At 43.4% G+C, this 243,595-nt stretch overlaps 4 protein-coding genes across 17 annotated transcripts; 1 reads left to right on the top strand and 3 right to left on the bottom strand.

Annotated features, from left to right (window-relative positions):
- The first annotated feature begins 21,353 nt into the window (after positions 1–21,353).
- On the top strand, positions 21,354–111,868 carry PFDN1 (prefoldin subunit 1). 11 transcript variants are annotated; one of them, XR_015167501.1, is made up of 7 exons: positions 21,354–21,413; positions 23,955–24,121; positions 62,662–62,746; positions 95,255–95,432; positions 96,152–96,297; positions 104,931–105,030; positions 105,178–111,868. XR_015167501.1 is itself a non-coding variant. In XM_086411977.1 (4 exons), the coding sequence occupies exons 1-4, from the start codon at positions 21,381–21,383 to the stop codon at positions 95,336–95,338; spliced, it is 369 nt and encodes a 122-aa protein (XP_086268103.1). In that variant the 5' UTR covers positions 21,354–21,380; the 3' UTR covers positions 95,339–95,650. The 11 variants fall into 11 exon arrangements, 2 of the variants coding, with proteins under 2 accessions (XP_086268103.1, XP_086268104.1); XR_015167500.1 differs by having other exon boundaries at positions 105,175–111,868; XR_015167499.1 differs by adding an exon at positions 98,510–98,666 and having other exon boundaries at positions 104,931–111,868.
- CYSTM1 (cysteine rich transmembrane module containing 1) lies at positions 96,921–238,383 on the bottom strand. The gene is made up of 6 exons (XM_086411980.1): positions 238,248–238,383; positions 177,141–177,310; positions 141,870–142,093; positions 100,068–110,888; positions 97,893–99,612; positions 96,921–97,399 (listed from the first exon to the last, which is right to left on the bottom strand). Exons 2-4 carry the CDS (start codon positions 177,158–177,160, stop codon positions 110,779–110,781), a joined length of 354 nt encoding a protein of 117 aa, XP_086268106.1. The 5' UTR covers positions 177,161–177,310; positions 238,248–238,383; the 3' UTR covers positions 96,921–97,399; positions 97,893–99,612; positions 100,068–110,778.
- IGIP (IgA inducing protein) lies at positions 217,408–217,726 on the bottom strand. The gene has a single exon (XM_086411981.1). The coding sequence runs from the start codon at positions 217,724–217,726 to the stop codon at positions 217,583–217,585; it is 144 nt and encodes a 47-aa protein (XP_086268107.1). The 3' UTR covers positions 217,408–217,582.
- Positions 217,408–239,318, bottom strand: PURA (purine rich element binding protein A). Of its 4 annotated transcripts, none has more exons than XM_086411975.1 (2): positions 239,197–239,318; positions 217,408–232,535 (listed from the first exon to the last, which is right to left on the bottom strand). In XM_086411975.1, exon 2 carries the CDS (start codon positions 232,389–232,391, stop codon positions 231,423–231,425), a length of 969 nt encoding a protein of 322 aa, XP_086268101.1. In that variant the 5' UTR covers positions 232,392–232,535; positions 239,197–239,318; the 3' UTR covers positions 217,408–231,422. The 4 variants fall into 4 exon arrangements, with proteins under 4 accessions (XP_086268101.1, XP_086268098.1, XP_086268102.1 ...); XM_086411972.1 differs by lacking the exon at positions 239,197–239,318 and adding an exon at positions 238,377–238,512; XM_086411976.1 differs by lacking the exon at positions 239,197–239,318 and adding an exon at positions 233,339–238,228.
- Between the last annotated feature and the right edge of the window lie 4,277 nt (positions 239,319–243,595).

The following is a 243,595-nucleotide window of genomic DNA, read 5'->3' as shown; positions in this document are numbered from 1 at the left end:
GTCCAAGGCCAGCAAATGGACAGATACGGGATGCAGTACTGCCCTGGAAGTGTGGTTAGGTTTAAAGAAGGGTCTTTGTTGGGGAGGATGGATGGGGATGACAGGGTGAATGGAAATTGGGGCAGGTCATGGTGCCCTGGATAGACTGGAGGCAGAGATCCATTGGGAGGCCATGGAACAAGAGCTAATGGATGCCCCCTCCTCATCCTCTTCTCGTAGAGAGTTGTGACACTGTGAAGTTTCTCCAGGAGCCCACATAGAGATCTTATATCTCTTTGAATATCCAGAACTGAACACATGCACACCTGTAACCAAGCACTTCCAGGGATATACACAAGACAAATGAGTATGTGTGCTCATCAAAAGGTATGTGCAAGAATGATCTTAGCATTATTCACAATAACTGAAAACTGGGAACTACCCCATTGCTCATGAGTATTTGATGAAGAATAAATACATTGTGGTGCAGCTATATAATGAAATGTTAAATAGCAATATGGATGAATCTCAACATACTCCAGTATTTTTGCCTGGAAAATCGCAAGGACAGAGGAGCCTGGTGGGCCACAATCCATGGGGTTGCAGAGAGTCAGACATAACCGAGCACACAGCACAACATACTGTGGAACCAAAGAAACCAGACTCAAAAGGATTCTGTGTGATCCCATTTATTTAAAAATTTAAAACTAATATATAGGGAAAGAAATCAGGAAAGGGATTGCTATTAGGATCTGTAATGACTGGAAGGGGACAGATGGTGATACTTCTGGTGTTCTGATAATGTTATATTCCAAGATTTAGGTACTGACTACCTAGGGGCCCCCTCACTTTGAGAAAATTTATTGAGTGGGATTTGTGCAATTTTTTTATAGGTACTAAACTTCAAAGATTCTTCTTTGTTTTTTCTTTTTTTTTGTTTAAACTTCAAAGATTCTTAAAACTTGGGTAGGGGACTCTTTTGCTATTTGCATTATGCAAAGCTCTGTAAAATACCAATGTATTACTGTAGTAGTCAGAAAAAATGGTATAGATGTCAGAAGTAATTGGAGTATGAGTTACTTTGAACTCTTCATGGGGCTCCCTTTCCTGCTTCTAAGCTTCAAGCCTCTAGTCCTCACACGGGCTGGGCTTTTCTGAGCACAGCTAATGTTTCCTGTGGGCTCTGGGCTTCCTGCCTTTCAGCTGCTTTCTCCTCCTGCCCCTGCTGCTGCTGAAATCTCTCCTCAGCATCCTCAGAGGAGGTCCCTTGGGCATCTACCTGGCTGATACAGTGACTCTGGGAGCCTCTGAACCATCAGCCACTTTTCAAGATTGGTCAGCAGAAGAGATTGGGCCCTTGTGAGTACTGAGAAGCATCTACCTCTTGTCTATGAACTTCCCTTTCAGCAGCCTTGGAGAGACTTTATTTTATGATGTTCATAATCATTGTTATCAGAATAAAGATTTAACAGTCATTGAGTGCTCACTGAACCGGGTCCGCTGGGTTAGGAGAGAAGTGCTCTGACTCTCCTGTGTTGTAGTTGCTTAAGTTAAGGGGTAAAGTTAGACTGTTAACCTAATCCTTTAACCACTAACTACATTCCCAAATGAGTTCTTGGGGTCATATTTATCTTCTCTTCCTCCCAAATCCAAAAACAATATAGTGAAGAAATCCCATCAAAGGAATCTGAGAGAGCAGCTCCTCAGAGTTTCTTCTCCTGCCCCAAGGTGCCTTATTAGGGTGCCAGGGGAGGAGCAGGAGTGCAGCCTGATACACACTTGAGCCCGTGTCTAGGCTCCACTGTTTCATGCATGATACCTGACCTCTCTGAACCTTCCTTCCTACCTACAAACTAGACATACTAAAAATACCCACCTGGAAGAGTTGCAGAAATTATATGTGTGAGTAAAGTGCCTTACTCAGGGCCAGCCAAATGTTAGATGCTCAGTAAATGTTGATTATCATCAGCAACCTGTCCAAAAAGCTAATTAGTGGCACATCCAGGATTGAAACCCAGGCTTCTGATTCTCAGTCCACAGTTCTTTTCCTTAGAAACAAGCAATACTTTTCAATTGTCTTACATTTTGTCATCAGTTTTGGTTTTTAACAAATATTTGTGGATTTAAGAAGCCATGGAACAGCAACTCAATCCAAACATATCACTTCAACTTGGCTGGCCTGAAATTTTTCCCTTTGTCAGCGGTGCCTGAAATTCAAGCTTCCTGTTTGAGAATGTTGATACTCCTGGGAACAGCCATGTGTTAAGAGGCTAGCATTCTTAGTTGACATAAGTCATTTTAGCTTCATTCATTCAGTGAATATTTGTAGAGGCCTCTCTGTCAACTTCCAATGAAATCCATGCTCTGAAGAAGAGGGAGGGCATTTTGATGGAGTTGTGGGAAGCAGGGGAGGGAGAAGAAGTTGTCTTGTAGCAAGTACATTCATTTACTCATTCAAAAAAATCGACCGGGCACTTATAATGTGCCAAGTACTATCCTTGTTTCTGGAGAACAGTGAACAAGAATGACACGTGGATCAACAATACATGTGTAAATAAAGAAATAGAATAATTTCAGAAATATACAAGTGTATTCTGCTAGAGAGTCAGTGGGGGTAGAATTAATTTATATAGGTGGCTCAAAAAAGGTCTCTCTGAGGAGATAACATCTGAACTGGGACAAGACAAGATCAGGCACGCAAAGAATAAGCTTAGTATGTATGTGTGACAAAAAAAGAACCCCTGAGCTGCAGCATAGGCATTGGAGATTTAAAAAGGAGGTAAGGACCAGATCATGTGGGGCCTTGTAGGCTGTGGTGAACAATCTGGAAGCCAGTGGAATGTTTTGAGCAGAGGAGTGATATGATTTGATGTACGTTTAACACATATGACTTTGATATACAGAGAAGGAGTCTTAGGGGACAAAAGTTAGGAGACCTTTGGAGTCATCCAGGCAAGACAATGGTGGCCAAGAATACGGTGGGAGCAGAGGAGGTGGTGGTCAGATACAGGATACATATTGGAGGAACCACCTATAAGATAGGCTGGTGGATCAAAGGTGGGCACTATGGGAGAGAGAAGAATCAAGGTTGATTTCTTGGATTTTAACCCGAGAAACTGGCCACATAATGGTTCTGTTCATCAGGATGGGAAGGAACAGGGCAGGCATGTTCACAAGGGCCACAGAAATCAAGAATTCTTTCATGGACATATTAAGTCCAAATGAGGTAAAGAAAGGCACTACAAGTGAGAGTGATGGGTGGGAAAAAGATGCAAGGAGGAGAAAAATGGAACCAAAAAGGTAAATAAGAAGGACTTGAAGATAGAAAAAGGAAAAAAAGAAAAGACACTTGACATATGGTATTTCACAACTCTTCTGTTAGAGGATCTTATTTAATCCTTATAGTGCCTGGGGGAGATGGGTAGTATTATTATCTCCAGTTTAATGGAAGAAGGCCCTGAAACTCAGAGGAATGAATGCAATTTGGTGTATGCTGCCTAATCAGGCAGGGCCCAGGCTCCTTACTGACCTCAAGCTTCTATCTTGACCCCTGTTCTCCAAAGAGAGAAGAAGGCTCTGTGTTTTCCTTCTTGCTGTGGTAAGGTGCCCAAGCTGAGACAGGCCTCTAGGAATAGGACACCAGGCAGTGTCATTCTTGGAAAAAAGGAAAAGGCTAAACTTGTCTGAGAGCAGAAGAGGGAAGTTAGAATTGCCCCTTCCATGGTTGGTTTCTGGAGTGTCAGGCCACCACCATGTTAATGTAATTTGGACGTTGTTGTGGTTTGGATTTTCTTTTTGAATTTTTAAAATTGCATATTTTTTCTTGATTTCCCCCTTGACTGATGGAGAAGAAAATGGGACCTCTTAGCTCACTGCCACCCACACAGCTGTAAAGGAAGCCAGCCCTCTTGCTCTTCAGAGAATATGTCCCCTCCCTTCTTTCTTCCCTCCCAGCATCTTGGCCATTACTAAACAACAGGGCATCTAAGGAAAAGGGCTCCTTTCAGAGCTGGAGTGCTGTAGTTAGTGGCTCATAGTCTGTGTGGGAGGCTTCCCCAAAGATGTATGATGTGGGTGCAGCAACCAGACAGATGGGAGGAATTAAGTCACCCTTTTCCCCAACCCTCATTTCCTTGTAACCTAGAAGTCATTGGGTTGGTTTCCCTATGATGAGAGACTGGTTTTATTTTTGTTGTCCTCCAGATTTCAACAGCAGGCATGCTTCACTGAGAGTGTGAAAAAAGGAAGAAGCTACCAGCTTGTTCTTCCTTATGCCATTAGTGTCTGGGTTAAGCCTGGTTATGTATACCACACTCTCACCCAAGACTGTCTAGGAAGGCTTGATTTCTTTCTGTTTCTTCGGTGGTACTGAGTGGATCAGTGGCCCTGGGAAGCCCTGTGCTTGGTAAGGAGGGCCTGATCAGGTCCATTTGCATGTAAGTGTGCTCTCCTGCCCAGCGGATGCAACTCCAGACCCCAAGATTCAAGGCAAGAGAAGCCTGATCCAAGTTCCACACTGCAGGTACAAACATCCTTTCCTAGTTTGGACACCTGGAGAAAGTCCACAGGTCCCAGTTGCGTTTGTCACTCCTCCTCTGCGCTTTCACAGCACCTGGGCCTGGACAATGCAAGGAAAATTGGTCCTCTTCTCATAGCAGCTTTGGTTTTCCTCTCCCATGGCTTCCATTGCACTGTGTATGGTCATGGCTCATCTGTTTTTCCCACTGTGAGCTCATGGAAGTCATGGAGAGTGTTCTTTTTTTTTTTTTTGAAGAGTGTTCTTTTCCAGCTCTCTCTGCCTGTACCTGACACAGTTCCTAGCTCATCAGAGGCTCTCACTAAATGCTTGATGCATGCATGAATGGACAATTGAATAAATGAATGAATGCATGAATAAAGAAATGAGTGAAAATAGGGGAGAGGTTAAGAGTTCAGGCTCTGCATTAGACAAAGCTGGGTCCATGGGATTTTCCAGGCAAGAACACTGGAGTGGGTTGCCATTTCCTCCTTCAGGGGATCTTCCCAACCCAGGGATTGAAACCCCAGCTTCTGCGGCTCCTGCATTGCAGGTGGATTCTTTACCGCTGAGCCATCCGGGAAGTCCTCAAATCCTGACCAGGCCAATTTCTGGTTGTATAATAATCTTAGACAAGTTATTTGACCTCTCAAAGCTTTACTTTTTAAAAATTCTTTTCTGTTATGGTTTATCATAGGATATTGAATATAGTTCTCTGTGCTAACCAGTAGGACCTTGTTTATCTGTCCTATATAAAAGCTTAGCTTTGTTAACCCCAATCTCCACTCCATCCCTCCCCCAACCCACTCCCCCTTGGGAACCACCAGTCTGTTGTCTATGTCTGTGATTCTGTTTCTGTTTCATAGATAGGTTCATTTGTGTTATTTTAGACTCCAGTTATGAGTGATATCATATGTTATCTTTCTCTTTCTGACTTATTTCACTTGGTATGATAATTTCTAGTTGTATAAAGCTTCACTTTTCCTATTAGGATTTTTGTGAGGATTATGGTGCATGTAAAGCATTTATCATAATACCCAGTGTGAAGGACATACTCAGTCCAGGATAGCTATTGACAAGCTCCGACTTCTAGCCCTCTGCTGGTTTTTCCCATTGTGGATCTTGTTGGCAGTCTCCTTGCCAGACTCATGGCTGTGCGGGTACAAGTCAGAGTCAGGCTATGGATGTGCATACAGCACTGGGCTTTCCTGAGAGGGGGGAAGCTCTGACAGGGTCCTGCCTGGAGCCGGGCACAATAGGTCAGCGGCTATCCCCATTATCTCAGGCCTTCTCTACGGGCAGGCGTCCTTAGAAAAAGTAGGAACAGGGCTTCTTTTAAGGTGTCTGGATGACAGCCACATCAACTATGTGACCTTTTCCTAGGAAGCCTGGTTTCCATGGTGAGCAAGGCGTGTTCTTTCTCAAGCTATGGTCTGTGGTCTGTGACTTGTGGCCCTCTCTGGAATCTGGTGGCAGTGGCCCCAGCAACTGGGTGGGGACATCTGTCCAGAGGCTTCCCCTCCAATATCTCCAGGGTGTGCAAGTGCAGAGATAGCCTCCCAGGCTCTCCAGTGTCCACACCAGCCCTCTAACCTGGAAGGATTTGCCTTGAAGTACTGACATTACTTCCCTACCCCATGCATGCACACTTACTGGCTCCTGGCCAACTGGCTGCCAGACTAGGCAGAAAGAAGGGGACTCTTTCTGTGATCCCCCATCTTAGGCAGAGGCCCTGACCTCCTCTACCTCATTCTGGCAGCCTGGGCCGGGAGAGGGCCGGCCTCCCTGGCCTTGGCAGAGTATGTGTTTGGGCCCAGGCTCTGCAGCTGCCAGAACAGGAGCTGAATGCCCAGTGCGTCTGCCAAAGCTTGCTAACTTCTTTCTTCTCTCTCAGAGCTATGCAAACGGAGGCCGCTGAGGAATGTGGTGGCAGCGAACCTCCCCGCCACCGCCTCCCTCCCGCTGTGGCCTGTGCTCCCCCAACCCCCCAGGCTGGAGTCACATCAGAAAAATGCTGTGGAAGAAAGAAATCCCCCAGTGTGTCATGACATTACATTTCCGCCTGGTGCTCAGAAACAAGAAAAGTGGGGTGGGGGGAGGTGGAGGTGGTGTGGTCATAGTTGGATCCCTGTGACTGCCTCACCTCTCTGCTTCCCTGGGGCAGATCACCTGCTCCCTTGGAGCTCTGTTTCCTCATTAAGAAATCAGAGCACATCACCACTGACTCAGATCACAGAGAAACTCTGAGAATTAACTGCTATCATGAAAGAGCACTGATATTCCTAAGAGGCTGCTGAGAGAGGCCATATTGCAACTTTTAGTTGATAGTTACTGATCTAGTTTACTGAGAGCATATGTTCATTTACCGTCATACAGTGATTCCTATTTTGTTCTAGAAGCTAAGAACGCAAGAGTGAACAGGACTCAGCCTCTGCCCTCTTGGAATTTGCACTCTAACAGGAAAGATAGACAATTAAACAAGTCACACCAATCAAGTATCAAGAGACTTGTGATGGGCAGTAGGCAGTGCCAGGTGGGTGAGCCTGCTCCAGGGGTCAAGGAGGCCACTTCTTGAGGAAGTGAAATTCAAGCTGAGTCCTAAAAGATGAGCAGATGTGGCCCAGGGGAAGAGAGGGGTTAAGCTTGTTCTAAGCAGAGGAACAGTCAGCTGGGGGAGGGAGGATGATATGAATGAGGAACTGAATTTGCTGTGACAGGAGGGCAGACAGCTGGGCTGGGGTCAGCAGAGGGGCGAGGAGGTAGAGGGAGGCTGGCTCAGATCATGCAGGGCCTTCAAGACACTGCCAAGGAGTTTATACCCGATCCGCAGGGTGATAGGGAGCCAGCCTAGGGTATAAAGTAAGTGTGGTACCCCAATGTTCAGAGCAGCACTCTTCACAGTAGCCAAGACATGGAAACAACCCAAATGTCCATCAACAGGTGAATGGATAAAGAAGATATAGAAAACTTATGGTTACCAAAGGGGAATAGAGGTGGGGGAGGGATAAATCTGAAGTTTGGGATTAACAGATACATACTACTATATATGACATATAAATAGATAAACAACAGGGATCTGTTGTATAGCTCAGGGAACTATATTCAATATCTTATAACTGCCTATAATGGAAAATATTCTGAAAAAGGTTTTATATAACTACTTTGCTATATACCTGAAACAATGTAAATCAACTATATGTCAATTAAAACTTGATTAATTAAAAAATAGTAAGGGTGGGTAGGGGATGCTGTGATTGGATCTGCTTTTGAGTAGATGCCTCGGGCTATAGTATGGAGAGCAAGCTAGAAGGGTAGCAATGGTAGAGTAGTGAGACTGTTTAGTGGTGGCTATTGTAGTAACCAGATAGCAGTATCTGATGGTGGGAGCAGTGAGGAAGAAGAGAAGTACATGAATGCAAGAGATGTTTATGAGGCATGTGGAGGAGAGAAAGGGAGAAGAGTCAAGGAAGACTCTGAGTTTTAGGCTTATGTGCCTGGATGGACTGTGGTGCCATCCACTGAGATGGGCCTTACTGGAGAAGGAGAAGCTGGTTGGGGATAAAGAGAGTAAGCCCAGTATTGACCACATTTGACATCCCACCCTATCAGTAGGGTGTCTGGTGCTTAGTTGTAGAGCTAAGTTTGGAGCTTAGCTCCAAAGGAGAGGCTCTGGGCTGGAGAGGTATCATCATCCTGGACAGAGTAAGGAACTATATAATTAAGATAATGCTATCAGCTCTTAACAGGTAAATGCCCAGCTTAGTGGTCCATCACAGTGGTTTATTTCTCAGATCAAGTCTAAAATAGGTGTTATTAAGGCTTCCCTGGTGGTTCAGTGGTTAAGACACCATACTTCCACTGCAAGGGGCACAGGTTTGATCTGTGGTTGGAGAACTAAGATTCTGAATGCCATGCAGCACAGCCAAAAAAAAAGGAAAAAAAAATAGGGTGTTCTTAATAAATGGGAGGCTCTTCTCCAAATATTAGTTTAGGGACCTAAGTCCTTTCATCTTGGATCTCTGCCATCTTTAATACATGACTCGATCTCTGAGGTCACTGTGATGTAGCAAGAACATGAAGGATTGTGCATGGGAGTTTCTACACTTCTGTCCACATCCCACTGACAAAAGCTCATCATGTGGTCACATCTAGCTATAAGAGAAGTGGGAAAGCATAGTCTAGGTGGGTGTCTATGAGAAAGAGGAAATGGGTTTGGCAACCAGCTAGCCAGTGCCTGGCACAGGAATGCACAGGAGAGGATAAGATCATCTGGCAAGTCTGGGGCTTGTGCCCATTCATTTACCCCTATTTGTTATATGCCTACACAGGCCCAGGGCAGACAGAAGTGAAGGTAAGCCAGTTCTTCCCCTCCCCAGGCTCATGTTCTTAGAGACCAACAGGAGAGGGTAGACTCCAGCCCATTTTGATCCCTCCTGTAAGTTCAACAGATCTTCAGGGTGAAATGATCCTGCAGTAGTGAGGCACGTTGATTCTGACACTGGCCACCCTTGCCTCTTCCCTGAGGCTGGCTGCCACTCACCCTTACTTACGTTCCTTTACCTCAACAAGCATTTATTGAGTATCTACTGTATGGGGGTATACAATGTCCAGTTCTGCAAATGCAGCATCGAAAAGAGCAGGCTTATTTGTTTATTGTCTACCTCCCTCACTAGAATGTTAGTATCATGAGTAGGGTCTATGGCTTATCTAGCCTCCCACTGTATCCTCAGGCTCCCAAACAAGACCTGGCACATAGTAGGAATTCTAGAAATGATTGTCGAATACATAGATGGTTGAATAAGGCCCTTTGGGAATTTATATATGTAATGAGTGCTAGGAAAGGAGGAGGACAGGTTTCTATGGGGTGGCCCACAACAGTGACCTATTCTGGTTCAGGAGGTCAAGAGAGCTCTTCCTGGAAAAGAAATTTTTAAGCTTAAAATAAGTGGGTGACCGGAAGATGGAAGAATGTGCAAAAGCCTGGCATCAAAAGGGTGTGTGGAAGAACGAAGGAAGTTCAGTGTGGCTGGACCCTAGAGGGGAGGATGGAGTAAGTGCTGCAAGATGAGACAGTGGGCAGGGGGGGACCAGACTGCATTTGGCCTTGCATGTGTGCTCAGTCGTGTCCAACTCTTTGCAACCCCGTGGACTGTAGTGTGCCAGGCTCCTCTGTCCATGGAAATTTCCCAGGCAAGAATACTGGAGTGGGTTGCCATTTCCTACTCCAGGGGATCTTCCTGACCCAGGATCAAATCCGCATCTCTTGTGTCTCCTGCATTGGCAGGCAGATTCTTAACCACTGAATCACCTATATGAATCACCCCACATATAGCCTTGAGGAACCTCTTAAGTCTCTGTATTCTGTCCTGAGGATGCATCACTCAGCAGCATCTTTGACATGCAATCATTATATTTCAAGTCATTGTCCAAAGTGGGCAATTTTTACTTCACTAGTGATTTGCACATCACTGTCTCAATAGTGTTTGAACGTAGGTCGGAATGAAAGTTCCTGTCTGCTTGCCCTACTTCCTACACAGAGACAGCTTCTCTTCTTTTCAGCAAAATAGACACCTAGACTCTTCTTCTTGCTGAAAGGATGTTGAGAATTGAACAATCGCCTTGATGTGCTCAGTGCTTTTACATAAGACCTCCTTTAATTATCACAACAACCCTGGAAGGTTGGCATGACCACCCCCATTTTATAGATGAGGAAACTGAGTCCCAAAAGGAATGAGAATCTGCAGGAAGGCTTAGGTAAAGTGCATCTCTCTAAACTAGAGATGTTGAAGTAAACGCTAGTCTTTATCAGAAAAATAATAACTCTGAGCTGCTCTGACAGGCTGAGAACAGAATTGCAAAGGAGTCAACAGTCCAATGAGTTAGGTTAGTTTAAGCAGCCAGTCGGAAAGTGTTAATGTCTGAGATGCTTAACATGACATTTTAAAAGAGTTAAACATGGTCCCAGCCCTGGAGGAGCTCACTGACAACTGAGAGACAGATGAGGGAACTACAGTTTCAGCATCATGTAAGCAGCTACTCTCCAGAAGGTGTTGATGGAGAGCTGGGAGCCCGCAGGAACTTTGGTCAAGTTTACTGTGTGCTCAGAGCTGAGGGGGCAGGGAAGATGTGCAAAAGCTGGCAGTTCTGATACTGACCCAGTCTCTCTCTTCTTTTGAGATCCTTTCTTTTACCCTGCAAACATTGATGAATTTCTAATTATGTGCCAAACACTAGGGATAAGGCAATGAACAAATATACACAGTACATACTCTCAGTTTAATATAGGAGATAGCCATTTAACAAATAATTACATGGACCCACAAAACTATATAGAATTTTTATAGAATATAACGGCATTTGGCTGTGGGAAGAAGAGCTGAGAATCAGGGGGTCAGGAGCATGAAGCTAATTTTCTTTCCCTGCTATATATAATGTATACAGTTTTCATTTAATATGTGGTTATTGCATGAGTTACCTTTTTTTTTTTTTTTAAAGTGATTTGGGACTTCCCTGGTGGTCCAGTGGCTAAGACTCCACATACGCAATGCAGAGGATACAGGTTTGATCCCTGGTAGGGGAACTAGATCTTCCATGCTGCAACTAAGATTCCATATTCGGCAGTGAAGAGCCAGTGCAGCAAATAAATAAATATTTTAAAAAAATCATGCAAATAAATATATTAAAAACTGTGATAAATGCCATGGAAAAAAAGTGTAGGATTCTCTGAGAAGATAATAGAGGCATCTACTTTACATTTTGGAGTCAGCACAGACTGAGAGAACAGACTTGTGGTTGCCAAGGGAGAGGGGTGTAGGGGGTGGGTTGAGAGTTAGAATCTAACGGGATTAGCAGATGCACAAAGCCAATGTGTGAGTAGTTTTTGTTCAGAAACTATAAAAATACCAAGAAGGGATTGATTTGCACTAATGCTCTACTGCCCTAAGGACTGGGAATTCACAGAATCACACAGTCACTGGTGGGTAGAGTCAGGGAAACAAAGTCTGGGCTAGGAGCTGATCTGCCGGGTATGACCTGTGGTCACAGTGCAGTACAACAGAAACTCGGCACCTGCTTAATTCCACTGTTCTCTCTACGGCTTCTTGGGTTTCAACTTCCTTCCCTTTCCAGGAATTCTCATTTTCTCTTTGTAATAAGCACCTGAAGCATTTATATCAGAACGGCTTTAAAGTTCTGAGCTAATTTTTCTTTCTCTCTTCCAGAAAAGCATTTCATTAATATTTCCTTCCTGGTAAGTTCCTGGTAACATGCAAGTTCTCTGGGCTCCAGCACACAGATCCACTGAATCTATCTCCCCAGGAGGAGGGGCCCAGATATCGTGCTTTTGAAGATTTCCTGGGGAACTCCTTGACAGTCCAGTGGTTAGGACTCTGTGCTTTCACTGTCGAGGGCCCGGATGTGAGCACTAGTTGGGGAACTAAGATCCCACAAGTCATGAAGCACAGTTGTGCTTATGGTGTACCCAGAGTTCATGTGTAGTCCAAATCTGAAATAACACCAGGTTCATGTTTCTTCTAGGGAGCAGAGGCCTAGAGCTTTTTCTATATCAACTTCTCTTTGTGCCCTGGGATTGAGGTCCTTTTTCAAGATCTGCATGTTAAAGTCCAGTCAAGGGTAAGTGGTTACAAAAAGGAGTCCCATATTCCCAAGACAAATGGAACCTTTTGATTCTAAATTCTGTTTGAGATTCAGCATAGTTTTGCCAGGATCCACTCAAAAGAGGCCATAAGGTGGCATGGAAGGAACTCTGGAAGGAAATCCAAGACTCCTGGGCTCTAGTCTCAGCTTGGATACCAATTTGCTATGTTCTAGACAAACTACTTTTCTTTTGTGAGCTTCATTTTCTATATTTCTATATTATGCTGTCCTATATATTTCTGTGTATTTTCTATATTTTCAACTATAAAATGAGAGGATAGGTGACAAATGGATGGACTAATTAGGATCCGTTGCAGTTTGCCCCCTGATTCTATGTGGCTTTCTGTCCTCAGAAGCTGATGTTTCCGGATAAGTATTTCTGCTAGGGACTTCTTATGTATTCTTCTAATCCCTGTGGTTAGAAAGACCAAGACCTATGAGGTCACTTACCCACAGCCAGCTACCCTTTGCCATCTTCCCAAGCCCAAGCTGACCTTAGCATTTGACCTTAGCTGAGGGGACAAAAGGAAGTGGTAACTTCCACATCCCCTCAACAATGCCTGCTACAATTTGTCATCAATGAAACAAAGAGATAGTCCTCAGTGTCCCTGAGCTAGAAACGCCAAACGATACTAAAACTTAGATTCAGTGCCCTTGGGTGGGACCCTCCATATCCTATGATCCAAGGACTCCATTGCAAAATAAAACTCTTTCCTTGAAGTCCCTGACCTCCACCATCTCAGGAAGAATAGAGGTTCACTATCATGAAGTTCATGTATTGACTGAAATGGAATTGACCTAGTCATTAGGAGAGAGGATTGAGAAAATTGAAATTTTGGACACTAAGTTGTAGTGGACACATTTTTTCCCCTATTTATGACATCCATCACCTCTTTCTTTGATAGTTACACTTTGTCCTTTGGTAAAGAAGACACTTTTCCCTCATTCTCAATCCATGTGCTTTTTGGGTGGGGCTGTACCCCTAACCTTCCAGAAATGGTTGTATGACCTGCTCCTGGCTGATCAAGAGCCATGCCATTGGCTATGGTGATTGTTTCAAAGATGGGCATATGATCCAACCTAGGCCTGGAAAATCCAATCCTGGCACTCTTTCTGGAAACAAAGGAAAGAGGTCTCTCTCTGCTTGGAGGCTAAACTGGTCAAATGGAAGCCTGGAGTTGCTTGTGACTACAGATGAGAGTTAATAACAAGGTGGGCAAAGTGCGGCTTCTTGTTCAACTAAGTTTTCTGCTTATTAGGTGTTACACTTATTCATGTTCTAATTTCTGAAAGGAAAAATAGTAAGTTTTAAAGCTTCTTACAATTTAGAAACCCTTGTTTAAAAAATTTGGAGCTGCTCTATGTGAGTGCTCTGAGGAAAAGCTTTAGTCACCATGTCCTAGGAACAGCTCTGAGGACAGAAAAACATTCTTCCATGTTGATGCTTTTTTGGAGCCTATTTAAAAATCGCATGTGGAGTTTTGTCCAGATCTCAACCCAACTCCATTGTATTCTTCTTCCTGTTTTAAAGGACAATGAACATTTTCCATTTAGGGTGAGCTGGGCGATAGAGACATGGATTCTCCACTAAGCTTTTGATTTTTCTGATTTTATTGCTTCCCTATTCTTGAGTCTTCTATTCTTGGCTCTCACCTCTGCCAGGCCCCACACCCTCACTTTCTCTGGTGAGCAATGGGATAAATATCCCAGTCTTTGTTATGCTCTGTTACCCAGTTTCATCTCTGAGGCAAGGTTAAATCATCAGATTGATTGAAAGTACCCACTTTCTTTGGACTTTTCATAAACAGTTTGAATCAAATGTGGCCAGGTGCCTGGGAAAAGCTGCTGACTGTTCCTCCTTAGGACAACTCACTTCCTCTCTTTGCAGTTCACAATGACTGTTTCATTTGCTAGGCACAGCTAAGGCTCCCTCCTAGGAATGTCCCAGCCCCAAATCTTACTTTGTCAGCCAGAAGAGCTACTTCAGTTTCTTTGCAAATGTGTCACTTGGGAAGGACCACTCCCTATTCTTGTCCCTAAAGCCCTTACAGAACCATATAAGTCATACAAATGCCCCACCCCATCCTACCCTACTCCTAGGCAGACCCCTGCATAATTCATTTTCAGAGGAAACAGGTGCAAATTCCCTATTCCTGAGGATATCAGGAAGTAGCCCACTTGGAAGAGAATCTTAAAGGCCTTCAACACTATTAAATTCAATTTAATGCTCCCAGAGGCTACCCACAGATAACAGAGTCCCCAGGATCACAGAACTACTTTTTCTCACCATCCTTGGGTAAGGTGACTGGGAGCTTGAATGAAAGATCTGGAGACATCCAAGAAATAATGACAGAGCAAGAGGACGTGTGGGACAGAAATGAAATAAACCAGAAGGCAGTAGGTTTATGCGTGTTCAGTTGCTCAGTCGTGTCTGACTCTTTGCGACCCAATGGACTGTAGCCCATCAGACTCCTCTGTCCATGGAATTTTCCAGGCAAGAATACTGCAGTGGGTTGCCATTTCCTCCTCCATGGGATCTTCCCAACCCAGTGATCGAACCTGTGACTCCTATGTTTCCTGCATTGGCAGGCAGTTTCTTTACCACTAGTGCCAGCTGGGAAGCCCAGTAGGTTTATAACAGCTATAATTTCAGAATGGTCATGGCAAATACAATTTTCTGGGTATCAGTCTAAATTTTAAATAGTATAGTTGTCTTTCAGTATTCACCAGATATTGGTTCTTCCGATCCCGTGGATATCAAAATCTCAGGATGTCCAAGTCCTTTAGAGTTAGCCCCTATCTTGAAATTGCATCCACAGATACAAAAGGCCAGCTCTATATTATTCACTCAGTTAATCTTCACAATAACCCTGTGAGGTAATTACTACATTGCATCATCTCCATTTTTCATGTGGAGAAATTGAACTACAGAGAGGTAAAGTAACTTGCTCAAGGTCCTATACTTGATTCATAATTGGGCTAGGATTTGAATCCAGGCAATCTGGGTCCAGAATTTTTCTTTTATCCAGTACACAGTCTCTCTGTAAGCTGAGTGGTTGTCCTGGCCTGCCCAGGATTAAGGGGTTTCCCAGATCACAGGGCTTTCAGTGCAAAAACTGGTATAGTCTTGGGTAAACCATGATGGTTGATCACCTGAATATAGAAATATTATCAAAGAAGATGTTTCTGTAGTAAATTAAGTGATGCAAAAGCAGCTGAGATAAGGCAGAGTTAAGAGAGAACTTGCTCAAAGGAAAGGAATTTTAAAAAGCAGATGAACCCTAGGGCTCTCCTCTCTCCCACTGCCTTAGTTTTGGGCCCTTGCTATCTTCATGGCTGCTCTATTCTGATCTGGTTTCTCATCTTCTGCCTTCTAGGAATCACTCCCCCTAAAGCAGCCACCACAATTTTCTGGAGTGTAAATAAATGTGACCAGTCACTCTCTTGCTTACAACACTCCATTGCATTCAATGACCATCGCACTCAATGAGCTTGACTTGGAAGGCCCTCCACTGCTGGCCCTCATCGCTCTGTCCCTTTCTCTCTCAGTGTTTAACATGCTCTGTGCTTCAGCCATACCAAACAATTTGTATTCCCCCAAAGACACTAGGCTCTTGCCTTGGTGTCTTAGTCTCTTCTAGGAATATTGTTTCTACTTTCTTTGCTGCAAACTCTTACTTTTCCTGCAAGACTCCTGGATTAGGAGTCCCTCTTCTCTGTTCTTCCAACTCCTGGTGTCACTTTCTCTACAGCTGAATTTTCAGATTCTTTCATAACTGTTTATCTGTGACACCTGCTGTACTGTGAACTGCTCTTTTATTTATCTGCAGGTTTGTAATACTTGACACATAATAGTAGCTAGTGTAGATTAGGTGTAACTGTATATCAAGAACTTTGCATGCATTATCTCACTTAATCCTTATAAAAACCTATGGGATGGGTACTATTACTATCTCTGTTTTATAGTTGAAGAGAAGGAGACTTGAGAAGTTAAGTCCTTTTCCTTGAATCTTGCAGCTAGAAAATAGTAGAAACAGAATTTGAAACTAGAAGGTCAGATTTCAAAGTCTATACTCTTAACTACTCTGCTAAACTTTCAAATGGAATGAACCCTTCAGAGTCTATCCATCTTACAAAGTTGTTAAGATCAAATAACTTGATAAATAAGAAATGGCTTTGTAAGCTGAAAAGCTCTGATGTCAGAAACTGCTAATTTTAACCCAGTATCTCTCTTCGATTTCTCTTTCATAATAATATAATTCCTGGTGTTTAGCTGGTCACATAATTGCCCACAATAATAACTACATTTCCCAGTTTTTCTGGTCTCCAGGAATGGTCATGTGATTCTGTCTGGGCTAATGTGATATGAACAGAGCCACATTTTTATTTCTGGGTTATGCCTTTAAAGGGACAGAGTGAGTGTCCCCCGCACCCCCTCCCCTCCTGCCGACCCCTGGGTCCTTTCCCCTTCCTTGTAGCTAGGCTATGAACATGGTGGTGATGAGTCATTTTGGATCACAGGGATAAGATAGAAGGAGCCTGGGAACTGCGGCACTGTAGAACTCACATACTTACCCTACATTGCTTTTGCCTGGATGATTGAGATGGAGAGAAAGAAACTTCTATCTTGTTTTAGCCATTGTTGTTTTGGATCTCTATTATAGCAGCTGAACGTATCTCTAACTAATACAGTCTGTTCACAGGGAGAAAGATTATTCTTACTATTCCTATAGAGCAGCTTTGAAACTGCTTATAGGCTATATCATAAGAATTAACTTTCTTTTCTCTGTAAAAGACATTATCATTCAACTATTAATAGTTTGCTTGGGTCAAAAACCTTGGAGTCTTTGCTTTTCTTTTAAAACAACTTGATTGAGATATAATTGACATATGATGAACTGAGTATGTTTAAGTGTACACTTTGATAAGTTTCCACCTAGGAAACCACCTTCAGAATTAAGATAATAAGTATATCCATCACCACAAAAGTTATCTAATGCTCCTTTGTAATCACTTCCTTGTGCTTCTTCCTTAGGTTTCACCACCCCTAGTCTGTCTAGTAACCACTGATCTTCTTTCTGTCACTTTAGATTTGTTTGCATATTCTAGAACTTTAGACATGGAATCATACAGCATGTTACTCTTTCTCATCTGGTTTCTCTCACTCAGCATATTTATTTTGAGATTACAAATCATCTTTGATTCATCTCTTTGTTTCATTGCCACCCCCTCTGCCCCCAATCCATTCCTTCATTAAGTTTAGTAACCTCTACCTGAATCCATCTACTGCTATCTGTCTCCATCGTCATCATTCTCAGACCATTAGCATCTGTCTCGTGTACCACTGCAGTAGTCTCCCGACTGGTCTCTTTGCTTCCAAGCTTGCTCCTTCCAATCCATTCTCCACCTTGAACCCACAATGCTTTCCTTAAAATAGAATCATATCAATCTCTTCAGATCATATCAGTCCTCTGCTTGAAATTATTCACTGGCTTATAATCACACTCAGAATAACACTCTGATCCCTGACTGTAGCTTAAAGGTCTTTCATGGTCCGGCCCTCTGTGCAACTCTCTGATGTCACTGCCTTCTACCATTCTCTGCGTCCAGCCATGCTGGCGTCTTCCTTTTGTTCTTCAAATATGCCAAGACTGCTCCCATCCTAAACTCTTTGTTCTTGCTGTTTCTTCTGTCTGGAAGGCTGTTTCCCCAGCTCTTTGCACAGCTATCTAATTCTCATTTTCCAGGTCTGATTTCAAATGTTATGGCCTTCCAGAGAGCTTCCCACACGTAAGTGGCCTCCACCCAGCAGCCTCTAAGCACATTGCTGTTTCCTTCTTAATAACACTAATTAGTTTATTAAATTACTTGTTGGCAATGTTTATTGTTTCTCTTTTCCCACTGGAATGTGTGCTCCACGGGGACAGGGAATTTGTCTCTTGTTGTTGTTATATTCCAAGGACCTAACAGATATTCAATAAATATTTGTTGAATGAATAAATAAGGGTATTGTGCATGGGTTGGCAGAGCTGAAGGGTAATAGGGGATCACTTTTTAAGTTCCACAACTGTGGTCTCTTTGCACCTCAGGAGTATATCCCTGTACTAGTGAAGTTTTCAGTGTGAAGGCTGTTTTTTTTTTTTTTTTTTTAAATAAAAATAATAGAAGCAAGCTCAGCATGGTTATTCTCTAGACAAGTTTCCAAGGACTGAAAACTTTTTAGGGCTTTCATAGACAGTGTCTTCCTGTCATTTTAGAAACTCTAAAGAGGGAAAGGCAATAACATTTATTTTGAAGTCCAAAATAAAAGGGTGATAATATAGTGGCTGCCCATCCATAAATGTGGATCACATTCTGCCAACTTTATGCTCTGGGCAAAGTTTATTTTCCCCTAGGTTTGCTTCATTCATGTAGTATCAAGAATTAGCATAAAAATTGGTCTGGAACCTATGACTCTCTCAGGGATCTGGTAGAAATGAATGTGGAGGAATTCCCTGCGAGTCCAGTGGTTAGGACTTGGTATTTTCATGCCAAGGGTCTGGGTTCAGTCCCTGGCTAGGGAACTAAAATCCCAAAAGCCACAAGGTGCAGCAAAAAAAAGTGAATGTGAGACGTTTCTGTAGTCCATGGACATGCTGGACACTGAAGACGGGTTCTAATCAAAAATTTATGAGTCAAATGAGAAAATCAGCTCTCATAAGAAAGACCAGCAGATGCCCAACAGTGGAAGAATTCATACCCCAAAGATTTCAACTGATAAGACATAAAGAAATTAAAAAATAGTTATGTTAATTATGTTTTAATTATTTTCACCATTAGGCAAGAATATACCACTGCATATCACTATGAAAAAGAAAAGAACATGTAGATTTGAAAAAAGAACAAATACATTTTTTCATTTTTTAAAATGTGGTGAAATATACCTAACATTTACTATTGTAATCATTTTTAAGTGTACAGTTCAGTGGTATTAAATACATTGACATTGTTGTGTTACTATCACTACCATCCATCTCCAGAACTCTTTTCATCTTATAAAACTGAAACTCTACACCTATTAAACAAGAATTCCTAGGCTTACCTGGTAGCTCAGTGGTAAAGAATCCACCTGCCAATGCAGGAGACACTGGTTTGATCCCTGATCTGGCAAGATTCCACATGCCCATGGAGTGACTAAGCCCACGCACCACACTATTGAGCCTGTGCTCTAGAGCCCAGGAGCCACAACTACTGAGCCGTGTGGCTGAACTGCTGAAGCCCTTGCACCCTGGAGTCTGTGCTCCACAACAAGAGAAGCCACCACAATGAGAAGTCTATGCATCACAACTAGAGAGTGGCCCCCGCAGCAATGAAGATCCAGTATGCTGCTGCTGCTAAGTTGCTTCAGTCATGTGCAACCCCATAAACGGCAGCCCACCAGGCTTCCCCGTCCCTGGGGTTCTCCAGGCAAGAACACTGGAGTGGGTTGCCATTTCCTTCTCCAATGCATGAAAGTGAAAAGTGAAAGTGAAGTCGCTCAGTCAGGTCTGACTCTTAGCGACCCCATGGACTGCAGCCTACCAGGCTCCTCCGTCCATGGGATTTTCCAGGCAAGAGTACTGGGGTGGGGTGCCATTGCCTTCTCTGAAGACCCAGTATACCCATAAATAAATAAATACATTAAACATTTTTTTCCTTTCTATCCCTTCCTCCTGGCTCCTGGCAACACCATTTTACTTTCTGTCTTTATGATTTTGTCTACTCTAAGTCCCTTATATTGGAGAAGGACATGGCAACCACTTCAGTATTCTTGCCTGGGAAATCCCATGGACAGAGATGCCTGGCTAGCTATAGTCCATGGGGTTACAAGAGTCAGACACAACCACCACCACCACCACCACCACCACCAAGTCCCTCGTACAATGGAATCATACAGTATTTGTCTTTTCGTGACTGGTTTATTTCACTTAGTGTAATGTCCTCACATTTTGTTTATCCATTTATCCAATGATGGACATTTGAATAGCTAATAAGTCTAATAAAAATTTTTTTTTAAGACAGAAAGTGTCATGTGTCTTGAAAAAGGAACAGAAGTAGTCTTGAAATTCCGAGGAGAGATTATTTATGATCTGTGTGATGAGTGATGTAAAAAATAAAAAAATACATAAAGGATACATATTACGTGTCTGCTTGCTGGACCTTGAAAGACAAATATAACAATGCTAATTACATGAACTTAATTACAGCTTTTTATTGTGTGCCTACTGTGTGCATTGTGCTATGCCTGGAGCTTTCCATCCTGACCTTATTTACTCCTCAGAATAACTCTGTTAGGTCAATACTGTCATTCTCATATTAAATGAGGAGACAAACTATTGATACACAACTAGTAAATGGAAGCAGACATACCTATGCTCAATGTAGACCAAACCTTGAATAGATTTGTTTAGTTCCAAACTCCCTGCCCTTTCCTCTGACTCACAGGTTTTTAGAGTAAGGAAGATATCCATTTCTTTCATGTCCATCCTTCTAGTCATCCTTCTGGTTCAAATGCCAGCTATTTTACAGCCGATTCTCAAAATGTGGTTTGCAGACCACTTAGACCAGATCATAAAAGGAGTTTGCAAAAGTACATATTTCTGTGCCCCATATCAAAGATTCTAATAAAGTTTGGGATGAGGATCAGAGAATCTGCATTTTTTTTTTCTTTTCTTTTAAAAAGAAATTTGGTCTCTCGTGAGAACTCCTGTGTCTACAAGGTCTTCTGAGAGCATTCAATAGAAATAAGTTCTTTGGGAAAACACTTCAACTACGCCTTCTGGTCTTCTCCATGCTGCCACGCCTGAAACTCAGGCTGATTTTTTCTCATCCCTCCCTGACAGCACCGGGCCCACTGAAGGCATGAATGACTTTAAAGGTTTTAGCCTGATCCACACACATTTTAATTTAGCGACACAAACTAAACTATTTGTCGAAGTGCTTAAAACCACACACGAAATCTGTGCATTGTGCTGTGTTTGGAAGGACGTGGAGAATCAAGGCAGGCCTATAGGTAACGTGGGGAAGACGTACTCTGAATCGGAATCCCGGTTATTTTAGGCGTTAATAACGACGGGGAAGGTAGGAAAACCAAGCAGCCCCCTCATGCGCAGGCGCAGAAGGAAGAGGCGCTATCAACCCTTCAGGGCGCGCCCTTCCCCCACGCTCTTTCCGGGCTTCTCCCACTGCGCAGGCGCAGTAGTGAAGCAAGATGGCGGCCCCCGTGGATCTGGAGTTGAAGAAGGTAAAAAAGGGTCTTGAGCAGGCGGAAGCTTTTGTTTGGAAGCTAAGGGGACTGTGGACAAGAATATCGAATGAGTCTCTAGTGCTGCGGAAGGAAAGAGGCCCCAGGGAAATGGGGAGTGGTTTCTCAGCGTTCAAAGGCGGGACCGGGCCTCCTTAGGCTGGAGTCGAGGGCGAGCGGCTCTTTGCCGGGTAAGAGCCGGTTGGGCTGGGCCTGGTTAAGTTTGGCGAGCCTATAGCGGTTTTGTTCCCTTGTTCCGAGCTCCAGAGTCCTTTCGTTGCTCTTGGTGCCTTCAGTTCCATAGTGAGGCCTGAAGTGAGCGCTTCCAGTTGGAGCCTTTTTAGCCTGCTTGCCCGAGCTGTAGCATCTGTAATTCTGTATCCTAATTTGCTTTGAAAAACTTCAAGTCCAGTCTGTTTTTAGGTCAGTTCTTTAATCCCATATCTTGTAAGGTCGCTTCATACAGTTCAGTCATGTATCCTCATAGCAATGTTCATCTTAGGGCTTTGCCAACAACCCCCCCCCTCCCCCGTTTTTAAAGACTTGTCAAAGAAGAAGCAAGTCAAAGTTTTCCAGATAAAATTGGTATCAGAAGGAATTGAGTTTCTCTCTTCAAACAATTGCCTAGAAATGTGTTACACAGAAACGTTTTCACCACCTAAGAGTTGTCAGGATTCTACCACCACTACCGGCTCAAAAGCATATCCTTTTTTTTGGCGAAGGGAGGGAGAATGGGGATTGGAAAGGAGCCTAGACTTCATCTACTTTAAACCAATACTTTTCTAGAAAAGGAAACAGTTTAACAGAAGATTCAGCCCAAGCTTGGTTCTAGAATACTGCATTCTCTGCCTCACTTCACACCTTTTGACCACTACTTGAGGTTAGAAGAGCAAATTTTGTTTAAGACTGTCTTGTGATCAACCTTTGCATGAGAAATAAGACAGTTGAAGTAGCTCTTCCACGTAATAGATGAAGCAGTGTATTATTGCTCTGAGGATTTGTGTGTGTGTGTATTGCGTTTTGTTTGGAACTTGTACCTTTACTCCTTACGGTGCTCTCTAGTGCTGTATTATCTCAGCTTTAACAATATACTAGCTTCCTTAGCAAACTGTGTCTTAAAGTGTTTTAAAAGTTTACCTTTTTTTTCTGTTAGAAGTTCAAATTTAAGTTAGGGTTTAGTGAGAGCTAACAATAGAATACAGCTGTGAATGGACTTACCCCTCAATATTATTTGAATCTGTTGCTGGGAAACCTATGGACAGTGAATGCAAACTAAGAAAATAATTACAGACTTAAATTGGGTAGTTTTGGCAACCAATAAAATTACAGAAGAAACTTGTTTGAAGGTCTTTTAATATGTTTATAATTTTGGGGGGAGGGGGAGGGATGGAGACTAAACTTTGGGTACCTCCTCTCCCCTTTAGATAAATCTTTTGAAACCTTACTAGTAGGTGAGAACAAAGTCAGAATAAAAGTTTAGTAGCGTTTTGCCATGCATTGCAGCCACAGGTGTTATTATTAAGTCAGAATGTGACAGCATGTGAAAATCATTCTAGGCACTTCAGAAGTATCGAAAACCTTTTGAGTTAAGAGTACTCAGAAGTCAAATTTGGCTTATTGTGTACATATGAAGATTATGATGCAGTTCTTTTATCAATGCTTTGAATTTTTTGTGTCTTTCTCTTAAAATATTCATTTTCTGAATATTACTGTGGATAGTAGAGTAGAAAGATTCAGTAACTAGCGGTCAGAAGAAGTTAAGTACTTGGTTTTTGAGCTAGTAGTTGTTCAGCCCTGTGAAGGTTATTTATATCTCTTCAAAATGTTTAGTTAATTTGTAAACTGTGCTGATGAATCTGCCATCCTTAACTCAGGATTATTGAAAAGAGAAAATGAGACATTTATTATATGTCAGTATTCTCATATTAATTTTCACATGTTAATATTTTGAACAAGTGTGGGAAAGTGCTTTAAATAATCTTGAGTAGTACAGATGTGGTGAGTTGTTACATTTATGGTTCTTGATTTGGGTCTCTGGGTTTCTGATTTTTGCCTTTAGAGCTTTTATTACTCCTTGGGTACCTACTACTTGATATGGTTATTATTTACCATGCCTTTGTTCAGCTTCTTCAGATAGGTTGCATCTTCTGAGGACTGGGTAAGTTCAGTACAGTTGACTCTTGAACAGCATTGGTTTAAACTGCAGGGATCCAGTTGTACACAGATTTTTAAAATAGTAAATACTAGAGTAATACATGATATGTATTTGGGTGAATCAACAAATGTAGAACCAGGGATACAGAGGAACTGCAATATGGAGAGTCAACTATAAATTATACTTGGATTTTCAACTGCACGGAGGGTCAGTGCTTCTAATCACTGAATTGTTCAGGGCTCAAGTTTTTAGCAGACTGGCTTTGAGATGTTTGCTGTGGTAAATTTCACAGCTTTTTCTGTTTAGCAGGCTTCATTTTAATAGATTTGATTTAAACATTTACTGTAAAATATTGCACCTACTAAATCAAGGACATTTCTTTTTAGGCTTTCACAGAGCTTCAAGCCAAAGTTATTGACACTCAACAGAAGGTGAAGCTTGCAGATGTACAGATTGAACAGCTGAACAGAACGAAAAAGCATGCACATCTTACAGATACAGAGATTATGACTTTGGTAGATGAGACTAACATGTATGAAGGTGTAGGACGAATGTAAGTAAAGTATATCCTTAAGGGGGTTATCCTGAAAGAAGTTTATCTGAATTAAGTCATAGAATTTGTTCACTTTACAACTTGGATTAAAGTATCATAGTAGCTTTAAAGAACACTAGGTCAATATCTTTTTTCTTTTAAATGAGAAACTGAATTCCAGGTAGATGTGTTTAATCTTAAACTTTGAAGTATATTTTAAAAATATTTATTCCATGTTCTTCTCTCCATACTTAGGTACTTATGTGTGTAACTTCAATGGTAAAAATATGATTTGTTGTGAAAAGATGTTTATAGTAGTTTTGTGTGTGAAGATTTTTTTTTTAAGTAGTTGTAGTTTTAACCTCTTCTTCCCAACCTGATTATTAATAGTCACACAAGTCATGAATCTTAGATGTCTGATCAGGTTGTAAAACAAAAATAAATATTCAGTTGTCTATTTAAATATACTCATTCTGTCAAACATGAGAAATCTAGTAAGTCAGCTTACCGTGTTCGTTCTAATTCTTATTATATGATTAACCACCTGCACTTCACTTTTTTTTTCTTTTAAAAACTATATTGCCATTCTGAGGGAGAATACATCTGCTTCATGTTCTCTAAGCAAGCGGTAAATGGGAATGGAAAAGCCCTTAACTGCAGGTCACATTCCATTACACTGAGCTAAAAGGAGACTGATTTTTTTTTTTTTAAGTGGAGGAGGTACAAGAGAAGGGTTTTTCTGGAATTTGGTCTTTGAATATTACTTAGTAAGTGGACCATTACTTAAGTTTGGAGCTCCTTTAGTTGGAAAGGAATTTGACCTCAGTCTAGGATGATTTGTTTTGTGATTGATTTGAAGGAAGCACGGCATGTGTAACATTTACTGATGGCTTTAGAATGACATCATGAGAAATAGACTCTGCTCATGACTGGCTAATCCATATTGGTTTGAAACAGAGGTAAATTATGATAAACTGTTCATCTGATTTGCTCTCTGAGAATAAACAGCATGGATAAGTAAACAAAATCTTATTGTTGGAGTCCATTTTTTCATTTTAGCTTGTTTTAAAAGGAAGAAAATTCCAATTTGAGAGTTTGTTACTGGGACACAAAAGAATTGGGATGAAAACAAAGTAGAACCCTTGAATATGTGTCTGTGTAGCATGAAGTGCATTGTTGGCATTCACTGCAGGATAATTTTATCTTTGTTATGAATATCCTTAGGTCTTAAAACGGTAATGGTAGCTTTTATAGCATGCTTGTTAACATGTTGTGCTTCGGTTTCACATCATTACATTAGCCTTTGCTTGCTGCTGTTAAAGAATTTCTCTCTCCTGAAAAGAAAAACTCTTTGGTCTTTTGATCTATAGTGAATTTGTTTTTTTTTAATAATTTTTTTTTTTTTTTTGGCTTTGCTGGGTCTTTGTTTCTACACGCTGGCACGCTCTAGTTTTGGGGAGCAGGGGCTACTCTGGTTGCAGCGCTCTGGCTTCTTGTGGTGGTGGCTTCTCTTGTTGCAGAGCACGGGCTCTAGGGTGCACAGTCTTCCGTAGTTGTGGTTCCCGGGCTCTAGGGTACAGGCCCAATAGTTGTGGCTCACAGGCTTAGCTGCTCCATGGCGTATGGGATCTTCTGGGACCAGGGATTGAACCTGTGTCTTCTGCACTGGCGGGCGGATTCTACCAGTGAGCCACCAGAGAAGCCCAATCTATAGTGAAGTTTTAATTTTTAATAGAATAATTTCATTTACTAAACATTCTGCAGAGATGGTAGACAAGTTGCCTTTTTTTGCTTAGTGCCCAAAGTGCTACTTATTGGTTGTATTCCACTCAAAGAATTTTAGAGTTTAAAGGCTGGGATATGAATTAGTTAATGGTAGAACAGTAGTATTTCCAAAAGATTTATTTCATGTGAATTATGTTTCTTAAAAGAAATAAGTAGCTTTAAGTGTTTAGATAATGTGGAATATCTACACAGTTTTAAACTTTGGTTTTAAATTTGTCTTTTGTACTTTGTGCATCTCACTGGAGTTTGTAGGGGCATGTAAGGTAAGTTGTATTTGTTGTTTGGCTAGAGTGTTAGTGCCCTCAGGAGGAAAAGACTTGCTGAGTATTAGTCTGGTCATGAGGATGTTCTCTTTCTTGATGCTAAGCCTGAAATAGCTATTTCTGAATTTATAGTCTTGAGTAATCTTGAGTATCATTGTGAAAGAAAAGACAAATTAAGGTAAAGACTAGAGTTAAAGAAGTGAATCACAATGATACTCTTCTTTAACTCTAGTCTTTACCTTAATTTGTCTTTTCTTTTCCTTTTTGAAAATTGTTAGGGAATTCTAATTAGAATGCTAATTTTTCTCAAACTGTTGTTTTAAAACCAAGAATTATAAAATCTAAAACATTACATTTTGGTTTTAGAACCTGCAGTTTTACCATTGCTGAAATTCAGGCCTCTTGCCTGGACTAAGAAGCAATAGCTTCTGAACTGTTCTTTCTGCCCTTATTGTGTTGGTTTAAATGCTTTCTTCACACATCTGCCAGATATGATTATGTCATTATTTTTCATAAAATCTTTTGTTCATCCTTGGTTGCCCACAGGATAAAATCTAAACTTGTTAGCCTAGCATTCATAGTCATTCATAATCTGTCCTTAATTTACCCTTCTAGCCTCAAATCCTACCACTTTCTATTCCCAGGCTGAGGATAGCACATAAATTCATCTCATGGACTTACTTCTTTTCATTGGTTTTGAGTTACCTGTTGAGTTTGAGTCTCATGTGGGCTTAAACATGCTTTAATTGATCAGTGAGGTCTGTCATGGGCTGAAGGTAGAAGGGGAGTGGCTCATGTACCCAGAATTGTTACCCTACCCTCGTCACATGGGCTTCCTCGCACATGCCATGTTTTTGTGTTTTCTTGGTTTTGCTCCTTCTGTCCTTCTTGGCCTGCAGTATCCCACTTTTCCTCCTGAAATTCACATCCTTTAAGACAGAGCTTATCTTCTCTGAAGAGTTTTCCATCTTCCCTGGCAGATTTACTAACACGTTCCTGTAGCTAGTAGAGCATGTGGGTGGTGGCATGAGGGTAGCGGGCAGAACCTGATTGAGTTTGAAATGGTCTGGTCTCCCCAACTAGATTGTCAAAGACCATATACATATTTATCTTTGTTTCCTCAGTCCTCAGTATAATGTCTGGCACAAAATGCGTGTTAAATGTGTGTTGGTTTGAATTGAATATAATTCTGTTGGCTAAAATAACTGCATTTTCTTTTGGTCCTTTAGAAAGGAGATGTTTAGTAAGTGTCAGAGACTTAAGAATTGAAGTTTATTATGCTTTTTAAATATATGATTCAATAAAGTAGAAAATTTTAAAGTTAACATATTTTGAGTAAGGTCAAAGGAATTGTTTCTGACCAAAATTATGTCCTCTAATCTGACAGAATTAATTCTTTATTAAATCTTTTGAGAAGATTGACTAATTCTAAATGCCAACCGGTTGCAGAGATAGTCAGCATTGACAATATAGAAAAACCCCAAGCCTTTAGGATTACGCTGAGGGCAGTATAATCCTTGGAGAGTAAAGGCTGTTCTGTGCAGAGTAATACTGGTATAATTGTATATTTTACCTTGCTTATGCTTACATAGGATGGAAGTCATATTTTTCATTTTAGAGTGTGCATTTAGTTTACAAAGTCATTTCAAGCCCAGATGCCTTTCCCAGTCATGAGTATGGAGAAAACTGGTAGTGTTAAATATCTTTTATTTATGGCTATTTTCAGGTTAAAACAAAGAAAATCAAGCTACAGGGTAAGAGATAATGAATTGCTGTATACTGTAAACTCTGCATATTCGTTGCTCAAAAGTTATCGTCCATCTAGTCTCTTGGCATGTTGCCAGCACATTTTAGTTCTCTTACTTCATATTCTTTGGAGGGGCTGTTATGTAGCCTGATACTACTACCACCAATTTCTAGTTTTGCTACTTAAGCTGTTTGTGAGCTGACCTCACCATACTGCTTTGAGAACTATGATGAAAGTTACAACTGTGGAATGATGTGTCTGAATAGTTGGACGTGTTTGTCTTTTCATCTTTCTAGCATGCAAGGAAGGAATAGACACAGATCTCAAATAAATATTACATGAATGTTTCTTGTAGTTTTTTTGTGTGTGTGTGAATAAAAACCAGCTTGTAATTATTTATGGTAGTTTTCTTCCATTTTCCTTTGCATAGTAGAAATAAGAATATTTTTCAGAGTTAGTATTACATCTGAAAGTGCATATAAATGACATTTAGTCATACTAATGTTTGAAAGGACCATCATTAGAATAAAGGTCAAATTTATTTTTATTAACAATAGGTATGATCCAGACTCTGATTTGATATTAGGTCCATTATTCTAATATCTTTGTGCTTGAGCATTACATTAATAACACTTCTTCTTTCCAAAAGAGATAAATTAAGCTTTATATTTCTTTAATGAGAGGAACTTGAGTAGATTAGCCTTTGAGAAGAATGATTAGTGCCTTTGTAAAACTTGAACCTAACTAAAAATAACTTTGTACCATATTTAAACTAATTTAGAGGTATGCCACCATTCTGTGGATATTTTTTACATTTAAGGAACTAAGAATGAACAATGGTATAAATCTACCAACTAGATAAGTGTCTAGCAATGCAGAAATTTCTGTTTGGGAGCGGTGTTGCTATTTCTACTTGTTGAAGTAATTTGATGGTTGATCTCTGGTGGTTGAAAAATCCACAAGTATAAAACTTAAGATAAATGTGGCACAGGTAGAAAATGAAAACAGTAGGTATATTTCTGATGGGTAACAAAATTTTAAAAAAATCCAAATAACTGAACAGATTTTCAACTAATTATGATGTAGAAATCTGAACTGTGACAGTTTGGTTGAACTGCCCTTTGTTTAGAATGTTATGTTTTTGTTTTGATTTTAATTTTTAGCTTGAATGTTGACTTGTAATTTGGATTGTAACATTTAGAAAAGTCAAGATGAAACATTTGCAGTTGCTCTTGGTTTAGATATATTAAATATTAGTCAAAAGGGATATAACCAGGCTGTCTTAAGTTTTGCAGCCGTTTTACTTTATGTAGAGTTGATATTCCAGTCAATTTGAGGTAATTTTAAAGCTGAAGATAAGTTGCATTATATTTTATTCCTAATACATTAGGAGAGAAACCACAAATCTTGGTGTAATAGACATTGTTAAGTATTATTGATATTATAGTAATAATAGTCTCACTAGAACCAAGTTTAGATATTTTATGCTTACTGTTGGAGAGAAAAAATGCAGTCTACTTTTGGTGTGAGGGTCACATTGCAAATTCAAATTTATAAGCTCCTTTATATACTGTCTTTAAAGGTGTTAGTCTGTATTTTAGAGCAGAGAAAATGAAGCAAAGATAAAATAATTTTCAGAGGTAAGAAGAAATTGAATCATTTTTTAGGTTTTATTTTAAAAGGAAGAGGAGTTTTAATGTTGAGCTGCTTTTCCTAATAGAATATGAACCACCCTTCTTGTGTTTTTAAACAGAGCTGTATAAAGTCATGGCTTTCATTTCTCAGAGTTCTAATGGGGAAAAAACAACTCTTTCTGTTGTGCAGGGGGAAATGACTTCAGTTTTGTTGATGTTGAGTATGTATATAACCCCAGCTGGGCATAGTCTCCTCTTCCACAGATGTGATACTCTAGGGAGAGGAGATTTCTGAGTCATAGTCTTAATTTTCTTAAGCTGTCAGTGATTTAAAAACTTGGTGTTCATTATAAGTCTTCTGACTGGTGTGTAGAATGACATCACTGTTTTTATGCCAGGAGAAGTTAACAAACATTTGCGTAGGAATGACATAGCTATGTTTCTTCTGCAGAAAGAGTAGTTTTAATAATTCTCTCCCTTCTTCCCCTCCCATGTCCTCCAAGATCCAAACAATCTCATTGAAACACTGGAAATTAATTTCCAAAATGTTGTGTTAATTAGGAGTTTATTGTAAAAAAAAAAAAAGAGAGAGAGTTTGTACACTTACCTTGGGATGTACAAACATACTGAAATAAAAATTTTATTTAATGTGTCTTTGTTGTAGGGTTGGTTCATTTATGCTAGAACTTGTTGAGAAAAGGTAAATGTAATTGATTGATTTTGTTAACCGTTACTTGGAGGAGTTTGCTTCTGCCATCTCCTGACATCAAAAAGCCTGCCTTTTTTTTCCCCATCTGCTTTTGTTGCATGAAAGTAATTAATCAGCAACATGAGAGGATTGTGGTACAGTGTATTCCAGTTGGTGATTAAGCACGAAATTAATGTAGTTAACTGAGGGAAGGGTGAAAAAAATTACCTTGTTGTTCCTATGTAAATAAAAATAAAGCTAGCAGTAATCTTGAACTTTGTTACTTTGTCCTTGGGGATTTGGGTGCTGTAACTGACTTAAATCAGGTTGAATTTCTCTGAAGTAAAAAACAATCAATTTTAAGCTGTACCAAGGATTTTCTGATTTTAGCTGTCACTTATCTCATAGTGGCAAATTTAGGAACAACTTGTTATCTAATCTGTTTGAGAGAAGACTGATATGGTCAGGTCAAGGAACATAATCTGCTTAATGAAACATCCAAAAAAGAACTAGAAAAAAAAAACTGGCTTAAAAGGTAAGAGCCAGTCCATATATATGAATATATAAGTAATGACTTATTGGTGTTTTTTTAATTTATTAGTTTTGTCAGGAATTGCTGTGAATTGCAAATGTCTTTTGCCCAGATAGAATAATTAGGATTGCATTGTGTTGCATGCACCATTAGTGCCTGTGGTTTTGTGAAGAATGCATGCCCACTTTATTTTTAGAATTTAGGTTTGAATGGACATTCTGGGAGAACGTTATCTCGTTGTTCTGACCAGAAACGCTCATTACCAACTCTTGTTCTAAGATCAGTTACCTTGAAATGAACCAGATTACTTGGAAAACACTACCCTTTGGCTTTGAAGGGCTACCCTTTGAGGACTTGAAATATTCTTGCATCAAAATTTCACAGCAGCAGGAGCACAGTATTGAAAATGTATCTTTAAATAGGTAAGAGCATAACTGGCCTAAGCAAAGCCTTTTACATTGTTTGGCTTAGGGTAAAAAGATTTGGACCACAGTATGCATCCTATATGTGTGTAACTCTTTTGTGCTTGTACCAAATTGTGTTTATGTTTCTCTGTGACTTTCTGCTTTTGCACCAATAGTCTTCTGTTTGTGTTCTTCAGTACTCATTTTTTATTATCTGGTGATTCTAGTTTATCCAGTGTTATATTTTAACCTACGAGTGAAATAAAGATCACATCTTGGAAAAATTTATAGCATAGCTCAATGCTTATGTGTGAAAATGTTTAGGTTTTGATGAGGCCAGAGTAAAAGTGGTAAACATCAGAGGTGATTATTTACCAGAATGCTTAGAATACCAAGTAGTGACCAAAAATAAGTGTCATGTTTAAAATAGATTAGCATACTACTGTTTCTAATTTTGGAGTAATACTTTGATTTAAAAATACACAGTGGTTTTTAACTAGTACAGATTGAACCTGTCAGTATATGAGTTACTCATCTAGAACAAGGAATGTTTACATGAAATTGGGTTCCTGATGGAACCATGATTTTTAAAAATAATTCCAGTGAATTCCCAATCCTCATCTTATTTAACTTATCAGTAGCATTTAGTCCAGTTTATATTTCTTTCCTTTATGTGCTTTTTTCCCATGGCTTCTAGGATACTGCCTGTTAGTTTTCCTTCAATTTCACTGGCCATTCCTTCTCAGTCTCCTTCACTGTTTCCTTTTCTTTCTCATTTCCAAATATTATTTGGGCTCATCTCAGCCTTTGGATTTTTTTTCTCTTTTCTTATATATAGTCAGTTTCTTAGTGATCTCATCCAGGCTTATCTCTTTAAATGCTTTTTTGTATTCTGACAACTCCCAGAATTTTATCTTCCCTTCCCTGAATTCCAGACTTGGATATATCTACCTCCTTCCTTTACATTTCTTTTTGATGGGCTAATAGGCATCTCAAAACTAACTTGACTAAAATAAAAATGTTATTATTATTTAAAATTTTGTGTATTTTTGGCTGCGCTGAGTCTTCATTGCTTTTCACGGGCTTTCTCTAGTTGCGGCGAACGGGGGCCACCCTTTGTTTTGGTGTGCAGGCTTCTGATTGCAGTGGCTTCTCTTGTTGTAGAGCACAGACACTAGAGCACAGGCTCAGTAGTTGTGGCACATAGGCTCAGTTGCTCCATGGCATGTGGAATCTTCCTGCTCCAGGGATTGAACCCTTGTCACCCGCCTTCACAGGTGGATTTCTTTCCAGTGTGCCACCAGGGAAGTCCAAAATGTTGTGGCAGTCTGAATAGGGTTGACGAGTTGGAAAAGAATTTCCAGACACAGAGTATTTCAGAAAGGAGTGAATTTATTGAGAACAAAGAGCAGAGATAGTGAGGAGCATTGCAAATGCCAACTTTGTGACACACCAGGGAGAGCCCGCTGTGAGAACAACAGGCCGGCTCAGGGAGAGCTGTCGCTTTTCACGGTTTAAGTACCCAATTTTTATAGCCTCAGGACAAAGAAGAATCCTACTGGAAGGATGGCATTAGGTAATTGGTTAGGGTGCTATAGGATGAGTACTGGAGTGGCATTGTTGCCTAATTTGGAGTCAGGAAGCTGGCTGGTAATGATCAGGGGGGCTTTTGGCAGGCAGTGGTTACAAAGGGGCTCATTCAACTTCAGCGGTGACCTTGGTTTTGGGCTCTGCATCTATGGCCTTGGTACGAGGCCTTGCTACTGTGATCTTGGGATGGGACTCCACACAAAATTCTTATTATTTACAAATTAACCAGTTCCTTCTTCAGTCTTTCTCATTTCAGCAAATGCATTTTCTTTCCTTTTAGTTCTTCTAAATCTTGGCTCATCCTTGACTCCTCTCTTTTAGTCTTAAGTTCAGTCCGTTAGCAAAGACTGTCTAAATTTTGTCTAGAATCTGCACATTACTTGTTACCAAGTTGGTCTAAACTGTCACTAGATTGCAGTTTTCTCTTAAATGGGTTTCCTGCTTCCATCCTTACCACATTATAGCTTTTCTCAACTGTGTAGCCAGAGTGATTCTTTTTTTTTTTAATTAATTTTTAGGCTGTGCTGGGTCTTTGTTGCTGCTTTCAGGCTTTCTCTAGTTGAGGCAAGCAGGGGCTACTCTCTAGTTGCAGTCTGTGGGCTTCCCATTGTGGTGGCTTCTCTAGTTGCAGAGCACGGGCTCCAGGGCACAGGGCTTCAGTAATTGTAGCACACAGGCTCAGTAGTTGTGATGCACTGGGCTTAATTGCCCTCTGGCATGTGAAGTCTTCCCCAACCAGGGATCGAACCCATGTCCCTTGCATTGGCAGGTGGAGTCTTAAGCACTGCACCATCAAGAAAGTCCGAGAGTGATTCTTTTAAAATATAGATCTTTCTTCCAGATGTCTGTATGGCTTATAACTTCCCTTCCTTCAGTCTGTACTAAGTAGGCATTGAGACCTTTTGTGACTACCCTAGTTAGTTATTTATCAATATATTAAATTTTTAAAAATTGATACATAGTTAATTACAATGTTGTGTTACTTTCTGCAGTATAGCAAAGTGAATCAGTTATACATATACGTATATCCACTCTTATGACCGCCCAGTTTAAAATTGGTAATGCATACTTCACCTCCCACCTACTTGCCTTGTGTACTCTTTTTTTTTCCTTGGCTTTATTTTTCTCCTGCCACTTTAAACCATCTGACATACCATAGTACTAACTGTCTATCTTTCTTAAATCAACTTTATTGAGCTATAACTTACATATAGTAAAATGCATTCATTTTAAGAGTAGAGTTGGGTGAATTTTGACAAAGTGGTGATTACACTCCAATCATGATATAGAACATTTTCATCTCTCTAAAATGTTCTTCCTTGCTTTAGTCAACGCACTCCCCTAAATCCTGCCCTGGGCAACTGATAGTCAGATTTCTATCGCTGTAGATTAGTTTTGCCTGTTTTAGAACTTTATATAGAATATATAAGTAGAATCATTATAGTATATACTCCTTTTGTGGCTTCTTTGATTAAGCTTAATACTTCTGAGATCTGTCCATATTGTGCCTATTAGTCTTCCTCAGGGACTGTATTTTGGGCTTTAGTTCCACTTTTTAAAGTATTCTTGCCTCTGCCCTCCCCGCTGTGTTTGCCAGCTTCATTTTGAGATTGGTTGCAGGAATTCCAAGGATTTCATTCAGATGTGACAACATCCAGAGTTAGAAAGTTATCATGTTTTTTTGTGTCACTTTTTGTGAGCAAAGAAATCTTTCCTTGAAGTCATCAAAAGGACCATCTCTCATACTTCACAACAAGAGCTGAGCTACATGCTTGGCTTAAATCTTGGGGGTTGGAACTGCCATAATTAGGAAAGACCAAGATTTACTGCAGGATTCACCTCCCGGAGTCACTCAACAGTGCAGGCTACCCAGACAAAACTGGGGCTCTGTCAACAAAGAAGAACAGATATTGGATAGCCAACCAGTAGCATCTGCTAAAATCATGAACAGTAATCATTGCAGTGTCCAACAGTTCAGGGCTAGCTACATGAGAATTATGTAAAATATTTAAGAAGAATTAGGGAGTTTAATTAGGGAATATAGGTAGGAAATTCTTGAAGTAATTCAGGAGTATAGTAATAAGGGCATAATTAAGGTGGAAGAAGTGGGATGGAGAGGAAGAGGGTGAAAGAAAGTGATGAGCCTTGGAGATAAATTGGGAATATGGGGACACAGAGAATAGCTGTAGGTTTGGGACTTAGGTGAGTGGGCAAATGGTGACATTATTGATAGAGACTGCATTTGAAATGGGGAAACCTGATTGTAGGCAGTGTTGGCCTGGGTAGATAAAATGAGTTTAATTTGGGACTTGTTGAATTTGAGGAAATGTGGAAAATATAAGTGGAAGTGACCATTAGATGATAGTGCAGGTGGTAGGGATTTGTACTATTTTGAGATTCATTAGCCAAGTTTGTGGTGGTTTAGTCGTTAAAGCCATGACCAACTCTTGTGACCCCATGGACTGTAGCCTACCAGGCTCCTCTGTCCATGGGATTTCTCAGGCAAAAGTATTGATGTGGATTGCCATTTCCTTCTCCAGGGAATCTTCCTGACCCAGGCATTAAACCTGTGTCTACTGCATTGCAGGTGGATTCTTTACTGCTAAGACAGCCAAGTTTAAGCCTTGAAAATAAGAGAGTTCTCAGAGGGACTTTGGGTGCAAATAGCTTAGCCCAGAGCTTGCATAATACTTTTAATATGGGCACTGGAAGAGAAAAGGAAAGAAGGACTTAAAGAATATAGTAGTTGGTAAGGGGAGCATGAATAGTATAGTACTAAGATGCAGCAGTATCACTCAGTGTATATTAATTTTTGATAATATTCTGTAGGTTTTTATCAGGGGATCTCCTGTATGCTTTTAACATGTTCTCAACCTGCTTTATTTTAATTAATAGACTTTTATTTTTTAGAGCATAACTTTTAGTTTAAAAGAAAACTGAGCAGAAAGTACCAAGAGCTCTCACATTCTTCCTCCCCAGTCTCCTCCTTTTATATCTTGAATTTGTGTAGTATATTTGTTTCAGTTGAAGGAATATTGATACATTATGATTAATAAGATCCAGTGGGCTTCCTGGTGGCTTAGTCAGGAGATGTGTGTAGTATTTTAGTTCCCCAGCCAGGGATTGATCCCATATCCTCTGCATTGAAAATGGTGAGTAGCCATTGGACTGCCAGGGAAATTCCAGCTCACTTCTTTTTTTTTTTTTTAATTTATTTATTTTTGGCTGTGCTGAGTCTTTGTTGCTGTGCAGACTTTTTCTCTAGTTGCAGTGAGCAGAGACTACTCTCCAGTTGCAGTTGCTGGCTTCTCATTGCCGTGGCTTTTCTTGTTGTGGAGCATGGGCTTTAGAGCCTAAGGGCTTCAGTAGTTGCGGCTCTCGGGCTCTAGAGCACAGACTCAGCAGTGTGGTGCCCGGGCTTAGTTGTTCTGTGGTATATGGGATCTTCCCAGATCAGGGATCCAACCCATGTCTGCTGCATTGGCAGGCAGATTCTTTATCACTGAGCCAGCAGGGAAGCCTTCATTTCTTTTTTAATTTCCTTTTTTTCTCACAGTGTTTCCGTCTGTCAGTTCTGTTGTTACATCTTTGAGTGTACTTATTTATTTGTTTATTTAAAACATTTTATTGGAGTAGAGCTGATTTATAAGGTTGTGTTAGTTTGGGTGTACAGTAAAGTCATTCAGTTATATTCATTATTTTTTTTTTGTGTGTGTGTAGTAAAGTTTTATTAAAGTATAAAGGAGATAGAGAAAGCTTCTGACATAGGCATCAGAAGGGGGCAGAAAGAAAACGTGTTCGCCAAGAGAACAAAGAACTAAAGCTCCAAGCATCCTTGCCTTGTCCTGAAGGATCCCGGACGAGCCCCCAAGATGAAAGGTTGTTGTTGAATCACGCGAATACACCGGGATTCTTGGCCCCCGGAGGAGAAGAATTCAATCCGGGGCCAGAGATGAGGCTTGATCGCTCAGAGCTTTTGTGTAGTAAAGTTTTATTAAAGTATAAAGGAGATAGAGAAAGCTTCTGACATAGGCATCAGAAGGGGGCAGAAAGAATACCCCTATATTCATTATTTTTCAGATTCTTTTCTCGTATTGGTTATCACAGAATATTGAGTAGTTCATAATGTATACAGTAGGTTCTTGTTGATTTATCTGTCTTATAAATAATACTGCATGTATGTTAATATCAAGCTCCTAATTATCCCTCCCCACCACATTTCCCTTTTGGTAACCATATTTGTAAAATGTTTGTATATCTGGATATCTGTTTAATCAGATAATCTGTAAGTCTGTTTCTGTTTTGTAATTAAGTTCATTTCTATCATTTTTTAAAAATTACATTCCACATATGAATGATATCATTTGATATTTGTATTTGACTTACTTGCATTAGTATAATAATCTCTAGTTCCATTCATGTTGCTGCAGATGGCATTATTTCATTCCTTTTTATGTCTGAGTAATATTCCTGTGTGTGTGTGTGTGTGTACACCACATTTCTTTATCCATTCTTCTGTTGATGAACATTTGGGTTGCTTCCATGTCTTATAATTGCAGATAGTACTGCAGGGAACATTGGAGTGCGTGTGTGTTTTCACACCATGGTTTCCTCCATATATATTCTGAGCATATTTTTATGTGCTTCCTGTTTATGCTGTGTGTTTCCTTTGGAGAATTGTCTATTTTAGATCTTGTGTCCAGTTTTTGATTGATTTTTGAATTGAGCTGCTGGAGCTTTCTGTATATTTTGGAGATTAATCTGTCAATGGTTGCATTATTGGAAATATTTTCTCCCATTCTATGGATTGTCTTTTCATTTTGCTTATGGTTTCCTTTGCTGTGCAAAGCTGTTGAGTTTATTAGGTCCCATTTGTTTGTTTTTGTTTTTATTTTCATCACTCTAGGAGGTGACTCAAAGAAGATATCACTGCGATTTATGTCATAGAGTATTCTGCCTGTGTTTTACTCTTTAGGGTTTTATAGCGTCTGGCCTTACAGTTTTGAATTTATTTTTGTGTATGGTGTTAAAAATAGTTCTATTTCATTTTTTACATGTAGCTGTCCAGTTTTCCTAGCACCACTTATTGAAGAGACACTCTTTTCTCCATTGTGTATTTTTATCTCCTTTGTCATAGATTAATTGACCATAGGTGCTCGGATTTATTTCTGGGCTTTTTGTCTTGTTCACTTGATCTGTATTTCTGTTTTTGTGCCTGTATCATACTGGTTTTTTTTTTTTTTAGTTTATTTTTAATTGGAGGATAATTGCTTTACAATGTTATGTTGGTTTCTTCCATACATCAACATGAATCAGCCATAGGTATACATATGTCCTCTCCCTCTCCCTCCCATCTCCCACCCCATCCCACCCTCTAGCTTGTCATAGAGCACCCAGTTGAGCTCCCTGTGTCATACAGCAAATTCCCACTGGCTGTTTTACCAGTGGTAATGCATACGTACCACTGTTTTGATGACTATAGCTTTGTGGTATAGTGTGCAGCTAGTGAGCCTGATTCCTCTGGCTCTTTTTCTTTCTCTAGATTGCTTTGGCTATTCAAGGTCTTTTGTGTTTCAATAGAAATTAAATTTTTTGATCTAGTTCTGTGAAAAATGCCATTGGTAATTTGACAGGGATTGCATTGAATCTATAGATTGCTTTGGGTAGCATATTCATTTTAATAATATTGATTATTCCAATCCAAGAACATGATATATCTTTCCATCTGTTCTGTTATCTTCAGTTTCTTTCATCAGTGTCATAGTTTTTGCAGTACAGGCCTTTTGTCTTCTTAGGTAAGTTTATTCCTAGGTATTTTACTTTTTTTTTCCTCTTTAAAAAATTATTTTTTAATTGAAGGATAATTGCTTTACAGAATTTTGTTGTTTTCTGCCAAATATCAGCATGAATCAGCCATAGGTATATATATGTCCCCTCCCTCTTGAACTTGCCTTCCATCTCCCTCCCAATCCCACCCCTCTAGGTTGTTACAGAGCCCCTGTTTGAGTTCCCTGAATCATACAGCAAATTCCCATTGGCTGTCTGGTTTGCATGTGGTAATATAAGTTCGCATGTGGTAATATAAGTTTCCATGTTACTCTCTCCATACATCTCACCTTCTTTCTCTTCCCTGTGTCCATAAGTCTGTTTTCTATGTCTGTTTCTCCATTGTGTGTGTGCTTAGTCTCTCAGTCGTGTCCGACTCTTTGAGATACCACGGACTGTAGCCCACCAGGCACCTCTGTCCATGGGGATTCTCCAGGCAAGAATACTGGAGTGGGTTGCTATGCCCTCCTCCAGGGGAATCTTCCCAACAAAGGGATCAAACCCAGGTATCCTGCATTGCAGATGAATTCTTTACTGTCTGAGCCACCAGGGAAGCACAAGAATGCTGGAGTGGGTAGCCTATCCCTTCTCCAGGGGAACTTCCCAACCCAGGAATCGAACTGGGGTCTCTTGCTTTGCAAGCGGATTCTTTACCAGCTAAGCTATCAGGGAAGCCCGTTTCAGCATTGCTGCCCTGCAGATAATTTCATCAGTACCATCTTTCTAGATTCCATACATACATGTTAGTATATGATATTTCTCTTTCTCTTTCTGACTTCACTCTGTATTTTAGGCTCTAGGTTCATCTACCTCATTAGAATTGACTCAAATGCATTCTTTTTATGACAGAGTAAGACTATTTTTGGGGCTCCAAAATCACTGCAGATGGTGATTGCAGCCATGAAATTAAAAAGACGCTTGCTCCTTGGCAGGAAAGTTATTACCAACTTAGATAGCATATTCAAAAACAGAGATATTGCTTTGCCAACAAAGGTCCGTCTAGTCAAGGTATGGTTTTTCCATACCTTGGAAACACATTCCCATTCACATTCATGTATGGATGTGAGAGTTGGACTGTGAAGAAAGCTGAGCGCCGAAGAATTGATGATTTTGAACTGTGGTGGGTTGGAGAAGACTCTTGAGAGTCCCTTGAACTGCAAGGAGATCCAACCAGTCCATCCTAAAGGAGATTAGTCCTGGGTGTTCTTTGGAAGGACTGATGCTGAAGCTGAAACTCCAATACTTTGGCCACCTCATGTGAAGAGTTGACTCATTGGAAAAGACCCTGATGCTGGAAGGGATTGGGGGCAGGAGGAGAAGGGGACTACAGAGGATGAGATGGCTGGATGGCATCACCAACTCAATGGACATAAGTTTGAGTGAACTTGGGAGTTGGTGATGGATATGGAGGCCTGGCGTGCTGTGATTCACCGGGTTGCAAAGAGTTGGACACGACTGAATAACTGAACCATCGTATATATATACGACAGCTTCTTTATCCATTCACTTGTCATTGGACATCTGGGTTGCTTCCATGTTCTGGCTATTTTAAATAGTGCTGCAGTGAACATTGGGGTACTGTGTCTTTTTCAGTTTTGGTCTTCTCAGGGTAAATGCATAGTAGTGAGATTGCTGGGTCGTGTGGTAGTTTTATTCCTAGTTTTTTAAGAAATCTCCATAGTGGCTGTTTACATTCCCACCAGTAGTACAAGAGGGTTCCCTTTTCCATACCTGTCCAGCATTTATTGTTTGTAGACTTTTTGATGATGACCATTCTGACTGGTGTGAGGTGATACCTCATTGTAGTTTTGTATTTCTCTAATAATGAGTGATGTTGAGCATCTTTTCATGTTTGTTAGCTGTCTGTATGTCTTCTTTGGCGAAATGTCTGTTTAGATCTTTCCCCACCTTTTGATTGGGTTGTTTATTTTTCTGGTATTGAGTTGTATGAGCTGCTTGTATATTTTGGAAATTAACCCTTTGTCACTTGTTTCATTTGCTATTAATTTTCTCCAATTCTGAGGTTTGTCTTTTCACCTTGTTTATAATTTCCTTTGCTTTGCAAAAGCTTTTAAGTTTAATTAGGTCCCACTTGTTTGTTTTTATTTCCATTACTCTAGAAGGTGGGTCATAGAGGATCCTACTTTATGTCAAATGTTCTGCATATGTTTACCTCTAAGAGTTTTATAGTTTTTGGTCTTACATTTACGTTTTAATCCATTTTGAGTTTATCTTTGGGTATGGTGTTAGGAATTGTTCTAATTTCATTCTTTTACACATAGCTGTCCAGTTTTCCTAGCAGTAGTAACTGGGATTGGCTCCTTAAGATCTCTTTCTGATCTTTCATTGTTTGTGTTTAAAAATGCAGCAGATTTCTGTATATTTTGTATCATGCAGCTTTACCTAATTGATTGATGAGCTCTAGTAGCTTTTGGTAGCATCCTTAGGATTGTCAAATATAGTATCACGTCATCTGCAAACAGTGACAGTTTTACTTCTTTTCCAATTGGATTCTTTTTATTTTTCTTCTCTGATTGCCATGGCTAGGACTTCCAACACTGTTTGAATATCATTGATGGGAGTGGACATCCTTGTCTCGTTGTTCCTGATCTTAGAGAAAAATGCTTTCAGCATTTCACCATTGAGTATGATGTTAGCTGTGGGTTTGTTAGATATGGCCTTTATTATATTGAGCCATGTTCCCTTAATACCCACTTTTTGGAGATTTTTTTATCATAAATGGGTGTTGAATTTTGTGAGAAGGTTGTTCTACATCTATTGAGATGGTCATATGATGTTTATTCTTCAGTTTGTTGATGTGATATATCCCATGATTTGAAGAATCCTTGCACCTCTGGGATAAATCCCACTTGATCATGGTAAATGATCCTTTTAGTGTATTGCTGTATAGAGTTTGCTAGTTTTTGTTGATTTTTTTTTTTTTTTTGCATCTATGTTCATCAGTGATATTGGCCTGTAGTTTTTCATTTTTTGTGGTATCTTTGCCTGGCTTCGGTATCAGGGTGATGGTGGTGTCATAGAATTAGCTTGGAAATGTTCTTTCCTATGCAATTTTTTGAAAGAGTTTCAGAAGGATAGATGTTAATTCTTCTCTGAATGTTTTATAGAATTCCCCTGTGAAGCTATCTGGTCTTGGACTTTTATTTATTCAGTTCAGTTTAGTCGCTCAGTTGTGTCCAGCTCTTCACGACACCATGGACTGCAGCACACCAGGCCTCCCTGTCCATCACCAGTTCCCAGAGTTTACTCAGACTCATCTCCATTGAGTCAGTGATGCCATCCAGCCATCTCATCCTCTGTTGTCCCCTTCTCCTCTTGCCTTCAATCTTTCCCAGCATCAGGGTCTTTTCAAATGAGTCAGCCCTTTGCATCAGGTGGCCAAAGTATTGGAGTTTCAGCTTCAGCATCAGTCCTTGCAATGAACACTCAGGACTGATCTCCTCTTGGATGGACTGGTTGGATCTCCTTGCAGTCCAAGGGACTCTCAAGAGTCTTCTCCAACACCACAGTTCAAAAGCATCAATTCCTCGGCACTCAGCTTTCTTTATAGTCTTAACTCTCACATCCATACATGACTACTGAAAAAACCATAGCCTTGACAAGATGGACCTTTGTTGGCAAAGTAATGTCTCTGCTTTTTAATGTGCTATCTAGGTTGGTCATAACTTTCCTTCCAAGGAGTAAGAATCTTTTAATTTCATGGCTGCAATCACCATCTGCAGTGATTTTGAAGCCCCAGAAAATAAACTCAGCTACTGTTTCCACTGTTTCTCCATCTATTTGTCATGAAGTGATGAGACCAGATGCCACGATCTTCGTTTTCTGAATGTTGAACTTTAAGCCAACTTTTTCACTCTCCTCTTTCACTTTCATCAAGAGGCTCTTTAGTTCTTCTTCACTTTCTGCCATAAGGGTGTTGTCATCTGCATATCTGAGGTTATTGATATTTCTCTTGGCAGTCTTGATTCCAGCTTGTGCTTCATCCAGCCAGCGTTTCTCATGATGTACTCTGCATATAAGTTAAATAAGCAGGGTGACAATACAAGCCTTGACATACTCCTTTTCCTATTTGGAACCAGTCTGTTGTTCCATGTCCAGTTCTAACTGTTGCTTCCTGACCCGCATGTAGGTTTCTCAAGAGACAGGTCAGATGGTTTGGTATTCCCATCTCTTTAAGAATTTTCCACAGTTTATTGTGATCCACACAAAGGCTTTGGCATAGTTAATGAAGCAGAAGGAGATGTTTTTCTGGAACTCTCTTTCTTTTTTGATGATCCAGTGGATGTTGGTAATCCTCTGCTTTTCTAAAACCAGCTTGAACATATGGAAGTTCATGGTTCACGTATAGCTGAAGCCTGGCTTAGAGAATTTTGAGCATTACTTTACTAGTGTGTGAGATGAGTGCAATTGTGCAGTAGTTTGAGCATTCTTTGGCATTGCCTTTCTTTGGGATTGGAATGAAAACTGACCTTTTCCAGTCCTGTGGCCACTGCTGAGTTTTCCAAATTTGCCGGCATATTGAGTGCAGCACTTTCACAGCATCATCTTTTCGGATTTGAAATAGCTCAACTGGAGTTCCATCACCTCCACTAGCTTTGTTTGTAGTGATGTTTCCTAAGGCCCACTTGACTTCACTTTTCAGGTGTCTGGCTCTAGGTGAGTGATCACACCATTGTGATTATCATTTTTTTATAGTTCTTCTATGTATTCTTGCCACCTCTTCTTAATGTCCTCTGCTTCTGTAAGGTCCATACCATTTCTGTCCTTTATTGAGCCCATCTTTGCATGAAATGTTCCCTTGGTATCTTACCGGGGTCCAGCCCTGGTTGGACCCAGGGATTCCTTCGGGAGGATGGCGTTGGCGATTAGAATAGCAAAGCAGAGAGATTAGAGGCTCATTATAACTGATTTACACGGAAAATCAATGTAACCTGTGACATCAGGTTTGCTTTAACCATGGAGGCCGCAGGCGCCTTCTAGAATCGCTGAAGGTGCCCCACCTTAGGCACCTTCTCGAGTGGTTCTTAAAAGCCCAGACAAGTAAGTGGTCCCAGAGGACCCCCGCGCTCTAATTAAATGTCCTGAAGGAAGAACAGAAAAGAAAAGGAGAGAAAAAGAAACAAGAAGGAACAACCCGGGGAGACCAAGCTTTGAGCAAGGCCTGTAGCTTTATTTTCAAAGGGAGCTTATATACCTTAAGTTGTGCATAGAGGATAATAGGGGGTGTGAAATCATGCGAAGTCAGCAGTCTTTGATCCTTATCAAGACCAGGCTTTCTTTTCTGCAAACTTATCGTATACAAATGGTTTAGGTGATTTACATCATCTTCTGGCCAGAAGGCCTGTTAACATTTTATGACTCTGATAAAGGTTTGTCAACCATAAGACTTATTTTCTCTAAGAGTAATTATTTTAAAGTTTGGTGCCATCCTCCAAAGGTGTTAGATAAAGTTGCATTCCTATAGGGCAGAGGTGCAGTGGGTTTACAACAAGGAAAGAATTTATTACCTTAAGGGTCTAAAGTTGTTAGCACCAAGGCCACTACTTATTTTTTCTACATACCAACTATATTAATTAATACATGTCCAAGGATACAATACAGGGCATGTGGAAACTTGGCAGCAAGCATTGGCTCAACAATGAAATCTTCTACTAGTTCTAACAATTTCTAACTCTCCAAGAGGCTCTATACTATTTGAATATCTTAAGCTTCCCTTGCCTCTCTTGGTTGGGAGACTGTAAACAATGTATGAGTAGCTGTAGGAGTCCTGGTAAACCTGTCAGGCAAGTTAGAGAGCTGTCTGAGGGGTTTGGATTGAAACACTCCTATTATGCCCAGGAGGCTAATTAGCTAGAGCTCTAAGTTGATTTCCTTCAGAGAAAAGGTGGTTGGGGATAGCCCCCCCCCCCCCCCCCCCCGTGACTGTCAGAGGAGTTGGTGAAAGTCATGAAGCAGTAAAACAGACAGACTCTGGTTTTGGGGTAGACGCTCAGGCAGGCCCAGAGGGGCACCCCTTGAGTTCTGGCTCGCCTTGCCCACCAGAACTCTCCCACGTGACCTTGTCATGGGTGGGGACTCCCGTGCTGGCTCCCGGCAGTATCTCTAATTTTCTTGAAGAGATCTCTAGTAGTTCCCATTCTGTTGTTTTCTTCTGTTTCTTTGCATTGATCACTGAGGAAGGCTTTCCTATCTCTCCTTGCTATTCTTTGGAATTCTGCATTCAAACGTGTTATCTTTTCTTTTCTCCCTTGCTTTTTGCTTTTTTTCTTTTCACGGCTATTTGTAAGGCCTCCCCAGACAGCCATTTTGCTTTTTTGCATTTTTTTTCTCGGGGATGGTCTTGATCCCTGTCTCATGTACAATGTCACAGGAACCTGTGTTTATAGTTCTTCAGGCACTCTATCAGATCTAGTCTCATAAATCTATTTCTCACTTCCACTATATAATCGTAAGGGATTTGATTTAGGTCATACCTGAATGGTCCAGTAGTTTTCCCTACTTTCTTCAATTTAAGTCTGAATTGGGCAATAAGGAGTTCATGATCTGAGCCACAGTCAGCTCCCGGTCTTGTTTTTGCTGACTGTATAGAGCTTCTCCATCTTTGGCTACAAAGAATATAATCAGTCTGATTTTGGTGTTGACCATCTGGTGATGTCCATGTATATAGTCTTCTCTTGTGTTGTTGGAAGAGGGTGTTTGCTGTGACCAGTGTATTCTCTTGGCAAAACTCTGTTAGCCTTTGCCCTGCTTCATTCTGTACTCCAAGGCCAAATTTACCTGTTACTCCAGCTGTTTCTTGATTTCCTACTTTTGCATTCCAGTCCACTATAATGAAAAGGACATCTTTTTTTGGGTGTTAATTCTAGAAGGTCTTGTAGGTCTCCATAGAACCGTTCAACTTCAGCTTCTTCAGCATTACTGGTCAGGGCTTAGACTTGCATTACCATGATATTGAATGGTTTGCCTTGGAAACGAACAGAGATCATTCTGTCATTTTTGAGATTGCATCCAGGTACTGCATTTCAGACTCTTTTGTTGATTATGATGTTTATTTACTGGGAGTTTTAAAATCACAGTTTCAATTTCAGTACTTGTGATTGATCTGTTTATATTTTCTTTTTCTTCCTGGTTCAGGCTTAGAATGTTGTACATTTTAAAAATTTAGAAAATTTCTTCCAAGTTGTCAGGGTTTTTTGCATATGATTGTAGTAGTCTCTCATCTTTTATATTTCTGTGGTGTCCATTGTAACTTCTCCTTTTCCATTTCTGATTTTATTTATTTGAGCCCTCTCTCTTTTTTCTTTTTTGATAAATTTAGCTAAAGCTTTAACAAATTTGTTTATCTTTTAAAGGACCAACTTTTAGTTTGATCCTTTTATTGTTTACTTCATCTCTGTTTATTTCTACTCTGATCTTTATGATTTCTTACTTCTGCTACCTTTGGCTTTTGTTTATTCCCCTTCCCCTGTTACTTTAGGTATAAGGTTAGACTGTTTCAGACTTTTCTTGTTTCCTGAGGTAAGGTTGTATTGCTGTGGACTTCCTTCTTAGCACTGCTTTTGCCATATCTCAGGTTATGGATTGTATTTTCATTGTCATTTGTCTCTAGGTATTTTTTAAAAATTTCCTCTTTGATTTCATCAGTAATCTATTGGTTGTTTAGTAGCATGTTGTTTAGCTTCCACATGCTTGTGTTTTTACAGTTTTTTTCCCTCTGTAATTGATTTCTAATCTCATAAAATTGTGGTTGGAAAAGGTGCTTTATATGATTTCAGTGTTCTGAAATTTACCAAGTCTTGTTTTGTGGCCCAAGATGTGGTCTGTTCTGGAGAATGTTCCATGTGCAGTTGAGAAGAAAGTGCATTCTGCTGCTTTTGGATGTCCTATAAATATCAGTTAAGTCTGTCTGATCTAATGTTTCATTTAAAGCCTGTGTTTTTTAAAATTGATCTTCTGTCTGGATGATCTGCCCATTGGTGAGAGTGGAGTGTTAAAATCCCCCACCATTAATTGTGTTAATGTCCGTCTCTCTTTCTTTGAGTGTTAGAATTTACCTTATATATTGGGGTGTTCCTTTGTTGGGTTGTTGTTGAGTCACTGTTGTATCTTGACTCTGCGACCACATGGACTGCAGCATGCTAGGCTTCCCTGTCCTTCACTGTCCTGGAGTTTGCTTAAACTCAAGTGCATTGAGTCAGTGATGCTGTTTGACTGTTTCATCCTCTGCTGCCCTCTTCTCCTTTTGCCTTCAATCTTTCCCAGCGTCAGGGTCTTTTCCAGTGAATCAGCTCTTCACATCAGGTGATCTGAGTATTGGTGCTTCAGTTTCAGCATCTGTCCTTCCTATGTTGGGTACATATGTATTTTATAATTGTTACTCTTCTTGGATTGATTCCTCGTTCATTATTTAGTGTCCTTCTTTCTCTCTTGTGACATTCTTTCTTTATTTTAGTGTCTGTTTTGTCTGCTGTGAGTATTGCTGTTCTGGCTTTCTTTTGATTTGTGTTTGCATGGAATACCTTCTATTCCCTCACTTTTAGGTCTGTATGTGTCCTTAGATCTGAAGAGCGTCTGTTACAGACAGCATATATGCGAGCCTTGTTTTTGTAGCCATTCAATCTGTGTCTTTTTGTTGGAGCACTTAATCCATTTATATTAAAGGTAATTATCAATATGTATATTTCTATTGTTTTAAATTTGTTTTTGTGGGTCTTCTTCCCTTCCTCTTTTGTCTTTTTGTGATTTGATGTCTATCTTTGTGTTTGGATTGCTTTTTCTTTTTTATGTGCATATCTATTGTAGATTTTTAGTTTGTGGTTCCCATGAGGTTTTGCTATAGTAGTCTATATATAAACAAGTTTGTTTTAGTTACTGGTCTTTTAATTTCAAATGCATTTTCAGTATTCTGCATTTGTGCTCTCTTCGCAGTATTGCTGGTTTTGATGTCATATTTGTGTGTAGATATTTACTACTTTTGCTTTATGCTTGCCTTTTCTGGTGGTTTTTGTGATTGCAGTTTTCTTATGTCTGATAGAGGCCTTTTCTATTTAGAGAAGTTCCTTTAGCGATTGTTGTGGGTTATCTTGTGGCATTGAATTGTCTTAGCTTTTGCTTGCCTGTAAAGTTTTTCTCCATCAAATCTGAATGAAAGCCTTGCTAGGTACAGTGTTCTTGGTTGTAAGTTCTTCCTTTTCATCTCTTTAAATATATTGTGCCACTGCCTTACAGTCTGCAGACTGTCTGCTGAGAAATCAACTGATAATCTTGTGAAAGTTTCCTTGTGTATTATTTATTGCTCTTGCCTTGTTGCTTTTAATATTTTTTTCTTTGTCTTTTTGTCAGTTTGATTGCTGTTGTCTCTTGGTGTGTTCTTCCTTGGGTTTATTCTGCCTGGGGCTCTCTGTCCTTCATGGACTTGGGTGACTCTTCTCTTTCCCATGTTAGAGAAGTTTTCAGCCATTATCTGTTCAGGTAATTTTTTTATTTTATAATAAAATTTTTATTATAAAATATTTTCTCAGGTTCTTTCCTGCTCTCTCTTCTCCTTTTGCTGCTGCTGCTGCTGCTGCTGCTGCTGCTGCTAAGTTGCTTCAGTTGTGTCCAACTCTGTGCGACCCCATAGATGGCAGCCCACCAGGCTCCTCTGTCCCTGGGACTCTCCAGGCAAGAATACTGGAGAGGGTTGCCATTGCCTTCTGTGTCTCCTTCTGGGACTCCTGTAATACTCATGTTGGTGTGTTTAATGCTGTCCCAGAGGTCTCTGAGACTGTCCTAATTCCTTTTTCCTTTTTTCTGTTCCATGGCAGTGATTTCCACAGTTCTGTCTTCCAGCTCACTTATCCGTTTTTCAGCCTCAGTTATTCTGCATTTGATTTCTTCTATTGTACTTTTCATTTCAGGTATTGTATTGTTCATCTCTGTTCATTCTTAGTTCTTCTAGGTCTTTGTTAAACATTTCTTGTATCTTCTTGATGTACCTCCATTTTTTCTCATGAGATTCTTAAATATCTCTACTGTTATTATTCTGAATTCTTTTTTGTCTAAATTGTCTATCTCCAGTTCACATCTTCTGAGGTTTTATCCTGTTCCTTGATATGGGACATGCTCCTTTGCTATCTCCTTTTGCCTCACTTTCTGTGATTGCAGTTTCTGTTCTACAGGCTGCAGGATTGTAGTTCTTGATTCTGCTGTCTTCTTCCCGGTCCATGAGTCTAAGAAACTTGTGCAGGTTTCCTGCTTGGAGGTACTGGTTCTTGCCCACTGGGTGATGGAGCTGGGTCTTGTCCGTCTGGTGGGCAGGGCTGTGTCAAGGGTTGTATTTATTGGGCAGCTGTATGCTTAGGAAGAATTTAAGCACTTTTCTACTAATGCATGGGGCTATTTTCACTGTGTTGGTTTTTTGATCCAAAGTGTACCTGCACTGGAACCTACAGGTTGTTGGGTGGGGCCAGTTCTTAGGAGAAAATGGCAGCCTTTCAGAGGGCTCATGCCAGTGAGCACTCCCCAGAACTACTGCTGCCAGTGTCTTTTTCCCTGCAGTAGGCCCCAGCTGCTCTTTGCTTCCACAGGAGACTCTCCAGTTCCAGCAGGTAGATCTGGCCCAGGCGCTTCTGAGGTCATTGCTTTTTTCCCTGGGTCCTAGTGCTTTTGAGACCTTGTGTGCCCCCTCCAGGAATGGAGTTTATGTTTCCCCCAGTCCTGTGGACTTCCTGTGTTCAAACCCTGCTGACCTTCAAAGCTAGATTCTCTGGGGTCTACTCTTGTTGCCAGATCCACAGGCTGGAGGGCCTGACAGGTGGCTTAGAACTGTTGTGCAAGAACTGTGATATAGTTATTTTCTAGTTTGTGGGTTGCCCACTCAGTGGATATAGGATTTGATTTTATCATGATTGTGCTCCTTCTGTGCTGTCTTGTGGGTTTTTCTTTATCTTTGATATCTTTTTTGGTCGGTTCCAGTGTTTTTCTGTTAATGGTTCGGCAGTTGTGATTTTGGGGTTTCCATAAAGAGGTGAGCTCATATCCTTCCACTATGCCATCTTAGGTTTATAATTTACATTTAGTTGATATTTAATTCAGTAATCTCAAAATGTTCCAAAAATAATTTAATGTACTTATCACTATAACATTGAGAATATCTGGCATACAGTTTGAAGAGACTGGTAATAAGGAAGGGGGCTTCTATGCTGTTCCACGCACAGTGAGGCTCCTGCAACATCTTCCTAGGACTGCTGCAGATCCCCCAGCTGAACCATAACTACACATCATGTGCCCCAGGCCCCCCACGCCCCAAACTTTGGAGACAGGTGGGGTCTGCATGGTCCACATAATGCTGTCCAAAGCAGGTAGCTAGCAGGGGATCGGTGTGTAAGGGTGGATTTCTTCTGCATTAACATTTTAGTTGTATAGTTCTGTATGTTTTGAGAAACATGCTGGTGTGTAATTATCACCACAGTTAAGTTATAGAATATTTACATCCCCTCAAAACATTCCTTTATATTCATTTGTAGTTAGTTGTCTCTTTATCCTCACCCCCTAACAACTGTTAATTTGCTTTTTGTTCTTGTAGTTTTGCTTTTTTAAGAATGTTTTGTAAATAGAATCATAATGTATGCAACCTTCTGCATCTGTCTTGCTTGGCTTAACATAATGGTTTTGAGACGTCTCCATGTTGCTTAGTATGTCAGTAGTTTGTTCGTTTTCATTGCTCAATAGCATACTGTTGTATAATTGTACCACAGTTCGTCCATGCAATTCTTGGTGGACATTGAGTTTCCAGTTTTTGGCAATTCTGGATAACCCAGCCGTAAATATTTGTGTACAGTCTTTGCATGGACATATGTTTTGTTTCTCTTAGGTAAATATCTAGGAGTGGGATTACTGTGTTGAAGGGTAAATGATTGCTTACATTTATAAGAAACCGCCAAACTCTTTTCCAAAGTGGCTATACCATTTTGCATGCCCACCATCTATATGTGAGAGTTCTAGTTGCTTCCATCTTCACCAACGCTTGGTATTGCCTTTTTTTGTTGTTAATTCTAGCTATTCTAATAACTGTAACAGTATCTCTTTGTGGGCTTAATTTTTATGTCTCTAAAAACTAATGATGTTGAGCATTTATTTGTCATTCTTACCTCTTCCTTGATGAAATGTCAGTTTAAGTATTTTGGCTTTTTTTTTTTTTTTAAGGTTTTGCTTATTTATTTGACTGTGCTAGGTCTTATTTGCAGTATGTAGAATCTTTTAGTTGTGTCATGAGGGATCTTTAATCATGGCTTGCAAACTCTTAGTTGTGGCATGGAAACTCTTAGTTGCAGCATGGTGGGATCTGGTTCCCTGAACAGGAATTGAACCCAGGCCCCCTGCATTGGGAACACGAAGTCTTAGCCACCTGACCACCAAGAAAGTCCATTCTTGGCTATATTTTATTTTTTAAATATTAAAAACATTTTACTTGGCTGCACTGGGTCTTAGTTGTGGTACACGGGATCTTCGATCTTTGTTGTGGTACTCAGCATCTTTAGTTGTGGTGTGTGAACTCTTTTGTTGTGGCGCGTGGGATTGAGTTCCCTGACCAGGATCAAACCCGGGCCCTCTGCATTGGGAGCATGGAATCTTAGCCACTGGACCAGCACGGAAGTCCCTTGGTTATTTTTTTAAAGATAAAATTAATTATAACAAAATTCACTCTTAATAGTTTTTAAGTATACAATTTAGTGTTTTTTCCAATATTTATGAAATTTTTAAAGATTTTTATATATTTTTGGCTACACTGGGTCTTTGTTGCTGTGCACAGACTTTCTCTACTTGTGGTGAGCGGGGGCTACATGAGTGGGCTTCTCATTGCAGTGACTTCTCTTAGTGTGGAGCACAAGTTCTAGGGTGTGCAGGCTTCAGTAGTTGTGGCTCAAGGTGTTTGTTGCCCCATGACACATGGGATCATCCTGGAGCAGGGTTTGAACCTGTGTCCCCTGCATTGACAGGTGGATTCTTAACCACTGGACTACTAGGGAAGTCCTCAGAAAAATATAGCCACAAAAAGTATTCTTAAACCTATTATCAGTTATTCCATAATACCCCTTTCCTCTGGCTGTGTGTGTGCGCACGCACATGCTTAGTTGTGTCTGACTCTCTGCATCCCTATAGACTGTAGCTTGCCAGACTCCTCTGTCCACGGAATTTTCCAGGCCAGAATACTGGAGTGGCTTGCCATTTCCTTCTTTAAGGGATCTCTCCAACCCAGAAATCGAACCCATGTCTCTTGTGTCTCCTGCATTGGCAGGTGGATTCTTTACCCCTGCACCACCTGGGAAGCCCTTCCCCTCGCCCTTTGCAATCACTAATCATTCTGTCTGTATAGACTTGCCCATTTTGGATATTTCACATAAATATAACCTTACAGTCATATAGCGTATGATCGTGTCTCTCTTGTCAGCATTATGTGGTAAAGGTTAATCCACGTTGTAGCATGTGTCAGTACTTTATTCCTTTTTATTGCCAAATAATATTCCTTTGTATAAGTGTGCCACATTTTATTTATCCATTTATCATTTGATGCACATTTTAATTGTACTTTTTGGTTATTGTGAATAATCTACTTTGAACGCTTATAGTCAAGTTTTTGTGCATGTGTGTTTGTGTGTATTTGTTCTTTTCTCTTAGTATATTTCTAGAAGTAGAATTTGCTGAAGTGTAACTCTAACATTTTAAGGAACTGTCAGAATGTTCCACAGCAGGTATACCATTTCATGTATCCATCAGCAAAGTATGAAGGTTCCAACTTCTCCATATGCTCTTAAAAATTGTTATTATCTGTCTTTTTTGATTATTTCCATCCTTGAGGGTGTGATGGTTGTGCTTTTACTTGGAACATATCTGTGTCTTTTTATTGAAAAGGGATTTCTTGTGATTGTATGTAGTTGGGTCATGCTTTTAGATTAAATCTGGCAATCTTTGCCTTTTAATTGGGGTCTTTAGATCATTTACATTTCCAGTAATTAATGCTGTAATTGGATTTAAATCTACCACCTTGCTGCTTGCTTTGTCTTTTCCTCATCTGTTCTATATTCCTTTTTTTCTTTTTCTGCCTTCTTTTAGATTAATTGAGTATGTTTTATGATCCTGTGTTATCTTCATTTTGGCTTATTAGTCTTTAGTAAAATTTTTTTTATTTAGCTATTACCTTATTTTTATGCAATATGTCTTTAGTTTATTGTAACCTGTTGTTAAATAATATCACTTCATCTTGTTAGATTTCAAATTTCTGCACTTTTTTTATTGTTATACATTTTAAGATATGTATTGAAATCCATGGTATATTGTTACTATTTTGCTTTAGATCATGGGTTAACAAGCTTTTTATTTTTTAATTGAAGAATAATTGCTTTATAGAATTTGACAAGCTTGCTTTTTAATGGGATATAAATAGTTTTGGTGACTGTATAATTCCTGTCTCAGCTCTCTTACCTGCCATTGTTGGGAGAACACAACCATAGACATTCTGTAAACAAATGAGTGTGACCAATTCAGCCTGCAAGCAGTAGTTTGTCAACCCATGTTTTAGACAGTGAACTATTTTTAAAATCATTAACAATGATAAAAACATGTGTTTTATATTTACATCTTTTTTGTTGTTTTAATTCTAAACTTTAAACTTTTTATTTTGTCTTGGGGTATAGTTGATTTTAACAGTGTTGTGGTAGTTTCAGGTGAACAGCAAAGGGACTCAGTTATACATATACACATATCCATTCTCTCCTAAACCCCATTCCCGTCCAGGCTGGCACATAACATGGAGCAGTAAATTTATCTTAATTTGTAATATTTTTAGTGCTTTTCATTTCTTTGTAAGTTGACATATGTTATCATACTCCTGCTGGAACAACTACTTATGAAATTTCTTGTTTATGTTTGCTAGAATAAGTTCTCTGAGTGTGTTAGTTTGAATTTCCCCTTCATTTTTGAAAGATATGTTCAATGTGTGTGTAATGCTGATTAATAGCTTTTGTCTTTTAGTACATTGAAAATGTCATTCCATTGTCTTCTTCCTTGCATAATTTGTGGCAAGAAATTTGATGTAACTCTTACCATTGTTTCTTTTAATGCAATGTGTCATTTTCTGCCTTCAAAGTTTTCTTTCTAGTTCTCAATAGTTTGATTATGTTACATGTAATTTTGTTCTGTTGTATTTATTTTTGTCTGGCTTTCTCTGAGTGTCTTGGAACTGTGATTTGGCTTCTTTTTTTTCATTTGTTTTAGAAAATTTTTGTCCATTATTTCTTCAAATATTTCTCTAATTTTCTTCTTCTATTTTTGGGTCTCTAATTACACATATGTTGTGTGTTAGTTGCTCAGTCGTGTCCAACTCTTTGCGACTCCATGGACTGTAGCCCGCCAGGCTCCTCTGTCCGTGGGATCCTGGCAAGAATACTGGAGTGGGTTGCCATTTCCTTCTCCAACACATATGTTAGGCAGCTTAATTATTATCTCTTGCTTGCTATATCCTGTTTTTGCTTTATTGGTTTTCATGCCATTTTTTCCTCTTTGTGTTTCAGTTTGATTAATTTTTCTTAACCCATCTTCGCGTTTACTAGACCTTTGCCATTTATGTGAGTAGGAACACTGTAAATTAAATTCTGTGAGTGAAATTTTCTGGACCGTATATAGTAGGTTTTTTTGTTTGTTTGTTTGTTTTAATTATTTTCGTGTTTTATTTTCGGCCACCCTGCACAGCTTATGGAATCTTAGTTCCTTGACCAGAGATTGAACCTGCATGCTTAGTAGTGAAAGTGTGGAGTCTTAACCACCGACTTCCAGGTAATTCCCTGATAGGTTGGATTTGGACCACAGCCCATGAGGAAGTCAGCTTAGGGTTACAAATTCTTAGGGGACTTTTTTTTTTTTTCATTTTACTCAATACCATGGTATGGATAGACGAGTTTCTTTTATTTTACATACTGAGAGACAAGTTTTTTTTCCCCCCTCCCTAGACTGAGGGTGGAATCCTTTAATTCAGGATTATCTTAATAACTCCTTACTTTGGATGGTGCCTAGATTTTATCTTCTGTTTTAAATCCTGTTTCTTTGACAGTTTGGATGCTCAAGGTGAAAACCAGTTTATTGCTTTCTTCTTGAGTTGTTCAGTTGCAAAGTTGTGTTCAACTCTTTGTGACCCCATGGATTGCAGCACACCAGGCTTCCCTGTCCTTCACTATCTCCTGGAGTTGGCTCAAATTCATGTCCACATTTCACTTCATTTTGGCCCTCTGTATTTCTTTTTTTATTCTGTTTTAATGAGATGTAATTGACAAAAAAGCATTGTGTATGTTTAAGGTGTACAGCTTAATGATTTGGCTTACATACATTATGAAATGTTTGTCACCTAAGTTTAGTGAACATTTATCTCATAGATACAATTAAAGAATAGAGAAAAATATTTTTTCTTTGTGATGAGAACTCTTAGGACTTACTCTACAACTTGATATATAACATACAGTAATGTTAATTATATTTACTATGTTAAACACTGCATCTCTAGTACTTACTTGTCTTAGAGGGAGTTTGTACCTTTTGACTGCCTTTATCCAATTCCCCTTCCCTCACTCCCTGCTTCTCATAACTACAAATCTGATTTCTTTTTCTATGAGTTAGTGTGTTTTTAAAGTATAATTGACCTAAAATGTTATGTTAGTTCCTGTTATACATCATAGTGATTTGATATTTCTGTACATTTCAAAATGATCACCATGGCAAATCTAGTTGTGATATGTCACCACAGAAAGATGTTGTTGAGTGTGACCCCCCATGCTGTACATTTTATACCTTTGACTCATTTATTTTGCACCTGGAATTTTGTTCCTCATTATTTCCCTCACCTGTTTCTTCCCCTTGCCCCTCCTCTCTGGTGGTTGCCTGTTAGTTCTCTGTATCTACATCAGTGTTTCTTTTTTGCTAAGTTTGTTAATTTGTTTTTTAGATTCCACGTATAAGTGAAATCATAGGGTATTTGTCTTCCTTTGACTAATTTCACATATGGGAAGATTTTATTCTTCTTATGGCTGAGTAATATTTCATCATATATTTATGTATGTATATATATGTATATATCTTATGTCTTTTATCCATTCATCTATTGATGGACACTTAGGTTCCTTCCATATCCTATTACAAATAACGATGCAATGAACATATGGGTGAATATATCTTTTCTAATTTGTGTTTCCATTTTCTTCCTATAAATATTCAGGAGTGGAATTGCTGGATCATAGGATAGTTCTATATTTAATTTTTTGAGGTATCTCTATACTGTTTTCTGTAGTGACTGCACCAATTTACATTCCCACCAACAGTGCACGAGGGTTCCCTTTTCTCCACATTGTGGAATATTTGTGGTTGCTCAGCAAAATGTTAAAAAAATTTTTTTTTCTTTGTCCTGGATGTCTGCTCTACAAGATGCCAATAATAGAAGTCTTACTCAGGCTTTTACAATGTGGAGAGTTGTGAAAGGCTGAGTAATTTAATTGCATTTTTACTAAGGGATTTAGGTTGTTGTTTGTTTTTGTTTTGCTAAAAAACTATGAAATAAAAAAAATTTGCATGTAGGCCTTTGTGCACACAGGCAAAGTTATTTCATCATCATGGAATGAGACAAAGGAATAAGATACGATCATTCTTATTTAGCTTTTTCTATGCTATATAATTTGTGGATTCCTTAAATACCACTAAAATATGTTTTTATATTCTAAAAATTTCCCACCCAGACAAAATACATTATTATAAGCATATCGTTGTTTCTGAATAGTGTGTGTCCAGGTTACCATACTTTGCAAGTGTAGCCAAAAGACAGCATTGCCACTGATTCTAGGTTGTGTTTTGGCAGGGAATAACACTGTGGATACGTGCTGAATCATTAGAAAACGGAAGTTATGTACCAAACTGCATGGCAGTTCAGAACACAGCTTCTGATGTTTCTCAAATAAAACCAGACGTCATTGTAAAATTATGTTTTTCAGATGGCATAGTTACAAATAAATGAGGAAATGAAACAGCAGGCTACGCATCATTGGTAGATTACGTACATAGCCACATGGCATTGATTTCCAATGTAGAGGCTTTTTTACAAAGCAGTGACAATTGTAGGTTATGTAGTACTGAGGATTAATAAGTACATTTTGGATATATCATTTGTTATATGAAAATAAATTTTCATTTCATGCTCTATTTTTCCTTTGCAGCACATTCTGAGCTGTAGAACAGTATCTACCATTTGGCTTTCCATAAACCATCAGGCAAGATGCCTATGAGAGTCTCTACTTTGAGAAGTAGTGTACATAATACTTATTATATACCACTCATCAGTTCAGTCGCTCAGTCGTGTCCGACTCTTTGCGATCCCATGAATTGCAGCACACCAGGCCTCCCTGTCCATCACCAACTCCCGGAGTTCACCCAAATTCATGTCCATCGAGTCGGTGATGTCTTCCAGCCATCTCATTCTTTGTCGTCCCCTTCTCCTCCTGCCCCCAATCCTCCCAGCATCAGAGTCTTTTCCAGTGAGTCAACTCTTCCCATGAGGTGGCCAAAGTATTGGAGTTTCAGCTTCAACATCGGTCCTTCCAAAGAACACCCAGGACTGATCTCCTTAGAATGGACTGGTTGGATCTCCTTGCAGTCCAGGGGACTCTCAAGAGTCTTCTCCAGCACCACAGTTCAAAAGCGTCAATTCTTCGGCGCTCAGCTTTCTTTATACTCTTAACTCTCACATCCATACATGACCACTGGAAAAACCATAGCCTTGACTAGATGGACCTTTTTTGGCAAAATAATGTCTCTGCTTTTGAATATGCTATCTAGGTTGGTCATAACTTTCCTTCCAAGGAGTAAGCGTCTTTTAATTTCATGGCTGCAGTCACCATCTGCAGTGATTTTGGAGCCCGAAAACATAAAGTCTGACACTGTTTCCACTGTTTCCCCATCTATTTCCCATGAAGTGATGGGACCAGATGCCATGATCTTAGTTTTCTGAATGCTGAGTTTTAAGCCAACTTTTTCACTCTCCTCTTTCACTTTCATCAAGAGGCTTTTTAGTTCCTCTTCACTTTCTGCCATAAGGGTGTTGTCATCTGCATATCTGAGGTTATTGATATTTCTCCCAGCAATCTTGACTCCAGCTTGTGCTTCTTCCAGCCCAGCGTTTCTCATGATGTACTCTGCATATACGTTAAATAAGCAGGGTGACAATATACAGCCTTGACGTACTCCTTTTCCTATTTGGAACCAGTCTGTTGTTCCATGTCCAGTTCTAACTGTTGCTTCCTGACCTGCATATAGGTTTCTCAAGAGGCAGATCCGGTGGTCTGGTATTCCCATCTCTTGAAGAGTTTTCCACAGTTTATTGTGATCCACACAGTCAAAGGCTTTGGCATAGTCAATAAAGCAGAAATAGATGTTTTTCTGGAACTCTTTTGCTTTTTCGATGATCCAGCGGATGTTGGCAATTTGATCTCTGGTTCCTCTGCCTTTTCTAAAACCAGCTTGAACATCTGGAAGTTCATGGTTCACGTATTGCTGAAGCCTGGCTTGGAGAATTTTGAGCATTACTAGCATGTGAGATGAGTGCAATTGTGCGGTAGTTTGAGCATTCTTTGGCATTGCCTTTCTTTGGGATTGGAATGAAGACTGACCTCTTCCAGTCCTGTGGCCACTGCTGAGTTTTCCAAATTTGCTGGCATGTTGAGTGCAGCAGTTTCACAGCATCATCTTTTAGGATTTGAAATAGCTCAACTGGAATTCCCACCTCCACTAGCTTTGTTTGTAGTGATGCTTTCTAAGGCCCACTTGACTTCACATTCCAGGATGTCTGGCTCTAGGTGAGTGATCACACCATCGTGATTATCTGGGTCATGAAGATCTTTTTTTGTATAGTTCTTCTGTGTATTCTTGCCACCTCTTCTTAATATCTTCTGCTTCTTTTAGGTCCATACCATTTCTGTCCTTTATCGAGCCCATCTTTGCATGAAATGTTTCCTTGGTATCTCTAATTTTCTTGAAGAGATCTCTAGTCTTTCCCATTCTGTTATTTTCCTCTATTTCTTTGAATAGCTATCTTCAAAGTAACATCTAATAACTCATTTTTTTTTTCTTTTTGACACCAGATAAAGGTGTTTTCTAAAGACTTTTCCCAGAAATCCAAATGTTTCTGGGGACTCCTTCCAATCCTCAATACAATGTGTCTTTGGCATTTTAAAAATTGAGGACTATGAAAATGAGTATACTACCCAAAGCAATTTATAGATTCAACGCAATCCCTATCAAGCTACCAACAGTATTCTTCACAGAGCTAGAACAAATAATTTCACAATTTATATGGAAAAACCAAAAACCTCGAATAGCCAAAGCGATCTTGAGAAAGAAGAGTGGAACTGGAGGAATCAACCTACCTGACTTCAGGCTCTACTACAAAGCCACAGTTATCAAGACAGTATGGTACTGGCACAAAGACAGAAATATTGATCAATGGAATAAAATAGAAAGCCCAGAGATAAATCCACGCACATATGGACACCTTATCTTTGACAAAGGAGGCAAGAATATACAATGGATTAAAGACAATCTCTTTAACAAGTGGTGCTGGGAAATCTGGTCAACCACTTGTAAAAGAATGAAACTAGACCACTTTCTAACACCATACACAAAAATAAACTCAAAATGGATTAAAGATCTAAACGTAAGACCAGAAACTATAAAACTCCTAGAGGAGAACATAGGCAAAACACTCTCCGAGATACATCACAGCAGGATCCTCTATGACCCACCTCCCAGAATATTGGAAATAAAAGCAAAAATAAACAAATGGGACCTAATTAACCTTAAAAGCTTCTGCACATCAAAGGAAACTATTAGCAAGGTGAAAAGACAGCCTTCAGAATGGGAGAAAATAATAGCAAATGAAACAACCGACAAACAACTAATCTCAAAAATATACAAGCAACTCCTACAGCTCAACTCCAGAAAAATAAACGACCCAATCAAAAAATGGGCCAAAGAACTAAATAGACATTTCTCCAAAGAAGACGTACAGATGGCTAACAAACACATGAAAAGATGCTCAACATCACTCATTATCAGAGAAATGCAAATCAAAACCACTATGAGGTACCATTTCACACCAGTCAGAATGGCTGCGATCCAAAAGTCTGCAAATAATAAATGCTGGAGAGGGTGTGGAGAAAAGGGAACCCTCTTACACTGTTGGTGGGAATGCAAACTAGTACAGCCACTATGGAGAACAGTGTGGAGATTCCTTAAAAAACTGGAACTAGAACTGCCTTATGATCCAGCAATCCCACTGCTGGGCATACACACTGAGGAAACCAGAAGGGAAAGAGACACGTGTACCCCAATGTTCATTGCAGCACTGTTTATAATAGCCAGGACATGGAAGCAACCTAGATGTCCTTCAGCAGATGAATGGATAAGAAAGCTGTGGTACATATACACAATGGAGTATTACTCAGCCATTAAAAAGAATACATTTGAATCAGTTCTAATGAGGTGGATGAAACTGGAGCCTATTATACAGAGTGAAGTAAGCCAGAAGGAAAAACATAAATACAGTATACTAACGCATATATATGGAATTTAGAAAGATGGTAACAATAACCCGGTGTACGAGACAGCAAAAGAGACACTGATGTATAGAACAGTCTTATGGACTCTGTGGGAGAGGGAGAGGGTGGGAAGATTTGGGAGAATGGCATTGAAACATGTAAAATATCATGTAAGAAACGAGTTGCCAGTCCAGGTTCGATGCACGATACTGGATGCTTGGGGCTAGTGCACTGGGACGACCCAGAGGGATGGTATGGGGAGGGAGGAGGGAGGAGGGTTCAGGATGGGAAACACATGTATACCTGTGGCGGATTCATTTTGATATTTGGCAAAACTAATACAATTATGTAAAGTTTAAAAATAAAATACAATTAGGAAAAAAAAAATTGAGGACTAAACCAAATTTTCTGTAATTTTTTTTTGAATTTTGTCTATGTAATTATTCTTTGAAGTAGACATTTGCATTTACTCCATACTCATCCCTGTTTAAAATTTTCAAGGCTAAGATGTCCTCAGGCTTGTAAGTAGATTGGTCAGCTTTGATGACATCTCTTTGGCCTTTGGAGTTGGCCCAGTTCAGTATAGATACCTCAGGGGTGTATGGTCATGGAAAAACATGTTTTTGTTGAGTGTTCTTGCTTTCTAGTAATTTTATTTTCTGCTCAAGGGATTTAGTATCTGTTCAGATACTTTATTTTTAAAGACCACATAAGTAATGACTTGACCTCTAATCTTAGCTTTGAAAATTTCCCAGACACTAATAAAGATAATGTCTAATGACCTATTATTTGAGAATACTACTCACTGGCTAGCAATCAGTGCTATTTAAAAATGTATATTTTACTCTGAAAATTATTTCCTTGGCCAAAAGCCTTTGTTAGTAAAATTGTGCGTATAATGACATAATTTGGTAACTCGGGCCTTGATTTGTAATACTTTTTATATGTTGTCACCAAGACTTACTACAGTTCAAAAGAACTCTTTTCCTTGAATACTACACTAAATAATTAGTTCTGAGAAAAATATTCTGTAAACTGTAGTCTTATCAGAAATAGCACCTGTCTCTTGGACTAATAATATGAGTATTTTGGACACAAAGCATTACATGGTAATCCTTGTTTTGCATGAATGTGGGCTATCTTTGCAGTAAATATATGAATAAGATTTTTGCAAAGGGTCAAGTTAGTACTGAAGACTAGGATTATCAATTAAATTTCCTGGACTGTCTTTGTCAGGACACATGCTTAATAATTTGTGGAGTGAAAGAAAGAATCACACCATACTGTGTTATATGTGTGTCAGGGTGTATTCATGAAGAGAGGAAAAAAGTTTCCTCCCAGGTGTCTGGGCAAAGCTAGAGTTGTCCTTTTTTGTTGTTTTTGTCTGTGATAACAGACCCACTTAGTAAGAACCTACCTAGATACAGTGTTGTTTTTGTGAGATACGGTGTTGTTTTTGTGCCCTTGGTAGAGGAAACATTCTGTTGCTAACTTAATGTGCTTTCTTGTATGGGTTCTTAAGAGATGATGTTTAGTTTTTTGCTAAACTCTTAAGTTATATGCAAAGAGAAGAAACAGTCTGTGTAATTATTTTTTTTTTAATTTTTTATAACTGAGTTGGATAATTCTTAAAAGAGATTTGAGTAATTGAGATTTTCCCTTGCTTCCAGTGGAAGGGAAATATTTCAGTTTACTTACTTTAGGCTATAAAAATAGTTTGTTCTTCCTTTGCCTGCAGCAAGACTTATGAACATAAAGTCCCAAAACAGTTTTAGTATTAATTTTTAAAGGTTCCCCATATTTCTTCCCTCATCTTCTGTAACTAATGTGTCTGGATGTAAAATGGAAAAAGTTGAAAATTGCCACTTGTGCTTTTTGAGCTTTTCAGAGGTATTATACACTCTGGATATAGTAAAAGATACTGGGGCTTATACAGTGCTTTTTGTGTGAGGAACTCATATAAACACTAATGCATTGATCCTAACACAGTAGTTGATTGTGACTTGAAAAGGTCATGAGTTACTGCTGTTACAGAGAAAATTTTTTAAAGATTGGAGGAAGAGCTGTGATTTACAAATATTGTTTGAAAGATATCTAGATAAAATTTGATACAGAAAACTGAAAAATTAAAATGGGGGGGGATTTTTATTGTTTGTTCAGTTTTCTTTTAGCCTGCAATAGATTTTTATCTCCCTTACTTTTTTTCTTGTCTGTGAATATCCTTGAAGCCTGATTCCCTTCTTGAAGGCAAAATTTACTTTTAAACTTCTATTCCTTCTCAGCCAAGAAGGCTTCAGCCTGAGGACGTTTCGTGAGGAAGTTGGTCATATTAACATAATAATGCATTTTATTTGTTCTGAGTTGGGAGATGATCCTTCTGGTTTTCTTCGTTTAGTATTTGTGGCATATGGTTATTGATAAACATGGTGGTCAAGTGGCTTAATCTTCAACCATTTGTGTTTTTAGGTTTATTCTTCAATCCAAGGAGGCGATTCATAATCAGCTGTTAGAGAAACAGAAGATAGCAGAAGAAAAAATTAAAGAATTGGAAGTAAGTAGGTTTTGAGTGAATAATGATAGCTGTAGTCAGTTTTTAGGCGAAAAGTAATGATCTCATTTTGTCACATGAAATGAAAATGTGTGCCTACCAAGGTCATGTCACATTGTTTTTATTTTTTCTGATTGTGCTAGAGCTAATGATGCAGTCTTTTTATGGCAGTGTATGACCAAAAAAAAAAAAAAAAAAAGACTAGTCTCTTAAAACTTTAGGGAGTTTTGGATACTTTAGGATAGGATATTGTTAACCTGAATGTGTTTCTTCCATTTCCTTTGAGTGAACATGTTTATTTTTAAAAAATAAAAGCACAGTGTGTATGTGAATACCACATATTGTGGCAGATGGGTGTGAGAGTGGGTAATGATAATAGTAGTTAAAGAATCTAGATATATGACTCTTACATGTTGTAATTCTACATAAGGACAGAGTGAGTAGTAAGCTGTAATTGGGCTTCCCTGGTGGCTCAGACAGTAAAGAATCTGCCTGCAATGCAGGAGACCTGGGTTCAGTCCCTGAATTGGGAGGATTCCCTGAAGGAGGGCATGGCAACCAAGCGAAAACTAATTATTTATCTGAAGGATAGTGCTCCAGTCAAGAAAACAATCTTTTTTTTCTTAAGGAAAAAGATGATAGGTAAGAAAAATAACTTTATAAGTGTTTGGAAAATAGGGAGTTTATTATTATCATCTTCTTACACATTAAAACCTTTGCTGTTGCTGTTTAGTTGTACGACTCCGTGTCTGACTCTTTGTGATCCCATGGACTGTAGCCTGCCCGGCTCCTCTCTCCAGGAACACTGGAGTGGGTTGCCATTTTTTTCTCCAGGAGATCTTCCCAACACAGGGATTGAACTGGGGTCTCCTGCATTGCAGGTGGATTCTTTACCAGATGAGCTTTCAGGGAAGGCACCTGGGAAGTCCTTAAAACCTTTAATGAAATAGTTTTCTTGGACTTTGGTGAATGGTCTATCCTCTGTGTAGTAAAAGTTGGATAGGACAAAAAATTGGTCATTATTTTTGGGGACCAAGATTTCCTGAGATGGGGGTGGATACAGTGACTTCATAGGTCACTTTATCTAATTTCTTTGAATACTATTTGAGGCAGTGGTTCAGAATCTGACTCAGCCTTTTACTGAATTGATGAGACATCCCTTATAGCCTTTTGGGGATTTCTCAAGGACACCAACTTGGCATGGCCTGGGCAAGGATGTGGTGTTTTAGGTTACTTAGGCTTATTTTTGTTTGACTACTGATAAAAATTTAAGCAGACTTGATAATGGCTTTGTAGCTTAGAAAATGTATTGTGAAACAAAACAAATAAACAACAGAAAAAAGAAAACTTACCTTGTAGTAATCAGGTTTTTATTATTTCCTACTTTATCATTTTTGTCAGCCCAACTCTTCTAGGTTGAGTTTTCCAAACAAAAATACCTTAAAAAAAAAAAAAACTGAACCAAACTATTTCATATAGAGTACCAAAAAAAAAAGAAAATGTGTTTTTGCAATTGTTGATAAATATATCTAAACATTGTCCTGATGAATAAGTGGCAAAGTAATATGTAAATAATTCTTTTTATGAAAACAAACAAAAGCCAAGGTCTGTATATGAACATTGAGTATGATTGTTGTAAGTGTGTATTAAATTAACACTAGTTACCCTAAGGAAATTAGATGGGATGTGGCTGTAATTGTTTTTTTCTTATAATCTCTGTGTTGGATAAATTGTAACAAGTATATGTTAACTTTCATAGTTAAAAAGAAACATCAAGGTGTAAAATTGCCACAGATGATGATTTTAGCATACTATTTAGCTCTGGTGAATATCAGGAAATTCATTTTCCAAGTTTCCTTTCATGGAGTCTCTCAAATACTGGTAAGAGTATTCTGATATCTGTCAGATGATAGAATAGATTAGCTCGCTTTTTGGTATTTGAAATGCTTGTTAACAACTATAAAAAGAGTAATTCTGTCTGGGAACTTCCTCTTCTTCTTCCTACCAACTCTGTTAATCCTTAAGATCTTAGTTTAGGGCTACTTCTGAGAAGCATCTTCTGATTCCTCAGTATTAAATTAAGTGCTTTCCCCTTGTTCTAATTTTTCTAGTTTCATAGCACAATGTGAGGATTTGAGCCTATAAACTATTATCAGTTGAAGTCATTACAAATATTACTTCCTATTACTTGGGAAGCCTGATACAGATTCAGAGCTCTAAATAGTTTTTCCCAAGGTCTTCCAGTTATTACTCTGCCTTTCAAATATAGTCTCTTCTTTTGAGCATTAGTATTTCTTGCCAGTCCAACATAATTATCATTATTGTTAATAATTTTGAACCCTCAGATACCTTACTATTAAGTTGAGGAAGCATAATTTATACAATAACTCTGCAGACTAAGGCCAGGCTGCTTCGTTTAGCACCTATCATCCCTTATGAAGTAAGGTTTTTGGTTTGGGTCAAGAGTTCCAGTTTCTGACGTGGTTCGCTGGGTATGCCTCTGCATCCCCTACCAGTAGTCTATATAAATGACACTGTGGATCAGCCATGATGTAGCATAGGTGCTGGTCTGATCTGAGAGCCCACCTTCGTTAGTATTTTTTAGACTGCCTTTTCTCCACCTCCATTCTTAGTTTCTTTTTGCCCTCTCCATATTTTTTTCCCCTAGTCCTTAACTTATGAGTGCAAGGATTACCTGGAATTTGTTTAGCTTTTAATAACGCTAGTATGCTGTGCCGACATTGTCAACTAGCCTGGTATCTCACTTTCTGGCCCTTTTCCTCTTCTGGAGCAAAAGTGGGAATACTATAATGTTGCACTCAAGTCCTTAGTTCCCCAACCAGGGATTAGACCCATGGCCCCTGCAGTGGAAGCCCAGAGTCTTACCCACTGGACCTCCAGGGGAGTCTCTGCTCTCATGTCCTCTTGATAGGGAGTTCTGTTACCTACTAGAAGGGTAGAAATAAGTACCATGTTAACCTTGGGAAGATAGGCTGTCTTTTTCTTTTTAAAATTCAGTATTTTACATTTTAATACCCCTATGTTGGTTTTTCAGGCTATAATCAGTTTCTTGGGTTAGGTTAGGAAGTGACTTCATAACAGACTCACAATGTGATAGTGTTGTATAGATTTTTACCTTTCCTTTATAAAGATGATTGATCAGGTTCTGGGAGCAAATGTCACAGTTTCATCCTCGTGGTGATTAGCAGACCAATGACGCTACTCCAATTGAAGAGAAAAAATAAAATGATGCCTTTAGTATGGTAGAGTAACCATGTTGTTTATGTCATTGAGGGAATTCATTATTTTTTTTTAAAATACTGATAACAAATAACTTTAAGGAAGCTGCCTGAGTATATAACACACAATACAGTATATGCTATTAGAAAGTATAAAATTGTACTTCTTAAAAATGACATGCATATAATTGGGGTTTCTGATTAGGACTTCATGTGTCTCATCTGTCTGTATAAAAATAATTTTTGAAATATACAGCATTGCTACATAAAGAAAGTACAAGTTTTTATTTTTTTGAGATTTAAGAGTTTAATTAGACACCCTGTCATTAAACTCACAGACACTTTTGAGGTATCAGACACAAAATACAGTAGTAATGTAGTGTTGTTTGTTCAGCTGTGTCCGACTCTTTGCGACCCAATGGACTGTAGCCCGCCAGGCTCTTCTGTCTGTGGGATTTTCCAGGCAAGAATCCTGGAGTGGATTGCCATCCCCTTCTTGGGGAAAGTACAAGTTTTTAAAAGTTTTATTTTTTTTATGGCTGCTCTGGGTCTTTGTTGCTGCTTGCAGGCTTTTTTTGTTGCAGCGAGTAGGGGCTACTGTGTAGTTGCAGTGCGGGGCCTTCTCATTGTGGTGGCTTGTTGGGGGTGTGGGCTCAGTAGTTGTGGTCCACAAGCTTAGTTGACCCGCAGCATATGGCATCTTCCTGAACCAGGGATTGAACCTGCGTGCCCTGCACTGGCAGGCAGATTCCTAACCACAGGACCACCAGGGAAGACCTGAGTTGTTTTTTGTTTGTTTTTTTTTTAATTTCAGTTTTAGTTAAAGTGACCTAAAACCTTATTGATGGATTGAAGAGATATATATCTTCTAAAGAGTGAAAAATACATCCTATATTTTTGCTCACTTTTGGGGGGTAAAAAAAAAACAACAACAAAATTGCTTGTGGACTTTTACAGTTGCAAAAACTTAGATTCAGCATTTAGATGAGCTAGAGCTGAATTTTTGATCCCTTTTGCCTTTGACTCTCAAGTATTTGGAATACTTGAGATAACTGTAAGCTTTCAGTGATGTGTTTGAATACATTTTGACCATCATTCTCCTGTGTTCTCTCTCATTGAATTACGGCTTCAGGCTCATCTGCCTAAAGTCTAAAATTCACCTTATATTTTAGGCACATGCAAATATTGGTTGACCACTTTCCTTCCTCTCTTTTTCTGACGTGGTTCCCACCCTTCCACCACCCAGGTTAGCTCAGCAATGACACAATAAAAATAAGAATAAGGAAATTAAAACATCTGCCCTGCATAATACCACTCTGACGCAGAATGTTTCAATCCCAGAGTTGTGAAATAGCTCTCCAGCCCATGCTATAAGTAAAATCTGAGAAACTGTGAAAGTCCTGACTCTTCCATAAAAATGGCTATTATGGTCAGATGATAGTTCCTGAAACAAGTTGAAAGACTAGTGGTAAGAAAAGTGGATAGGAGGTGCCTGTGACACTCTGCAGTTGGCTGAGTTCTGAGACTCTGATGAGAAAATGTTTTGGAGTAGTTCCCATGATTAAGGATATTTCACTCTGCCTAAGGAGGATCATTTTTTCCACAGCATGGGTGGTGACTGGTAGGCACTTGGATGGATGCTTAGTTTTTGCCCTAAATACTTCACTTTTGAGCTGGTACCTTTGTGTGTATGATGGGACACCCTCTTTGGAGGTGATGTCAGGTGGACACTACTGTATGTTAAGCACTGATTCTTACCTGTGTTTTCAATGAAGAGAGAAGGGCAGGTGAGAGCAAAGCCAGTGGCAGAATGTTTTACATATATTAAACAAGAATTATACCCAGTGGTTCATCTGCTTGCATACCTCAAAGTTTAGAATCCATTAAAAAATTCGTCATTTCTTTATTTTGTAGTGAAATATGGCATTTACAGAAATATGTATTAAAATTCATGTAGTTTAATCAGTAATGATAAAGCAGTCACCTGTAACAATCATCCAAGTCAGGAAATCAAACATTGACAGGACACCAGAGTGCCACCCGCTTCCATTCACCTGTTCTCCCCCTCCCCCAGGCAACTGTAAATTCTGGATATTTATTTTCTTTTATAAAAAGTTTTACTACCTCTGTAGGTACCCCTCAAAAGTTTTTGAACTTTATATGAACAAAATCAATCTCCATATTTTTTGCTTTTCTTCTTTCCCTCAACATTGTGTCTGTAAACTATTCGATATGTTCATGTTGAGATTGTGATTTGTTCATTTTCATTGCTGTATGTAGTCCGTTATATAATTGCACCACAATTTATCTTTCCAGACAGCTCATTTTTAAAATTTTTAATTGGAGAATGATAGCTTTACAGTGTTGTGTTGGTTTCTGCCATATATCAACATGAATCAGCCATTGGTATACATATGTCCCCTGCCTCTTGAACCTCCTTCCCCACATATATCCTATCCCACTGGTCTTGGTTGTTAGAAAGAACTTGGTTGAGTTCCCTGTGTCATAGAGCAAATTCCCACTGGTTGTTTTACATATGGTAATGTATTTGATTCAGTGCTAACTCTGTCAGTTCATCCCACCCTCTCCTTCCCCATGTCCACAAGTCCGTTCTGTATGTCTGCATCTCTGTTGTGACCCCCCAAATTGATTGATCAGTACGATTTTTCTAGATTCCATATATATATATATATATGCATTAATATATGGTATTTGTCTTTTTCTTTTTGACTTAGTTCACTCTGCATAACAGGCTCTAGGTTCATCCTCAAATTTGTTCTTTTTTATGGCTAATATCCCTTTGAATATATGTACCACCATCATTCATTTGTCGACGGACATCTTAAGTTGCTTCCATGTCCTGGCTGTTTTAAGTAGTGCTGCAGTGAACGTTGGGGTACATGCAGACAGCTCATTTTTACCCTTAAGACAAGATGTTTTCATAAAATATTTGCATAGTTTATCGCTTAGCCTCTTGCTGAGGAGATCTGTTTTCCAGAGACATCTCCTACTCTATCCCAGGAGAGTTTGAGAGTCTAGAGAGAAGTGAAATATAAAATGTCTGTGCTCTAAAAGTTAGCTTGGTGAGTACCCACCTTCAGTAGGAACTAGATAGCTAAGCATGTCTGGTATCTTTAAAATTAAAAAAAGAAATAATTGCAAGTTTAGCAAATCATCTCTTTTCTATGTTGATTTGAATTTGGGAGTCTTGGGTAAAACTTCTCTTATTGTTCCATATGTTGGGATTTCAGATATGAATCAGTTCATTCATTCGGTTGTGTCTGACTCTTTGCGACCCCATGGACTGCAGCATGCTAGGCTTCCCTGTCCATCACCAATTCCCGGAGCTTGCTCAAACTCATGTTCATCGAGTTAGTGATGCCATCCAGCCATCTCATCCTCTGTCGTCCCCTTCTCTTCCTGCCTTCAGTCTTGCCCAGCATCAGGGTTTTTTCACATGGGTCAGTTCTTTGCATCACGTGGCCAAAGTATTGGAGTTTCAGCTTCAACATCAGTCCTTCCAATGAATATTCAGGACTGATTTCCTTTAGGATAGACTGGGTGGATCTCCTTGCAGTCCAAGGGACTCTCAAGAGTCTTCTCCAACACCACAGTTCAAAAGCATCAATTCTTTGGCACTCAGCTTTCTTTATAGTCCAACTCTCACATCCATACATGACTACTGGAAAAACCATAGCTTTGACTAGATGGACCTTTGTCGACAAAGTAATGTCTCTGCTTTTTAATATGCTGTCTAGGTTGGTCATAGCTTTTCTTCCAAGGAGCAAGTGTCTTTGAATTTCATGGCTGCAGTCACCATCTGCAGTGATTTTGGAGCCCAAAAAAAGTCTGTCACTATTTCCATTGTTTCCCCATCTATTTGCCATGAAATGATGGGACTAGATGCCATGATCTTTATTTTTTTAATGTTGAGTTTTAAGCCAGCTTTTTCACTCTCCTCTTTCACTTTCATCAAGAGGCTCTTTAGTTCTTCACTTTCTGCCATAAGGGTAGTGTCATCTGTGTATCTGATGAATACTTATCTCTTTGTAGAGCTCATTTGCATTCTCAGCATACATAAAAATGAATGTTTTTAAAATAGTTTTTAGTTACTTAAGACTCAAGTCTAAAAGGGCCTGATGGTTGGAAGGCTAGAGTTATAGTGAACTATATGTATATATATATTACACGCACATACACACTGTCTCCATGTCCTGGTGTTTTAGGACATGTAGCTTAATGTAGCTATGTGATCCTCCTCTGTGGCTTTCAGAGGAGAGTGAATCTGAAAAAGCCCATGTATGGTCCTTTTTCTGGTTGAGTATTTATTGGTTATTATCAATATTATCAGTATCTTGGTCAATATATATGTGATATGATTCAAGTGCTAATATTTGCCCAAATGTAAACTGTCTGTGGTGTATTTCATTTCCTCAGCAGAAGTATTTCAGTTCTGGTAAGAACTTAGATGTAACCAGTCCAGATACATTTGCCCTTTATTGACCATTTTTTGTTTGTCTGTGAAGTGCATATTACAGATATTTTACACACATACTCCTTTGATTTGATCTGTTCATTTCTGTGTCTTCATTTTGTGATTAAAATTTTAAAAAGGTTTTGCATTCCAGTTAGTCCAGAATTAAGCTTTTTGCATCTTGGTTCAGTTATTCTTTTCTTCTAGGATACATTCCCAGGGTGGAACACTTGTCCGTAACCACACCAGACTCTTCCTTTGAATGCTTTAGAGGGTTGTTGACCTCAGCCTTTGCAGCTGTATGCTTTATATGGTCTGTACTTTTCTTTGTCTAACCATAAATGTTTGTCCTTAGCCTCCTCCCTCCCGTGCCTGAGAGTTCCTCCATTCATTTTCAGGCTGCCTAGTGAATTATTTCTTTTGATGAGTTAGAATTTGGATTTTGTTTTCTGTTATTTGTATGCCTCCTTGCTCTTGTAACTTGATGGTAAGGTGAAGTTGGTCAGTATACTTTCTTTGTACTAGATTTTTGGGACTTCCCAGGTGGCAGTAGTGGTAAAGAACCATCTTGCCAATACAGGAGACATGAGATGCAGGTTTGATCCCTGAGTTGAGAAGATCCCTGAGAGGAGGCCATGGCAACCCACTCCATTATTCTTGCCTGGAAAATCCCACAGACAAAGGAGTGTGGAAGGCTACAGTCCATCGGATTGCAAAGAGTCAGATGTGACTAAAGTGACTTTGCACACACAGCACATACTAAATTCTTACTATGATCAGTCTTTATATGGTAGGTCCCCTTTAATCTGAAGTAATAGATGCTGGCCAGAAGAAATGAGTTGTTCAATACTTAATGTGGACAGGCCACACCTGTATTAATGAGCACACTGTATATGTTAACTCAAAAAAACAAGATCCAAACTAATATTTGAACCTGTATAAATAGAGATCTCCAAGTCAGCTAGACTTGTAGTAGAGCATTCGTTACTCTAAATTCCTAATTTAAATATTAAATTCTCATTTAAATGCCTTTTGTTGAGTTATGAGTTCTGGATTCTAGCCCTTGCTATATTCTAACCCCTGGATTCTAGCCCTTGCTGTATTCTAACCCTCGGTGTCCTCATCTGTAAAAGAAGAAGGTTGGACTAGAAGATATCTAGGGTCACTTCTATTACATTTATTGTTAGAACCTTGTTCTTTTTTTGAATTGCCACTTTAGAAGCAAAAATGCCCCCTTAAAATGAAAAGATGAAGGGAGGCAGACCAGAACAAAAAAACCCAGTTTCCTTTCTATTCAGATCATTATCTTAATTTAAAAAAGTAAATTGTAATCATATTTTTGCAGGTAAATAAAATTAGTTGTCTGTCTATAGCTTTGCCAGCTAGAATGTAATACAAGGTGACAGCATCTCCTTTGATCTTTGCAGTAGTTGTTTAAGTTTCTGAAATCACAGAGATTGTGTGTGTGATGGCTTAAAGGTAGTTTACATTAGGTATCACCTGTTCTAGAGATACTTTTGGATAGAGCTGTGTAATGGCTTATTAACTCCACATTCATAAAGTAGCATTCTCAAGGAATGTTATTATTTGTAGTGTTTTATCTTTTAGTGATCATGTAAAATACATGATACTTAAAATAGTGGCAAAAATATTCAGAAAATGTTGAAAAATTATTAAATTCCTTGAGTGTATGTGGACATTTTTTATAAGTGGCAAATTTTATAAAATGTGTTTTAATGAATTTTAGTTAATCTGCTGATATAGATAGTTATGCTGCTTAGGACTTTAATATTTTTATTTTTACCATTTTATTCATTTTTCAAAGCATTTTTACTCCATTATTTCATTTAAAAGTAGTGTCTATGGTTGATGCTGTCTTGCTAATTATGATTAATTAGAGGATTTTCTCCCATCTCACTTTGTCGTTTCAAACAAATCTCTCACTTGCCACTAGGATAATAAAAATATTTGAATTCCATCACTGTTCATGAGGCTGTTCTTTTGGGTAGGTAATTATCTTGTGAGGAAATTTTTCCAAAATGGACACACATGCATTAAACTCCTAACTTTTGTATAAAACAGTGTCATTCATTTTATTCTGCTTATGTTTTTAAGAAAACACATGAGGGTGGAACAATACTTCATGTCAGGAAGCATTATCAGTTTCCACTGATGTTTTATACGTGCTCTGTTTTTATATGAGACTCTAAAAGCTCAAATGCTGTGTGATGCTATAAAGACATGGAAAATGATTCTTTCTTAGGGTTGGAGGAAGTGATGACTAGTGTTTTGCTGGTAGTATCTGATAATCCCCCCTCCCTTTAGCTATTCTAGGCATGTTTAGTTGTTGGGCGTTGTCGGACTAAATTGCTAAAAATAACAAATAAGGGGGAGGCTGTTATAAGACCAGCTCTTGCCACTGTCTGTAATCTGTTTAATTTAGTTCCTAAGGAGAAAGGGCAAAAGTAACATGGTGCCATTCTCATTGAATGGGTTTTTTGTTTGAAGTGCTGACAAGTACATGGAGCTCTGTCTTTCCACAAACCCCATAGGGCTCACATATGCACATCCATTTATAGTGGAGAGCCGGAGCTGGGGGACTCAAAGAGCATGTTCTAATCAGTGGTTATGCTTGAGATTAACCAAGTGATTGTGGTCTTTTGCATAACTTTAATGTGGTTTTTGACAGTGGAAATGTGCAGTTAGCCTGTGAGAGAGGGTGAGGTGGAGAAGATGGTGATTAGAAATGGATATTGTAAGAATAGACATCTATATAGTACTCTCTACTACACTAACTCAGTGTTCCCAGAGAGTCAGGTTGTTTAAAATTAACCACATATGTGACTTCAGTACATCTGCATGTATTGATAATTTTAACTTACATTGCCAGCATAAACCTTTCTGTGGATTTGGCTCTTGATCTTTCTTCACCTTAACTTCTTTCTAGTAATAGAAATAACTTTCTGTAAAGTGGAGATAGCAATCTAGTCAGTCAGTTCAGTTCAGTCACTCAGTTGTGTCTGACTCTTTGCAACCCCATGAACCGCAGCACACCAGGCCTCCCTGTCCATCACCAACTCCCAGAGTCCACCCAAACCCATGTCCATTGAGTCGGTGATGCCATCCAACCACCTCATCCTCTCTCATCCCCTTTTCCTCCTGCCCTCAATCTTTCCCAGCATCAGGGTCTTTTCAGTGAATCAGCTCTTCGCACCAGGTGGCCAAAGTATTGGAGTTTCAGCTTCAACATCAGTCCTACCAATGAACACCCAGAACTGATCTCCTTTAGGATGGACTGGTTGGATCTCCTTGCATTCCAAGGGACTCTCAAGAGTCTTCTCCAACACCACAGTTCAAAAGCATGCATTCTTTGGCGCTCAGTTTTCTTTATAGTCCAACTCTCACATCCATACATGACCGCTGGAAAAACCATAACCTTGACTAGACGGACCTTTGTTGACAAAGTAATGTCTCTGCTTTTCAATATGCTCTCTAGGTGGGTCATAACTTTCCTTCCAAGGAGTAAGCATCTTTTAATTTCATGGCTGCAATCACCATCTGCAGTGATTTTGGAGCCCCGAAAAATGAAGTCAGCCACTGTTTCCCCATCTATTTGCCATGAAGTGATGGGACCGGATGCCGTGATCTTAGTTTTCTGAATGATGAGCTTTAAGCCAACTTTTTCACTCTCCTCTTACACTTTCATCAAGAGGCTCTTGAGTTTTTCTTCACTTTTTGCCATAAGGGTGATGTCATCCCCATATCTGAGGTTATTGATATTTGTCCTGGCAGTCTTGATTTCAGCTTGTGTTTCCTCCAGCTCAGCGTTTCTCAAGATGTACTCTGCATATAAGTTAAATAAGCAGGGTGACAGTATACAGCCTTGACGTACTCCTTTTCCTATTTGGAACCAGTCTGTTGTTCCATGTCCAGTTCTAACTGTTGATTCCTGACCTGCATATAGGTTTCTCAAGAGGCAGGTCAGGTGGTCTGGTATTCCCATCTCTTTCAGAATTTTCCACAGTTTATTGTGATCCACACAGTCAAAGGCTTTGGCATAGTCAATAAAGCAGAAATAGATTTTTTCTGGAACTCTCTTGCTTTTTCCATGATCCAGTGGATGTTGGCAATTTGATCTCTGGTTCCTCTGCCTTTTCTAAAACCAGCTTGAACATCAGGAAGTTCACGGTTCACGTGTTGCTGAAGCCTGGCTTGAAGAAATTTTAAGCATTACTTTAGTAGCATGTGAGATGAGTGCAATTGTGCGGTAGTTTGAGCATTCTTTGGCATTGCCTTTCTTTGGGATTGGAATGAAAGCAATCTAGTACTTGTTAGTAAAGCTATTGAAGATCACTGAAGTGAAAGTCGCTCATTTGTGTTTGAATCTTTGCGACCCTGTGGACTATACAGTCCATGGAATTTTTCAGGCCAGAATACTGGAGTGTGGGTAGCCTTCCTGTCCTCCAGGAGATCTTCCCAACCCAGGGATCAAACCGAGGTCTCCCACATTTCAGGTGGATTCTTTACCAGCTGAGCCACAAGGGAAGCCCAAGAATATTGGAGTTGGGTAGCCTATCCCTTTTGCAGGGGGTCTCCCCACCCAGGAATTGATGATGACTGAAGGAATGAGTTAAGTGTCTTTCCTGTCCCCTGTTATGCATTTACCAGCAGTAGAGTGTGTGAAAATTGGAAGCAAATTTGCAGTTATATTTCTGGTATTCCACATTCTTTGTTGACTCACCTGAGCATTTATTGATTTTTATATTCTGAAGTTGCTTATTGATTTTTGCATCTGAAGTCCTATCCAGAAATCCCTTTGTGTAATAATTGTTTTGTTTTTTTCTGTGTGTGTTTTGTTTTGGTTTGAATCTGGCCACTTTACTGCCAAAGAAAGAATGGATTGCTTTTATTAGAGATTCTTGCTAAGGAGTATCTTGGGAAAGCCTGTTTTTAATGAAGATCCTGATATTTACCTAAAGCTTTGAAATCTGAGCGGTTGGACACTGCAAGCTTTGGGAATGCTTATTCCTTTTAGGCATTTCTTAAGTCACCAGCCTGCCTTACTGCCTAATTTAATGAAACACATAATCATTTTAACTGAACTAAAGGGTCTTAGAGATATAATTTAGAGCACAGTCTTCAGCACTACCTGTGCTATATAGTTGATGATGAAGTCTTGTGATTCATGTGGAATGACATGTATGGCAGCACTTAAAACCTTTACAAGTAGCTCAAGATTGATATCATTTATGGCCAAGTTTAATCAGCTCTAGAAATTTATAAAAAAAAAATCACTTTGCACTTCTGGATTTTTGAGGTTCAAATTCAGATCCTTCATTAAGGCAGGCTTAGTGTCTTTATCTCTTTAGAGAAGGCATGAGAGGGAAATAAAAGGTAGATGGTGATGGAAAACATAAGAGGAAGAGGAGCTTCTGGTACTAGAGTTGATCCTTGAAATGGATCAAGTTTTGAAATTAATTGTAAAATGTCAGCTGCCTTAATTTTTAAGTGTTGATGCTTTCAGTATCAGGGTTTGAGTTTCCCACCTACAGTGGATGTTCCTTCCTTTGGGCTGTGTGTGCCCTCAGTCCTGTCCACCTCTTTGTGACCCCATGGATTGTAGCCTGCCAGGTACCTCTGTCTGTGAGATTTTCTAGGCAAAAATGCTGGAGTGGGTTGTCATTTCTTCCTCCAGGGGATCTTCCAGACCCAGGGAGCAAACCTGTATCTCTTCTGTCTCCGGCATTGGCACAGATTCTTTACCACTAGTGCCAGCTGGGTGAACAATTCTAAGATTCATGAGCTAAGACTCTGGCCAATAATAAGTTGGCCAGAAGAAGTGTATGCATGTAAAAAAAAAATGCATCATTAAATGTTTGCTGGGTGTCTTGATTATACAGTATACTTTGGTGTTTTGACTAACTATGGAGGTTTTTTGTTCTTATTTTTATACATCAAGAAATGTACAGTCTATTGTAATACTGTGTGCCATGCACTATTATAGGCAAAGAAGACATAATTAGCAAAGACCCTGATGGCATGGAACTTATATTCTGGAGAATGGGAGTGAGGGGACAGATAATAAATAACTGATAAATGTTAGAAAGACAAACAACACAGGATAAAGAGAGAATGGTGAGAGATATATATGCTGTCTTACGTAGTGCTGACAGGGAGGGTTTCTCTGACAAGGTGATATTTGAGCAGAGAGACCTGAAGAGAGTAAGAGAGCAAGCTGTGAGTACATCTCGGAGAAGAGGGTTCCAAGCAGAGGGAACAGCGAGTATAAAAACGCTGGAGGTGAGAGCATATTTGATGAGTTGTGGGAACAGCAAGGAGGCCATGTCAGCTGGAGCTGAGTGAGCAAGAATAGTAGGAGATGAAATCAGAGAGGTATCAGGGAATAGATTATATAGGGCTTTGTAGGCCATATTAAGGATTTTGTATTATGGTCTGAAGTTGGGAGTTTTGGGAGGGTTTTGAGCCAGAGGAATGATATTATCTGATTTACATTTACATTTTAAATTTCACCATTCTGGATGCTTTGGTGAGAATAGATTATGGAGAGTAAGTGTGGGAGCAAGGAGACTTGTCAGGAGGCTGTTGCATTAAGATTGATGGTGGCTTGGACCATGGTGGTGGCAGTGGAGATGATCAGAATCTGGATATATTCTAAGGTAGAGCCAAAACAAACTGAGTGTAGGGATGAAAGAGACTGAAGGTTTTGAACCTGTTACAAAAGAATCATACCTCCTTTCTCCCACATATATCACTCATCACCTGTTGTAGAGATCTGGATTGGGTTCATGAGAGAAGGAGGCATTTTAGCTGGGCCTTGAAGATCAATTAGAATTTTATTATTAATACATAGGATTGGTTCAGGGGGGTCAGCATTTCAAAGCAAAAAAATGCTATGACCAGAAGTCTGAAAGTAGAGGTAGAATGGAGAGTTAAAGTGAGAAACGAAGCTGGAAAGGCCTAAGGGAAAGAAGTGGAGGCTAAAATGAATGAAATCAGTATGGTGTATACTCATTTTAAGTTCTCCTTGTTCTGGGTGAGTAGTTGTTTCCAGTGCAATGCTCTTCATTCACTCTGGTTTCCACACAGCACTCCATGTATGATGGGCTTCACAGGGATTCCGTGTGTTTATGGGAACATACATGCTGTTGATAATTCATAGATCAGTATTTCTTAGTCAATTTTCCAGTTTCAAAAGTAATTTTAAAAGCAAATTGAAAGTTTGTTTTGGGCCTTGTTAACCTTTGAGATACTGTTAGACACCCAAGTAGAAATGTTGAATAGACAGTTGGAAATAGGAATCTGGAACTCCAGGCTAGTGAAATAAAATTGAGAATTGTCTATAAATTGTCAGTTTATAGGTGGCATGTAAAGTCATAGAACTGGATTAGATCAACTAAGGAGAAAAGGTAGCTGCTTATAGGAGGTATAAAAAAGGTCATGTACTGAACCAAGGGCGCTGCAGCGGGATGTAAAAGCTCTGTACAGAGGTGTGGACTGTGTGCAGTGTGAATTCAGAGAACTGAGTGAGCACCCCCATGGGCAAGCCTCTGCTGTGAAGGGGCCAAGCTGCAGTGATGAGACCGGCTTCCTCCATGGTTAGGGGGCTGTGCGGGCCCCTGGTTTTGTGCTGCAGCAGTCACTGTCAGCCCAGTTAGCCCTAAGTTTCTACGGCTTTGTGACCTTCTCTCATTAGCACTGACCTGGAGCTGGGCAGGCCTGGTCTGTTGAAGGACAATTTGCTTTCTCTGGGGAGACATTGCAGAATGTAGAGACCGACATCTAGTTAATCTCAGAGCTGACCGGACTCTGGGGGCTGCACTGCAGGGAGTGGTGCAGCATAGCTCCTTTAAAGCACAGGAGGTTATAACACTGCCTGTGTGTGTCTGGTTTCTTGGGTGAGACCTGATGGAGGAGTGTGCTTGCATGGGTGGAAGCAAGCGTGCCTGCCAGTGCTGAAGGGTAAAAGTTCCCTAAAAGGATTTTATAATACAGTACTTTCACTGGTGTTTATATACACTCAACACACATGCATATACAAACGTGCAGTTTCCTGCCCTCTTTCAGTGTGTATTAAGAAATACTTCAACCTTTAGAATATTTTTTGAGTTCCCCTTACAAATTCTTAGCAAGTAATTGGCACTGCTTTTCTTGGCTCTGATAAGCACAGCATAATGCCTTGACATAATTATTAAGAAGATGAACTCTGGAATCAGTAAATATGAATTTGAACTCTAACTCTCCCACATACTATCACCTTGGGTAAATTACTTAGTGTCTCTAAGCCTGAATATACTTTTCTATAAAATAGCAACAACAGCAGGGTTGATAGATAAGGACAGTAAATAACCCTCTTATTTCCTGTTTAAGTATGGAATCAACTGAAAGTTGGGCATATTGATATGAAAATTTAAAATATCAGATCAGTCGCTCAGTCGTGTCTGACTCTTTGCGACCCCATGAATTGCAGCACGCCAGGCCTCCCTGTCCATCACCAACTCCCGGAGTTCACCCAGACTCACGTCCATCAAGTCAATGATGCCATCCAGCCATCTCATCCTCTGTCATCCCCTTTTTCTCCTGCCCCCAATCCCTCCCAGCATCAGTCTTTTCCAATGAGTCAACTCTTCGCATGAGGTGGCCAAAGTACTGGAGTTTCAGCTTTAACATCATTCCTTCCAAAGAAATCCCAGGGCTGATCTCCTTCAGAATGGACTGGTTGGATCTCCTTGCAGTCCAAGGGACTCTCAAGAGTCTTCTCCAACACCACAGTTCAAAAGCATCAATTCTTCGGCGCTCAGCCTTCTTCACAGTCCAACTCTCACACCCATACATGACCACAGGAAAAACCATAGCCTTGACTAGACGGACCTTTGTTGGCAAAATAATGTCTCTGCTTTTGAATATGCTATCTAGGTTGGTCATAACTTTCCTTCCAAGGAGTAAGCGTCTTTTAATTTCATGGCTGCAGTCACCATCTGTTATTACTGGTGAAGATTAGGTTGAAGGATGTGTCTTAGGTGTGCAGCAGTAATAATGATTTCTAATACTGATCCAGAATTAAGTTACCCAGCAAATCTCTGGAAGTTTGGGACAAGCACAGGTCTCTCTCTGCAGAGGCAGGGAGAATATATCTGTTAAATTTATGAGGAAAATATGTACCTTCTGCAAGCAGGCAAATCCTGGCAAAGTGGCAGGAGCCAAGCCATAGTTCCTTTTCCTAAACACACCAGTCAGAAAAGCCAGTAGTCTTCCTGAGAGTAGATTGGGGAGACCAGGATGGATAGCTGGTGAAAACTGGAGGTGAAGAGAATCAGCATTTCTTCATTCTTATAGGAAGTACCTACCTCATAACATGATACAGACAAATCACTTGGTGGCTGGCACCCATTAACTACTTGGTAAATGCAGGGTTTTGTTACCTGCATATGATGGGTGCTCAGTAACTATTTACTGATGGAGCATTTTGCCACCACATGCTTATAAGATAAAAGTTTCCTTTTAATTGGGAAAAAAATAAAGGCACACAAATGTACAAAACTAACACAACAAACACCTGTGTACTCATCACCCAGAGCTAACAAATGTTAGCATACGATAATGTTTATTTATTTTTGTTTTTTTACAAAAATAAAACCATACTAATGAAATTGAAGTCTGCTTTGTAACTTGCCTCCTGGCTATACATTCGTTTCATTCGCACTAACTAGGAGAAACTACTCTGAGCTATTAGGTATAACTTTCCAAGCCATGTTTCATAACATCCTATAGTCAACAAATGACATTATATTGTTCATGTCTTTAAGTAACTTGCCTTTTTTTTTTCTTTTTTTTCTTTTTTTTAACTTGCCTTTTTTTGAGTTCTGTTCACACTAATAAGTATATGTAATTTATTCAGTTTGCTGTAGGGTATTCTATAAGAATATGTAACTTTCTGTATTTTATTCAAAGGATCCATTGTTGATAGCTTTAGTGTATACATGTAAATGTGGGCAAGGGACCCGATGACTCCTTTCACATGTAGCATAAATACAGACATGTTAAGGCTAGTCAGTGGGCTCAAGGATGTAAGTGCCAACAGGTTGGTGAGATCTCCTGCTCTCACTTCCTAATGGCCAGGGATTCTGTGGTGAAGCCATCTCCTAAACTAGCTGGGCGGGATTGAAGGCGGGAGGAGAAGGGGATGACAAAGGATGAGATGGTTGGATGGCATCACCGATGCAATGGACATGAGTTTGAGTAGGTTCCAGGAGTTGGTGATGGACAGGGAAGCCTGGCGTGCTGCAGTCTTTGGGGGTTGCAAAAGTCAGACACGACCGAGTGACTGAACTGATTAAAACTAGCTGGCCTCTGCCAGTGTTTTAGAAATGGAGATCACATGTCCTTCACAGAGCCAGAATCAGAATTGATGAGAAAGAGAGGGCAGGCCTTAGTGGGAACCCAGGATTCCAGATTCTCATTTCCAACCACTTTTGCTGTGAAAGAAATGAGGGTTCCTCTGCCATGGTTGGATACTTCTAGTAGCTGGGTCCTCTAATGTTAGTGGTCCTTTTCTTATAAAATTATAAATCCCTAAACACCAACTCTTTGAGTAAAGAGATAAAGTGGGTTCTAAGTGGCCTTGTGTCTGGAAATTGAAGGAAGGGCAAAAGAAAAACCACCCCTTGAATCATGTTTGCAAAGAGAAGTGTGCCAAGTGCTCTTTATTACTCCAGTGTCATTATAAATTTAATTGGTCTTATGTCAGCTACTTAGATCAGAGCTAATAGCATGTTCAATTCCATTCTGTTTGTACCAGTTCCATGGTAACATGGGTGGGTGTGGAGTTGGGACAAGTGGCAGCTGCGACGTCTGGTCTGTGGAGTGATTTCATCATGATACGAGCCCCTTTATCAGCCTGGATGGAGAAATGTCACTGGGCAATGTGACCTGACTTTCCAGTGCCCTCAGAGCAATGAGCCAAGGCCTTGGGCTGCTTGTCCGACCTAGAGGTTTAGCTCAGAGTTAGAGAGCAGTGATTTCTTGGTGACATGAACAGGTGTAACTATCAGTTTCCCTTTTCTCTTTCTGAGTAAAAAGAAAGCTGAGGTTTTTTGAAAGCTTTATAAAATAACCCTTTGGTGTTAGAGTGAGTTTGTAGTTCTCTGGTTCTGCCCTCTGATGACCTGTACAAATCAGCAGAGGAGGTGCCCATGAGTCATGCATCTGTGCTTTTAGTGGCTTTGAGCTCTTACTTGTTTTCACTGTCTCCTGGTCCTTTTATGGGTTTCCAGTTGCCATATCTCTATTTTTTTAGTTGTATAAATATGTTACTCGATTGGAAAGTAATATTGTGATCACATAGAAGTTTCCTTGCCTTTGTTTGTCCATAGTCTCTCCCAGAGTACCTTATAAACTCATGAAATGTTAATGCTTCTGCTGATAACATTAATTTTCAGAAATTAATACATCAGTTTATTTTATCCTGCCTGGTTTGTGTATGTGTTACTGTCAGCCTCTGGGTGGAGTAAAGACTAATTTGCTCTGAAAATAATTCATTCGGAACTTAGATTGCTATGCCTGTTTTTAAACACAGCCTTATTATTTTCTAATTCTAGAACATGTTCATCACCCCCCAGAAGAAACCCGTTAATCATTAAGCATTTGCTTCCCATTTCCCCTTCCCCCAGCACCTGGTAATCATTCATCTATTTTCTGTCTTTGTAGATTTGCCTGTTCTGGATATTTGTATAAATGGATCACACAGTATGTGGCTTTCTGAGTCTGGCTTCTTTCACTTAGCTTAGTGTTTTCAAAGTTCATCTGTGTTGTAACATGTATCAGTACTTCTTTCCTTTTATGGCTGAATAATATTCAGTTATATGGATATATACTACATTTAGTTTATCTGCTTATCAACTGATAGACATTTGGGTGGTTCCTACTTTTGGGCTATTATGAGTAATGCTACTAACAATCACAAGTTTCTGGTACTACACCTGTCTTCATTTTTCTTACTTGGATATATACCTAGGAGTGGAATTGCTGGGTCTGATGGTTATTTTGTCTTTTCAATTTCTTGAGTATCTACTAAATTGTTTTCCATAGCAGCTGCATCATTTTACATTTCCCACCATCATATATGAGGGTTCTGATTTCTCTGTGTCTTCATTAACACTTATTTTCCATTTTTGATTGTAACCATATTAGTGGGTATAAAATAGTATCACATCGTGGTTTTGTTTGCATTTCCCCAGTGAATAATGATGTTGAACATCTTTTCATGTGCTTATCGGCCACTAATATATCTTCCTTGGAGAATGTCTACTTGAGGGTCCCTTGCTTGTTTTTTAACTGGGTTGTGTATCTTTTGTTGTTGAGTTGTAAGAAAATAGAAATTCTTAACTTGCTTGGAGCAAAGAGTAGAATCAGACTGACTTCTGGCTTTTGCCACACATATTTGCATGTTAGTCTTGCCAACACAGGTGAGTCAGTTACACCTCCACTTCTAAGAATGCAAGGTGTTGCCCTTACTTCCGCTCTGAGAAGGCACACCTTTGTTCACCTAACCCTTTACCATGCCTACAGGCCAAACTCCATAGTAAACACTGTTGATTTGATCCTCTTGCTCTTCTCGTAAGAGGGCAAACTAAAGACAAACTGAAATAGTAAAACTTGTTTTATTTGGTCATTTGGAAGACTTGGATAGTTTCGATAGTTCTGTTGATAGGTCAGGCTTTCTGACCCTGGAGAAGCAGAAGAAACTAATGCATATTAGAAAATTTCCTTTTGTAAAACTTGTTTTCATGAGACTTATTTATTATGTACTGTGTACATTTATTTTTCAAATATGATGAAACTTAGAATAATGTTCTAGTTGGGCTCTAAGGAATCAGAGACCCCAGGGTTGTGATATTGGTAGTTGTGTTTGCCCATCGTTTTTCTGATCTCTTTCCTGCAGGCCCTGAATCAAACACTTACCATGTTTAGCATACTGTTATGAGATTTGTACAACACACAGTTCTCAGTTGTGGCATTACGTGATCTCTGAAGGATATTTTCTTTGTGTGTTTATTTCCTGAATATAGCAATTCGGCCCTTCTAATAATTTCCTTGGGTGTACTGATACTCTACAACTCTTGTTTTAGACCTATGTGAAGCCCAGTGTCTCCTTTGAAGTTAAGAGGTAAAATTAATTTGTCCTGACACTTAACGTACTCTTAGGGCTCATCTGTGACAATTAAAATACCAGGTGGTTTCCCTTCATGAAGTTTTAGGGTCAGGTCTCAAAGAGCTATAGACTTTGAATTTTTATTTTCAGTTTTTTTGGCTGTGCTGCTTGGCTTGTGGGATCTTAGTTCCTAGGCCAGGGATTGAATCCAGGCCCTCAGCAGTGAGAGTGAGGAGTCCTAACCACTGGACTGCCAGGAAATTTCCTGCTGCTAAGTCACTTCAGTCGTCTCTGGCTCTGTGCGACCCCGTAGACGGCAGCCCACCAGGCTCCCCTGTCCCTGGGATTCCCGGACGTTTTAAAGTTGGAAGATATTCCAGAGGCCACTTGATGGAACACTCCCCCCACTGCCCTCAACATTTCTGATGTGTTGTCGTGGTTCCTACTTGAACACATCCAGTGATTTCTCAGAGAAGGCGATGGCACCCCACTCCAGTACTCTTGCTTGGAGAGTCCCATGGACGGAGAAGCCTGGTGGGCTGCAGTCCATGGGGTCGCTAAAAGTCGGACATGACTGAGTGACTTCACTTTCACTTTTCACTTTCATGCATTGGAGAAAGCAATGGCAACCCACTCCAGTGTTCTTGCCTGGAGAATCCCAGGGACGGGGGAGCCTGGTGGGCTGCCATCTATGGGGTCGCACAGAGTTGGACACGACTGAAGTGACTTAGCAGCAATAGCAGCAGCAGCAGTGATTTCTAGTCATCTCATCCTTTTTTCCTGAACCACTCTTCTCTTGGTTTTTATGAAACAGTGCCCCTCCTCTTTAGATATTACTGGCTGGTGCCTCTTCTTCCTTTGATTCTTCCTAAACGTTGACTTCCTATAAGGCTAAGTCCTTGTATTCTGAGTTCTTTCTCAAAGAATTCCAATCATTCTCATGGCTTCAAGTACCTGTATGTAAACTTGTATCTCTAGCCCAGACTTCTGTGAACTTCAGGGATGCAATCTAGTTTTCTTTTCACATCTCACTTAGATGTTTCACAAGTACCTTAAACTCGGCAAGTCTAAAATTAAACTTAGAATCTTTCCTTCCAAACCTGATCCCCTTGGGAGGTGTTCTTGACACCGCTCCCCCCTTCTGATTAATAATGAAGGTTATGGTGAAGTCCTCTGATAGCTTTTCTCTTAAATATTTCTTAAATATGTTCTTCTCTAGCTCCATTGCCATCACTAAGATACTGTCATCTCTTTCCAAGATTATTACAATGGCTTCCTAATAGGTTTCTCAGCATTCACACTTGTATTCTCTAACCACGTACTTCCCAACCCTTTTCACATCACAGCACCTAGAGAATAGTATTTGCATGGTTCACTGGGATAAGTGGACAGAGGGTGCTGAAGGTGGCAGCAACTGCCCAGGGGAGGTGGGGGGCCCTTTGGCTACTCCAGGGACTAAAGGGATCAATATCATGGATACATCTGTTACCCTTTCATTACTCACCGGGCTTTCTGCAGGAAGCCTTGCTCTAGCTCATTCTCTGTGTTGCAGCCAGAGTAGTTTTTGTTTCCAGTGGAAATTTGATTTTTGTCACTCTGTCTTAAGACCCAGTGGCTTTTCATCATCTTTAAGATCTTTAATATGGCTTTTGACCCTCTGTGATCTGACTCAACCTCACCAGCCTTATCCTTCTGTCTTATCTATCCCTCCCTCCCTCTTCAGTACTTCAGCCTCACTTGCTGTCATTTAGTTCCCAGACGTGTCTTGCTTCATTTGACCTTTGCACATGCTGCTCCATTTGCCTGGAATTGCTCTCTCCCCCTGCTAACCTCTCCACTTAATTTTCATTCATCCTTCATAGCTTATTCAAAAGTGCTTCTGTGATTTCCTTGATTATACCAGGTGTTTCCTGTGTTAACATGCTCAGACACTCAGTCGTGTCTGACTCTTTGCGACCCTTTGGACCGTAGTCCACCAAGCTCCTCGGTCCATGGGGTTTCCCAGACAAGAATACTGGAGTGGGTTACTAATTTCCTCCTTCAGGAGATCTTCCCAACCCAGGAATCAAACTCACATATCCTGCATTGCAGGCAGATTCTTCACTGCTGAGCCATCAGGGAAGCCCCTTCCTCTCTTAGACACTGTGGTTTCCCCTCAGAGCCCTTATTGCAATGGTGATTAAATGTCTGTGTGTCCAGCAACAGTGTGACCTCTGTGAATAAGTGTGTGACTTGTTCACTGCTCTAAGCCCAGTGCTCTTCGGGTGTAACATGCATTGAGTGCCCAATAAATATTGGTTAAATTATGTGTCACTTCTTGATACTGAGGATGAAGGATTAATCACATCAGAGAAGATCCCTACTTTTATGAAACTCATATTCAGATATAGACAGTGACAATATAAGCAAGAAGACAATGTAAGCAAGAAAACACGTAGTAAAGTGATGTTTTAGAGAGCTGTTGGGCAGGCCTCTCAGAAAAGATGAAATTTCAGCTGAGGTCTGCATGAGAGGAAACAGCCAGCCACTTAAAAGTATGCAAAGGAAGAACATTCCAGGTGGAGGGCACAGATGATACAAATGTCTTGTTAGAAAACATTTTGAATTGTTTAAGCAAGTGAGAAAAGGAAAGTGTTGTAATAAGGTTGGCGTGGTTAGTATGGACCAAATGATGCAGGGCCTTACTCCTGGGGTGAAGAGTTCAGATTTTATTTGAAGTGTAATGGGAAGACATTCAAGGGTTTTGAGCAGAAAGTAACCCTGATTTACTTGTTAAAATATCCATGACAAACATCCAGGCGAGGATGATAGAGGCTTGAGCTAGGATGGTAGCTGTGGTGCTGGATAGAAAGAAGAGGATGGTTTGGGGATATCTTTGGAAGTAAGTTAAGACTGATGGGTGGATGGAAGAGGGGATATTGGGTTCAAGGAAAAGAGAAGAAAAGAGTGGCTTCTGTATTTTTTTGTTTCTCTGGTTTTTAAATTGAGCAATTGAATGTATAAATCAATTGTGCTTATTTTAGACATGTTAATTTTGGGTTTGACAACCAGGAAGATATGTTTTATAAGCAATTTGATGTGTAAATCTGGAATTAAGGGGAGTCTGGGTTGGAGATACAGATTTGGGAATCATAATGATGTTTAAAGCTGAGAGTAGAGGGTTTCTAAGAGAGAGTGATGAAGAGAAGAGAAGTTAAGGACAGCTTCCCAGAAAATACCAACATTTTGAAGTTGAGCAGAGAAGTAGTCAGCAAAAGAGAGCTTAGAAGGAGTAGCCAGTAGTAGGAGAAAGATAGGAGTGTGGTATCATGAAAGCTAAGAGAGGAAGTTATTTCAAGAATTGTGTTGAATGCAGTTGATGAGTAAGAATGAACAGGTTGAGTAAGAAGAGAACAGAGAGTAGCCACTGCTTTGGGTGACATAGAGATCATTGGTGACCTGGACTTCATTCAGTTCAGTAGAGTAGATGGGAAGCGTGATTGGAGAGGTTTTAAGAGATAATGCGAAGGTGAGGAAGTGAAGGCAGCTGCTGAACAGTTAGTTCAGGAGGTTTTGCAAGACGGAGAGGAGAGAAAGGAGACAGTACTTACAGGGGAATGTGAGGTCAAGAAAAGTGTGGTTGTGTGTTGGGTGTGTGACTTGCCTTACCAATAGTTACCTTGCAGAGAAAGAGAAGTTGAAGATTAAGAAGAAAGAAAAAGGATAACTAGGAGTGAAAATTTTGAAAAGGGGATGGATTCAACCCCAAAGTAGAATTGTGTTTTTATAAAAACAGAGACACGTGTCCATTTTGGAGTGTCTCCAACATGGAGAAAGAGAGTATATGTATAGGTGTAAGTCAGGTGATGGATTTGGTAGTGAAAAGAGAGAATTCTCCTCAGATTGCTTCTGTTCTCTCTGAGCTGGGAATGACAGAGGAAGAAAGAGTATAGGAAATTTGAGGAGATAGGAAAGCATGAAATAGTTATTTGGGAGAGCAGAGAAGTTAATATGTTAAGGAAATTTAATAGAGCTTCTGGACGCTGGGTGAGTGCTGAAATTCATGGTCTTGAATTTAGGTGAAACTGTGTAGCACAGTTCCGTGTTTTTCTCCAGCTACGTTCAGCTAGTCGGGTACAAACGTGGAGTAGATGGATGGTTGGATTAGCTTGGTTTGTTAGTATTTTGCCAGGGGAGTGCAACAGAGGGAGAGAGGGGGCAAAAGGGAGTTCAGAAGGGGAATAAATATAAATGATTGACTGTGGAAGCTGAGCTGGGTGGGAGGGGAGAAAGTCCTGGAAGTAGAGTGGATAATGAAGAATTTGTTGAGTGATGAGGTTGAAGAAGTGCTGGAGGGAGAGTTATCAGATCAAAATGATCTGGAAAAATATGAAGTGGTGATGGTGAAATTGAAATTCTGGAGGAGGTACAGTTACTGGTGTCAGTATCTCTGGGGTATGACTATGGCCTGGGTGACTCAGGTGGGGTAAAGTAAAAATTGTGAGAGGGGAGAGAAGGTCATAGTATTAAATGGATCATCTCCACTCTTGTTGAAGTCACCTTGAGCGGTGTAGCTGTGGTGGAGAGGGAGACGGTGAGCCATTGATGAATGAGGGGCCGCACCCAGACTACTGGTAGATTGCGGCAGCAAGGAGGGGAGAAGAGGATGGCACACTGTGATGCCACAGACTTCAAGGAGGAAAAAAGAAAATGGTTTGGCAGTAGGCTTGATGAATGAATGGAAGGCTGGATGGATGGAGATTTATGCTTTTATTAGGCAGCTTTCATTGAAAGTTAAAATCTCTGCTTGCTGGATTCAGTTCTACCTTGTTAAGGCTCCCTCGTTTTTTAAAGAAGAAAAGTTGGCAAACCTTGCTGGCTAGATCTGGCTTGCTTCTTGTTTTTGTGTTTTTAGAACACAGCTAGCCCATCTGTTTACACATTAAAAATTTTTTATTTTTGGCTGTTCTGGTGGGTCTTTGTTGCTGTGCTCAGACTTTCTTTAGTTGTGATAAGTGGCAGCTACTCTCTAGTTGCGGTGCGTGGGCTTCTCATTGTGGTGGCTTCTCTCATTGCGGAGCACCGGCTCTATAGAGTGTGTGGGCTTCTGTAGTTGGGGCGCACGGGCTTGGTTGCCCATCAGCATGTGGGATCTTCCCGGCCCAGGGATTCTTAACCACTGGGCCACTGGGAAGTCCTGTTTACACATTTTTTATGTTGCGTTTGCACTACAGTGGCAGAGTTGAGTAGGTGTGACAGAGGCAGTTCCACAAAGCCTAAAATATTTACTCTCTAGCCCTTCATGTATTGAAGAAGGAAATGGCAACCCACTCTAGTGTTCTTGCCTGGAGTATCCCAGGGATGGGGGAGCCTGGTGGGCTGCCGTCTATGGGGTCACACAGAGTCGGACACGACTGAAGCGACTTAGCAGCAGCAGCAGCAGCCCTTTATTGAAGGAGTTTGCTGAAGTCCATTTTTGAAGGAGGTTCTCAAACTTCAGTGTGCATCAGAATCACCTGGAGGGCTTGTGAAAACAGATTGCCAGGCTCCATCTCTAGAGGTGCTGATTCAGTAGGTCTGGATTGGGACCTAAGAACGTGGATTTCTAATAAGTTCCCAGGTGTTGATGGTGCTGCTGGTCAGGGGACCACAATTCAAGAGCCGTTGTTTTAGATATTTAAGTTAGTGATTGGATTCCTTCTCTGCTTAATATTCTTTGAGCCAAGTTCCCTACCTCCATTAGCTATATATCTCTTTAACATGATCATTGTCTTATCTTACCCCCTTTAAGCTTGGTGCCTGTGAACATAATGATTCTTTGGCTAAAGCCTGATCTTTGCCACATGCATTGGAACAGGTGCCCGACCTTGCTCTTCACTTAACCTGTGAGCTTGTTTTCTTTGTTTCTCACATTGTCTAATGTACGGGTCTTTCTCTGAGACTTAAATGAAACTGATGTGGTAGGGAGAGTAATAGTAGGTAGAGATCACACACTTTAGGTGGACTAAAATGCTAATAAATGTTATTATTTGGAGGAAATAAGACCCCTTTCCTCCCCCTGCCTCCACCCTGGTATATCTCTGCTCTAAGGAACTTGAGTTTGCTCTGCCTTGGGTAGATTGAGCCATGTGATCATAGGTGGGATATGGGAGTCTGGCCTCATATGGTAGCTGTGTTAGAATCTCTTTAGATGTTCTCTTTAAAAGAACATCTGGGAGAAAAAAAAGGTCATTGCTCAACTAATCCAAGTCTTTTGTCCCTGTCTTTCAGCAGAGGAACTTCTGAAAGGTGTCTTGAAAGCAGTTTCTAAAAGATATGGAGACAGTAACCGCTTCTTAGGCTTCTTTTTATTCTCTTGCTCCATGCCTAAAATTGCTCTCTCGTTCTTTGAGCTCATCTCCCGGCCATATGTAGCTCAGCAGTTACCTTGCAGCCTCATTGTTTCCTAATGGTGAAGTGGATAAACGCAGATGAGTTCACAGGTGGACGTGTGTCCTTGGATCACTTGTCTCTTATCTCCAGGTCCTGGTCAGGTTTGGCCTGCCCTTTCTGCCTCTGGTGCTCCTCACCCACGCAGACTCTCGTTGCACTTGCACTTTCAGAGCTCTGCCCATCCCTGTCTCATTTCCCTTTCTGACTTCTCTCATTGTGCCCTTGCATGGCCTTTGTTTTTCTCTTCTTCCTCTTGTTTCCCTGCCCTCTTCACGTTTTACCCCATCTGCCAATACATGCCTTCTCAGCCTCAGATGCTGGCCTCTTGCTAAATTTCCCCATTATGGGCAACTGGCCCCCTCTGACCATTTTATAGTTCCACAAACTGAGAGAACAGGAGAATCATTGAATATCTTGAGTTTTTAATTTGGTATTGTCTAAAGCCTCATTTGATAAGTTGGAAAATAAAAAGGGAGAGAGGAAAAAACTTCTATACCCCAAGGTAGGACAGACAGGAAAAGCATTACTTTCGAGAAAGAGAGGAAAACAATGTTCCTAAGAAAAGTCTATAGAGATAGTGTCACAAGATGCATTACCTCAGGAGTCTATTTGAGAGATTGTGTCATGTCAGAAAAGTTCTAGAGGACTTGAGCCTCTTTCCTCTGTGAGAGGATGAGAATGAACTCCAGGCCCTCAGTCTGACTCCGGAAAGAAGGACTTCACGCTGATGAGCAAGAAGGCCAACAATGTCATTTCCCTGGCTGTGCTGAGCCCCACAGGAAAGCTCAGAATTTTGCGTCAGGACAAGGCCCACAAGAATGTTGCTGCGCCCAGAGCCCTGTGGTTTGATGCCACTAGAGAATTTCCTACGGAAAGGGTTCTGAGGGAGTGCTCAGTAAGGCAGAAAGGTGCTGCAGTGAGGCCAGCAAATGCCTTCCTAGGACTCAGGATGGAAGGTGGGGGTTGAAAATGCCTCCTAGAGTTTCCACAGCAGTCATTATGCCCTTGTCACGCACAGCAGCCCTGACAGACATCACATATGGAGCCCTTTCTCAAGGATTTCTGACTCTCGGATGCGGGAAATGGGGATGGTTTGTATTATGGTTTCACAAGTTAACCAATTAAAGCATAAGGGCTTTGACCCGTACATAGGGCCTGTTTGTGGGAGCAAGGTTTTGATGTCCGTGTCAGTAACAGTGAGGTCTGAGTTTTAAACCTGTGTATTTCTTGAGGCAGAGGTTAGAGGGCAATGCCAGAAACTGAGAACCACCTTGAAAGAGAATGATCATTTTCTGCCTTTGCTTCCTCTGGTGGGTATTCCTTATTCATTCAGATTGGGAGGGAAACAAAAACCGAGTGTGCATACGAGGAAATCAGAAAGGCCTCGTTTATTCAGCTACTGAGTTCCTGTTATGAACCAGCCATTCTTCTAGACACTGGGACTCTGTCATGAGCAGAGTCTTGCCTTCAAGGACCATTTCTTCTCATAGGGAAGACAGACAGACAAACACATACACGCCTTCAGGTGGACAGGTCCTAAGGAGGACAATCACAGAATGAGGAGAATAGAGTATGGAGCTACACACGTGGTCATGAAGGCATTTCCCATAGGTGACATTTGAGAAAGACCTGAAGGAACAAGTAGTGCGGATGTCTGGGGAAGAAGGGCCCTACACAGAGAGAACCAAAGGCAAAGGACAGGCAGGGGCATGGCTGGTGGATCGGTGGGACAGCTTGGAGGCCAGGGGGCTGGAGCCGAAGTGAGAGAAGGAGACGTGGGAGGGGAGGCCAGAGAGTCAGCTTAGAGCAGGACTGTACGTGGCTCTTTGAAAGGCCTTTGCCTCTTGAGAGAGACAGGAAGCTGTTGGAAGGTTTTAAATGTTGAAAGATGACTCTGGGCACTGTGAGGAAACTGAAGGGGGTGGTCAAGGATAGAAGAAAGGAGACCACTTAGGAAGCTCTTGATTAAGGTCAGAGTCTGGAGATATTTTGAGATAGCGCTAGCAGGATTTGTTGTTTGATTGGATGTCAGGTGTGAAAGAAAGAAAATTCAAGGATGACACTGAAGTTTTTGCCTTGAGTTGCGAAAATGGAGTTATTTACAGGAATGAGGAAGAGCCAGGTCCACACAGTTTCTGGTTTGACTAATGGTTTTAAACTGGAAATTCAAGGAAGAGAAAGTTTAACTTAATCATTGGTTCCTTAATTTTATCCATTCTCTCTGATGGTCTCATTTGTATTTGGGTCAATTCTACAGCAATTATTTCTGAGATACATACAACCCCAGCAGTCTCACTTTCAGGGCTCCTTAACTAAGCCTCTGTGATGCGGTGTGGTGAAAGGTATGGTCCACAAGAGCCTTGGGGTACACTCTGTCTCTGGGAGCACCCTTCACTTCAGGTGCTGTGTTGGTATCCTAGGGCCGCATAACAAGTTACCAGAAACTGGGTGGTTTAAAACAACAGAAATTGATTTTTTTTTTTTTTGCAATTCTGGAAGGTGAAAGTCCAGAATCCAGGTGTTGCAGGCTGTGCTCCGTGTGAAGGGTTTGGGGAAGATGCCTTCCTGCTGTCTGGCTGATGGTGGTTGTGGGCCACCCTCGGCCTTCCTCCTCTTGGAGGTGCACCTCCCACTCTCTGCACGGCGTCTCCCCCTTGTGTCCCTTAGTCTTTGTGTGGCCTTCTTACAAGGACAGGAGTCATTGGATATAGAGCCTGCCCTAACCTAGTGTGCCCGCATCTTAACCTGGTTACATCTGCAAAGACCCTGTTTCCGAATAAGGTCACATTGACACATACCGGGGGTCAGGACTGCCTCATGTCTTTTCGTGAGACACAGTTCAATCCATTTCATGTGCTTTGGGACAGGTTTGACTGTGAGGGTCTGCTGGGCTTGCGTGTTTGAGGATGAGACAACTGAAATACAGTTGGAAGGCAGGACTATGCTAGAGATGCCCCATCTGTTGGGATGAAAAAAATTCTTTATTGTCCAGTAAGTCTGTAAACTGAAGATTAAAAGATAGACAAGTTCATTTTACATTATTTTGAAACTTGAAGACTTTAGGATATGCAGTAGTAAAAATAATGAAAAAGTAATGAAATTGGAAGTGGAAGATTGAAGGAAGAGATGTGACAGTAAAGAATTTTAAAGTTGAGAGTTACAGCCTGGATTCGATTGGCCAGAGGCTGGGGCTGTAGGGAGAAAGGCTCTTGCTGGTGTTCAGTTTGATGGTTTTGCTCATTGGGGCAGCAAGTGGGTGGACATGAAATGCAGCAGACGTGGGTCTTGAGCTCTGGCTGAACTGCAGGGCTAGAACCCCACTTGGCTCGCCTCACCTCTTCCTTGGATTCCTTACCGGGCTGGGACCCAAAAGGTGCCCGGATGGTGCATGGCACATCTCTGGCTGCCATGCAACAGCTGGTACATGTACATTCTTCAGCGGTGTGTCAGGAGTTACTAAGTATTTGCCTTTTTTACTCACAAGTAAATCTAATGATTGTTTATCAGAGGAAGTTTTAAGTTCCCACTCTGATATCACAGTGATAGATAGGACTGTACCAGGTTTAGTGGTGCACAAAATTTTCTTGGCAGTAACACACTTGTGGCCATAGAATCACCATGGTCACTAGGAGTTTTTGTGGAAATCTTGTTCTTTTGTAAGGAATTGAGTGCAAGTTGAAGGGATGCGAGATGGGTAAAGAGACAGGGCTCTTCCTGGCCTTCAAGAAATTTGAAGTTCGGAGACAAACAGGAACCAGAAGTTCACATAAGAACTGTGATAAAGATTTGTGGGATTAGCAGATGCAGAGCGTTACACAGGATGGATGAATGGTGGGCCCTGCTGTATAGAGCCGGGAAGTGTGCTCCATGTCCTGTGAGGGGCATGGTGGAGGGATATGAAAGAGAACATGCATGTGTGTACTGAGGTATTCTGCCATGCAGTGGAAATTGGCACAGCACTGTGAATCAACTATACTTAAAATTGTGGCTGCCTCAGCACACGGCACCTAAAGGAAACTGTACTTTCCAGTGTATCATTTAATAAATGTCTGGACAGAGAGTGGGAGAAGTTGGAGGCAGGGGTATGGAAAAGGGGTGCCAGAGAGGTTTCATGGTGAAGGCCCTGGGCAGTAGAAGCCCTCATTTCCATTTTTCTGCTTCAGAGGTTGGGGATCAGGTCTTTGCAAGGCCTGAGACCAGGCTGCTTACCTGCCCTCTGCCGCCGCCCTCCCCTGGCTTCCCTGGGTCATCTGGGCACCTCAGCAGTCAAAACCCTCAGCTGCTGGGGTGAGGGAGGGGCAGTGGCTGCCTCTGGGCTAGGGCTCTGCACCTCTGACTCTAGTGTGGCTCCATCCCATGGGCCCTGGCAGGGGGTTATTTTGAGCACTCCCCAAAAGGGAGACTTGCTGTCATGTCTGTTCAGTGGGCGGAGCCACAGTGTGCCCTCAGGGCAGGGGCCAGTGGTGAAGCCACGCTTCTGGGGTGGCCACGGGGCAAATAACGCACAGACATCATTTCCTTTGACTAATCTTTCGTAATCCTGGTCCAGATGTGGCTCCTGAAAGTGAAGTTCTTTGTCTAAGTCGAGATTTTTAATTTAGGACCCAGATGGGGTAGGAGGTACACTTCCAGAAGGTCTGTTTTACTCAGTGTGTCATTGTCCTGGATTCCTGGCAGGCAGTGGTTTCATTAGAAAAACAGATTTCATCCTGACTCATCTGCTTCGGTGAGCCGTGTGATACAGCTTCTCAGTCCGCGGGGCAGCCGGTCTCCCGTCGTGCTGGACAGAGCGGAGGGCACGCTGTCCGCTCTGCAGCAGCGACAGCTACAGGCGCCTGGCCTGGGCTTTGGAAAACCTTGAGAGACAGTCTGTTATGGGGCCAGAGCTTTGTCCTGGAATTTCCTGGCCTTTGTCTGTCTGGTGTAACTTCATGTACCACGACGCCTGTTTTTAGAGTCTGCTTCCTTCTGGGGGAAGAGTGCTGTTGCTTTCTACAGAGCACTTCTGCTTCCGGAACTGAGCGACACCCTCCCCGGTGCCCAGGCGTCAGGGTCGGGGAACGCTCTGGGGCAGGTGTGTACACCTGGCTGTCAGTAGACAGTAGGCTCCTGGAAGTCACTAGTCACAGAGAAGCCATAACCCTCGGGCATAAAAGCAGCATCTGTCAGCTTGGCACATTCACCCTGATCCTAACCCTTGTTTCCTTCTCATATTGCAGCAGAAAAAATCCTATCTGGAGCGGAGTGTGAAGGAAGCTGAGGACAATATCCGGGAGATGCTGATGGCGCGAAGGGCACAGTAGGCAGCCTCTCAGGAACCTCTTCCTTCTCACCCCTGCCATTCCTGGCGAGGGGCCTGTGTTGGGAAACTGTTCTGCCCGAGGGACATTTTATCTGGTTGGTCTAGTAACCTTATGTTTTATGCATGGCCTGGAGCCCCTTTCAGATCTTATCCTTGTATGTTTTATCCTGGCTCTGCCTGCCACCCTTCTTCCCTGTGGTTGAATCATGAACTCCAGGGAAGGGAACAGGGGAGCCAGGACAGACAGGGGAGTTCTTCTGGGGCCTACTGCTGGTCACGCCAGTCAGACCAATAAAAGACATCTGTCCCACTCTGCTAAGTCTGCTTTTCTTGAGCTGATGGATGAGAACAGAGGACCAGAGAGGCAAAGAGTGTCTCCACGTCACTCCTCCCTGTTGCCTCTCCAGGGGATCCTTCTGCATTGAAGCCTTGCCCTCTTTTTTCTGTTTCTGTTCCTCTAGGTAAACCCCTCAACTTCTGAGCCTTCATGTATCAGTAGTATGCAGATGAGGAAAAAGGGAGAGCAGGCATAGCTGAATGTATGATCACAACAGTGGTACCTCAGTGGCAGTCTGCCTAGAGTCCTCGTGTCTGACTCTCTGCAACCCCCCATGGACTGCAGCACGCCAGGCACCTCTGTTCTCCACTGTCTCCTGGAGTTTGCTCAAATTCCACTGAGTCGGTTTAACAATAGCCGTTATTAAAAATTACATTTGTAAATTTACTATTATAGTAAAAGTAAGGTTAATAATTATTAAGAACTTATCCTTTCTGAATTACTTTACTGAATTTGACCATTATCTATGTTTTTGAGGTTGACAGTCTGTTGTGTCTGGATGGTGGAAATACAACCTAGCGGTGTGAGCCTGCCCTTCTCTTCCCGACTCCATGTTCAAGATACCACGTTGGTAGCTTCAAATCAGCCATGGGGGTACCTACCGTTTACTCCACAGAAATCAGGTGATGATACAAAATCATGGCTTTTTGCTTTTAAAGAGAGAGATGGTAGTTACATATTTTTGTTTTTAAAGCAAGAGAGCTAATAGTTAAGTATTTGTCAGCAACTGTAGAGGAAAAGTGGGCAGGCGCAGTTATGCAGGGAGAGCTGTCAGCTGTGCCTCAGGATGGGCCGCTGAAGGAAAATGAGACTTGCTGCCATGGCGGCCCAGCGCCACCCTGCGGCCAAAGCTGAGATGGATGGCCTGATCGGCTAGTTTGTATTTAATATTGTGACAGCTCTCTCTTCTTGTGTGGCAATGGAGTGGGAGGTTCTGGGAGGGCATAGCAGGAAAAGACAGACTCAGGTCTGTCCGGCCCTGGGGGCAGCCATGGTTACCAGGACACCCTGCTCTAGGCTCAGGGAAAAAGCCAGCGTGGCTCCTTGGTGAGGCCATCTCTCAGTGGGCCTGGGGAGAGAATGCTCGCTTGGCGAGGGCCCCATGACCCGACTGAAGGACACCTGGCTTTGGACCACCCTGCCTTCCTAGGAGCTGCCAGGATGAACAGGTAAATCAGCTTCCTTGTATACTGGTCAGGGGCTGAGAAATCCAGGGCTTAGATTCTATCTGAAATAACCGAGACAGTTGAGGCTTAGACAAATTTATTGAAACATACAGGATGTGAGCAGAGAAATCATTCAGTGGTAAATTACATCAAACCTGAATATAATTCTAAAATTATAAATATATATTTTATAACTAAGCCTTTGGCCAAAAAAATAAAGAGAAAAGTCATTTAGGACATTTGTGAAAGGCCAATAAGAATGGATTTGAACATTAAAAAGATCAAGTCACTGAATTAAACAGCAGCAACCCCTGCTAATCTAGAATCCCACTGAGTTGAAGGTAGAAATGTCTGTGCAGAGCTAGTTGTTGATTTCAGCAATCAGAAGAGGCGGGGCAGGCACACCCGTGCACGGTGGTGGCAGAGCTGGCAGGACAGGAGAGCTGGGCTGGTCAGGTGAGCATGTCCCAGAGACAGCAGCAACAGAGGGCTGTCCAGCAGGCTGTGAGGCAGGTAGATGTGCCCAGATCATCCCTTCTTTGGTCTTCTACCACGTACACTGCAGGGGGAAGGGGACAGAGGGTGAGAATGAACTCTAACAGTAACTTAACAGTAAACCCCAGGCCCTATAAAGCCAGCACCACCCAGATCAAGGGAGAGCTCCATACAGCAGCCAGAGCCACTGAGCAGACATTGTGCAGCCTGTCCACTGATGCAATCTCGGTGATGAATGCAGGAAGGGTAGCTTAGGACTGTCCCCTTCCTGCTAAGGACAGTCATCCCCGCAGGAGGGCAAGCCCAGGGGAACCTCCACAGTGGCCTCACACCAGGCCAGCCTGAGTTAAGTAAGGAATGTCCATTGTGCTCTGGCCAGAGCCGGCTAACCCTACTGGGTTCATAAACCAGGGAGCACCCTGTTCCAAATCTTACAGGGGAACTGGGGGTGGGGTTTCCTCAGATATACCTAAGCCATCTCCCAAGAGCAAGAGGGTAACTATAATCTAAAGGGGCTTTAGGCTGTAAAAGATTAATCAAGAATCTTTTTTTCATACCTGACCAATGCAGAATGTGCTCCAGCCTCTAAACTTTTGCACAAAGCAATGGAAGGCAGGATGAAAACCTGGGCAAGTGGGAGGGTATGGCCGGAGCTTGGTACTCTTGTGTTTCCTCTGAATGGAGTAGGAACTTGGAGCCCTGTCAGGGCTAAGTGCTCTATTAGGAGAGATGAGTGCTAAACAATCCCCAGATCAAGAAGGACCCCCAGCCGCCCTTTACTCATCAACTGACTTGTGGCTGACATCAGCCTCACTTCCTGTTAGAATATCTGATGGTTGACTGTGGCCTGATCTGCAGACACTTTTAAGAAAATCTCAAAACAGCTACCATCATCAAACTCAAGTTATAAAGCAGTAAGGATCTTAAATTTTTTTTTTTTTTTTTTTTGCAAGTTCATGAATACATGAGTCTTCTAAGTTAAACCAATCCTTGGGCAATCGTCTTTCAGTTCTATTTTTGCATATCTGTTTTTATACCTCCTCGCTTGGCAGCTCCTCTCTCTAGAGCCTGGTATATAGTAGCTAGAACATGCTGGGTAGTGTGAGCTTGTCCAAGTTCTGTTGTATCAGCTGCCCTCCACAGAGATAGCCCTTTCCCTTCTCTCACGGCACAGGTCTAAATCTCATTTGGCCCCACTCAGCAACACAGGAAAAGCTGTTCAGGGTCTGGGAGTCAAGACCCACCACCAGGGGAGCCTAGTCAAAAAGAAGAGAGCCTGATAAGGCACATGACCTATGTGGAACTATGTGGTGGATGTTCCCATTTCACAGGTAAGGAACTCGAGGCTCAGAGAGGTCAGGTCTCTTGTTGAAGCACAGAAACAGCCAGAGCAGGAATGTGAGCCCAGGCCCCAACTAAGATAGCAAAGGGACCAGGAGGAGCACAGGAGTGAATGGGCTCCAGGACAGTCTTCTCTCACCAGCCATCGCACACCCAGCTTGGGTCACCAGAGCAGGAAAGCCCCAGGCAGGGCGACCTGCCATTTCTGCCCCGATGACCGACCCAGGTTCCCAGCCTCCCCTGATCCTGCATGGGTAGCGCTGGACAGGGTTTGGCTGTGGCTTCCCTTGCCTAATCTCTGGTTGCATTCTCCTTGACAGGGGACTGGCTCTGCTGCCCTGAGGACAGAAAGGCTCCCTCCCCTGCAAAGGCAGCCTGTTGGACCCAGGCCAGAGACCTAGCCCAGGGCTGGGCTCCTGTGTGCTGGGCCCTGCAGTCTCTCTCAAGCTGCCTTTACGAGGTGCTCACTACGTGCCCCAACCCATGCTGAGGGCCTTCACAGCCCCACAGGACACCTGTCTGCTCCCGGCTTCCCCACTCCCAGCCCTTCCTCCTGTCAGAACCACTGACCCACAGGTAGCTTTGTCAGGAAAACAAAGATGTCTCCGTCTTGCTTCCTCTTGTCACCTTCCTCCTCTAGTCCACATCTGTCCTAGCCAGGGCTTATTTCACATGACGTCCTCCACAGCCTGGTGCAGTGGAGAGACTCAGCTGATTACCCCCAGACAGTGGTTACAGAGGTTAGAAATAGTCAGTCTGGCTTAAAGAAAAAACAGAACTTCAAGCCCGAGGGCTGCGTCAGCCTTGATGGGGGTAGTTAGTGCTGTACCTACCTTAGAAACCCGGTCAGTTATTTCCTGGAGCACTGAGTCTTCCAAAGCCCTTATTATGTCTTTTTCCTTCGCATTAGCTGAGGACAGAACCTATCCCCCCAGACTGTAGAGAAGACGGGGGCGGGGGTGTGGAGGAGTCTGTTTGGTAAAGTAGGTCTGGAGGTAGGAGTGAAGTGATTTCCTTGCTTTCTTCCCATCACCAAAGCAGGGATGACGGGCACAGGAGAAAGCTCTGAGGCCTCACAGCACCCACTGTGGGGCCCGGAAACTGCGTATTTTATAACTGAATCTTCCTAGGTGCCCTGCCTACCTGCGCAGTCTGAGGTACTGCTCCTTCAGAGAGGACTGCTGCACTGAGCAGCGGGTCTGGTCTGCCTCGGGCCCCACCCCACCTCGAGGCTTCTGCTCCTCACATCCTCTACTCTGCCACCCCTCCCCATCCCTGCCCTGCAGTGGTGAACCCCCGTTCCCCCCGAGAGCTTCCACACTGCCCTAGCTCAGCAGTCAGGATGCAGCCCTGCTGCCCGAGTCCTGGGCCAGGACAGCCTCCCTGGGTACCTTAAGTCAGGGCACTGTATATCCACCACAGCTTCGCTGGCCGTACTGGTTCCCCAGAAGGAACTGGGGCGTAGAGGATTCTAACGCATGTGTTTCCACACCCAGGCCACATGAGCCTTTCTGGCAACTGGCCTGTACTGGCGAGCTGAGCATGGGGGGTGGGGGTGGCAGGACCATGGTTATGTAAGATGTTAAACATTAAGAGAGGCTGGATCAAAAGTACACAGCAACTGTACTATTTCTGACTCGTCTGTAAATCTACAATTATTCCAGAATTAAAAAAAAATTTTTTTTCTTTTAAAGGAAGGAACAATGGAGAGGGATCAAAAGTGCAGTGGGAGCAGTCAGTGCCCAGTGAGGGGCACTGGGTCTGGTGTGTGCAGGGGCTGCACACACAGCGCTCCTACTGAGGGGTCCAGTGCCCCCTTGTGGCCAGCCCGGGCACCAGCTCCTGCTAACGCAGGCAGGCCTTTACAGATGGGCCCACGCACATAGCAGCCAAAAGGCTTACCGCCCCATTTGCTGTGTAGTATCTCAGGAGTCAAGGCCACCTTATTCAGCTTGTGCCCTGGTCCCAGGAAAGGGACTGAACAGACTCTCAATTTCCAGAAAACTGTGGTTGAGTTGGAGAGCAGGTCTAGAGGTTCCTTCACCAGCTTGTCTGCCTTGCCCCGACACGGCCCTTTTGTACCAACCTTCAGTGTCCTCAGCCCCATTCCAGGGGTGGGGCCAATACTCAGAGTTGCCACGTGAATGCAGGTGCAAAAGACGGCGTGAGTAGTGGTGGTGTAGGGGTTGGGGGATGTAGAGGGAAGGGGGTGTGAGCATGTGTGTGACTTGGAGGCCCAGCCTCGGTCAGAAAGGCCCAGGGGCCCTGAGCAGACTCTGGCAGAGGATCCTCATCCACTGTCTTGCCTCAGCTGGAAGCAGAGAAGACAGATGCAAGATGCCTGGAGGCACGCAGCCCCCTGGGCCCAGCTGCCTGCTCACCGAGCCCTGGGGTCTTCTCCGGGGCCACCAGCCACACCAACCAGCAGTCCCAAATTCTAGGACTACCGTAGTGTACACCCAGGGAACAGGTATTCACATGGGCTACTCAGAACCCTGGTTCTGGGCATGCAGTGGGCAAGCAGGCTCCAGGCCACACAGGGACCCGGGCAGGAATGTGAGTGGAGACTCTTAGCCAAAGGCTCCAGTTCTCAGTCAGCCCCATCCTGGAGTTCTCAGTCAGCCCCATCCTGGAATCTGAAACCTCGGCTTGCTCAGCTCAGACATTTTAAATGATTAATCAAGGGCTTTGAAGTGGTAATTGAGCCTTAGCAGGCTGTTAGTCCTTGTGCCTGCATCTGTCTGCAGTCCCAGCCCAGGAAGCTAGTAAGGAGAAGCAAATACAACAGACCGGGGCCTTCCAGACAGTTCTGACGTCTCAGGCCTTCTTGCTCCAGAAATGAAGGAAGCTGCACCTTGGCCTCTTGTGCAGGCTCAGACCAATGGTGGGCACCCCATGCTGCTCCTTTACTGCTGAGACCACCACAGCCCAGCGCCGCCCCGGGAGTGCCCCCGGTGGAGGTGACAGCTCTGCCAGAGGCAGGAGGCCTGTGGTCAGTGCTCAGCTGTCTTCACCCCATCTTCTAAACCAGCATCCAAAACAACATAAGGCCAGCCTTGCACGAGGTATCAGAGGATGCCGAACAGCCCTCCTCCTGCTCAGACCAAGAGGTAGGAAGAGGGAAAAATCTTAATGCATCTGAAGAATAAGTACAATCTCAAGACAGCCCCAGGACAGCTCCTGTGCCTTCCGAGCAGCCAGAGACAACACACACACTGCTGGCTGAGGATGCACTCGAGCTTTCCTTGGGTGTGCACGTGCGGTGGGACCATTTTTTACTCAGCACAAGGGGGCTGCACCCGGGATGGAAGCTGTCCTAAAGGCAGTACCCCTCTGCCACATGCTCTGAAGGCCACGAGCACCAGGTAAATACGCTGGGGGAGGGCTGCCGTAGGGGATGAAGGGCGGCCAGGAGCATAGAGGCAGTCAAGGGAGTGTGGTTTTCACTGGAGCCTGGAGGTTAAGAGCAGGAGAGGTGAGGCGCAGTTTCCCTCTCCACGGCAGGAGGGATGCGGGCTGGTGCACCGGCACAGCCTTGGTCCTCTCGCGCTCTGTGACAGCACCGGCCCTCCTGGGCCTCACGCCTGCCCTGCTCCTTCTGCCACTTCAGCCATGTCTTCCACAACTGTGTCCCTCTTCTTGCTTCAGTGTCCCAAGACACCTACTCTAAGGCACGGCAGGCTGGGAGCTGGCCCACCAGTTCATCCATCCACTCATGTGCCTACTGCCTGCCGCCCCACTGAGCAGCCAGCCAGTCCAGCATCACTGTCAGACATTGAGTGCCAAGTGTTGCTGTGGATTGGTCTGGAAAGGGTGGGATGTCTGCTGACTGTGGGTCCCTGTCCCGAGATGTCCAGAAGTGCAGCCACCACCATCCTCTGAGGAGGAGCTGCTGGACAAAACCCAGCAGCCATCACGGCCCAGCCTGCCTCAGCCAGAGCACCCAGAGGAGGGCTCAGTCGCAGGCCAGCTTGTACTTTCGCCCTGTCCAACACAGTCAGTCCTATGAATAGCAGACCTGATAGTAAAATTTTTTCATGAACTACAAAAAGGTTAAGTACATGTGGACATCTCACACCAGTCTGGTAAGTAAGACTGGATTGCCACCACCTCCTGTGACCCTATCCTTGGGTTAGACCTGCTGGGGCCACTGGGACAGAGGTGATTGTGGATACAGGGGCAGTTGAGCACATCCCGGATGCCAGAATTGCAAATGAAACTGCTTTGGAGATCATGTGGCAGTCATTTTTTTGGTAAGAAAAGGATCCTGAGCTCAGAAGGCAGGTGGTAGCCAAGGCTGCGTGGTGAGTTGATGGTAGGCCCTGGCCTGTCACCCAGCACTCCTGGCCCAGTGCTATCTGCACATCAAGGTTAAGCTCACTTAAGATCAGACGGCAGGCTGCCTGCAGGTGACCTGAAACCCAGATTGTGGAGAGGCGAAAGGCCTCTCCTCCACTGCCCCATTCTCCCTTGAAATCCAGGGTCTGTGTGCGAGCAAAATCTAGCCCTCACCCTCCCCACAGTGTGTCCCCAAAGAGAGCAGAATGGCCCTGGCCCAGCAGCAGCCAGACGGGAGACGAGTGAGTTCCAGGGTCCCTCCTGGCAGCTGTTCGGCCCAGAACAAGGCACTTCTTGGGGGCATGCGGGGGAGGTGTACTTGGACTGTCCCCCTGAAGAAATCGACTTCAGACTTCCCCTGGGCCCCCACCACTTGAGTTACTTTATTCTCTGAGGGCAACAGCCGCGTACATGGGCTCTCTGCAGGGCACTGCACAAGTGACAGCTTGCCCATGCCCCAGCCTCTGGCTGGCGAAATGGGGAAGGGGCATAGTGCCTAAGAGCCTATGTTTTGTGACAAAAACATAAAATGTTTGGTCTGGAGCCTGTCACAGAGTGAAGCAGGGAGGACTCATAATAAATGGGAACCACAGTGTGACGGTATCCTACAGAAAGAAGATCACTGAAGTCTGTTTCCTTATTCTCAGTCTGTGTGCAGGGAGGGGCTCCTCCCACCAGTCCATATTCAGGTTGGGATTCGTACTTGTAGCACTAAATCACGCGATGACGAAAGCAGAGGAACCGGCTGTCCACGTGAAGCACAGTTGCTCAGAAAAGGGAAGGAAGAGACAACCCAGGGAGAAGCAAGGGGCTGTGTGTGTGTGTCGCAGGGGCTAGGAAGGCTGAATACAAACAGCTTTAGCTGTTGAGGCCCCTCAAGAGAATAGAGAGAAATATTTAGCAACATCCCATTTCTCGAGATAAAGGGAGTAAGGAGACCCTCCTAATGTACACGGGCGAGCATCTGCCTGGATGTGATGCGTCTGTGGTTGTCCCTGAGACAATGCACACACTAAGGGCCGCAGGAGAACATAATACAAAAGAGAACAGTCAACAAAGCCTATACACGTTCAAAAATACTTCTGTCCACAGTTGTAAAATATTCAAGTGAAAGGACATCCTCCTCCTACCTCCCAGATGGAGATGCTGCAGAAGGCAAGGAGGTTGCTAAGGAGCCTGAACAGGGCATGTGACCGAGAACGCACGAGTGCTGTCCCTCTTCCTCCGATGGGACTCGACGCAGGGCTGGAAGCTGCCAGTCTGGGTGTACGCGGTGGAGATCCAGCCATGCTCACTAGTCAGTAGGGCCAGGCTGTTTGTTCTACAAGTGCTTTGTTCTACAAGTGCAGAGACAGGAACTCATTGCACTTACACAACATACAAAAAAGGCTTCCTTCCTTCCCTGTAGCGACAAAAGAGGTTAAGACCAGGGCCTACAAAACTGAGCTGAGAGGCCCTGGCTCTGTTCTGCTGTAGCTGGGTGACTTCGGGTTAAGTCACTTAACATCTTGGAGCCCCTGCATCCTCCTCTATGTGAAGGAAAGACGGCAGGGGAAGCTGCTGCCTTAAGAGCACATGTGAAAATGTAATGTGGACAAAGGTGAACATCATTAAGATGGGTCAAAAAAAGAAGTATCAGTTTACAGCCAGGTTTCACCATGGGGTGAGATCATATCATTCGTGCTTAGTCATGTCTGACTCTTTGTGACTCCGGGGACTGCGGCCCCCCAGGCTCCTCTGTCCATGGGATTTCCCAGACAAGAACACTGGAGTGGGTTGCCATTTCCTTCTCCAGGAGAGCTTCATGACCCAGGGATCGAACCCGCGTCTCCTGCATTGGCAGGTGGATTCCTTACCACTGAACTTTCACACATTATCTTTCACAATTTGAAAAGCTAACTGTTTTATGTCCACAGAGCTGAAGACCTGAGGTGCCAGGAGTTCCAGTGCAGCCTCTGCAACCACGTGTGCTGCTTGGCAGTGTGCACCAAGCTTCGTCTTGACAACTTGGCCACAGTGAGCACCCCGGGCCCACATCTACAGAAATGCCCCAGGCTGACGCAAGGGCTGAACAACTTAGGGGACGGGTGCTCTATCCAAGCTTATAGAATGAAAAACCTAGATAAATCTTTTGTTTTTTATTTTTTCTAAAAATCTAAGAAGATAATCAAGAGCTACTACTTCTGCTGATGAGAAAAGAAAATAGGTGATCAAAAGGGAAACTCAAATGATTGGCGAAGGTGACGGCAAAAGACTTCAGTGAGTGACCTTATATACCCTGAGACCAAGAGACAGAACAGCTGGTGTTCTAGAATCCTGAATTCAGCCAAGAGACTAGGGAGGGGACTGAGGAACAGTGATGGGGGGAATACGCAGGTTGAGAACGCACACAGCGACCCCTCAGCACCAGCTATTCTGCTCCAAGTCTGTGTGTGCCATTGCCTCGGGTGAGAGGAACCATGGTGTGACCTAGGGAAGGTCAAAGGGAAGAGTATGAGAAGTCCTGACGTCATGGCTGATGTTACTACAGCAGACAGGAAGACACAATTCATTATATTGTGATGCATCATGAATATATTTCTAATGTGGGTTTTTAAGAAATAATTACGAGTGAGGCTGCTTTGCCAGGCAGAAGAAATTAAAGGAGAATCTAGAAAAAATTCAGATCATGCCCAGTACAGGACAGTTCTATGATCCTGTGGCTGCAGTTTAAAGACCCCAAGGCAGGGAGATTCCTTTAATGACCAGCAGGTCTTGCTCACAACCTACTCAGGAAGGAGGCAGAGATGAAGATTGCGAATGATGGTGGCTGACCTGCCTCAGAGCATGACTTGGCCCACAAGCCCCTCAACATACTGGTCATCTTTTCATGACTGTTCCTACCCAGTTCGATGTAGACACACCTCTACCGCAAAGCTTCAAAAGACACCAATAAAATCAATCATAAGCTAGAATTACCACAACAGAGCAAATGAGGGAGCAGGCTGCCTGGCTTCATTAGAGGTTATGGCATATAAGAGGGAACAGTGAAGTGAAAGTTGCTCAGTGGTGTTCGACTCTTCACAACCCCATGGACTATAGAGTCCATGGAATTCTCTAGGCCAGAATACTGGAGTGGGTAGCCTTTCCCTTCTCCAGGGGATCTTCCTAACCCAGGGATTGAACCCAGGTCTCCTGCATTGCAGGCGGATTCTTTACCAGCTGAGCCACAAGGGAAGCCCAGGAGGGAACAAGTCATGCCACTAAATACCCACCAAGCCTCATAATCTATAGATTTAATGCAATTCTAATCATAATCCCAACCATTTTTTATAGATAAACTGATTCTAAAATATATGGAAAAAAGAGAACTAGAATAACAAAAAATACGGAAAAAGAATAAAGTTGGAGGACTTAATGCTACCTTATTTTAAGGTTAATATAAAGCTACAGGAGTCACGACAGTCAGCTCAGGAGGAGGGACTGCCAGATGACAGGAGCGGCACAGGACGGCAGCAGCGCCACAGGAACACGCCAACTGGCGTCTGACAAACGCGAGAGCGGCTCCATGCAGAAAGGACAGTCTTACCAAACGAACGACTGGCACACAAAACCCCAAGAACTTCAGCCATTTTAAGCCTCACATTTTATGTAAACATTAACCCCAAATGGCTCATAGATCTAAAACTATAAAAATTTAGAAGAAGACACAGATTCCTCATGACCCGGAGTTAGGCAAAGAGTTCTCCAATCTAACAACAAAAGCATGATAGTTTGGATTTAATCAAAATTTAAACTTTTGCACTACGGAAGACACGGTTGAGATGAAAAGACAAGCTACAGACTGGGAGAAAATACATGGAAATAACATGCGGTACAAACCTTGTATCTAGAATGTAGAAACATTCTCAAAACTCCACAGTGAGAAGTCAACAGACATGTCACCAAACAGGATTTGAGAAGAACAAACACATGACAACATCATTAGCCATTTAAAGAACACAAATTAAAACTACACACCTATCAGAGTGGCTAAAATTAAAATCACTGACAATAAGTGCTGGCAAGGACACAGGGCGACTGGAACCCCCAGTCACTGCTGACGGGGATGCATAATGGTATAGCCACTCTGAAAAACAGCTTCTTAAAGTTAATACACAATCATTTAAGCCAGAAATCATACTTCTTAGAGAAATGAGAACTTACGTTCACACAAAAACCTGTACATAAACTTATAATCACCTAAAAGTGGCAACAACCCAAATGTCCTTCAATAGGTAAATGAATAGGTAAACAATAGGTAACTGTTACCTCCAGACAATGGAATACTACACCCAGATCTTCAGAAGATCCACCAGCAGTTACACACTGATTAATTCTGCTTACAAGGCAGTATCTTGGAAGGACATTCTAGGGCAGAGAAACCATTCAGCCCAAATCTCCCTTGGCCAAATGTGCTGGAAAATCCAGAACAACTAAGGTTCTCAGATGTATTCCTCAGGTCCCCGGGATTTTAGACAAGAGGCAGGTGACGGCCCCTCCTTGCCTCAACTGCAGTTCCACAGTATCTATTCCACATTGCAGTTACATGGGGAGTTTCTGATAAAACAGTTTATACTAGAAAAATCTATCAGACTGAAATGGTGGTTATGAAGGATCTATACTTGCTGCTGTTCAGAAGGACCTCCCCAGCACGGACAGTCACATGTTTGACAGTCTATGTGCTGGACCCTCCAACGGAGTCCATTTGGAGAGCAGGGTCTCTGTCCAGAGGCTCAAAACCTGCGTGACATTAACTGACTCCCTTGGTGTCTGACCCCTCTGGAACGTTTTTTGTATGGTTCTCTTCAATTTAGCAGTCTTTGAGCTTTCATGGCCCAGCTGGTTCTTTGCACTATGAGCTTGTCTGTTTCTCTCTCTGTCTCACACACGCACGCATGTACACTTGCCTTCCTTTGGACTGTGTTTTTGGTCCTAGCAATCTTGTCTCCTCCTCTGTTGGTGTCCTTCAGAGAATAGAAGCTGGAGGAAAGTTTGCCCACCCTCTGTGACAATAGTGTGGCCAAATCCAGTGCACACTTTTTGAGTTCATACCTGACTTCCCAGCAATATTTGATGCTACTGATGATTCCCCTAATACAAATTCTCTCTGCTTTCAGGGCATCCCATTCTCTTGGTTTTCCATCTTTGATTCTTTTGCAGGTTCATCATCTACAGGTACAAGTCAGTTTTCCTTAAAGCTCAGCCCTACATTGCCACCTTCTCTTTTTTCCCCTCCGTATTTCTACCTGATGTGATCTCATTCATTCCCACAGTTCTGATTGCTACCAATATGCCAGTGCCTCTCACATTTCATCTCTGGCCCAACATCTCCTCCAAGCTCCAGGTGTATTTACACCTGCTTATCTGACATCTCTACTTGAATGTCTGATAAGCACCTTAACACCTCAATCTAACCCAACACATTCAGAGCCCAACATGATTTTCCTCCTCCTGAGCAAATACAGTTCCTTTCCTTTGTTTCCAGCCTTCATAAACGCCATCACCAGGCGGTTAGTTCCAGTCAGAATCTCAGGAGTCACCCCCATTTCCTGTTTCTTCAATCCCCATAGCCAGTCCCTCATCAAGTCTTGTTAATTTTACTTCCAAATATCTCAAGTACATTGATGTCTCTCCATCATCACCATGTGAGTTTGTGCCTCAAACCATTTTCTACATGGAAGCCAAAGGGAACTCTTAAAAATGCAAAGTTGACCATGTCATTCCTTTGCTTAAAATCCTTCCATGGCTTCCCACTGTGAGCAGGACAAAACCCCAAAATCCCTAAGTAGGGCTGTGGGCTCCTTGTCGTGTTCCTCCCTGTTTTTTTGTTTTTTAAATCTGTTCCCATCATCCCACTCTTCTCTGTCACACCAATTTCCTCTTCTAGTTTCTCAAATGACGCATGTTCTCTCCTCCCACTGGGCCTTTGTACATGCTTTTCCTACTGTTTTGCTTATTAACAGCTTTTCATCTTTCAGCACCTTCCCAGACTGTCCCATGTTTATATGTTTTCATGGCAATATATATCTCATAGTAGAGTGCCAGTAACGCCTGTGGGGTTATTAATGTCTGTCTGCCTCCCTCCCGAGTGTAAGCCCCACGGGGCAGGGATGGGGTCCCGTCTATGTGGCCCACCACCTGGCACACTGCAGACACTCGGGTGTCAGTCCTTGTAGACAGAAGGTGGTGCCCTGGGAGTATCCTTGGGGCAGACTGAAGAACTGCACCTCCCAGTTTAAAGTGCCCCCAAGGTGATGTTGTGACAAAACTGGATTGAAAATCCAATCTGTGACCCCAGTAGAGTGAAGAAATTATTTTCACCAAAAAAAGGAATAATATTGATATTTGGCAAAACTAATACAATTATGTAAAGTTTAAAAATAAAGTTTAAAAAATTTTAATAAAAAAAAGAGTCCATATATAATAGCATTAAAACTGCAGTGCACCTGAGAAGACATCCAATTTTAAAACCAACAAAGGATATAGGAAAGCTGTGTGAAGAAAATTACACAATTTTATCTAAGGACATAAAAGATGACCAGAAAAAAAAAAATATTTAAGAGGGGCTTTCCTGGTAGTATGGGGGATAAGAATCTGCAATCCCTGGTCTGGGAGGATCCTGCACGCTGCGGGGCAGCCATGCTGGAGCACCGCAGCTGCTGAAGCCTGAGGGCCCCAAGCCTGTGTTCCGCAACAGGAGCGGCTACTGCGGCAAGGAGCCCACGCGCAGCAGCTAGGGCAGCCCCACGCGCCTCAACTAGGGAAAGCCTGCACGCAGCAACGGAGGCCCAGCTCAGCCGTAAATAAAGTTTTCTAAAAATTAAGAGAAATCATGTGCCTGATAGGAAGACAGCACTCTAAATATGTCAGCTCTCCTCCATTTACTCTAAATCAAAGTCAGACATGGCAGCTTTCCATGACAGTGTGTCATTTTAGGATGATACACGCATCCTAAAGTCCTGATTAAACGAGTAAAAGGCCAAGAAAGTTCTAAAGAAGAAAAGGGTATGTGTGTACACATGTCCGGGGGGGGGGGGGTAGGAGGGGGGCAGCGAAGATGCTTATCACACCAGACTCCCCATTCTAGCCCATTTGTATATGGGAATTTGGTGTATGACAAATCTCATTTTAAATCAATGGGGAAAGGGTGACCTAATTAATAAATGGTGTTGGAACTATCAAAACAGAAAAAACCAGAACCCTATCCTACACCGTGATCAAAAACCAATTTAGGTGGACTAAAGACTGTTAAAAAGTTTTAGAAGAAAATATAGACTTATCTTTCATCGAAGATTAAAACACACAAAGCATGAGGGAAAGATTGATAAACATAACATTTAGAAACTTTCATACTAGAAAACACTATAAAAAGGTTAAGAGACAGGCAGAAGATATTTCCAAATCTATGAAAGTGACAAATGTTAGTGTGTGGAGTGTTTTAAGTTTCCCTACTAATCAGTAAGAGAAGACAAACAAGTAGAAAAAATGGGCTAAGACTCTTAACAAGCAAGTCACAGGATTTGTAAAGACAAGTCAAAAACATATTTATGTTCAAGGTCACTAGTAAGCAGGGAAGGTAAAATAGCAAGATACCATTTCACACCCATCCCAGATGCTAAAATGTTGAAGTCTGCAGATGAGGTAATTTTTAATGAAAGAAAAACTGTCAACTGTGCAGCACTAGTTGTTTATTCCAGTAACAGAAGGTAGCGGGCCTGGAGGGAGCACTCGGGGCGCCGCTGCTCAGTCCAGGCTTTCCAGGAGGCAGCAGCAGCAGAGAGCGGCCCAGCACGCGGCCAGGGCCGCCTGACACCCGGTGTCTTCCGTCTTCCTCTCCCGCTCCACCACGTACGCTGGGGGGCAGGGGAGGGGCGGGGAGAGAGAGACCCAGTCAGAGGCGACTGTGAGCCGCAGCGGCCCGTGCCGCTCAAGCACCTAGCGCATGTGAGGAGCCGGATTCCAGTCTCCCTCCCTCTCCAGACTGTCAGCTCCGGGAAGGGGAGCCCCGCCTATCTGCCCGCCCGCCCCCGGTGTCACTACCTGCACGTGTCAGGTAGCTTCCTGGATGTGGGAGTGAAGGTGGCATCTGCTTGAAAGTGAAAGTGAAGTCGCCCAGTCGTGTCCGACTCTGCGACCCCATGGACTGTAGCCTACCAGGCTCCTCTGTCCATGGGATTTTCCAGGCAAGAGTACTGGAGTGGATTGCCATTTCCTTCTCCAGGGGATCTTCCCCACCCAGGGATCGAACCCGGGTCTCCCGCATTGTAGATGGACGCTTTACCGTCTGAGCCACCAGGGAAGGATCACTGTTGCCTGCCACCTCCCCTTCCCCAAGCTGACCACCAAACACCACCCAGTACCTGCCTGGACAAAGTCAAACAGTTTGTGGTGAGGCCCGCCCTGCAGCCACATGTGGCAGGCACTGACTGAAAGCTTTACACATTGTCTCATTTAATCCTCACAACAGCTCTGTTACTATCATTTGTAACTCTCAAACACAGCTTGCAGGAGTGTGAATTAATAGAAGCCCTTTGAAAGAGAATGTGTGTGTGGGGGGGGGGGGTAGGGTGCTGCATAGAATTTTGACCCAGAAAATCTGTATCTAGGGTTTTTCTATAGAAACAATTGTTTAATTGTTCAAAAATGTGTGTACATTGTGATTGCTGCTGTATCAAAATAACCCCAAGCTACCAATAACCTTGATGTCCGTCACCTGGAGACTGACTAGGTAAGCTAATACATCCCATAGAATAGAATACTAAATAGCCATTAAGAAGAAGGAGATGGTTCTTCCATCCTGCCAATAAATTAAGCAAAGGATAAAAGCAAGGTATACAGCAGTGTGCTTGTTATGTTTGTACAATGAAAAGGATACACATACACACAGACATACAGACAGATATCTGAAAGAATATAAACAAAGGTCAGAATGTGGAGGGGGAGGGGCTTTTACTCTGCTTTTGCATTTTATATTTTTCTCAAATCCAGGCTCGTCCAGTTCCAAAGTCAAGCTCAAAGCTGCTGCTCCTCCATGCCACTGCTGGGGTCCTGTGGGCAGGAGGGAGGGCTGTCCAGGTTCAACACAGCTTAGACCCCCCCCTCACCTCTGCCTCTGTGCTAGCTCTGGGGCTTTCTCTGGGGGCAGCTGGCATCGACTGATCTGGGTTCCCTGGTGGCACTGGCCTCAGTCCCAGATGTCTTCCCCATTGTCACGATCACCTACAGACCACCCTCGGCCCAGCTCCCCTAACCTGTGGTCCCAGTGATGCTGCTCCCTCCACAGCCGGGCCTGGTGGCCCCTATGACCTGGAGTTTGACCCATCAGATTTGCCTTCAAGGCAATTCTGACTTCCCTCAGACCTTGCTGACTCAGCCCTAGGCACAAGCTAGGGTTTCTGCTGGGCCAACCTGGCAAGCAGCGGCTGGATCAGATCACCACTCCCCCCACAAGAAGCCTGGAGACCAGAGGGTCCTCACGCTGGTGCAATTCCTAAGGCTGAGCCCCATGAGCCAGAAAACCCGCCACCACGCCAGGTCCCCAACAGCCCCGCTTCCAGGGTTCCTTTTGCACTCTTCCCTCTCCAGTGACAGGAGTTGCTGGCATTTCCCAAACCAACCCCAGCCTCTTCTCTTCCACTCCGGGTTTGGGCAGGAGGGAGTCAGGAGCCCACCTGAGCCTGGTCTGGCACAAAGGGCGCTGAGGAGCAGGTAAAGTCTGTCTAGCCTTGCAAACCCCAGGGAGCCCGTGATCTGCCAGGGGCCGCCTTCAGGTCCCTCACCACCCCTCCTAGCTCCCCTCTCTCATTCACTGCTTTGAGTGCCAACATCAAGATCTTTCAGCTCCCACCACCTCAGCAGAGCCCCCACACAGACCCAGCCCCCCAGCACAGACCTGGCCGCCCCCTCCCCCGCCCCCCCGCCAGCACTGACCCTGCCCCCCAGCACAGACCCAGCCCCCCAGTACAGACCTGGTCCCTGCAGCACAGACCCAGCCCCCACCCCTGCCAGCACAGACCCAGCCCCCCAGCACAGACCCCTGTCCCCCCAAAGCAGCCCCAGAGGTTCCAATGTCTCTTCCTAGGAACCCAAGGTTGAACAGGAGTAGGGGTGGGGTAAGTAGGTAGTGAGTTCTCATCAGATTCCAGAGATGGGGAAGTTCAGAGAAGCGGGGCAGAAACTTCCCTATCAGATATGGCTGCCCCAATCCAGGTCTCAATTCCCAGACACTCTGCTCCAATGTAGTGAGAGACCACAATTAGAATTTCAGAACAGAGATTTTTAATAAGATGTATCAAATTGGATTTAAATATAGGCTTATCTACTCGTTGACCATGTAATGAACAGGTGACAACCTCTCTTAGCCTCAGCTTCCTGTGCTGTAAAATAAGAGTGACACCAGTAATCTGTACCCCACAGGGTTGCAGGGAAAATGAGGAGATTAGACGTGCACAGTGCCCAGCACATTGTCACCGTTCAATAAATGCTCATTGGTGTTATTCCATGTTAAAATGACTGACTCTCAGGACTGACTAAAGAGGTGGCCTACACACAGGTAGAGAGAAGGGGTTCGGGGGCTCACCTGGACTCAGAAATAAACCAGAGGCCAGGAGGCAGTTACAGGCTGTTCTGGGAGCCAAGGGCCTGCAAGGTCACCTAGTCCTTCACTGTGCAGAGGGTAACAGGTCCCACCCAAGGGAGGGTGTGCCCGAAGCCCGGAGGAGGGGAGTGGCGGAACACAGTCAGGCCCCCACCTCCGCGGCCCCACAGCAGGACACAAGACTGCTGGAGGAGAGCTGCCCGCAATTCTAGGCCCTGCTCTCACCCCAACTTAGGCGCACGCGCGCGCGCACACACACACTCTCTCTCTCTCTCTCATTCCCTGTCACTTTTCCTTCGGCCTCAACCAACCACAAGGCATCAGAGCCCAAGTTCAGGGTTGGGGAGGTGCGACTCTGGGAAGTTCAGAGACAGTCCAGGACAGGGAGCCTGGGACAGAAGAGGGACCTGGTTAGCAGGGGAATAAACAGGACAACAGCACAAGGTGTAACCCAAGGACCAGAGACAGACCTGCGTCCTGACTGCCAGACCCGCGGCCAGCGACAACCCACCCCGCCTGCTGAGACCCGGGCACCGACCCAGCGGGAGAGCCCACAGTGGGTGGCACAGGACCTCCCAGACCACCTGCCAGTCATCCACCTTCCCATCCAGCCTGTGACACCTGAGCAGAGATGCCAGCCCCCCTCCCAGGTCCGGCTGTGCACCCCGTGAACAGCCTCCTCTCCTCCTCTCTCTGCCAGAGAACTGCTCGCCTGCCCCAGGGCAGAGAAGTGCCCCTGTGCTCCACGTCAGCGCCAGGAATAGCGGCCTGATCCACTTGCACGCTCCTCCCAGGGTCAGGCCAGAGATAGCGCTCAAGGTTGGGTTACTATGTGAAAGGCTCTCCCCTTCGACTCAACACACAGATCTTTCAGACGCTCTGAGAAGCATCTTATCTGCCGTTTGTTTGAAGGCAAACTCCTCCCTTCTTCCTCCAGCATCTAAAACCAGAGCCAAATAAGGCGACCCTCAGGAGACTAGAATGGCCGCCTGGTGCTCAGTGCATCTAAGGCCGCCTGCAGGACAGCACCCTGACCTGGGGCTCCCTGCGTCTCCCAGAAGCCTTTCCGACCTGGCCCAGCCCAACCCAGATCTTTCTGACTTTGATCTGCTGCTATCACCTATCAGTACAATCATTCAGAAACCTTGGTCTGAGAAATACCAAGCAGAGACAGAGACAGGCCCGAGGGCAGTCCTCAGATGAAAAGGGGAGGCTGCGTGCGCAGTGGTCAGTCCGCGTCTAGAACGCAGCCTGGGGCTAAGAGCGCGGCCTTTCCCTTTGTGGGCCAGCAGTGCTTTCTGTTTACCTGAAGCGCTGGAACAGATAAGAAAACAGGACTGCCTCAGAAATGGCTGGTTTATCCTCAGGGTTTCTGAGTGCCATAGCTATTAACAGACTATAAAGGTCCTCGAGTGCAGGGAGCAGGTCTTCTCCCAGTGCTCCCATGTCCACTTCCTAACTGGTCTGGCAAATACAGATGGGCACTGGCCAAAGAAGTCTACTCTAGAGGTCGAGGGACCCACGACAGGACAGGTGAATCCGCTGAAGGCCTGTCATCCCTGGATGTGTCCACCTCACCAACACTGTGGGCCTCAGGCTGGTCTAAGCTGGTGCGGGGAAGACCACTTCCTGTGGCAACTCCAAATGCCAAGCTGTTTCAGAAAAGCATTTTATTTTCCTGGGGGAAAAATGACATATAATTCGAATAATGCTAAATGTTGTGTAAGAAAACCGGATCAAATAAAAACAGATGATGAGAACCAGTAGACCTGGGGGATAACACCATGCCTGCCCAAAGCTGCTGGGAGTGAAGACAAGTGACTTCAATATTCTCAGCTGGCAGGGGCTCAGGGTTTTGGGTCCCAAGACGGAGCCAGGGGTGGGGACAAGGCCAGAAGACCAGCTCAACTCAGGTGAGGAGGGGCGAAGTCAGCAAGAGCCTGCACCCCTGGAACAAGCCAGCTGTAAGGAAGTGCACTGCCGAGGGTCAATGCCCACCGCTGAGTGACAAGGGGCTGCCACAATCACAAGGGAGTCACCAGCTAAGTGTAGTCAACAAAAGCTAATACATAAAACTGGAATTTTAACATGTTGTGAAATCCTATCAAATATCAAAAGGAAGCCTGATGTTACGAGTGACCAGTGGTGGTTGCGTTATAGTCTAAAATTAGGCCATGAGTAAAGCCTCCTTTTGGCCCATAAGCCCAGCTCTCAGTGGAGAAGGGTGAGTCATCAGAAACTGACCTTCAAAGACATCCTGCTCCTGTGCTTTACAACTCCTACTCAAAAGAACTGAAAGCAGGCGCTTGGACAGGTATTTGCACACCTATGTCCACAGCAGCGTGTTTGCACTACCAAAAGGTGGAAGCCACCCAGGTATCCACCAGTGGACGAAAAGATAAACAAAACATGGTTTACACATACAATGGAATACTCTTCAGTCCAAGAAAGGAATTTTGACATATGACACAACATGGATTAAAGACATTTTGCTAAGTGAAGTAAGCCAGTCACAGAAGGACAAATACTGTAAGACTCCTGCTACATGAGGTACTTAAAGGAATCAAATTCATAGAGACAGGAAGTGGGATGGTGGTTGCCAGGGGCTAGAGAGGGGATTTACTGTTTAGCAGGTAAGGAGTTCTAGTTTGGGATGATGAACCAAGTTTTGGAGACTGATGGTGGTGACGGCTGCACAACAATGTCAACAGGCTCACTGCCACCCAAACTGTACACTTAAGAGTGGTTAAAATGATAAAGCCTATACTCTCATCCTCTGCTTATTTGGGAGGGTTCCAAGCGTATCAACACCTGGGGAAAGGGATATGGATCAGAGCTTTGCTTCCCAGCAGGCAAAGCTCTGTGGGCTGGTGCCCCAGGGCCGTTCCGCACCAGCAGCTGTGGCCATTCTCCTGGGCTGGTGGTGTGGTGGATCCCGCCACCCTGCAGAGGAGGGATGCTCTGCCAGTCAGGTGCCTGCCCACCCTCCAGCCCAAGGACCCCTCCAAAACGCTCCAGCCGGACCTCACAGACAGAGGATGTGCCAGAGGAGACAGAGACACTGCTCAGGGTCCCTCCCAGCCCATACGCTCACTTCTCATTTCCCTGACATGGCCAACTCTGCAGGGGAGTCTGGGAATAAAGGACACCAGGCCTGACTCAGGCGGCTCACAGACAGCCTGGATGGAAGAGCCCACGAGCCAGCTGAGGAAGCGCACTGGCACGCCACGCTGGGGGCACCAGTAATCACCAGAGAGCCTGGACAAGGCCTTTCGGTGAGCTGAGGAGACAGGAACGCCAGCCCATTACTGCCCTGTCCTCGCGTTCCTTCCTTCACAAGAAAACCTAGAGAAACGCGGGCTTTGAGCGGCTCACTTACAAACAGGCGGCGTTGTAGGGTGGCCCAGCTGTGTTCCAGCCCCGACCTCTCCTGACTGGTAAGAGTCATCATGGCCTGAACTCCCAAGGAGGGAGTGGTGGTGATGGGGCCTGACCGCAGGATCTGTTATTTCACAGCCTGCTGAGCAGCAAGAAAGACGCTTAGAACCAGGCAATCGGGGGAACAAGTGATGAGAGAAAAGGTAAGAGGAGAACAGAAATAGACTCAGAATCCACAAACTTCCAACACTGCTGCCCCTGAATATAAGAAAACAACTGCCATGATTTTGGATGCTAAACAGAACTAGGAAAAATTTTTTTTTTGGTTTCAGGCACTGCTGCTGCTGCTGCTAAGTCGCTTCAGTCGTGTCCGACTGTGCGACCCCAGAGACTGCAGCCCACCGGGCTCCCCCGTCCCTGGGATTCTCCAGGCAAGAACACTGGAGTGGGTTGCCATTTCCTTCTCCAATGCATGAAAGTGAAAAGTGGAAGTGAAGTCGCTCAGTCGTGTCGGACTCTTAGCGACCTCATGGACTGCAGCCTACCAGGCTCCTCCGTCCATGGGATTTTCCAGGCAAGAGTACTGGAGTGGGTTGCCACCGCAGGAAAAAAAAGGTGAGCTCATCAGAGGGGAGCTGGCTTTTTGGACTCTCTTGTTGACTATGAGAGCTACTCCATTTTTTCTAAGGGATTCCTGCCCACAGTAGTCTTTAACTCAGAAGTTAAATTCACCCATTCCAGTCCATTTTAGTTCACTGATTCCTAAAATGTCGACGTTCACTCTTGCCATCTCCTGTTTGACCACTTCCAATTTACTTTGATTCATGGACCTAACATTCCAGGTTCCTATGCAATATTGCTCTTTACAGCATTGGACCTTGCTTCCATCACCAGTCACGTCCACAACTGGGCATTGTTTTTGCTTTGGCTCCGTCTCTTCATTCTTTCTGGAGTTATTTCTCCACTCTTCCCCAGAAGCATACTGGGCTCCTACTGACCTGGGGAGTTCATCTTTCAGTGTCTTATCTTTTTGCCTTTGCATGGGGTTCTCAAGGCAAGATTACTGAAGTGGTTTGCCATTCCCTTCTCCAGTGGACCACATTCTGTCAGACCTCTCCACCGTGACCCACCCGTCTTGGGTGGCCCCACACGGCACGGCTCATAGTTTCACTGAGTTAGACAAAGCTGTGGTCCATGTGACCAGTTTGGTTAGTTTTTTGTGATTGTGGTTTTCATTCTGTCTTCCCTCTGATGGATATGGAGAAGAGGCTTATGGAAGCTTCCTGATGGGAGAGACTGACTGTGGGGAAAACTGGGTCTTGTTCTGATGGGTGGGGCCATGTTCAGTAAGTCTTTAACGCAATTTTCTATTGAAGGGTGGGGCTGTGTCCCCTCCCTGTTATTTGACCTGAGACCAAACTATGGTGGAGGTGATGAAGATAATGGTGACCTCCTTCAAAAGGTCCCATGCACACACTGCTACACTCAGTGGCCCCGACCCTGCAGCAGGCCACTGCCAAGCCAGGCATCCACCGGAGACTCCTGGACACTCACAGGCAAGTCTAGGTCAGTCTCTTGTGGGGTTACTGCTCCCTTCTCCTGGGTCAGTACTTGGGTGCAATCTCAAAAATGACAGAATGACCTCTGTTTGTTTCCAAGGCAAACCATTCAATATCACAGTAATCCAAGTCTATGCCCCAACCAGTAATGCTGAAGAAGCTGAAGTTGAACAGTTCTATGAAGACCCACAAGACTTTCTAGAACTAACACCCAAAAAAGATGTCCTTTTCATCATAGGGGACTGGAATGCAAAAGTAGAAAGTCAAGAGATACCTGGAATAAAGGGCAAATTTGGCCTTGGAATACAAAATGAAACAGGTCAAAGGCTACTAGAATTCTGCCAAGAGAATGCACTGGTCATAGCAAACACGCTCTTCCAACAGCACAAAAGAAGACTCTACACATGGCCATTGGCGGATGGTCAATACAGAAATCAGATTGATTATACTCTTTGCAGCCAAAGATGGAGAAGCTCTATACAGTCAGCAAAAATAAGACCGGGAGCTGACTGTGGCTCAGATCATGAACTCCTTATTGCCAAATTCAGACTTAAATTGAAGAAAGTAGGGAAAACCACTAGACCATTCAAGTATGACCTAAATCAAATCCCTTACGATTATACAGTAGAAGTGACATATAGATTCATGGGATTAGATCTGATAGACAGAGTGCCTGAAGAACTATGGACAGAGGTTTGTGACACTGTACAGGAGGCAATGATCAAGACCATCCCTAAGAAAAAGAAATGCAAAAAGGCAAAATGGTTGTCTGAGGAGGTCTTACAAATAGCTGAGAAATGAAGAGAAGCAAAAGGCAAAGGAGAAAAGGAAAGATTCAAGCATCTGAAAGCAGAGTTCCAAAGAATAGTAAGGAGAGATGAGAAAGCCTTCCTCAGCGATCAATGCAAAGAAATAGAGGAAAACAACAGAATGGGAAAGACTAGAGATCTCTTCAAGAAAATTAGAGATACCAAGGGAACATTTTATGCAAAGATGGGCACAATAAAGGACAGAAATGGTATGGACCTAACAAAAGCAAAATATATTAAGAAAAGGTGGCAAGAATACACAGAAGATCTATATAAAAAAGATATTCATGACCCAGATAACCATGATAGTGTGATGACTGGACTAGAGCCAGACATCCTGGAATGAGAAGGCAAGTGGGCCTTAGAAAGCATCATCATGAACAAAGCTAGTGGAAGTGATGGAATTTCAGTTGAGCTATTTCAAATCCGGAAAGATGATGCTGTGAAAGTGCTGAACTCAATATGCCAGCAAACTTGGAAAACTCAGCAGTGACCACAGGACTGGAAAAGGTCAGTTTTCATTCCAATCCCAAAGAAAGGTAATGCCAAAGAATGCTCAAACTACCACACAATTGCACTCATCTCACATGCTAGCAAAGTAATGCTCCAAATTCTCCAAGCCAGGCTTCAACAGTACGTAAACTGAGAACCTCCAGATGCTCAAGCTGGATTTAGAAAAGGCAGAGGAACCAGAGATCAAATTGCCAACATCCACTGGATCATGGAAAAAGCAAGACAAGAGAGTTCCAGAAAAACATCTACTTCTGTTTTATTGACTACGCCAAAGCTTTAGACTGTGTGGATCACAACAAACTGTGGAATATTCTTCAAGAAATGGGAATACCAGACCACCTGACCTGCCTCCTGAGAAATCTGTATGCAGGTCAAGAAGCAACTGTCAGAACTGGACATGGAACAACAGACTGGTTCCAAGCCGGGAAAGGAGTATGTCAAGGCTGTATATTGTCACCCTGCTTCTTTAACTTATATGCAGAGTACATCATGAGAAATGCCAGGCTGGATGAAGTACAAGCTGGAATCAAGATTGCCAGGAGAAATATCAATAACCTCAGATATGCAGATGACACCACCCTTATGGCAGAAAGTGAAGAACTAAAGGGCCTCTTGGTGAAAGTGAAAGAGGAGAGTGAAAAAGTTGGCTTAAAACTCAACATTCAGAAAACTAAGATCATGGCATCCAGTTCCATCACTTCATGGCAAATAGACAGGGAAACAATGGAAACAGTGGCTGACTTTATTTTGGAGGGGGCTCCAAAATCACTGCAGATGGTGACTGCAGCCATGAAATTAAAAGACTCTTGCTCCTTGGAAGAAAAGCTATGACCAACCTAAATAGCATATTAAAAAGCAGAGACATTACTTTGACAACAAAGGGCCATCTAGTAAAAGCTATGGTTTTTCCATAAGTCATGTATGGATGTGAGAGTTGGACTGTAAAGAAAGCTGAATGACAAAGAGTTGTGATATTGGAGAAGACTCTTGAAAGTCCCTTGGACTGCAAGGAGATCCAACCAGTCAATCCTAAAGGAGATGAGTCCTTAGTGTTCACTGGAAGGACTGATGCTGAAGCTGAAACTCCAATACTTTGGCCACCTGATATGGAGAGCTGACTCACTGGAAAAGACCCTGATGCTGGGAAAGATTGAGGGCAGGAGAAGGGGACAACAAAGGATGAGATGGTTTGATGGCATCACTGACTCGATGGACATGAGTTTGAGCGAGCTCCAGGAGTTGGTGATGGACAGGGAAGCCTGGTGTGCTACAGTCCATGGGGTTGCAAAGAATCGAACACGACTGAGTGACTGAACTGAACTGGCTCTTTGGAACAGGCCCAGATGGACAGAGATCAGCATGGAGGTCACTGCTGGGCCCTTCCCATTAGTGTCCAGGCACAGATGGGCACAGGCCCCTCTGCTATCAGCAACGTTAGTCTGACTCACGTTGAGCACCGGCCTCGGGAGTCTCATTCAAATAGGTCTTGCTGCATTTTCTCACAAGGCAAACACCACCCTATTGTTTTTTATCGAACACCAAGTGTGTCTTTATCTTACGTATACAGACCACAACTGGCTTCTGCAGGTACCAGGTTCCTACGTTATTGATTAACAGTCCTAGCAGATATATTGATGCAAAATGCCCCAGGTTGATTTCTTCCTCCTTGGTCAAGCTTAATTTGGCGACAGTAAAAATAGCTGGGTTTTCACCTGAATGCACCCCAGTGCAGAGCCCTGGTACACAGTGACCTCTAGGGCAGGGCGGGACAGGATGACCACTCTCAGTGAGCATGCTGAGTGGTGATTTCAGCAAGGCAAACCTCACTTGTAATGACTGTCTCCTCCACAGGCCTCTACTCCCTGAAGCACACCGCCAGCCATTTCCCAGCAACAAAGGTCGTCCTTGTAGATTTGGAAAGAACTGTGAGGGGCACCTGGGCTCTGCCGAGTAATCCCCAACAGTTCCTCCTGCTCTTTAACTGCCACAACCCAGCATCCACCCAGAAGTCAACCAGGAAGGGCCCCGAAAACCACCACCCAACCTGCTGAGATGTGCCCCTCGGCAAATGTGAGGCCAGAGACGTCCCTAGTGGAGAAAGGCGGGCAGAGGGGGAACCTGGCCCGTAGAAAAGCTTCTTTCCATGGTCAACTCTACTATTAATATTAATAGTTCTAGCCAGCTTGTCATTGAAGCTAGATCCAAAAAGTCTCCCAACACCGTGACCAATCACCTTTCCAGTGAAACAGGAAGAGACAGGCTAATCCTTGCCATGAAAGGCTGAGGTGGGAAGCTAGGTGAGGTTAGCCCTGGTGATGGAGCAGGTACAAAGGGAGCCCCATTGTGTCAAGAGTGACGGAGGCAGCTGACTGCTCCCCATCTGCTGAGCGGGGTTCAGTTGCCCAAAGTGGCGGGTTCACTCACAGCCCTGCCGGTCTGGAGAACGCAAGGCCTCTCAGCAAAGTCAGAAAGCCCAGCCCCCTCGGCCGAGGGCCCCCTCCTGTTGCCCAGCTGTCGTCCTGAGTCAGGAGCACCCCGAGGTCACCACACAAACAGACCCTAGCCTCCTAACAGCTCACCAAGGAACCCTGTGCAGATGAGGAAAGACGGTTGTAGAGTCGGGTACCCCAGGGTCCACTCTAAGTGCCACTTTGAAGGGTGACCACCTCTCCCAGCTTTGGTTTTCTCACTTGTGAGATGGGAATAATAACAGCACCTCGTCCCTCACCGGGTCCTTTGGGGACTTAGTTAAGCCACACTAACCGCCTAGTATACAGTAGGCTCGAAGTTTTTGTCAGCTGCCATTACTACTCTCAAGACAGAGACCTGAAGGACAGAGGTGCCGAGACAGCTGGAAGCAGCCCTGGCATTATGTGAAGCTGCTAGGAGAGCCTACAGACAGCTTCTCCTTCTACCTGATGAACTGAGGTTTTTGAAGAACAACCAAGTGATGTGGAAATCGGGTAAAAGAGGTGTCTATTTCTGTTAAGTATTGCCTAGACCCCCTCCTTGTGGATGCCAGGCTGCTGGGCAATGACCCAGGAAGGCAGGGGGCACGGCCGCCTAATGAGGCACAACCACTAGGCATCCCCACGACCCCCCACCCCACCACAGCAGCAGCTGGAGCTGGCGACCCCCAAGAGTCCTCCTACCAGCCCCTCACTCTCCTGCCCCTTCCACTAGGCCCACAAAGTGGAAAGGTCCAGTCCAGGAGGAATTCCTTTAGATCTCCAAGATGAAGTCTGGTGACCCTTAGCTCCCGATTCTATGCTGCACACGCCAACGTTACTAACCACGCCCTGAGTCTACTCCACAGACCTGAGGTACAGGAGACATGGAATGAATGAGTGAATGAATGGAGGACTGAACAAAAGGTGTCTTGCACCTTTTACCTCAGCTGGAAAAGCTGTTTGTAGCTGGCCTTGCAGGCAAGCTCAGATACGGCCTCAGCTGGCTCCTCTCTGAAGCAATGGCAGAGTGCAACTAAGAAAAGATATGAATATCCTGTCAGTCTGAAGTTCTGAAGGAAGGTGCCACTCTCACTTTGGTCAATTTAAATCCTTCGAGAGATCTTGGCTCATCCTGAACTTCTCTGAAATGGTTGAGGGTATCAGGGCCATCACTCTATCCCAGAAGGAATCCATGTGACTAGGAGGATATCTTGGAATGAGTGAAGCCAGCACAAACAGCTCAGGATCCCAGGCCTGGCTGGGCTGGGGAGAGTGGGCCCCACAGCCCCAGGATTCACCTTCTCAAGAGGGGGGACCCTCCCGAGAGCCTTTCCTTCAGATCCGTAGGCCTAGGGCACCGCGCCCATAGCTGTGAGGAATTCATGGTTACCCATGGCTGCCCGGGGTGCTGGACAGGGACTGGGGTGGAGGGGGGAATACTGATCTTTCATAAACTACCCATGATACGCCTACTCTCAGAAGCAAAAATCCATTTTTACTCAAAAACAATCTGGTCCACTCTAAAATCCTCCAGGCTGACAAGGTATCCCAGGCTACCAAATGGACTTATTTCAGGGGGTAAATGGAAAAGCTCAGAGGGAATCAAGACACTACCAAAAAGAAAATCTAATGGAATTCTTTTTTTCCCCTAAGGAAAATGCAATTGAAAGGCGCTAGAATCTTCCCTGGACCATTCTGATTTACAGTCTTGAAGCAGGCATATCCCTGGGAAAAGACTGATGCCTGGGCTCCCAAGAACAAAGCTCTCCATGTCACCACATACACCCAGGGATAACCTCTAGAGGAAGAGTGTGTGCGTGTGCCTGCACTTGTACGTGTGTGGAGGGGGGTGGGGTTGCCCTTCTCCAGCTTCAGAAAACCTCTCGAGTCTAAAAGGCTGAGAATGTGTAAGGGCAGCCGGAGGGAGTGAGTCACCTTTTCCATCGCACCACAGATCTAATGAGGAAAAAGCCACCAAGCCCAGCACTGGGACAAGGAGGCAAGCGGTACTGGCTTCTCGAAACTAAAAGGGTTGGCATCTACAGCCATACCACCCTGAACGCTCCTGATCTTCTCTACAAGGGTGGGCAGCCTTGACAGCACACAGCAGCAAGCTTCCTGGTTGCAAGCTGATGAGGCTTCCCAGAAGAGTGGATAGGAAAGTGCATTTCCTAGAGGAGGAAGCCACTCCCTCAGGAAGCCAAGGCCAAGTGTGGACAGCAGAAGGCCAGGGCGGGCTACTAATACTGCCACGATCCGCTCGCTGGCGGTTCTTGGTGGGTTTGAGACCAGCTCTCAGGGCAGGAGCTGGGCCCTCCTCATCCCTGTAGTGCCCCACCCCCGGCCCAATACAGCCGCTGCAGACCTGGCTTCACTGGCTCTGGGGCTAAGCCTGCCACAGCAGAAATAGCCCATTTCAATAAAATGCATTTATTTCCCTTCACTTCTTTGTGGCTCATCTGAAAAATGGAGGCAATACCACCATCCACCTCTTGGGATTGTTATAAAGATTAGATGACTAACTTGAAAAGCAGCACAGTGCCAGGCACGAAGTAAGTGGATAATATACTATAAGTATTACTGTTACTGTAAAAAAAATAAAGGGCTAGAAGGAAAGGCACTTCTGGAGACTGGGTGGAGGGCAGGCATGAAGTCAGCATAGTGAGACTCACATCTGCATGGAGACCTCACTGAGAACCACTGCTCACTGCTCACAAGACTCCCACATTGTATGGGGCCAAGATGCAGCTGAGGAGATACAGACTTAATGAATTTAAGAAGAAGGAAAAAAACCCAGAACACCCAACCACACTTTTATGCAGCATTTATATCAGCTACAAATAGATCTTCTGGACAGAGATGAACATAATAGTCAAATTTCAAAAGGGCTGCATCATGAAGAACTAAACACAGACCAAAAGATTTATATGAAAATGTTAACTATTGTCTCTGGATAGCAAAAGTATGGGTATATTACTTTTTATAAGGAAGAGCTATTTCTGTAAATTAAAAAGTTCTTTAAAAACAAAGCCATGTTTTTCTGTGTGAGAACCTGGTTGTCCCCAGGAGCAGCGGCCTGGGCTCTGGATAAGCGGCACTAAGTCAGGGTTTGGAGAAAGCCACTCTGGCCCCTGACCACACTGGGCTTGGTCCCCACACTCGTGTCAGCGTCTGCTGGGCAAAGCCCTCATCCACTAATGAGGCTGTCAGTCCTTACCATCTTCAATGCCAGCATTTTAGTTACAACCATCCCATGTTGCATCCCTCCTTTTAGAGAATCTCAACTCTGGGGAGCCACCATATAAACCAAATATAGATTTTTTCCCCGGTGGCTAACCACACTGACCGCGGGGAAGCAGGTGCCCGTGGGCACAGGGCCACAGCAGCACGGGTGCAGGCAGAGCCTCAGGGCCTGTGCTCGGGCCTGGGCCGCCTCTCAACAAGGCTAGTCTTACTTCTGTTTGGAAGGGTTCATCCTAGGGAAAGACCCCACCACTCTAGTGGCCTCACACTCACAGGGCAGTCCCAACACCCTGGTGCTGGCTCCAAGCCCACCGGCGCCTCCCAGTTTCCCTGGATACCTTTCACCAAAAGCAGCCTTCCTCTCCTCACCCGCCAAACCAATTTCCTCATTGTTTATACCAACCTAACTGAAAAGGCTTATGTGAGATGTGAAGGAAAGGCGTCTGTCAAGTTTCAAGACTGGATGAGAGCAGTTGCTGCTAAGTCGTTTGTCCGACTCTGTGCGACCCCATAGACGGCAGCCCACCAGGCTCCGTCGTCCCTGGGATTCTCCAGGCAAGAACACTGGAGTGGGTTGCCATTTCCTTCTCCAATGCATGAAAATGAAAAGTGAAAGTGAAGCCGCTCAGTCATGTCCGACCCTCAGCGAGTCCATGGACTGCAGCCCACCAGGCTCCTCCGTCCATAGGATTTTCCAGGCAAGAGTACTGGAGTGGGGTGCCATTGCCTTCTCCGGGATGAGAGCAGTATTAGAGCCGAAAACCCTGGCTGCATCTGGAGGGCGGGGGAGGCTGACGAAGCAGTGCAGCAGAGTCGTTTGGGGGCAGGCAGGACTTCAAACCCCCGCCACACGCCCCTGGCCAGCTGAGCAGACTGGACCCACAAAGAGCAGCCGCCTTTTATACTCCATTACCCCTGCGTGCTGGGCGGGCCAAGGCTTTTGAAAAAGCAAAAGTGTTTTGCATTAAGCACTTGAACAAAACAGACTGTGTCTCTAAATCCAAAAAGAATTAAAAGCCCAAGGCCATCTTTAGGAGCCTGTGGTCCCCCAGTGTCCTTGTGACCAGGCTGTCTTCATGTGATGCCAGGTCCCAGACCTTGGGCTGTCACTAGGGAATGGGGGACAGGGCATGGGGCTTCATTTAAGCGCAGGCCTACCGGAGCAGATCTGTCGAGTTAAAGCCTGAGGTCACAAACCTGGGGACTCAGAATCAAAACTGGTGCCAAGAGCCCACTCACTAAAGACTAGTCCCATCTGCTTTTGTGAAGAGTTGCAACTGAGGGTCCCAGAAAGAAGAGGTGAGCCTGCCTCTTCATTGCTGTTAACAATGTACGTTATTGTTATGAATATTATACATCTTATATTTAAACTATTATATATATTATTAATATTTTGAAGTATTTCAAGGGCATTTTCTAATGTAATGTAAATAAGCATGCAAATTAAGAATACAATTTGAAACCAGACAGACGTGGGTTCAATTCAAGGCTCAGGGAGTTACTCTCTGACTTTAGGGCAGTTAAATTCATCTCTCTGAACCTGTGTCTGCATCTCTGAAATAGGAAACCACCAGCACAGGACTGCTATATGGATTAAATAAGATAATATACACAAAACACCTGAACAAGATCTAATTAGAAACAGCAACATTTACTTAGTGCTTGGCACTAAATTACACAAGGCATTTAACAACTATTGGAGCAAGAGGTGAGATTCCAAGGGAAAGTGAAAGACAAAGTTATTTAAAAAAAAAAAAAAAAACAGAAAAAAACTTTTATTCATTCATGGGAGGCCGAATGATACATGGAAGCATGTCAGGCCTTGGGTCAGATCCCCAGGGAACCATGGTCAAGCCATCACAGCCTAAGAGTCAGGTTCCCTGACTGTAAGGTCTGGGATAACTTACCCAGAAGGACTATAAAAAGAATCAAAGCCATGTCCATAGAGCTTCCAGCCCAGCATGGGGTACCTCACTAGGTGCTTAGTAGTCACAGAGGAGCACAGCTTTGGGGTTAAGACTGGTGGGTCTGAATCTCAGCCCTACAACCTCCTAGTTGTAGGACCATGAACAAGGTTCATGCTTTCTCTGCTTCAGTTCCTTCATCTATACCAGTGGTCCCAAGCTTTTAGGCACTGGGGACCAGTTTCATGGAAGACAATTATTTTTCATGGATGGGGCGAGGAGGATGGTTTTGGGACGATTCTCATATTCTCATAAGCAGTCCCCAACCCCGATCCCTTGCAGGTTCAGTTCACAGTAGGGCCTGAACTCTAATGCCGCTGATCTGGCAGGAGGTGGAGCTCAGGCGGTAACGTGAACAGTGGGGAGCGGCTTTAAATACAGATGAAGCTTCACTCACTCACTCACTGCTCACCACCTGCCCTGGGGCCCAGTTCCTAACAGACCACAGACTGGCAGCAGTCTGGGGCCCGGGGCTTGGGGACCTCTGATCTGTATGATGGGGATGGTAAGAAACCTATTTCACAGGGTTGTTACAAGGACTAAAAGAGCTGACTCATAAAAATGCCTGATACACCATAACCACTTGATAACTATTCGTTCTTTTATTTAGCTTTTATTAATTATTCAACAATTAATAATTAATATTAAATGTTCAAAAACTTAGACCACTGGCCTCAAACTCTTCTTGTCCTGCTAGTTTTAATCTAGGAATTGCTTCCAGACACCCAGATTCTCCAGGCCCACCTGCAGAGAGGCTCAGAAACAAAGCTTGTCTATCCAGTAAGAAGTCATGAGTGAATTCTTTAAAGCTCCAGGTTCCTGGAGGCTTTTTCCTGGGCTGGCCACCAAAAAAAAGTCATGAATTTTTTAGCTGCTGATAAAGCTTTTCCTCCACTGGGCTCAAAAGCCCAACTTACAGCTTTCATATGAAAGACTCTATAGAAGTGGTTCTCAAAGGCAAGTGATCTGAGCCCCTCAGGAACATCTGGTAACGTCTGGACAACACTGCTGGTTGTCATAACTGAGTGGATACTACTGGCGCATAGTAGGCAGAGGCCAGGGATGCTGCTAACCACACAGTGCACAGGGCAGCTCTGTGTTCCCCCCGCCAAAACCATCCAACCCAAATATCAAGGCGCCAAGGGTGAGACACCCTGCCCTACAGGGAATCTGCTTATACAGGTAAGTGCGGTGGAGGACGGGACCAGACACACAGTGGACTCTACACGACAGTGGCCGCCAGGTGCAGACGACACGTGCATCTAAGCAAGAACTGCTGGGCAAATGAGAACACAAAAACGATTTGAGATAATGGGGTATCTGGACTATGAGTGGAAAAAAATTTTTTTCTATGAGAGTTGTTACTATATTCAGTGACCAGACCACTCAGTGGAAGCAAAAATGACCCAAAGCTGCATCTCTCAGTTCTGATAATTCACACACCCGTGACTCTGAATATCCTGCTCAGAGCCCAGACCAACAAATGAATTACACGAGGGAGGGGAAAGTGGTGTAAATGATCCTTTCTGCAAATTCAAGTTTAAAGTTTAACAACTTAACAAAGCTTACTCCAGAAACTCACTCTGTCCTCTCTCCTGTGTATGTTCAAACTCCTCTTCATCTTTAATCACTCAAGTACTCACCGGGGAATCAAGGGGTCAGTCAATTTATTCAAGGTCTCTGCAATCAGGACACTTTTGGACAGCGGTGGGGACCTTAATTCTCTAACTAGAGCCAAGGCTGTAAAATTACAAACCTACAGCGCGCTATGAAGGGCAGAGAGCTGACCCAGGCTACGCTGGGGAGCGAGGGTGAGGTACCACTCAGCATCACCGATGCGACGCAAGAGTGAGATGGGAAGGATTAATAAGAGTTACTCGCACTGAGTCAAGAGAGGTATGATTTTGCAAGCCATACAGAGGAAACACCATTTGCAAAAGCCATATGGGAGGAGAGGCCTAGGGAGGTTGAGGAAGTTGAAACAGAATCTGCTAGCAAGGCTAGAACATGAAGGACCTCTCAAGGCCTTTGGAAATGTTGGTCTTTATTCTAATAATAGGAAGGGAAAAGAAATGTTTAAACCCTTAACTTTTATAGGTTCTACTCTGGCACACTCAAGGGTTAGGTGAGGAACAGCTCTCCCCAAAACCTCTTTATCCTCAGGTAAATCAAAACTTCTGGCCTATCACACAGAAACCCAGGCCAGCAGCAAAGCCTCAAACTAAATGGAAAACAAGAGACCATGACCAAAAGTAAGGAGGAGCAGTTTTCTCTCCAAAGTAAGGATGAGCAAGCTGAAAGCCCAGTGGGCCGCGGTCCTGGCCCCCCCTGCATCAGGGAGAGGGGAGGTCTGCAGTGCTGAGAGAAATAGCTGGTGCCACAGCCCTTGTCAAGAGCCACAGATCCCCGGAGGACCCCACAAGCAGCCCACCCCCTCCTGGTTGAGGGGTGAGCGTGTTCAGGCTGGCCCAGACCACAGGCAGCTGTCCCTTTTGCCCCATTCCTGTGCCTTTGTCTGGACAGGCCCTGGGATTGATGCTTTCTGTAGCTCTTTCTAGAAACCCTACTCACTACCAGCTACTGTGCCAGCTCTGGGCACCTTACTGTCTCCATCTCATACCCCTTCTTTGCTCATCCTCTTCTTCCTCCTCCCTTTCTAGAGACCTTCCTCCTTGTGGTCACTGGGTCTGTCTCAGGTCACACATGGTGTTAGAATGACTGCTTGCCACTTACTAGCTCTGACCTTGGGCAAACTCTTCTTTAATAAGACCCACCTCATGGAGCTGTCCCCTAATTAAAAGCTGAAGGATATATAGTGTTCAGCACCAGGTCTGACCCACAGCAAAAACTCAGAGCCACTCCCAGGATTCTATACAGAGAAGATGAGAAGGGAGAGGAACCCAAGGTAACGTCACAAGGAGGGTGCTGCAGAGACACCTGTGCAGGCAGAGGACCCGGGAGGGGACAGCCTGCCAGCCAACACACCCTTGGAATCAAGTAGAGAACATGATGTACAAAAGACCCTGCCTTCAAGCAACCTACGTTCCAGCAGGAGGACGAAGGCAGCCAAGGAACCCGCGAGCAATGTGCTGGGAAGGGAAAAGAGGCGGGCAAAGTGGGGAGAGAGTGCAGGCTAGGGTGTTACATTTGATGCGGTGGGGAGAGGGAAGGTGGGTGGAAGGCCTCTCTGACCAGGTGACAGCTGAGCAAGAATCAAGAGAACACAGGCCAGGTGGATTTCGGAGCAAAGAGAAAGGCAGAGGGGAAGGGAACGGCAAATACCACAAATACCAAGGAGCACTGGAGCAGTGCACAGCGGCAGCCTGCCCATGGAGGGCCTGGCTGGTCACCTAAGGACTGGTTTTTACTCTGAGTGACAAGGGAAGCATCTAGAGGGTCTGGGGGAGAAAGCAGACAGCAGGGGCAAGAGTAGGAGGAGGGAGATCAGTTATAAGGCGGATGACGTGACTCTGGAGTTGAGGGTCCCATGGCTGCCTCAGGCTGGTGGGGATTCTGGCGGGGAGATCCGGAATGACTCTCAGCAACTGGGATCCCCACCTTTCCCCTGACAGCTTCCTGTCTTCAGCAGCCCCATCCACCCACAAGCAAAAATTCAGAAAAGTGGTGTGGGCCAAGGGAGGGTGCTGAGTCCTCCCTGCCTGTACACTGGACAGTATATGACTTTATGTTTTGCCTCAGTCCCGCGATCACAGTATGACAGATAAGGAAGCAGAAGCTCAGGGAACTGGAGAGACTCCACCTAGATTCCTGAGCCAGCGTGGCTTTTGGTGGCTCCACGCAGAGTCCTTGCTGGGACATTGTGTCATCCGACACCTGGTGAAGAAGGTACTGTGCTGGGCTTTACCCTGGAAAGGCTTCCCGGGGCAATGAAAAATGCCTCATCAGAGTTTCTGATTAAAAAAAAAAAAAAAGCATAAATGGCTCAAACAAGCCAGCTGTAATTTCTTAGCAGAGATTCTGGATCATTCAATTCTTTCCTTGTTTACCCCTGCGCTGAGTGAGAGAGCAGCGTCAGACATGAAGGCGGTGCGCAGGCAAAGCAGGCTGCGCCGCCAGCCTGCACCGACTGCGGACTGGGGACAGGCCGGCTGGTTGGCCAGTGATCCGGGTAGGGCTCTCCTCCTGCAAGCACTCACCTTTGCATCTTCAAATTACAAAGAGCAAAAACAGGCACATTTTACAGGCTCAGAAACCCCGTGCAAAGGCCAATCAGCCTTCTGAACTCCATGGAGACATCCTAGGGACTCTGCTGAAGCAGAATTTTTCATTTTACATCCATACATTGCCAAATGTCAGTCCTAACCCAGAAGAACGTGAATAAAACCCCAGTATCTGGACCTACAACAGTTAAATAGCAAGGGAAGAGTCTCAAAGGGAAAGGGGACCAGAAATGGAACATGAATTCACAAACATCTTTCGAACTGATGTTATTTCCATCCATTCAGCAGACATTTACTGAGCATATACCACGAGTCAGCACTGTTCTAGGTTCTGTGGAAACAGAGGCTGAGAGAAAAAGATCACCTTCCTGAAGCTTACAAGGGGAAGCAGGCACACTCAAAAATCAGAGAGGTTAAGCCATCTACCCAGGTCCTAGCACTAAGGGGATTTGAATTTAGCTTTTATCACACTTGCCACCTGTCTACTAGGAAAGTGGTTATCCCTGTTATAACTACCAGCTTTCTGTGTTTCTTTCTGTGGCTAGGGGGTGAGGGGGAGGGAGGAAACAGGTGGGGAGACAGGGGAAGAAATAGGCTGAGAAGAAGGTACTTTCCTCGGATGGGTGTCTGAGGGCTGCTGTGGAATCAGTGCTGGATTGCAGCAGCATGCAGTAAAGAGGAAATGCATTTAGCTTGGATTCAGGACTTAGGTCCTTGTCAAAACACAACCATCCCAGCAAGTCACTAAACCTCTCTGTATTTCAGTATCTCTAAGAAAGAGGGCCTAGAGCCAGACATCCTGGAATGTGAAGGCAAGTGGGCCTTAGGAAGCTTCACTACGAACAAAGCTAGTGGAGGTGATGGAATTCCAGTTGAGCTATTTCAAATCCTAAAAGATGCTGTGGAAGTGCTGCACTCAATACGTCAGCAAAGTTGGAAAACTTAGCAGTGGCCACAGGCCTGGAAAAGGTCTGTTTTCATTCCAATCCCAAAGGCAACCCCAAAGAATGTTCAAGCTACCGCACAATTGCACTCATCTCACATGCTAGTAAAGTAATGCTCAAAATTCTCCAAGCCAGGCTTCAGCAATACATGAACCATGAACTTCCAGATGTTCAAGCTGGTTTTGGAAAAGGCAGAGGAACCAGAGATCAAATTGCCAACATCTGTTGGATCACTGAAAAAGCAAGAGAGTTCCAGAAAAACATCTATTTCTGTTTTACTGACTATGCCAAAGCCTTTGACTGTGTGGACCACCACAAACTGGAAAATTCTTCAAGAGATGGGAATACCAGACCACCTGACCTGCCTCTTGAGAAACCTGTATCCAGGTCAGGAAGCAACAGTTAGAACTGGACATAGAACAACAGACTGGTTCCAAAAAGGAAAAGGAGTATGTCAAGGCTGTATTCCTGCTTCTTTAACTTATATGCAGAGTACATCATGCGAAATGCCAGGCTGGATGAAGCACAAGCTGGAATCAAGATTGCTGGGAGAAATACCAATAACCTCAGATATGCAGATGATACCACCCTTATGGCAGAAAGTGAAGAAGAACTAAAGAGCCTCTTGAAAGTGAAAGAGGAGAATAAGAAAGTTGGCTTAAAGCTCAACATTCAGAAAACTAAGATCATGGCATCCAGTCCCATCACCACATGGCAAACAGATGGGGAAAGAATGGAAACAGTGGCTGACTTTATTTTGGAAGGCTCCAAAATCACTGCAGATGGTGACTGCAGCCATGAAATTAAAAGATGCTTACTCCTTGGAAGGAAAGTTATGACCAACCTAGACAGTATTAAAAAGCAGAGACATTACTTTGCCAACAAAGGCCTGTCTCGTCAAGGCTACAGTTTTTCCAGTAGTCATGTATGGGTATGAGAGTTGGACTATAAAGAAAGCTGAGCGCCAAATAACTGATGCTTTTGAACGGTTGGAGAAGACTCTTGAGAGTCCCTTGGACTGCAAAGAGATCCAACCAGTCCCTCCTAAAGGAGATCAGTCCTGGGTGTTTATTGGAGGGACTGATGTTGAAGCTGAAACTCCAATACTTTGGCCACCTGATGCAAAGAGCTGACTCATTTGAAAAGACCCTGATGCTGGGAAAGATTGAGGGCAGGAGAAGAAGGGGATGACAGAGGATGAGATGGTTGGATGGCATCACCGACTCAATGTACATGAGTTTGGGTAAACTCCGGGAGTTGGTGATAGACAGTTCTTCTGAACTGAAGAAAGAGGGTACAAGGAATGGTAAATGGCCGCATCCTACCTAACAAACAATTTAAGCCTTGTTCATAGCTGCTGCCTAGGACCCTTTGGTAAGGAGACTTCTGAAGCCACATTTGGGCTGAGCAGATAGAGCTGGAATTGGTGAGTGACGTCTCCCATGAGCTTGGGAGAGTGATCAGCTGGGCAACCCAACACTTTCGATGATTTGAGGTATCCGAGTGGGAGCCATTTCAATTTTGGTGACAGAATTTAAAAACCTCTGACTTCCTGACTTTCTAACCAATTCACAGAGTTTTCCTTAAAAAGACAGATGGCCTATTTTCTGACATAAGACTGGAGATGCTGCTGTGTTTAACTGCCACCTTAAATAGTTTTGTTACTATCGCATATGCCCAAGAACCTAGAAAGACTTTTATTATTTAGAATGCTTCACTGAACATGAGCTCACCCAGCACCAGGACTTGGGGGTGCAGTTTCCTAAGATCTTCCCACTCATTTTGTATGTGGCTTTGCCACCCACCCATCAAGAGTAAAGTCTACCCACTCCTCCCACCACCACACACACACACACACTGAAGTTTTGCTGCATAGGCCTGTGCCTTCTCTGACTGAGAGAGTGTGATGGAAGTGACATGCTGAGACTTGTGAGTCCGGGCAGTGAAAAAGCCAGGCTGATCATTACTCTAAAGTTATATAAAGTTTGGGGAAATCTGGGTGAAAGGTACACAGAACTGCTTGTACTATTTCTGCAAAGCTTTTATAAAGTCTGGAATTTTTTCAAAACTAGAAGTTAAATGAAAAGTTTTTTGTTTCTTTTCTTTTTTTTTTAAGGGAGGCCTGGGAGTTGCTACTTTTGCACTCTGATGCCAAAGGAGCCCAGACCTCTTGAGGCTGTCACGCTGTGCGGCCCCAGTCAGCCTCACTGAGAGGCCATGTGGAGGCAGCTGGAGGTGGAAAGGACACCAGATGCATTTGGGGTTTTTTGTTTTGTTTTTGCATTTGAAAGAACAATTTCTTGTTATAATGAAGCAGAAGTATAAGATTTCACTGAAACTGAAACAACTGACAGAATGCTACAAAACTTAAACTTTCATGGGAAACAAAAGGGTCAGATCAAGCCAGTAGCAGTGGAAAAGCCCAAGCCTGGACTGCATACAGATGGAGAGAGTAACTTCTCAGCCTGTGCATCACCTGACCCCTCCCAGCAGTGAGACAGCCACAGTCATGCTCCTATCCCCCTCTCCCTTCCAAAGAATCTGCCAAACCAAATAGCTTCCTCCGTGATACAGGTGTAAGCCAAACCAAGAATATCCCTTTAGACAGCTATAAATATGAAAGCCAAGAAGGAAAGTGTGTAAATCCCATTCAAGGGTAGAAAGCACAGACTCAGCCCAGCCCCCTCTAGGTCATCCTCTATGCTCCAGCCCCAGTGAGCAGAGACACATCTTTCTGGCCAAGTTCTGCCAAATTATAGAATCTTTAATGGCAAGATTTAGGGTAATTTACTACATAAAGATCTGTTTAGTCAAGGCTATGGTTTTTCCAGTGGTCATGTATGGATGTGAGAGTTGGACTGTGAAGAAAGCTGAGTGCCGAAGAATTGATGCTTTTGAACTGTGGTGTTGGAGAAGACTCTTGAGAGTCCCTTGGACTGCAAGGAGATCCAACCAGTCCATTCTAAAGGAGATCAGCCCTGGGTGTTCTTCGGAAGGAATGATACTAAAGCTGAAACTCCAGTTTCAGCTCATGCTGAAGAACTGACTCTTCATGCCACCTCATGCGAAGAGTTGACTCATTGGAAAATACCCTGATGCTGGGAGGGATTGGGGGCAGGAGGAAAAGGGGACAACAGAGGATGAGATGGCTGGATGGCATCACCGACTCGATGGATGTGAGTTTGAGTGAACTCTGGGAGATGGACAGGGAGGCCTGGCGTGCTGCGATTCATGGGGTCGCAAAGAGTCGCACACGACTGAGCGACTGAACTGAACTGAACTGAATGTGTATTACTGCAGGGAGATCCAACCAGTCCATCTTAAAGGAAATCAGTCCTGAATATCCATTGGAAGGACTGATGCTGAAGCTGAAACTCCAATACTTTGGCCACCTGGTACGAAGAGCTGACTCACTGGAAAAGACCCTGATGCTGGGAAAGATTGAAGGCAGGAGGATAAGGGGACGACAGAGGATGAGACGGTTGGATGGCATCACTGACTCAATGGACATGAGTTTGAGTACGCTCCAGGAGTTGGTAATGGACAGGGAAGCCTGGTGTGCTGCAGTCCGTGGGGTCGCAAAGAGTCGGACGAGACTGAGCGACTAAAGTGACTGACTACATAGTAACAGACACCCAAAACATACGTCAAACTTCCACCTGAGGGAAAAAGCCTTAAATTCTGGTTTGGTAAGACCTGGCTTTCCAAATGGGTCTTTGAACCCAATCCTTGGGCTGATATAGCTCCTTGCCCAAGTGCTTTTGTTTCCTGAGTTGCTTTTTATAGAGCATCCCTACTCTTATTTCAATAAGAAATCTCCTTGCATATCTAAGAATACTATAAGATTCCTCTCCTCCCTTTCTTTTTCTAGCAAGGTTTTTGCTCCCTGTGTTGCCTCTGTTCCCTCAGTGACCCTTTTTCCTGTCTTATCATTTGGGGCCTTTACTCAGGTCTCTGAAGATCCTCTGTTGTTCGTTAATATTTAAGGCTGAGATTCTATTACTTGCAGTCTTATGAGTCTTGACTAACACAAATGGTGAAGTCTAAACTAAAACAGTAAGGGCAAGGTTGACTGCAGTCAGTCATTTAAGAGGTTCTTTACGGAACATGAAACCTAACTGAATTTGCTGAGAGGAAGTGCTTTGAAAGAAGTCTGTATGGAGTGCAGCTGAAGCACCTAGGAGTGGTAAGTCTACGGAAGGTGTGGGATTCAGGAGGGAAAGTTTCATGGAGATACTGATATTCTGTTTGATCTCTCTGTAGGGTTGGGCAGAATGAGAATGAGGAGCAGGGACTGAAGGGAGCAACATGGCTGGTTACAGGCCATCCTCAGTGGTGACAGCCTTAACTCCAAGCCAGGGTAGTTAATGGATGAGACATCTGATAGTCTAATAAGGGGGTGGGTATATTTTTCACATGGGAGGGATGTGAACTGTTAAAAGCCAAGACCGGAGCGTGGTGGACCAATTGCCAAGACAGCCACAGCTCCGCTCACCCTGGATTCCCATGCTGTTTCTCCTAGTGTGTGCCTGCTCAGTCGCATTCAAATCTGCAATCCTATGGACAGTAGCCCGCCAGGTTCCTCTGTCCATGGGATTCTCCAGGCAAGAATACTGGAGTGGGTTGCCATTTCCTCCTCCAGGGGATCTTCCTGACCCAGGGATTGAACCCCTGTCTCCTGCATCTCCCACACTGCAGATTCCTTATCACACTGAGCCACCTAGGAAGCCCCTGTTCCTCCTAGTGAGATGAAGTCTGTTTTACACCAATATTTGTAACAGCCAATTATTTATTATTCATAAGATTTCAAAAGCAAATATCCATCAACTAATGAAAGGATGAATAAAATATGGTATATCCATACAATATTATCTGGCAAAGGAATGGAGCACTGATATTTGCTACAACGTGGATGAACCTTGAAAACATTACACTCAGTAAAAGAAGCCAGTCATAAAAGACTACATATTACATGATTCAAAGTTCAGCACAGACAAATCTACAGAGACAGAAAATAAATTAACGGAGGAGGAGATTTAAGGCTATGGGGAGTAACTGCCAAAGGGTCTCTTTTCAGGGTGATGAAAATGTTCTGGAATTAGTGGTGATGGTCACACAACTCTGTGACTACACCAAAACCCACTGGACTGTACACTTGAAGTAGGATAGCTATATGCTATGCGAATTGTATCTAAACCAAACTGTTACCAAAAAAGCAGAAGTGGGAGAGACAGCATCTATTTCCCCTCCTGCTGAACCTGGCCAGCCTTTGCGCAACAGGATACAGGCCTCACTATTAAAAGCCTGGCAGCTGCTACTTTCAGACTCTTGAAGGACAGGGAGATGTGCAGAGAGAGGCCTCATGGAGGTAAACGAGGTCTTAGTCATGTGAGTGAGGTCGTCTTGGACATTTCAGTACTCCAGCCAGGCTGACAGCTGAATTAAGTCATGCAAGTGACCCCAGGAGAGATCCCCTAAAGCCAACACACTGGACCATGAGAAATAATAAGTCACTGTTGTTTTAAGCCACTTAGTGTCAGAGTGATATGTTATACAATAGTAACTGAGCCTCATATTCCACCATAACATGGGACTAATGCCAGAGGGTCACTGTGACAATCATGTGAAGCTAATGCCAATGCAAGAGATATTAACTATTATTATTAAAAATCATCCCCAGAGATCCTTGACATATTGAGGGTGTGCTCCCCAGGGAAGCCTCATTCTCACAAACACCTGCTCCTTCCAATCACATGGTTCCCAAAAAGCTGGTTTGCTGAGGAAAACAAAGGCTTAAAAAAATATTATATCTGAGAAAATGAAATCTGAACTATAAACAGAGTACCAAAGAAGGGTCTGCTTAGATCAGCCATCTACCCACCTTCTTGTACATTCAACACATCTTTATTAAATCCTTACTAATTACTAAACATCAATTAAGAATAGCTAAGACCCCCTCCAGCTCAGCTGGTAAAGAATCTGCCTGCAATGCGGGAGATCTGGGTTCAATCCCTGGGTTGGGAAGATCCCCTGGAGAAGGGAAAGGCTACCCACCCCAATATTCTGGCCTGGAGAATCCCATGGACTATATAGTCCATGGGATCGCAAAGAGTTAGACACGACTGAGCGACTTTCACTTTCACTAAGACCTTAGAATAATTTCCACCTAGGTGGCTGTTAACAGAATGGACTACACACTAGAACTCCAGCCGAGAGATGGCATAGGCAGCAGTAGATACATCTAAAATCATCCTGCTAGAGGGAAAAAAAACCTTTAAATTTCTGCAGAGCGCTCAAATTCTCGTGCTTAGAATACAGGCCCCAAGAATGATTCTGACTGAGAATCCCAGAAGCAACAGAGAGAAATAAATAAAACGGGTTCCCTAAAGGTGCATCTCTTAGTGAGGGGGGTCAGGGGGTCCCATTCACAGAATCTGGATCCCCCAGAACCCAGGCTGAGAGAAGGACTTCACCATCTGGCATCGCCTGCCAAGTCTGGTGCAGAATGGGTGTAGGCAATTAACAATACCCAGGCTGATGTCAGTGAGAAATCCTGTAGAGAAGGATGTTCAACAGCTTTCAACTGCATTTATGAAATCATGACAAATTGATAACACTGAACTAAAAGAACCTTTTAATCCTAAGAACAATTAAGATCCTATTTTTTCCTCAAAAATGCTGACATAATATTAACACTTAAATGACACCAAAGTTAAGAAAGAGGGCCAAACCCATGAATATTTTCTGCATGAGGGGACAAGGTCCACCGAGCCCAGGAAGCACTTATTCTAGACAAGCTCTGGAACATTCCAATCCACTGAATGCTACTTATAATCAGTACAAACAATACAGGCCCGGAAATGTTTGCAAGGCCTGTACTGCCTGTATTATTTAGGCCAGAAGGGCTCTGGGTGAAAGACACAACCTAGGGAGGCGCTGGACTGAGTCTATTGTTTAATACAAATGCTGGGCTGACTTTTTTTTTTTATTGACATATATACTAAAGTGCACAGATATAAAGTTTGAGGCTTGTAAAATGTTTATACCCAGATTAAGATAAAAGCATACTCCTAATACCCAGAAGGTTCCCTGTGCCCTTCCCAGTCAATAACAAACCCCACCCTAGCCCCCTACTCCACTATTTTGATCTCCAGAACCACAGGTTAGTTTGGCTTAGTCTTGAACTGCACATAAACAGAATCATACATTGTGTGGTCTTTTCAGACTGCCTTCTTTCATTCATCACAGGGTTACCTTATTTTGAAACAGAAACCTAAAAACTGAGCTTTATTTTCAGGAAATCCCCCTCTGATGTCACAAACCTGGATGCCAACTATTCTGATTATACTGGTTGTACTTCCTGAACTCCTCCAAGCACATGTTGTAACACTTTAAAGCAGAAACAGAGCCTTGGATTATAAAAGTTTTTCTTCAAAATAAACTAAATCTTTTAAAGGTGTTCAAATCTATTCAACCTTAATATAGCCTCTGACTTAATACCATAAAAGTGTAATCTTTCCCATACTGAGCCCACAACTCCTCTTAAATCTATTTTTCTTCCTTGGTATCCACCCATTCTAAAGAACCCTCAAATTCTGAAATAGAAAGAACCTTCAATTCTGTTACTACTTTCAATTAGTGAGGAGTTAAACTATAAAATTGAACCTTAGGGGTTAAACTATTAAACCTTAGGGGTTAAACTATAAATTAACCTCAGAAAATCTCTGAGGCAGCTTAAGGTTCTAAAATTCAGATGAATGTGGCAGTTCAGAAAAGAGAGGAGAGGGACAACAGCAACAAGATACAGGTACAGAGTCCACAGTTAACCTGTCAGGATTCAGATCTGGGCTCTGCCATTTCTAGCTGGGGGGCCTTGTGCAAGTCATTACTCCACTCTGTGCCTCAATCACTTCCCTGGAAAATGGGAATAACCTTGTAAGACTGTTGCAAGGATTAAATGTGAATGTATATAAAGCTCTTAGGAAAGCACCCAGCACATAATAAGCACTCGGTAAGAATGAGCTATATTCAAAAGCTAGAAGCTCTAAGAGAGCAACTATTCTGCAAACCACAAGGTTATAGAACAGTCACAGCAGTCACCCGGACATACACAGTGCTTCTCAAGGTGTTTCCTTCCTAACCCTTCACAGACTGCTACTTTTTGTAAAATGCAGGATTACAGGCTTGAATGTCATAGCAATGTCAAACTATTTTCAAAGTTTTTAGATGTTTACTCTAAAAATGTTTGCACTTCCTGTATTTACCTCATGGCAGCCTGATAGCTGCTCACGGACTGGCCCTTGTCTCTGGAGTAAACTTTGAGAAGCACTGTTCTCGCACACAAGAAGGACCACAAGCCTGCTGACAACTCAGCCAGCAGGTTACACAGAATTATGAAAACACATCAGCAAAGAAAACCAACCTCAACAGCAGGGGCAAGAGGATGACTTGAGGGTCAACAAGCTGAGAGATAAAATAATCCCAACAGGCTAAACTTGGAAAACAAAACTGGCTGCCAGAGCAAGAATCCAACTGCTAATTTGCCCCCATTCGCTGCTTGAGGAGGTGTCCTCAGAAAACATGCCGGCCAGGAAGTGATGTGAAGGAAGGAAGGGGTCAAGAGATGTGAAGAAGGAAGCAGAACTGAGTCAACGCTCCTGAGTTAGAAGCCAATCTATGCAGTCAGCAAGCTTTGGGAATGTCAACCACAGCACACAAAGGCCAGAGTTTCTCCTCTGCTAAAGAAAACATGCAAAGCAAACATCTCCCTTGGTGACGTGGGACTGCACACATTGCACCCAGGTACACACAGTCGTCCCTCAGTGTCTGTGGGGACTTACTTGTTCTAGGACCCACATGACACCAACACCTGTGGTGCCTCGAGTGCCTTATATAGAAATATTTATATGAAAGGTATTTGCATATAACCTACACATGTCCTTCTGTATGCTTTAAATCACTTATAAATTATTTATAACACCCAACACAATGTAAACGTTGTTTAAATAGTTGTAAATACAACAGGAATGTTATGGAAGTAGTTTCTAGAGTGCAGCAAACTCAAGTTCTGCTTTTTGGAAATTTCCAGCATTTCTTTCCCCAGACATTTTCAATCTGGTGGTTGGTGAACTCGTGGGTACGGAACCCACAGACACGGAGGGCCGACTGTACACCCACCCCATTCCCATCACAGTACCTGTGGTTTTAGGAGGCTCCTGAGGTCCGCCCTGCCAGCCGTACTGTGGGTATCCTTGGTAGGGGTACCCACCCTGAGGAGGTGGGTAGGGTCCCCCTGGAGGTCCTGGAGGGTAGAACCCAGGCCCCATCGGTTGCGATGGATAAGGGGGATACGGGGCCGTCGGACCGGGGCCCGGATACGGCGGAGGGTTCCCTTGGTTCATCAGGGACTGCAGAGTACACCTAGGAGACAAATGGTGAAAGTTATTTGTTTTTAACCTGACGAAATCATTAGGAAAAAACTGTAATCACGAGACACTTTACAAATTGCCTTAGAGATTTCCTAAACCTCTTGCACACTTTGAGCTCTGCCCATTTTGTTTTCTTCTCACTACTGGCATATATCTTAAGTATCTGATTGCTTTCTGTCTGCCTGCCTCACTAGACGACAGGCCGTGACAGCAGGAATCAGGCCAGGTGGCCACGCCAGCAGTGAGTGACCAGGGACGGGGTAAGGGCTGCTCCGCCCTGGGCGCTGGGTGGCCTGGTCACTCGCCCCAGACCCAGCTCTGAGCAGCTGAGCAGTGTGCTCGGTGGCACCGCGCAAAGGGTAGAGCTATTTACAGAGGATGCCAAGCATCTTCTCTGACCATCCAGGCTCCCAGGACTCTGGAGGGCTCACCAGGAACCCCCACTGTCTTGTAGTTCCTGTTCTGGGTGCTTTCTTCTGTGAGGGAGGCCACTTCCTCCCAGCACCCAGAGCCTTTTATCCATTTTCTTGATTAGGCCTGAAGTCTGGAAGGGGTCAGCATCTCCTTTCTATCATCTCTGTAGCCCCCGAAGTGCCTGATCAAGGACTTCCTGAGTAAAAGCATTACTGCAGAATGCAAAGTCCACACACGCTGGATGAATCGGATACTGCCCTCTTGCTGCCTGGTACTGTTACCCCTCTCCTGTGCTGATATGTAACGTTTTACCTAAGTTAATAAAGGAAAGAGTCTCTTGCTCAAAATTTAATAATTTCACCATTAATTCTTTATAACATGCAATCAACAAATTCATAAATGTCTCTATAAAAAGAAGAGAACAACTTCTTATAAAGTAATAAATTACTTTTCTTACTTATAAATAAAGTAAGCCTCCCTAAAAAATATGGATTAAAATAGTGGACTTTGCTGGCTGCCCACACAACAACCATATCCCCCTTCATAAGAAGTCAGATTTCCAGTTACGGATCCATTCTTTCCTCCTGCAGTTCATGTGCTTCATAGGAAGCTCATTCCTTACCAGCTCCAGGGTAAACCCAGTCTAACCTAGCCAATCCAGGTGACCCTTTCCTCTTTTCCATCAAGACTGATTCAAGGAATTTAGGACTAAGCCAATCACAAATGGCAACCCTTGGCCACTCGGATTATTTCTAAAGTGGTTTGATCAGTTAAAATCTTAGGGCTCTTCAAACACGCTCCCAAACGTCCTTTTGCCTTAACATAGGCAAACACATAGTCCACCAAGGACATGGGCTACAAATTGCTGACAGCCAATCTTCAGCCCTGAGGGGGTCACTGGCCTTAAGATGAAGTAGGTACTTTAGAAAGGTACAGCAGGAAGAAGGAAAGAAATGGAATTCCAGATGACTTTATCAGTTCAGTCGCTCAGTTGTGTCTGACTCTTTGTGACCTCATGAATTGCAGCACGCCAGGCCTCCCTGTCCATCAACAACTTCAGGAGTTCACTCAAACTGATGTCCATCGAGTCAGTGATGCCATCCAGCCATCTCATCCTCTGTTGTCCCCTTTTCCTCCGGCCCCTAATCCCTCCCAGCATTAGGGTATTTTCCAATGAGTCAACTCTTTGCATGAGGTGGCTAAAGTACTGGAGTTTCAGTTTTAGCATCATTTCTTCCAAAGAACACCTAGGACTGATCTCCTTTAGATGGACTGGTTGGATCTCCTTGCAGTCCAAGGGACTCTCAGGAGTCTTCTCCAACACCACAGTTCAAAAGCATCAATTCCTCGGCGCTTGCTTTCTTCACAGTCCAACTCTCACATCCATACATGACTACTGGAAAAACCATAGCCTTGACTAGACGGACCTTTGTTGGCAAAATAATGTCTCTGCTTTTGAATATGCTATCTAGGTTGGTCATAATCCTGAAAGATGATGCTGTGAAAGTGCTGCACTCAATATGCCAGCAAATTTGGAAAACTCAGCAGTGGCCATAGGACTGGAAAAGGTCAGTTTTCATTCCAATCTCAAAGAATGCTCAAACTACCACACAATTGCACTCATCTCACACGCTAGTAATGTTATGTTCAAAATTCTCCAAGCCAGGCTTCAGCAATACGTGAACCATGAACTTCCAGATGTTCAAGCTGGTTTTAGAAAAGGCAGAGGAACCAGAGATCAAATTGCCAACATCTGCTGGATCATCAAAAAAGCAAGAGAGTTCCAGAAAAACATCTATTTCTGCTTTACTGACTATGCCAAAGCCTTTGACTGTGTGGATCACAATAAACTGTGGAAAATTCTGAAAGAGATGGGAATACCAGACCACCTAACCAGCCTCTTGAGAAACCTATATGCAGTCAGGAAGCAACAGTTAGAACTGGACATGGAACAACAGACTGGTTCCAAATAGGAAAAGGAGTACGTCAAGGTTGTATATTGTCACCCTGCTTATTTAACTTGTATGCAGAATACATCATGAGAAACGCTGAGCTGGAAGAAGCACAAGCTGGAATCAAGATTGCTGGGAGAAATATCAATAACCTCAGATATGCAGATGACACCACCCTTATGACAGAAAGTGAAGAGGAACTAAAAAGCCTTTTGACGAAAGTAAAAGAAGAGAGTGAAAAAGTTGGCTTAAAGCTCAACATTCAGAAAACGAAGATCATGGCATCTGGTCCCATCACTTCATGGCAAATAGACGGGGAAACAGTGGAAACAGTGTCAGACTTCATTTTTTGGGGGGTCCAAAATCACTGCAGATGGTGATTGCAGCCATGAAATTAAAAGATGACTTTATAATAGCTCATAAATCAGACTGAATCCAAACCTAACCTAAGCTACTACCTCTGTAGAATTTCCAGTGCTAGGAGCCAATAGTAAGGTAAGCTAAGGAATCCCTGAGTGATGTTCAAGCAAGCAGACTTTTATGTAGTGCTGACTATGCCTGGCACTGGTCTAAGTAGTGGGGTATAGAAATGAACATGGTTCAAATCCTTCCCTGGACAATGGGTTAAAAAGAGAAACCTAAGGATGGTGTTTTTTAGAAAAGGTGGTAAACAGATTACTGGGCTGGAGTAGGGGCTTAAACCCAGAAGGAGGAGGTACGACTGAGGAGACTGTCATTTGAAGGAGGCGATAATAAACTAAAACTTTATAATATGGAGTCAGAATGGCTGGACGCTCTCTCTTTTGACCACATCTGTCTTCTGTCTCCACTCTTCTTTTTCCAGGGGCCTAACAGGGATTCAGAAAAGAATGGGAGTTCTTTTCCCTCTTTGCTATCTGGCCTATTCCAACATGGCATCATACTCTGAGCTGGGAATGACTTTCCCTTTAACCTAAGGCAAAGGCTGGTGGTGACTAACACCGCAATCATCACATGAATCTGAGCATACTTAACTGCTGACTACTTCTGCATTTCCTCTCTCCTACCTGGAAGGCTGTGGTAAAGCTAGTGAGCCCTGGCTAATACAGTAATCAGTCTTATTAATCCCCTATGGCTATTCCATTAGTTACAGAACACAGCCATCATAACTATTCTTTCCTAAAATTCAGTGTGTGTGTAGAGGGGGTGGGGTCAGTGGGTATCCTCTGAATTGACCTAATTCCATCAAAACTAGTTTAATAACTTCATTAATCCAACAAGACCCTGTAATAATGATTGTTCTCCCTCTAGCAAAGTCTAGACCTATATTTCTCTGAAGACACTGCCCTTCTAAAAACAATGAGCAGTGAAAAGGAAAAGAGAACAAAGTATTTAGAAATATTACAACCTCATACCTCAATGTTTCATGACTTTTCTTGATTGATTTCTGTGTATGTATTCCTCACTATTCCTGGGACCCTCAAAACTCTCTCAAATAAATGTGTCTTCCCTCTTCTCCCTCAACATGTTTCCCCCTCGTTTTTGGTGCATATCTTTCTCCTGCCTGACAAATTGCTTGATGTCTGGCGTTGGGGGGAACCTCATGTGCTACTCAGAGGCACTTATAAAGAGGATAAACCAAACAGTGCTCTACTGTCACGACCCAACCCTACTGCACACTCTGTCCCTGTGTTCCCAGAACAATCATCTTAGGGCAATAAAATCTGGATTTATTTTTAGTGTCCTCTAGGCTGGAAAAAAATTCCAAGAAGAGAACATCAAAAATCACAGAATCTCCATCTATATTGAGATCAAGGATTCCAGAGCTGGCATCTGAAAAGCAGGAGTTCACCCAGTGGGAATCAATTGTTCCCAAGTTTGCACAGAAGCAAACCCAAGTAAAGAAAGATTCCCTCACATTAACACAGTCTAGTACAAACCATTTAACATAACAAAAATATAAATGAGCTTTAAATTTAAGGTATGATACAAAACTTTAAAACATGAATTTTTCCGTTATAAATTTGGTTGGGTGAAATGTAAGCACTGCTCTAGGAGTGTGTGTTATACTGAAGATCGAATATAAACAGTGGAAACTGCAGCATTAAGGACAGTTCACAGCTCCAAACGGAGAAGGCAATGGCAACCCACTCCAGTACTCTTGCCTGGAAAATCCCACGGACAGAGGAGCCTGGTAAGCTACAGTCCATGGGGTCGCTAAGAGTCGGACACGACTGAGCGACTTCCCTTTCACTTTTCCCTTTCATGCATTGGAGAAGGAAATGGCAACCCACTCCAGTGTTCTTTCCTAGAGAATCCCAGGGACGGGGGAGCCTGGTGGGCTGCTGTCTATGGGGTCGCACAGAGTCAGACACAACTGAAGCAACTTAGCAGCAGCAGCAGCAGCACAGCTCCAAAAAAGACCATTCAAATCAAGCAGCAGCCAGGATCAATTAAGACTGCATTGAATCCATCTGAAAAAGAATTCAGAGTAATGACAGTAAATATGATCCAAGGTCTCAGAGAAAGAATGGAGGCAAAGATCAAGAAGATACAAGAACTGTTTAACAAAGAGGTAGAAAATCTAAAGAATAAACAGAGATGAACAATAACTGAAATGAAAAATATGCTAGAAAAAAATCAATAGCAGAATAAATGAGGCAGAAGGATTGGTAAGTGAGCTGGAAGACAGAACAGTGTAAATTATTGCCATGGAACCAAATGAAGAAAAAATAATGGGAAAAAAAAAAAAAAGGATGGTCTCAGAGACCTCTGGGACAACACTAAACACACAACTTGCATTATAGGGGTCCCAGAAGGAAAAAAGAAAGGACCTGAAAAAAATATCTGAAGAGATAATAGCTGAAAACTACCCTATCGTGGGAAAGCAAATAGTCATACCCAAGTCCAGGAAGCATAGAGAGTCCCAGGCAGAATAAACCCAAGGAAGAGTGTGCTGAGAGGCATAGAAATCAAACTGACAGAAAATATTAATACATTATTGACTGGGAGATTTCTGCAGAAACTAATGCCTGTGGCTGGCAATTTCTTATGTAAGTGAATACTGAAATGCTTCCAGTGAATAATGCTTGGATAACAGATATATTAATATGTCTCCAGTCATTAAGTTGTTAAAAGCAACAAGGGAAAAGCAACAAATAACACAAGGGGGAAGTTCTCTGTTGGTCCAGTGGTTAGGATATGGCACTTTCACTGCCATATCCCGAGTTCAAGAACCCTGGTAGAACTCAAATCCCATAAGCTGCACAGTGGAGAAACAAAACCAAAAATAGAAACCATATATAAGAATTCCCCTAAGGTTATCAGCTGATTTTTCAGCAGAAATTCTGCAGGCCAGAAGGGAGTGACACATTATATTTAAAGTGATGAAAGGGAAGAACCCACAACCAAGAACTCCACCCAGCTGGACTCTCATTCAAATTTGATGGAGAAATCAAAAGCTTTACAGACAAGCAAGAGCTAAGAGAATTCAGCACGAGCAGACCAACTTTCCAACAAATGCTAAAGGAGCTTCTCTAGGTGGAAAAGAAAAGGCCAAACTAGAAACAGGAAAATTATGAATGGAAAAGCTCACCAGCAAAGCAAACATATAGTAAAGGTAGGAAATCATCCACATACAAATATGATATCAAAACCTGCAATCATAAGAAGAGGAAAGCACAATGCAGGATATTGAAAATGCATTTGAAATTAAAAGACCAGCAACTTAAAACAGTTTTGTTTATATATAGACCACTGTATCAAAACTTCATGGAAACCACAAACCAAAAATCCACAATAGATGAAAAAAAAAGAAAAACCAACCCACACACAAAGAAAAGCAATCCAAAACAACACTAAAGTTAGTTATCAAATCAGAAGAGACAAGAACAAAAGAGGAAAAAAGACTTACAAAAACAAATCCAAAACAATTAACAAAATGGCAATAAGAAGATACATACCAATAATTACCTTAAATATGAACGGATTAAATGTTCCAACAGAAGACAGAAACTGCCTGTCTTAAAAGAGACAAGACCTATTTTTCTCTCTCTACAAGAGACCCAATTCAGATCTAGGGATGCATACAGACTAAAAGTGAGGAACAGAAATCTCCATGCAAATGGAAATCAAAAGAAACCTGGAGTGTCAATACTCATAGCAGACAAAATAGACTTTAAAATAAAGACTGTTACAAGAGACAAGGAAGGACACTACATAATGATCAAGGGATCAATTTAAGAACAAGATATAACAATTGTAAATATATATATGCACCCAACATAGGAGCATCTCAATATTTAAGATAAATACTAACAACCATAAAACGAGGAAATGACAGTAACACAACAATAGTGAGGGACTTTAAGACCCCACTTTCATCAAAGGACAGATCATAAAGACAGAAAATTTAAAAGGAAACACAGGTCTTAAATGACACATTAGACTACAAAGACTTAACTGATATTTACAGAACATTCCATCCCCAAATCAGATGAATACACATTCTTTTCAAGTGCACATGGAACATACTCCAAGAATGATCACATGCTGGGCCACAAAGCAAGTCTCAGTAAATTTAAGAAAATTAAAATAATAGCAAACATCTTATCCAACCACAATGCTATGAGATTAGAAATCAATTACAGGGAAAAAACTGTAAAAAACACAGACACGTGGAGGCTAAACACTGTTACTAAACAACCAATGGATCACCAATGAAATCAAGGAGGAAATTAAAAAAAAAAAACAAAAAAACCTGTAGACAAACAACAGTGAAAACACAACAACCTAAAACCTATGGGATGCAACAAAACTAGTTCTAGAAGTAGAGAGAGGTTTAAAGCAATATAATCTTACCTCAAGAAACAAGAAAAATATCTAACAACCTAACCTGACATCTAAAACAACTAGAGAAAGAACAAACAAAACCCAAAGTTAATAAAAGGAAATAAATCCTAAAGATTAGAGCAGAAATAAATGAAATAGACACACACATACACACACAAACCCAGAAACAGTCAATGAAATTAAAAGCTGGTTCTCTGAAAAGATAAAATTGATAAACCTTTAGTCAGATTCATCATGAAAAAAGGGAGAGTGCTCAAATCAATGAAATAGAAATGAAAAAGATATTACACTGACATCACAAACATACAAACGATCATAAGAGACTGCTACAAACAACTATATGCCAATAAAATGGACAACGTAGAAGAAATGGACAAATTCTTAGAAAGGTACAACCTTGCAGAACTGAACCAAGAAGAAATAGAAAATATGAAAAGATCAATCATAAGTACTGAAACTATGATTTAAAACTCCCAACAAAGAAAAGTCCAGGACCAGATGGCTTCACAGGCAAATTCTATCAAACATTTAGAGAAAATTGTACATCTATCCTTATGAAACTATTCCCAAAAAATTTCAGAGAAAGGAACACTCCTTAATTCATTCTATGAGGCCACCATCACCCTGCTACTAAAACCTGACAAAGATGCTACAAAAATAGAAAATTAGAGGCCAGTATCACTGATGAACATAAATGCAAAAATACTCAACAAAATACTAGCAAATCAAAGTCAACAATATATTAAAAGGCTCATACATCATAATCAAGTGGAATTTATCCCAGGGATGCAAAGACTCTTTAATATACACAAACCAATCAAGGTGATACACCATCAAGAAACTGAAGAATAAATACGATCATCTCAATAGATGCAGAACAACTTTATGACAAAATTCAACATCCATTTATGATAAAACTCTCCAGAAAGTGGGCATAGAGGGAGCTTACCTCAACATAATAAAGGCCATATATGACAAACCCACAGCTATCATCACACTCAATGGTGAAAATCTGAAAGCATTTTCTCTAAGATCAGGAACAAGAAAAGGATGTCCACTCTTGCCACTGTTACTCAACATAGTATTGGAAGTCCTAGCCATGGCAATCAGAGGAGAAAAAGAAATAAAAGGAATTCAAACTGCAGAAGAAGTAAAACTTTCACTCTTTACAGATGACATGATACTATACATAAAAAATCCTAAAGAGGCTACTGGGTAACTACTAGAGTTCATCAAGGAACTTGGTAACATTGTAGAATACAAAATTAACACACAGCAATCTGTTGCATTTCTCTACACTAACAATGAAAGAGAATTAAAGAAACAATCCCATTTTCCATTGCATCAAAAAGAATGAAATACCTAGTAATAAACCTGCCTAAGGAGACAAAAGACCTGTACTCTGAAAACTGTAAGACACTGATGAAAGAAATCAAAGATGACACAAACAGATGGAAAGAAATACCATGTTCCTGGACTGGAAGAATCAATATTGTCAAAATGACTATAATACTCAAGGCAATCTACAGATTCAATGCAATCCCTATTAAATTACCAGTGGTATTTTTCACATAACTAGAACAAAACATTTAAAAATTTTTATGGAGACACAAAAGACCCTGAATAGTCAAAGCAATTTTAAGAAAGAAAAATGGAGTTGAAGGAGTTAGGTTCCCTGACTTCAGACTATACTACAAAGCTAGAGTCATAAAAACAATATGGTACTGGCACAAAAACAGAAATATAGACCAATGGAACAGGATAGAAAGCCCAGAAATAAATCCAAGCTACTATGGTCAATTAATCTATGACAAAGGAAACAAAAATATACAATGGAGGAAACAGAGTCTCTTCAATAAGTGGTGCTGAGAAAACTGGACAGCTACATGTAAAAGAATGAAATAAATTTTTTTAAACACCATACACAGAAATAAACTCAAAATAGATTAAAATACCTAAATATAAGACCAGATACTATAAAACTTAGAGGAAAACATAGAGAATGCTCTATGACATAAAACACAGCAATGTCTTTTTCATTTGACTCTGAAAGTAATGGAAATAAAAACAAAAATAAACAAATAGGACCTAATTAAACTCAAAAGCTTTTGCACAGCAAACTATAAACAAAGTGAAAAGACAACCCACAGAATGGGAGAAAATATTTGCCAATGATGTGACCAACAGGGATTAATCTCCAAAATATACAAACAACTCATGTACCCTAACATCAAAGAAACAACCTAATCAAAAAACAGGCAGAAGACCTAAATAGACATTTCTCCAAAGAAGACATACAGATGGCCAATAGGCACGTGAAAAGATGCTCAACATTGCTAATTATCTATCACCTCACATCAGTCAGCACGGTCATCATCCAAAAGTCTATGAACAACAGATACTGGAGAGGGTGTGAAGAAAAGGGAAGCCCTCCCCACACTGTTGGTGGGAATGTACACTGGTGCGGCCACTAAGGAGAACAGTACAAAGGTTCCTTAAAAAACTAAAAACAGAGCTACTATATGATCCAGCAATTCCACTCCTGGGCACATATCTGGAGAAAACCATGGTTTGCAAGGATTTGTTGTTTAGTTATAAACCACATCTGATTCTTTTGCAATCCCATGTCTTAATTCATGCACCCATATGTTTACTGCAGCACTGTTTACAATAGCCAAGACATGAAAGCAACCTAAATGTCCATCAACAGATGAAAAGATAAAGAAGATGTGGTACATACGTACAATGGAATATTGCTCAGCCATAAAAACAATAATGTCATTTGCAGCAACATGGATGGACCTGGAGATGATCATAACTAAGTGAAGTAAGACAGACAGACAAAGACAAATATCATATGATAATGCTTATATGCAGAATCTTAAAAAAAGATGATACAAATGAACTTATTTATAAAACAGAAACAGACTTAGAGAACAAATTTATGGTAACTGAAGGGGAAACATGAGTTTGGGATTGACATATACACACTATATTTAAAACAGATAACTAACAAGGGCCTATTATATAGCACAGGGAACTCTACTCAATCTAAATGGGAAAAGAATCTGAAAAAGAACAGATACCTGAATATGAATAACTGAATCACTTTGCTATATACCTGAAACTAACACAACATTATAAATCAACTATAACCCAATATAAAATAAAAACTTTTTTAAAAGACTGCATTGAATAGTATCTGATGATCCCACTCAAGACATGCTTGAAGTCACAGGATTTTCAGTCATTCAACAATAAAATGAGAAGAGTAGAAACCATTCTTTCAGAAAGTGGTCCATGGAGATAACAATCAAAGACCTCAGTAAAGTAGAGATGAAGGAAAGAACAGTTTTTCAAAGTTGTTAGTTTTTAAATGACAAGATACCTGGTATCTTGGCACTGACCTTGCAGGCAGTAGGGTGGAGAATGTTCCTCTGGAAAAACTGAGCACCCCAAGGGGAAAAATATATTGATAATGATACTCGAGAGTCCAAAGAAATGACTCACCCAGTCATTCCATATAAAACCCATGAACAGAGAACTTCTAATCGACTTTTTATTGCCTCATAAATAAATGAATGAACAAGGATTATCAAGACATTTGCGGAAAGCCTGCAACATAAAAGAGCAAAACAAAAAAGAAAAAAGAAAGAAAACCCAAATGTCCAAAAAAACCAAAGCAATAAATTATGGTATATCTATATAATAGTTTCTTTGCACTTATTTTTAATTTGCTTTCAAAGCATGATATAATATTAAGTGTAAGAAAAATGCAATAGCATGATCCTAATTTTCTTTAAAATAAATATTAATAAATGGATCAATGTTACAGAATCAAGAATCCCTACAAGAGACCCACATAGTAGTCACCTAATTTAATAGAAAGGTACCACTGCAACTCAGAAAGTAAAAATTAGTCTTTTCAATAAATAGTGCCAATTATTCTTATGGGAGAAAAAAAATGATCTCCATCCTTATAAACCATGAATAATTCATACTACACCATGGATTTTTATATAAAAGCTAAAGCAATCATACCTTTAGAACAAAGTTTATAATATATTCATGACTCAGACAGTATTTACCTTATGACCTAGCAACTCTTCTCTTAGAAATACACTGAAATAAAATGAGTGCATAAGCACACCAAAGATATATGCAAGAATCGTCAGTGACTTCCCTGGTGGTCCAGGGGTTAAGATTCTGCACCTCCAATACAGGGGGTGTGGGCGCTATCTCTGGTCAGGGAACTAAAGATCCCATATGCTGTGTGATCCGGACAAAAAAAAAAAAAGGTCAAAGCAGCTTGATTTATTATAGCCCCAAACTGGAAACTATCCAAGTGTTCATCAACAGCACAACAGAAAGATTACAGTATAGTCTATCAAATAGAAACTGCCCACCAATAAGGAAAGAATGATTACTATCTGCAGCAACATGGATGAGTCAAACAGATAATGATCAACGAAAAGAACCTGGACTTCGTATTGTTAAGATTCCATTTATATGAGGTTCAAGAACAGCCAAACTGAATCTACGGATATTGACTGGAAGAGGCACTGGAGGTGACTTCTGGGATAATGGAGATGTTCCCCATCTTAAGCTGAGTCATGATTACATGAATACTCCTGGAGTTGTACATTAAGATTTTCATGCTTTAAATGTACAGTAACAGTAGACAAATAAAATTTGGCTAGATGGGAAAAAAAAAAAAAACATTTATAGTGGTTTTCCCTGGGTGCTAGAATTACAGGCAATTGTTATTTATTCTGTATTTTTAAAAATTCCACAGTCAGAAAAAAATTGTTTTCTTAGTGCTTTTTGGTGTTTTCATGCTACCCACCTATTTTTTTTTTTAATAGCTAGAATGCCTCTGTAAACCTTCTGTCTCCTTCTAGTACTAATTTCCCTTCCTATTACTAAAAATTCTCCTTTATGGATAAATTACTTTATATCTGCTCATCACTGCTTTTTACAGTGATTTTTGTAATTGTGATTTTTTTTTTGGTTATACCACGAGGCATACAGGATCTTAGTTCCCAACCAAGGATCAAATCTGTGCCGCCTGCAGTATAAGCTCAGAGTCTTAACCATTGAACAGCCAGGCAAGTCCCATGATTCTTTTCTTCACAAGACACCACAGTTCCTTAAGCTGTTTACATGTTTTCTTCTGCTTCAAACTGAGAAGTCATTTGGCTAAGTGACAAACTTGGGGTTAAAAAAAAATTTCTCTAGGTTACATACAGACTTTCCCCACCTTGGAACTATTCTTATATTCAAAGCCAGAAGTTATGCTTATCCCTCTCCCTTTACATATCCTTTTTGGGATTTTACAAAACTGCAAAGTTTGAAAACATGAAAGCTGATCTTATTCTAAAGACCTCCTCTGTGTCTTTTTTTGAACTCCCTAATTAGCTGGCCTTTTAATAGGATCTTTGTGAATAGATTATTTTGTATTCTAGGTTGCTCAGGTTTTTTTTATTCTCATACCCATAATTTTGGGTATGACTGTGCTAAAAAAAAAAAAGCTTTAGAATTACTAGTTCTGTGCTGCTCTACCATCTCAGGTTTATAGTTTTCGTTAATTTTGGTGTTGACATGTTTGTTTATTCTATTCACAGTCATCTGGCCATTCTAAAAAAAGCAGAGACAACAGGTCAGGGGAGTCAGAGAAGGCTTTTAAGAAGAAGCAACGATCACACCGAGAATTAGGCAGAAAGAGGAATTCAGATTACTCAAACCTCACACTCTTGTCAGAGACAACACTCAAAAACAACCTTGCTAAGAGTAAACTTTCAGGATCATTGCAGCTTCTTTTTCTATTATAACTTTTTCTAGTTATTCTTTATATCTTTTAGTAGGATTCATGCAATTTTGTTTGCCTGGCAGAAAACTATTGGCAAACCTGATCATTTGTTTATTCAACATTAAGTACTTACTACCTGACAGGCCCAGTAATGAAGATATCAGAGGAAGAACTAACTCTAGCTGGCTTGCTCTTCCTCTTCAGTACCTCTGATAATAAAAATAAAATTATCTTTTCCATTTGTTGGTTACTGCATCAGATGGAAAAATCTGGAAGTTCACCAAATTTCAAGAGTATGGTGTGGGTGGTTTGGCTAAACAGACCAGATGCTTTGCCTGGTTCAGAGGGCAGTTATTGCAAAGAGTTACTCAAGTTTACTGAAACTCATGTACAAGTAGAGAATGACCCTGCCAACAGAGGAAGTGGGCCACATAGTGTGAGTCTACTGTGGGCCAAGAAAAGAAGCAATGGCATCAAATCCAAACCCCAAAGCCACAAGAACAGGCATTCCACAGCCACAGGCCTTCATCTAGGAAGAACCTACTCCTGACATGCAAGCTTCACACTGGGGCCCTGGGGAACAGCAACAGCAAGGGTTCACTTCTACTGAATTTTTTTTTTTGGCCATGCTGCATGGCTTATGGGATCTTAGTTCCTGGACCAGGGATTGAACCTGTGGCCTCCTCAGTGAAAGCACAGAGTATTAACCACTGGACCACCAGGGAATTCCCAGGATTCCCTTCTAAAAGGTGGCAGTGACATTCACAATAACAGAGCAACACCAGGAGACTCTGACAGTTGATACTGTGACATAGACAAGATCTTTGTTTTTATGACTTCCTCGCAATGGGTAACACATTTGGCTATGTTACCACTTCCTAAGTTGTTTTTCTTTGGGGAACAGGCGGGAAGGAGACAACCTGCTGTTTTATTCATTACTGTCTAAATACTGATTCTGGTATCAATCTCCCAAATATTATTAACCATCCCTACTTCATTCATGATCTTTCGTTTGCCAGAGAGTTAACCGGGCCTGGAGCTGTCCTCACATAATCAATGAATGAATAAACCAGGGCATGCCTTTTGTATCAGCATTTTGGCTTGTGGCTTTAGCATAGTAGCCTCTCAGTGGAATGCACAATGACACAGAGCTCAGAAATGGGCTTTTCACTGAACAAGGGCCTCAAAATGAACAAGGGAGGCAAAAAAATAATAGTGGATCATCCACCCCCGGAGGCCCTGTCCTAGAGTAATGAAGAATTTCACAGACTGTCTTGTTTCCCCTTCTTACAAAGGCTATAAAAACTATTTATTGCTTATATAACTGAGTTACACATGAAACTAAAAAAATCTACGAATTGTTTAGTAACATGGCTTGCTAAAGCCACTCAGGTAATTGCTTTAAGCCACTATCTCCAAAATTAAACTAACACAAAGATATAAGCATTCTCCATTTGTCCTGATATATTAGATGAAGAACAATGAAGTCTGAAAAGTCATACACACGTTAATAATCCACAATAGTTCAATATTATTTGAAAACATGGCTATAGCCAATCTCATCTCCCTCCAACAATAAACTTGCAGCCTTGGAGACTGTGAGAATCCAGAGAAGTTCCCCTCAACACAGAAAACATATCATCTGCTAAAATCTCACTGCATAAAGCTTTCTATACAGAATCTCTGGCTGGATCCTAGGCCTGTCACTCTCTAAGGAATAAGATATATAACCTTTACTAAACAGCCCTCAAAAAAAAAAAGCTTCCTGAATTACTCAACCATCAAAAAGAATGAAATAACATGGATGGACCTAGAGATTACCATACTAAGTGAAGCAAATCAGAAAGAGAAAGACAAATACCATATGCTGTCACTTAAATGTGGAATACAGAAGACAATACAAGTCAACATATCTGTGGAACATAAACAGACTCGCAGATACAGAGAACTGACTTGTGGTTGCCACTGGGGAGAGGGAGTAGGGGAGGAAAGGACTGAAGTCTGGGATTAGCACAGGCAAACTTTTATGTATGCGACGGATAACAACAAGGTCCTACTGAATAGCACAGGGAACTATATTCAATATCCTGTGACAAGTTATGAGGGAAAAGAATATGGATAGAATATACATGTATGACTGAGTCACTCTACTGTACAGCAGAAATTGACACAGCATTGTAAATCAACTATACCTCAATAAAATTTAAAAAGAGAAATGCAAATGCAAAAACAACAAAAATCGCTCTCTGAAAATATCTACCAACAACTAAAATAGTGTATGCTGAACCATCCACGCATCAGAATCCCATTCCTCTCTAATGTTTGGAGGAAACACCCTTTCTTTTTACTGAGAGTTCGTTCTTTTTCCTTATAAATTCTTCAATAAAGACTCATTTTTAAGTGAAACTTTCAAAAAATAAAAAGAAGTCTATTCTATGAACGAGAAATTCCTCCTTTAGGATTTATCCTACAGGTTATAGACTAGTGCCAGTATGCCAAAAAAAAACACACCACTTACACAATTTTATACCACAAACACAAATACATACTATAACATTTGTTTACAACTATATAACATATTATATATAAAATACATACAAATACATATATATTTGTTTGTTGTTTAGTCACTAAGTCGTGTCCAACTCTTCCTCTGTGCATGATATTTCCCAGGCAAGAATACTGGAGTGGGTTGCCATTTCCTTCTCCAGGGGATCTTCTCCACCCAGGGATAGAACCTGAATCTCCTGCACTGGCAGGCTGATTCTTTGCCACCACAAACACAAATATTTATTATAACATTTGCTTATAATAACTATATAACATATATTATATATAAAATACATACACATACATAAATGATAGTTAACATCCTAAAGGTCCACCAATATGGGGACAGTTAAATAAGCAACGGAATTTCCAAACCACAGAATTTCTATTTGACCCTTAAGAAGAATGAGGTAGAATTATATGCACTGATAATGGAAAAGTGCCAACACAGTGAAAAAAGCAAATTACAATACAAAGCATTCTTACTATCTCATTTGGGCTTAAAAATAAAGTTCTATTTCTAGACCTGAATAGGTTACAGTTATATTAGTGAATATAATTATTCATTAAACTGTACTTTTTTGTCATACACACTTTTCTACACAGTTGGCCCTCTGTATATGCAGGTTTCACAACCTTGGATTCAACCAACAGCAAATTAAAAATATTCAGAAAAAAAAATCCCAGAGAGTTCCAGAAAGGAAAGCTTGAATGGCAACCATTTATAAAGCATTTACAATGTGTTAGGTATTACAAGTAATCCAGAGATAATTTAAAGTATTCAGAGGATATGCATAGGTTATATGCAAATACTATGTCATTTTATCTAAGACATTTGAACATCCACATAATTTTGGTGAGAGGGTCCTGGAACTACTGAGAGGTGACTATACATGCTAAAAAATGGAAATTATCTTTAGGTAAAGTCTATTTCATAGCTTTTAGGAGAACCCAGGTGGTGCAGTAGAAAAGAATCCACCTGTCAATACAGGAGACATAGGAGACTCAGGTTCAATCCCTGGATGGGAAAAATCCCCTGGAGGAGGGAATGTACCCACTCCAGGATCCTTGTCTGGACAGTTCCATGGACAGAGGAACCTGGCAGGCTATAGCTCATAAGGTCGTGAAGAGTCGGACACGACTGAACAGGCACACAACCTATTTCTTAACTTATTGAGCTGGAAAGCCATGCTTCTAGATGCTTCCAACAACCATCCAACTACTACTGAGAATATGTTTTGTTCCAGCTTCAGGGCAGGATCTACAGCTGTGAACAGACCCATAGATTCTAGGCAAACCTCACCAAGGGCTCCTTCTCCAGCCTTTATTAATCTTGGATGGTTCTCTGCAGAAACCACAGGATACCTGAATGCAGGGCAGACTACTGTCTTCAGCTTCTGGAAGGACTCCTCAAAGGTGGACCTCACTCAGCCCCTTGTCTGACAGACAGCTCCCCAAATGCCAGTAATTCCCCCACCTCTCAATACCTCCTTTGGAACTCCAATGTCCAGCTTCATCCGACCATAAGTTCAGGGACTCTGGTCAGTACCCCACTAATGTAGCTATCTGAAAGCCATGGGGAAGTGAAGACTGGCTCCTCCTCAGAAAGAAAGGCTGGGATCTCTGAATTACATCTAGTCACTTGGATGTACAAGATGGCATTGTCACTCTGCAACTTCAAACAGCCAGTCCTCAAAGTGACAATGGAGAGAAAATGAGTTCAGCAAGAGGGAGGGCAGAAGCGAAAGCAGCAGTGAACAGAAGGAAAAGTAAAAGGGAAGAAAGCTGTTAATAGAGAAAGTGAGTTGAGGAGATGAAAGGACAGGTTAGAGCAGGGAGAGAGAAAAAAGGGAGGAACTCTGCCCCCTGCCAACTTGAGAGGACACACTAGAAAGGCACAGGTCCGTCCCTCCTACAAGCTGACGAGGCCACTTCCCAGGCCAGGTCCCCCACCAGCACAGCCCCTGAAAGACGGGCTCTGCCTGCCCCCTCCCAGAGCATTAGACTAGGCTTTGTGGGAAAACTGAAATCTTGATAGCTTAGAAAGAGGCCCCTACAGCTTCATGTGCTGGTAATGTAACTGAGCACTCCTGGTTCCTGCTGTCTACCAGACCGGCCCTGGCTTTGCTTCATCATTAAAGCAAGCTCTCCTGACCCTCTGCAGGAGCCACAGCTCAGTCAGCACTGCAGGGCGGCTTCAAAGGACAAGAGTGGATTTCACTGCGCACCAGCAAGTACCAGTCACACCTGCCATGTGGTCACCCCAAGGACCAGACAACCCAGGGCAGTTCATTTCTTCCTCCTTTCTTTTCTTCATTTTCTTAGAATTTTTAAAATAGGCATTACAGACAAAAAGGTTACACAAAACAGAGGCTAGATGCTAACTTCAGAGTTCTGTCATTAGTTACACCCACCAAGAGCAACTGTATGTTAATATATGGAAGCCAAGGAGATCAAAGGAGTATGGGGTGGTGATTACTTGAAACCAAAACAAAAAACACAAACTGCATCCACCCTGAGCAAAATTTTGAGTTTTCCAAGCACACACTTGCACAGAAAGAGCAATAGAACACAGCACCAATAAAGTCACATCCTTGGCAGAGGGCCTAGAATCTATTGATGATATAATATACAGGTTCAACACCACCCAGACCTCCTTCTGGCAAACCTCCTATCAAAACAGCAGTGGTTTCAACTGACTGCATGCATTTCTTTTTAGTTCCTAGACCCTTCACTCTACTGTCTTCCTGGTATCACAGAGCCACTAGGAGTGTCAAGAGGTGGGGTTCAAGGGGCCCTCTCTGAAACCTGGCTACCCTCAAACCATCCCTATCACCTGTCTACTGCCGCCCGAAAAAACTCACAGTGAGTCATATCTTTGGATGAAGGCAGTATTTTTCCAAGTGGGATACATGGCAGGTGTAGGGAATGTGGACAATTGTAACAGTTATGCTTTTTAAGATTTGCCTTCTATTTGTGTCAGGTGATAGCTGTTTCCAATTTAAGCCAATCATAGTTTTCCCCTGAAATAACTTCTGGAGGGTTTTTTTATAAATGGCACATTTTAAAGAAAAAAATGTTAACAGTACTGACAGCAAAGAGATAAGACAAAAATCATGCAGGTGGAATACAAATGAACTGTGAGAAACAGGTAAAGCATCCACCTCCAAGCCCTTTGACTTTGCATGCAACTAGCCCTCACTGGGGCCTTCCCAGGTGGCTCAGTGGTAAAGAATCCACAGTGCACGTGGGTTCAATCCCTGGGTTGGGAAGATCCCCTGGAATAGAAAATGGCAACTCACTCCAGTATTCTTGCCTGGAAAATCCCATGGACAGAGGAGCCTGGCAGGCTACAGTCCATGGGGTTGCAAAAGAGTTGGACATGACTGAGCAACTAAATAGCAACAACAGCCATCACTGGTGTTTCTACTGCCACCATCACGTATCAAGATTTGCCAAGGTTTAGCTCCACAAAGTCAGCAGAACCAGAAGGATGCAGAAACTGCATCAGAGACTGAAGAAACAGTCTTAATGAGGGTGTTGCAGAAGAAAGGCTGGGGGGTGGGGGGGAAGGAGGGACACTGGGTCTGGGGTCTATGGGAAGCTGGCAGGCAGCAGGAAAGCAGTAAAAACAAGCTTAAAGATAAGGGCTCATGAGCTAGGCACATTCCTACAGAAGTCCCCCTCTTCACATGTCTTGTACCCACATGATCCTACCCAAGGTCCCAACACTGAAAGCTGACGGGCGAAGTACTGAGGCCAGAAGCCAGGCACCACTTCCCAGGTCTTCTTCGTCCCAAAGAACTTTGCAGCTCAACAGCCCCCAACCCCTACCTTTTTGTGAACACTGGCCATGAGGTCAGATAGTTTTCAGTCGTGATCTACACTATTTTCTGAGCCAACTCTCTTGACACTAATAACTCTTTAGCACAAATCAGAGAAGTGATAAGAGGCATCCGTGAATAAGGCATTACTAATGAGTAAATTCAGGTAAATCAAACCCTCTTCTCACCATGATTACCAAGACTCCCTTATATCATTTACTTGCATCATCACAATAAACTGAATATCACAATAAAGCAACTAACACAAGTTTTTTGGCTTCCCAGTGCAGATAAAGGTTATGTATTCACTATACGATAGTCTGAGGGTGCAAAAGTATTACGTCTAAAAAAACACTGTACACACCTTAATGTACAACCTCTGATGCTGGTAAAGACTGAAAGCAGGAGAAGGGGATGACAGAGGATGAGATGGTGGGATGGCATCTTCGACTCATTGGACATGAGTTTGAGAAAGTTCTGGGAGTTGGTGATGGACAGGGAAGCTTGGCGTGCTGCAGTCCATGGGGTCGCAAAGAATCGGACACAGCCGAGCGACTGAACTGAACGCACCTAATTTAAAAATATTTTATTGCTGAAAAATGCTAACAAACATCCAAGCCTTCAGTAAATTGTAATCTCTTTGCTGGTGGAGGTTTGAAGTATTGTGAGAATTACCAAAATGTGACACAGACACACAAAGTGAACAACTGCTGTTGAAAAATGTCATCGACAGACATAGGGTTGCCACAAACCTTCAATCCCTAATAATCGCAGTATATGCAAAGCACCTAATAATCGCAGTATATGCAAAGCACAACGGAGCCAAGTACAATAAAATGAGGGAGGCCTATTGAGAAATGGAGTGTTTCCTGCCCGATTAGTAAACAGGGATATCACCATCATTAGCAATTCAATTGCAGCCCTCAATCGTGAGCCTGAGCCAGGCAGCCCCAAGGGAACTCAGGAAGGAGAATGCCTGCCATCCAGCCTCCCTCAGACTCGAGCCTCTTCCTACGGTGAGAGTAAGCCCTGATCAACTGAGGATATTCATTCACAGGATACTGGCCTGATAGCTGAGGTGTGTATCAAAGGAATGATTTCAGTTAGCTCAGCCTCTCACATCTTCCACATACAGAAAATAGATATATTCCTTAACTTGGGTTATCTGGTTTTCTTTAAATAATAATAACCTTTTGATGTTCAGACTACCTACCTGCCTTTTGTTGCAAAATTTCTATATAACCTGGCTCCCCTTCTCATCTCCTTGGAGCAATTTTCTCAGGATTACTTCAGAAGCTGTTTTCTGGGCTTAAAAGTCCTCAAAATTCCCACCAAATAACACTCAACTTTAAGTTGTGAATATTTTTTAAGTCGACACTATAATCGAAAGGTTCAGAAAAATAGACACTATCTCTTGTTTTTGGCAAAGACATAAAAGACTTGCTGCCTGCCCACAGAGACTGGATTCAAAGCATTTATCTCCCTTGCTTTAGAAGGGAGGGCCCATTCAGTTTCCCAGCTCTGATTCTGAGGCTTAAAAAAGTACTAATATTCCACACAGCCCAGTGAAAGTCGCTCAGTCGTGTCCGACTCTTTACAACCCCAAGGGCTACACAGTCCATGGAATTCTCCAGGCCAGAATACTGGAGTGGTTAGCCGTTCCCTTCTCCAGGAGATCTCCCCAACCCAGGGATTGAACCCAGGTCTCCCATATTGCAGTGGATTCTGCAGTAATATTCCACATGTGCCTCTGAAAAACTACAAAAGAAGTCATTCTCAGTTCACTTCCTTTTGAAGAGCCCTTTATATACAGTATCCAAGATGGTGTGAACTTTTTGGTCAGAGCTTGGAGGGTCAACTCATGCCCACTCCCCTTGCTTCTAAACTGCTGGGTTTTAATTACTGACTCCCATTTTACAGCCAAGTCAATTAGTAGCCTTGGTTAAGTGTGAGGAGGTTGGAGGCCTAAAATACAGCTTTCAATTCAGCATGAGAAAAACAGGAAGCCTCTCCTGTCAGCAACTTCCCTCATGTGATAACTATGCCACAAGTCTAAGAGATGGATTTTGTAGTTCTGTAGGGTCCCTGGATGCTTCAGCAAGCACCTGAATCCCTACCTGACCAAGGACTGGCAGAGTGACATAGTAGGAGAGGGGAATTTTAAAAGGTGACTATTTCACTCCTCATTCAATTTAGTGAGCATTATTGCTCACTTCAGTCTCTGAAGAGCTTAATAACTAACTCCTGGGTTGAAAGGATGCTGGGTCAAAAGCCCAAGAGGCTGCTAGGTTACTGGTTTACTCCAGACACTCTAAACCAGCTGGATAAAATGTAAAACAGTCTGAACTTATTTACATATGAAATACAAACATGAACTTACCCTTAGGCCTCCAGATCACACTATTGGTTTACTGGTGACCAAACCCAAACATACCAGGAAACAAAAACAAAAAAACCTCAGGGTGCTCAATGAAGCTTTTATAAAAATTCAGAATGTTCACCTCTTTTTTTTATTTCACGGTATCTCAAAAAAATACCATTCATCCAACAAAGCAAAATATTTGCTTTGGAGGAGCTCAAATTTCATATAAGCGTCCTATGAATACTCCTTCAGAATCTCTGTGAAGAGAGCGCTGCCCATTACCCCATTTCAAGGGTGAGGAATGTTTCCAGCCAGGAAAGGAGGGACTGCTGTTGGGTGACAAAGGCATAGGCCTAGAAGGTTCCATGGGGGTCTGGCTCATACCCCAGCCCTGCCTCTCTCTCACCTGGGCCCAGTTTCCCTTAAGGGAGGTTATTTCTGTTCTTCAACAAAACAACCAGAGAGAGGCAAAGTGACATATGAGATTTACTAGAACAAGATGCTTGTAAGGTTTACAAGCAGGCAGGCAAGTGTTGCACTGCCCTGAGTACTCAGTGGGTTACATTTTTATAATCAGAAAAAGAGAGGGGTAGGGGAGAAGATCTTTGTCTTTCTTGAGTAGTGTCACACTTCCATGATCAGTTCTTTCCCCAGGTAGAGCAGGCAAGTTTTCTTGTCCCTATTGGATCAGGCCAGGACTGTCACAGCACTTTGGAAAAGTTATTCAGGTCTCAGTACAATGTGGGTCTTTCATTTTGAAAAGTCACCTTCCCATAAATGACTGTTTTTGTGTGCACATAGCACATCCTGAGGGTCATTAACTTGATGACGCCACTGGGTAGGTTGTGGGCCTTATTCTCTACTATTGTTTTATTGCTTGGGGGGCACTGTGCAATGAACATGTCTTAGGGGTCAAAGAGTATGTTTTAGGGGTCATTAACTCACTGAGCTCACTGAGTAGGAGGTAGGTCTCATGCCACCACTGCTTTATTGTCTGGGGGCATGTCTTGTGCTTCTGTTGCATGGTTTTGTTGCTAAGCAGGTTAGATTTGATTTTATTGTTAAGCCAACCAATCTGGCTTTGATGCTAAGTGACTTGTTTTGCTTTGTGAGTCAAGCAAGCGCACATGGTCTCAGAATCTTCCCATTATTTTCTTGAGTGATCATTAATCTTACTGTAGTCTCCCAAAGCCCCCTGAAGTTCCCTCTCTATCTACAATTCCCTAACCGGGTTTCTAAGCTAACTGTTTGCTTATCCTTGTGCTTGCTTGCGTGTGCGCTCAGTCCGACTCTTTTCGATCCCATGGATTGCAGGTCACCAGGCTCCTCTGTCCATGGAATTTTCCAGGCAGGAATACTGAAGTGAGTTGCCATTTCCTACTCCAGGGGATTATCCTACTCTATCCCTATTAGTTATCGTGTTTGGAGGGTGGGGGGACCGTTTACAAAGAAAGCATGATTAACTGGCCGTTTCAAATGTTTCCAAAGAGATTTAGAAAATTGATAACAATTTTTAAAAAATGTGGCCCAGAAATCTAATCTCCAGTGATTCTTAAAATTATGGGGCTCCTGGAGAGCCCAATAAAAAACACTAACAAACCCTACCAATGAATAAGCACACAAGGGGAAAAGCTCTCCGGCTTAGTAGAAATATGTTGTAAACACACATTGCTCAATGCTCAAATGGCCTGTCTTAAGATGTCATTTACAGAGAATGATGTTGCTGATCTGACTGGAAGTTCGCTTTGCCCAGATACCACCACTCTGGATTTGTCCTCCCTTGGGTGCTGTGCTGGTTTCTCCATTTATACACAAACCTTGCCAAGTTCTCAGCAATTCCCTCAACTGGCTTTTACTGTACAGGATCCCTGGAGGTTCAATTCTGTTTTCTGGAGTCAAGCAAATACAAAACAAGTTGGTGAGAAGTTTCAGCTATTTCACTTCCTCCAGAAAAGAGAAGTTTGTGGAAGATTCAATATAAAAGGGACAGCTGTTTTGTTTTTTGTTTTTTTAATTTTTTTCCCCCCCACAGGATCAGTAAATTTCAGAGTTGGAAAAAATTGTACATCAATCATTCCTCTTCAATAATCAAAATATCTTCTTCTCACTTCTTAAGAATTTAAGACAAAAATGGCCAATTAACACTTATGCAGCGTTACCTGGAAAGCCCACACACTGAAAGTAGTAGGTAGGAAGGGGGGAATCTGTTCTACAATTAACAAAGAGCATGGAACTCCTTTCAGCTTCCCCAGTGCCCCCATATTCATGTTTTGGGCACTGATTATCCTTCAAGAACTTCTGTGCCATTAAATCTCCTATCATTCACTTGGACTTTGGGTTTCACCTAGGAGAAGGCAATGGCAACCCACTCCAGTGTTCTTGCTTGGAGAATCCCAGGGACGGGGGAGCCTGGTGGGCTGCCGTCTATGGGGTCGCACAGAGTCGGACACGACTGAAGCGACTTGGCAGCAGCAGCAGCAAGGTATAAGAGGTGTTGTAGAACACTCTGAAACCTCTAAAGGGTTAAGTGCTGTGGACAATACAACCTCAATGCATATGGAGGAAGGCAAATCCCGTAAACAGTCATAACTGATCGGATCAAATGAGATAAGAGAAGGCAGCTGGGTGCTTCTTTTCCCTCAGAAGAAGGAATTATTTAAAAATCTAGGATAATTGGCACCTGGCTGCCTACGCCCCCATCCCTGTCTCCTACAAACATTTCCGAAGCAAGGTTTCCAGAATCCCAACAGATTAGAGTTCTAGGCGTTGTCATCTCTTTTCCAGGCTGTCACAACAGCCTCCTCAGTCTCCCCATACCAGTGTTCCCCCTACCGCAATCCAGCCGACGCTTCAATGGGCTCCTACCCACAAACCCTCAGCTAAGCACTCAAAAGAGTTTTTTCAAATGGGCCCTAACCTAACTTTCCAAACTTCTCCTCCGACCCCAAAACCTCCCTAGCACTCAATCCAGTAAGTCTTTCCTTTACTTCCAGCTCAAGGTCTCTTTCCCAGAGGTCCCCGTTTCCTCCCCCTACTCTTCCAACCCCCACAGCTGCCGGAGATTAGCCCCATCCCTTGGGGCTCCGCTCAGATTTCACTCCCCCCAACAGGTCTATTCACATTTCTATCAACCGCACTCAACAGGATTGAAACATCTTTTCTGAACACCTCTGGTCCCAGCTCCCGCCCGGCCTCGCGTCCCCAGCAGGCTCGGTTCTGCGCATGGAGTGGGTCGCCCGCAGCACTCTAGAAACCGCAGCTCAAGGCGAAGAGACGCGGACGCCTCCCGCAGACGTCCCTCGAGACCGGGTGTGGCAAGCCTAGCTCTCAGTCAGCCGACTCCTCGCTACGCGGAGCCCCTAAGTCCTCGGCCCAGAGGCCCCGGCGGGCAGTGCGGGATCTTCCCAGCCTCAGCCAGCGGCGCTGCGACTGGACCCGGAGGAGCAGCCGCTAAGCGCTGGGGTGTGTATCAGGCCGGCTCCAACAGCTCCGCCGGCTCCCGGCCTCTCCCCCAGCTCTGCTCGCTTCCCGGCTCGAGTCCGCCCGTAGCGCCCGGGAGCCCGTCGCTTTCCCGGCGCCCTCTGGGGAGCTCGGGGGTGCGCAAAAGCCCGGAAGGGCGCTGCCCGCGCCTAACCCCCTCCTTGGTCCCAGCTTGGCTGGGCCCGGGTCCACCGCGGGCCTCACCTCTCCTCTCTACGAATCCGCTGAGCACTGGTTCGGCCGGGACCCGCTGGAACCTGACGAGACCGCACAAGTGGCGCCGCACCTGCCAAGGAGCAAGAGAGGTGACTAGGCTCGCCTGACGTCACGGCCTCCCCGAGCGCCGCGAGCGCGGAGTCACCTGATCACCCTGGCAACACGCGCGGGGCGGGGCGAGGCGGGGGGCGGTGTCACAGCGTGAGCCCCGCCCCGAGCAGCGAGGCCCGGAGGCGCCACCCAGAGAGCTCCCGAGCGGTTTACGGTAACTCGAGGTCCGGGTCCGGCCGTCCGGCTCCGGCTTCCCTGCTCTGGCCTTAAAGTAGGCATGGATAAGTGGGCATGGATACCCGAGGCTCCAAAAGGCAGTCACCTCAGGCTGGATCAGTGCTCAGAGACTCCAGACGTTATCCCCTCACCGTCAGGGCAAGTGCCTGGCCTCAGGGCCTGTGTCCTCACCGAACCCATAAGGGATTCAGTGCAAGGCATGCTGCAGGCTTCGCTTGTGGGCCGCTTCTCTCCGCGTCTTCTCCTTCTAGATCCAACTAGGTTTGAGGGTTTGCTTCGAAAACTGTACATGAGAGGACTGGGGCTGAGTTTGGTAACTGGATTGCTCTCTGGCAACTTTACCCATAAGCCTCACAACAAGTAGTGCAGCCTTTGCTGGAGAATATAATAGTAAGACTTCATTCACTCAGGATGAAGAACAGGCTGTAGGCCAGCCCAGTCCTCCAGTCCTGCAGCCCTCCTCCTCTGCCAACAGAAAGAGAAAGCACTGAAACACCCAGAGCAAAGCTTAGCACAACTCTGAAAGTCCTAGTTGAAGTCCGATTTGTTTTCAGTTTAGAAATTGATTTTCCCTTCAGTTTCCTCCCCTAGCTCACTATGATGGTATGCCTACATCTCTGTGACTTTCCAGTCACTAGACATAGACCGTCAGTTTCAAAATGAAAATGTAAGATCCTGTGGAGGTCCTGGTTTGAGAGCCACTGCTTATTCTATCCCTTTACTTCTTTCTGAGTTCCATTTAAGTTTTACTCTCCTACACCCTGCACCACTATGGAAGTTTCATATATGTTGTCCTTCCCTCTTAGAGTATGGGATTTTAAACCAAAAAGTTACTTTATAAATAACTTCTAGTGAGCATCTTTGACTGGCAATGGGTACTTAAGGCACGATCCTTGAAGATTAAAAGTTTATGAGTGGTGCATCTCATATCCAAGTACCACCTGTACTGTTTACTTAATAGTTTTGTTTCAAGTGACACTTGCTTATTTTTATACATTTAAAAAAGAAACTAGCATATAAATGGGGTGGGGGAAAGACAGCTGTGAAAGAGAAGAATCATGGCTCCAGACAGAGTTGTACTAAAAGGAAAGAGATTTAAAACATGAGCCCAGGTCCCAAAGAGCAGAGATTAGGAGGCAGGAAGATGGTGGGAGCAGAGCAGGGGTAGCCAGACCTGGGGTGGCTGGTTGGGCTGAGGAGAGGAGCTCTAAATGCAGGTTAGGGATGCGTGGGGGAAAAGCTGCGCTGGAATGAGGTTTGAGGGATGCAGTAGAGGGGAGAAGTCTGGGAGTGGAGAGAATGGAGAGGGGATCTAGAGGAAGAAGGAACAGTGGTTTGAGGAGGGACTACTGAAAGGAAGGGTGTGCTAACAGCATTAAGGAAAGGGAGATTACAAAAATGAGGACTGCAAGGAAGGAGGAGCAGTGAGAAGAACCTGATGGAGGCCCTATGGGAAAGCTCAGAGCTTCTGAGGCTGTAATGTGGGCAGAGCAAGGTGAGATGAGAGTGGGGGCAGGGTTAACTGCCTTGGAAGAGAGGGCAGCTGGACATATAGGGCCATGCTGTGGGAGAAGAATGGTGTTTTCAGTAAGGTCCTTGGCCACTCCCATTTTACTGAGTTGTTTGGGATAATGGCAATAAGCAGTTCATGATCTGAGCCACAGTCAGCTCCTGGTCTTGTTTTTGCTGACTGTATAGAGCTTCTCCATCTTTGGCTGCAAAGAATATAATCAATCTGATTCCGGTATTGACCATCTGGTGATGTCCATGAGTAGAGTCTTCTCTTGTGTTGTTGGAAGAGGGTGTTTGCTATGAGCAGTGCGTTCTCTTGGCAAAGCTCTGTTAGCCTTTGCCTTGCTTCATTCTGTACTCCAAAGCCAAATTTGCCTGTTACTCCAGGTATTTCTTGACTTCCTACTTTTGCGTTCCAGTCCCCTATAATGAAAAGGACATCTTTTTTGGGTGTTAGTTCTAGAAGGTCTTGTAGGTTTTCATAGAACCGTTCAACTTCAGCTTCTTCAGCATTACTGGTCAGGGCATAGACTTGGATTACTGTGATATTGAATGGTTTGCCTTGGAAACAAACAGAGATCATTTTGTCATTTTTGAGATTGCATCCAAGTACTGCATTTGTTGTACTTGACTCTTGTTGACTATAATGGCTATTCCATTTCTTCTAAGGGATTCTTGCCCACAGTAGTAGATATAATGGTCATCTAAGTTAAATTTACCCATTCCAGTCCATTTTAGTTCACAGATTCCTAAAATGTTGATGTTCACTCTTGTAATCTCCATACAGTCAGCAAAAACAAGACTGGGAGCTGACTGTGGCTTGGGTCATAAACTCCTACTGCCAAATTCAGACTTAAATTGAAGAAAGTAGGGAAAACCACTAGACCATTCAGGTATGACCTAAATCAAATCCCTTACGATTATACAATGGAAGTGACAAATAGATTCAAGGGATTAGATCTGATAGACAGAGTGCCTGAAGAACTATGGACAGAGGTTCGTAACATTGTACAGGAGGCAATGATTAAGACTGTCCCCAAGAAAAAGAAATGCAAAAAGGAAAAATGGTTGTCTGAGAGGCCTTACAATAGCTGTGAATAGAAGAGAAGCAAAAGGCAAAGGAGAAAAGGAAAGATATAAGCATCTGAATGCAGAGTTCCAAAGACTAGCAAGGAGAGATAAGAAAGCCTTCCTCGGCGATCAATGCAAAGAAATAGAGGAAAACAACAGAATGGGAAAGATGAGATCTCTTCAAGAAAATTAGAGATACCAAGGGAACATTTTATGCAAAGATGGGCACAATAAAGGACAGAAATGGTATGGACCTAACAGAAGCAGAAGACATTAAGGAGAGGTGGCAAGAATACACAGAAGAACTATTAAAAAAAGATCTTCATGACCCAGATAATCACAATGGTGTGATCACTCACCTAAAGCCAGACATCCTGGAATGAGAAGGCAAGTAGACCTTAGGAAGCATCACTACGAACAAAGCTAGTGGAGGTGATGGAATTCCAGTTGAGCTGTTTCAAATCCTAAAAGATGATTCTGTGAAAGTGCTACACTTAATATGCCAGCAAATTTGGAAAACTCAGCAGTGGCCAAAGGACTGGAAAAGGTCAGTTTTCATTCCAATCCCAAAGAAAGGCAATGCTAAAGAATGCTCAAGCTATTGCACAATTTCAGTCATCTCATATGCTAGCAAAGTAATGCCCCAAATTTTCCAAGATAGGCTTCAACAATACATGAACCAAGAACTTCCAGATGTTCAAGCTGGATTTAGAAAAGGCAGAGGAACCAGAGATCAAATTGCCAACATTCACTGGATCATTGAAAAAGCAAGAGAGTTCCAGAAAAACATCTACTTCTGCTTTATTGACTACGCCAAAGCCTTTGACTGTGTGAATCACCACAAACTGTGGAATATTCTTCAAGAAATGGGAATACCAGACCACCTGACCTGCCTCCTGAGAAATCTGTATGCAGGTCAAGAAGCAACAGTTAGAACTGGACATGGAGCAACAGACTGGTTCCAAATTGGGAAAGGAATACGTCAAAGCTGTATATTGTCACCCTACTTCTTTAACTTATATGCAGAGTACATCATGAGAAATGCTGGACTGGATGAAAAACAAGCTGGAATCAAGATTGTAACCTCAGATATGCAGATGACACCACCCTTATGGCAGAAAGTGAAGAAGCCTCTTGATGTAAGTGAAAGAGGAGAGTGAAAAAGTTGGCTTAAAACTCAACATTCAGAAAACTAAGATCATGGCATCTGGTCCCATCATCACATGGCAAATAGATGGGGAAACAGTGGAAAGAGTGACAGACTATTTTGGGGGGCTCCAAAATCACTGTAGATGGTGACTGCATCCATGAAATTAAAATACACTTGCTCCTTGGAAGACAAGCTATGACCAATCTAGACAGCATATTAAAAAGCAGAGACATTACTTTGCCCACAAAGGTCCGTCTAGCCAAAGCTATGGTTTTTCCAGTAGTCATGTATGGATGTGAGACTTGGACTATAAAGAAAGCTGAGTGCTGAAGAATTGATGCTTTTGAATTGTGGAGTTGGAGAAGACTCTTGAGAGTCCCTTGAACTGCAAGGAGATCCACCCAGTCCATTCTAAAGGAGATCAGCCCTGGGTGATGCTAAAGCTGAAACTCCAGTACTTTGGCCACCTCATGTGAAGAGTTGACTCATTGGAAAAGACTTTGATGCTGGGAGGGATTGGGGGCAGTAGGAGAAGGGGACGACAGAGGATGAGATGGTGGCTGGATGGCATCACCGACTCGATGGACGTGAGTTTGAGTGAACTCCGGGAGATGGTGATGGACAGGGAGGCCTGGCGTGCTGCGATTCATGGGGTCGAAAAGAGTTGGACACAACTGAGCGACTGAACTGAACTGAACTTGGATGTGATGGGGCATGACCATCAAAGGAAAAATAGAATGTTCCCCACCCTCATTCCCACCACTCCCTTGAGGAAGGAGCGCTATCATGAATACAAATTCAAGGAATGTTACTTGGCAGCAATCCAGAACTGAGACATGGCAAAGGAGCATGGCCATTTCTAGGATTTGACCTCCAATCCCAGAAGTGAATAGTCAGCCAGATGTAGAAGTTATTGGAGTTTCTTAAAATTTTCTTTCCTGAAAATAAAGAAAAATGCCTGTGTGAAAGGTCCTGAAACTCCAGTACTTTGGCCACCGCATGAGAAGAGTTGACTTATTGGAAAAGACTCTGATGCTAGGAGGGATTGGGGGCAGGAGGAGAAGGGGACAACAGAGGATGAGATGGCTGGATGGCATCACTGACTCGATGGACGTGAGTCTGAGTGAACTCCGGGAGTTGGTGATGGACAGGGAGGCCTGGCATGCTGCTATTCGTGGGGTCGCAAAGAGTCGGACACGACTGAGCGACTGAACTGAACTAAACTGAACTGAAGGTCCTGACAACGCAAAGTTTTGTGAATGGATTAGCCACAGAAATGGCAAAGGATTTTCAACATTTGTGAGCTCAGGAAAACCATCCAAGGATTGTGGAGGCAGCATAATGCAGGGGTAGGGAACATATGCTCTGTGATTTATCCATTTTGTAAAATCAGACAAGTTATCCACCTTCCTTGACCTTCAGTCTTATCTGTAAAATGGGTTTAATACCTACTTCATGAGACTGTCATTAACTCGAGGTGAATTCTAAGTCAAAGGAAAGACACAGATTCAGGTTTTCAGGAGGCCATTTTCAAACTCATTGTATTTGGGGGACTTCCCTGGTGGTCCTGTGGTTAAGAATCTGCCTTGCAATGAGCAGGATGCAGATTCAATCCTTGGTCAGGGAACTAAGAGCCCATATGCCACAGGGCAACTTAGCCCGTGCCACAACTACTGAGCCCATGGGAGCCCACTCACCACAACTAGAGAGAGTCTATGCCCCGTAACAAAAGGTAACAGATGGCGCAATGAAGATCCTGCATGCTGCAACTAAGACCTGATGTATCCAAATACATAAATATTTTTTAAAAATCACTCTATTTTCATTGGCCCCATTTGTTCACTTACCAACTGGATGAAGGAATGTCTCTTGGATGCCTAATATACACACTACACCGTGATGGATATGAAAGGGGTGAGTTCTCTGACTTGGTCCTCCAGACAGGACAGTGGGACAGTATGAGAGCTCCACAAAGACCCTGTGAAACTGAAGGCTAAACTATGTCATGCCCTTCTCTGCCCTTAGCATTCACAAAGAGGGACACCACGCTGGCTGCATTGGAAGGTGGGATGTATGAAAGACAGGGTCTGGAACACAGCCGGAAAGGCAAGATTTGGAGAAGTGGTGAGAGAAAAGAGCTTTCTTAGTCATGTCATCCAGATGACATGAACACCTGGGACAGGGGCTTAGTAAATATTTGCTGAGTGAATAAATGAATGAATGAAAGATTTGAACGAATAAGCAAAGGCCATACCATTAGGGAATGGTGGGCCCAGGCATAAGCCCAGCCTAGGTCGGCTGTGGAAACTAGAGAGTTGTGAGAAACAAGGTAGGGACAGGGAAGACTGTAAGAGGAGCTTTTGAAACAGCAGAATCTTCTGGTAGCAACACAGGGTCTGGAGCCAGGGTGACAGGGTTGCATTCGAACTCTTATCACTTATTGGCCACATGTCCTTGAGAAAGTTATTTAGCCTCTTTCTGTGTTAGTGTCCTCATTTGGAAAAAAAATATGGATTACATTGTTATCTACTTTATAGATTTTTTTCCCACCCTATCCCTATCCACAGTGTATCTAGAGTGTTATTTTGAAGATTAACTAAGATGATGTGTATGAAACCTAGACATGGAGCTTGGCACCTAGTCAGTGCTCCTACCGGAAAAGATGCTTTTGAACTGCGGTGTTGGAGAAGGCTCTTTTTATTAAAATCTAAATTTATTTATTTTAATTGGAGGCTAATTACTTTACAATATTGTATTGGTTTTGCCATACATCAACATGAATCCGCCATGGTGGAGAAGACTCTTGAGAGTCCCTTGGACTGCAAGGAGATCCAACCAGTCCCTCCTAAAGGAGATCAGTCCTGAATGTTCATTGGAAGGACTGATGTTGAAGCTGAAACTCCAATACTTTGGCCACCTGATGTGAAGAGCTGACTCATTTGAAAAGACCCTGATGCTGGGAAAGATTGAGGGCAGGAGGAGAAGGGGACCACAGAGGATGAGATGGTTGGATGGCATCACTGACTCAATGGACATGAGTTTGAGTAAACTCTGGGAGTTGGTGATGGACAGGGAAGCCAGGTATGCTGCAGTCCATGGGGTTGCAAAGAGTCGGACACGACTGAGCGACTGAACTGAAGCGCTCCTAACTGTTCACTTTTCTTTATTATTGGTATTGGTTTTATTAAGGCATGAGAAGAAGAGTATGGATTCAATACAAAAACAATAGGAATCTACTGAAGCTCCTCAGAATGGAAAGTGGGAATGGAGGTAATGTTTTTGTGTTTGTTTTTTAAGAATATATTTTTATTTATTTTAAAATTTCTATTGGAGTGTAGTTGCTTTACAATGTTGTATTAGTTTCTACTGTATGGCAAAGTGGATCAGCTATATGTATACATATATTCCCTCCTTTTGGAGGATGTAGTGTTTTGTAAAGAATTGTTTGGAAGCAGCATCCGACATGGTCAGAAGGGAGAGTAGGGGCAAAGGTGCAGCCCCAAGAGCTGAGGAAGGGCTGACCAAGGACTAGAAACCACCCCTTCTGGAGAGGAGGAGGGCTGTCTTTTGCTCACATGTGTGTGGCAGTTGGAGCCTGGCAGGTGGAGGTGCACAGAAACCCTATTAAAATGAACATCTCTACATGCTGCACAGGTGAAATAATGTCTTTCTGGAGCTCACAGGCTCAGTGGCAAACACTGTGGAACTCCTCTCAGAACAGAGTTTTAAAGCACTGGGAAATCCACTACGAGTTGGCTTCTGGCTTTCCTCCTGTGGAAACAGACAAATGAACACATGTGAAAGGAAAGCCAGTGAATGTGGCCAGTACGTACACAAACACCAGAAAAAAAACAAATCAGATTCTTTTCATGTTTGAGGATATTAAAGAAAGGGGAAAACAGCTTCACTTCTGTTTGCTAGCTCATTGGTCTGCCTGATTGTAACAGAATTTGAGGTCCATGTGAAGGAGAAAGGTGTCAGTCTGCTTTTGGCCATGCTTCAAGGTTTGGGGTTTCACCTGAGCAATGAGTTTCAGTTTTACACATCTTTTTTCTGATTTACATTTTCAGATTCCAATCTGCTAGTCAGGATTGTCTCCATTGCAAGGAACTAAAATGCTCTTCAAATCAGTTTAAGAGAGAGAGAGAATTTATTGGCTCTTGAAACCAGGAGTCCAGACACAAATCTGAACTTCAGGTATAGCTGGATTCAGGCACTCAAACAGTTTCACCAGGAATCACCTCTCTTGCTCTATCTCTCGGCTCTCTTTTCTGTGCATTCTCTGAGAGTGCAGCCCCTCTGAGAGTGTTAGAAGCACATTCTCAAATCAGACAAAAGGCTTTCTCTTTCCCAGAGAACTTTTTACTAAGAAAAGTTCCAGATTGGAGTCTTACTGGTTGCATCGGCTTGGGGTAAATTGCTTCTCTCTGAATGTGTGGTTGTGGCTAGGGGATGTGGCATCTTGGCTAGTTCGTGCTGTCATCTGGAACTGGGGGTAAGGCTAGCCATCTCTCAAACCCCACATTGGAAAGTGCGGAAAGAACAGCTTCCCCAGGAAAATTGAAGTTTAGTTACCAGAATTAGGAAGAACAGATGCCTAGCAAACAAAAAACACAGCTGACCCCTACAGGCCACTGATACCAAAACCACAAGCTTATTGAAGAGTCCTGTAGGCACATGTATTCAATAATATGAAATTCCAGTATTATTCCAAAAGGGTAGCTTTGACTCTAATTGGGAGCCAACTCACCTCCGGTATTTCCAGGAAAAGTGCATCCACTGGGGGGCAAACTCCAGCACTGAGAGGTTCAGCCTTGTTGAGATCATGGTATAGAGCCCACCACTGGTTTTACCTAAGTGCACTCTCTTCTCTGGAAGGATTACTTCTGAGGAAAGTGCTTCAGAGAGTACTTCATGCTTTAAATGTGTTTGCACAGCACCTTGAGTTCTCAAGAAGCACCACATAAAGGCGTGCAATTTTAATTGTGACTTTTCGAAGCACTGATTCCTAAAGTGGCCTGGCATTTAGATAATGATCTTAGAAACCCAGCCCTGGAGGAAAACTCATTTTTCTCATAGGCTGTGACTCAAGTGAGTATGAAGTTTTCATCAACTCTTAAGAATCTCCCTGATTTCTGATATTTTGAAAATGAGGAAAAAATCAGCACCTATAAATTTGAGATACTCAGCCTATATGTCTGTTTGCATTTATATTTATTGAATGAACCAATGATTCATGGAGAAGGGAGCCACAGAGGATCAGATGGGTTGATGGCATCACTGAATCAAAGGACATGAGTTTGAGCAAACTCCAAGAGAGATAGTGAAGGACAGGGAAGCCAGGCATGCCGCAGTCCATGGGGTCGCCAAGAGTTGAACACAACTTAGCCACTAAACGATAACAAATGATGATTTAGCACTTGACATATGAAGAATATGAACTCAGGGAAAACATTAAATCCACATATTCATTCAGCACATGTATTAAGTACCAACCACGTGCCAGGGGCTGTTCTAAGCTCTGGAGATGTAGGAATAAGCAAAACAAAATTTTCAAAATCCTTGCTTATATCAAACTTACATTTTAGTAGCTGTGTCCATTCATATACAGCTTTGGGTCTCCTCTGTGTCACTGACAGGGATTGTCATAATCACCAGTAAACATGCAGGACAAATTCTTTGCGAGTGCTTCCTCTAAGGCAAGGCTTTTGGCCAGCGCTCTGTGTACGTTTTCTCGTTATTCTCTTCTTCCTAGGGATTAAAAACAGAATTCAGAGAGATGCACAACCTGTTTAAGAGGCCCTAGGAAGTCAGGGGTGGAGCCAAGATTGAAACTCATTTCTCCATTTCTGCCTTTTTAAAAATTATTTCATTTCTTACGGTTGTATCATCTATTTATTTGTTTTTGACCATGCCATGTGGTATGTGAGATCTTTGTTCCCCTACCAGGGATTGAACCTGAGCCCCTTGCATTAGAAACACAGAGTTTTAACCACTGGACCACAGGAAAGTCCCTTCACATCTGCCTTTTAATTTGTACCCTTTCTTCGAGTGTGGAAGGAGGATGATGCGAAGTGGTGGGATTATGGCAAACTGTAGAACAAGCTCTGTGCAAAGGGAGCCACTATCTAGCCACTTGGCACAGGGGAGTTGGCCTGGTGTAGCCAAGTCTTATGATTTTTTTTCCAGAGAAGCTAGCAAACAGAATTTTGACGTGAAAACCAGTTTTTAAAATACTGGTTAAGCTAAGTATTTTTTAAAATACTGGTGAAAGCTAAACACAATCTGTCTGAGCATTATTCAGGCCATAGGTCTGCCCTTCTATGAGAAAGCACCCCAAAACGAAAAGTGGGTTGAAAAATACAGCTCTGGGGGCTTGCATGATGTAGTTGTCAGGTTGATTTGATAAGGCTAAGTTAAACAGGTGCCCCTGTTTACCAGTAAAGCAATGTCCTTAATGAAAGTTAACAGTGAGGGAGCAGCTGGGGCGTTCCTACCCACTAGCATGGAGGAGGCTGAAGTGAGCCATCTTAGGCTGGGTTGACAGGCCATGCTTATCTGAAAGGGAAAATTTAACTTCAGGGCGGGCTCCATGTTACATCTGAGGCCCTAATAATGATGATTATGCTGTCACTGCACAAGACGCAGTTCAAAATAATTCTCTTCCTAAAAATTACATTCTGCTCGCTTCCTGGTTCTTCTTTGTCTCCTCTTGCCCCAGGACTCCCATGCTCAGCAAGCCTTTCCTCTTACCCACCCCAACGACTGGCAGTCACAGGACAGATGGTGGTCCCATCACTGGGGTGGTCTGAGACCAGAACAAGGCTGGTCACCTGTTGGTGGCAGTGCCTCTTCCTGTCCTGGCCTTTGGAGGGAGGGCAGGAGAACGTCCACATTAAAAAAAAAAAAACATTTGCACCATCAATAGGCTGAGACTCTACAAGACAATAGTTTTGCTTAAAATGAGTAAAGGAATTCCCATCTCCTGGATCTTCACAAGATCAGAAAACCTCTGTTTACTACAAGGATTGTTTCAAAAAGGAAAGTGAAATCTGGCACATGAAAAATCCCCTTTCTATCCGTTCTCAAGATAGTAACTCTGCAGACATATGCCACGTGTATTCCATCACAGCACAACAGTGCTGTCGTGCGCTGGGGACAGATTTGCTGCTGCTGCTAAGGCTGCTGCTGCCACCGCCGCCTCCACCACCTCCTTCTGTTGCCTGGAGAAAGCCGAGGCATGTGGCACTGCTGTGAGATTCTTAGAAGATCAGGCAATTGTTCCTGGCTGGGGCCCTACAACTCAGTTTGTACAGCAAGGCTCTGAATCCTACCTCTCCTGGGCCCTGGAAGCCTTGTTTTTGTTTTCTTTGGAAAACACACACAGTAAGGACTTAGACACTTTCTGAAAGGAATAGGAGAAGGAAAACTCCCCCATTCCTTACTTGAAAGATCATTTACTTCTCCCGCTCAGGGAGGCAGGGCAGTGCTATGAGTGTCCAGAGACCTGCATTCTAGCCCTGGTTCCCCTAAATCCTTGTTTTGGAACCCAGAACCATTTATTAAATCTTTTTGGGCCTCAATTTCCTCATCTGTAGAGTGGGAATAATAATAGGCCCAGACACACAGAGCTGTCACAAGGGTTAAATGGTATGGGCAGTAGAAGCTGCTCTCTGCACAGAACAAGTTCTCCAGGTCACGGGAGCCTCCATGTATCCCCACCATTGACCGCCAGAATCCACACCCTAGGTTGCTGCTGCTACTGCTGCTAAGTCGCTTCAGTTGTGTCCGACTCTGTGCGACCCCATAGACGGCAGCCCACCAGGCTCCCCTGTCCCTGGGATTCTCCAGGCAAGAACACTGGAGTGGGTTGCCATTTCCTCCTCCAATGCGTGAAAGTGAAAAGTGAAAGTGAAGTCGCTCAGTCGTGTCTGACTCTTAGCGACCCCATGGACTGCAGCCTACCAGGCTCCTCTGTCCGTGGGATTTTCCAGGCAAGAGTACTGGAGTGGGGTGCCATTGCCTTAGGCATCTGCTTCACCTTGGCCTCACCACTAATTTTTCTGGGGCTCCTTGGTCAGGTGATCAGGAGTTATACATGATGACCAGGGTTACTCAAGTGCACTTCTTTTTTTAAAAAAAATTTTATTGAAGTATAGTTAATTTGGGTTTTCCAGGAGGCAGGAGTGGTAAAGAACTCGCCTGCCAATTCAGGAGATGTGAGACAGGTTCGATCCCTGGGTTGGGAAGATCCCCTGGAGGAGGGCATGGCAACCCACTCCAGAATCCCATGGACAAAGGAGCATGGTGGGTTACAGTCCATAGGGTTGCAAAGAGTTGGACACAACTAATTCACCTTAGCATAGCATGCGTAGCACATAGTTACGCACTTTACAATGTTATGTTTAATTTCTTCTGTAGAGCAAACTGACTCATTATATATTCTTTTTCACATTCTTTTTCATTATAGTTTATCACAGGATAGTGAATCCCTGCACTGTAGAGTAGGGCCTTGTGGTTTACCTCTAGTGCAATTCTTTGGCTGCTGCAGGGGAGACCTTGGTACCAACTACACCCGGAGCCTTATTTAAGTGTCACCTTTACCTGAATTTCTGGGCTGCTTTGGCCACAGGCCAGAGGAGAGTAAGTCTGTCTACCTCCTGCTCCAGGCCGCTCCCTGGAGAGGCCAAACTGGCAGTTCCCTGGGTGTGGAGTCCACCTGCATCAGAGAGGGAGGGGCACTGTGGCCATGCAGTTTCCTCAGCTCCAGGCTAGATCCACTGCTTCTTTTTTTTTTCCCATATTTTAATTTTTATTGAATATATTAACATAATATTTGGACATAGGTGAAAAATATATTGTTGAAATTCATTTCACCTGAGCTTTTTACTTTTAATTAAAATTGCATGTATGATTTTCATTATATTTCTATTGGCGAGCACTATCCTAAGGTGTCCTGGACGAGCCTGTTCTGGGATTCCCTGGTGGCTCAGTAGTAGAGAATCTGCCTGCCAAGCAGGAGATGCAGTTTCGATCCCTGGGTCAGGAAGATCTCCTGGAGAAGGAAACAGCAACTCACTCCATTATTCTTGCCTGGGAAATCCCATGGACAGAGGAGCCCGGCATGCTACAGTCCATGGAAGACTCACTGCTTCTGAATCACTGGGGCCAGGGCCTAGGAATCTTCAAGTAACAAACCCTCTGAGAGAGAACAGCCTATCAGATCAGATCAGATCAGATCAGTCCGACTCTTTGCGACCCCATGAATCACAGCCCGCCAGGCCTCCCTGTCCATCACCAACTCCCAGAGTTCACTCAGACTCATGTCACAGTTAGCATTTATGGCCCTCTGGTCCCTCAAACTCTGCAGATGTTTTCCTCAACCTATCTCTCCTCGTGTGTCCTGCTTAACTGGGTCATTGTCATGCAGGGAAGCCACGCCTTCAAGCTACAAAGTCCCCTGAGTCTGGGATCGTCCCCATCACCTCATAGCAGAGTTTGGCCCTTCTCCCCTCCCCCTATCCTCACCCCCCCAGACCTGTTCAGGCTTTCCCCTTGATTTCACACCAGAACCAGTGGTCTTGCTCTCACCTGTCTAATCTGGAGGTCTTGATCTGGAATGGACACCTGGTTCTAATATTCCCGTATTTAAAATTTTCCAGTGGTTTCCCATCCTGCAGGATCCAGTCTGAGGCAGTTAAAAGCCTTGTCCTCAGCTTCATCTCTCTGGCCACTCCCCTAGAAGGAAAACTCCAGCTGGACTTATCTGATGCCCAGATCTTTGAATTTTCCATGGAGCTGCTTGCCTCTGGGCTACTACAGACACAGCACCCTTCACTGGAACAGTCTTCTTTGCTACTCTTCCTTCAAGTCTGAGCTGAAATGTCACCTCCTCTGGTGAGAGGTTACAAATAGAACATCTGTCACCTTCCCAGATGTTCTCAGGTAGTGCTGACTACTCCCTCCTCTTTCCCTGTACATGCCCTCAAAATATCACCCATGACTCTGTATTGCCTTTATTTGCTTGTGTGTTTCTGCCCCTCTAGACCCATGAGGGATTTCCATCTCATTAATTTCAAATTCCAAACCTTTATCAGGGTTGATAAGGTCCAGTATGATTTGGCTCACACCTACCTCTTCACCCCAACTCCTATCACTCTGCCCTACCCACTTCACCTTGTCACTCTGGCCTTCGAACTGTTTCCAAGATTACCAGACTGCTTCCTGTTCTGGGTCATTGTTCTTGAAGTGACCTTTTTCTGGAATGGCCTCCCCTAGATCTTTCATGGCTGTCTCTCTTGAATGCTCAGTCACTTTAATCGTGTCCTACTCTTTGTGACCCCATGGACTGTAACCCAGCAGGCTCCTCTGTCCATGGGGATTCTCCAGGCAAGAATACTAGAGTGGATTGCCATGCCCTCCTCCAAGGGATCTTTCCAACTGAGGGATCAAACCCACGTCTCTTATGTCTCCTGCATTGGCAGGTGGGTTCTTTACCACTAGTGTCACCTGGGAAGCCCCTTGACCTCCAGATCTCCTCTCAAATGTCACCTCCTCAAGAATCACTTGGCCAACCAATCAAAAGTAATCTTCCCTCCTTCCATTGTCTCTTGCATACTATATTTTCTTTCCTTTATAGCACTTACCATAAGCTATAGTTAATTCATTTTAAGAATCAGCCCTATTGGAGTACAATTTACATATGGTAAAATGCACATGTTTAAGGTGTACAGTTATGTGAGTTTTGACAAATACCCAAATATTTACCACTCTACTCAAGATGTCAAATATTTCCATAATCTGTATAATTTTCCTGATTCCCCCTTCCAGTCAGTACGCCCCCTCCCCAGGGCCAGCCCCAGTCAATCTCTACTCTGCTTTCTGTTCTGTTCCCATAGCTTCATGTTACTTGTTCTAGAACTGCATTTAAATGCAATCATCCAGGGAGTTCTCTGGTGGTCTAGTGGTTAGAATTCAGCACTTTCACTCCTCTGACCCAGGTTCAATCCCTGGTCAGGGAACTGAGATCCCACAAGCTGGGCAGAGGCAGCACCCCCTAAAAAGAACAGTGTAAATGTTATTATCCACCAGCATGTACTCTCCTGCCTGGCTTATTTCACTTTGCAAAATGTTCTGGAGGTCCATTCATGTTGTAGCAGTTATCAGCATCTGTTTCTTTTTATTATTGAGTAGTAAGCTATTGTATGAATATATCTATTTGCTTGTTGATGGACACCTGGGCCATTTCCATTTTCAGGCTATTACGAATAATGCTGCTTTGACTTACAGACACAGGAAACAAACTTATGGTTACCAAAGGGAAAAGGAGTTGGGGAGGTATAAATAAGGAGTTTGGGATTAGCAAATACAAACTATTACATATGAAATAGATAGACAACAAGGTCCTACTGTATAGCACAGGGAACTATATTCAATATCTTGTAATAAAATATAATGGAAAAGAATCTGAAAAAGAATATATCTATATCTATCTGAATCCCTTTGCTGTATACCAGAAACTAAAACGGCATTATAAATCAAGTATACCTCAATTTTTAGTTATCTAAATAAATAAATAAAGCTGCTTGGACAATTTGTGACAAGTCTTTGTGTAGACATACATTTCATTTTTTTCAGCTAAATATCTGTATTAGAGATTGCTGGGCATATGGTAAGTGTATATTTTACTTTATAAGATACTGCCACATTTCTTTCCAAAGTGATTTTCCATTTCACACTCCTGCCAGCAAGATATGAGTTTCAGTTGTTCCACATCTTTGACAACACTTATTACTGGTCTTTTAAATTTTAGCCACCCTAATAGATGTATGGTGTTATCTCATTTGTATTTCCCTAACAGCTAATGACATTAGACAGCTTTTCATGTGTGTATGGAATTTGTGTCACTTCTTTTTAAAGTATTTGTTAAAATCTTTTGCCCATATTTTATTTTGGTTATCTTCTTAATATTGAGTTATATTTCTTTATGTATTTTAGATACAAATTATTTGTCAAAAATGTGATTGCAAAACTTTCTTCTAGTTGGCAACTTACCTTTTCATGTTCTTAATGCTGTCTTCCAACTCACTCCCCCTTTTATAATTAGTTCTTTCCATGATCTGAGAAATCTCTGCCTATCCCAAGGTCATGTAGATTTTCTTACGCTTTCTTCTACAAGTTTTAAAGTTTTCTTTTTAAAAAATTTAGTTCTTTGATCCATCTCAAGTATGTTGTGAAGTAGAGACTGAGAGTCATTCATTTCCATATGGATATTCAATTATTCCAGCACCATCTGCTGGAAAGTCTATCTCTTCACCTGTAGTTACTTAAATTTTAATTACTGAATTTTTCATTTAATTATTTGTCTCTCCCACTAGACTGTAAACTCCATATATTTGTTCTAACTGAATCTGGGCTGTTTTCCATCACTGCTACCCCCTTGCAGGGAGAGGAAACAGAGTAAGGTTTACTCGGCAGTTAATTTTAGACGTGACCCTGGGAACAGGAGTAGGGTGTGGGACGGGAAGGAAGGAAAGCAAGACATGTACTGTGGAGTTGGTGGCCACCGTGGAGCTCAATCCAGCGGGGGCCTGCTGAGGAGCAACACAGACGGCACCTCAGAACTGTCCACCGAGCATCAGAGCAGCGAGCATCCACCCACCAATACCAGTCCAATGGGTCCAGGGTTACCCCAGCAGGGCTAACTCGCCCACACTTCCAGACCATCATGCTTGAGTCCAGATACAAGCAAGAAGGCACACGTTGTGGGGAGCAGCTAAGCCAACCTGCTCGAAGCTGGTTGCCATGGCAATGGCTGAGTAAAGGGTGGGCCAGAAGGATGGGAGAAGCACCACAAGAGGTCTCCGACCCACACTCATTCAACAAATACTCATTGTCTCCTCTGTGCCAAGCCCTGTGTTAAGCACTGGAGACAGTCATCAAAAAGCCAACAGGAGACAGACAGTAAACAGTTTGGTAACTGAATCAACATTTTATCAAGCAAAGTACTATGAAGACAAATAAAACAGGGTAGGAGAACTGTGAGGCTGAGTAGCAGGATGGGGTTCCTTTGGACCATCAGGGAAGGCCTCTGAGAAGCTGATATTAGACAGAGAGTAAATGGGGTGAGAAACTGAGCCACCTGCATACAGAGAGCAGGAACATTCCAGACAGAAGCAGCTTAGGGTGTTAGAGAAGCAACAGGGAAGTCACTGCGACGGGAGCTCAAGGCACAAAGGCCAGGAGAGAGGGTCTGGCGGGCCTCAGAAGTGAATTTGAACTTTATTTGAGTGTGGTGTGAAACCACTGGGGGTTTTAAGAAGGGTCATGGCATAGTCTTATTTACAGTTTAAAAGTTGTGCGGGCTACCATGACACATGTATTAGAATGGCTGAAATTAAAACTGATAATACCCAGTAGTGGCAGGAATGCAGGGTGACTGCAGCTCTCATACACTGCTGGTGGGAATGCAAAGTGGTACAGCCAGTTGGCAAAAAAGTTCAGTCATTTCACATAAAGATAAACAAAGATAAACTTACATTTATCATGCAACCCAACAATCCCATTCTTAGGGATTTACCAGAGTGGAATGAAGCTTATATTCACAAACCTGTTACACAAATGTTCACAGTCATTTGTGTAACAGAAACAATTCAAATGCCCTTCAACTGGTGAAAGGCTAAAAGGTGGCAAGTCCATGTAAAAATATTCTTAGTAACAAAAAAGGATGAACTACTAATCATACATGCAACAACCTGGAAGAACCTCAAGAGCCTTATGCTTAGTGAAAAAACTCAATCTCAAAAGGTTACATATGAATGATTTCATTTAGACAACATTCTAAAAATGACAAAACTATAGAAATGGAGATCTGATTACTGGTTGCCAGGGGTCAGGGAGGAGGACCAGGGAGGCCTGAGGTGGGAGTGAGTGTCACTACAAAGAGCGAGCATGAGAGAGTTCTTCCATGATGATATAATAGTTATCCATCTCAACAGGCTGTGGTAGTTACAGGAATCTCTACTCTGGATTTAAGTGCATACAACTACATACACAGCTCCCCCCTACACAAATGAATGCGGTTAAAAACTGGTTAAAACTAGGGAATTCCCTGGTTGCCCAGTGGTTAGTACTTTGTGTTGCTTTCATTGCAAGAGTGAGGGTTCAATCCCTGGTTGGGGTACTCAGATGCCATAAGCCACGTGGTGTAAGGTCTGTTGTCTAGTTAACAGTAATGTACCAATGCAAATGTCCTAGTTTTGATATTTTACTGCAGCACAATTTAAGATGTCTGAGACTCTATTATTTTTGCAGGGTCCTGTGAGTGTATATCTATTTCAAAACTAAAAGTTTAGAAATAAAACTCTAGCAAGTGCATAAAAAAACTATAAAAGGCTTTCTCTGAGATAGGGGAGATTTGCAAATGATGGAGAGTAGATGACATTTGGGAATGTATTGTCAACCCTCTTAGGTAAGATAACATATGGTCAGCACTCATTCTTTTTTGGGGCGAGTGATTTGGCCACACCTTGGGGCTTGCAGGGATCTCAGTTCCCTGACAAGGGATTGAACCCACACCCTCTGTAGTGGAAATGCAGAATCTTAACCACTGAACCACCAGGTAAGTCCCTCATCACTCATTAGGCGATATATGTTGAAGTTTTAGAAATGAACTGTTGTTCATTTCTTACTTACTTTCAAATGGTTCAACAAATACATACCTATTGTAGGTGTCACTTTAAAATACAGCAAAATGCAAACAATTATTGAACTAGGTGGTACGTTTATAGGTATTCACTCTATTATTCTTTTAAATTTGTCCTGAAAACATTCTATGATGAAAAGTTGAAAGGAGGAGAAAAGGGATGAATTGCTGATATGTGCAACAATATGGATGACTCTCAAAAGCATTGCAGTAAATGAAAGAGGCACAAGGCTGCAAATTGCAAGATTCCATTCTGCAATCAGAAAAAAAGGCAAAACTATAAGGACAAAATCAGATCACTGGTTTCCAGTGGCTGGGCTTGGGGGAGAGGTCTTATCACTAAAGAACAGAAGAAAAATTTGGTGTGGGGGTGCATATTCTATATTTTGATTGTGATGGTGGTTACACGACTGTGTTTGTTGAAATTCATAGATCTATACACTCAAAAAGGTAAAAATTAATGTGTGTAAATTATACCCTTCCAAAAGGGAAGTATAATGTGTAGAAGAACCATTAAAACACAAGCTACTGAAGATCTAAATATAAGATATAACACCATAAAAATCCTAGAAGAGAACATAGGCAAAATATCCTCTGAGATAAATCTTACCAATGTTTTCTTAGGTCAGTCTCGCAAGGCAATAGCAAAAAAAATCAAATAGGACCTAATAAAACCATAAACAAAAAGACAACCTACAGACTGCGGGAAAATATTTGCAAATGATGTGACTGACAAGGGCTTAGTTTCCAAAATATGCAAACAGCTCACACAGCTCAATACAAAATAACAAACAACCCAATCAAAAAAGGGCAGAGGACCTAAATAGACATTTGTGCAAAGAAGATATATAGATGGCCAATAGGCACATGAAAAGATGTTCAACATTGCTAATTATCAGAGAAATGCAAATCAAAACTACAATCAAAACTATCAGTCAGAATGGCCATCATTAAAAAGTCTACAAATAATAAATGCTGGTGAGGGTGTGGAGAAAAGGAAGCCCTCCTACACTGTTGATGGGAATGTAAACTGGTGCAGCCACTATGGAAAACAGTATGGAGGTTACTCAAAAAACTAAAAATAGAGTTGCCATATGATCTAGCAATCCCACTCCTGGGCATATACCCAGACAAGACTATAATTTAAAAAGATACAGGCACCCCTATGTTCATAGCAGCACTACTTACAATAGCCAAGACACAGAAACAACCTAAATGTCCATTGACGAGGAATGGATAAAGAAGATGGACTATTACTCAGCCATCAAAAAGAATGAGATAATGCCAGGTGCAGCACCATGGATGGACCTAAGGATTAGCATACTAAGCAAAGTAAGAAAGAGAAAGTCAAATACCATGTGGTATCACTTATATGGGGAATCTAAAGTACACAAATCAACATGTCTACAAAACAAAAACAGACTCACGGGGAGAACAGACATGTGCTTGCCACGTGGGCATGGGAGAGGAATGGACTGGGAGTTTAGGCTTAGCAGATGCAAACTATTACATATAGGGTGGATAAACAACAAGGTCCCATTGTATCACACAGGAAACTGTATTCAATATCCTGTGACATAATGGAAAAGAATATATATATATACACACACATATAACTGAGTCACTTTGCAGAACAGAAGAAATTAACACAACATTTTAAACCAACAATACTTCAGTAAAATTTAAAAAAATAAAATTACAATAAAACACAAGCTGTACTGTGCTTAGTCCCTCAGTCATGTCTGACTCTTTGCAACCCCATGGGCTGTAGGCTGTCAGGCCCGTCTGTCCACAGGAATTCTCCAGGCAAGATTACTGGAGTGGGTTGCCATGCCCTCCTCCAGGGGAACTTCCCAACCCAGGGATCAAACCCAGGTCTCCAGCATTGCAGGTGGATTCTCTACTGTCTGAGCCACCAGGGAAGCCCAAGAATACTGGAGTGGATAGCCTATCCCTTCTCCAGCGTATCTTCCCAACTCAGGAATTGAACTGGGGTCTCCTGCATCGCAGGCAGATTCTTTACCAGCTGAGCTACCAGGGAAGCCCAAAACACAAGCTACTGGGGGGCAAAGATCTTATCTAAGTCTTGTTTGTTTTCCTTATAACACACCTGGCATCTAATAAGCACTGAATAAACATTAGCTCATATGTGCAGTAAGGTTTTCCCCCAATAAAACCCCTATAGCCTGGGGAGCCTCAGCTGTGTAGGCTCTGCTCTATGGCTCTATGGCTCTATGAGTGATATGGCCTTGTCTTACTCACATAGGCTTGATGTATTTCCTGCTGTATTCTTGGGAACAGGGAGGTCCTTCAGTCTCATGTATCATGATGCTCTCTGTGGCCATCTGAGGGGCCAGCAATAACCCCAGGAAGTGGCACTGCTTCAACAGAGACCCAGGAAAAGGTGTTTACCTTATTCCTGAGACTTGTAAATCCAAACCAAGCTTCCTTCTCCATGTAGCAAAGACTAGCTCATTTTACATAGAAAAAAGAAGTTAGAAATTCTCCTTGCAAACATCAAACGCTAAACAAACATGACACTTAGTCTTCCAACATAATAACATTGATAACTACTATCCGGCTTTCTCAGTGCCAAGTTCCTTCACAGGCTCTGTGTTATCCTCATAGGGCTTGAATGTGGTGGCTATTGTTAGCAGCCCCATTGCACAAGTGGGATAACTGTGACTCAGAGAGGTGAAATGAGTTGCCCTTGGCCACACCCTGGGGTGCTCTGACAACCAACCCTATGCCTACTTACCTGCTTTACTGTTATCTTTCACGGAGCATCCCCACCCCCACCCCCTTTCAGCCACCAGCCCTTCCCCTACCCAGGGAACAGCCTTTATGCACAAGCACTGCGGGTCCAGCAACACTGCACGGGACCTTGGGACTCTTCTCCCGACACAGAATGGAATGTTCTCTCTGCAGTGGGTGAGCGGTGGCATTTGGGTCAAATATGGAAGGCAAGGGGCGGGTGGGGGCGAAGGGAGGGGAAGGGAGGGGAGAACATGCAGAAAACACCAGATGCTCTCTCTAGGTTTAAAAAAACACAGGCATTAGGGAACACAGATTTTTATCAGGCTGTTGGGAGGGAGAGGGGGAGGGGAAGAGCAGGCTGTAGAGGAAGTCAGGGCTCCCATCCAGACCTTAGAACTGGGTCTGGGGCCCAACGATAATGATAATAAGGATGGTGAGTGATGACAATAGTCACAGATGCTGTGTGCCAGGTGCTAAACTAAGTGCCCCACACGAGTGATCTCAGGTAACATTCTCAGTAACTCTTCAGACTTAACTACTATTATTTTCATTCCCATTTTTTCAGATTAGGAAACTGAGGCCTAGAGAGTACATACACGAAATCACGTATTTTCATACTTCAGGCTCGTGTACATTCATTGAATCAGGTCAGGAAGGACACACATCACCACTCTAACAGGAGCAGTTACCTGAGGTGGGGGAAGGGGGCGAGCATGACAAGGGTGCGGAGCTTTAGCTTTTTAATTGTATCGTTTCTTATTTTTTACAAGGGAATGTATATCCCTGTGTGTGTGCTGAAAGAAAAAAAAAGAAAAAAAAAAAGGAGGGAAGGAAAAAAGAAAGAGAAAAAGGTGGGCGGTATTAAAGACTGTATCCAGGGATCCCGCAGCTCATTCGAAGCCGGTTCTCCCAGACTGCAGATCGTAGCCCTTAACCGCTAGGCAGCACTGGTTTTCAAACAAAGTCCTGAGTTCTTGCCCCCAAACTCCTGACAGGGAGTAGCCAAAGAGGACTCGAGTTCTGAGAGACGTCGGCCCCTTGCCCCACCCGCCCGCGCTGGGATTCCCCGCGGGACAGGACCAGTCGTGCATCTCAGTCCCCGCGGGAGCCCAGCGCTCACCGTTCAGCCCCGGGGCCCGCCCACTGTCACTGAACGGACTCCGGGCCAATCAGCCCCGGGTGATGCCACGCCGGGAGACGACAGCGGCAGGAAATCAAGGTCAAGGCCCCGGACACAATGGAGCCATTGTCGGTCTCCAGTCAGTTGACTTTCAAGCAGCAGTTCCCCATCCACCCTCGCTCCTTCCCCCCATTCCCGCCCCCTGCCAGGAAGTCACCCAAACCCACTGCCTCCTTTTCAGCCTCCGCCCGAAGGAAGCCGCATTCCGGATCCTACCCAAGACCCGGGAGGCCGGGCGGCCCCGTGCGGGGGCCTGCTCTGTCCACCAGGTGGCGATAGAGCACCGCACTTCTGAGGGCGGGCAGCCAGGCCAGGGGCCGGCGCTCAATCACCCATCAGGGCGAGGGGGCACCCAGCACTTCCTGTTTTATCCAAAAAACCAAGTCGCATTATTGCTTTCCCTCACCTTTACTCTGAGGTCACCGGACCTGAAATTTCAAGGCCTCTTCTCTCAGCAAACGGCAAAATGGCCCGTAGACTGCAGCACTTTTCCTTGATGGAGAGGAAAGCCAAGTGGGAACTTCTTTACTCTGCAAATCACGGCAGGTGAAGCCTTTCCGATCTGGGTTATCAACTGGCTGGCTGATTGGTTGTTGTTGTTTAGTCGCGAAGTCGTGTCTGATTCTTTGCGACTCCATGAACTGTAGCCCGCCAGCCTCCTCTGTCCATGGGATTCTCCAGGCAAGATTACCGGAGTGGGTTGCCATTTAGTGCGTAATAATAAACATCATCTCCAAAAGGCCTTGCTGCGCCGCACCGCATCTCCCCTTGTAAATTATGTCCCCCCTGTTGTTGTGCCTTAGAATCCGCTGTAGTTTTGCTTCTTGTCATGTATCACAACTAGTAATTGGACACGTTTGTTTGGTTCTTTTCCACGTGGGTATATGCTCCAGGAGAGCGGGTACCAGGTCCACTTTTGTTTACCAATGCATCCTTAGTGCCTAGTACAGGATCTGGCACACAGTGTTGCCCAGTCGTGTCCAACTCTTTGCGACTGCATGAACTGCAGCATGCCAGGCTACCCTGTCCTTCATCATCTCCCAGAGTTTGCTCAAACTCATGTCCATTGAGTCAGTGATGCCATTCAACCATCATCCTCTCCTTCCCCTCCTGCCTTCAATCTTTCCCAGCATCAGGGTCTTTTCCAATAAGTTGGCTGTTTGCATCAGGTGGCCAAAGGATTGGAGCTTCAGCTTCAGCATGAGTCCTTCCAATGAATATTCAGGATTGATTTCCTTTAGGATTGACTGGTTTGATCTCCTTGCAGTCAGAGGGACTCTCAAGAATCTTCTCCAACACCACAGTTTGAAAGCATCTATTCTCTGCACACAGTAGGTGTGCAATAAATATCTACCAACATGGGGGCTTCCCTGTGACTCAATAGTAAAGAATCTGCCTGCCAATGCAGGAGACATGGGTTCAATCCCTGGTTGGGGAAGATCTCACATGCCAAGGAGCAAGTAAGCCCCAGTGCCACAACTACTGAGCCCATGCTCCACAGCCCACCAGCTGCAGCTACTGAGTCCACATGGGGCAACTACTGCAGCCTGGGCACCCTAGAGCCTGAATTCTGCAACAAGAGAAGCCGCCTCAATGAGAAGCCCGAGCACCACAACTAGAGAGAAGCCCCCACTTGCAGCAACTAGAGAAAAGCCTGTGCAGCAACGAAGACCCAGAGCAGCCAACAATAAATAAATAAAATTACAAATATTTGTCAACATAATAAATGAGCTGGGCTCCAGCTGCCTGGCTCAACAATCTCCCTTCCACCCTGCATATGATGGGCAATTTTACATGTATCACTTAATATTTCTGAGTTTCATTTTCCTCATCAGTTGACCCAGTGGAACCTCAGGCCCTTCCTGGGCCAGGCAAGTGGTCGGATAGGAGAAGATTCAAAACAAGTGCACCCAGTACACAGGCTCCTCCTGAGACCTGCCATCCTCACTGCGTCACCGGGAGACGTGCCCACACCATACCCCAGCCCTGGAGAAGGAAGAAGAGCCTTTCAGGGAGGTGACCAGGAGAAGCCCGCTACTGACTCAGAAGGCCTAGGAAGGGGATCCTGGCAGCGTTCCAGTCCCCATTGCTATGAGGGACTCTTGCAGCCCCTCTGCAAAGTGGGCTGGGGAGTGAGCCAGAGGATCTGAGGGCCCAAACACATAAGCACCCACACTTCACACACTGGGGTAGCTGACAGCACAGACTCTGGAGGCCTACCCCAGCTCTGTGGCTTACCAGTGTTGGCAAATCATTTTCCTTAAGCCTCAGCCTCCTTGCCTATAAAATCGGGGCAATGATAATAGCGCTGAACTCCTAGGGTAGTTTTGTGGATTTACTGAGCTAACACATAAAACATCCTGCACACTGTGGGCACTTAGTAACATTAATGTCACTACCATTAAACACTCGCTCTTTAGCTCCTTTATCACAAGGTTCCGCCAGTTTGGAGATAAGGAACCTGAGGCCCAGAGAGGTAAAGTAACTTGTTCAGGGTTACAGGATTCAAACCCAGATTTGATCTCAGAGCCTGTGCTCTTGGCAGGTGAGGCAAGTGGTCCCAGGTGCCCGAAGCATGATGGGGTCAGAGCAGGCAGAAAAGGAGAGGGAAGGAACCCCCAGGGCAGGTAGGTGCTGAGGCCACCTACAGAGCCTGGCAAGCCAGCCTGAGCCACAAATCTCCTCTCACAGCACCCCCAGAAGTTTGTGGCCCCCACTCACCCATGTTGTCCCGTTGGGCTTGGGCCCCTCCTTCTCTCCTCTTCCCTCCAGAATTCAGTCATCTTGACTAACAAAAGTGACCATGGATACCCTGACACGTGTGTGACGCCTGCTGGTCAGCCCAGGCCAGTCAGTGTGCCAAGCTGAGCTCAGGCCCCCTCCCACATGCCAGGGTGCACAGGCTCTTCCACCCCAGCAGTAGAGCCATCCTGCTTCCTCCCCTGCTCTGCAAAGGTGGGCCAGGAGCTGGGGCAGAACTGAACTTGAGGAAGAAGAGATGAAAAGGGCTGTGGAGTGTAGAAGACGCTGCCCTGTGAGGCCTTGGGTTTGGGAGTGAGTGGGCATGGTGGGGAAGGGAAGAGGCAGTCCAGCTTTGCCCACTCTCCAGAGTCAATGAGACCAAGTCTGAGTCCAGACACTGTCACTTATAAACTATGTGACTTTGGGAAGCCATAACTTCTCTGAGCCTCAGTTGTCTCAGCTGTAAAATGGGTTTATTAAGCTCACCTGAGGTTTATGGGGGGGAGGAACTTCAAAAACTAATGCATTAAAAATGTGGGACCACAGGGCAGACACCTAGTCAGCTCTCCATACATGGTCTCCTTTACTGCTGCTGCTGTTACTGATGACAGCTTGGGAACAAGGCCATGCAAAGAGTTTGGCCAACCTCTGGAAGAGGGTCAGCCAGGTTGAGTGGGGGAAGCTTCCTCCTTGCCTGGTCCCACTGATGACACCAGGTCCTCGGACCTGAAGGAGGAAGCTCAGAGGTCCTGGAAGGGGGAGTCCCCCTCCCCTTCTGCACCCCAGCCCCCCATCACGTGGTGTCCTGCCAGCCTGTGAGATGGCATGGGGACCTCTTATCCTGAAGCAGCCTGGTGTCTCTTCCTTTCCTCTCACTGCTTCTCTAACTGTTGCCAGTGCCAGAGTCCTGCTTCCCTGTGCGGTGGGTGGTGGGGTGGGGTAAGGTTGGGGTTGGGGGGGGGCAGGAGTCGAGTGTGTAGAAGGCTGAAGGAGCTGGGGGGGGGGTGAATAGAGAAGATTCTCCAGTGCATAAAGAGGATGGGGCCGCTTCTACTTTAGGCTGAAATGAGGTAATTGTCCCCATACCCTTCCATCCCCTTAGCTCTTTTCCTAAGCATGATGTTGTTGGCAAAGTAAAAGAATGGAAGCTTTAATGAAGAAGTAAAAATGACTTTTTTCCAACAACAGAATCTCCAGTCCAGGTGGCCATCTGACACCCCATTTCCAGGGCTGGGGGCTGCTGCTCCTATATCCCAGCCTGTATCCTTGCTCAACCTGAGAGCAGGCGGGGCTGGGCCTTGCAAAGGCAGCCGTGCAGGCTTGGGCTCAGGCTGGGACTGAAATCCTGCCCTTCAGACCTTTTCCTAAACATTGGCCTGAGTAGGGCCCATCGAGAGCCAGGATGGCTCTGGAGTCCCAATCCTCAGGCAGGGTCTTTCAGCCCCTCCAGTAGGTGAGCCCCACCGGCTCTATTTCCATCCTCCTAACCTCCATCCCTATCCAGATCCCCCAGAATCTGGGGAGGGAAAACTCTGGGCCTCCTGCCTGCTGAGGGTCTGAATCCCTGAGGACCTGTCAGTACCCCTGGGAACTGGCCTGAGAGGACAGGTGAGCTCCCCAGGGAGACTGGCCCATGTGTGTGGAGCCTCTGGAGTTCACGATCTGATCTTTGATTAGGCTGGAATGTTCCCAGTCCGGTTCGCAGCAATGTCTAATGTCCAACAGGAGAGACTGTGGGAGGGTGTCTCTGGTTCCTCAGCTTGGAAACCCACAGGCCGTTTTCAGGGTCTGTGACTTCTGACCTGCCCACCCACCCTCTCCTCCTGCCTCTGCTCACCTCATCCCCATCCCCCTCCCCCACCATTTCTCAGCAGCCCTCAAAGGGCTTAGGCCTCCCTGGGCGTTGCTCTTGTGGTCCCCTCTGCCCCTACCTCCAGTCATCCCTCTGTCTCCCTGATTTAATTTTTACTGTTTCATTAGGACTCCCCTCTGAAGCCTTGCTGACCCCTCCCTTCCCTGCTGACCCAGGCTGAGCTGGCTGTCCCTCCACTCTGCCATATGCTAGTTCCAGAGTACTTGCCTTGGAAAGCGTCTGTCCCCTCTCACCTGCCCCAGGACAGGGACGCTGCCATCGCTGGACCTACATGTGGAAGGGCTCAACTGGAATTGATTAATGAGTGGTGGTCACCTTTAGGCTTTAGGTCAAACACCTTATCTACAGAGAGAATGCCTCTCCCCTAACTCCTGGGGTTCAGGACCCCTTTCTCTTCTCCTAAACCCTCCCCACTGGCCCCACTCCCATCACCACCTGATAAAGGCCATGGAGATGATCCCGCCGAGGAGATGACACGGGGCTACACGGCAGCTGAAGGACCCAAGTTTCCCAGCTGGAAAAGCCCTTGACCCTAGTCCCCTCTTCTGTAAAATGGATAATAGGATGGCTTTAAGGACTGAATGTGATAATCCCCATAAGAAGCCCCTTTCCCCTAACTGGTGACTCTCTTTCCCGGAGGCCTTGATCTCCTCTGGAGAGGGGAGGGCGGCTCTGCATTCTGGCACCCATCCTGCTTGCCGCAGCTCTACACCCCTCACCCCTGCCCTGTTCCCTCCCCAGGGCCACACTTTCTCAGAGCACAGAAGCCAGGGCTGCTCTGGGACATGGAGCAAACTCTGAGGCAGGGCTTCAGTGGCAGGTTTCTGCCCACGTGTCTGTGTTTGGCTTTGGGTTCGGGGGGTACCTCTGGCTCCACAGGTGCATCCTTATTCCTAAGCCCACCTGCCTGCCAGGTGCCTGACTCTGGGAAGTCACCACCTAAGCATATCAGGGAGCACAGGCATCTGGGGAGCTCAGCCCTCAGGAACAGGTGAGCTGCCAACTTCCTGCCCTGGCATCTGGAGCCCTCACTGCCCACACTCAGGCCAGCGTCCCCAAGTCTGTGCAGGGGCAGGATGAACTTGACCGGGGTAGAGGCCAGCGTGGTGCCCACCCCTTCTCTCCAGTGCCTCTCCTTCCCCTAGCCCTGGGCTCTGGGGGATGGTCTGTAGGAGGGAAAGAAGGTGTAAACCCTGGAGGCACAGAGACCTCAGTTTTAATCCTAATTGGTTGTGTGTGAATGTGGCCAAATGACTTCATTTCTCTGGACCTCAGTTTCCTAAGCTATAAAATGGGGGTGACAGGAGCAGTTCTTGCTGAGAAAGTCGTAAAGATGAAATAATATAACCTACGTGGTTCATGCAGCTCAGAGGGCCCCTATCAAGTGAGCAATACATAGTAATGTTACTGTTATTATTACCTGTCCCTTGCTGTGTTCCCAGCATCTACTCAGGATACCTTAATGCTGTCCAAACTAATGGAGTTGGAATTCATTCAACATTTATAATGCCTAAGGGACTTGCCTGGTGGTCTAGTGGCTAAGACTGCGCGCTACAAATGCAGGGGGCCTGGCTTCGATCCCTGGTAGGGGAACTAGATTGCTCATGTGGCAACTGAAGATCTCGCATGCCTCAACTGAGACCCAGCACAGCCAGATAAATAAATATTTATAATACCTTAAAGAGGAGTTCAGTCAACTGAATGAGAGGAGAAAGGGGCCCACCAGCTTCTAAGGCATGGGGTGCTCTCCTTTTCTGCCCCAACTCCTGCCGGGAGCCCCAGTGACCCTGCTGCTGGCCTTAGCTCTTCCATGTCTAAAAGCTCAAGGTGCTCTTGCCTCACTTTCCTGATGTGAAAACTCAAGCAGGAGGGCTGCCGTGCTACTCGAGGCCCAAGTACCCTGGCTGGGATGCATGCCTGGCCAGGAAGTGCTAACAAGGATCATACCTCTGTTTAATGCCTGCTTCCGGCTTTCCAATGAGGACTCTAGGACTTTCCTCTCCACAGACACAACTCACGGGCAATGATACCAGCAGGGGAAGTGGCCTCTCTGTGCTGGGGTCTCAGGGGTGACCAAATCTAGCTATGGAGCTTTGTAGCCGCTGAGAAAGTAGAGTGGCCAGCAGAGGGGAGGGGGGAGGCTGAGAGCCCCACATCCCCAAAGAGGGCAGCAGGTGTGTAGAGCACTCCCCTGGTTCCCAGGTTCTGGCCTCATCCTGTGGAGCACTCAGGGGCTAATATCCAGCACATCTGTAAAGACACAAGGAAGCAAATGCAGAGGCCACAGCTGTTAGCACCTAGCTGTGGGTCTAGGCCACCTCATCCAACCCAGGCTGCTGCCCACTAACCCGTGGCAGCGACATAGGTACTTGTGTGTCAGCTGAGGGGGCCTGGCATTCCCAGCAGGCCACCCTGAGGTCTCTCTTGGTGACACCAAGAAGCCTGAGAGAGAGACTCTGCCCAAGGACTGAGGCTAGTTGGTGGAGCTCAGGAGGCTGGGACACAGCGGCTCCACAGCCTGAAACCCCGCCCTGCCACTGGCCTGGAAACTTCAGTCAGTGGCCACAAGGGGCACTGTGGCCTCCTGCCACCAACTGGCAGCAAAGGAAAAGTGCGTGGCATCCTCAGGGAGAGAGGCTGGCAGAATTCCTGGGTGTTGGGGGTGAGGTATAGGGTACAGGGAGGGGCCTTCTCAAAGCTCTGGGGTCATGTTTCAGGAGGAAGATAAGCACCATACCAGGTTCTGTGGTGGGGGGTCTGTGTCCCGGTCAGTCCCCTCCCACTTCCCCTCCCCCTCAGACTGTTTCCCTCCCCCCAACCCCTTCACAAGCATCCTGTGATTCTCTTCATCATGGCTTATAATTCTCTATTTGCCAGATGGCTTGACTAACGTCTGTATCCCTTATGGACTGTGGATCTACAAGGTGGCACTATTAGGATGGCCAGCGCTGTGCTTGTCTTCTTTGCTGTCTCCCTAGCAGTTGGCACAGGGCCTCATTCATTTGGTGAAAGAATGAGAATAAACTCCTTTATCAGACATGGTGAGCTGTCTAAGGGCAGGAATGGCTTCATTTATTTTTGTACCCCCACCCTCCGCCATGGTGCCTGGCACAAAGTAGGTACCCAGTAAACAGTGTGGGATGGAAGACCCTCTGTGACTAAAGGTAGGTCAAGGGGAGCCTTGGCAGGTGTATTCCTGTCTACCCCTTTCCACTTGCAAGGTAGTGAGGACATGGCCTTCTCCTCTGGGTAGGTCTCCTGGGAACAAAGGACTCCCTGGCAGAGCTGGGCAGCGGGAAGGGTAGTGCTGACTTGAGAAGAGGACAGGATGTGCTCTTCTGCAAGTGAATGGGGAAACTGTGGGAGGCATACGTGGCAAGCACTCCCCTCTGGGGAAGCTCAGAGAAGACAGAGTGGCAGCAGGGTAGGTGTCTGCGCCAAGGTCAGAGGCTGTGGTCAGGCAGACGGTTCACCTGACCCCATCCATCTCCAGAGCTTCCTGAGGGGGAAATGGGGGCCAGGGCTCCCATAAGTGCTGCTCTTCAGGTGTGAGGCTCTGGACTGTAGGCCCTCCTTGTCTCCATGGAGCAAGGAAGTCTCAGACACTGAATGACTGGGGGACCAGGGCTGGGATCTCACCTTGGGCACAGGGTGGCTCAGGGAGCCTTAGTGCTGTGTCCTGGGAAGGTGTGGGGTCAGGGGCAGGGGCCGGGGGAGGTTCCCTCAGGGCTGCAGAATCACCAGGCTCTCTGACCATGGCTTGATTTCTGGACCCACCTTTCATGTCCAGATGAACTGAGGAGGAGGCAGAGGGTCTCTTGGGACGCAGGTCCCAGATGCTAAACAGATTTAGAGTCTGGAGTTTGCAGCCCAACCCCACATCCCAGAGCCTGAAAGCCACTTAAGACTACAGAGCCGGTCCCTCTTTGCCGACACACAGGTCAGGCCTTGTGAATTTCCAACTCTCTAGGGGAAGAGGAGCGCACTCGCTCCGGATCCCCGCCCCCAGCGGTTTGTTTCAGCGTATATCAAGCCAGCACGAATACAGCCGTATGCAGATTTGAAAACAGAGCTCATGTGCAGCTTGAGACATAATTTAACCTTTAATTCTGACTTTCAGGGTCGCAAAACCCTCGAAACTGACCAAATCAAAGCAAAATTAAGTGTGTGTGATTGACTAGCGGCGAGTAGAGAGGTACTGTTTCCAAGACTCTCGCTGAAACGAAACATAAACTTGACTTCCTTTTATTCAGTGGTAGAAATACTTACCTAGAATGGATGCAGGCTAGTGTGTGGGCACAAAGAGGATTTAAACACACACATGTTTATCACCAATTCTGTCAGGCCCGACATGTTTTGATAAAGGCTGATTTGGGTTCCAGACTGTTTTTCTACGGAAACAGCATCTCATCGAGTCGGAAGAGCCTCAGCAAAGCCAAGGCCAGGGCGCATGTCCTGAGCCGTCGGGGTCTCCACCGGCAGGCCTAGACTGACCGAAATGTGGTCCTAACTGGCTGACCCAGGAAGGAGCAGACATACGTAATTGTGAACCCATGATTTCGTTTTGTTTTCCTGAAGCCAACTGTGGCCCTTCAGTACACGCCCGGGCAGCGTGTACCACGGGCCAGCTCGGGTCCGAGCGGGTAGAGGCCGGCTCCAACAGGTGCGGCACGGCTGCGCCCGGCCAACCTCGCGCGGGGTCTCTCCCTAGCACCCGCACCAGCACCGGCCCGGGCAGGGCCAGAGCCCCAGGGCTTAGAGATCGGCCTGCGCACCGCCCGGGGCCGCTTCGCAGGGGTGGGGAGAAGGCGGGAGGCCGAGATGCGTGCTTCCTTGCCCCCTCCTTAAATTCCAGCGTCCTCCATTTGCTGCGCCCGGGGTGCGGCCTATTCAGTCGCCGGCCCCCAAATCGGGGCGGCTTCGAGAGCAGAGCCAGGGCTGCCAAGAGGGCGGAGGAGGGGCGGGAAGGGAGTCCGGCGAGTCCTCGGGGCACTGCCCTGTGCGCGCGAAGCTGAGCGCGCTGGCGGCCCTGCCACCTGTGCTGGCGCGCGGCGGCTGCGCCCCCGCCCAGGCCTGGGGCGCCCAGAAAGACCGAGCCAGCCCGAAGGCGGGGCTGGAAGTAGCGGCACGGCCCAGCTCCGCTGCGGCGGCGGGAAGCTGGGAGGTTCTGGCGGGCGCGAGTTCCCTGACCGGGCCTCTCCCGAGCGCTGCGTCGGCGCCCCGGGCGTCCCGAGAGCCTGCGGGCACCCTATTCGCCCCCTGGCGGCGCCGGGGACACGGCGGGCGCCGCCGCTACCACCGCCACCGCCGCGGAATGAGCTGTCCACAGTAGCACTGGGCGCCGCCCGAAGTCACGCAAGAATCTGTCCCAGGGCTGCGAACCGGGAGGCAGGTGGCCCTTGGGAGGGATAGGGGTGGTGAAGGGATGGAGGCAACTATGAGGTCTGGGGGTTTTCCTGGGATCCACGTCCTCTAAAACCCGCGTGCGCTTCTCCACCAGCGAGGTGGCTGACACCCAGGGACCTGACTCCCGACTGGTCCTCCCTCCTTTCACCCTGGAAATAAAAGCCTCCCTCTCATCCTCACCCGTTTTAGGAAAAGTTCCTCTGTCTTCCCTCCCCGAGTGAGCTGGCAGTGGGCGCCTCGGAGGCCCAACCACACCAGGACTTGCCACTCCTCCGACCTTGTGCGGAAACCTGAGGCAGCGCTAGGTTCGAAGAGGATCAGCGTTCAGCGCGGTTGTGAGCGCTGGCCTAAGCTTTGTAGGAGGTAAAATTCCTTGCCTTCTGGGTGCTGCCAATCTCAGAGGACAAACACACTTGGGAGACTTTTGTCACAGCAAGTGACCTGGCAGCAGGAGGTTCAGGAGTGGACATCGTGGAGATGGGCTAGAGTGTGAACACTAGAGCCAGCAGAACTTGCCAAGTGGACGGGGTTTGGAAGAGCAGAGGGAGAGGGAGGGAAAGAGAGAAAGCTGTTCCGAGTCCAGTGGAGTGGTGTGGAGGGCTGGTCTGGGAGCGCTGGGGAGCCGGGAGAGGCTCTGTCAGGGTGGGCTTCTGCTGGAAGCGTCAGCTTCTGCAGTGGGACACACAGAGGGAGAAGGCAGCGCTGAGGCTAGGTGCCCTCTGGGGAGCAGCAGAGGAGGCTGCTCCGAGGTGCTGGCTGGGAAGGCTGCAACCTGCACAGTTCTGAGTGGCTTCTTCAAGAGGCTGGGTCATACATTACAAAAATGAAGTCCCGGGTCGCACTCAGAGGTTTCTGTCCAGAAGGAGGAAGCCCAGGTTATGGAAGGAAGAAGGAGCAGCTGTAGGCTAGGTCCAAAGGTGAAAAGAGGAAGAGAGAGAGGCGGGAGGGGAAGATGAAGTAGCACTGGGATAGGAAGGAAGCTTCAGGCTGCGTCCTGGGGAGGAAGCCGAAGGGTAGAAGCCCCTATGAGGGGCCAGCAGGTGGCGCAGGGGCCCCAGAACCTCAGGCCCACCAGAGCCAAAGGGTAGTTGACAGTCTGGCTTTGTCAGTTTCTGCCCCATTGCACATTCCATTTTCCTTACCAAAGTCATCTCAGGTAGTTCAGAAGAAGGCATCCCACTCAGCTTCTGGCTTTGCACTGAAGATGTGGCAAACCCAGGATGAAACCTCTAAGCCTCAGTGTGCCCTCCTTCCCAAATCTGTCTAGGTCTTAGAGCTGCTGGTATCTTGCCTCCATCTGACTTGGAAAAGCTATCTTTCTGGCAGTGGAGACAGTCACTGGGTCATATATCGGTAATGTGGTCTTCCCAGTTGGCCTCAGCATCTAGGAAAGCCAGCCTGGGGTTGGATTGCTTCATGGTAACCTCTCCTCCTCACTCTGGGGCAGGGTCCAATAGGGTCAGAGAGTCAAGCCTGGCAGACAGAGAGTGAAGAGCCCACAGACCCAGGCACTGGCTGTACCAGCACTTTCACGAGGTGGACTGAGAATGCCCAGATATTGAACTGAGAGAGTTAGGAGCACGATGCCCCAGCCACCAGCTGCAAAGAGGGCTTTGGGAATGGGCTCCCCTGAAGCCCCATAGTTAGACAGGGGCAGCCCTCGATGAGGGAGAGGGAGAGGGCCAAGCGCTGTCACCAAATTCTGCCCTTGTGATCAGGGCACTCCACCAGTGAGGGCCCAAGGAAGCACCATTTGAAAGAAAAGCCAGGGTCAAAAGTCTCCTGGTGGGACTTCCCTGGTGGTCCAGTGGTTAAGACTCTGTGCTTCCAAACAGGAGGCACAGGTTCAATACCTGGTTGAGGGACTAAGCTCCCACATGTCACTCTGCCAAAAAAAGAAAAAAAAAAGTATTCTGGATTAAGAGTGGAGGGCAGTTCTGGTGTGTGCAGAGACCAGGCGGGGTTGGGGGGCGGGGAACAGAGGAGGGGAAGGGTCCTTGCCTAGCAAGAACTGAAGAACTGCAAAGGCCAGTAGTACTCTTTTGCCCAGGACAGATTTCCTCACCTTTGCTAATAAATCACAATTAAAGGAGAGCCTCCATTTATACGTGCTCTGCTTGAATTTCTCCAGGGTCAACCACTTGCAGTTTCCCCATCTTCTAAAGGGGCCTGGTGAAAGCATGGAGAAGCATGCGCATTTCTTCATGGGCAGTATGGGGGTGGGGATGGGGGGCATGGCTGAGGGTCTGTGTCCCTGGCTACCATTACCCTGCTCTCCCTTGGAGCCACCTTTCCCTGCCAACTTGTTTTTAAAATTTACAAACACAGCCATCAATATCTAAGTCCCTACTATGTGCCAAGCACCGTAGCAAACATGTTCGGTGCATGGCTTCATCTGCTCCTCTGAGTAGCTTGGGGCCCCATCATCCCTTCTTTGACTAGTTCCGGTTCCCAATACCAGCCAGGCACAAGGGGTTGAAGTCTGTTCCCTATGCTGATATAGAGGACACAGTCCAGTTTTGGCGTCACTTGCTGTGGGGTGGCTCAGTAAATATTAATTAACTTTGAGGACAAACTGCATTTTAACTTACCTTTGGCTAATTAAATAAAACTGCCATGTAAATCCGCAGAGGGGACAGAGAGACAATAGGCTATTTTGAAGAGAAATTGTGCTGGGGGATAGTAGGACTGTTGGCCTTCAAGTAGAAGTTGATCTTGGCCTGCTCTGGCTCCCTTTGCATTCTTTGAAGCTTGAGCCAGAGTGGTGGGATAAGGAATTACCCTTCTTAGAGAAAGCCTCCCCTCTGAAGTTCTGGAGAACTAGAAGGAATGAGGCAGGACGCACATGCACGCTGGGGCCCCCATGCCCACAACCACAGGAGAGTTCTGTAAGGAACAAAGCTGAACCACCCAACTCTCCCTCTCCCCTCCCATTCATCCTCATCTTGAGTTGTCATGTCCCTGCAGTCCTGGGTTGGCTGCAGGTGACCTGGGGCCTAGAAAAGACAGGCTCTGAAAGCCCCTTCCAACTGTTCCTGGCAGTTTTAGATTGTTGGGGCTGGCAGGCACCTTGCTGGGCTCTGCTTCCTTCTGCTTCTTCCTGAAGATAATGAGCCATGGCAATGGCCCAGGCCCTCTGGAGGCCCAGATCCTCCTCTGACCAACTGGAAGACCTGGGGCAGGCCATTTAACCTTACCAGGCCTGGCCCTACTCCATTAAATAGGGAAATAGTAATGTCAGGCTCACAGGGGCCTGTGCACAAAGTAAGGGCTCAGTAAGTCATAACTGCTTGATGATGATGATGACTATCTCTGGTTCCTAACAACGAACTGTATCCCTAATAATGCTGGTCTGTCTTGAGACGTAGTTGGAGTAGCTACTGTGTTTGAGCCCTAAGCTGTCACTTTGAAGATGGATATTTTTTATGTGGAAAAAGAAAGAACAGCATCTCAAAATAATGTCATGAAGTTAACATGTAAGAATAGAGTGAGATAAGGTAAGGGTGAGGGCAAGGGCAGAGTGAGTACAGAAACTGCTGAGAATGAATGTGGTGGTGTGGCAGGACACCCATGTCCCTTCCCGTCCCATGTAAGCCCCTTCCTGCAGCCACGTTGGAGCCTTTGCCCCTCAGAGCTCTCACCCCTCCTTTCTCCCTGGGATAGTGTTGCCAACTCTAGGGGCCTGTGGCTCATAGCAGGTAGACCCCCACACTGTCATCTCTTAGAGGAAGCCACACGGGTCACCATGGTGGGCCACAGGAGCCCTGCAGAGTCCCCCAGAACTGCCAAGCAGGCACAAGACAACCATTTACATTCAACACACTGGAACGGGTCAGATGTGGTTCTCAAAAAGCTCAGACTTGCAAGCTTTGGAGAAGGCCCAGGTTTGGCTTCTTTTAACTCCTAAACAAATTCTTGTGGGATGTTGCAATTACTTGTGACAATCCCTCTCCCTGCCTGGGACTTTGATTTCAGATTTAGACATGTAAAACTGGGTGGCTGGCTGGGCCTTGAGCAACTTGGGGGGTGTGGTGGGAGATGGCCAGGGAAAACTCTTTGTGTTTGGAAGCGAGATCTCTAGGAATTAGATACTGCACTTACGTTTGTGTTATAGAACTTTTCAGCCCCTGTGGCAGATTTCCTGTCCCTAAAATCAGTTCACTGTGCTGTAGTGGCTCCTTCTGTCCCTTGGAACACAAATGTCTAGAAATCATTTTCTCTAAGAGTCTTATGTGGGAGTGACTTTCCAACCACTGTGACGAATTCTGCAGTCCTTACCCTGAAATGTTATCCCCTGGATAAGCAGCAAGTGAAGATGTGTCAAGGGGATATTTTAGTGCTAACTGGTGCTGACCTGGCCCAGTGGCACCTGGAAGCAGGAGGAGGTGATGCAGAGACAGCCAAGTGGATGCAGAAACACAGGAGGAACATGGCTGGGCAAAGCGTGTCTGACAGTCGGGACTCTGTGGCCTTTCTTGGTAACCAGGTGCATATGCAAACTCTGGGCAAACTGCCTAGGTCTTTGTGTTGCCATTGTACCTGCCCTTAAAGCACATTCAGCTATTCTGGGGAATGAGGTGGGGCCCTAGACCCCAGTAAGGCTCCTGTTTTCCTTCTTCCTGGCTATCACACCCGCTGTGAGAGCCCACAGAACTTTAGTTCTGGCCCTTTAGGCTTTCACACTGGCAACAAGACAGCTGGAAAAGGCTATTCCTGAAAGAGTTTTGAGCGGAAGGGCTAGGACCCCTTGCTTCACCCCTAGGCCTCTGGCAGTCAGTCGAATCTAACAACCTGCCTCTTGAAGCTGTTGCACATGACAGAAATCAGGAGTCACAAATGGCTGGGAATTTCTGGACCCTTTGTAAAGCTGAAGGTGGTGAGTAGAGTCACAGGCTGATATCTGCTGGCAAATCTGGGGAAACGGGCTCTTGCTTCTCGTGTAGGCAACAGGCACAGAATCACTAACACTGCTATACCCTCAGATACCTGTGAGCTCTCCTTCCAAGTTATCATCTTGTCTGGATGAAGCTTAGAAAGTACATGGAACAATGTGAAAAAGAGAAGGTCAGAATGAGGGGTGGTGTTTCAGGTCAACCTGATTCTTGGGGACATCTGGACTAAAGAAACCATTAATCAGTTCTACTCTAAAGAGTAGACAGCAAGACAAGAAGGGGGATTCCAGGAATCTATATATATATATATATATATATATACACCTATATATACCAGATATAAAGGTAGAAGAGATGGGACAATTCCCCTGAGTACTTTCAGGTCTTGGAAAGATAAAACTTGGAATTCCTGAGCAAAATTAAATATTCAACTGTTTCATTTCTCTGAGGGGAAGAGGGAATGAATAAACTAGAACCATAGTACACTGCAACACAAGGCTCTGGAGGCTCAGGGCACTAGCCAATGGCCACTGAGGGACTGTGGGGGTCAGGAGAAGAGAGAGTCTCCCCTGGAGGCCCTTAGGAACACATCTGAGACATTCTACTTCTGCATGAGAAGACTCAATATCATAAAGACATCCACTCTCTCCCAACTTATCCCAACCAAAATTCCAATAGTACTTGTTAAAAGAAATCTGACAAACTGACAGGGAAGTACATTTGGAAAGAAAACATATGTAAGAATAACAAAAAGCAGTGTTTGGAAAAAGAGCAAAAGAGAAAAATACATTGTATCAAGACACACTCAAAGCTACAACTATTAAAATGGTGTACAGACTTTATTATTTTGGGGCTCCAAAATCTGCAGATGGTGACTGCAGCCATGAGAATAAAAGACGCATGCTCCTTGGAAGAAAAGTTATGACCAACCTAGACAGCATATTAAAAAGCAGAGACATTACTTTGCCCACAAAGGTCCATCTAGTCAAAGCTATGGTTTTTCCAGTAGTCATGTATGGATGTGAGAGTTGGACTATAAAGAAAGCTGAGTGCCAAAGAATTGATGCTTCTGAACTGTGGTGTTGGAGAAGACTCTTGAGAGTCCCTTGGACTGCAAGGAGATTCAACCAGTCCATCCTAAAGGAAATCAGTCCTGAATATTCATTGGAAGGACTGATGCTGAAGCTGAAGCTCCAATACTTTGGCCGCCTGATGTGAAGAACTGACTCACTGCAAAAGACCCTGATGCTGGGAAAGACTGAAGGCAGGAGAAGGAGGGGACGACAGAGGATGAGATGGTTGGATGGCATCACTGACTCAACAGACATGAATTTGAGTAAGCTCTGGGAGTTGGTGATGGACAGGGAGGCCTGGCGTGCTGTAGTCCATGGGGTCGCAAAGAGTTAGACACAACTGAGCGACTGAACTGAACTGTACAAGGAATATAAAAAGTTCAGTGCAACAAAATAGAGAATCCAGACAGTCACATGAATTCATGGGACACTTGAATATGAGAAGAGTAGTGTTTTGAGTCACTGGTGAGAAGATGGCCTACAGGATAGATAATTCTGGGCAGCATGCCAGAATTTTCCTCTGGAAAAAAAAAAGTTAGATCCCTAGCTCATACCATATATGAAAATAAATTCCACATAAAGGACTAACACAGAACTACAACTATAAAAGAAATATAAGAAAATATGAGAGAATACGTTTACTATCTGGGGATGGAGAAACCTTCTTTAAAAACCACAAAATACAAAGCCATAAAAGAAAGGATAGGTAATTTGATCAAAATAAAAAGCCTCTGTAATAACCCAAGAAACTATTATGAGGTTAGAAGGACCAGTCAGCCTGGGCCGAGGGGTAGTTCATTCTGCCTGGGAGCAGACTGTGAGACCGGATGGCCTCGGAGGCCTTTCCTTTCCCTCACAATTCCTACATGGAAGTCAGGGTTCAGGAGGAAGCAAACACTAGAGGGTAGCTGCTCCCATAGTTATCATCCTTAGAGCCCTATAATCAAGAGGCATCTGAAGTCATAGTTGTTCAGAACCGGCGCAAAACGAGTGGGTGAAGGGCATCAGGGTGCAGGAGAGGAGCAGTGAAGCAAGATGGATGGAGCAGAAACACTTTTGCCAGCGCTGGGTGAGGAGAGGGAGGAAGCCCTGACCCTCTGTCAGGCGGCATGGTCTCCAGACCGTAGGCTCACCTTTCAAAGAGGGGAATGTGGCTCAGGCAGCTCCTCCCAGGACCTCATTTTCCCTGTATAGAGAACCTCTTTGGAACAGCTTTTGGAGAAAATGTTGGCCTGTGTGGCCTTTAATGCCTCCATCCGAACCCTCAGCTCTGTGGGGATCACAGCAGTCCTGGGGTGATGGCCCTGCCCAGAGCTCCAGTGGCAGTGAGGATGGAAGCACCCATGTTCTTGGGGGAGCTGGAGGACCTTACACAGTCTGATGACTCCACATCAGAGGCCTATGTCTGGAGAATATTCCAAAAGCAAAGTTGAAACTTGTCTCATGGAGCTTCTGTCAGTAAATTCACCTTACAGGGACCATGCTGTGCTCTTAGGGGAATCCAGGGAACCACTGCGTTCAGTTACTTTCAGCTCGTACTTCCTACTTGTGAACTGACTCTGAGCTCAGAGAGTGTTTGCCTGATTCAGGTAGGAAGACATCCACATCTTAGGAAACCCTTGCTGCATTCTGAGGCCATCCAGGGAGCTGGCTTGAGCACGTGGACTTGAGGTTGGAGAGGAGGGAGGAAATTCTGAGCAGGGAGAGAGATGCCATTTGTCAACAGGAACAAGTAGCTAAAACAAGGAATGATGGGTATTGAGAAGAGCAGGAGATAGTACCAGGACTGGCCAGAACTGAAATAGACTCAGTGATGGAATCATATTCCAAGAAGCAGCAGACAACCTCAAACGCCCCAAGTTGGCCTTCAGAGCCATTTTTCAGGATTTGTAGGGTAAGGGGTAAGGAGTAAATAAGCACAGCTGGGGATAAGACAGGGGCACTTGGCCTCTCATGAAAGGATGCCACAGGGGTAAGGAGAAGCCACTGGCCCCGGGGAAATTTAAAAAATGGACTATGGAACTTAGATTTATTGTCTCCAAAAGGAAGGATACAAAGACAAAGCAATGTAAAAACTGTGGCTGAGTACCAACTATGTAACAAGCTGCCAAATTAGGGCCATGTAAAGAGACCCCGTAAGGAGACCCTGCTGTTACAACCCCCAGTACACACCCAGCACAGTCACTCAACCTTGTTTCTCACCTCTGAGATAACATTGGACTAGTCCCCCCATATGGCATAAAATACCACAGTTTAGAGTGCTTTATAATATCGCAACCAAAATTCAGGGAAACAAGGGATATTAACCTAGCTCAAAGTCCCCAACTTCCCAAATGGATAGAGCAGGCTCCAACCAGTCACCCCAGGTCCAATAAAGAGAATAACTCTCTTTCCTCCAAGCCTCAGCAACCCCACTTGCAGGCGCTTTTCATTAACAGTCCTGCTGATCAGCCAAGCTGAAGGATGCAGCCTCTTACAGACCCCCTAGAGGACGGTTCTATTTCTACTTCCAGATCAGGACCAGTGATTCTGAACCTACTTGAGCTCTGACTTCCCTTGAGAGTTTTGAAGAAAACTATGGATCCTCTTCTCAGAAAAATGTACCTTGCAAATAAAGGTATAAACTTGTGTAAAATTTCGGAAGCTTCGGTCTGGTGCTCTGTGACAACCTAGAGGGGTGGGACGGAGTGGGAGTTGGGAGGGAGGTTCAAGAAGGAACATATGTATACCTATAGCTGATTCATGTTAATGTATGGCAGAAACCAACACAACACTGTAATTATCCTCCAATTAAAAATAAATATATTTTTTTAAAACTTCAGGAGCTTTACAGACCCCCAAAAGCCCCAGTGTAAAAATGTCTGCCAAAGGCAAATGTCTCCTTTCCTTATGCAAGAGCTGTTCCCCAGGGCTGATTAACTGCTATCTTAGATGTCCAACAGGTGAATTAATATTCAGCATTGACCTCTAGTCATCCCATGCCCTTAGCAGATGGCAGATTCTCTGCTGTTGCTTGTAGCCAGAAGGAAGCAGAGCGCCTAGACAGAGACCTCATTTTGTTTTTCAAAACAGCACTCTGCTCCACCATCGCCAAAAAACCTCAGACACTCCAGGCCTGGAACAGAGATAGTGAGAGGCAAACCAAAATGCAATCTGGTCTGGTACACAACTAGGTCTGTGAAGAGGGCATCACAGACTGGATCCTCCTTGGGCTAGTAGGGAAACGAATGTAAGAAAGACCAAAGCAGAAACAGGAAGGGGTCAGAATGGGTTCCCCTCCTTTTAGCTAAATGCCGACTAGCTGATCACTCTAGAAGAGGAGTTTACTCTTTCTCTGGCTCCTCTACCTGGGAACTCAGAGGCTGTTGGAGGAAGTGCTCCTATCAACTACACAAGTTCTACATTTGTTTCCCTTTTGACCAGCAACCTCAACGAGGAAAAGGATGATGAAAGGATTTATTGAACACTACTCTGTGCTGTAATTTCTTCACATGAATTATTTCATTTAATCTTCCCAATGATCAGATGAAGCAGGCACTCTTATGCCATTTACAGATGAGGAAACTGAGACCAGGAGAGGTTAGGTAGAGTTGCTGAAGGCCACAAAGCTAGTGAGTGGCAGAGTCTGCATTTGTATCTAGATCTGATGTCAAAACTAATATTTTTAACCTCCACCTCCATGCTCCTTCCTCAAAGGCCAGAACTCAGACAAAGACCCTGGAAATCCTCCAGAGTGATGGTCTGTCTCCAAGTCCTTGCTTCCCTTTCCCTGTCCTCTGCCCACCATGCAGCAGCCTGGCTCTCATCAAGGACTCACTTTACGGCAAGTTGGTTGAAAACCATCGAACTCTCTCTCTTCTCTCTGTATGACTTTGCTATTTGAGTCCATATTCCATAGCCCTAAATTTATCTTGGAGCCTAAATTTATTTTAAACTCAGCTGAGCTCAGGAGCCTCATTTCCTCTTCAGGTTTAGAATGAAGGAGGGAGGTTCTTTTTCACTGCTGCTCTGGAATGCTATTGGGGGAGGGGTTCATTGTCACAACTCTCATTTTAAAGACTGGGAGGACAGGACTTCCCTCGTGGTCTAGTGGTTAAGAATCTGCTTTCCAATACAGGGGACCTGGGTTTGATCCCTGGTCAGAGAACTAAGATCTCACATGTCTTGGGGCAACTAAGCCTGCACTCCACAACTGGAGAGAAGCAGGAATGCTGAAACAAAGAGCCCGCGTGCTGTAACTAAGATGTTACACGGCCAATAATAAGTTAATAAGTATTTTAAAAATAAAAAATAAAGATAGGAGGGAGGGCCAAGGAACAGAGAATAGAAGAGCCAGGATTTGGTAAAATGTCACCAATGATGTTGGTGCTCTATGGAAGCCATAATTCTCTAGACACCTCCCAGCTTGTGGCACTGGGAAATAGGGAATATAACTCCTTGAAGAGCTAGTCTCCTCCACTCCCTCAGCTAGTGGATTCCAGGGAGACTGAGTTCCCAGCTCATCAAGAAGCCCAGAAGAATGCTGCCCATCAAAAGCTTAGTGGCCGAGGGCCTCCCTAAGTGCATATTGAATGGCTGGAGCCCCAAACAACAGTGCTTTGGGGGGCAGCTGGGGGCACAGTGGGCATCAAGTGATCTTTTGAGGCCAGGGTTATTGCCCTTTCCCCAGAAGCTCACCTGGAGATGAAATACCTAGGGAGAGAAGATGCTGAGGCCCATTCAGAGATGGGAGGTACATGAAGCTAGGGAGAGCTGGCAGCGGGCAGAGAAGAATCATCTCATACTCAGGGTCCCTGTCCTATGCCACCTGTGGGCCAGAGGTGAGATAAAACAGGATGACAGTACTTGCATTTAACATAGATAAGGAAGTCAGCCCCAGAAGCACTCTGGGCATCACTAAAGTCCAGCTGCTTAGCTAAGAGATGTTTACTGAGTATCTGCTGTATGCCAGACTTATCCAGGCACTGGGAATGCCTTAGTTTTGCCCTCACAGTGTTAGCCTCCCAGAAAAAGAAAAAAACAATTTTGGACAGTGATAAGCACTAGGAAGAAAATGGAAGTGGAGCTGTGAGGGAGAGGGATTGAAAGGGGGCCTCCTTGAAAGAACATGAAGGGTGATGCCTGTTTATGAAAAAGGGCCAATGTGAGAGGATCTGTAGGGAAGCATGTTCTGGGCAGAGGGCAGAGCAAGGCCGAAGATTCTTAGGTGGCAATGGGCTTCATGCATTTAGGACATGGGAAGATGACCAGCTTAGCTTAAGAGAGGTGAACATAGAGGTGAAAGGAAGGAGACAAAACTGGGGAGTCAGGAGGGGAAGGGCCTTGTAACCACATTTATGGGTGAGCTGCTGAATGGAGAATGGACTGCAGGGGGCAAAAATGGCCACAGGGAGACCAGTGACGAGGCTGTTAGGTGAGAAAAGGGATGACCATATACGATTTGTTGTCTAAACCAAGATACTTGTACAAGCGAACAGGGGTACCACAAATAATCAAAGAGGGACAACCAGAATAACCAGGCCTTGGCACTGACAAAGCTCTAGCTGCAGTCATCTTCCCCAGCCGGGACTGTCACAGGAAGTGCCGCAGTTTTTAGCAGTTCTCTTCTGACACAGAGCTCCCAGCTCCAGGAGATGGAATCACTTTTCTGTTTGCCCAGGCCCTGGCCTGATGCCCCGTGCCTGAGCATTTGGTTTTTGTCTAGAGGCCACGGGTTACAGTTGCAGCACAAATGGGGCAGGAAGCCCTTTCCCCTGGTGTGGGGGCTGCCCACTCTCAGCAACAACCAAGAGGACAGGAATGAAAGCGCTAACAGGGAGTGCGTGGCCACCGCTTCTCAAGGCAGTGTGGAGAGGCAGGAAGCCAGAGAGGCATGGACAAGCTCTCAGTTCCAGAGCAGGGATTCTTAACTCAGACTTGAGGAGGTCTGTGAGGCAGGTGAGAGGGTCCTAACCTTTCATCAGATTCTCAAACCAAAAACGACAAAAAAGATAAAGAACCTTTGTTCTAGAGAGTAGGGGTTCTCACACTTTAGTGTGCATCAGAGTCTCCTGGAAGGCTTGCTTCAACAGGGACTGCTGATTTCAGGCAGGTTCTGATTCAGTTCTGTCTGGAGTGTGGACCAAGAATTTGCACTTCTAACAATTTCCAATGGGGTGCTAATGCTCTTGGGTGAGGGAACACACCATGAGAATCACTGCTTTAGAGGATACAAGAAACATGGGGGATTATGAGCGTCCCTTTTCAGACAAGAGTTCTAATAGATACCACAGCCCTCTAAACCAGCCCTAAGTCCCAAAGGATTTCATATTTTGTATTTGGAAGAAGCCCCTAGGAGAGTGACACTCAGGACCTTCCCTTAGAGCTCAGGAAGCATCTGGGAAATAGCATTTTTAGAGGATGCTAAGTGCCTTCAGAAACATTACAAGCCCCAGCAAAACTCTAAGCTGAAACTACATGGCTGGCCCTAACGGACCCAATTACTGGGCCAATTATTGGCAAGTAGTGAGGTTTAGGGAATCTGGGCAGACCCAGATCCTCTCCTAGAAGCTGCCTCCTGTTCTCTTTTGAGCCTGTATCTGCAGCCAAGTGGGCCCAGACAGGAGGTCAGCCATAAGGAAGACAGAGGGTGTCTGCTGGGGGTATAACCTGGGGACAAGAAAAGAATCAACAGCTCCACTGGACAGAACTGAAGGGCTCATTCACAGGGCTCTTTGATCAGGTCATTGTCATGAAGATGAGAAGAGGCAGGAATAGTACCTAGCACTGTACTTTAAGCAAGAGCAGTGGAAAGAGGCCTGGAAGGGCCATTCGCCTCGTTTCCTCAGACCTTGTCTGAGTAAGTCACTCCCCCATGAAAGTGGAGGGGGAAATGAAAATGTAGATTCATTCATGAATCAAGCTTCCGAACAGGAAGTGTGGCTTGTGAGCTATACGGAGAAATCTTCCTTTACTTCAGGGAACGTTGGTTTTGCCCTCCAGCTGAATACATCCCGAGCTAAGGCACTGTCAGAGTCAGGGAGTCCCTAGGAGTTAGGGGAAGAGGAGGCGCTAGAGTGACTGAGACCAAGTCGCAGTCTCCTGGGCACCATCTGCCAGGATGTGTGACTTGAATTCTGACTGTGTGACTCGGGCATGTTACTTGATCTCTTTGTGTCTTAGTTTCCTCTTCTGTAAAATGGGGGTAATAATAGTGCCTGTTTCATAGGGTTGTATAAAGATTTAATGAAATAACCTAGACAAAACACTTAGCTTGCATATTTTAAGCACTCAACATTGAGCTTTTTTTTTAAGTGAGGGGCTTGGAAAAATTTAGGATGGTGGCAATACATACTCACCCTCAGTGTCACTGCCAGAGGCAGAAAGAGAGGGCTGGCCGAGCCTGGAGCTGCTGCCAGTCTCCCTGGGAGGCTGACAAACAAATTCCTGCTTCCTGGGGAAGGTCTGAGTTGTGAGCTAAGCAAGCAGGGAGAGTCAGGATTCCTAGGATGGTGGGGTTAACTGGACAACTCTGCTGGCTGTGAGGTGGGGATATCCTGCTCTTTTAAACATTGCAACATTCAGTGAGCCTTTCTGTGACATTTTCTCACTGCCAACCTAAGTGCCAAATGGCCTGATTTGAACAAATTAAAATGAATGAAAATCAAAGCTGGTAGGAAAATGGGAATGATGTTATTGGAAACACTCCAGAGATTTGCAAAAATAAGGTAAAATCCCCATTTTCAGAGGGAAAAATCAGTGGTTCCTTCTCAAGTTCCTGAAGTGTGGGGGACGATGCTGAAGTGAACCAGTAGTGCCTGTGCTGACCCTGAGGTTAGCTAGCAGACAAAAAGAGCTCTCTCGTTCCTCTGATCCCGTAAGAGCAGAACCTCTTCCAAAACCCAGTACCCCAAATCAAAAAGTCCTGTCTGCTTAGAAAGAAACTGTTACTGGCACTAGGAACACAGTTCTAAAAAAATCATGCAGAAGAGCCAAAGTAAATGACATACTACATGGTTAAATAAAAGTTAACATCCATTGGAGGTGGGAGTGGGGAGAGATTGCCGATTTTATCGCTTTAGAAAACTGCTAAATAAAAATGGCTAACAGTTCTGTTGACCATGCTGGACCCCCTTCCTCAGGGGCTCCCAGGGCCCATAATTCTTGCCCTAGAGTTCAGTCCCATCCCAAGTCTGGGATGTTCCCCCTGCAGCCCTGCAACAGAACTTCACCTCCACCTCTCCAAAATGACCTCAGGGCATATTCCCCGAGGTCAGGGATTCCCATTTGGAATCTTTCAAAGATTAAGGCCACGGGACAGTTAGGAAGGGGCCTGGCTTCCGGCTTTTCACTCCCTTTTACCTTACCACAAATCGTGGCTGGAGTTTCTACCACAATCTCCAATACTAGAGAGTCCTCCTCTGGGACAAGCCCAGGAGTTTGTCTGACTCTACATTGAGGTGAGAGGGAGAATCTTTAGGAAGTACCCACCTGTCCCCTGCGTGCCACCTAAATCAGAGGCACTGCCACCTGCCCTACCCATGCAAAACAGAGGCCCCTCCGTTTTAAGTCTGTTATTTTTACAGAAGTTAGTGGTTGTCAAGTGTGGAAGCTGGTCCAACAGCTGGCTAGCTGTGACTAGCTGTCTTCCAATAGCTAGTCTGCTGCTCTCTACAAAGGAGAGCCATTTCAGTAAGAAAAAACCCAAACAACAACAAAGCTTTCTTGGAATTTACACAAGGAAGCCTGAAACTGTGTTACTGTGAACATGAGATATTTCAATGACCACGCATCAGTTTTTAGAATATAACTACTGTTATACACATGTATATATGTGTAACAGTATATGACTTCCCTGGTGGCTCAGACGGTAAAGTGTCTGTCTACAATGTGGGAGACCCGGGTTCGATCCCTGGGTCGGGAAGATCCCCTGGAGAATAAAATGGCAATCCACTCTAGTACTATTGCCTGGAAAATCCCATGGACAGAGGAGTCTGGTAGGCTACGTTCCATGGGGTCGCCAAGAGTCAGACACTACTAAGCAACTTCACTTCACTTCACTGTTATACACATGTATATATGTATATTTATTTACTTGGTTGTCTCTCTTTTTTTTGGCCATGCTGCACAGCGTGCAGGAGCTTATTAAGTTGGTGCAAACGTAACTGCGGTTTTGCATTGTTGAAATCTGCCATTTGATATTGGAATACATTCTTAAATAAAGGTGGTTATGTTGTACATCATTTTAAGGTGAATTTCTCACTTTATTTTTTGGTAATGACTTATTAATTGCTGTTTATTTTATATATATTTGAGACTATGGAAATGGTAGACAAAAAGCAAATTTGAGCGATTTTCTTATTCGAGTTCAACATGGGTGGTAAAGCAGCAGAGACAGCTTGCAACATCAATGCATTTGGCCCAGGAACTGCTAACAAATGTATAGTGGTAGTGCAAGAAGTTTTGCAAAGGAGACGAGAGCCTTGAAGATGAGCATAGTGGATGGCCTTCAGAAGCTGACAACAACCAACTGAGAGCAATCACTGAAGCTGATCCTTTTACAACTACATGAGAAGTTGCCAAAGAACTCAATGTTGACCATTCTATGGTCGTTAAGCATTTGAAGCAAATTGGAAAGGTGAAAACGCAATGCGTGCCTCATGAGCTGACAGAAAATTTTTAAAAAATCGTTGTTTTGAAGAGCTGTCTTCTCTTATTCTATGTAACAACAACAAGCCATTTCTCTGTTGGATTGTGACAAGAAATGAAGAGTGAATTTTATATGACAACCAGCGACAACCAGCTTGGTGAATGGACCAAGAAGCTCCAAAGCACTTACCACGGCCAAACATGCACCAAAAAAGGTCAAGTCATTGTTCGGCAGTTTGCTGCCTGTCTGATCCACTACAGTTTTCTGAATCCCGGAGAAACCATTACATCTGAGAAGTATGCTCAGCAAATCGATGAGATGCACAGAAAACTGCAACGCCTCCAGCCAGCACTGGTCAACAGAAAGGGCCCAATTCTTCTCGACAACGCCTGACCACATGTTGCACAACCAATGTTTCAAAAGTTGAATGAATTGGGCTACGAAGTTTTGCCTCATCTGCCATATTCACCTGACCTTTCGCAAACCGACTACCACTTCTTCAAGAACTTGACGACGTTTTGCAGGGAAATGCTTCCACAACCAGCAGGAGGCAGAAAATGCTTTCCAGGAGTTAGTCCAATCCCTAAGCATGGATTTTTACACTACAGGAATAAACAAACTTATTTCTCATTGGCAAAAATGTGTTAATTGTAATGATTCCTATTTCGATTAATAAAGATGTGTTTGAGTCTAGTTATAATGATTTAAAATTCACACCTCAAAACCGCAATTACTTTTGTACCAACCAAAATAGCTCCCCGACCAGGGATTAAACACATGCTTCTTGCATTCGAAGCGCAAAGAAAAAATCTTTTATAGTGTGATTTTTGCAGGAACTTTGTTTCTGCAACCACTTGTTCCAAGCCTTCTCATATCCAGCCTAAAAGTAACTGAAAGCACCAGAAAAGATAAATTGAGGAGAAAGCAGAAATCCAAACTTCCAACTCCATTTCTAAAGGTTGAGGAAAATACCAAACAACTGAAGCCACAGCTGGTTTTTGAGTTAGAGGCCAAAACTGAGATAGCTCTTTTTGGTCAGATAATCTAATCTTCTATGAGAAGGTCCCATTAAAACTATTCTGAAGGATCACTCCTATGGCACATTTTTATTGGTAACTTCTTTCACTAAATAAGCAGTTTCAAAAGGATCTTATTTTCAAGCACAACTGTTACTTTCTGCAGAGGATTCTCTTCATCTTTTGTCATGACTCTTTTATAACCCAAACCAACTTCAAATTTAAACGACAAAAAACAAAAAGCTTCCAGTGGAAAAGGGGCATAGTCTATGGGAAAAGTTTTTCCTTCTCTTTAGTCGTGATGGCTTGGTTAACCATCCCACCACCAGAGAATTTTTAAAACGGACTTAAGAAGCAAGATAGGGAAGCCATTCACATAAAATCTAATTTGTTTTAAAACAGGAAAGTTTTCCAATGTGAGACAGCACACCTAATGCCTGAAGCAAATCAATTATCAGACAAATATACCTGCTACTGAACCCTTAAAATGGTTTTTGTCTATCCAAAAAAAAAAAAAAAAATCCAAGAGCAACCATAACCACCCCCACCAAAGGCACTGAAACAAAAGACTGATCTGTTTATACGGTCACATGAAAAATAAACATCTTTATTTTTTTGCCTACTTTATTTCATTTTTTTCAAATAAAATTTAAATCTGTACAAAGTATACTGTTACAGTATATATTTTTTAAGAATCAATGCCTAAAAGAATCACAATACTTCAATAAGCAGTACAGCAGACCTCGCTAGTTTCAGCTTTGATATTGAACAAACTCAAGCCGGCTGATGCACAACACATTTGCTTGGTTTCCACATGGTGAGTTCCCAGCACTGAGATGGGAGAACACAACAGCAAGTATGGTTATATTACAGCCCGACACACTGCGCTTCTTCATGTGATAATAGCTGCACAGATTTAATACAGAATGCTCAAATTTACTTTTTAAATTGCATTTGCTTACTTCTTAGTTGGCAAAATTCAGCATTCTTAATGGGGTCCCCAAACAGTGCAAATTAATGATATTCTACTGTATAATTGGCACATCTCCAATAAGGATTAACTTGTAAACTCAAAGAATATTACAACTTTGTCCTAAATTTTAACTAATATACATCTGGTCCATTTAACCAAAGTCATTTTGGAAAGATATTAAAGAACAATTCTATTTCTGAAAGGATATTGTTTTGACCATTCTTTAGAGAAGATAAATTTTTAAATTGTCATTAAAATGTTTTACTATAAAAATTTTACAAACTTGATTAGAAATTTCAAGATTATGATTCACAGCAGACAAACACAAACTGTTCATATTCCAACAATACCTACTCTTAGGCTTTCAGAGCACAACCATGTCAGCTGTGTTAACTAAAATTTTGAACAGTGTACTAAATTTATAAGTGGTGCTGGGTCTAGCAAGTGTAAATACACAGTATATTTTAATGAAAAGAATTGTCTTCTTTATACTTTATTTGTTTTCCCATAAGGAAACATTAATGTTTACATTCTTTAATAAAGTTAATCTTACATCAGAATATAACTTAATACTGTCAGCAACAGGGACCACACACAGTAAATAAGAAGCACATTTAAAATAAGTCTGAATTCACATAGATTAACATTTGTTGGTTAATAAAATATCGACAGTATTACAATCTTACAATATTTACAGTATGAAAAATCTAGAGTAATATATACCTTTCACAGCAGGATTCCTTTTTTTTTTAATTATTATTTCTTCCAGTTTGGGATTGTGTATACACAAAAAGTTCAAATAAAGCAACTCTGCAATATAATCTTAAAATAATGGCTACTGAGGGAAATTCTATCACAACCATTGAAAATAATGGTGACTTTTCACGGAGTCTGTGGCATCTGAGAACCTAGTTAATTAACCAAAGTCTTGCTCAAACCAGCCTCAGTTACCCAGATTAAAGCTGCAGAACTCCGGCCTTCCCTGACTGCTAAAAACCCAACAGATTTTCTCAACATGCTATAAGAAAAGAGGGAAAATAGGTTTCAGTTCACACCTCATGGCTGGAAGCCTCTGACCAGTGTACATTCCCAACTTATGCTAAAAAGAGGGCCAACTTCATCCCTAAATCATCACAAGAGTTTACTCTCCAACTATAGGGCACTGTGATACCAAGCTCACTCATTCCTCAACCTTCCAGCATTAGGATAAGGCATGAATTTGGCCCATATAATACACACCAGCATCTTAAAGACTTGGGATCAGGGCAAAGAAATATACCAGTGCAGTCTGCACTGAGATCAACAGGGAAAATGGGAAGCGATGCACATTTCCAATTAGAATGGCAAGAAGACCCACATCCCTAAACTGGAATTTGGCCAGGGCATCAGAGTTAGCACCCCCTCTCTGAGTACCACAAGCGATTAGGATGTGTGCTCTGGGCCTCCTCCAAGAGAGAGCATCTACAGGAAGTAACACCATGTGGGACATTAGTTCAGTGATGACTCCCAAGAAAGCAGATACAATTCTTGAATCTGGGGCTGTCCACAGCTCCTGAGGTCACTCATCAGAGCTGTGACCTGTCCCAACCCTGCTTAACTTTAAAAGATCTGATGGGCACAGAGCACTCAGGGATACGGCTGCTGGCTACTTTGGACTCTAGATCTCACAGGTAATCAACAGGTATCTGAGATTGAATTAGCAAACTGTACCATAGCTCCTTAAACAGACACTGTCAGGTTTGAAATCATGTCAAGCATGAACCTTCACTGTCAGGTCAGAAATCAAAGTGGGAGTTTTCCCACATCAGCCAAGGTTATTTTGTCAAAACCTTAGAGGAGTTGGACAGTTTTTCATGTTGCAAGTGATTAGTTTACTTATTTAGTCAAGCTGGATTGGCAAACCAGACTGATTTATTTAGTTAGCTTTGTTTTTTTGATTCCTATGTATGTGTTAACCCAAAGCTGTTCTATTTGGGCTAAATACACTGACAGAGAAAATTCAAACAACAAAAGTTCTCAGCAAACTTTTGTGGCATTTTCTTTTTGGATGTCATTGCAAGATCTAAAGGTATTTCTACCCAACAAAGTCTGTTTAAGTTGTTTAATGTTATTTCCTTTGTGGTCCTATACAGAATGCTATGACTTCTATATAGGTCTGAATGCTGCTCCATGTAGATTCCTTCTGTATATCTAAAAATATATACTTTTCAGTAGTTCAATACATGGTTAATCTTCCCACAGAGGAAGATTTTTGTAATCACATGTTGCAAAGTAGAAAAACATCTCCTTTCTAAGAAAGGAAATACGTATACTTTCCTATTGTACACTTTTGAATAAGCCCAAAGGCATGCACCAAAAATCATTATTAAAACTAATACATGCACTAAAATGGTATACAGTTAGACTTAAATAAGGTGCTGCTTTTTCAATTTTTCAATTTGAAGAAGACATTTTGTCAGTTTGTTGACTCAAAGATCTCTCCCCACCCACCCACCCCACTCCACGGCATCAAGAGAGAAAAATAAAAAGTATGCATAAACCTTTAAACTATTCTTTATAGGGGGAAAGGACAGATATATCAACTATCCTATTCATACACTGGATTCCCAGTTTTAAATAAAACCAATATTTACTGGTAAAAATTGTCAAAGCTAATACATCCAAACAAATGTTACTAGTAAATAAGGTTCTACATAGAGAATAATTTACTTTGGTTTTATGTACTTTCTCAAAAACAATACCGGTGTCCCATACGTCACCAAACTGATGTGTTCCAGCAAAGTTGTAAGGCAAATCTTTTTCTTCTCTAGTGACATCTTGTTTCCCAATAGACAAAACTAAAATCTTTTGGTGAGGAAGGGGTTAAGATAATGGCTTACCCCTTGGCATCCTGAGCATTGTGGTTTATCAAACTCTACCCTGCTAGAAGCTGTCAGGCACCCTGACCCCTGCCTTGAACCAGGAGTGGCTCCCATGTTTAGAGATGCCCTAACTCCTTAGAAATCGCTCTCAGAACTTTGCTGCTCTCTTCCTTCTGTCTGGTTGTTAGAATGTCTAGCAAAGCTGTCTAGAATGTTACATTTTGTGAGTAGGGGCCACCATCTAACAGTAATTCCAATCTGAAATGTTTTATGCCAATACTTAGTTCCTAATTTTATCAATTAATTGCATTAAAATTTTCTCTATGGAGTTTAGAAAAGAGATCCTTAACTTGGATTCCAGAAGATGTGTGATGCCCCTGAGGTTGTGTGCAAAATTAACTGTGTATGTGGTATTTTCTTTCTGGGGGGAGCGTCTATCACTTTCATCTGATAATCAAAGGTATCTGTGACCCCAAAAAGATGATACAGGGACTTAAGAGGGCTACCCGTAATTTGTTTTATTCTAGGATTGGGAAATGGGGTCAAAAAAACTAAAAATGTCCTCAAAAAGTAGGGGGGCATATTGTTGATCTTTTCCCATTATTCATATTTGGGAAATAAGTGCTTCAAACTAGAAAAAATAATTAAGCTGATTAAACCCTATTTAAAAATAATCAAAGCCACTTTCTAAAATTTTTTCATTTTCCATGTATGATAAATTTAGTCTCCAATAAAAAGTTTGGAGACTGAATATTTCTCTTTTCTCAAAGAAAATTCATAGATATACTACTGATCATCATCCACATTTAATCCAAGACAACATAAAACCTAAGACAACTATAATGATGTAAGCCTTTAAGTTAGTTTTGAATAAAGGATTATCTAGAGTCAAATACACATTTGTCAACATTCATTTCCCAAAATTGGTCCATATTTAGATAACTACCGGGCACATTTCCACTAGATAAACCTCAAATCTGAACAATGGAAGTTTATAACTTTCTACCTCAATGAAAAACAAAGCCACAAAGTTCCACAATAGAGTCCAGCCATACACATTCACACTATGTCATAGAGAACTTTCTCATTTCAAATACATCACTGAATTTTCAACAGAATTTGCAAACTTAAGATCCAGAATAAATAGCAAAACGTGCTGAGAAGAGCATGTTGAGAATTAAAACACCACCCCCTGCCGCACCCCTGCCATCCAGAAACACACTCAGGCATTCCAAAAATAAACCAGCTCTGAAGAGAGGCCTCTAGCTTGTTGGTTTTAAGTATGAAGCTCCTAAAAGGCTATGGGAGAGGGAGTATAAAATGAAATAATAATTTACAAAAAATAATTTCATTTAAAACACATTTCTGTTCTATTGACAAAACTGTCTTTTTTTTTTTCTTTTTTTTGCAATTCCAAACACTGTCGCGCAATCTAAGACAAAAAATATGTTCACAGGTACGCTTTTTGTTCTCCTACTCTTTCTAGAGTACATCTTGAGGTTATAAGAATGCCTCTAGTTAAAATAAAGTCTCTTATCCCTTGCTACCCCCCTCCTCAAAAAGTGAGTCAACCTTGAATTCCAAAAAGGAATATTCATCTAATATAGTTATTTCAACACCAGTTATATCACATAGACCATAAGGAAACTCCATGAGTATTATGGAAAACTACATGAAAGAGGGAGCTGCCACTTGCCACCCACTTCACTTTCAGCTTTTTAAGCCAATGCCCAGCTAGACTCAAATCTCATTGACTTCACTGAAAACAAATTAACATCCAAAATCAGGCCATTTCAGGCTGGAAATTGGATCTCAAAGACATCACTTCATATATATATGTATGTATATATATTTTTTCTACCCTAACTTTCACTTTGTCTATTCAAATAGTTTAATAAAACTCACATTTACAAAGGATTTTATTGGCAAATAAAGGCCCATATTAAAAATTTTATCAAAACAAATTTTTGTTCTACATAGCTAACACTACGAAATATTTTCTTGGACTTATAAAGAATATTTAATTGCATATAAGTTTTGCTTTGGGTGGGATATTGAAAATGTAAGAAATTAGAAAAGACTAGAAACAAAAGTGAAAGTGACTAGTCTTAACTTTCAAAAAATCAAGTGCAAAGATAAATAGTGCAAATAATGAAAACTAGAAATTTTATAGGCAACTTTACAGTCTTTCCTGCTTTTGCACTTTTACATATTGACAACTTTATAAACCCTAACAACTGTATGCAGCATGGAAATGGGCTATCATTTATCTCCATTGACTAGACTCAAGGAAGCCTTTCAAAGACTTGTCTCACAGTTATTTAAATCACTGGTTCTTGACACAGGTTTGGGAATTCACTTCTTTTTAAACAATTCCTAAGGGAGGGGTTTAAGAAGGCTCTGCACTGACTTAAGTTATAGTATGTAACCATCATAATTTAAAATCTGACATATAATACTACTGGATGAAAATCATACTAACTGCCAACTCTACAAAATAAGTTAAAATAAAAATAATTATTATTAATGTATTTGACATTTATTAAAAAAATTACATTCCAAATACAAAATCAGAACCTCTTTTTTAAAAGTTATCTTTAAGAGGTTTTATCACTAAAATATACAGATTTGGGTAAAATGAAACATTAAAGTAATCTGTCAAAATCACTGAGATTAAGTCCATACCAAACTAGAAAACAGTTAATTCAAATATAGTTGAATTGTGTAACTTTAAAAACGAGTATTATAGCAACTTTTCATCTTATCAAAATGTTATTGGGATACTGAGAACAGAAATCTTAACACAATCAGTTTCACCCTATAAAGGACATAAGAATTTCTAAGATATACTAAATTATATTATTAATATTTGCCACCAATGAACTCTTGGGATACAATTTTAAAGTAATATAGAAAATGGAAAAATAAACAGAAACTTGAGCTTGAGGGCAGGTATGTTGCCTAATTTCAGAAATATATATTCTTGAGAGTCTCATAAGGGCCACAATGTTAAATAGTTGCTAGGACTGCAAACAGAAAACAAATAGAAAAGACACCTAAGATTTCAATTCAATGTTTTTAACTTGGTTTATTGTACTTCTAAAAATTTATGTGGAACAAAGGCTCAAGGTTCTATAAAGCAAGGCATAATATGAATCTTTGTGGACTGCAAAGCTGAATAATTTGATCTAAAGAACATTCTGAAAAGCAAATGTAAACTACATTGTAACATGAGTCCAGGAGAATAGTCTGTATGATAAAATATTTCTGATAGTTTAAAAATAAATATGAAAAAGTTTGAAACTTTTAAAATTTCTTCCCCTCAAAATAAGTCTCTAGCACCATTTGCCTTAACCAGAAAAGTTGCCATTCCACAATTGTGCTATTTATATTTGTCCAGAAAAGCAAATATCCTATACCTGAAAATAGATTTATATACTGCATCATCATCATCATCATCATAACATAGACCAACAGCTCTCTCATAACCAACAAGGGACCCATTTTTTCTGAAAACTTCCTTAGTGAACATCAGCTTCACTGTCCTTAGCAAACAACTCTCATTTAAACTCAGTGTCTTTTCCTACCTCCAGTAAAAATTTCTCCCACTTTACCTCCAAACCGTTCCCTTGTATACCTCTCACACTTCCATTCATGAACACTTCAAACAGCTCTCCCCCTTTCTGCTCTCAAATTTCCAAACCAGTAAGTCTCAGCTCCAGGAACTTACCTAAAATACACATACTTCTTACTTTCTTCAATTCATACATATCTTAATAATGTCAATGCTATTCAAACTGCCAACTTAAGACTATAGGGAAGACAGCAGTCAGAAAACACTGCCCAATTACCTCATAATACAGAAATCTTTCTGGGGTCAGTTAGCTATGTTCTTTTCTAAGGCAGGAGTCAGCAATTTCTTTACTTCCTTCTTGAGGAGGTAAACTGGAGTGCCACTGGCAGGCCTATGGCAAGAAGTATGCTGCTAAGTCACTTCAGTCGTGTCTGACTCTGTGCGACCCCACAGACGGCAGCCCACCAGGCTCCCCCGTCCCTGGGATTCTGCAGGCAAGAACACTGGAGTGGGTTGCCATTTCCTTCTCCAATGGATGATAGTGAAAAGTGAAAGTGAAGTCGCTCAGTCGTGTCCGACTCTTAGCGACCCCATGGACTGCAGCCTACCAGGCTCCTCTGCCATGGGATTTTCCAGGCAAGAGTACTGGAGTGGGGTGCCATTGCCTTCTCCAATGGCAAGAAGTACAAAAGAGAGCAAAACAAGGAAAAAAGAAGATGGGAAAAAGAAAATTCCAGTGTATAGGGTAGGGAGGTAGGTCAAATGTCACCAACAACTATCTGCACTGGAAACTGCCAATCCACTCCAGCTCAAGAGGAGTTTGATCCATTCCCCAACATGACTATTAACTCATCAGCGGATGGCCATCACTGAGCTGGTCAATGTGAATACCTAGGTCACCTGTCCCGTAAGTTTGACTGCTACTTCATAGTAAGAACATAAGTCCTCTTAGGATTTTTCTGTATTAATCCAGTTTAGAGCAAAACACATGCTAACAAGAGTACTTCCAGGTTTCTCACAATTCTAGAATATAAAGGTTTGGTCCTTGAACTTGGAGGCTTCTTAAATTATTAAAGTGCACCCTAAATCAAAAAAATTAAACTCTTTAGCTTAAATTTTTTCTAGGAAATGTTATAAAACTTTATAAGCAAATTACTAATAACCACCAAAACAAAGTATATATTTGCAAAAATCTTGCGATTCCAAAATGAGTAAAATATTTCTGGTCCATAAGTAACTTTGTTTTACACAGAGGATCACCACCATGTTTCTACCTATCAAACAAGACAATTTTCCACAAAAGTAAAGCACATCAGGAAAAAAGAAAGGAAATAAATACCAAACACAATATGGGGACAAAATAAAAATGAGTAGCTGTGAAATTCTTTTTAAAAAAAATATTTCTAACAAGTGACCTTTGCCATATTCAACCTTCCTAAAGACATAAATTGCCTAGGACCATCCAACATCAAAACTTGGTAGTCAGTTTAGCAACTGAAAGGTAACAAACTGTTGGTTTGAAACCAATCATATATTTCACTTTTTACCTGGTTCCTGCATTATGAAATTCTGCCTGACTCATGCTAATGCTAATTTAGATGATCGCCATAGTAATGAAATTTCTGCTCTAAAAGAGCCTGTCAAAGGGCCTAGGCCTTAAATTTAGGTTTTATTTTAGGAGCAAATAACTCTTCAAACATTAAAATCAGCTTTTCTTAAAAATTTATTGCAAATCCTTTATATTAATGTTGCTGGGTAAAAATAGTGATTTTAATAGCAGTGATCACTTAAGTTTCACATAATTTCATTATGAATGGTCTAAATTTGGTTAACTTTCAATTAAAATAAATATTATGATTTAAAAGTAGATAAACTTTAACAAACAACTTTGCACAAATTACTTTAGTGAATTTATTCACTTAAGCAATTCTAATAAATTCTCTTTCCTATTCATTTCACTCTCATGGGGAAGTGTGCATATATATATGTGTGTATATATATATATATATATCTACAAATTGTTGATATCCAATTTTATGAATCATCAACTATAAATGTTATACTCAGTTATCACCAACCTTTTTCAAACTTAAGTGGCTAAAGATTCTCTTAGCATTCTTTATATAGCAAGCAGGATCTCATTCTGATACTGAAAATGAAAAAAGTCATCAGATTTGGTATCTCATTTTTTATGGGGGAAAAAATCTTAAAAGTATGTTCACATGTAAAATAAGACAAATCAGGGAGCTACGAAAGCCACCAGAACAACCATTTCAGAAATCTCCACTCTGAAATCATATGGAAATGTGTGTATGTGTAATATGAAAAAATGAGTGGGAATACTGAAGACAGGGTGAACCATATGTGGTGGTGGTTTAGTTGGTAAGTCATGTCCAACTCTTGCAACCCTATGGACTGTAGCCCGCCAGGCTCCTCTGTCCATGGGATTCTCCATGCAAGAACACTGGAGTGGGCTGCCATTTGCTCCACCATGTGTGGGAGATAAAAATAATCATGCCCATGGTGGGGTCAATCATGGCTGGCAGATAACCCAAAATATAAAAGAAAGAAGTTTAGAGAGTTTCAACATTGCTAAATAAAAAATGTTAAAAGCACAGAAAAAAAATGAATGAGACAACCCCCACAAACATCAAGTTTCATAGGAAAAAAGGTAGGAAAAAAGTGACCTTATACATCTTTTTTAATATACCAAATCTTAACTGACTTAAAGATTATATAAAGTAGTTGGGTCATGGTACCCACCCATACTCTCATTATCAATGGACTTATCTTTTCCCCTCCCTTCCACCCAAATTTAGTTGTTTCCTGCAGAAAATGTACAGCATTCCTATATCAATAAGTATAAGAAATGAAAACAGTGAGTACAACTGATATAGATCCATTGACTTTTATTACAAATGTACTTGATCACTTGGCTTCAAAAAGTTTAAAATCAATACCCTATTTTCTGTATGCCAGTACAAAGCAAACTGTTTTACAAATTAAATACCTAAAAATTTGACAAAAATATTAAAATTTGATGAAAAACAATTATAAAAATCCTTAATCTCTCTCTTCAAAAAAGGAGGCAGTCTTCCCAGTCCTATTGTACAATATTAATAATATTCACCATTTTTAGAATAGGTAGCTAAATTATATTTTTTCTGTTAGCATACAAAACTCTTAGACTAATAGATTTTATTTGTATATGCTCCAGTTAAGTTTGTGAATGCCATCTGATTGCAATATAATCAACTATCTTTAATTGAGTCCTAATTTACACTTATTTAATAATTTGCATAGTTTAAAAGGGAAAAAGGTTATTCTATAACTAATTATCATAGGCTATTACAGTGCTATTTTTCAAGGCAACAAGTACTTGCTCCCAAATGAAATTATCTGTCTTCTTTAGGCAGGGGTTAAAATTACTAGCAGCTTTCTCCATCACCTGAAAAACCAAATTGCGATAGTTATCCATCTCTAGATGTGAAGACCTATAAAATACATTGATATATTTTTCACTTTGAGTCAAATTTCAACCCCTGCATGGGACAACTACAAAGTGAGACTTCCAGGTTTTTTATTTCCCTGTTGGTTTTGGTTTCTACTCTCCATGGCTTTTGAGAAGCTGGAAAAGTCTGTCTTTCTGACTCACATTGTCTTTTTTTCCATTTGGCAAATATTCATCTACCTCCAATCTGTATCTAGTGGAGGAAAAGCCAACATGGCTTTTCTTGTGAACTTCCTTTGTTGTCAAAGGCATGTATAATGATTTCTACAGTTCTGGTTAGTTAACTTTAGCTCCCTCTGTGGCTGGATGACTGCTGCTTCCAACATCAGCATGATAAATAGGAGGCACAAATAAAAAGTAGCTTAAAAAAAGATTTGGTGACTTAAAAAAAAAAACAAAAAAAACAAACAATACCAAACACACACACTTATATGGGCATTTAAAATCTGGTGGCTGATCTCTGGATTAAATTACTTGACAATGTCTCTCATTTTAAAGAATGTAATGCATTTCAAGTGTTCTTTCATACTTAGGCAAATAGTATAGTTTAACCAAGCTCTTGGACCTTAATTGTAAGACAAAGCAGATCATTAAAAATAAGGCATACTTGTCATGAATTAATTTTTGTTTACATGTTTTTGGCACATTTGATCATACTGTCTTCTATGAATAACACATATGGTCAAATATACCATTTCCTTTTTTGTTTCAGCACAAACAGGGTTTACCAACTAGTAAAATAAAAACAAGGAAAAACTCCAACATAAAACACTGAGTTATAGAACCTTGGTAAAGTACCGAGCACCTGGGGGCAAGGGTGGAAAAAGGATGAAACAGGAGAGGGGAAAAGGGAAGGTTTCGGGTACTTGGGGAGGTAAAGTGAGATGCAAAAAAAAGAGCATCTTTACAGTCATTAGTCTTTTCTATGATCACGTCTTAAGTCTTAAAAGATCTGAATGTGGATTTCTTTTAAAATCCACTGACCATAAATCAGACACTGGTTTCAAAATCTTAGTAAGATTGTGTTTAACTGTTATAGTGTAAAGATAATTGCACAATACATGTGCTTCTTGATCCGGTAGGATTCCAAGCAGAATCTGAAGTCTATAGCTATGAAAGGCTTCACTTTAGGTAACTCGGACCCTAAAGAAAACCTCATGAAAGAACTCGCATCTCAAAGAAAGGACACTTTGCCTAAGTTTGCTGTGTTTTTGTTGACTTGCACTACTTATTGCTGGCTACTATAAAACACTGATCTAGGAGTACTCCAACAACCTGTAGTACAAGGCTTAACTTTAAGAAGCTATAGTAAACAAGAGACAAAATCAAAGCAATTCTCTTTCCTAACTAATAACAGCACAGAGAATGCAGTCTTTTCCATATCACAGTTAAAGTACAGTGAACAAAACAGCTCAACAAACCTTAAGACAAAAAAGTGCAGGTTATTAATGTTTACATGCAGTTGATAAGCATTCCAAATGTCACATTATGCACTGTAAAAGCTCAACTTTACTATGTGGAAATAAGAAAAATGCACCTTGGGGGAAGGGGAAAAGCAATTTAATCATTTCCAGTGATTTTGTAAGTAAAGAAACTCCTAACTATTGTACGGTCACCTCATATTAAACATTGTATGAATATTAAAAGCAAACAATTTAATGGGAAAATGCACAGTACAATGGAAATAGCTTGTTATTCAACACATACAGTAGATCTCAAAAACAAAGACAACACACTCAACCAGGGAGCTTAAAAATACCAAATCAAAACCCAAAGAACCAGCAGAAAAAAAATCCTTCAAAAAGACAACTGTTTCACCTTCCTAGGCCAATGCTTTACAATGTGAGAAGCACTGATACCTTCCAGCTCCTACAGGTGGTGTCTTCTACATACAGCAGTTAGATCTATATGGCTGGATTTGCCAAGATAACAATTCCATCCCCAGAACTCTCTATGTCAGACAAGACCCCTTTTTTTAAAAACCAAAATACTTTCTACAGAATTCCAAACCAAAATGTACTGTTTAAGGCATCTTTTTTTTATAACATTTTCTCTTCACTCAAAGATGATAGTCATGCAGCAGTTTAATGATAAAAATATATTAATATTTTACTATACAGCAGCAAGAAGTTAGTTGTCAATTAAAAGCACACAAACATCTTTAAATGAAAACCTGTAAAAGACTATCGTTACAAACAATTTCAGTTTGGAGGACACCAGCTTGGTAAAGTGCTCTCCTAAGCTTTGCATTTTCATACCCTACACCTTGAATATATGAGTTATAGAACATACTTTTGATAGAAGGCTTGTACACTTGGGGAACACAAATACACTTAGCATATAATGTAGCCAGTAATAACTAGCACCACAGCTACATGGAAATCCTTTACATACACCAACTTGGCTTTCACTTTTAAAATGAAGCTCAGAATCCATGGCTCAGTAGGATAACTATAATTGTGTTGCTCTGCTTGTTAACAGGTCTACATAAGTTAATAGCACTGGCAAAAATCAAAGGATAGCTTCAGACCTCTTACAAGTTTAGGAGACAGTGCTAGTGACCACAAATAGACTCACTACCTGATGTCCAAGTACAGGTTCACTGGAAATTGCTGCACGTTAGTTAAGTTTTTAAAATCTTTCTACACATAATAAAAAAAATATATTATGAACGATACAAGTACATCTCATATACACAATAATGACAAAATGCCTACTCAAAGCAAACAGATGCAGAAAAATATTATGGGAGATTTCCTTTTCTTTCTTTCTCTTTTTTCTTTTACTATTTGAATAACTTTGGTTCCAACCGTAAAAATCACAACTTAGCAAATTTCATTTAAATGCCTTTTTTAATAATTTCTTCATGTTCACAGAAGTTTCACTGACCATTTTATATGTTTAAGGTCCAGATGCAATGCATATTGTATAAAAGAGAGCACTTATTGTTTACCTTGCATGAATTAAACCTACGTACCTTTAACTCTACAAACTTCTGCATAACATTTAGACAAAGCTCAGACACACAGCATGCCTAGCCCTCATATATATACACATCTCTAATCACAGGTATATAGGGTGTCAAATATACTATAATAACCTCCATGTAAGGTTTGAAATTTGGTAACAAAATGAGAAAAACTAAAAATATTATTTTACGTGTTCTAAAATATCTCTTTTTTGTGCTAAAGTCAAATGTTAGCTCAACATGAAAAGGACTTTTATATAATTCAGCAATATTATAATCTTGACCATTTTGCAAACACTTTTAATAATAATAGCTTAAACGTGTACAAAAGTTCTTGGTTAATTAGGGAAATAAACACTCAGTTCTTTATATTTTTTAATCAAGTAGGAAACACAGTTCATATAATGTTATTACTTTTTGTATTTTTTTTTTGTTTTTTGTTTTTAGCAGCTGCTTACTGTTTTATATGGTGGATAAAGTGGACAACATCCAGCGATGGGTGGCAAGTCAAGAAGAGAAACTGTCAGTTGGTGGAGGTTCTGTGGGTGGTGCTCCCTTGGAGTTAACAGGTTTTTTTTTTTTTTTTTTTAACTTTTTTAACTTTTTATTTTCTCTCTTTCTTTACAGTATAGTTTCTCTGTGTGTGGCTGTGTGTGTGTGTGTGTGTGTGTGCATGTGTGTGTGGGTTTTTTCCATTCAGTTTGATCAATCTTCTTCCCCTTCTTCCTCACCCTGCAGCAGCAGGGTGGCAGCGGCTGTCTCCTCCTGCTGCTGCTGCTGCTGCTGGTGAAGCTGCTCACAGGCAGCTCGCTTCTCCCTCTGCTTCTCTTGAATCTTCTTCATCTCCTCCGAGTACTTGCAGAAGGTGTGTCCAAACTTGGCCCACACCTTGTAGGGCACGGTGATGGAGTTGCGGTAGGTGGGCTTCACCTCGCTCACTCGCATAAACACGCCGTACTTGTTGGAGCCCACATCGAAGAAGAAGCGCTTGTTGTCCACAGTCAAGGAGGTGCCCTCGGGCAGCTCAGCCGGCTCCTCCTCCACTCCGTAGTCGTCGATGAGCTTGGCCAGAGCGTCGCGGAACTCGATGAGCCCCTGTGCGGGCAGTGCAATGGTCTGGCCCTGCGTGGAGCCCAGGCCGGGCCCCCGGTTGACCGTCTGGCGGATGCGCAGGAAGCGGCCGCGCTGGTTCTCCTTGAGATCCATGTAGTACTTGCGGTTCTCGCGCACCAGGAACTCGCTCTTGAGCGCCCGGCGCGGCTCGTCCTGCGCCTGGGCCAGGTCGGGCGGCTGGCTGGGGCCCAGCTGCGCGTAGTGCTCGATGAAGTCGCCCAGGTAGTCGCGGAACTCCACGGCCACTGACATGGAGAGAGTAAGGCGGCTCTTGTTGCCGCCCGCGCCCACCTCAGCGATCTTTAGAAAGCGGCCCTTGGCGTTCTGCTTCACGTCCAGGTAGAAGCGCTTATTCTGGATGTCCACCCGCTTGGAGGCCAGCTCCTGCGTCTCGTGCTGCAGCCCCCCCGGGGCCCCGCCGCCGCCGCCGCCGCCACTGCCGCCGCCGCCGCCCCCGCCGCCACCACCGCCCCCGCCGGAGCCCGAGCCTGGGTGCCCCAGGGAGCCGCCCGAGCCCAGCGCCGCACCACCCTGCTCGCTGCCGCTGTCTCGGTCCGCCATGATGCTGCGCTCCGCCGCCGCGCCGCCGCCGCCTGCCGCTCCGCCCGCCGCCGCCTCAGTCGCCTCAGCCGCCGCTGCTTTCCCTCCCCGGCTCCGCCTGCTGCCGCCGCAACCCCCACAGCCAGTCAGCCACTCTCGCGAGATCTGCGGGAGAGACGAGACAGACGAGACCCGGTAACAGGGCACTGACTCCCCAGTACAGTAGCAGGGCGCCCTACTGTACGCGCCCACCCGCCCGCCGGCACGTGACCCGTGCCCCCTCCCCGCTGCCAGTCCCCCATCCGCCCGCCCGCCAGGCGGCGCCCACCCACCGGCCCTCACCCTACACCCCTGGCTGGGGGGTGGGGGGGATCAGGACGCGCCGCGTCGCAGCTGCTGCCGCCACGGCCGCCACCACTGTAGCTGTCGCTGTTGGCCAGACCCTGGGCAGCCTCGGCCCCGGGAGTTGGGGGACTAGGGGGTAGGAAGGGGACTGCCATACTAAGCACAGGGAGCGGGCCTGAGCTCTGTTTTCCAGTGACCCCAAAGAGGATGTAGGAGGAGGGGCCTGCGTAGCGCAGTCGAACTGCTGCAGAGGGGACACCGAGTCACGGCAACCCCCTCCTCTGCGGGCCCCATCCAGACTCAGATCCAAACCCAGACAGGCCCACCCGTCGTTTGGCTGGACCGTCTCCTACCGCAGAGCCCTGGCCGCAGAGGCGGCCGAGGAAGAGAAGAGGTGGTGCGGCTGTAACCCTTAGCTGCAGAAGGGGCTGCCAGGGATGAGGACGGGGCGCCGGCAGCAGTGGTACGGAGCAGCAGACACCTAGCCCGTCCCTCCCCTCTCCCTCCCCTCGCTCCCGCCGCTCCCCCTCCCCGTGCACGACAGCGGCTCTGGCCTCAGATGATCCCGCTCCCCCCTCCCCCCAACCGCAGCCCCGCACAGTCGGGCGGGCGGGCGCACTCACCGGTAGGGGGGAGCCGAGCAGAGGACGGCAGCCGCACCAGGGCCGGGGTGCCCGCAGTGCCTTTTTCCGTTGGCTCTGCCCTTCTCCCCATCCAACAATCAAAAAGAAACCCCGCACTCACCCCAAAACCTTCAAAGAGCCCCCTTGGGGACCAAGACTGCCCGCCTGCCTCCCCCTCCTCCTTCTGAGATTTGGGGAAGGGGGGCACCCAGTTCAGGGCTGAGCCCAGCCCGGGTTGCCGGCCAGCTCTGCGGATAAACCAGGCCCTGCCGAGCCTTCAGCCCCTAGCCCCACTCTTCCTCTCTGGAAGGACCCAGAATGGAGGAGAAAACCAAGCAGGCTTTAGGAAATTCACGAGCTAAAAATGTCAGGAATTTCCTGGGAAACGCAGTTCCTTACGGGATTCATTAACGCAGGTTCGCTCGCCCCTTTTACTCATCCTCCCAGAAACTCCTAAGTGTCAAGGAGGTCCCCCATCTCTCAAAAAGTAAACCACTAAATGATCGCTGGTTTTTAGGAAGACAGCTAGGTTACTGACCATTACCAATGACAGCTAAACCAGTGACAGCAAAAAGGGGTCTTCTCTGGTCTCAGGAAGGGGCTCAGAAATAGATTTCTGTCTTCCTAGATCTGAAGCATAATCTAGGGCCTATTTTCCTTCTCCCAGATAGACAGCTAATGCTTATACTCCCTCACTGCAGTCTTCAGTCTTAGCAGCTGTGGGAAAGCTAGGGCCTATCTCCAGGGCACCTCCTACCTGTGATCCTAGATGGCCCCATCACCTTCTTCAGGGGTCTTAGAGGATACAGACCCCACAGCCCTATTGCTGGTTTTCTTAAGCATGGATTGCTGCCTCCATCCTGAGAAGAGTACGACCATCTCATCTGTAGGCTCCATTCCCATTGAACATCCCCCAGCCCTGCCCCCAAAAGTAAGGAAACTTGCCTCCCTCAACCTTAACCCCCAAGACATCTGAGTACCTGGCTGCCCAAGCTTCCTGGAAACGAGAGAGGTAAAGAGGGGGCTAATGATAAAGATACCCAGACCAGCCCAGGGTATAAGTCTTATCAACGCCTGAGACCTTAAAGCTCCCTGATACATCCCTTCATCTCCTGGGCAAACCTGCCTGCTAAGTATTCACAGCTTCCTTTTTCTCTTCCAAGGGCTCCATTCAACCCTGTAGTAGCTACTTCAGCTCTGGGCTGACGTTCACTACTTCCCGCTAAAAAGGAAGAAATAGGGCAGAGCACTCTGACTTCCGAAAAGAAAACTGGGATAGTCCTGTGAACCTGTCTCAGAACTACCCACCTGTCCAGTTGTCCCTGAAATGGCTCTCTGAATAGGAGGCCCACTGTGAGAGACGGAAATCACAGGTTTGGGGGCCCATAAAGAACTTCCCCCTAGTTTAGAAGCATCCTGTAGCACTGAGTTAGTCCCCTTTCATTGCTGATTTTTCTGCGCTCCCGCCCCTGTCCCCAAGTCTGTCGGGAGGAGATATAGGAACAATTGGTGCACTGCCCACCACACAAAAATAACATGTGTGAAGAAGCGGCGGCTCCTCTAGGTTTGCATGGTAGCGATCAGGACCCTGGATAGACCCCGTCCCAAACGGGGTCGGGAAGGCAGGTCTCCGCACAGAGCTGGGCGGGGCATTACGCTCCCACCTGTAAGTTGAGACTACTACGACCAGGTTAAGACCGATCTAGAAGAGCCGCTATTCTTTCTCGTGATTTTACCTCGCACTGAACCCAGCACTTGTCCCCCTCTGGAGAGCTCAAAGAAGCAAAGACCAGTAGGGCTGTGAGGAGAAAGCATGCGGCTGCCAGTCCTTGTCACTCTTCCATACTAAAAAATCGCTTCCCCCAGAACCAAAAAGTAGAGCTTGAAACTGCCCGCCTTCTTGAACCAATTCTGGGGTCTAAATTTCTTTCCCTGTCCCAAATGTTTATTTTATGTCCAGGGTTCTGAAGTGGTTTGAGTTTGGGAATGCCCTTATTTTCTGAAAAAATGATAGTCACCAGGAACTGATGTCTTAGTTTCTGCACAGAGGCAACTGATAAAGTTTTTAGACAAAACACAAGTTAAATATCATTTGCACCCATAAACTGGAATTTTAAGCTCAAATAAGCTAACAACTGAGACCTGGAACTCTCCACATAGATATGTATTTATTTCATGCTTTTTATTATATATTTATAAAATTTTGCCATTATATATTAGCTTCTTGCCTAGTTTATAAATGTATCTAAAAGCAACCAAGGTTAATAATGCCTTTCCCAAAATAATACAATGATAAATAGGATATTTAACACATTTTCACTACTTAAACAAGAGAGTTTATTTCAGGATAAGCCTGTGAGTGTGGACTTTTGGTCAGAATGGGAAAGGTGGTGAAAGGCGGCTTTCCTTAGGCTATAGAATACAGTACCCTTAAAAGGCTGTCTGAGAGAAAAGTCTTAAAACAAAGAGGTTAGAACATTAAATAGAATTTCAAAGTTAGATTTTCATACTATTTTCATACAGAAAATCCATGAGCAAACTTGTGGATTTAAAAACACATCTAGCCATTTGTTAATTACCAAGACAATATGCTAACTTGGTAAGTGAAAAGCCAATTCTAGTGTCTAGATGTTTGCATTGTTATTTTAAAACAAATAGTTGCAGAATTAAAATTATAGTTTCAATACAATGTAGGAAAGACAAAGGGAAAACGAAATACATTAATATGCACAAAATATCTGTGTTAATGAAAAAACCATAAAAAATTCCCTTTCTCCTCAAAGTTTGCTTACATTTTTAAAACCTGATAAACATCTCTAGATTTAGTGTGCTCTCTTATTAACAATACACATACATTTTGAAGAGAATTGAGATTGCTTTATTTTTAATCCCTCTATTTCTACATCTTTAACAAACTCTTAACAACAAAAAATTGTTTGCTAGAGAAATAGATACTAGGCTGAACAAGAAGGAAAAAAAAAACCCTCATTTTCCTCAGCCTGAACTACAGATGAGTCTGAAATAATCTAATTCGAAAAGTTAACACACATTTACAAAATAAACTTGGAGAGAGGGAATCTACCTCTGGATAATAAACTCTTTTGATTATGGAGTTTCCAACAGAAATAACACGCTCATTAGTATTTCACAGAATCACAGATTTCCCAAATAAAAGAGAAGCAAAACCATTAGTACTTGTGTTTTCAAGTGCTGCTTAGGTTAAATGCCTATCTTAAACCAGACAACAATTATCTTCAATACCCAAATCATTAAAACTAACTGGAATGTTGTACAGCAACTGTTCAAAGTAGAGGAATTACCCATTTCTTCTCATGGCTAGCTATCGGGAAAATTAAGGGAAACTCTCAAGTAAATCTTAACATTTTAACAACAACGACTAATAGTATTTCAATGATCATTTTTAAAAAGTCTATCCCCTTTGTATAGCTTACTTAATCTTTAAAACTATGCCTCTCCAATGCTATTTCAATGTTTAGGGTTAAATAAATGAACTAAACATTTAAAATCTGAAGAGAACAATCCATGTGATAGAATCTTCACGTTTCACAAAATGTTATTTTAAGCATTTGCAGAAGAATTAAATAAATGTAGCACACACTCTAAATTCGATAAAAGATTCAGAGAACCCGACATTTTATATACCCAAAAGATCCAAACAGAACCGATGCAAATGTCAATAACTCTCTTTCGTCTGATTCTTAAATGATTTTACTAGTACCCAAAGGAATGAAATCAGCAACTCTTTCCACACTCTAGTCAACACTCCAATTTTCAAAGCCGCAATTCGAAAACGTCAGTTTGGGCGGGGAGCAGTGAGGGTCTTGAAGTAATCAAAAAATTCCTTTTCCTCCTCTGACAGTCTACCAAAAGATGTCAAACCAAATTCAGCCTGTTATAAAGCACTGGGGCTTCCCTTCCAAGGACACGGGACTCAAGCACAGACACCACTGCAAAAACCTGTCCCCAAACGCCTGGTCCGACCGAAACGTAAGGGGCCCAGGCAAGAACGAAATTAGAAGCCTCAAGAGGGTCCCGCAGAGACAACGGAAATTAAAGTAGCATTTATTCAAGGGTAGACAGCAACGAACCAACGTTCTCCCAGCCGGACTCTTGGCCTTTCTCTATCCGAATTCAGGCTCAAGGCAGATATATTTGTGGGGGTCCCTTCCCCACTGACATCTCAGCCGCTGCCGGGGCCTACCGTCGCTCAAAGGGAAGACCCTCCAACTTCACATCCGTCCCCTTTTGCCCTCGGACAAAAGGCAGAGGAGGCTATGGAGCTGACCTAGCTCTGTGGGGCAGCAAAAATGCCTTGTCCGGGCCACCCATCCCTGGGCCTGGCTTCATCTGCGCTGTCAGCACCAATGTATTCTTCTTTATTTTTGCAACGCATACTGGGCGGGTGTATGCATTGCGGGGGTGGGGTGGGGATTGAACAGAGAAAGGAGGGGTTGGTAGTGGAGCCTAGAACCCTCCTTCCTCTCCCCTCCAGCCAGGGGTGCTGTGCAGGGAGTGTCGGCCAGGTCTGGCGCACTGTCCCAGGCCCCAGGTTAAGGTGGCCAAGAGAAATGAGGCTTAGGGATTTCTAAGCAAACGGCACCACTGGTGGTCTCCAGCGCCAGCGGAGGTAGGATTGTTTTCTTTTCTTTTTTTTAAAGGGGCGTGTGACTTTCTTTTTTTGGAGGTGGGAGGGAGTTCGTTCGTTCGTGCACTCCGGAGGAAGGGGGGGCGCTTTGCTGCACTGCCAGGGTCCCCAGAGGGAGGGTGAGGGGATGTCTACAACGGTACAGTAATTATTCCTGGGCTATAAGAGGGCAATCAGAGGGAACAAGGTGGGCGGCACCTCAAACTGTGGCAGTGGCAGCAGAGAAGGTCGCGAGGGGCTTACCCGGGCGGGCGGGCGCTGTCCTGCCGCAGGTGAGGGAGGGCGCGGGCTGGAGGGAGGGAGGGCGCGCGCGAGGCGGGCGCTAGGCAGGCGCGAGGAAAGGGGGAGGGGAGGAGGCGCGCGCGCGCACACCTGTCCTGGACAGCGGCGCGAGCTGAGCTGCGCCTCACTCGGGCTCTGCCGGCTGAGGAGGGAGAAGGGCGGGCTGGCAGGCGGGGGCGGGACGCCGAGGGGAGGAGGAGGAGGCGGCTCGGATGGCTGGCTCGGCTCTCGCTCGTTCTCCCTCCCGCTGGCAAGTCCGGCTCACACCCTGCCTCTCCCGCTCACTCACAGCCCCCTTGACTCTCCCTCCTCCTCCTCCTTCCCCTGCGGGATCCGCTCGCTGCCGCCGCCGCCGCCGCCGCAGACGGCAAGTCGTGGCAGCCAGACGTCGGCGCGTAACCCGGCGCTCTGTGCGTGACTCCGGGCGACGTCAGCGCGCGCTCCCCGCTACCCACCATCTCCCCCCCCACCCTCCTCCCGTGGCTCGCGCCCTCCGCCCTCGCGTCCCTCCGTTTCAGTTGCCGCGGCGGCGGCTGCCGAGCGCGTTCCCTCCGCCCTCCATCTCGCGCGTGCGCGCGCCCTCCCAGCCGTTGGCGCGTCAACAGCCCACGGCCCAGGCCTTAAGGCGCGTCTGAGGAGGGGGCTCCCTGCGGCCTTTTTGCCCGCCCTTCCTCCAACCACCGCCTGTAGCGCCCCCGGGAGGACTTCTCGGTTGTTGGGCTCTGAGGGCGGAAGCCAGGCTCAGGCGGGGACGGAACCCTGTAGAGCCTGCGTCAGCTCCAACTTAGGGCCCTCAGCGTCGTAGTCAGTGTCGCTACCACCCTGTCACCCGCCCCCCCCCCAACTCTCCACCGTTCCGCTTGCATCTCTTAGGAGGCGACAGGCCTTTCATCTCCCGGGAGGGTCTCACCTTGGCCTTCAGACGCCAGCCGAGAGGGGCTGGAAGGGCAGGATTAGCATAAAGAAGAAAGGGGCTAGACCAGGTTCAGGCTCTAGCCCCAGGAACCCTTGACAGGAAGCGTGGGGTTGCTGCCCAACCTCCCACGCAGTGTAGGTGAAACTGGGCCCTTTTGAGGGACTGTGACTAAGGACAAAACCCTGATAAATAATATTTATGCGTCCTTGGGCCGAGAGGGAGAGAGTAAAACGGATGAGTTAATTTTCATAAATTGCTACGCTAGGGCTAAATGCAAAACTACAAAATGTCCTTCTAAAAGTTTTATTGAAATCTTACCAGGTTTGACAAGACTTTTGGTACAAGTTAACTTTTTCCTTCACTTTGTATGCTGTTACATCTCATTCTTGCAACACTGCGTACACAGAAGACGAATCAATTGAAAATGGCTGCAAAAGAAGCAGAAAACAGCCTTAGATCTTTATTATTTAAATAGCTCTATGAAAAGTCAATCTGTGACTTAAGAAAATTTAGTCAATGTTTTAGCTTATTTGATTATATTTTATTTTGAAGTAACTGCAATACACTGAGATACTCTTTTTATTAGGCAATAGATTTTTTGTTTTGTTTTTAAGAGCAGGCTTCTAAACTCAGGGCTTTCCCAAGAAACTTATCTAGCTCAACCTTAGAGGCAAGTAAGAGAAAGGTGAAATTAACCCCATTTTATTGATGAGAAAATGGAGCTGCAGAAATATGTCAGTTATTGAGAGTTGCAAGCAGTCTGTCACCGATGACGGGAAGCACCATAGGCCTATTAATACCTGCTTTATCCACTAAACCAGAGATTTCTTGGTTATCTTTTGATCCCCGCCGCCCCCTCCCCCCACACACACACTTAGGTATTGTAGGCAGTACCTCATGTCTGAGAGAAACAGAAACAAGTTTGGAGACATATTCCTGGAGACCCCAAATCACTATCACTAAAAAGTTTGAATTAGAAAATTTCTGCCATAGAAAATTACAACTCAGCAATAATTTATTGTGGAACAAGCTTCCATATTAACAAAATAACAAATGTTTATTAATCCCTAGTTAGAAATGAGAAAATTTCAGTTGACAGGCTTCAGAATGGTGGGTCATTTCCTTTGAATTGCTTCTTAATTCACCTCATCTTTAGGTGGCAGCACTACTATATAAATATGTTCAAAACTACAGTCTTCTGCAGCTTGGTATCCTAGAGTGTTTTGTCCTAAGTGCTTCCAAGTATATTGTGAAGATTAGAAGCTGGTGAAAATATGAAATCATAGCTGAGAATTAGAATACTTAGGAGGCTACAGAGGAGGAAAAACAGGTTTTCAGAGAAATGAATAAAATACATGGAGTTACTAAGGGAAAAGATTATAAAGGTGTGAGTTTTTTTTTAACTTACAAATTTATTTTTATTTTTTAGCTATACGAGGAGAAAGTAGCATCTTTAAAGACCTCATATTGAAACAGCACAAGATAACCTTCCAAAGCAAACCATAGTTTCTTAATATTACATATTTTTCAAGTATTTAGAAGTTTAGAGTTGTAAGTGGTATAGTTGCCAGTATTCACTATAATTTTTAAATTCAGTTGCAATTTTCCTCACTAATTGCATTGCATCAAACTTACAAAGATCCTGAATGGGACCTTGTTGTTGACCCTTGTGGAAGAGAATAACTAACTCATCTTGGCCCCTTTTCTTGCTTCCTATATTTTTCATGTAAAAAAACAAATCATTGCTCAAACTCAAAGAAGTGAAAAGACAAACAAGTGTAAAATGATAGCAATTTACAGATATTCTGTATCTTAATTTCTCCCATATTTTTTTGAGGGTAATAAATTGGGCTATATGGGGGTTATTTGGATCCAGTGTTTCCTAAGTAGAACTTTGTTGTAATTAATCTTGTATATTTACAGTAGTTCTTCCTATACCCCTATATCCAAGCAACAAAGCAAAATTGACTTTACATGCATTTCAAAATAGACTGCATTAAATTTACAATTATAAATACAACCACCAAAAAATATAGAGGTATGACCATCAGAAGTGGGAAATCAAATCATTTCTGAGTAGGCAATAAAGTGTTAATAGATCTTTCTTGATGGCAGCTTCCATTTTTCTCAAATCAAACTTGGAGGAGTCTCAAGCAAATTGGTAGAACTCAAACTCAGCAGTATTATGTTAAGATTTTTAAGCTCTCTTGCACCAGCAAATCATGCAGCCTGGGGGCCTTTGCTCCAAACTTCTGCCAACTCCATTTTGGCAGTAAAGTGTTGTGTGGAACAAAGTTTGCACGTGTTTGGGGTGTGAAGTGGTTCCTCAGGCATTTATTGGTTTTATTCCAGTTTAGGGACTTGAAGACAAGGGTCAGAAGCATGAGGCTTGTATAGTTCATATGTGCCCTGAAACAGACTATGCTAGTGATCTTGAATTTTCACTTAAACAAGAGTAGCTTTCTTTGTTCGTGTCTGAGTTATTGAAGTGGACCCTTTAGTTTACGCCTTAAGTGCTCACATGATATTCAACCAGTTCTCAGAAGCAGTTCTCAGGATTCTCTCTGTTGAGGGTATAGAGCTGTGGAAAAATCACTCCTCATCCTCTTACCCACAATATCACTAAAATGTAGCCCACTAAATAATAATATGCAACTTGAGGGCAAAAGGGCCAGTAACTATTTAAGCTTGACCCCTTTGTCAACTTATATGTAACTGTGAGTCTCTAATCTTTTTTTGTATCAATTGTCTAACTTCAGCTTTTTTACCTACCTCCTTCATTCATGAAGTCTGTGGTTAACAACACCTGGTCCAGATATGTGTGCTAATTTTTCTTATTTCAAAGGTCCCTTGTCCTGTTGGAAATGTATATAAACAATCTCAGTTTCTATTTTTTTTTCAAGTGATTCTAATAGAAAAATCCTTGTGTAGTCTGAGGTAAAAGAATTTGAAAGCCATTAAGAATGCTGTTAGGGGTTCTCTGGTGGCTCAGATGGTAAAAGAATATGGCTTCAGTGCAGGAGACCTGGGTTCCATTCCTGGTTGGGGAACTATGATCCCACGTACCATGGGGCAACTAAGCCTGTATACCACAGCTAGAAGAGAAGCCTGTGAGATACAATGAAGAAACAGTGCAGCTACAAATAAAACAGAAATAATAAAATAATATTTTTTTTTAAAAAAAGTAATTCCCAACTCTAACATATGAATGAAGTTGGAGTTGGCAAAGAAAGCTGGGCCTTTCCAAAGAGTGGATCTATTGGATTAGAAAGTACCACTGAACTTTGTTGCACATTTTATGTGACCCCACAACTCCTTTGCTTGCTTACTTTAGGTTATCAGCATGTTGCCATTTTATTACATGGAGCAAGGCTAAATACATACATTCATGAGTAGGTATGTACATACATCTGAGGCCAATTTAGGCCATTTTTACAACCCAGTCCAGTAGCACTTGGCAATTCGATGAAAATCAGTTGTGTTTATTTCTGTAGTGAGTAAAATATGTCAAGGGGAAAATCTAAATACATCATGGGAAAAATACAGAGGGAGTTCTTTTAATACTTTGTGTCATGTAGAGTTTTTGTCTTTCAAGTAGAACTTTTCTTCTTGTCTGCTTTCAGTTCAGTTCAGTTCAGTCGCTCAGTCATGTCTGACTCTTTGCAACCCCATGAACTGCAGCACTCCAGGCCTCCCTGTCCATCACCAACTCCCAGAGTCCACCCAAACCCATGTCCTTTGAGTAGGTGATGCCATCCAACCATCTCATCCTCTGTTGTCCCCTTCTTCTCCTGCCCTCAATTTTTCCCAGCATCAGGGTCTTTTCCAATGAGTCAGCTCTTCACATCAGGTGGCCAAAGTATTGGAGTTTCAGCTTCAACATCAGTCCTTCCAATGAACACCCAGGACTGATCTCCTTTAGGATGAACTGGTTGGATCTCCTTGCAGTCCAAGGGACTCTCAAGAGTCTTCTCCAACACCACAGTTCAAAAGCATCAATTCTTTGGTGTTTAGCTTTCTTTAGAGTCCAACTCTCACATCCGTACATGACCACTGGAAAAACCATAGCCTTGACTAGATGGACCTTTGTTGGCAAAGTAATGTCTCTGATTTTGAATATGCTGTCTAGGTTGGTCGTAACTTTCCTTCCAAGGAGTAAGCGTCTTTTAATTTCATGGCTGTAATCACCATCTACAGTGATTTTGGAGCCCAGAAAAATAAAGCCAGCCACTGTTTCCACTGTTTCCGCATCTATTTGCCATGAAGTGATGGGACCGGATGCCATGATCTTCGTTTTCTGAATGTTGAGCTTTAAGCCAACTTTTTCACTCTCGTCTTTCTTGTCTGCTTACTCAAAATTAATTATTAACTGTAAATATAGTTGAATGATTAG

This window comes from Bos grunniens, chromosome 7, assembly GCF_055505025.1.
Source record: "Bos grunniens cultivar Pamir isolate PY7600 chromosome 7, Bosgru_T2T1.0, whole genome shotgun sequence".
Lineage (NCBI taxonomy): Eukaryota > Metazoa > Chordata > Mammalia > Artiodactyla > Bovidae > Bos > Bos grunniens.
The sequence above is the reverse complement of the archived record's forward strand: the minus strand, read 5'-3'. Positions and strand labels throughout refer to the sequence as shown.

What these genes read in the sequence shown, in the direction of transcription:
- PFDN1 (XM_086411977.1), top strand. Translation starts at nt 21,381, where the DNA reads ATGGCGGCCCCCGTGGATCTGGAGTTGAAGAAG. An exon ending in TGGATCTGGAGTTGAAGAAG is followed by an intron (nt 21,414 to 23,954) that starts GTAAAAAAGGGT and finishes ATTTCTTTTTAG; the next exon opens with GCTTTCACAGAGCTTCAAGC. An exon ending in TATGAAGGTGTAGGACGAAT is followed by an intron (nt 24,122 to 62,661) that starts GTAAGTAAAGTA and finishes TTGTGTTTTTAG; the next exon opens with GTTTATTCTTCAATCCAAGG.
- CYSTM1 (XM_086411980.1), bottom strand. Translation starts at nt 177,160, where the DNA reads ATGGACACAGCTACTAAAAT. An exon ending in ATGGACACAGCTACTAAAAT is followed by an intron (nt 142,094 to 177,140) that starts GTAAGTTTGATA and finishes TTTGTCTCCTAG; the next exon opens with GTGTACTCTGCAGTCCCTGA. An exon ending in GGAGCCTCCTAAAACCACAG is followed by an intron (nt 110,889 to 141,869) that starts GTACTGTGATGG and finishes CCTGCCCCCCAG; the next exon opens with CGTACGTGGTGGAGCGGGAG.
- IGIP (XM_086411981.1), bottom strand. Translation starts at nt 217,726, where the DNA reads ATGAAGAAGCGCAGTGTGTCGGGCTGTAATATAACCATACTTGCTGTT.
- PURA (XM_086411975.1), bottom strand. Translation starts at nt 232,391, where the DNA reads ATGGCGGACCGAGACAGCGGCAGCGAGCAGGGTGGTGCGGCGCTGGGC.